Source organism: Brienomyrus brachyistius, chromosome 1 (assembly GCF_023856365.1).
Source record: "Brienomyrus brachyistius isolate T26 chromosome 1, BBRACH_0.4, whole genome shotgun sequence".
NCBI lineage: Eukaryota > Metazoa > Chordata > Actinopteri > Osteoglossiformes > Mormyridae > Brienomyrus > Brienomyrus brachyistius.
Window position 1 is genome coordinate 35,331,970 of NC_064533.1, and position 241,877 is coordinate 35,573,846.

The window sequence follows — 241,877 nt, forward strand, 5'->3', positions numbered from 1 at the left end:
GTGTTACCTTGTAATGAAATAATTCACTATAGTCTGTGTGTATGAGTATGTGTGTCTGTCTCAGTGTGTGTGAGTGTGTGTCACATAACACACATAAGATTTTATTAATGTTTATGGCTGTTGTCAAGTGTCATTTGTTTTAAGAAGTGTGAAGTTGACTTTATTAGGTGGGGTTAAGGGTTTTGGTTAGGATAACCCAAGGGCTAGAGTTAAGGTAAGGACAAACGAAACTCAACTTGCCACTGCAAAAAAACAAATGATATTTAATGAAAATACTCAATAAAAACAGTTAAACTTTAATTTACCTAATTTTTCTGATGGGTATTAAGTCTTATACAGCCTACATTTCCTTCCTTTGCTACCATATAGCACTGCTTCCCTTTGGGTAAGTTTGTCAGTTTTTGATCAGATCAGTTCACCCATACGATGTGGCTGCAATATTTAAGAAAGAGCCTTCAAATTCATTTTTCAGTTATCTGGGAGGGATCAAGTGTCAAAACTGCCCCATTCTTTGCCATAACAATGTGGTACTGTTTAAATTTTTGATTAGTTCTAATTCATAAGCCAGACAATGCAACCAGCAAAACTGAAAAGATCTATCTAATACCATGAGTGTCAGACCACTCCCAAAACCATATGTATTCCTTACCCAGGGAATACATTAATTGTTGACAAATGTACAATCTTGACCTCTTGTGGTCAAAAGTGGAATTGCATTTTTAAGTTCAAAAAGCCAGTATCCAAACAGTCACCACTTGAGTTGCTGTTGATGAGCATTGTAGACCATGAGGAAAAAATTTAAAGAATATATCATATCAGCGTCTTTTATTGCCATTGTTCATCCGTATTCCAATCAGTTACAAAGCTAGGGAACCCTCTGGACAGCATGCCCATCCATTACCGGGCACATACACTTATATTACTATAACTAAAACATTAGAAAAGGCTCATTTTAGTCAGACAGTATTCATGCACTCACGATGTCCTGGAAACATGGCCCAAAGGGATAGTGCCTTCATTAGAAACCAACTGAACAAATCTTAAGAAAAGCTGTTAATTGATTGGTGCTCAGGATAATTATTTCATAATATTAAACAATGTAAATTAACAGAAAAATGTAATGGTTTTGGTGAATTCAGACGGCAGTTAAGCCATTGATTTTCACAAATTATTTACTATTAAAAATAAAGAGAGTGTCAAGGTAGAACATCAATGTAGGATAGCAAAAATGGCTATTATCCAAGCTGCAGTAGCCCCTGGATCACTAATGTTTTTAGATGTTTAGTGTTTTTGAATGATGGTAATATCCTGTTAAAAATGCAAGGTCTCTTAATTATACTACCTGCATAGAACTGTATTTTTGCATTTTCTGGCTAAATTTCTTCTTCAGCTTCTTAATAAACATCTCTATTATGATTTTGGTCTCTGCATGTGTTGCGTTTAGGTTTGGTGCTTAACAATATCTAACCAAAATATTTAAGATTAATGGACATTTGTTTTTAAACTGTAAGCTTAAATCTGCTTGTAAATTCAGTGATTCTGTATGCTTGTAAATTTCGTCACATGGTATGATATACGTTTGTGAGATGCCATTCTGCCTCCAGCCAGTGATCAGTCTGTCAGGAGGAAGCTGAGATCGCTCTCTGGTGCGAATTCTGTGGCCGATTTTCCTCTGAAACACATCGAACATGTTACAAACTCGTCTCCCCGGACAATTATGCAGATAAAGGACCACTGGTCTGAGACTGTATTACCTGGAGAAGAGCCTTGCATTAGTACTGCCCAGCAGCGTGGCTTTGTATCCCTCCACAAGCAGCATTGACCCCTCCCTCAAGCCCTAAACAGGACAGCATCCATACTCACGTATACAAACCACTGGTCATGCACTTAACTAATGTAACTGGGATGTGAACCGGTGACCTTCTGATCATAAGCATAATCTCCCAACTTGCTGAGTTAAACACTGCCCCCATGCACTGAATACAAGTATTACAGGAGCTATAAAAAGCAATGCACAGCTTACCAGCACACATGGTGTGTCGGGTTCCTCATGAAACTGAAAAATGCGCTGCTCTCGGGTCTCCTACACAGAATAATGCAAACTGTAAAAGTTAACTAAATTCAAAAGAAAAAATAAGAGAGAACGAGATAGGGCTGGGTACTGCTAACTGGCCCATTATACAATACCAGGGGCATGATTCAATGCATTACAGCCATTGTACGCAGATGGTTAACATTCCAATTCTGTAATAATGATACTAACAATAGTTTAAAAAGGCCAAATTTAATTAACTGGCATTAAAAGCTTTAAACTACCAAAGATGAGTCAAATTGTTGCTCTTTTCAACTTTCAGTTGCACAAACTATGCATTTCTTTGAGCACAAAGTCCACACTTTTGTTTTTAAAACGACAAATGAGAAAAAACATATAGATTGAAACATCTGACTTGTACTTTTACGCAGCGGTTCTCAACCTTTTTTGCACAGTGATCCAATTCTTACCAATTCTTACCATGCCAGCACAGTCGCAACCCTCTATCAAGTAATAACTAATAGCACCACAGTGAAGAAATTGACTCCAGCACCCAGCAAACAGGTAGAACCTCAGCCAGGGTGAAAAGAGCCTTCTGTAATGTCAACCCCCCGAAAAGCTCCTGGTCCAGATGACATACCTGGTTCTGTTCTCAAGGCCTGTGCCAGTAGTGCCCACCTGCCTTAAGAGCACCACCATCATACCTTTTGCCTAAGAAACCCAACCCAACCCAACCTGCATGAACGACTACCTTCCCCTGGCTCCCACTTCGATTGTAACAAAGTGTTTTGAGCGACTGGTTATGCAACACAATGAAGCCTAACTCCTCACAAACCTAGACCGCCTACAGTTTGCATACAGAACCAACTGATCCACAGTCGATGAAAACCAGGACGGCTATGCCAGACTGCTCTTCACAGACTTCAGCTCAACCTTCAACACCATCGTACCACAACAACTGGTGGCGAATACTGGTGTCTGTAACTGGATATTGGACTTCCTGACACAAAGGCAGCAGACAGTTGGCAGCCACATTCCAAGCACCATCTCAGTGAGTACAAGCTGGGATCCTGAGGCCCCTGCTGTTCACCCTGCTTACCCACAACTGTTCTGCTAGATTCAGCAACAACCATATCATCAGGTCTGAGCATGTTACTACAGTGGTGGGTCTCATCAGCAAAGGTGAAGAGTCAGCATACAGGATGGAGGTGGAGCAGCTAACCACCACAACTTCCTCTTAAATGTTGACAAGAACAAAGAAATGATCATACAGTTCAGGAAGGATCCTTCGGAACGCCATACCACTGACCATAGATGGCATGGCCATGAAGAGGGTCAGTAGTATCAAGTTCCTGGGTGTGCACCTGGCAGACGACTTAACTTTGACCACTAACACTATGGCAACAGGCCCAACAGGGGCTCCATTCCCTCTGGAGGGTGAAGCAGGCCAGCGTACCCATTCCGGCCCTCACCACCTTCTGCAGGACCACCACTGAAAGTGTTCTGACCCACTGTATGACTGTCTGATACGGAACCTGCAATACCTCTAAACAGAAACAGCGGAACAGGGTACCGAGAACTTCTGGGAAGATCATCGGTGCCCGTCTCCCATCCCTGCTGGAGATAATCAACCAAAGCTGCATCCATAGAGCCTCCAGCATCATTATGGACCCCAACCACTCCTCCCCTAGTCTGTTTTCCCTCCTCCTGAGTATCCGAACCAGGACCACCTTGTTTGGATGCAGCTTCATTCCCCAGGCTGTGAGGGCATTGAATGCTTCTGCCCACCCCCCCGCTGAATCACTGACCTTCCCACTGTACCAGGCACTTCTGCCCACCCCCACTGAATCACTGACCTCCCCACTGTACCAGTCACTTCTGCACCCCCCTCCCCCCACTGATTCACTGACCTCCCCACTGTACCAGGCCCGTCTGCCCACCCCCACTGAATCACTGACCTCCCCACTGTACCAGTCACTTCTGCACCCCCCTCCCCCCACTGATTCACTGACCTCCCCACTGTACCAGGCCCGTCTGCCCACCCCCACTGAATCACCGAGCCTTTGTACAGATATAATGACAATCCATTATTTATTTTCTTATTTAGCAATGCATGCTGCTATACCCATAATCAATCAATCAATCAATCAATCTATCTATCTAAGCACTGGTTTAAATTAAGGCTATGATGAAACATGCAGTGCACTCTGCAATTTCCGCCAATCAATGGCTATCACACAAATCTGATTGGATGTGCCAGTGAATTTTAAATTAAGCATCTGTGGTTTGGCTTTTTGGATTGGTTGAGTGTTCCTAGTTTTACATTTGCAGATCCAAGACCCATTTACATAGGTTAATTCAAGGAATGGGGCTAGACATTTCCAACTTTCATTTGCGACCCATGGGTTGAGAATCGCTGCTTTAACATTTGAGAGGTAGACATTTCACTGCATTTTTGAATTGCAGTGCACTTAGCACAGATTACAATAAACAGCACATTTTAATCAACACATATTTAAGTTTGAAAAATGAAACACCATCCGTCATAACTGAATAAATGAGTCAATGTACAAGTTCAAAATACTGATGAAAAATCATGACTTAAACTTAATAGAGATTTAACGATTAATTGCAGTATTGATACAACTCTTGTAGGAGAAAGGTGGAAGCATGCTGGACATAGAAAGAAAATAACGAGAAAAATATCACTGGCCTCACCCCCATGTGCCTGCTGTTAGGATCAGGATCCACGTAATGGGGATTGATGTTAAAAGGCACCAGGCCAATGGCATCCAAGCTTGGAGGGTAGACAATGGGCATGTCGTTTGTGGTATGGATGCTGATGGTGGAAACGTTTGTGCCAGCACTTGAACCCATGTATGGAACCCCGTCCTGTAAAGCACAAAAACATTGAATTCCTTTACTTACCTGTTATAACTTAGATGCTCCAGCACTGGCGTGGTAAATTTAAAACCAGGTTAAGTCTGAGACTGAATAACAGAATATTAATTAAAAGAATATTGAAAATAAAGCAAGTTGCATTCACCATCAGCACACGCCTCTGGATTTCCGAAACCAGCTTGTGATCGTACAAGGTTTTGAGCAGTCGGAATGTGTTGCCACCCCCTGGGGAGAAAGACAAGACATCAGGGAATCCCTCCTTTCATATCATCCATCCATCCTCCATGACTGGTTACCCATAGGATCATGGTTGGTTTGGAAACCCAAGAAGCAAAGGCCACAAAGTAGGGACCACCCTGGACAGCATGCCAGTCTAGCTGAAGGCATGCCAAAACGATGCCAGACCATTTTTAGACATGCAAACTCCACAGCACACTGAGTAGGGTGGCACAGTAGTCCACTGGGTATCACTGCTGCCTCATACCTCCTCAGTTGTGGGTTTAAGTCTTGCTTTTGCGTTCTCTGTATATGTTGCACAGGTTCTCTCCAGATACAAATGCAAATGGCCTCTCTAAACTGCCTGTTGTCTATGTCACTTTTGATGGATAGGCATATTATGCAGGGTGTATCTGTGCTGCCTGGGATACTCCATATGACCCTAACCAGGACAAGTTGTTGGACTATGAATAATATACTTTGTACAACATTTAATGCAGTAAACAATCAGATCAGTCAAACTCTCAACATATGGATAAAACTACACTATATGGACAAAAGTACTGGGAAACCTAGTTATACAATATATGCATACCAAGATATTTTAGATAATTGTATGCTTCCAACTTCGCGAGAACAGTTTGAGGAAGGTCCTTTCTGTTCTAGCATGACTGTGTAGTTTGAGCAAAGTCCACAAAGACATGGTCAGGTGAGTTTGGTGTGGAAGAACCTGACTGGCCCACACAGAGCCCTGACCTCAACCCCACTGAACACCTTTGGGATGAACTAGAATGGAGATTGTGAGCCAGGCCTTCATGTCCAACATCATTGTCTGACCTCACAAATGCACTTCTGGATGAATGGGCAAAAATTCCCACAGACACTCCAAAATCTTGTAGAAAGCCTTCTGAGAATAGTGGCAGCTGTTATACCTATACAAGGAGGGGACCAATGGGATGGATGTCATAAAAGTTCCTGTGGGTGTAATGGCCAGGTGTCCCAATACTACTCTTCATATTGTATATGTGCACATTAAACAGGCACAACCAAATGGATACAAGACTGTAATGTGTCCATTCAGTGTACATAAAAAAACCACACCTCTAATAACACAAGATCTGAGTTATAGCATGCACTGAATATGTATGATTTTTTATTAGCTGTTTCATGTGCCAGTACCATTTGAATCCTAAAGAGATCAGAAATTATACTGAACAAAAATATAAACGCAACACTCTTGTTTCTGCTCCCATTTTTCATGAGATGGACTTAAAGACCTACAATTCATTCCAGATACACAATATTACCATTTCTCTCAAACATTTCTCACAAATCAGTCTAAATGTGTGATAGTGAGCACTTCTGCTTTGCTGAGATAATCCATCCCACCTCACAGGTGTGCCACATCAAGATGCTGATCTGACATCATGGGTAGTGCACAGGTGTACCTTATACTGCCCACAATAAAAGGCCACCCTGGAATGTGCAGTTTTTTGCTTTATTGGGGGTCTGGGGACTCAGAACCGGTCAGTATCTGGTGTGACCACCATTTGCCTCATGCAATGCAACACATCTTCTTCGCATAGAGTTTATCAGATTGTCAATTGTGGCCTGTGGAATGTTGGTCCACTCCTCTTCAATGGCTGTGCGAAGTTGTTGGATATTAGTGGGAACTGGTACACGCTGTCGTATACGCCGGTCAAGCACATCCCAAACATGCTCAACGGGTGACATGTCCGGTGAGTATGCTGGCCATGCAAGAACTGGGACATTTTCAGCTTCCAAGAACTGTGTACAGATCCTTGCAACATGGGGCCGTGCATTATCTGTCTGAGTGGCTGGTCTCAGACGATCTTGGAGGTGAACCTGCTGGATGTGGAGGTCCTGGGCTGGTGTGGTTACACGTGGTCTGCGGTTGTGAGGCCGGTTGGATGTACTGCCATATTCTCTGAAACGCCTTTGGAGACGGCTTATGGTTGAGAAATGAACATTCAATGCACGAGCAACAGATCTGGTTGACATTCCTGCTGTCAGCATGCCAATTGCACGCTCCCTCAATGCTTGTGGCATCTGTGGCATTTTGCTGTGAGACAAAACTGCACATTCCAGGGTGGCCTTTTATTGTGGGCAGTATAAGGTACACCTGTGCACTACCCATGATGTCAGATCAGCATCTTGATGTGGCACACCTGTGAGGTGGGATGGATTATCTCAGCAAAGCAGAAGTGCTCACTATCACACATTTAGACTGATTTGTGAGAAATGTTTGAGAGAAATGGTAATATTGTGTATCTGGAATGAATTGTAGATCTTTAAGTCCATCTCATGAAAAATGGGAGCAAAAACAAAAGTGTTGCGTTTATATTTTTGTTCAGTGTATTTTGCACCAACGCACCAATGAAGATGCCCTCTGCCTTTTTCACTGCCTCCACTGGATCGGCTGCTTCATGTACGCTGTCCAGCTGATAACCTATTTAAGATCATAAAAGAAAGAAAGGGGAGCTGCAAATTCAAACACTAGTCGGCACTGATCTGAAATACCCGCTCATACGGGTTACACTGTCATTTAGAAGATTACTGGAAATTGGTGTCCCTTTACTCACCTAGACTTGTGAACTTTTCCCGGGCTATGCTAGCATAAGCGTCCTGGTCTTTTAAAGCGTAGGGAACGAAGAGTATTTTTTTCACATGGCTGGCAGAAAGGTTTAGGTTTAGTGTTTATAACTACAGTACTAATATATCAAAATGTACAGTTTAAAATGAACCAATAACGAACTCGTTGAAGAAGTATGCCTTCGAATGTAGGCTACACTAAAAGCAAGGAACCTTCGATTTTCGTTTTCAAGTTTCCGCACATCGAACAATGAGATAAAACTAAAAACAGCATGCAAATCAGGAACTTAATGTATTTAACCTTTAATAATGTGACAAACTTACTCTCCGAAAAACTGCTTTATCTCTTGTTGACAATGATCCAGATAACCTCCACCGTAAAGGGTCGAGTTTGACACCAGCAACAACCTCCTTTTCATGTTTCTTAATCAACTGCAGCTCAGCTTTCAAGTGGTGAACACAAAACCATGTATTTTGTCTATGATTTATAATTATGAACAAAACGCTACGGACGTTTACAATAGGTGTCCAAAGATCGCGTTTTTCCTGATGACAGTGTTTTTAACGCCCACTTTGAACAGCAGATTCGCGTCGTGGTTTGTTGATCTGAAATCATATATATATATATAAAGGACCCATTTGGTGATACGCTAATGTAACGCATGGATTGAATAAACACTTACAATTACTACATCATAGAAATATAATCGAATAGCAAGGTAAAGGTAAATAGTAAGGTAAATCCGCATTGATCTTTGTACTTTACTTTTATAGTATTGCCTACATGGGGAATAATATCGGATATTGCTCTGCCACTTCCCCCTTGTCTGCATTCCCCGTATGTACGTGTACCCATGTCAGATATGCTAGAACTGGGGGTACGTTTCGCGACTCCCAAATAAACTGTTTGTTAACTATTAGTTGTTTTTTTTAACACTTCATTGGATCAATTTTGATTAATTGTAATTGTATTAAACCTTCAGTAATAATCACTAATAATAATGAAGTATATTTTAGGCATAACTTTTACATAAAATATTAACTAAATGACTCCCACCCCACATTATTCACTGTCTTCTTCAGCTTTTGATTCAAAAATTCAACTTGAATTAACATGAAAGCAATAAGTCTGGTTACCAGTTTTTGTGTTTACTCTTTAATAGTTAGAAAATCAATTGCATATATCTATTTTCTGTATAATATGTAATTATAGTAATAAAAAAATACATTTTGTGTGTGTCCCAATGTTCCCAACTCTGTTACCTCTGTTATAAAACTACAAAAAAAAGATCTAATAAAAAGCATGTGGCCTTTACTTACATAACAAAGTTCTGATGGCAGAAGGAAAAATGATTGGTTCAGATGGATAACCAGTCAGATTGTGGTGGAGGTGGGTCCAAGCAACTACTGGAGGTGGGACCAAGACATCTGATTGGTTGGTCCTGCTTCCTCCATTTGCTTGTATCTACCTCCTCTATTTATTTATTATTTATCTAGTTATTGTGCCTAGTTATTGTGCTAATGAGAAAGTGTCTGCAGTGGTGATGTAGTCCCACAATCCATGAAGGGAATTCAATTATGTAGTTCTTATAATCTTTTTTAATAGCAGAACAGAGAATGATCATTTCTATCTTATTCTCCTAAAATCAAATGTAGTATCTCACTTCATACGGGACATGAACCCGAGAACTCCAGATAACCTTTGCATACTGTGGCAATTTGATACGAAGAAGCAGGAGTGTCAGAGGGACATGGACACCCTGGCAGGTTCATGGAGCCCAGTGTTTTATAGGGGCCCTTGAATACGTAAAATTCTACATAAAATTGCAGCGAATCAGGATTTCTAGGTACTCCCCTGCAAAGAACATTAACTCCATTTGAAATTTTTACTCAATTTACAAGATATGTTAGTTGGGGGGGGCGGCATGGTGGTGCAGTGGTTAGCACTGTTGCCTCACACCTCTGGGACCCGGGTTCGAGTCTCCGCCTGGGTCACATGTGTGTGGAGTTTGCATGTTCTCCCCATGTCATCATGGGGTTTCCTCCAGGTACTCCGGTTTCCCCCCACAGTCCAAAAACATGCTGAGGCTAATTGGAGTCGCTAAATTGTCCATAGGTGTGCGTGTGTGAGTGACTGGTGTGTGAGTGTGCCCTGCGATGGGCTGGCCCCCCATCCAGGGTTGTTCCCTGCCTCGTGCCCATTGCTTCCGGGATAGGCTCCGGACCCCCCGCGACCCAGTAGGATAAGCGGTTTGGAAAATGGATGGATGGATGGATGGATGGATGGATGTTAGTTGGGGATTCAAAAATGTCCACAATTAATATGTTGAGGCTTGAATCCCACATCTGTAATGTGTGTCGGGTTTGCATGTTCTCCCTGTGTTATGTTGGTTTCCTCCAAAAGTCCAAAGACATGCATAATGTATGTGTGATTGAGGGTTTATATGCATGTGCACTGAGATGGGCTGATGTCCCATCAAGGGTGCACCCCAGTCTTGTGCCCTATGCTGCCTGAATCAGCCTCAAGGCCCCCTATGACCCTGACCAGGATAAGCTGTTAGAAGAAGAATGGTTGGATGGATGGATTCTTGCTGGTACTTTTCAATCCACTAATTGTAACTACATGCTGGGAATTGAGAACATTTTCTTCTATTTTATAAATGTCACATATACAAAGCCTACATAACAAAAAATAAATACTGTGATCCCGTGGGGTTGGTCGGCAGGACCAATTGTGCTGTTCTCCACGCAACGGAATTTGCAAGTAGTCTACATTAATATGTCTATTAATGTATTTATGTTGTAAATAGCAAATGTCCTAACCGTGTCACTGCTTTGGAATGCGTGTGCGTTTTATCGTGTAACCGGAAGTTAATAAACACTCTTATTGAATTGAGAATATACATATGAAACAAGTCTGTTTCTACTTTTTATGTGAGAGAGCTTTGACTAAACAGATGAGAGTGCAATCTCTTCAAGCAGTTTTTAGCGGAACCTTTATTTATGCCGAAGTTTCTCGTGGGAAGCTGAAGCCTGACGGATATCCTGTGAGGCAAGTGGGGCTTGACGGAGTCCGCACGTAGAAATATTTTTGATAGGCGTTTAATAATTCGGATTTTTTATGAATGCATTTTGTTTATGATACAATTAACATACATTATGGCAATATATTTTTTTAACTCGACCTAGAAAATGCACGTTAGTATTTGCCAGGTAGCAAGTCAGCCAGTATGAAAACAGTACAATTTCCACAAGAGACTCATCACAGTTGCTCAATTAAAGTTAAAATTCTAGATGCATGTCATATGAATCCTTTGTTGTTTTTGTGTTAGAAGTATTAACTATTATTATATATCTATCCATTTATGGTGCCAAAAGCCAGTCTATTTAACAAGGTAGCTAAAGTCATTTATTGTGGATGGCTAATTCAGTCCAAACAGCATCAGAAGCCACCTCAGCTGTTAATTAACCGACACCCTGTAAAATAGTTTAGAATAACCAATGGGAGTAAAATTGGCATTTAAATGGACATGTAGCAGAATTATAATTAGCTTTGTTACTGTTGAAAAACACTCTTGGTTGAATTAAAATCAAATCCAATTTTAGTTTTAGAAAAAGGAAAAAAAATGTGAAAAGATTTTTTCATAGAGTAACGATATGTTAAAACTTTATATTTTACCACGATCTAGTTAATGAAAACAATTATAAGGCCTGAGAACACCCTATGGAAAAACGTCATACTGTACATCGTACGTAATTTTCAGAAAAAAGATTTTGGGTGGTTGTTGGAGTGAGACCTGCTGTTGATCTTTGGTGCAGATTCTCTTTATTTGATCTTCCTCGTGCTTTTATGTTCTGGGTAACCATTTTCTTCCCTTCGTTCCTCGGCACATCAGTGGGCTGTATTGCTGTGATGAGCACATTAGCGCTGGACACAGACCTGCTGCTGCAGCCTTGGACACCAGTCCGCCTGGGTGGCATACAGCTCTTGGCAAAATCCTACTTTGGGGACACAAAGTACCAGATGTTGCTGAGCAACACGCAGAGTGTGTGGGAGGAGGAGGTGGATGCAGACACCATTAAGGAAAGAGCACAGGTAAAGACAGGCGTGTGCTAGGTGTGGTACCCTATAAAAGCTCTGTCTGATTTACTGTTCTATTTGCAGGAGCTTAACAAGCGTCTCCGAGCACCCGCTGACGCTTTCTTCGATCACCTGCGCACAGTGGCGCGCCCGTATCTGGCTGGGGAACCTGGTGCTGCAGTGGCGTGCAGTGGTGATGTGCCTTCCATCTCCGTTGTTGACTTGAAGCCCCACCGGCTAACATTGCGACTCAAGAGCGAGCTGGCAGGAGTGCCTTTCTACTGGGAGTTCCGGTGCTCATCCTCATCTGTGGCAGTGGTATAGTGTAAATTCAGCTTGTTGCTGTAGCACTAGGGACCTGGGATAATTGCTGTGTATACAGGGACGTAGCATGCTTCCCATTTTTCTTCCAACTTTCAAATGGCCGTTCCCAGTCGTCTCACTTCTCACTGACCTTCTTGTCATCACGTCTCAGAAAAGCATTGTCCATGTATGCCTGTTGCCACCAATGTGTTATTTTGAAGCTGTTCCTGGTTCAGTGACTGGTCGTGTCCTTATAGGTGTGCAGTCAGCTAGTGTGCCCCCTGCTGGCTGTGAATTCAGTATTGCAAAGACAAGTAGCTGAGCTGGCTGCCCTGCTTGTGAGGAAGGATGCTGAAATTCAGGACTACAGAGAAAGTGGAGCTGTGCTGACCAGAGGTGAGTAAAAAGTATTGTGGAGGACAAGGGACTTAGTGATTTTATATAGTTAGATTGGTGTTTGAACTATTAACTAAACGTGCAAGCTGAATGACCTAAATGCAGTAGGTCAGGGGTAGGGAACCTGATCCATGGGGAGCCGGTGTGGGTTTTTGGGATGGCCTCTCAATCAGCCAATAACAGTGGATTCCAAGGACTGGAGTTGAGAATCGCTGCTTTATTATTGGCTGACTGAGAGGTCATCCCAAAAACCTGCACCCACACCAGGTCTCCATGGATCAGGTTCCCTACCCCTGCAGTAGGTGGTAGATAAAAACATGCATTGTTTTCATGTGATTTGCCTCGAAGTCTTCTGCGCTCACAGAGGAGAGGGTACTTGCATCTAATTCTAACTTTTGACCTTCACATATTAAATTAATGTAATTGACACTTAATATTGCAATAGAATAACAATCTTGTTAGAATTTTCTGCAAAATATCTCTTCTAAGAAATAAAGTGTTTAATCACTGATCCTTCCCAAAAGCTGGGGCAGTATGGTTGCTGTGCCAGAGTAGTTTTGATTGGTTGACCTTAGTTTTAAATACTAATTTTTGCCTCAGTGTAGCAGCCTCTATATCCTTACGTTGTGTGATGTTGCACAAGGTCTATCACATGTCTGCCTGACCCATACGATCTTGTACATACCAGGAAGTGTCCAACCAATCTGTGTCCCCCTTAGAGGAGGCTTGTTGCACCGCAAGCTGCATGTTTCCCCACAGCAACACTAGCAGTGAATTTATCAGTGGTACAATAAATACTTGTTAGGCCATTTTTATTTCAAATTTCCTTACCATCTGTAATGTTTTAAAGTGTTGCTTTTTGGTAGTTGATACCTGACAGATACTGTGAGTGTGAATTAAAAAGCACTGGATGAATCTCCTCATTGATTTTTTCACCCTAATGAATTGCTCCACAGCATAAACCTTATTTATTTGGGCCCTTCTATGTGTATCATTACAGGTCGGCTACAGACAGAGGTGTTTGATGAACTGCACTACAGAGAGAACTTCATCACACAGGTCAGTTTTAACATTTGCTAGCAGTGTGTGCAATATTCATACTGAACTGGTGAGCTGTGCCTATCATTGTGATTTGGAGAGAGGAGAGCCCACTTTGGTGATAGTGGAAGCACAGTGGTCAGATTGTCAATGGGAACCCTTGTCTACTGTGGTTCTTTTGAGGGAACATCTTAGCTGGGGTCCGGAAAGGCACGTTTTTTACGATGCGTTCAGGCTTTGTTTTGATTGTTTGTTTATATTAAATGTATGACATGAATGTTTGACTAAAGTTCTGTACTGACTGCATGGTGAGTGACTTTGTGATTGTCTGACTGAGTCCATCAAAATGCTGTATGAGGAGAACATGGGGAGACCATGCAATTGAAGATATGCAGTGTGCCTGAGCTGGTAACGCTGAACTGACCCCCGATGTGACTGCCTGGTTTTCCTTACACTTTGGGTTCTGTTGGATCACTGCAGCAGTAATGCTCTATGCTGGTTTTAAAAAATGCTAGGTGAATGGGTGCTGGATATCAATGTTAGCTGTACACGTAGATTTAAGCTCTTTATGTAAGGGTTAATGCACAACAAACCGTGCTTCATACAAATATATGATGCACGGATTAGAGTGCATTAAGCCATTTATACCATGTTACTACACATTTGGATTGCACATTTGTACCTAAAGACATTATTTGTTTTTAGATGCTTATGAGCCAAAAACAAATTTATTAGCAGGACTACTTTCTTCCGCCAATGGTTAAACATTTTGCTTAGATATGACCCAAGCCAATTCGGAAATTGTCTGTTGCTAAGACCGTAAGCCAGTCGTTAGTTTGAAATTGCCAGTTGCTAAGCCCAAAGGCTAGTCGTTAGTTTGAAATTGTCCATTTAATTCCAGAACCTGTGACAATAAAGAAAAGTTCAGTGAAATGTGGGATGAAGTATCCAGGCAAAGTTATCATTGAAATATTTGAGGGTGATCTCATCTGGATGATCTCATGTGTCTCATTCTGCTCGTAAACATGAAAATAATGTTTTTAGGTACAAACATGTCAGCCAAATGTGTAGTAACCTTAGTACAAGCATTGGGTGGTTCTTTTTGCCTCTGTAGCCATACGTTTAGATACATGTAATGCACTTCTTGTTGTGCATTAAAAATCCTTTGATAGAATTAAAGATGACAATAACACATTGATTTATCACTAGATCACAATTCAGCTACTAATCCAGTGTTGACTATGAACTTTCAGGCATGCGAACAAAGAGGACTGTAAGTTCAAATTGTGTTCCTTGGGCTCCGTTTCCTGTTCACAACATGAATTTTTTTTTCTGCGTGCCCATTCCGGCTAGTACGACTTCTGACCGTACTGTGCGTACTTTGAGCGTCATAGTTCTTTGTATTTGCGTATACCCTTAAAATGACGTTGAATTAAACGACTTACAGACATTTCAAGTTAAGAACGCGAAATTGCAGGGCCATGATAGCATCTAACCTATAGTTTTAAAAGAGATTAGGGATATTCTTTGCCGACCTTTAACTTTGCTATTTCAGAAATCCTTATCTGCTGGTTTGGTACTTTCTGATTGGAAGCATACTAATATAATGCCCATATTCAAAAAAGGGGATAAAAGTGATCCAGCGAACTATAGGCCAATCAGTTTAACTAGCATTACTGGAAAAGTAATGGATAATCCAAGTGAAAATTGTAGATTTATACCTAGATTCAAATAACATTCTGAGGGATAGCCAACATGAATTTAGGAGAGGTAGATCCTGTTTAACTAATCTGTTTGAGTTCTTTGAGGAAGCTACAAGAGAAACTGATCACAAAAATCCCTACGATGTGATCTACTTAGATTTCCAGAAGGCCTTTGATGTTGTCCCCCACAAAGGGCTCTTGCTTAAACTCAAGGCTGCAGGTATTTTAGGAACTGAGGCAGCTTGGATCGAAAACTGGTTAACAGACAGGAAGCAGCGAGTAGTCATTAGAGGCACAATGTCACAGTGGGCCTGCGTTCATGGTGGGGTACCTCAGGGTTCAATTTTAGGACCACTATTGTTCCTAATTTACATTAATAATATTGACACCAGTACATACAGTAAACTGGATAAATTTGCAGACAACACCAAGGTGGGTGGTGTAGCAGATACTGATCTAGCAGCACAGAGGCTACAATGGGATCTGCATTTAATTAGCAACTGGGCTGATACCTGGCAGATGAAATTTAACATAGAGAAATGTAAGGTAATCCATGCAGGGAGCAGAAATATAAAGTACAGATATTTTATGGGTTCCACTGAAATAAAGGTAGCTGATTATGAGAAAGACCTTGGTGTGTATGTTGATGCTTCCATGTCCCACTCTCACCAGTGTGGAGAAGCAATAAAAAGGCCAATAGGATGTTGGGTTACATCTCTAGGTGTGTGTAATTTAAGACAAGGGAGGTGATGCTAAGATTATACAATCCTTTGATAAGACCCCACCTACAATATTGTGTGCGGGTTTGGTCACCTTACCTTAAAAAGGGAGTCGCTACCTCAGAAAGGGTTCAGTGTAGGGCTACAAGAATGATTGAGTTTTGAACTCTGAGGCATTAATTGAGTTCTCCACAAACAATCTAGATGGGCCGAAAGGCCTTCTCTCATTTCTACATTTCTTATGGTCTTATCGCATAGGCATCCTTACGTATTCTACTTATTAATCACCCATTTAATGATGCATTGCTTGTGTTGGGAGGTGTGGTGGTCTACGATTCTGCTTTTAGTTTTTTCAAGTTTTTAATTGTGGTCTCTGAGCCCTGATGAATCTCGCGGCTGATTCCGGTTTTTAGCCATTTGGAACAATGGTAGGAGCTTAACTGAGTGTGCTGGTTTGACGTGGTATTGACTCTGGAACATTATGGATTAAGGAGCAATTACACATGAATCTGTATGTTATGCTTGCTGTTGGCCTCTCACTGAACAAACTTCCAAAAGTTTTGAAAACAAGTCCAGAATCAAAAATGATTGTTTTGGTATTTTGTCTCTCATCATGAAAGCTGTACTCAAAACATCTTATCTAATCAAAACAAAATACATTTAAGCCTCTGTCACTTCAAAAGTTGTTCAGTTGTGTTGTATATCCCGTGCACTGGTTTGTGGGCACTCCGGAAAATCTAAATCTCTGTCACTTCCCGTCAGTTGATAAAATTTGGAATGCACTTTCTCTGTTGTTGCCAAAAAGGTGACAGGCATAAGTTGCCCGTGTTCCACTGTAACTTTCCTCTCTCCCTTTTGCGTTAACCAGCACTCGTAGCTACATCTAGAACTGGCTTCTCCGACTGTGTCTTTTCACTTATCTTACCACTCATTGTTTCTTTAACAGAGGGTATCATTACATTTCAAACTAATGTACAAGACCAAAACACATTTCATTCAAAGTGTTAAGAATGTTATTTTTGTTGCATTTTGCAAACAGATATGGAAAAGCTCTACATAAATCGCTTCATTTGTTGGTAGTCATGTCAAAGTGGTTCATCAGTCCATGTTGTATTAACGTGTTCAACAGGGCTGTGCAGAGACTTATTTTGAAGGGGGGGGGAGCTCAGTGGGTCCTAATGCACAAGTTCACATTAAATAGTTTAGGCAAAACAGACAGGTACCCAGGTTCCCCGAGTCCCCCCTCATGCACATTTCTGATGACAAACAGCACCTTCAGATGCACGCTGTGTGCCTGACCTAGATTTCACCATCAGGAGTGTCTGTGCAGACTGTGCGTGTGCAGCCCAGATTTTGGTTATAGCAGACCTTTCATGGAGAGGAAGGTAGGATAGGAGAAGCCCGATTTCTCCATGGAGATGAATGAAATGATGAATGAATGATTTGATGAAGGATGAAATGATGAATGAATGTTCTTATAGTTGAGCTGGCTCTCCCCCCTCCTCCTGTTGCCCTCCTTGTGTGTGATACACTGGCATTTCAAGTGATCCTGTGGAATCTACATGCAGGTCGCTTCATCAACATTGCTGTTCCTTTGATGCCTCTGGGCAGCCCCCCCTCTCTCTCTCTCCCCCCCCCCCCCCCCCCCCCCCATACCCTGTCACCTTGATGGCAGCTTTGCCTTCTGCCCACTTTCGCTCCTGTGTGTCAGACTTCTCGCCTCCGCTGGCGGCTGCCCTTCCTCGCTACATGTCGACTGTGTGGCCGACCTGGTTGACCGTCTTCCGGTCACACCCCCTCCTTTGTCCTGGGGTGGTGCATCATAAGGAGACCAATCTGACTGTCTGGCTATTGACGGGCCACATCTCCACATTCTCCAGCAGTATTGTGATTTCAGGCGGCACTGAAGCCACAGTGAGTCAGTCTCTCAGCAGCAGAAAATCTGTTCTGTGGTCAGTAAATTTCCATTTGTGTTTCTCTGTAGCCCCTTTTTACATATTGTATTTGACCGTCGTCTGTCGAAAACTTAGGGTTTTAAAGTATTTCCCAAGGAAAAGAAACACACACTTTGAGCCAGAGTCTGGCTGGTGTGACAAAAGCCAACATCTTCTCCCTCAGAAGCTTTAAAGATTGAGGTGAAAAATTCAACGGGTCTGTGGTGGCAGTGCCTTACGCTGAATTCAGCCAATGTAAGAAGTGCTTAAAAATTTCACATGGGCACGTCAGCAGAATGCTGGCTCCGAAGGCCCCCCATACCGAATGTAATCTCGGGGGGAAGACGATCCTTGTGGCAGATTGGCAAAGGAATGAAACACTCACCTTTTGGTATGAGGGGCGGTCGGTAGAAGAGTGGTTGTGTAGCATTTGTAGTAAAAAATTAAATAAAATGAGCCGTACAGGCCAAGTCTGCTGTTGTACGTGTGAGCTGTGTTTTTAATCTGAAATGCTGTGGTCAATATGCAGTTATGTAAACTGAAAAAATTCCAGTTACAAAACCATAAGGCATGTTGTCCTCTTCGACTAAAATCCAGTAAATGGAAGTACATACTTTGTGTGGCCTTTTTCTAAGCACATCATTTGAATGATTTGGAATTTACCAGCTTCTTGGGAAATGAGGCTTTGGGTAGAGGGGTAATTATCTGTGATTTGCGTCTGTCGCTGGGGTTTTACAGGAATCCACGAGGCGTGTGCTGTTTTGATGCCGTTGCTGTGCCTGGCATGTCGGACTGTCACATAAACAGGACGGACAGGCGGTTTTTTGGGACCTCCTGTCTTTTTCACACTCTTCAGTCTGAAGCTTAACCAGTCCTGACCAGCATTAAATGACTATATGTGTATATAATGCATATATGTATAGGTGTGTGTGTGTGTGTGTGTGTGTATATGTGTGTGTGTGTGTGTGTGTGTGTGTGTATATATATATATATATATATGAACACGTATGCATACACACACCTATTTATATACAGCCTGCACAGTCTTGTGTTTTTCCAAGAATCACTTCTTAAAGCCATGGCAGACAGTGTGTTTCTGTGTCTGTCCTGATAGCCACCAGGCAGTTTGACTCACCTGCTGATGTTGGTGCAGCCCTCTCCCTCAGACCTCAGTAAACACCCAGCCATGTGTACTTCATATCCCACTCTGTGTTTGTGTAATTCCTCGAGTTATTTATTTTCACTTGAGGGTAAATTGGACTTGTGACCAAGACAGTCATAACCAACTTAAATATATTTCAGGGATCCCCCCCCCCCCCACAAAAAAAATAAATACAAAAAATTCAGCAGAGCCCCCCTGCCCCATGTAGTTTTCTGTCTAGTCCTGTGCTGCCATTTCAGGATCCTTATGCCTAATTTACTTCTCTCGGTTCCATCGATGCTGCAATCACATTCCAGTTCTGTTATAAGTAACATTTCATTTTACCTGCGTCTCCTGTATGTGCTGTGGAAGCATTTGGAAGCACAGCATCTCCATAATGAGATGGAGACGTATTGCAGACTGACTGACCAGTGTGGGAAGGAGAGTCTTACGTGGACAGGCCGTTAGTGTCTTCGTCCTTCATGCTTGACCTGTGAATTTTAATCACCAGAGCATTAGCTCTTGCTCTGGTTGTTCACTTCTAAATATGAGGTGCTGATGTCTCGGATGACACTGGTGCACCCCAGGCGAAGACCTGAACACTTATGTCTCCAAAAGCAGTTTCTGTGCGTTTCCTCTTTTTCGCCTCTAGATAATGCCTTTGGGGAAATATAACATATGAGAAATGTTCCGCTCGTATCTCTTCTCTCCTTGTCATACTGAGGATATGCGGTGCCAGGGTTTGGCTGCTGGAGGCCCCTGTGAATAGCTTCCTTTGAGCTGTCCTGAAGACTCTCTCCACCAGCTGATAGAAGCCTCTAACTACCTTCCTGTATTTGCATGTCGGTTTCTCGCAGTTCCCAAATATGCTCACTTTGTCCACCACGTCATGACCTCACTTTGCCTTGTAAAATTTGTTTTCGTCAGTGTGCAGTGGTGACGCATGACTTGGTTTTGGGGGTTTAGGGTGCGGAGGGGCAGACTGAAATGGATGTTTGAGTGAGGTTTTACCAGTGTGTAGGTTTTACCAGCTGCACCTCTTACTGGTGAACCTCACATGGAGGTGGGTGCCATGATGCCCTCAAGCAGTAGTGCCCCCTGGGGGGGGTAAATGGCTGCTTTAACCCCCCCCCCCCCTTCCCAGCCCTTGAGGCTGTGGGGCAGTATTTACACCCCAGACCAGCCAGAGTTGGTTGCCCATGGCCATGGGATGAGGTGTCAGGATGTGTGGGTGCAATCAATCAAAGACTTTCAGCACCTTTTCTTGCCATCATTCCCTGCTGGCCGTCCAGAAGGTCTGAGGGCTTCGGATCTCTGTGCTCTGCAGTTTGAGCTCCTTTTCTCCATCCCTCTTTAGGTGATTTTCTCGTTCTTTTTCAATTTCACCACTACAGCTGTTCTGTCAGCCATGAGACCACGATAAACGAATTCCTCAGTACTTTTGTGAGGTTTAGTTGTAGTTTTTGAGGTGTGACGCCGGACCCTCCTGCACACCTGACTGCTAACCCCTTTTGGATCCATTCCCCTCCCTTCTGTCATGCTTTTGGAGCAGTGGTCTTCTCACTGCAGCGGAGTTCAGCCCCTCAGTTATCAGCTGTCAGGCAGATCATGACAGTAGCACTATTCTCTGCATGACATTTGCAGGCATGGCTGTACCCCGAAGCTGAGATTCCAGCAGATGACCTGACTCCCTCCGAACTGTAAGGTCATCATGAAGGTGGGCGCTCTTTCAGTGCTTTTCCACTGCCACCAGGAAAGGAGCTGTACCACAAACTGGTGGTTTTCCATTGCAGTGTACTGTATGCGAGCCGTACCTGAACTATAACCACGCTGACATGGAGCTGCTTACTAGCAGGTTCAAAAGTGTGACCAAACGTAGTTGGTTGTGTCACCACAGTGTAACTGGCCAAAATGCATGGAGATACCAGTGTTCTGCACATGGATCATCAAAAGCAAAAAGCATATGATCTATATATTATCCATTATTAGTAGTATTGCAGTGCCCGTACCTGTCATTGAAGAAACTGAGGTCAACCGAGGTCAAGTCCACAGTATCCATTATGGGGCACTCCTAGGATGGGCCTTTTGACCTTGGTATTTAAAAAAATTCTGGCCACGGCCCTGAGTATCACACATTGGGATGCACTCCCAAAAAATTGGATCTTGGAAATTTTCAACTTCCTCCTACTTAAAGTACTATGCAGCCGCTGAACAGAATGGATTCATAATGTAAATTTATTCAAGCGAACTCCGCTAGCATTTGAAACTTGCGTAACACAGAGATGTCCATAGGCGTGCTAGCAGAAATTAGCACACAGCAAAAAAAAAATCTGAATAATTCTGAACAGTAAACAAGCAGTAAACATTGCTGTTGCTGTCCAAACCCGGTAACTCCTTTACTGAGCCGACCCTTCTGCAGTGGAAAATGGAAGTGAGCTGGAACCGTGCTGTAACTAGTCTCTCTTTGCAGTATGGGTTGGTTCCTGAATGCTAGTGTATGCCAGTATGCATATTCCTCCGGTAGTCTGTGCTCACCAAGTCACCAATGCTTTGTCGACTCAATAACTGCAGAATTTCAAACTTCTCTGGCATTAACCCCAGAACAAATACTGTGCTGGGACCTTCAAGTGATGGGATTACATGGCCAAGCAGCTGCATGAAAGCCTCACACCACCAAGTCCAATGTCAAGTTTCGGATGGAATGGTGTAAAGCACTGGACTACAGAGCAATGGAAACATGTTCTGTGGAGTGATGAATCATGGTTCTCTGGCTGCCGAAAAGTTCGGTGGAGAAGGGATAATGGTATTGGGTTTTTTTGTCAGGGGTTGGGCTAGGCCCCTTAGTTCTAGTGAAGGGAACTCTTAATGCTTCAGCATACCAAGACAATTCTGTACTTACAACTTTGTGGGAACAGTTTGGGGAAGGCCCTTTTTCTGTTCCAGGATAACTGTGTCCTAGTGCGCAAAGCAAGGTCCATATGGACATGGTTGGGTGAGTTTGGTGTGGAAGAACTTGACTGGCCCACACAGAGCCCTGACCTCAATCCCTAACATCTTTAGGATGAACTAAAACGGAGATTGCGAGCCAGGCCTTCATGTCCAACATCAGTGCCTGACATCACAGATACTGTTCTGGATAAATGGGCAAAAATTCCCACAGACACACTTGTAGAAACCCTTCCTAGAAGAGTAGCAGCTGTTATAGCTGCAAATGAGGGACCAACTCTGTATTGATACCTATGGATTTAGAATGGGATGTCATAAAGGTTCCTGTAGGTGTAATGGCAAGGTGTCTTAATATGGTCTGTCAGTCTGTGAATACAAATGTGTGTGTTTGTACATTTCCTGCAGTGGCCTGGCGTCCTGCAGTGGCCTGGCGTCCTGCAGTGGCCTGGCGTCCTGCCCGTGGTGGTCTGTGTATCCTGGCGTAGCCTTCAGGCTCCTGTGACCCTCAAACTTGATATATGATTATGGAGCATGAATTGCTCTCTTTTTTTAAGTGTATGACTATTAAAGTGCTTAAAATAATGCTATAGTTTTTATTTTTTTGCAGGTTCAGCATATATGGGGTCACCCTTATGAGGTGGAGACAGGTGGTGAGGCACTATGAACACAGCCAAATCCAGCTGGGACGTTATGTGATTCTAGACCTGGTTTTGTGTTTTTATTAGTGACGAGGGAAACCCATCAGTCCAAAACTCATGAAGCAGTAGGTGATCGTGTGGTCTAAGAGGAACCGTTTGTATGCTGTTGACCCCCCAGGCATGTTAAGGTCTAGAGGAGAATGGGTTAAATTTAGAGATTAATTGTCATTGCATTTAACCCATATGTGACAATGTGACAAAGCAGGGGGCAGCTAATTCAGCGCCCAGGGAGCAGTGCTTGGGGGTGGTACCTTGCTCAGGGTACCTCACTGGTGTCTTGCTGGTTGGGGATTCGAACCTGCAATCTTTCAACTACAAGTGCGCGCCCCTAACCATTAAGCCCAAGGAGGTGGAAGGGGGCAGCCAGGCAGCATGTATTTCGGCTCTAAGCCCTAGCCGGCTGTAATCATCCATTTCTGATGTTACAGTACCCGCATGGCCTGGGTTGCAGCCCTGTCCTGTCAGAAGCTGATTGTGTAGCCTCCGCACAGGCTAATTACACCTGGAGCGACAAAACCATTGCAGTAAATAGACTTATGGTTGGAAGGCTTAGGTCTGTGTTCCAGCATGTTCCAGGGAAAAAAGCAAGATGGGGCCCTTAGCACCTGGGCGGTCAGGCTGAGCAGCTGCTCAAACAGCAAGCCCACTGCAGCCCTCATGCACGCCAGTCCACAGATGACAAAAACAACCCGGGCTCACCTAATTACCTGCTAGTAAAAGGGAAAGGGCAACACGCCTGGCCCGTGTATGTTCTGTGTTAGTCAGCTCTGGTGCACCGCTGCTCATTGTGAGGCCGCAGGAAGTTCAACTGGCTGGCTGCTGTTACCTGCCAGAAGTGTACGCCGCTGTCTTTACAGTGTGCCGTTTCACCAGGATTACAATGTATGTGAGCTTCAGGTAAAAGGTCCAGGCTTCTGTCCAGATGATGGACATTGATGGTCTGTTAGAAGAAATACAAATGAGTTGTAGACATATAGTTAGAGAAGCAAAAGTGCCGGAATGATGTCAGTCCCCATCACTGAAGCACTTTGACAGTTTTTAATACTTTTGATATCCATTTCCATGTCATTTTCTTTAACATGCTGTATTGGGTAATCTGTGAAACCATACGTTGCTCATTTAAAGATCAGGGTGGGGCAGAAACGAGCCTTATGACAGATTGTCAGAGTGTTGAAGTCCTGGAGAGAGTAATCTGTGTTTTTTTTTTTTTTTCCTCCACTGTGGATCTTTCTGTAGTTAATGGCTCACTGTTCTTAAAATGGAAATAAAAAGAGTGAATGCAGTGTACGTCTATTTTTTGGGTGTTTGAGTAAACAAATAAATTTTAGTCAGCAAAGTCCCCTAAGCCTGAGTTGTATATTTAGAAGCTTGTCCCTCTGAAGGCAACGCGAAACCGCTGATTTCTGCCGGTAAATATTTGAAGAGCTAATTTGGATAGTTTGTCCTCCTGTAAATTAAAAAATAAATAAATTGAATTAAATTAAAAAGTCCAAATACAGTGAAGAGTGTGTCACTCGCACACATCTATTCTTAAACCTTCTGGCCATTCCACCACCTGAGGTATCGTTCCCCCCCCCAGTACTTTCATCTGTTTTAGCCCCTTTGCAGACCCCTTTCATGAACTGCTGAAGCTCAGATGGAGCAGTCATTCAGCCTAAGAGAAGACGAGTGTTTAAAATATGTATTTTTGTGTTTGTGTGTGTTTGAGGTGAAAGGTGTGGCTGTGTCGATAGGCCCCTGCCAAACTTAGACCCACGTGTAGGTTGTAATGGTAGCTTTTCCTCTTTGACGCTCACGTCTTCACTAGGACTCCTTGTCCTGATTCTCCCAGGTCTTGCGTCTGTCTTCGGCCCAGTATGGACGTGTCCTCATGCCTATTGCTCTCCTCTCATCAGGTGCTGCCCACGGTCTGTGTGCAGCAGGAGAGTTTTGGGTTCAACACCATCCTGCAGGAGTTGTACGCCGCTGTCATGGCCAGGAGACCCGAGTGCCAGCAGACTGTTCCTCCAAGCACGGTGACCGAGAACGGCACCCCTGACAGACGTGTGCGCGATGGGCAGCGCCCAGAAGAGCCAGCGTCTAAAAAACACGGAGGTATGCTGGACAGCGCTGATTGTAACATTGATATTCGTTTTTAGTTTGGGTGGAGGCCATGAGCAGCCTGATGCTGTCTCATTGATTTAAAGAGCCAGGTCCCTTTCTCTCAGTTCTGCGAATAAGACGGCTTCTGTTCTCTACTCGTGTCATCAGTTGCAGAAGATCAGCAGGATGGTTCTCAGGATGACAGTGAGAGCGGTACCGTTGTTCCGAAGGAAGACTGTAGCACGTCAGTGACGCTGGGGGAACCGCAAAGCACACAGGTTTGCTTCTCCCAAGTCCCTGTGGGTTTCATTCTCTCCTCCAGCTCTCTATTATATTTGAATGTTTCGTTGGACCACCTTTAGCTTTTGATTATGGTGCACATTTGTCATGGAATTGTTTCCACAAGTTTATGCAACACCTCACCTTTTCATTTTCATCCAGATTTGCATTAATTTTTCACCGATATCCTGTATTGACAAGTGAGTTGAGCCACTCCATAAACCCTCCTTCAGAACATCCCAAAGACCTTCAATGAGGTTAAGGTCACAACTCTGTGGTGACCAAGTCATGCGTGAAAATGATTCCTTATGTTCCCTGAAGCACTTTTTGCCAATTCAAACCCAATGAATCTTGGCATTCTTGTCCTAGAATATGCCCGTGCCATCAGGGAAGAAGAAAATCCATACTTTATTGCTGCATGATGTTGCTGAGCTGTAATAATGATCCAGTCATTGGCTCTCAAGTATTTGCTGATGTACATTGAAATGGCGACTTTCTTTTTGGCCGGACAGTGTATATATTCTGACTAGACTAGACCTGACTAGAGGAACTTTAAGGAGCGGTGGTGTTCTTCAGGTTCTGCGATGCAAACAGCAGGCTGCAGCTGAACGCTCGGCACCTTCAGCCCATGTGTTTTATGAAAGAGTTTACACTGCAACAAATCCTTCATATTGGATGGGAGCCCAAAGACCATGGATGAATTTGGTTCTTTTTGGTCCCTTAAACCCAGACGGTGCCTTCAAACCCGGTCCCTGCCAGCTGCGGTCCTCCCCGACCCAAGAAGAAGAAAGCAGTGGGATTGTTTCGCTGAGCAGCACTGGATCTGCTCCTCTCTCTCTTCTCAGCTTCGCTTCATGTGCTGCTGTATGCTCTCATCCATCTTTCCCTTTATGCATTGTCTCCTGGATTTTAATGCCATTTTAATTAGGATATTTATATTAACCTTTTTATATGACTTTTACTCCATTTTCCGGTCATATTTTAATGATTTTATTGAACATTTAATAAAGACCAGCCTATGAATATGAGATCTGTGTTTTATGGGTTAGTTACCTACTATATGTGTGTGTTGTGTTTTGCGCTGTGCTGCTGGCATGAGGAGCAGCACGATAGCCCACTTGTCCCTCATCCATGTGATGCCAGAGCCGTGCATTCGAAAATAACTCTGGGCGCCGTGGTCTTTTTTGTGGTGGTTTATCTTGTTTTCAGCTGTCCATAATGACGTCCAGACCCTCTGCGATGCCTCAGAGGTAGTGGGTATATCTGAAAAGCAGTCCCTACTGCACCGGACATTGTCTGTATGTGTTGCCCGTGTTGGGGACATGGGACGAGGGACAGCCACCTCTTACTGCAGGCAGCAGGTCAGTCTGCGGTGCTGAGACTGAGAGGGACCCTGAGAGAAGGATTCTGCTTAGAATCCACCCCTCTGGAGGTCACTGTCACAGTGCGCTAATGACAAAACACAGACAAACGGTGGGTCCACCACTAGATGGGCCCGCTGGCGAGCAGGAAATAGCTTTTTAATGGCATATCAAACTCAGGTACTTGCATTAACTTAAAAGAAAATGTATATTTTAAAGCATTCTATTTTTAAAAAATAATACGTTCCATTTAGAATGCTGGAGTATTTTTTAATGGCCGCTTGGGTAGGATATACATTTAACAAATACCAGGTACCTTCAGAAGTAAGACAGGCTGCAGCCTGATGAACAGGGGAGTGAATCAGCTTCCTTTTGCAGCTGATCAGTTAGGTCTGAAGGGATCCAGTGCTTTTTGTCAAGAGGTGACCCCATACCTGGCTGGAAAATGTGTGTAGGACCAAAGGAATTTCACAGCAATGAATGGTTTAAATACTCAATGTCGACGAGAGAAATGGGGGGTTTCCCATGAATGGCAAGGTAAGCTAGTAGTTTGAATCTTTTTGATGTTTTAAAATAAATCTAAAGAAACTGTGGGAACACATATTACTTGAAATAAGATCATCACGCACAGAAAATGTTTTGTCTCCTGTTATTCACAGATAGTATTTTATGTAAGCTGAATAAGATTCATACGGCTCTGTGAAAGCTACCTGTCGGTTATAAAATAGCATGATTCTCAAATACATGTGAATTCAAATCCTCCGATGTTACAAAATAGTGCATATCTCGCACAGGTACTCGATTCTTTTACAATGAGGTGAAAAGAATGTACTTATACGCACAGCGTGGAAAATTGGGAACTGTGTATCCGGCGCCAGGCCGAAACCAGACCTCGCTCGTCCCGCGTTGGAGTTGCAGGTGGGGTCTGTATGTTTGTTTATGGCCACACGCGTATCCTGACATATGAGTGCAGTCAAACACCGCAGAGAAGCGCTGAGTTTCTTCCTGCAAAGTGTCGTGTCGAGGTATCTCGGCGTTTTTTTACATTGCATCAGGTGTTATCTGTCCGATCTGCGGCGGGCAGCGAGAGGGAAGCGCTTCGGGCTGAAGATGAAAATAAAGACTGGCACTAACAGAATGGCAAACAACATCTTTCCTGTCTGTTTAGTTTCTTCCAATTCAGCTATGGACGTATATGAAACCAAGCGGAAAATGGAAAATGACAGTGGGGACACTTTTTGACCGCCTTGCAAAAGCAAAGCGCTTGCTCAGGTAGGACGGTCACTATTTCTCACATGACTTTGAACTTGGCTGCCAAAATAAACGGACTTTCAAATTTATGCTCAGGGAGAGCTGACCTCGGGAAAGGAGCTTCGCAGGCTGACGCCAAACGACTCTGTGGCACCTTCACTTCAGCGCTGCCTCCGGTGCGCAGCGGCGCCCCGTTTACGGACTAATGATGGCGAGAGTTAGAAATTAGTCACACTAATAAGTTTCTTATATTCCCCCCGCCCCTTAGGGAAATATATCATTGAGGGGGAGGGGTCGATTACAGCAAGATCGGAGAAAGGTGTGTTTTTGTCACTCCTATTGGGGTGCCCACAGGTGTGGGTGGCATGCAGCTCTTAGTGCTTGTCGCGTTTTTCATCGGTTTTGCCTCGATTCGGGTGCCGGTCAGCGAGGGCTGCGGACCGGGCAAGAGAATCGGCAAGAGGCCGCAGCCGAGGAGGCTGACAGCGCTGGCTTACAAACAGTTTCTCCCCAGCATTCCCGAGAAAACAACGGGAGCGAGCGGCAGGTACGAAGGGAAAATAACTAGGGCTTCTGAGCGCTTTAAAGAGCTGATCGCCAACTACAATCCTGTGATCATCTTCAAAGATGAAGAGAACACGGGTGCCGACCGACTGATGACACAGGTGAGGGACACAGTGAATTCACACTTTCCGTTTCCTACGGCTGTAATTTTTTCAGTAATCAGCACAATGGACATTAAAGCAAACCGAATCAAAGTGCGACATGTAACATTTAGTCCAAACGTTCTATAAGGGAATTATAGGCTACATTAGATATTTCTAGCACAATTCCAGTGGTTTAGTTTTGTTTCATTTATTTTTTAACATCTTAACCGGTCTTTTGTCTTGGGCTAGTGGTAGTACAGTAGCCATGCTATACCTGTATCAGTTTATGTACCTGTAAGTAATTCAGAACATTTTAAAGCAACTGAGACCCAGAGACAAGACGTGCGGTACTGAATAGGAATGTACGCTAGGGGGAGCTCTGGCTCGGGATGCGCGCAGAAAGAAAATTGAACAAGCGTAGTTTATATTAATTATTCACTGTGAATGTAAAGCTTGATTGTTTTGCTTGTAGTTTCTTTAGACGCCGAAAAGCCTCGTGGATCCTTGTGAGTTTTTCGAATGTATGTTTTATGACCAGTTATATATAGTTTTATTGTTTATGTGCGACTGGATTGGAGTACTTAAGAATGAATGAGTTTTAAAGTGAATGAGGCCACTAGGGAATGCAACTTGTCTTACTGCGGTTTTTCTCCTCCATCAATCTGCGCGGTCACCTCGCACTTAATTATGAGGCGAAGCTTTCTTAATCTGTACAATTTATGAGCTCCATTCAAATGCTTCCGCCTGCAGCAGAGCCAATCTTGTTTATAGCTTACCGTATTTTGTAGTTTTTTGTATTTGCTTTTTAGCGCACCAATATAACCGTTGTATTACACATAAATTTTGCACACGTTAAGATATGAGATATATAATATAGTGACATAATCCGGAGCCGACTTTATGTGTTTTATTCATTTAATTTATTGCTTAAATTTGCCTACAACACAGGCGTGGCTTCTCTAGTCGCATTAATGCGTTTGCACAGACGCGTGTTGTCGGCGCAGTGCTTAATGTTTATGTAGGTCGAGGTTACGAGAAACCTCCTACAGAAGTCGAGCCGATCTGTGCCTTGAAAGTTAAACCAACAAAGTTCCCGGCTTGATTTATGAACTCCATTTCGTTTCTGCAGCCGCAGAAAAAAAACAGACGTGGAAATCCACACCGTCCTGTGAATAGGCGTATACAGTTCTGCAATACCCTATTCTTATCCCAAGTCCAACACCCCCGTAGAAAAGAGTGGATTATTTTAAAAGTTTAAATACCCCTTTTGTTTCTAAAGGTATAACATAAACAGCCCCTTTCTGTTAGCTGTACTGTCGCTGTTTTAATCATTCATAAGATTAACCAGTAGCGTATTACTGAATTAAGATAGGGATAGGAAACCGAACAGAACACTCAAAACTACACGTAGTAGAATTTATGCGCAAAAATTAAATGGCTATTTAACTGAAATGCAAATGCACCTTTAAAATCGAGGGAAACAAGCCAGTATTGTCCTCCTGCAGGCTATGGCTCTGAAGACGTGTGATTACGATCATATAAAGAGGAAAGGCTGTTATCTTAGAAAGGCGTGCCTGAGCAAATGCCGGAACTATGACATTATTATATAGCTACTTAATAAAACAATTAAAATCGTGAACTAACGGAAATTAAACGGTCAATAAAATCTAACACTTTTACAGTGCGCAGCATAAACGAATTACTTAACATGTTTTATGTGTATTCAAGAGAATGGACGCTAATATTTGTGTTGCTTTGAAATTGTTTTACTAGAATATCCCAAATTAATAAGGCTGGAATTTATAATTTGCGTTTTACATGACTGTTATACCATTATGAAGAAGAGAATCTGGATTCAAAGATTCTCTCGCGTGCCCCAGTTAACAGGCAAGCACAATGACGACAGCTTCTTTCACTTAAATTTTCTCTATCTAGTGACTCGAAGAAATAGCTTTGTATATATCTATGATATGGATTTCCTTAATCTATAATATGTGCTGTACCAACGTTGTTTCTGTCTTGCATGTAGCTCTTTTATTTTAAAGATTAAGGTTTATTAAGCCCGATATTCATATCATGTTTCTTCTTCTTTTCATTCATCATATTCCTTCTTCGAATGTTGCCTGTAAATATTATTTGCAGGGAGGGGCATAGCTGGAATTCCCCCTGGCAAAATGTTACCTTTGATCTCCGTGCAGATGTGGGGGACAGGGGGGGGATCCCCTTGATGGATTTTGCCATTTGGGCCCCCATTGTTTGGTTTTGGGGCCCCTAAAGTGCTGGGGCCCCTGAATCCGCCAGGGTATCTATGCCTGTCCAACACCTCAGTTTTACTGAAATTTTGTCTAGTGACAACATATGCCACTAGTTTTTTTTTTTTTTTAACTGTAAAATTAATTTAAAAGCGGTATTTTAAAATTGTTGATCAGTGATTGATTATCGATTGAGCATAACAAAAAATACTATGAATGATAAATATTGGGGAAAAAAACACTAAAAATATTTGTAACACAACACTTTCAGGAAGCTGGACAATTTTTTTTTGTTGTTGTTAATGTGTCAGGACCCTGAAAGGTGAGACTAATTTCTGCTAATTGGGTTAAGCTCACCCAGGCTCGAATTGGCAAATTGGCATCTGATATTTACACAAACCTGCCTGTCTTAGGTCACATTGCTCACCCAGTTATCAACCAGGAATAAACAAATCTAAAACGTATCATTGCTGCCATCCAGTTTCTATTGCACTCTTTCATTAACATTTTGGGCCATGAAAGCACAACAGTGCACTCTCAAGTCCAGCAGAGCCCCCTGAGCATGTATACAAGTTCAATGTCATTGTGTGAAACGCTTCAGCTTTTTGCGGGAATCTCAGTATCGCAAAGGTCTCGCCAGATACCCATAGTTTATTGGATGTGGAATAACACACCCCTGGGACACGTAATTTGTACATTATTCTTGTTTTCTGTTCTTAGCAAATTTGACAGAAAATGGCCAGAGGAAGAAGTAACGGCATTTGTACTCCAACAAGTGAGGGACCCCATATTTCAGATGTTAACCAAAAATTGTGGCTACTGGATTCACTGAAGAACTTGTTCTATTTAGTCTGTGGTGTAATCCCTGTAGTTTGACCTTTTATGGACAATAGGTTGGAACAGAATTAGGGGCTACCAATGCAGCCAAGATTTTATTTTGGGATGAATAGGGCAACAGCATCCCTGTCAGTGTTTACCCCCTGTGATTCTGTACTGGATAAGCAGTTGGAAATTGGATAAAATATTTGCTGGCTTGGTTGCGTTTTTTTAGCCATAAGGTACAGTGTGCATCACTGTCTTTGGTGACACAACTAATATAAGCTGTGTTGTATGTGGCTGTAACACATTAACTCTTCCTGAGGTCAGCTTGGCTGAGAAATGCAATACATCCAAACAACTGGTGGGCACAGATCAATTAATTTTTTTAAATCATATTGAGGCATCAGCTGTCATTATGGATTAGGGCTTGTAGCATTTTACTAGTAATAAAAATATTGTGGATTGTGGGGGAAATCACATTCTCTTGTGCACATGCCTCTATCTCTGTGTAACAGTGTATTGTCTCTGTTGCATGTCGCTTCTCTTGTTGCTTCTGTAATTGCACACGGGACTTCGTCTTTTGGCTCTACCTCCGTCCCACACCACCCCGTGTCTTCTGCCAACACTCAGCGCTGCAAGGACAAGCTAAACACTCTCGCTATCTCTGTGATGAACCTGTGGCCTGGAGTGAAGTTACGCGTCACCGAGGCCTGGGACGAGGACGGCCACCACTCTGAGGAGTCCCTGCACTACGAGGGCCGGGCCGTCGATATCACCACCTCGGACCGTGACCGCAACAAGTACGGCATGCTGGCCCGCCTGGCTGTGGAGGCTGGATTTGACTGGGTCTACTACGAGTCCAAGGCCCATGTACACTGCAGCGTGAAGTCAGGTGGGTAAGAGAGAAAGGAAAGATGAGCAATGTACCTCTGTGCGGCCAATAGCTGCGGACGGGGAAAAGGTTTTGCTTTCTTGCAGCCCATTCATTGATATCCTCAGGATCTTGAGCTGCCAGCAGCAGTGCTGCATTTTCCGTTGAATAGAGTAGCACTTTTTTATAGCAAATACCTGAGTCATGTTTGCTGTGTGCAAATAGAAGACAGAGTACAGTTGATCACATTGATTTAGGTTTATTTCCTTGCTTGAATGAGCTCAGCACTAGCATTTTGTTATTCCCCATTCAGTGACTGGTTGAATATTTGAAGATGTAATTTATTCTGTATGGCATCAACTAAAGGAGATCACCAAGATATGGCCGAGGAAAAGATTGAGACCACAGCAGTTTTTTTTGTTTCACTCGTTTCTCAACTTATGGGTGTGTGTCTGTGAATGATGTATATTTTTTGCAAACTGCAGTCTGGTTCTTCCCTGTGTTTCATTAATGAAGGGCTTCTTCCTTCCTTTATGGGACCTCAGTCCTGCTTTTGGGAGCCTGATGCAAACTATCCTAGCAGTGCACCTCACACCTGCACTTAATGTTTCCCGTTCCTTTTGAAGGTCACTTGATGTCATCCTCCGATTCATGAGTAACTGTCGGATAAGTTAACAATCACCTCCGCCATTTGAAAGTCGCTTCTGCCCTTTACCTGGCTGGGTTCTGGTCCTTCCCAGTGTCTCCTGCTTCACCTTGTTCTTGTGTACTGCTCTCTTATAAATTTTGAACCTGAAAGCATCTTGTTGCTCAGCTTAGCCTTCTGCCAGCAGAACCACAATTTAACCATGATTTAAAAATGCAAATTTGTTTCCAAAGCACAAAAAACATACAAAGAAATACAAGCACACAGAAAAGTCCAAAAAGGCACCAAAACCATTAACCAAAATATCAGTCATCTGAAATATAAGCCAAACGAAGTCTGAACCAAGGTCTCCATGAAAAATGTGATACTGAAAACCAGACCAATCACTGAACAGTTTTCCTTGAGAGAGGCTGCACTTCCTTTCAGGCAGCGAATTAGATTTTTCTTGAAAGGTCACTAGCATGTAAGATGTGAAAAGTTTGTTTAATGAAGGCCCTCTAACCAAAGGTTGTATAAACTAAATGCGGCTACGTTTTGGTTTCTGGCTGCCTTAACAGTGTTTGCTTAGTCACAAAACTGTCATCAGATTTCCTGTTTTCAGAAAATTATTCTCCATGTATCCAAATTCTTGTAAGACTAATAAACGTATAATATGCACTTCCTGTGATAACCCTTTTGTTTTCCATTTCTGCCCAGATCGGTTTGTCAACTTTCAGCTGCCGACATAATTGACAGGGCGACGTTGCCATTGGACGGGACGTATTTTTGACTTCTGAGGAAAAGAGACAGGACCTGCAGCACTTTGATCTGTCAGGAAACGCGGAACAAAGTGCCCGTACATTAAGCTTCACCAGTGAAGGACTTTTTATACACGAGTGAAGATATGAGAACAATTGTTTTTAATACAAAACAAGACTGAATTTATCCACCTATTCTGATGATGTGTGTGACTTTTTTGGGACTTAACTATAAAAAAAAATCCATGCAAATAGACCAGGGTGGCACACTGGCATAGAGGGTGACACTGTTGCCTCACATGTATGTGTGGAGTGTTGGGCAGGATTCCTTACGTAGCCCAAAGTCATGCAGATCAGTGAATTGGTTTGTCTAAATTGCCCATTGCTTCTGAATGTGTGGGTGCACCCTGTGCTGGATTGGCATCCTGTCCAGGTTGTACCCCTGTCTTGTGCCCTATGCTGCCTGGGATACGTAGATTGCAGTTCTCACCTGTAACCCTGTACTGGATAAACAGCCTGAAGATGGATGGATGGATGGATGGATGGATATACAAGCCAACATATGGAATTACCAGGACTGATTATCTAATGTTTGAGAAGGGTGGATGTTTTTGTGCGTTTCATGGACCGACGAAACCACCCCCTCTGCAGTAGCGACCTGGCTCTGCATCACCCACTGCGACCAGCCAGATACTGTGGATTTTCAGCCATAAGGTACTCCTTTGAATAAGGTTCCCTGAATGATTTTTACTGTTCTGTATTTGTTACATGAATGTATCATCACCTTCAGTCCATCTAGAAATGTATCACACTGTACTCCCTGTCTTAAGCAGAATACAGCACACTAGCCTGAGTTTATTTAGTCTTTGTTGGATATTCTGTTGTTTCTGACTCTGGCCAAATTACTTTATTTTCTACCATGGCTTTGTGCAGTTCTCAAATCTGATTGGTCAGAACCGTTGATTGATTTTGTTATTGTGTATGTATTGCCAGACAAATCACAGTAGTATACCAATGCAGTATTATAATCTTTAATTTTAACTAAGGGTTAATGCAAAACCAAGTCATGCATTATGCATTTTTAAATGCATGGTTCAGAGGCACGGGACCACCTCAGTGCTTATATCATGGTCACTACACATCTGGCTTACACGTTTGTACCTAAAGACATTATTTTCACATTTACGGGCCGAAAACACATGAGATCATCCACAAATATTTCACTGGTAACTTTGCATGGATACTATATCCTTGACTTTTCTGAACTTTATTTTATTGTCACAGATTTTGGAATTAAATGGACAGTTTTGGAACTAACAACTGGCCTTTGGGCTTAGCAACGACTGACAGCCTTAGCAATGGATCATTTTCAAATTAATGACGATGGCTTGGGTTGTATGTAAGCAAAATGTTTATTGGCGGAAGAAAGTAGTTCCACTAATAAATGCATTTACAGGTCATAAACATGAAAATAACATATTTAAGTACAAACGTATGTCAAATATGTAGTAACTCTTTTATAAGCCGGTTGATTTTCACATTTATTAGCCATAAATGCATTTATTAGTAGAACCAGTTTCTTGCACTGGTGACTAAACATTTTGCTTAGACAGACCTGAAGTCATGCAATATATCTTTAAACACAGTCCACTGTGCATCAAATGATTCTTCGCAGCTGTCCGTTTGAAAATGTATGGTGCACCACTTACTTAAATGACTTTGGTATGGGCATCGAGTAATATTTTGGTCTGTCTGTTTGGATGAACATTGGAGTGTATTGAGTGGAGAAATATTTATTATGGTGGTTATTGTGTTAATATTTTGCCAGCTTTATGTGGTTTTTGTGAACAGACATTCAGTGGGATAGGAAGCACTTATATAGGAGCCACATCTGCAGGTAGAAGCCAGTCCTTTGATTCCATGATTCATAGGACTGTCAGTCTGGATCTTCAACATCAGCTCACACAACCGTTCCCATTGTGAAACAGCTGTGATGAGCTTGTCTGCTCATCTGAAATCAGGATTAGAAACTGCTGGAATGTTCTGAAAAGTTCCGCAAATAGAGAATCAGGGGTGAATGAAGAAAAACGTGTAGGAAAAACATTTTTGTAGATGGGAACATGGAAAAGCGGCGTCGCTATAGACGAGTCCGTGGACGTCGGTCAGCAAGGGGGAGCGTCGGGAAGAGAACAGAGACGTAAAACAGGGAGGAGGGGCGTCGCTGCTGTGTGGTTCTGCAGGGTTTGGCTCAGTTGGTCGTATTTTGTTCCCTTTTCTCGGATGGTTAGTCCATCATTGAAACCTTTATCTGGGTCTCTCTCATTACCTGATAAATATGTGTGTTTGGTGTATTGGGAAAATAAGACGCCCATGTAGCTCCCTTTACACGCCACCCTGGGAGTGTAAATTCAGGTAAATCATCTTTTCATTCACCCTGTAAGTGCACCTGTGTGTGTGTGTGTGTGTGTGTCTGCAGATTGGCCAGTGCTGAGAAGCAGTAATGCCTAGTAGATGATGGATGGCGAGTCTCATAGTTTTTTTTTTTTTTTTTTTTGTATAGACATGATGACATTTGCTATGTATAGACATAAACTCCACATTTTCTTGTTCACCAAACCACGCACCATCCACCCCCTGTTCTGCCATACATGCTGTTTCTAGAATGTTATTCTGAAAACTGGGCCTGGCTTTTATCTGAATGTCCTGAATTCTAAAATCCCAAATCCTAGTTACATAGTCTGTAGATAAACATGGCCCTGACCCTCGTCCCTCTCCACCAAATCTTTATGCTAGTGATGATTATCCCTATGAGGTGTGTCGTATTCAGCAGCATTTACTCTCCTCCTCTCCTGCAGAACGCTCCATGGCCACTGGGGCAGGAGGCTGTTTTCCTGCTCCGGCTCCGGTCTTTGTGGAGGTACAGAGGCGGCTCAGAACCGCAAAGGGTGGTCCTGTCCGCCTTCCTGGGCCGTGATCTGGTGACCCGCAGTCACTTCTACGTGATGGGAGGGGCCAACCTGTCACTCGCTGCCACTCGCCTGCTGTTTTTGGCAGAAGGGACTGCTCTGGTAATGGGGGGAAATGCAGGGGGTGTTTGCCAGCAATGCTAAGACAGGACAGTGCATCCTCACATTGGGGGGGCTGTCTGCCATACGTCACCTGGGTCACGCTGCAGAAGGACACCAAAGTCATCTGTCCCTTGACCTATCAAGGCACACTGGTCGCCAGCCGGATCCTGACCTCCTCCTCCTCCTCCTGCGCCTCCACGGACCAGCACACCGGACCTTTGCTCCTCTCCAGCTGCGGCAGATCTACCTTGGCCTAGCATCTCGCCTAGCACCAGGTCTGCACTGCTACTCAAAACCCTTATACTGGTTAGGAGCTCTGCCTCTGGACTATAAACCTTTTCACGCCTTGGAATTAGCAGACCGTGGGGGGAGTGAAGTAGGAAATAAAAATGAAGGAATGACGTAGAACTGGGGTAAAGAAGTAGGACAGTGAGAGAAACATGAGATTGGAAGAGGCTGATTGGGAAGAGAACAGGAAAATGTGCGTGTGAGGCCAGCTAAGAGAGAGTTAGACCCAAATGGAACGCGCATGTCCACACAGAGCCCCTGTCGGGGGTGTCTCCTCCAGTGATGAGCTGACGACCTCGTGTGGGCGTTGCCAAGGGTCCCTGCATGCTCACGTGCTCACGTCGGCACAGACAAGCCAGCACACTGGCGAAACGGGGGGGTGGGGGTAAAGGGGAAATCCTACATGTAAATATGTTATGTATGGGTTAATGTAGTAAATGTATCACTACCTTGAAGCAATATGTAAACATATGTTTTTTTTGCATAAATATTTCAAGAAATATATCAAATTAAATCGATTTAAATGTGATCTGGCCATCAGTGTTGACTTAAGTATGAATTACAAATGTGTATCTTATTTATTACAAACTTATGAATCCATTATACGTGTTTCGATAATGAAAATGTATTATTCTTTGTTGGAATATTATATGTATCTGAAATGTATCATTACTATGACTGCAGTACCCTGAGTGTCTATACAGATTTTAAATAAGGAAGTTCAGATTTTCATCTACTATCAGTTTTTTGTATTTATTTTCCTGCAGTATGCCAAAGTGCACCGCCATGTATTTCAAATGCCCATAACAAAAAGATATTTTGTGGTTGATTTGACTAACAGCCCTGCAAACTTCACTCAACACCTCAATTCTTGCCCCCCATGTATTAAAATGTCCTGTCAATTGACCTTCTGAACCAGTTTGTAAAGGCATTTTCATGTTAATGCAGCCTATTTTTTTGCATTATAGTGTTAAGTCTCTTTATTCTTACTTCTTGTACTTTGAGGCATAGTTGCCATCAAACCTGCATGCTCAGTGTTTGAGTATCACATATGAACATTTCTGTTTTCTTAAAAAATTATTCTGATCACCTTGTAGTTTTTCCAGTTGGTTCAGTAGAAAAAGTACCATTACTTCTCTCCAAATACTTATCTCTCTCTCTCACACACACACACACAGACATTTATACCAGTGCAGAGCTAAAATTCCGGATGATGTGGATGCGTGTCCATTGCCCCAGTAATCTGGGTTTCTTCAAAGCTGTTCAGCAAATCAGAGGTTTCCTGCAAGGGAATTTCCACATTCTTGTTAGCCTGTGTCCTGCAGGCAGAGAAAGGGATAATGCGGAATCCAGGAAGGTCCAGAACTCTCTGCACGAGGTAGGGGGGGTCATAGATCCCAGTGTGTTCCAGTGAATGATCCAGTGTTTTATCATCCAATCTCCTTTTCCTTCTCGTGCTGGAAGACAGCCCCCTTTCTGACAGTGATCCTGGAGAAAAGGACATTTTGGAGAGTTTACTTTGAGCACAAATATCTGGCAATAAAATAAGCCACAGTTTCCTCGTTTATCACATTGTGGGTTTGACAGTTACTTTACCTGACACGGTGTTGTCCAGGAAGAAAGCTAAAAGACCCACAATGAACACTGGTAGGGTCAGAAGGGAGATGAACAGCACATCAAGACTGGCCACGCCTGCGGACACATCCCCACACAATCATGATGAGATAATCTGATGGGACATCCATCGAGAAATTCTGCTCTACAGCTCTGACATACGCAAGTTACTATGGCGGTGGAGTGGGTACCTGTGAGGACAAAGGTTTTGTGGAAGTTGAACCAGCGAGGTAGTAGCAAGGACATAAAAACAGCGAAGCCAATGTTGAAAATGTTGCGAGCGGAGTCCATGTGTGTGTACTGGAAGTAGGTGACACCTGTCCCCACGGCGACCGTGTAGGTCACACTGAGGACCGCACCTGTGCAAAGGGAGCTTGAGATCAGAGATCATTTAATGATACTATTACTGCAGATACTCAGACAGAAAAAAATACCGGAGGAGTAGATCACCATGAATGGCAAGGGGAAACGAGGTGAGCAGCTGAGTTAATTGTGGGGATACCCCCACGATCAGTCCCATTATGGCTGCCAGCTGGACAGTGCGCCGAGATCCACACTGTTGGAGGAAGAACAGCAGGACTGACTTTCTGAGGAAGCTCCTGATATTGAGCCCTACAAGGCCCTGCAAACGAGGTCGTACCTGGCTGAGTCCCAACGTGCAGGCATTGGGCACACTGCTGCTGAGGCCGACCGGTCCCCCCAGCAGGGCGGCACTCATGCTGCCAAGACCCTCAGCACAAAGCCCACGGTTACATGCAGCAGGCGGCGGGGGACAGGTTCCAAGGAGCCTCGCGGTTAACAGGTAGACACCCAAAGAGCTGATTAATGATGAGAGGGCAGCCGCAACACCTGCTGCAACTCCCTGTGCTGACAGCAGGGGGAGCCTCATTGTTCCTGCAAACAAATTTACTTTGATAACCTAAATAAAAGTTGATAGTACAATGGTGTGCAGTAATACAAGGCAACATCATGCTGTGATTTGGTCCCCTTTTAAACAATTTGCACTTGGCCTACAGCTTACTCTAACTAACAAACACAAAATGGCGAGAATTAGATTAGCAGACCTAGAAGAGGAAAGCTGAACCAGGATGCACTGTGGGATGTGTTCCGGGTAATGCATGGCAAGACTGAGGTGCTGTTCAGGTTAATCCAAGAGAGGCTGTCTGAGGTATTTAAAGTGATCCTGGAGATTTTGTTGGAAGTGTTCTGGAAGTGCAGTGTGGACAGGAGCTCGCAGGCCTGGCGAGGGTGGAAGTAGCCCAGGCGCTGAAGTGCTGTGCTCACCGCCCACATGCTCAGCAGCGGCACAAGTACCTGTGCACAGGCGACACACACATGACATCTGGCAGCAGCCACTGCAGACATATGGTCACCACCAGTAAATACATACGTGTAAAACATGATCCATGTTGAAATAAGCATAGGCTTCGGACCCCCTACAACTCTGAATAAGGCAAGTGGTTTTGGGAAATGGATGGATGGATGGAAGAAGCATTAGCGAGACCTGAGGCACATCAGGCTCGATGTGTTTCCAGTTGTGTTTGCTGGATTAGTGTCAGGGGGACTCACTGAGACCATTCTGCAGACAGGGTGTCGTGTTGCCCCCAGGATGGCCGGGAGTGAACAGAGGCGCAAGTGCTGAGACAGGATGACGATGAGCACAATTACCCTAGAAAAACAGTTCATTCACTTATTGTTATAGTCATATTTGACAATAAGAATAATGCAGACTAGCACAGACAGGCAGGCAGAGAGACAGACAGGTGCATTGAATGAAGCTAGGTACAGCTCACAGAGCTGACAGAGAGGCAGACTGAATGACAGGCAGACAGACAGGCTGACAGAGAGACAAGCTAACAAAACACAAGCTGACTGATAGGCAGACGGAGAGAGATAGAGAAACAGGTGCATTGAATAAGGCTAGACACAGCCTGGTACAAACTGATAGACAAGCTGACAGACACGCTCACTGATAGACAGGCAGGCTGACAGACAGACGTGCACTGAATGAAGCCACACAAGGCCCAACACTGGCAGACAGAGCAGCACACTCACAGAGCAGCACACTCACAGAGCAGCACACTCACAGAGCAGCAATGCCCCAGTGGTCAGAGCAGAGCAGCACACTCACAGAGCAGCACACTCACAGAGCAGCACTCTCACAGAGCAGCACACTCACAGAGCAGCAATGCCCCAGTGGTCAGAGCAGAGCAGCACACTCACAGAGCAGCACACTCACAGAGCAGCACTCTCACAGAGCAGCACACTCACAGAGCAGCAATGCCCCAGTGGTCGGAACAGAGCAGAGCTGCCTCCCTGTGGACGGAAAAGCCAATCACGCAGAAGAGCGGGGCCAGAACCAGTGGTCCACAGTGACGGAGCACCAGAGAGCTCAGTCCACTGGCACCCAGAGCCAGCTGGACCAGCCCGCTTGTAAGGCCCATACCTTGGAGCTGAAATGAAGAGTGAACAGACAGAAGGGTTGGAAAGACAGCAGTGTGTGGGGTGTCAATAAAATTCTGGTGAGAGGTGAAAGTCCTCACCCTGCATGACAAAAGCAGCTACAGGCTTTGTTTAATGCAATCATACTCAAACTGCATGCTTCTTTACCATCAGTGAAACATTCAAGTAAAAGCAAAAAGACCCAGAGTCACGTTCACCAAACTTTGTGCAAATTTCATTGTAAAAAAATATGCATATGCAACAAAAGAAAAAAATGGATACAAGCAAACACAAGAAAACAGATCTATTAAACCTGGTATATGCCCATTTCCCCTGGAAATCATACTTATCACTGTGTGTACGTGTACCAGCCTGAGATCCTCCCCAGCTGTTATAGCCCACATGCCTTTTTCCTCTGTGTTCCCGGTCATGTGGCGCTAACGAGCCACACCTGTTTCTCGTTTAACCCTGCCTCTCGTTTCAGCCCTCGTGTGCATGATCCCAGGTGCCTCTCGTCTGCTCCCTCATCTGTGGTGTATATAATGTTTCCTTGTCCTGAGCGCCCCAGTCTGGTATTATAATGTGTGTGATATTTACGCCTGCTGTGCTCCCTAGCTCGCCCTGTGTCCTGTCTTCTCTTTCGATTCACCCTACCCCATTTTGACCCCTTGTGGTTGTGCTTTGTTTGAATAAAGCCCCCTTTGCTTTTCCCCACGCTTGCCTTCGTTTCTGTCCTTCCCGCTACATGACACTGAGGACCCAGGTGTCAGGATTGGACCGTGACTTACTGGGGATTATCTCCTTTGTAAGTTTAGGCCACACACATAGCAAGAGAAATGAAATATTTAGAGAGATGTATAATTTGGCTTTCAGTTCAGCCTTCTACCCTACACTTCTGACGCAATAACAAAAAACACATTGCCATTACTTCTTTACCTCCTCGTATGGTACGTGAAGGTATCAATGTATGTGAACTTTGGTCATAATGGTGGTAGGCAGCTTACTGTCACTACCAACTCCTACAACAACCAACTAGGCAGCTCTAATCATCACCACCCGCCAGTGTCCCTTTTTGACACTAAAATAAAATAAAAAGCTCTCTTAAATGTAGCCAGGGAATATCTTCAAGCCCTTCCCCTGACGACTGGTCTGATGGGCCAGGTCACAAGTGTAGTTAAATCTGACTCAGTAGGTCTGTTAGATGCACCTTCCATGGTCCTATATGCAAGATACCGCAGCTGGTGGGTGGTGGTCCATGTCCGCTCTCTCATTTACACTTTGTCATGTGACCCTTTGACCTTTGGCGTTTACTCTGTAGTGGATTCAGATTAGAATGTAAACAAAGCAAAATTACTAGAATTGAGAATCTACTCTGTTGCTGCCCACCCCTGCTATCTTCCTTCATTAACGGAGTTGAATGAAAAAGGATGAAAAGCACCATGCAGATTAATAATTAAAAAACTGTGTGAGCAGTTACACCAGTAAGTGCACAGATACTGCCTCACGCTGGACCACGTGTGAGTTCATCAGGACCACGGACAGCACTGTTTTGTACCTCTCTCAGGGGGCCTGTCACTACTGAGGGCTGCTCCTCGCAGGCGCTCATGCAGACCGATGTGGACACTGCGCGACAGCACACAGAAACAGTGACTGCCCCCATATATATTACAGTACAGTATAGCATAGCATAGCTTGGTACAGTGTAACGTAGAATTATATAGTTTCAGGCAAAGACAGGAAGACTCACAGTTCAGATGCACGTCTGTTAAAGGCTTGGAAGTCAGGACAAGGGCAGAGATAATAAACTCTAAGGACGGCGTCTGGATCAATGGCAAGCTAAAAATAAGCAAGACAGTGACTGTGTATACGAAGGTCAACTGGTATGCCGGTGTGCTGACATGCTCAGGGTCGCTCGTGTGCCGCAGTGAAGCGACGTCTCTATCTCACCGTGTGCCCAGCCAAGCCTGCAGCAGCGTGGAGACACTGGAGTGAAAGAAGCTGGAGGCCAGCAGCCTCTGCCTGTCGCCTTCCGGCAGCCAAAGCTGCTGTTGCAGGAGCCCCAGAGTCAGGACCAGCATGGAGGACTGGACCAGCACATGCTGCAAACGGTGGGGGAGAAATACATGAGGGATACAAGGCATGAGAGAGAGAGAAATCAAGCTCGGTGGAGAGGTCGAAGTGCACCTGGAGGGCATGGACATTCTAAGCAAAGAGCAGAGGTGTTCACCGCATTGAGACAGCAATCTGTGATCCGTTCTTAGGAGCGTCAGCTTGCAGCTGCCTTAGCGTAAGAATCGGGCTGTCATCGGTCCCTAATCTACGGCAGTGGGCATATCTCCTATTGGCACGCTATCCCGCCTGGGAGGCGTGTCATGTGACGTAATGTGTTTACCTGCAGGGCCAGGCACAGGGTGAGGAGGCACGGTGGGACTCGGTCCACTCTGAGCACACAGGCCCTCTTCCCTCTACCAGGATCCTCGGGATCTTCCTGGAGACCAGATTCCCTCGTGCACATGCTGCTCTCCCTCGTCCTCTAGTCCCTGGGATTCCTTCCTGACTCGCTCCCCCTTCTCGTGCCGCAGAGTGGAGGCCCGGCTCCTCCGTCTGCCACCCTTGGAGTGTCCCTCTAACCAGCAAAGATTCTCCTTCCTTCCTTCCCCAGCGCCTTCTCAGCTGTGAGCCTCCAAACTCCACCCCTGCACTGACCTTTGCCTTCAGCTTGTGTAAAGTCAGTTTGACATTAATCAGGTTCCTTCTCTTTAATATTTACCTTGGCCCCCCTGATCCCACATTGTTGTTTTTCACATTTGCATAGATTCCACTACGGGGGGGGGGGGGGGGGGGGGGGTTCTTCCTGGTCATCATGTGCAAATCATTCTCAGCAATTTCAGAGCAGTTGTGTGTATACGCATGAAGACAGTTAAAAAAAAAAAGTCAAAAGTATTAAGAAGGGAAGCTGATGGCACCACAGATTAAATCGATATTTAATGTAATTGATCAGAGGGTCATTTGAAAAAAAAAAAAATAACAGCAGAATATTCAACACATCACAAAGATTATTGATATGTGGTAGTTAACATACTGTTCTTAGCATACAATTATTTAAAGAGAACCCAGAAATATGTACCAGACTGATATAACACATATGGACGCTTCTGTGTCTGGGGAGAGAGGGACCGGCTTTAACTCCAAGTGTGACCCAGATTAGTGTGACAGTCTGTGGTGAGAGTTAAAACACAGACCTCTGTTTGCGGCACCATGAGGCACCAGCGGAGAGAGTGCTAATACCCTGAGCAAAACAAACAGATGCACACGTTACGATACGGACTGGGAAAGAGTCCAGGCATACAGTATACGATTCTGCCGTATTCCATGAGAATAATAGACAAGCTCAAAAACATTTTTACTGATGGGTTTCATGCCTCCAGAACCGCAGAAAGTCTCAGGTTGAGAGGGTTCAAGAATGAATCCCACGTATCCCACCTGCCACCAGTTAAAAGCACCTAATGCAGACAGTCCTCAATTTCACAGCACTCGCAAAAATAACTCTGCCGAGTACACGTGAAGCAAACAGCGAATCAGCGTGCGCCAGAGGAGGACGGAACTGGCTAAAGCTGAAGACAACTACAGAAGATCAGACTTCCTCTCAAGCAAATAACAGATGTCACTCTCCCGCCACCACACAAACATCAGAGGGGTCATTTTTCCAGGCATACGTGAACTACAGATCCTAGAAATGGAATTTCACAGCACAAAAAAGCAGCTACAGTATATTCCGGATTTTCCAGGAAAAGAAGAAATAATTTCAAATTCAAGAATTCTCAGTGTACTCTCAAAAATTACTGGATGAAGACATGGCTTTGCATGGGAGTAAGGAATTCTTGCATGAGATATACAGGTCTAAAAGGACTATTTGTGTGCGGATAATGCACGTGAACAGGCGGATATATATCTAAGAGTGCAGGCAGGCCATTGGAGGAGAGAACGTTCGACCAAGGTTGCTTATCAGTGTGAGCAACCTTCCTGGGCTTCAAGCAATAAAACTCATCTACTTTGATACAAAAACTAAGCTGATTTATTCTGTGAACATCTACCCAGGTGCAATCTCTCTCAACCAGGTCCTCGGCGACTGACAGATGGTCTACGTTTTTGCTCCGCAGCAAAAATGTGGACCGTCTGGGGGTCCCCATTTTTGCTCCGCAGCAAAAATGTGGACCGTCTGGGGGTCCCCAAGGACTGAGTAGAGAAACACTGATCTAGGTAGACAGCAGCTGTGACACAAATTAAAGGCTAGCCAATAGCCTTCATGACAAAATCCTAAAATAGGCACTACAATCAAACATTAGTGCAAAATGGTTAAACAAAACTGTTTCATGAAAGGTCTGTAAATATCCAGACCTGTTAAAAGTAGGTAGAATTACAGAATCTGAAAAAAGAGTTTGTTGAATAACAAAAAAATTGACAGTTTAGAAAGAAACGTTTGCCAATTGACATAGATGCTAATGACACCTCTGTATTCAATGTAATACTTTGATCCCAGAAGGCTTTGGGAGAAGCAGGCCTGACCCGTTACACGGAGACTTCATCAAAATGACACCCCTGTAAACTTTTCATAGGCTCATACACATTCTATTCACACGCATTTCTTATGTCAGATAAAACTATTTCACAGAGCATCATGCAATATTTTTTTTTTTTACAATACTATTTAAATAATGTTCAAACAATCGTTTGTTTCTTTACCAAAAGCTCCTATACCATTCCTTTCTCATTTAAGATTTGGTTTTGGGAATAACAGGGTTTAAAAGAACCACACTGAAATACAAACAGAAGCAAAGAAAAAATAAATCATACAAAACAGAGGGTTCAGAGGAGCAAGAGACTATGCTAGATCAAGCCGGGTTAGAGTTCATTGCTACTTCACTTGGAACCCAGGGTTAAGGGGAGCTGGGCATTAAAGCCAGTAAAGTTAGAGAGGAGGGGGTTAACACTGGTGAGCAATTGAGACAAAACAATGATTTAATCAAAATCCGAGGATGGTCAAGTACAACGAGAAACAGAAGCACATGTCTTCCAAGGAGGTACAGAGACTTGGTGAGACAGTGCTGGTAGCTGCTTCTCCATCCAGTTTGAAAGCAAGCAAACCCTGTCCAGGTCCCACAGTAACACGACAACGAACTCGCCACCACTTCTAATGACCTGAGTCAATCTTCAAGCGTACAAAATGCATATTGCGTTTGTTGCAGCTGACAAACTCTGTTCCTGTGCCCGGTGGGAAGCTGGGCATCCAGTGTGTCGGAATGACGGGGCAGGAGGACGAGGATCAAGGAGAGCCTGGACGTGGGTTGGCGCCCTCACAAGCGCTGTGTGAAGTTCTCTGGGAACACCCCCTTGACTTTGAGGTCCTTTTTCTTAAGCCAGTGTGCCTCCTTCACACCCATCAGCCAGCCATCATCCTGCAGACACAATGTTCAGAGCAGGTGACGCACAGCACGGTGAACCGTATAAAGACAGACAGCCAAATGGGGGATGCACTGACCTGATCCTCTGGGTTCTCATAGGACATCACCAGTACCACATCTCCAGCTTTCAGATCCAGCTCATCCCCATCGGTGGCTCCATAATCATGCATCACCTTGACCTATGAGCAAGTATTCTGAATTATCCAACCCTGGTACACGCTTTAATCCAATTAATTATTAATAACCCCCTCCAAAACAAATACAGAGTTTTGTTACTTCCAGTTTCTCAAAGGAGGAAGACAATGTTTGTTTTATGGTGAGTTACTGGCATTCGGGGAACCTTTTGTTAAGCTGTCAGGGAACAAGAACATATGAGTTAAGCTATCTTACTTTGTAGAGGAAGCCAGGTGGCATTTCGGCTTCATCTGAAGACCCGTTTGTGGTTCCAGACGCCTGCCACACAACCAGGTCCCAGCAGGCATCAGAAGAGCAAGAGACAAACAAACAAACAAACAATCTTACAGTCACCTTGAGGCAAAAACTTAAATTCAGCAGCTTTATGTAACACCTGCCAGTCTGTGTCTGGTCTCCTTTCAGACACAAATGCACTCGTGGGTCTTTATGTGTGTAGAAGTGCTGATGCAAGTATTCTGCCAGTGAGAGACAGAGCAAGCATTCATGTTCATGCTGTTTCTGACTGTCCACAACGTGCACAAATATAGCTGCAATTCTTTTTTTATTATTCTGGGAGAGACTAAAAATGTAACTAGCTTGCAGCTACTTAAGCCTCCTCCCTTCTGACCGACCAATGAGTCGTCTTCCCAGCACCAGTTACAGTACATGGCAAGTAGCCAATCACGTCACGCTACAGTAAAATTCTAAGACGCACCACCCTACCTGGCACCAGAAGCTATCAATTATGCATAAAAGCGTAAACAAAAAGGAAACATCCATTGACATACAAGTTCTACAATTGCCACTACCAGTCTACAGAATTTCACATGTCTACCTGCCAGCATTACAGCTCCTGTACAGTTTACTTAGGCTGCTACTGCACTTGCACTCTAGTACTGCTCTGCTATTGTTTCTCCTGCAGCAGTCTGCTCATCTGCCCCCAAAGCCTGATCCCCAGGGCTGTTCCAGTCTGCCGGCTCAGCGACAGCTGGGGACTCCTCCTCCAACTCTACCTTGGCACCACCACCACCATCATCATCATCATCATCATCATCCCAGCCTGCCTGTGCAAGCTGGGCACTGTCATGCCAACCCATCTGCGTATACAGGGAGGAGCAATCCCAATGTGAGCGTGTAGTCTGGCCTCTGTCGTCATGCCAGTCTGCACTGCCCCACTGCAGTGACTCCTCAGTGGCAGGGGCATGAGCGGGGGCCATTTTCTCAGGGCATTGTCAGTGTTTGGGAGGCAGAGGTCATGGGGGGCCAGGAGGGAGGCAAAGGGGGCCAGAGGTACACGGACAAAAGGGCCAAATATGGGAATGCAGGAAGGAGACATGAATACGGTTTAAGGTCACAAGCAGATTGAGAAAGCACTTTAACACTGATTCTGATCTAAATGCATATTTCTCCTAGGGGGCTATAAACCCCTACACTCAACTGTCAAGCCCAAACATTGGAAGTGGAGGAATGAGCCATAAAACATCGATAAGCTTAATGTCTTAAATCAAGCCTCTCCTGAGCTCAGTCTCAGAAGCAATCTGGATATTAAAAAAGATGAATTATAGAAGCCAGGACCCGAACACTTATGGGGAGGGGTACATTGGAAGGGACGAGGGGCCAGTGATGGGAGAAGTGTGTATTTGAGCTTTGTGGGAATAATCATACACTGTCAGTCACTGTTGTGTTTAACCCATTTTCATTAGTGAATTTTAGATCCCAGTGGGTTAGATTGACAGCACATGGTAAATCCCGCCCACTTGGTTTTTCCATTCACTACCAATTGAATGAATGAATTACTACTGGGGCAATCAGGATGTGCTTTTTAAGCGGAAGTCAGCCAATTAGGAAAAAGAGCACAGTTCTCAGTCTACTGATTCACGACATTTTCCAATTGGCAAAGGCAGAAGAAAAGCCAAAGATACTGTTACTCAAGCCAATGGAGTGCCCTGTCCAGATCCTGCTTACCTCCCACGTGTTACATGACATCGCCTTCCGTGAGGCAAGGAAGATAAGAAAATCACAGGTAAATAAGTAACGTCTCCCACCAAGACAACAAGCAGAAGTAAAACTCCTACTGATTTTGACTACACTCTGTAACCGAAAGTATTTGAGTACCTAATTAATTTTTGTATAAGGTACAAATGCTCAGCATAATAATAATCTGAACTGTACAGATTCAAAATCTATCACTGCTTTAATTTTTTTCCACTCAAATACTTAGGTATTATCCCCCCCCCCTCCAAGTACCTTTCCTAAAATGTCCTATTTGTCAACACATTTGGTAAACTTTGACCCCATGGAAGGTGCCTCTCTCTTGGTGGCTGGGAGTGCAACACGCAAACCGTGTTTGCTTACAGAAACATTAAACCTGAATAGGCAGCAGCCCAGCGAGGTCACCAGTCACGTCTGCTACTGTACTCCGAGACGCCTGTTAGTTAATCGTCCACATGCAGTGAGACTGAGTAAACAAATCGTTGCTGGAAGGCATTTCACGTTAAGATTTTACAACCGAGGACCACAACTGGAGGGAGTCCAAGATTAAATACTGGGGGGAAAAAGAAGAGTATTGCACTCTCTTATCATGCAATATATGGTGTAAAGTGGTGCCGCAGCAGAGCAATATTACATCATTTTCATTTTCCACAGAATATGGTGTCTTTAGCTTCCTGATTTCCCTACCAGAAGGGAAGACCCACCTGGGAGGATGGGGATGAGACCACACCCCCTGGGCTGACTGCAGGTAGTGTATCCAAATCCATATCAAGCAGATTACCCCCCCCAGAAGAATCACACTGCCATCGGAAGGAGAGAAGCCAGCTTTTACTGGAAAGCTGGTCTTGGAATTAGTATGAGGAGAGTGAGGTAAACTGGCTTAAAAGGGAGGTAGGAGCAGCTGTGAAATATACATTATGTGGTTATTAGACGGATTGACAGGGATACGGATGCTGTGGAGGAAGGCCAGAGAAATGGGAGGGGAATCTGAAGGTGCAGGGGTATAGGGTGGGAACCAAGAGGGGGCAGATGGGGGAACAATCAGGAGTGGTACGGATGAACCAGGGTAGGGTGGCGTATGCTGCAGTGGAAGACATGTAACTACCCAGGGGAGGTGGCCGTCTAACCTGTGAAGGGGAGGTTACATTAATCTCGGGCACGAGTGCGTCATCAAAGAAGTCGATGATGTTTTCCTGCTTCACATCTTTCGACGGGGTCACTTTGGGTGGTGGGGGTACCGGCGGCCCCGGCTTCAGCTGCGGTGCCCGCGAGCGTTCATGGACACACGAGAATGTGCACGACACATGCCAGTAGTAGAGGGAGACAGATAGCACAAAGTTATTAGCATGCCAGTTACATGCCACCACACCGTGCTGCAGTTAGTGTTAAATGCTATGTGACACTGAGTCTCATTGGGTTGAAAGTCCTCCTGAGCACAAGGGGGCAGCACAATGATGTCACTGCTTCTTGAGTCCACCGACACAAGCCAAAGACCAAGTCGCCCTCCTTCATATGTTTGTGTGCAAGTAGACACCCCAAACACTCTCACTTCTGGATGGGATCCAGACACTTTCCTTCACCCCCATCTCCACAGTGGCGAGAGACCTCTGAGAACAGGGCCTGTACCTTGGATGGAGACTTGGGGATGGGTGGTCCTGATCCTCGTGGAGAAAGGGTGTTATTGGTGCCTTCCTGTCTGTAGCCAATGAAAAAGCAGGAAAAAGAGAATCACTGACTGACTGGCACCTGCTCTTGCATGCACCTACCATGTGAGCAAATATAAGTGCTGATGGAAAATCAAAGATATCACCACCAGGGGGCAGCAAAGTAATGCAGCACACTCCCCCTACAGACAGGAGGTCAAGCTATACTTAAACTGAATCCCACCATGCCAAACCAAATAAAGTGTATTGATTACCATGCTAGGTCACTCATCTTAGCTCACTTGGTAATAAGAAAACCTCATTATACACCTGTAACCATGCATACTCACCTGGTGAAACACTAACTCATTCACAAGAAAACAACGCACATATTCTGATGAACTGAATGTTAATCTTTTCCCTGGGCCATGCAAATTCTATCCCCAGGGACTCCCGGTGTCATGCAAACCTTGTACGTCCACCCCCTAGCCAGAGCCCATCCCAGCAGCACAATGCACTCTCTCCCACTGCTGTTACCTCTTCCCAGTGGCTGTCGTCTTCAGACCCAGTTTACCTGCCTTTCTGTTGAAGGGTGCGGTTCGGTTTATTCTTAAATCATCAAGATCGACTCAGACCAAAAGAAATTCCAACCTCTTACACACCGTGAGGACTGTCTGAAAACATTTGTCATCTGAAATTTTCTTGAGTTACTTATATAAGTAATATATATAAGTCGATTTAGGGGTGAAAAAAAGGTGAAATACAATGAATATTTGTGGAAAACCAAACTGTACATAATAAATAATGCATAATGTATGGCAGATAGCTGTAAAAATAGATACAAATATATAATAAAGCAATATTATAGAATTCTAATCTACAATGAATATGCCATACTTATATCATGTATTAATGTTACATGGATATGTATGACAATTATTAAATGACAGATGATGAGGTGAGGTCTGAGGGCCTGTATTCAAATCTCCTTCATAGTTTAAGCTTACCCGGGCTGGTTCTGATCTTCCAGTTTGGTCATCACGTCATTTAGGTTCTGACTGAGCTACACACATGGAGAGAGAGAAAACCCATAACTACAGGAACTATGGTGCATTACAGTATACATGTATGTCAGCCTGACTGCAGTGAAAACAGGGAGCCGGGTGACGGAAAACTTGTACATTTTGTGGAAAACTGTGAGCCATCAAAAATTATCTTTTTATTATTATTACTACAAAATAATGCTTGCAGTGAAACAGACATTGAAAAAACGATGTGACCACTAATGTCTGTAAATACAGATTGTAACTAATCAACTAAGCTTTATGAGCAGCAGAGACACCCCCCCCCCCCCCCCCCCATTTTTATGTGTACTCAGATAAGTCTTCGCAGCAGATCATTTCTGATACTAAAGTAAACTGTTCTTGTTTGGTTTAAGGCAGTGTGTCCCAATCCAATTCTTGGGGATCCACATACGGTTCACATTTTTCTCCCTCCCAGCTCCCTGCCTGAAAGTCCACATTTTTGCTACCAGAGCTGTGGACTGTCCACAACGTGAACTATCTTTGGGTCCCCAAGGACTAGGCTGGGAAACACTGCGATTTCCATCTCGCGGCCGTGAGGTAACGACAAAGACACAAAAGAGGAACAATGCAAGATTTGACACCACTGATTTTGGGAAGGTCCCATGCACAGAATGACATCATCGGGGAGAAAGCCGTAAATATGCCTTTTGGCTGTGACATCACTCACCTTTCCCATTTCTCGGTGGAATTTTTCCTCCAGCCCTGCAACACTCTGGAATGTGTTAACATAGAAGCCAACACGACTGGGGAGAGAACACAGTGAGCGTTATCCCATGGAGTAAACAGACCACCAATCAATGTCTACCAAAGTCTGAAAATGACCTGCAACTCTCCCAGTCCATACCAGTTTATTGGAGGTGTGTCTCCATCTTTCTGGTCAATGAAGGACCAGATGTCATAATCCAAGCTATAGTACTAGTCTAAGTTTATTCTCAGATTCCAGAAGAACTAAGTCTTTCATTCTCCATATTTTGTCTTAATAGAATCTTAACTCCTTCTTTAACCCACTATGGTGAGAGAGACTAACTTCCATACGCCCTCCTTTTGGTGGGATCTATAGCCACATTGTGTAAATTGCAGAGGCTGATTGCTTTATCCCCCAGTTTAGGAGGGATTAGTCTGTCTTTTTGTTCCATGAGCTCACCTGTTCCACAGTGACGGAAGTTCCTCTTGCAGGTCTTCATTGATCTCCTCAAAGACCTTCTGAGCCCTTCCCAATTCGTCCTCTGCCTAGCAGTGTACATACACACACACACACACACGCAAACGATGTAGCCATGCGTGGACACGGTTCTCAGTTCCATGTGAAATGTTTATGAAATACCTGCAACATCTGCTCAGAAATTATGAGAAACTCTAAGACTGAACTAAAATTACTCCGTTATTAGTGACTGACATAACAGGTGATGCCATAATTTGATGTACCATTTCTATATAATTATTCGACTTTTCAGAAAATATGTTAAGACTGAGCAGGAAAGCACGTAAATTCAGATGCGGGGTGAGTCGTGAGTAGCGCAATGCTTCATCAGTCACCTGGTTTCTCGACAGGTTAGTTTGGGCAACGTGATGCGCAGACAGTATCCCCTGAGCCCAGCCTGGGGCAGCCTTCTCCAGGAGCGAGACCGGCTGCTCGTGCACAGAGTGACAGAATGAGCACGCAAAGAGTGTGAGGGGACGTGAGGTGGAGGAACAGAGAGGGAAAGACAAAAGCAGGACAAAGGGCTGTGATTAAGACACGGCCAACGTGTCAAACGGTCAACCTGGGCTGTCAGTGTTTCTGTTACGCTAAAATCATCGAGTCCAAAGAAGGCACAATGCAAACACACACGGCCATGCTCACACACATGTGTATATAAGTCAGTGCAACAGCAGAACGGGCCACTCTCCAGTTGCTGGTTAACTGCACACCACTGCCATGTCTGCAGACTTTCTACCCTTACTGTCACGAGAGAAGGGTACCAGTCATTTCTGTGCCATCATGACGGAGTCGCTCACTTTACTAGCATTACCTTGGCGATCTTGACTTCATCCTTCTTCTTCCCCTTCTGCAGGGAAGCAAAGTGGTGCCGTGCGCTGTCAAAATCCACCAGCTTCCTGTCTCGCTTGGCGATCCGTGCCTGAGTAGAGATTCGCGTTCAGCTTGGGTGCCACCGGGCACTGAAGGTTTAAGGGGTTGCAGCATTAGCACTCTGCCTACCTTAATGTCTGGGAACTGAGCCAGGTAGGTGTCCATAGAAATCAGGGCGTGATCCACCAGTTTCTGATGGAAGTCTGTCCATAGCAGATCAGTATCCTGCAACATTAAAGACCGTCATACACATGCATAATCACATGCAGCCCTCAGCATGACAAACAGATGTTCGCTTTTCTACTGTAAACCTACCCTTTGTCTCTCATAAAACCTGCAGTACAAAAGTCTACTAAAACAAACTGCTCCCACATTTTCAGAGCACCCAGCACTGCTCTGCATCCTGTTTACCTCCAATGTGTTATCCAGCTCCTTCTCTATCATCTCCTTCAGAGTGACAGGGATGAGGATTGAGTAAAGAATGAGAGACATGCGGTGATGAAGGACAGAACCATGCAAAATTAAATGACGGCTGACAGGAGAAAAGAAGAACCAACACAAATGTGTGCAAATGTCTGTGTGTGTGTTTTGGTACCTCTACAGTTTGACTTGAAGGACAAGGTAAAAAAATATTGCGGATTAAGTTTCTCAAAACTTAATCTACAGGGACGTTTCTGTGCTGACATAGACAAAGACACCTTATACCCATTTTCAAGCCACACAGACTCATGTTTTCTTCAGAGAACAGAGTTTTTCTGTTATAGTGTAACCAAAACTGAGTGTGAACAGGACCAACCTCAGCAATGGAGTCCATCTCGTCTTTGCCATACCAATCTGGTTCATACATGTCTGCCAAACACTCGTGCAAGCGTTTGGATGACTCGTGCATTGCTGTGGGCAAACGGAAAGAAGGAGACATCACTGAATGCCCAGACTATCGGGGCCAGGCAGACATTAAATTCAGACAGGAACAAGGACAAGAAGATACGGAGCAGCAATGTGAGGTCAAACCTTTTACTGCGGCGAGGTAAGCTTTCAGGTCCTTCTGCAGTTTGCTGCCCTCTACCTGAAAACAGAAGTCATGACACATCCATGGAACAGCAGATGACTTTGAGAGAAAGACAAAATGATTAAGCCTCACAGAGAGACAAAGTGGTTTGGACTGGTACACTGGCCCTCCTTAGCTCCCAAACGTTGCTTCCGCATTAAACATATAATTCAGACTCACATTTCTATAACAGTACAAAGACACAATGAGCCTCTAGTACCAAAGCAAGGAAGCCCAGGACACAAGGAAGGAGATACACACATGCACACAAACACTGAGGCCAATAGTAATAACAGCCTTCTAGATGTTAACGAGTTCCGGATTTATATAAGGATATGTAACATTATGTTCAGATTTCCATTTTAGTCAACTGGCACAGAACCTCACTGCTGACAGAGGGAGGGGGGGGGGCGATCTGGGGATCTGGAAGGCTGCCTCATAATGGGAGGGGTCTCAGGCAAGAATGGCAAGACTCTCACCAGCTGCTTGTTGAAGTTGATCACACCCTCCTCAAATTGCACGTCCTTCGTCTCGTCTGCCTTTCCCAGCTTCTGCAGGACCTGAAAGAGGGCAGAACAAAGCAAAACAAAATTAACAGCCACAGTCAATATTGTTTAAACCAACAATGCAAAGTAACAGAAGTACTGTCAAAATACAGGAAAAACAACCTGGGGTATGCAGGATAAACCCAGCAAAGAGGAATAACTGCTAAAATATGCCATCTAAACACAAACTAATAAAAACCAAATCATGTGAAGGAACATAAATCAATAGCACACATTTATTAAGCTAACCATTATGTTAGCTTCAAAGATCAAAATATACTGGACAGAGGGATTTACTTCCAAAATCACCTTAAACTTGCCCTTAGAGAAACCTGCCTCCAGGAAGACTGGGGCCCTCTACAGGTGACAGCACAGACTAGGGCTGTCACATTTTTCAAAAATCAAGTCCCGTAAATCCTTCGAATATATTCGAATACCCGTGACCCCGCCCCAAAAAACCCGACGCATTCTTTTCAGTATTTTATTAACAGCCCGTAAAACGTCACATTTGTATAATGCCCCAAAGAGGACAAGGTCGGTAAATATTTTGAGATTTACAAATAACTGCATTCCTAATGACTGTACTGTGTCCGTTTAAGTGCAAAAAGAATTAATAGACTAATAAGTATATAATACCAAACGATGCAGACATGTCCAGTTAAGTGTGCTTTAAGCAATAAACTATGGAGGACAATGCACACCATGTACCTTTCATACATGTGGTTCACCGTAAAGAAATCCGGAAAACAATTGTGTGTTTCTTGCTTTTCTTGAAAGATATTACACCAGAAAACTGAATATAAATTAACTTTACCGCGGTGTCATAGTTAGAGTTTAAACCGGAGCCCACTTTCGGGTATACCTGCCTGATATTCTCACTTGACAATGTATGTGGGGATATGCGGATCTATATTGAAATGTTCCAGAGAGTGGCCTGACCTTCCAAACACCTCGGTAAAGTTAGCTTTATATGCTTGTTTTCTGGTTGTAATATCTTTCAATTTTTAATTTTTTAAAAATATATATTTCAGTGTTTGTGCGCGCACTTCACGTTCAATAGCCCAGCTATTTTGCTTAAAGTCACTGGCGGTGAATAGACACAGTGCAATTATTAATAAATACGTATAAAGACATACTATTAAAGTTACATGGTGTACACTGATAGTAGTTCAATGCTTAAAGTACACTTTACAGGACATATCTGTATTATTTCCCTTAGCAAAAAGTAGTACACTTGAAGTTCATGTTATTAAGTATGCTTGAGTATAGCACATATACTACGGACCATGTACTTGTAATGTACTAGAAAGTATACCAATTTAATACTTCTTCTGACTAAATTGGAATATTTTTAAGTTTATAAAAGTATACTTTAAGTATATTTGTAAAGTATACAAGTACACTCATCTATATACTACTACTAGGTATATACTTCTACTCCACATTTAAATTTATTGAAGTACACTTGACGTATACTTTTATAAACTTAGAATTACTAAAACTAAAAAAATATATATTTTTTAGTTCTCCTACAAGTACTCAAAGTACTTCACAATACATACTCACCCATCCACACGCCGGTGGAGGAGGCTGCCTGCACACCGGGAGCAATTTGGGGTTCAGTGTCTTGCTCAAGGACACTTTGATGGGGTCAGGAGGAACCAGGGCTCGAACCGGCAGCTCACTGGTTGCCAAACAATAGCACTACTTCCTGCGCCACCATTTCACTTCTTGTAAGTTTGCTTAGCATATTACTTGGAGCATACTATGTATATACTTGAAATACTTAAAGTATTCTTAAATTTAACTCATACTGTATGTACAATAGACTGCAATGTATTTACAAAATCACAAGACAGAATGTTGAGAAGTATATTAAAGTATAAATGTAAGTATTAATGCACTTTGTCTTAGACTTTTCTTTATATTTAGTATAAGTCAAGAATAGCATAATGAAGTATACTTAAGTATATAAAATATAATATATAAAAAGTAAACTTCAAGTACACTGCCTCAGTTTTTAGTATAAAATAAGTATACTCGTAGTACACTTGAATAAACTACTGTTTGCTAAGGGTTAGCTTTATCCTAGCAAGTGGGTAAGTACACAGGTATCGCAAAAGTATTGCGAGGGAACACAAAACTATTTAAAAAAATATTTTCCCACCCTGACCTTTTAGGGGCTCCGCAGACGGCAAACAAGATTACAAGAAACAGGCTAATGTGCGTATGGGCTACAGTGACACTTAAAATTCGATTGGGTTAATTTTTCACATTATGTTCGAACGGATGCTTGACTATCGGTTAAAAAGTGACGGCCTTAGCCCAGGCATGGAGCACACATCCTGCCAGGGAATCCTACTGAGAAAATCCACTTATATCCCCAACAGTCAATTACTGACTGATGGGCAACCCTATTTTAATAAAAGCAAAATAAATTTAACTGGAATTCTTTAAGGAAACCAATAACGCCTAACATCACATGAGCATGACCCTTATTTATTATTTATCTGTAAATGACTAGATGCCTGATGTAAGCACACACTGTACATCCTTCGGTACGGTCTTACACACCAAGCTAATCATGAGGTGCGTACAATGGAATAGGCCTTCATATGCCCAGAAGACGTACCAGGAAGTCAAAACTTCAGTTTAATTATAAAATGCAAGAATGTGTTTTCATTCCAAAGCTCTATTACTCGGTGACATTAAAGAGCAAAGTGGACATGAGAATGCCAGAAGCATTAAGCATTGACCAGGTCAGGTTTTATCTGATCACCACGCTCAGGCATAAGGCTCCAGAACCCAACCCAACACCAATTACTGCTCCCCAGTCCTCATTAAAAGAAGCAAATATGGCCTTATACTTATTCTTGTCTTCGCATATAAACTGGGACAGAAAAATGAGAAAAGGGCCAGCAAGGCAACAGAACTACTCACTGGACTTAAGACAATGGATTAATAACCGGTTTCAGACCCAGAAGGGGTTCTGCTGTGTGATATACTAGAAATGCTTCAAGAATAAAATGCAGTTGTATAACTTGTGTCTCACTTTAAAATATATATGTGCCACCAGAGCAATGGAACATTACTGTGAGAGTGGCAGATATATATAGGCATGATACATTTGGCTCAGAGTACAAACACAATTTCTTAAACAAATAATTTATCTGAGAGAACAAGTCAACAGGATCTGCTGCAGAGGAAGCAACTGCCAATAATGATAGGGGCTCACGAACATGCATTTACATGGGGGCAAAGGTCAGAGCTCAAACAGAAATAAAAGTCTTTGATCCATGAGAGGCCTCTGTGAGACAGTTCCTAAGGTATGAGGCTTATCAAGTTGCCCATTTTAAAATATTTTTGCTCATTAAAAAGCAAGGTTACTGTTACACTTATCTTCACATTTTATTTAACCCCATTTCTGATGATAATATCCATGATGTCCATGTTAAAAGGCTTTAGGCACCATAATTAACCAATAATCATGGAAAGAAGGCAGCAGATAATTGCAGAGGTATTAGCTGGAAGATCTCACAGTGCTTATTGGCTGGAGATCCAATAAAAATCACCATGACCTCCACAGGTATCTTCCCCTCCAGCTCCAAACACAGCACAGATATCAGAGACAAAATCCATCAGGTGAACAGCCATTGCTCCTACATCTGCACATATACTACATGTTTACCATTTTGCCTTTTTTCGCACTAATTTTATTGGCTCAAGTTCTACAGAAATTAAACATGATTTGGGTAAAAGGAAGAACTATGGGAGTAAAAGGTGGGAGCCGTGAATAACAGTTTAGAAAGATATAGAAATATACCATGACATCAGCATATTAAAAATGCCACTGCAATAAATTTCACTTGTACCCACACACAACCCCAAACTCTCATGTATTTCATTCATAACAGCACACCGCCCAATCAAGGACACTTATAGCTCATTTCCCCCAACATGGCACCCACATTGTCCAGAGGGTAAGAGGAATGGTAGAAACCAGATCCCAAAACTGTCCGGCACATTCCACCCTCAGCTGCTGCAGAGCAATTCACTCCTCTGCTTACTATTTACATCTTCTTGTTTTTTTTTTTTTCCCCAGTGATATTTGTGGACATTTGTTTAGCGATGATAATTAGCAAAGGTAATCAGCTCTGCTCAGAGCAATAAAGTGAGTGTAAAGGGGCAGCCTTTTCTCCAACAATGCATTCAGCTCACATATGCATTCAACTATTTATTTACCGGGTAACAGTAATGCTAAGAATGGTCTCAATTACCAACCGGGTTTGGAACTTTAATGGCCAAAGCGAGGAGAGATAAAAGGCCACACAGGGTGGGGGTTAGTCTCCGGAGCCAGCCAGTGTCACCGTGTTTGTTTTCTAGGAGACCAAGCTTAACTTCTGCTCAGTGGTGTTCAATTTCAGTCTTGAACCAAAAATACCGCAGGCCAGTGGCATGATTACCACACACCAAAGTTCACGGGGATTAGCCAGTGGGATGCAGGCTGCAATCTATTCATAGGTGCCCAGCCATATCCCACTGAGGGACTTTGCAGGGGAAGACAGGTGTGGAAATGGACCTATTGCTGGACTGGCCTTAAAAATTTTGCAAATGGAGGGGGTGGAGTTAAGTAGTACAGGGGTGTGGGGGGAGGGGGCATCAGAACCACGAATAGCTTCAACAGGGTCGATCAGAAGGTGAGCTGTTCAGACCCAGGCAGCTCCTACAGTCCACACGCCGTCCTCCCTGCGGACACACGAGCAGACCACCTGCCACCAGGTCTAGTTTAGCCTGCCACGTGCGAGAGTGGCCTGACCTTCCACGCAGAAGGTTTAATCAGCTTTGTGCGCAGAATTCCTCCTTTAGGATGCCTAGCTAATAGCACCTGTCTGTATGCATTCGCACACTACAGACATGTCTGGAAAAGAAAAAAAATATCTGTGGACTTAGGAAAAGACATCATTTTGTACCTTCGTGTATTGGGTGTTCAGACCAATAATAATGAGAAAATACTTAGCTGGAAAACCAAAAAGGATTAGAATGGTTAGGGAGGGAAGTGACGCAGAAGTTAAAGTACTTTAAGAAAGAATATATAAAAACACAGTCGTAAGAGTTTTGTTTTGGTAAAGCTGTGCTGAATCAAGCAGGGAAAGCATCTCCAAAAAGCTGGCTGGCTGGAATGGGAATGTCTGCAGACTGGTTCCCGGTGACTTGCAGCTGTTCCTCAATTTGTGCTTGTGTTCTCTACCGAATGGGGTCTCTGGCTGGGTGAAGCGGAAATAAATCCAACCTACCATTAAACAGCCAGAAACTCAGCTGAGGATCCATATAAAATAAAGGTGCAGAAACAGACAGACCCACATATCTGGCAGAAATGTGTGTGTTTGTGTGTGTGTTGTCAGATCTTTACAATAGCAAGAATTGTCCTGAATTTCCCCATGCAAGCTTATAAAACATATACAGAGAGATTTCTTGTGTCTCCTGTGTTTGAAAATTTTTATGGAGTTCTTGTTAACACAATAACCTCATATATGATAAAATATTATAAAATATTATAAAGGTGTACATTACCCATAAGATATCCATACCCAAGTATTAGATTGAGCCTGTAGATGAAGACTAAACTCTTAAATCCACATAGAATGACACAGGTCATCCAAGTCAAAATACAACAAAGGTACACACTTGAAATGCGTTTTTTCCTGAAAAATTTGTTAAATATGAAAACACATTCGAAACCTACGAAGAGAAACGTCACGAAAATAATAAAAAAAACAAGAATGATACTAACATGGCTATGCCCAGTGGTTGCTTAAAGAAACAATGTATATCTCTGGGAGAGTCCTAAGGGCTGTTAAAATACTCAAATCACAGCTTCATCTGAAAATGCACATCTTGCGTGAAGTCGCTGTCAAACGTGACTCACGCTTCCTGTCAATGATAGCTCTGGGAGGAATAATTGCTGGTCAAAGGAAAGATCTGCATAAACATTTTATGCCCTCAGGGGAATGACACTAGGACTGGAAATAAACCTGTTCGCAAAACACTCCACATTCTGCGTGTATACAGCTCTTCAGATGACATGTAACACTGCAATGGAAATGGATCACTGAATCACAAACTTAACAATTAGAGGAAAATGCAAGTTGGAGTACTACCATATCAATTTATCTGTTTACTCATATTAGCAATTCTTAATAGCAGATCGTTACAAAACACCGCAATCCCCCACTGCATACACTGACACTCACCTAAAGAGAGGTGACAATACGGACAAACGCTAATATCTTAAACCTCCGACATTCAGCTGGTTTCCCAGCTAGGCTGGCCGCCGATAATAAAAATGCGTTGGATTAATTGCGCTGATAACGTCCATCGTCCACTTCTTACCTTTTCTTGGGCTCGTGTTATTTTTTTCTGCACATTACTGGCCAATTTCCCTGCGGTAACCCCTTTACTCATCTCAGCCATCTTGTTTTCTTAGCGGTTTCGGACGTCCTGGGATCAGATAAGTATGTCGAAGTAGCGGTACGTGCACAGGAGGAATAAAACACGAATAAAAACAGAAGGGATAATCCTGTGTGCAACACCGGATTACTAACCCCCCCTAAAGCGAAACAGCGCTTTCTGATCGACCTGAGTCTGCAGTACTGCAGGCACTTACAGTTAGACGTTATACGGTAACTGCACTACATGAAATTAATATTACATCTTATAATAATACATCGTATGTAAATATAGATAAAACCAAGTGCAGGTCTTGCCAGTGCATTCCGCTTGAAGCATCAATTCATTGAAGCACAGGAAATGTCTGCCTGAAATAAACCCGTTCAGTTTCCCATCATTGGACAGCTTGTTGGACGGCCTCTTAAAGAAACAGGTGACACTGTTTTATGTGGACAGCTTGCCTTAATGTCAATAAGAGCAATAGTTAAATAGACCTAGCTGGCGTTAATAGAATAAAAATAACAGTCAACAGTGACAAATATACGCAAATATACAGAGGGTGCTGATCAAAGTGCTTCAGGTGAGGGGCTGATTGTCTAACCGAAGTATGCAGGCGTCTACACACCTTCATTGTACTAGTCCTTAGTTTTCAGAGCTAAAATAGAGCAATTAAAGCAACAAGGTAATAAAAAGTCTGAAAAGATTGGACACCCCTGTATTACGGTAATTCTCACCAAAGCCTGGTTTCGAAAATTTGAAATACAGTAAAATCCCGTTATAGTGGACTCGTTTATAACAAAATATTGGCTATAACGGACGAGGTCCGCTGGTCCCGGCCGTGCGCCTTTACGAACATGTTGAAAAAACATCGGATATAGCGGACTCACATGTAACGGAATTTCGCTTATAACGGACAAACAGTTCGGTCCCTAGGGCGCTTTTGATATCCAGCGCAGATAAGTAGTCGGGATTATTAATAGTCACGCATCTGGTCAGGTAAAGTTGGATGACTACATGTACAACATAATAATCTATACCAGAAGTGTGTCTGCTGGGGTGTGGCATGAGTAAATGGCTGTAGTCCTGTAGTTCTGGGCATACAGCAACTCTGGATATAACGGACTTTAGATATAGCATGCTGTTTTGCCATATCCCTTGAAGTCCGTTATAACGGTTTTTTTGTTAGAAATCCGTTAGAATCCATTTATAGTGATCACGTCTATCTGGGTGAAACTGATCGCTATTATCGGATGATTGTTATAACCGACTTTTTTCATTTATCTTTATGTCTCCGGCAGAATACCATCGAATTGACATTTATATATTTATTACGGGACGGCATGGTGGTGCGGTGGTTAGCACTGTTGCCTCACACCTCTGGGTTCCAGGTTCAAGTCTCCGCCTGGGTCACATGTGTGTGGAGTTTGCATGTTCTCCCCATGTCGTCGTGGTGTGTGAGTGTGTCCTGCGATGGGCTGGCCCCCCCATCCTGGGTTGTTCCCTCCCTCGTGCCCTTTGTTTCTGGGATAGGCTCTGGACCCCCGCGACCCAGTAGGATAAGCAGTTTGGAAAATGGATGGATGGATAGATGATTTCTGTCATTACCGCAACATTTTCTGGAATCTACAACCTAGTATTTTTCCTGTTTCACTAAAACATATGTTTGAAATAATGTGGCAAACGTGAAGGAACACAGCATATCATCTACACATGCATTTATAAGCAAACTACTCAACATTAAATGGACACCTTTGCGGTAATGATACAGAGGTTTCAGAAATGAGGTTGATGGTTTCATGAGAATCACCCATTAAATGACAATTTTTATTATTATTATTATTATTATTATTATTTACAAAAGCAAGAATCTGTACAGGATGTCAAATCCAGATGCAAAATATGGTTTCTCCAGTACCGCTGGCAGTTAGAATCTTCTGATTTCGTTTTTGAACTTTTGTCCCGTGGTGCAAAGCCCCCCTAAAATAGGCCTATCGATGCTCCTGGTTACCATCTTAAGTGCTGCAAAGAATACATCTTTCAGAAATTGCTCCATGCCACAAACCGTTAGACAAATACACCCTTAAACCGGGAAGAAGAATATTTAGGTAAATATTCATATGTACTTTGTGAATTACTTATATAAGTATTTTCTATAATGGTGATTGAATGCCACCCTGTAGTATTACACTCTTAGGGTAAAAAATGGGTAAAAATGTATACCTTTGCTTGTCACTGGGGCTGTACCCTCAAGGGTCTGCCAATTGTACCCTTAGCTGTAGGTAATTGTACCTTTTAAGGTACAAAAATGGACTCTGAGGAACATTTCAATAATACATTAATGCTGTTTGTACCTTTAGGGTGTTCCTCAGAGTCCATTTCTGTACCATAAAATGTACAATTATGAGGGTGCAGCCCCATTGAGAAGCAAATTTTTTTACCCTTTTTTCTGAGAGGGTATTTACTCATTATAATTATGTTATGACGGAGACCGTCATTTTTTTTGTAAATAGGTTACCACCTTTGGGTTTCACATTGCAGTGAGTTGAATTACGAGTTGTAGTACACTTGCAAACGTCATGCTTTGTGAGATATCATGAAATTACACACGAAGCTTTTGAAATTTGGTATCACGAAAAAGAAATTATATGTAAATTATTGCAAGTGGTTGTAAAATAGTAAAATCTATATCTTTATGAACCGATGAATTCCTGTATTGATTTTTTTTTACATTGATATCAATATTTTGAAATTTTATAGCAAGCAATATACATTTTTTAAAATCAAGGATATTTTGCTTCCATTAAAGAATGGATTTGGAAATTTGGGTTTCAAACACAAGCCTTTGGAGGTGGCACATTGATGCAGGGGTTAGTGCTGTTGCCTCACACCTCTGGGAGCAGGTTCAAGTCTCCACCTGGGCTTCATGTGTGTGGAGTTTGCATGGTGCTCAGGTGGCCACAGTCCAGAAACTGAGGGTTAATTGCAGTTACCAAATTGGCTGTAGGTGGGAATGGTGTGTGTGTGTCCTGCAATGGTTTGGCACCCCATCCTGAGTTGTTCCTTGACTTACACCCATAGCCTCTGGGATAGTCTCCAGGCCCTCCACGACCCTGAATAGGACAAGCAGCTAAAGAAAATGGATGGATGGACATTCTACTTGTCATATCCCAGACATATTGTCAGTTCCTTAAAATTAAGTTCAAATGAATGTATCTTAAGTACAAATAAATGCTAAGTGTGTCCATCCATCCATCCATTGTCTGTCGTTTACTTGGGTCTGGGTCGCAGGGACAGCAGTCTAAGCAGGGATGCGCAGACCTCCCTCTCCCCAAACACCTCCTCCAGCTCCCCCAGGAGGATATCCTGGCACACCCAGGCCAGCCGAGAGATATAATCTATCCAGCGTGTCCTGGGTCTGCTGCAGGGTCTCCTCCCTGTTGGATGAGCTCTTCGTTCTATCTAAGACTGAGCCCTGACACCCTGCGAAGGAAATCCTATTTCTGCCATTTATATCTGTGATCTCAATCATTCAGTCACAGAGCTCATGAGGGTAGGAACATAGATCAACCAGGAAATCGATCCAGCTGCCAGAAAACTTTACACTGTTCCAGTTGAGCTAGTGTGGTGTTGAGGTATCACCCACTGTACTTGGGATCTCATTCTTGAAGTGGTTTACTGTGGTGGCTGTGGCAATGTGTTGTATCAGCACATGCTCTTTACCTCTAAAGTTAGCTTCGTTAGCCAGGTATTGGTCAGCCAAGGTGCCTGCCTCTCTGAGGCCTTCAAAAAGAAGACTGTAGATGCATATGAGTCTGGGAAGGGATACAAAAAGATTGGAATCAGACATTTCACCATTTCACTGCCTGGAAAATAATTTACAAGTGGAGAACATTTAAAACAATTACCAGGTCAGGCCGTCCTAGCAAGTTCAGCCCAAGAGCAGATTGCAAGATTCTGAAGGAAGTCTCCAAAAATCCTAAAATGTCATCACGGGTCATACCGGAAGCTCTTGTCACAGTTGATGTCAAAGTACATGCATCTACCATCAGAAAGAGACTGCACAAGTTTGATTTACATGGGAGCTGTGCAAGGAGGAAACCCTTGCTATCAAAAAAAATACAGGGGAAGACCGAAGTTTGCCAGAGACCCCCTAGACAAAGACCAGAAATTTTGGAATGATGTGCTTTGAACAGATGAATCTAACAATGGATTATTTGGACACAGTAACAGGACATGTTACCAAAGACAGATTTTGAGCAAAGGAACCTCATACCAACTGTGAAGCATGGGGGTGGAAATGTCATGGGTTGGGGCTGTTTTACTGCAGCAGGACCTGGCCTGCTCACCATCATATAATCCACTATGAATTCTTCATCATATCAGAGGGTGCTTGAGGACAATGTGAGATCATCTGTCCAGAGGCTGAAGTTTAAGTGGGGGTGAACCACACAACATAACAATGACTCAAAACATTCCAATAAATCTACCAAGAAAAGACTTAGAAGAAGGAAAATGGTGAGTTCTGGAATAGCCAAGTCAAAGCCCGGATCTGAATCTTGTGGGGTGTGGGGTGATTTGAAATGGGCTGAGTAAGCAAGACACCTTTCAAACATCACACAGCTTAAGGAATTCTGCACTGGAGAGTGGGGAAAACTTTCTGCCAGCGATTTCAGAGATTGATATATGGTTTCAGAAACGTCTTGTTGAGCTTCAGTAAGCTAAAGGGGGACATACTAGCTATTAGGGCATAGGGGGCCTAAGCTACTATACAATAGAAGATACTTGCTTTTTTGGCAAAGCTGATATTTGTGCACCAGCGTGGAAGTAGCAGTTGTGTTTGTGATCATTTATGGAACGTGAACATAAAATTGCGATTGTTATTATTATTATTATTTTAATGATCAAGCAGGGACATAGGGTGGCTCTTGCTTTCGCCTGTTCTAGACTGAGACTCAAAATGCTGCAATCCTCTGGCCCACACAGATGCCAGTGCCACAGCTAATCCACATGTTGACTGGTATCCTTCTGTATTGCTCTGAACTGAACCCATCTGTTTCTGGAAAACGTCTCTTCCAAAAAATTTGAAAAAAGACATAGTGTCAGTTTGGTCTAGAGTGACCCGAATAGATTTGGCATTTTTAATGATAACTCTGGCTTATGAGTAAGATAAGTAGCAGGATGAATAGCAGTGGAAAAAATCAAATGAATTTGCACATGAAGGACTCAAACTACACAATACAGAAAAGGATGAAAATGGATACAGAACTAAAGGTAAAATAGAAAAAGAGTGATTTGGTTTTCAGTTAAACTCAGTGCAATAATATGAGAACATTTATCTTTATAAGAAGCTGAAGTTCTGTTTGGGTCAAAGACATTCAGTCAATTAAATTAAAATTAAACTGTAAAACACTGAACATAGGAATCTAAATTCTGTAATATTGTTTCATAGCATCCTGACTTACATTGTGTGCTACTGAAACACATTGCAATGCATTTATATTTTCTTGGTTCAATCAGAATGAAAGGTTTTTTCTGGGGACAGTCTCCCACACGTTATAGAGCTCTATTCTCCAAATATGATCTATGATAACATGATAATTATTATAACGTGTCATAATGTAAGCCTCTGTAATTACTCTGTTCGTCACATGGTGGCACTAAATAACCAATTTTAACAATTCGACTCTTAGTTATTAACTACATATTTTTCAGTAGGTGGCGCTCCTACCACTTCCGTTACTGACCTTGCCCATTGTTATCATGCATTTCATCTAGCTGCAGTGGTAATACTGGCCTAGCCAGCCCCTAATTTTAACTGAGAACATTTTTCTGTGTGGGGGAGACCATTAAAAATGACAATTTTTACAATTATCATAAGGAGTCAATTCACATTCCAAGTTTTTGAAATGTACATACTTTAGATTAGCAATGTGTTTCTGGGTACTTCCTTGGTTACTGCTATTTCATTTACTGAAAGGAAAAGATTTTACTTATTTTTTAAATGCCAATTGTTTAGGAAAAGTCATACATTTTTGTTTTCAGCACATTTTACTATAGCTTATTTAGCATGTTTAGCTTAGCGCTCCCAGAATTCATTAATCATTAGTTTACCTTAGCACTGGAAACATGGTGGATCCAGTGGCACGGAAAACTTTTTCACAGTCAGCCTTGATGTTTCTAAGGACATGAAGCATGACCAGTCCTGGCAGTTGTTGATTGGTTGAAGATTTTCTCAGCCATATCTTGTTTTCGCATGGCAGAGAATGATGTCTCTTAAGAGCAAGCTGGGGCAAGTCAAACACAGCTTGAGTATGCAACATATAGAGCCACATGTCAGTCATGGGCTGCTGTTGGAAGAACTCGTCTATATTCTTGCATTTTTTTCAAATTAGTGTGTCCATGTGATAATTATTACCAACTAGGTGGTATGATTGCACACAGAGCAGAACTGAGTGGTCAGTTCTGATGATTACACAGTTTCCATCACACGAGCCCGTTTGTTCATAGTAGAACAAAAAATGCTCTGATGACACCTTTCCCCCATAACAACCCTTCTTGTAGGCACAGCCTTATTCAAAATGCTTGTATACAGAGTGATACAACAGCCTGCTGTAACCAGGGAAGCGTTACTGCAAACAGAAAGCCAACACTGAGAGACCTAGGACTAGTTTCTTCCCTTTGCTGTTCATATACATAATGATGACTGTTGACAGCTAACACGTTATATGCACTTTATGCCAATGCCTCCGTTTCAGGCATTCCTCATTTTACATCTTTATGACATACACTACCTAATCTATATACAGATATGTACATATGCTTTTATATTTTGTCTTATTTCATTTTCTTATCATTAATCATTTCGTTTTTCTTCATTTTCCTACATACATAGAGTGTACGCTCATGCATGTGGCTAATCAAACTGGAAACTAATGAAATACCTTAGCATTAGTTCATGCAGTTAATGAGGGGTGTGGGAAGTGTCATGGAGGAAGAGCATCCTGTCAAAGGGACACCCTGTCTTGTGGTCTGTGCTTCCTTGCACTGTCTTGATACTTACGGTTAAACTCAATGAATGGATGAGCATGACTCACTGTCTAATTTGCCAAGCAAATACCTCATTTCTTGCCCATCATTGCAAAGGCATTAAACATTATGCTGCATATGTTGAAACATGAACAAACCCTTTTACCCACATCCCCACTTTGATTTTACACAACAGAACAATGAATTATCCACCCTTTGGCTTGGCTGTATTCTAACCAGCACAGGTGGGGATTGTATGTACTGTCTGATAAGACTCAAAGGCTGGTAACAGGTAAAAGAACTATCCCTGAAGCCTAAAACCTGTGAATAAGGCTACGAGGCATTTGTACAGTTGAGCAGAGCATGAGGCTGACACTAAATAATTACATTGCACAGCTATTTGTATTTATAACGTGTGTTAGGAAAGCATGGATGTTGGCATAAATGGAAGAAAGCATTTAAAATCTATCTCAGGCATCGGACATTTGATGCCTAAGCAGAGACATGTTAATCTGTGTGGAGACAGACAGTCCAACACCAACACCTCATGTGCGCACAGACTACAAAAGACTTCAGAAAGCAGGAGATTTAATGTTTTTTTCCCATGTTTCTTTTTCCATAACCTGGAAAAGTGGAAGGCTTTGTTGGTTGTGTAGATATCTGCATTTGCTATGCTGTGGCATTGCAGCGGTCACATGCAAAGTTGCCCGCTCTTACATCTCTGCATATTCCAGGCAGATGACAAGTTTATCGACAACCGTAGATCACTACTTGGTATATCTTTAGACTTTAATTGGTGCTAATTTAACGGGAGAAACAAGTGGTGTCAGATAACACCGCTCTCAGGATCCCTTCAGGATGAGTGATAATGAACAACGGCTTATTGTTAAAACAACTTGACTAATTTGTGATATGGTATAAATAGGATTCCTTACAGCAAGACAAGACAACCTTTGACATTTGTTGTTGTAATTATATAACTGTTCTTTAAGGAACCTTTTCATTACTTGTTGACAGCCTCACCTCTTCGCAGGTTGGTCATGGCGCTCGGTATCCTCCAGCTGACACGTAACATTATAACAGCAAAGCACCGGGGCTCCGCAGTACTACCTTCTGTAATATTGGGAACAGTAGGAGTTAGGAGATGTGGGGGGACTTAGGAAGCAGAGGGACATTTGGACATTTACTTGTCTCTCTGGGGCCTACTGCAGACAGGATGAATCAGGATATGGGGAAGATTAAGGAGGATTTGGAGGACGGCTCTGTGCCAGTGCAGCTTTGAAGATAGACGTCGCTGTCCAGGCTGTTACATGGCAAGGCAAATCTATGGTGTGTCACTAGGGTTTGTGGAAAACCACTGGCTTTTACCTGGGCCTCTTCATTAAGCAGAGTGAATGAGTGAATATCCCTCAGAAATGAGTCATCCACTATATACTCAATGAAACACAAAACTCAATTTAATATTTTACATGAATTCCCATTGCTGATATTGCAATATACACATTTGTGTAAACAGGTAACACACTATTCTGTAGCTCTGCTCCAGAGAAACATCTCTCGTCAGTCACTTATGGTATTTCTCATTCCCCCCATTATAACTGCCCCAGGACCATGTTTGCCTGAGCAGGATTAGCTTGGTAAGAGACAACCCCATCTAGACAACCCAGTGAACGCAAGTGTAACAACTAAAAACTCATAGCCGTAACAAGCACACTGAGCACCATTGAACATACTGCATTGTAAGTACCGAAGCACTGCTTAACGCAGCGTGTGCTTCTGTAGTCGCTGGGGGGGCGGGGGGGGATGCACGGAACGGTCTGCTATTTAATATTAATATTGTGATACTACCTTACCCATGGGGCAAGTGATACATTTATGCCAATGCAAACCACATTGAGAAATAGAAAATTTACAAAACCAGGATTTCAATGTTCTAACCATTTTTTAAATAACGCCACATGAAAAGAAAAAAAAGAGAGACATGGTGTTATATCCTGGATGAATCCAGGCTCTGCACTGCTCATCTCCCACCATTAGCTCTGAAACAAATCCACTCTAAACTGTAGGTGGATTTGAGGGTTGCATGTCATCCAATAATTAACTTCCCTACTGTGTCCTCGATTAAGGCTCCCCTGCACTGCTTTGCGGAGGAGTTTGCCTACGCATTCTGTCCCAGAAGGCTTTCAGTGCGGTCTACTTCCTGAAGCGCTTGAACAGAGGGTGTATGTTCTTGCTGATGGAGTTCTTGCTGCTGCGTGCGGAGTGGTACTCCATGTAGACTGTGTCATCTGCACCCGACATGGAACTCATGGTGCCAGGGCGACGAGAGAACTGGAAGGGAGGCAGTCAGAGTGGCTTAGAGTCAGACAAACGCGCATCAGCAGCCGCAGAATAGCAGTTGCACACACCTACAACGAAAAAAAGTCTCAAGTGTGTCAAATCTCCATTACCTCTATTGATTAGCTACTGCAGTGATTTCATGCCTGACCAGCTCAGTACCACATCCTTACATTCACAACATAAAACAAAATGGAATAAGGTCACTCAGCATACCTGTAGCCTCCCGCTGGATTCACCCGCAACGACCTCTTCCTCAGCATCCAGGTCGGATGCGGCCAGAACCTTCTGCAGGAGTTGCTGCTGTTCCTCCTTGGTGGAAAACATGAGATCCTCATCCTCCATACCTGCCATCTTTGTGATTACCTAGAAAAAAAGCAGAAGCAAAAAGGGAGTAAACTCTGTTCTTGAATACTGAGATGCTGGATTATGCATACATTCATCTTCAAAACTCTTATCCCGGAGATTCAGGACAGCACTGAGCACAAGGCAGGGGTAGACTCTAGGCAGGGGTAGACTCTAGGCAGGGGTAGACTCTAGGCAGGGGTAGACTCTAGGCAGGGGTAGACTCTAGGCAGGGGTAGACTCTAGGCAGGGGTAGACTCTAGGCAGGGGTAGACTCTAGGCAGGGGTAGACTCTAGGCAGGGGTAGACTCTAGGCAGGGGTAGACTCTAGGCAGGGGTAGACTCTAGGCAGGGGTAGACTCTAGGCAGGGCATGCACACACTTCCACCTTCAACAACAGGCAATTTAAAGAGACCAATGAAATTAACTGCATGGGGAGAACAACAGCTGGGATCCAAACCTCCATCCAACCAGGGACAGATGAAAGGGCTATTGTGCCATGTAAATATTCTTGTATGTCCTGAACCAACCTTGAAACTGTAGCCCTGGTCCACTAGAAACCTCTGTCTCTTGGTAGAATAGGACATTTCCTGCGTGTCTTGAGAGACCAGTGAGTAGAAGTAGGCGTTGTATTCTTCTGCCACCATACCTAAGAGGAACAAGGTCGGGAACAAAACAGGTATCAGGAAAGGAACCATATGGAAGAAATAACAGAGCTGAGTGTGTCATCAGCACGGTTACCTTTCTTTGCACGAAGCACTCTGCCTAACCTCTGGGCCTCCTGTCTGCGTGATCCACCGTGCGATGAGATCTGTATCAGCACATTCGCTTCAGGAAGGTCAAACGAAGTGTCTCCAACCTGACATGGAGATGAGGGCACATATTTATGCAGGAGATCTCTAGACAACCACTTTTTGCCTCGTCCTCAGGGCTTTAACATGGTGAAAGTAAAAGTGACTGGAACAGCCCTTGTAGACCAATAGGAGATTCTTGACAGGTGCCTTGATATCTTTTTATTTTTTTGTTAATCACTGTACCGTGACATGAAAGCGCAGCAGTAGCATAAAATCCCGTAGCGCCTTGAGGCACCGTGAAAACCATATCAAAACACACAAATGAAGCAAACATTTTACATCCTTCATGAAGGATGTAACCAGCCATACTGCTTCCTATCAAAGTGAAAAGATATTCAAGATAACAAACATGGAATTACCCGACAATACATTCAATATGCTGCACAAATTACCAATTAAACACAAGAATGAATGGATAACAGCATAACAAAGTTTGCGCTACTGTGGCAGTAGATCCCTCGCCAGATAAAATCATGTAAACCTAGGCTACTCACTAACAGGGAAACCTTGCCAGGTTCACCAACCCTGTGTGCAAGCTATGGTATCACTAAAGGGACAAATTCTATCAGTATGGTTACATTTCCACAATCATAAATTCCTGTAACTTTTCACTTTTTGGGGCTAAACAAAGTCATCAGATCATAACAGGAACATGAAATTAATTTAACTTACAGAAGCCCCAGAGCTGTTTATAGGGCTCTTAGTAAAACATTTGATATCACTGAAATTCACTGAAGGATATGTGGGTCATGGCATTGCTTTGGGCAGGAAGATGAGGTAGCTACCTTGGAGATGAAGATAGTGTTGATCTTGGGATTGTGTTTGAAGTTCTGCAGAATCTGCATTCGCTCTCCCTGGGAGGTGGGTCCATAGATGTACGGCCTTGAGAAATAGCGTGATGTTTGGATTAGAGATGATACTCAGGGGGTGGAGTACTGGGTGGAAATAAAGCTCATGGGGAAGCTTACTTGTTAAGCCGAATGGCATATTCTTTGAGGGCGAAGACGTTGTCGGCGAAGACGATGATCTTGTCGTTGCGGCGCTCATGGTAGCGGATAAGGAACTGGCAGGCGCGGAACTTGTTGGGGTTCATTGTGTACAGCAGGATCCGCTTCTTCGTCTTAATAGATACGTATTCCCGGTAAAATTCAGGGGACATTGGACACCAAACCTGGAAGAAAATGGAAGGGAGGAAATGATGGGGCTAACGATCAGCAGACAGAATGCGATACACTGCCTGTTAACTCTACTAAAAACCTCAAGCGTGTGTGCTTTATACAATTAACTTTGAGGTAATCCCAGCTCTGGACTTTGAGTTATACTAAAACTGAGACCATCGCCTTGGACGCACCTCTGCACACTGGACTTTTGCAATGTAGCCATTGTTCTGCAGCTCCATCCAGTTGGCTTCATACAGCTTGGGGCCGATCAGGAAGTTAAGGTCCACGATCTTGTCGTCCTCTCGAACCAGTGTGGCAGTGAGGCCCAGCTTGCAGTGAGCTTGAACGATCGTCAGCACCCGCCGGAACATCCGGGCTGCAAAGAGATGCATGTTGGATGGGACCTAAAAATGAGGTATGGGAAACCTGCGAAAAGCAACACAACGGGGACAAAACCAACCTGGTATGGTGTGGACCTCGTCCAGGATGATGAGGCCCCACTCCTGGTTACGCATCCACTCCATGACCCGTTCTGCCTCCCAGGAGCGCTTAGTGGTGTGGCCCAACATGGAGTAGGTACTGATAGCCACCGAACAGCCTATGGGTTTGTCCTTGGCATCGGATGTAAAGCGGCATATCTGGCTGTCATCAATGGTGGACCACATCTTGAACTGTGCCTTCCACTGCTCCACCGACACCGAGGAATTTCCCAGGACGAGGCAGCGCTTCCTCACTGTGCAGGCCGCTGTTACCCCCACCAGGGACTTCCCCGCACCTGAGAAGCACCCAGGACCAGCAGGCTCCAGTTAACAGAATTACTAACATTCACAGCATCGCTAAGCCAACATGTGAGACACTAGAAACTTAAAAACTGATTAAAATGAACCATATAAACTTTTTACTAGCAAACATATTTCATAGTTATGGTAGATAAAACATCAGTTTCAATGCCGAAACTACACCAACACATAAATAAATCATTCCTTCCTATATCTTCCAATTTGAAGAACATAGAAACGTTACTAAAAATACTTAGACAACATCTTTAATGTCTTTTTAAAGCCTGTAAAAATGATTACAATGTGTCAAATTCTAATAAAATCTAAAAAAGAAAAAAAGAATAAATCACAGAGTTTTGCAGCTCTACTGTTCCGCCGTCTCACTGCCTCTGTGTCTGGAGAGTGCTCACTCACCACAAGGCAGCACGATGACCCCTGAGCGGGCTCTGCCGTTGCCAAACATCTTACGCAGACTCTTTTCCTGGTAGGGTCTCAGAACGGCTGTGGGCTTCAGGTCCATGTTAATGTCCGGGTTCACCGTGTCATTGCGGAAGTCATACTCCGCTAGGAGAGGGTACTCCAGCTGGATGCAGCGTTTCTGCAGCTCCTCAATCATCTCCTAAACGTGGCAAGAGAAGCAAAAGAATACAAAATGTACAACAGACGGGGAAAATGAACGACAATCCAGCCTGAACCCACCTCTTTGGATTCATAAACTACCCCCATGTTCATCTTTTTTTTTGACATCTTTTTTAGTAAAACTTCACCTGTCTAATCTCAAATGATACAGTTTGAGTCTCCTCTTCCTCCTCCTCTTCCTTGTCCATCTGCTCATAGTAGGTGAATATATCCTCAGGCACCTCCACACCTGAGCTTTGGCCCTCTGGCAGCTGGGACGTGGAAGGACCTGCACCATCGGCAACTGACTTTGAAATCTGGAATAAGAGGGGAAAAAGTAATTCATTACAATATCAAATTAGAGTGGGTGGAAAATATCAGCACACATTGCTGCTGTACTAATGTCTCTGCTGCTCTGTGCATTTCTCTGCGCTGACGTCACTGTCGAGGGTGTACGCACCGCAGATTTGTTTGAAATGACCTCCGTAATGAGTTCAGTTTCACCCCCTTCTGCAGTACGAAGGCGACAATCTCGGATGACGCTGTCCTGCAGAAGGCGCTGAATAACGTCAGGAAACGTGCTCTCCACAAAGTACCTGTTACATGCAAAAAAAACATTAGGTCTAGAAGGTCAAGCACATCTTATTGTTGAAACAGTAGTAACAGACAAGCAAAAAGTAAACTGCCCCAGAGACACTTGTCTCTCTAGTCTGAGAACCAATGTTGCCATTCCTGTGAGAAACTTACCTATTATGCTTGAGGACAAGTTTCACTTTTCCATAGCTTACAGTGCATAGCTGAAAGGGAGAAAGATATTACTTAATATTAAAGAATATTTGGCATTAAAAAGCCCGTTTACCTGGCAGAGAATATTTTTTGTCTCCCCACTTGCCCAAGAACATCCACTCACCTTGATGAACTGCACGATTCCATCAGGCACAGAGGTCTTGCTAAGCTTCTGCAGGTACTCAATGATGTCACCAGTCTGCAAACCCACACTGACAGCGGCATACAGGGAGTAGGCGGTCAGCTTGTACTCGTGGATGTGTGTGGGGCGGCACACTGGCTCTGCAATTGCCACCAGGAAATCCTGGGCGTATCTGTAAACTGGTGAGAAGGCTTCCAAGAAGATGTGGCCATCTGGAGCCTATGTGGCAGATAAGGAAAAGCTTTAAATAATTTAGGAAAGAGTAGAGAATCTTACAGTAACCATAATTACACAGAATAAAAACAATTTCACTTAAACGTATTTCACAGTCGGGTGTGTGGTTTTGCATGTTAGAACTGTCCCTGTGATGGGAAGGTTATCAGTTCAAATCCTGTGGCTAGAAGTGATATCAATACTGGATCCTTGGGCAAGACCCTTAATCCCACCAGGGACTGTCTGATCATGCTCCTCTATTGTACATCGATTTGGACATACGAGTCTGCTAAATATTCAAATGTGACAGTTACGTTTCACTTAATAAAATAATTTTCCAGATGGCACTTTTACTCCACTAAACCACCTCTTTTAGACAATAATTACAACTGACTGGTATTTAACATGGTTGTCAATACCATTTAGATAATTTATACCTGAGAGTATTAATGAAGGCAGCTGTGATTTTTAGGATTATGAGGAAACTAAAAAGTAACACACACCATAGTAGGTTCTTTTTACATACCACCCAGAGCGGACGAGAGCAATGGTCATTTTTTAGAAACATCTGCAGGCGATAATCCTTGGCTCCATACTCGTCCAACTTGGTGCTGGATTCATCTACTTGCTTCCCAGCAGCTGTAGGGATGGCCTCCTGGGACTCGCTGCCCATTGGCTCCTCCTCTTCCTCCTCATCTTCATAGGGGCGTTTCTTCGCCTTCTTCTTCTCTGTGAAGGTATACATGTCAAGTCACTGTGTGTAAAAATGCACAGAATTTCACAATCCAAACGCGGGAAGGTTAAGTAGTGCTCCTCACCAGTGCTAAACATACTGGCTAAAACAGTGTAATGCCACAATGAGCATTGAATGTTATAAAATTTTGACTTAAACTACACAGAGTGAATAAGCACATGCTTATCCAACACAAGGAGAAAGCCCACTTACATTTGTCTAAAAAAAAAAAGGCAGGTATGTGGGGAGTATAGAGCTCAGTCCTACACAGGAGTAGATTCACATTTAGATTCAATTTTTTTTTTTTTTAAATTATGCAGATAAATGTGCAAAAATATTTTCTTAAAACTATTTTAATTACCGTGAATAATACCATAAAGGTTCACCTATGTGTAATGATACTCGCACATAACAAAGCGAAGATTTTAAAAACATTTAATAGAATAAGAGACATATGTAATAACCATACATATCCTCATGGGAACTTCATTGAATTCATTTCCATGGTATACAAATGTCAAATCATATTACTGTAACCACTGAGCTAGAACTTAGGTCTTCAACACCGGTATGCGAGTTTCTATGCTGTATATGAAAATACGTAATTCGTTTTTAGCACTGTCAGCAGATAATATGGTGAATAAATGATTCGAATGAAAAATAATCCAACAGAATAAACAATAAACGTTACACCACTGTTATTGCTAGGTACAAGTTCAGAGTTTCAGCTTGGTAATATTAATCATCAAAAGTCTTACCCCGATCACCTTTGTCTTTTTTTACCATAATTTCAGATCAAATAAATTAATAAATATGAGGTAACGATACTTTGAAACTCCTCCACTAGACCCTACTTCTGTTATAATGAAGCCACTAACTGGCAGCTACCATTTTTCATGCGCAATAAACCGAAAACGAGCAGCCCGAAACCTTCTGACGGAACACAGCGCAGTCCCATCCGCGGACCCGGAAACTTCCACTGCGCATACTCCACACGTACGGAGCGGAAATGAGCGCTAGAGACCTAGCGTCCGTGTGGACTACAATAACCATCTGCCTCCGACGCTGTGCCCCATGGGATAGGCTGCAGTCTTGCCGCATCTGTATTGGATAAGGGCTGATGGATGCAGAGACTTTATTTAATATTTTGATTGTGGGCCGTGATTGAGGGGACATGCTTTCCACTATTTTCTTAACGTTCAAAGGTTTCATGAATACCCCATATATTTTATTATCTCTAATTAGTAAAGGTGATCTATAAGCATTTATTAATGACTAGATGAAGTGGGAAAATATCTGTTGTTCATCCTAGTGATATCTAGCCATTAATCCAACAATTCGAAATTTAGCAGGTTGGTATATTGTAGTAAAGTATATTAAGAATCTGCCATTAGTGACTTTAATGAAATTATAATTTAGTGCTTTATTTATTTGTGGACTATAACATTATATAAAATCCTATAGAATGTGGACTCACGTATATTTTTAAAATAATTTACAACAATTAATTTATGAGCAATTAATCTGGGATGTACACGTCATAATATTGAAAATATATTGCAAACTGTATACCACAGAGCCATGTCAAGCAATACATGCAAAATATTCTGGTAATATATTGAATCAGTCATTCAAGCATATGAAATATACATTTTCTGGCATAAAAGGAGACACCAGCGCCATAAAACATTATAATTGTATTTTTTACAATGAATGAAAAACACTATGCTATATTTTAGTCTGTTTCCATCCTGACTGTGAGATGATATACTGTTAACGTTTATACCGTAAAGGTGTTAGAAAGAGTATGCATTTCAGTGGTCCACATGTCTGTCATTATATAGTTTTAATTTGAAAATATAAATTTGTCATTTCTGGTTACTAGATCTATTTTAGAATATTTCGGCAAAGTAATACATTATATATTGAGCATATGTGCCCTTTGTAGTGGCGCTGTGAACACAACATAATGCAAACGTCTGTTTTATGCCTGATATCATGATATAGTTTTGTCACTCTTAAAATACTACGAATGTGACACTGTGTATTGAAGTTATTATTTAAAAAGGTAGATGTCAGGATATGTTCTATCATAAGTACGTGCGTACTAAATGAACATTATTACAACGTGTGAAATTTCTGGCAAATTACCATGAAATCGTCAGGGATTTTAATCACTCAGAAGTAGAAGGCAGTCTATTCAAGCAGTCGTAAAAAGATGTCTTCCGGGAAATAAGTCACATGACGACTCAACGTCAAAATACTGTACTCCTATTCGGAACTGTCTGTTGCGTTAATCTGGGGGGTGGATACGTGGAATAGCAAGTATCAAACAAGACATTTTTGCTTTCTTTTTGGGAGACTAATTTTCTGTACACAGATTCGTATTGGCAGGGATAAGACACCGTTAGGCGCAGCCCCCGACTATAACAGTAAGAGCAGATAAAGCATCAGATCGCATGGAAGGAAGTGTGGCCTGCGCCTAGAAACGCCGAGTGTGCAGCAGCCTCGGACTCCAGTGCAAGTTAGAGCCGGACCCTGAACTCTGCGGCTGTAAGGCGCCCATCATCAGGGCCGAGGCTCTAGCAGCCGGCCCTGTGAATGAGGAAGTAAACGGAAATAATCTGCCCGGGTAAGCAAAGCAAATTAAACATTTCAGACAATATATGCCATAGGTACGCGTACGGCTTTTTTGCTGGATTCTATATAGCTACCATAGTATCAGTACTAAAAATGAAAATCTAGTTTCACAGGCTAGCATTGATGCAGCGGCATGTCAACATCAGCGGACAAAACAGTTATCGAATCACTTAATATTACGAACAAGAAATTGCTTTCACATTATATGGTAGTTCTTTAAAATTGACACGTAAATAGTAAAGATTGTTTTAAAAGACCTATAGAGACGCATGCTGGTTAATTTGTCAGCGACACCCACAGCTATTAGCTAGCTAGTAGTAATTTTTTTTTTACAATAAGAGATTAATGTCATCGTCCTGTGTTCAAACTGCAATATCTTTAATTTAGAGTAATAATGTTGCTAATGCAGAGTTTACTAAAACTAAGTCATTTTAAAGTTTGTATATCTACTTTTATATGGTGTGCGTCTGCTGTAGATTTCGCTTAAATGCTAATGGCGAAACGACAGTGAAATGCAATATTAAATGTATATATTTTGGAATAATTAGTCGTGTATTCCATATCGATTATGGGTATTGTCGAGAACTGTAATGATGCTGAGATCATCCTGAAATCGGTACAATAACTCAAGTTCACAACATTTTGGAAAAATTACACCTTCGCGTAGTATCTAACGATTTGAAAATGGCTAAATGACAAACTGTGTTCGAAATACGATTCATTTTGATAATTTAGCTGACCGAAATATGCATAAAGATTCCCATAAGGCGTAAAACAATGCATGTAAGTAATATCTTAGAAATGAAACAGATTCAAATCCAAATACACATTAGTGTATCGTAATATCAAAGAGACCTTGGTTATAATAAAATAAAAAGAGCTCAAAAATGTACTTACTACAACAATGATATCATGGATGGTATAATATTAAAGCTGATTCACACGAGTAACGGCACAGATAATTGTCTATGTAGACTATGTAGTTGCATACGACATTCTTAGCGTATTGTAGTTTTATGTCAACACCACACTATGGTCAGGAATTAAGGTTTTAAATAAGATGCAAGCTGTAATTTGTAGTGAACTGAGGAATCAGACTTGTAGATGCTATGTGCAAGACCAAATACTTAAAATGCTTACATCCTGCACAGCTTGAACAGTCTAGTTGCACTATTATAGATGTTGGCCAGGATACAGATACTGTGGCCCTGGCAAAAGATGAATTGGTCATGGATAAGGAGATGTACAGAACTGGTTGTGAAGAAGAGCTAGATTCTTCTAATTTTACGCAGAAAGAATCTCGATCACAAATACCTTGTGGTTAATAAGTTATTTGGCAGTCTAGGAGGATAACATTGCACAACCAATGGGAATTAAGACATCAAACTGTGCTGTCTGGCAGGAATGTGGAGTACTTGAACCTTGGAGAGATGTAGCATGTGATGATGGTATGTAATCAGACTGAATTCTCTGCCAGACTCACTGTGCTCCATGGGGAATTACATACACTGAAGGACTGAAACCCTTGTTTTTGAGAAACCATCTTGGGTTATGATGTTGCTGGAGTGAACCTCTTCTCATTTTTCTGTTTTTAACTTGTCAGTGCAGTTTGGAAATATTTTAGAGCTGCTTACAGCGGTGATTGTGTTATTTGCTGTATTTTTTGTTCATTATTTGATTGCTGTACTTTGACATGTATGCTAACTGTGTGAAAGGTTACCCTTAAAGTTCTGATCGTTTATAACAGCATATAATGATTTATAACCGGATAGGATTCTTACCAAATTGACCATAAGTCTTAAATAAGTCTTGTGCAACACCCATAGCAGGTGAATTTAATTTCACATGCATTTATTCTTTCGTGATATCGAGAGTTAATTAGGAAAACACATTACCTTTCTAGAACGTCTTCCAGTACTGCTTGCACTTGTATGCTCTTGTACCTGAGCATTCATTGGCAGCTCAGCCTAGCTTCAGTTATGCCAAGTTGACCCCTTAACAAATGTATGTTTGTTGTGTTGCATTGTACATCACTATGGACAAAAGTTTCTGCCGAATAAACAAATGTATAGAAGGGTTTAATGTGCAGAACATGGCCATTTATTTAACTGTTAAAACCAATCCATTCTTCTCTCCTTAAGGAGTAAGGATCCCCTTCTGAAGGGAGAATCCCCTGCTCTGGGCTCCTGGGTCAATAAAGTAGCGCGATGGGTAAGTGTCATCACTCAGCTTCACTGTTCAGCTTCAGCTTCACCGTTCAGCTTCATGCCGTTAATTGCATAAGCGTGTTTGTCGGGTGCTGTGGCCGGTGTGCTGCATTATTTATGACACTGTATGATGTTTAAACTTTGGCACCACTGATTTCATGTGATCCCCACAGATGAGGCATTGAACTCGATCATGCAGGATCTGGCTGAGCTGCACCGCTCCAGCCGCCCTGCTCTGTCTCTTGCAGACCTGGGGAAGCCTAAAGCCTCCTCGCCCAAGAATCAGGTCTGGGTTCACCTTTGATTGCCAACGTGGAAATCCAGCAAACCCCCACATCTCACTCACCTGTAGTCCTCGTAATTACCTTTGCTGTAATGCTGATTTTATTACTGGACCACAGTCCTCTGTGGTCCCACAAACCTGATGAATAACGTAGCTGCTGTGTGCAAAAACTCGAAGTAGTTGTAGTTAAATAATAATTATATGCACAATAATTTCATTACTACAGTGGTGAATTAATAGACTCCGTAAAATTAAAATGGCACAATTTTAGTACCAAATTAACATTAGATGAGTAAGTAAACAGTCAGTAAAGCTTGCCATTATTGCATACTGCCTAAATTTGAAATGGACTTTCTGTTTTTGTAGAATGATGTGCGGGTGAAGTTTGAGTACAGAGGTGAGAAGAGGTAAGAGGAGCCGGAAAACGTTTTTTTGGAAGCCGTAGCTGTTCTGAGACTGATGCAACGGATGTGATGGAGTACCCATCTACCTTTCCTTTCGTTGCAAAGGATTTTGCAGTTCCCTCGACCCGTCAAGCTGGATGACCTGCAGTTTAAGGCCAAGGTTGCCTTTGGTCAGGCCATGGACCTGCACTACACCAACAACGAGGTAGGTCCTCTCAGGATCTGCATGGGAAACTTCACTGCATGGTTGAAATTATTATTTTTCTTTTTAAAGAACCAATGCGTGACTTTCTCTCAGTGGTCCTGTGTCTTCCTCCCTTTATTTTCTGATCTGGAAATCCCTGAATAGCTGGTCATCCCATTGTCCACACAAGACGACTTGGACAAGGCGGTGGAGTTGCTGGATCGCAGTGTACACATGAAGAGTCTAAAGATCTTGCTGGTTCTGCACTCCTCCTTACAGGTTAGAGCCTGTCCACTTCCCTTACCTTCTACATTGCTTTTACTCTTATTTGCTCATATTTTAATCATTTTGATTTCCAGTCATATTACTGCTTGTTTGCATTGTGTGCACCCTAAGGTTTCATTTACCTCTGTCATGTTATTACTTTATATTCTTTAGAATGAAATAGAATGATATGAAAGAAAGTAAATCATGATGTAAACGTAAGTGAACAAGGTTTTACTGCACTAGTTTGGCCTTTCATTGTGATGTGCAGTGGTACTTAAAGTGTGTTTCACAATGCTTCACTCAGAGCACCACTGGAAACATGGGGCTCTTGCCTGCCTTTGAGAACCTGGACAACACAGTTTTCAGGGGAACAGACAAGAAAAACATGATGACCTTAACTGGTGAGGTGTTTGTTAAATAAGCACAACAATGAAACAAGTTCTAACAGAGTAATTTCTTAGTAATTTCGTAGGAGCATTTGACATGTTTTAGACTCGTGGAAGAAGGTGGACCCTGTGATATTGATAGAAGCCAAAGAATCTGGAAACCAAGTTTTGAGATTGAAAAAATACTGCCAATGTGCAGTGACTTCACCGTCTGTATTATAAATGTGCAAAAAAAAATGTGTCCATGTGAACTTGGATGTTTAGTTGAGTTGCCCCTTTATTCTGCTTCTGCAGCGGGATCACATTCGAGTGACCGAAGCTCGCCTCCCCCAGGATACATCCCTGACGCCCTGCAGCAGGTGGCTCGCAACGGCTCCTTCACCAGCATCAACAGCGAGGGCGAGTTCATCCCTGAGAGCATGGACCAGGTGAGCGGGGCCGGCAGGGGGTAGTGGGGATCAGCAGGGCGGCCTCACCACTGCTACACTCACCACCATTCCCTGAGCTAACAGTTATGGTTTATGTCTCTCCGCTCTAGATGCTGGATCCCCTGTCCATGAGCAGCCCTGAGAACTCGGCCTCTGGGAGCTGTCCCTCCCTCGACAGCCCCCTGGACAGGTGGGACATGCAGGCCACACACTTTAACAGGTTGCACTTGCTGGGTGATTAGCTGATGATCATGCCTCTCCTTGCAGTGACACTTACCCCAAAACCCGCATGCCCCGGGCCCAGAGTTACCCCGACAACCATCAGGAGTTTGCAGGTGGGTGGTGACAATCTGCTGGGGTTCAGAGCAGTAGGCCTTCATCATCTCTGCATTAATGAATGTGTTAAAGATTTCTCTCCTCTTTGTGTTTCCAGATTATGACATCCCTGTTTTTGAGAAGACTGGAAAAGGCGGCACATACCCCCGGCGTTACCACATCTCTTTTGGTCACCCGGACTACAGCGATGGTATAACCTGACTGTATACACAGCTTTTGTGGTGATCATTGAGCTACTTGTATCCTCACTGCACAGGCAGCCTGTCCAACCAGAGCACTGCTGTTTGGATGCTCTTATAAAAAAAAACATTTAATGTAATTAAAATAATTTGGCAAAGTTTACTGAAGTAGGGGCATTGCACAATATGTTGGTAGCTTCCTTTGTTGGATTTAAACCATAGTAAATAGTGAATGTTTACTGTGTATATTTAGTAAGTATAACTTGTGGGTTTTGCAAAAAGTTTCTGATGGCAGAACAAATGATTGGTTATCTCTCTGAACAAATCAGATTGGAGAGCAGGTGGGTCCAAGCTACCAGGGGGGGTTGAGGCCAAGACATCTGCTTGGCTGGTCCTGCCTCCTCTAGTTGCTTGGAGCCACCTCCTCTCCAATCTCATTGGGTATCTCTCTGAACCAATCATTTATCATTCGGCCCTCAATGTTTGTGTAAATAAAACTCCCATGAGCCGAAATATAGTAACTTATTTGGTCATTTTTGAACAAAACAGCAGTGCTGGTGGGATCTGCTCTCACAAAGCCCTGTTAGATAAATGTGAACTGACTCGGTTTCCTGGTTTTGTGCCTCTCCCAGGCCGGAAGACATTTCCCCGGGCTCGACGCAACCAGGGCCACAGCTTCCGCTCGCCGGTGAGCTTCAGCCCCACGGAGCAGTCGCTGAGCACCAGCAGCGGCAGCAGCATCTTCACCCCCGAGCTGGAGGAGGCAGCCCGGCGCCGCCGGGGGAGCGACATCGAGGCCAATGCCATGCTCTCCGTCATGGACATCAGCCCGCCGAGCCGCTGTAGGTGACGCTGTCTTGCGATTGCGGTGGGGTGCCCTCCCTCCCTCCTTCCCTCCCTCCTTAGCTGACGCCGCTCCTCTCCTCTGCCCGCAGCACCACGTGCCCCTACTAACTGGCGGCTGGGGAAGCTGCTGGGTCAGGGTGCGTTCGGCCGCGTCTACCTCTGCTACGATGCCGACACGGGCCGTGAACTGGCCGTCAAACAGGTCCAGTTTGACCCAGACAGCCCAGAAACTAGCAAGGTAAGTCCTTTTTTTTCTGAATAGCCATTTACATGTATGCCTGGAATATCTTATTTTTATCTAACATTATGTTCGGCTATTTTTATTATGTCTTTAAAATATGAATATGCTTATAGTATTACATCTTGTATTCTTAGGGTATTTATTATTGGAAAAACCAGATAATTTGTATCTGCTAGTTTACACAGGGAAGATATCTTGCTGTGTGTATATCTGTGCTTCTGTGACTGTGCATGTAATTGCTTGTTTACCTGTAGGAGGTGAGCGCTTTGGAATGTGAGATCCAGCTGTTGAAGAACTTGTTCCATGAGAGGATTGTGCAGTATTATGGCTGTCTGCGAGACACACAGGAGAAAACGCTGTCCATCTTCATGGAGTACATGCCTGGGGTGAGAGATGTGCATCCACACAAACGTCCATATTGCACGTTGCATATTGCATATTGATAAGAGTGCTTCTTCTGGAGCTCTGGACTGTTTATGGAGGTCATTATGAAGTTTTTAATAACCTTCTGGTCACTTTTTATCACCAATGTCTTCTCTTCTCTTCAGGGCTCCATTAAGGACCAGTTGAAGTCCTATGGTGCCTTGACAGAAAACGTCACCCGGAAGTACACGCGACAGATCCTGGAGGGGGTGTCTTACCTGCACAGCAACATGATTGTCCATAGAGATATTAAAGGTCAGCTTCATGGCAAAATGGTTGAACCTTCAGTTACGGTTGGGTTTTAGGAATTGGTGGAAAATTGATAGGGATTAGTGGGAAAACACTGCTGGGAGAACTGAATGCTGGGAAATGTAGGCTTCTTTGAATGGAATGATCATGGTACTCTTCTTAGGGGCCAACATCCTGCGAGACTCTGCTGGAAATGTGAAACTAGGTGATTTTGGGGCAAGCAGACGCCTACAGACAATCTGCCTTTCTGGGACGGGGATCAAGTCTGTCACAGGCACTCCTTACTGGATGAGCCCAGAAGTGATTAGTGGAGAGGGGTATGGCCGAAAGGCAGATATCTGGTAGGGAGACATTCCAACCCTGAATCCTTATACGCTCTTGTTGGCTTGGTTGTTTGGTTCTCATTTTTTTTCCCCATCTCCATCCTTTGTCTAGGAGTGTGGGCTGCACAGTGGTGGAGATGCTCACACAACGCCCGCCCTGGGCGGAGTTTGAAGCGATGGCGGCCATATTTAAAATTGCCACTCAGCCCACGAACCCTGTGCTGCCAGCACACGTGTCAGACCACTGCCGTGACTTTCTCAAGCGCATATTCGTGGAGACCAAGCAGCGACCGGCTGCGGAGGAGCTGCTGCGTCACATCTTCGTGCAGTAGTTCCTCCCTCGAAGCCCTGACCCAGATCCTTTGCAGACCCAGACCCTGATCCCCCTCTGTGTATCTGCCTTCCCCATCCTCTCCAAGTCTTTTGTTTAAAAAGGAAAAAAAAATACGGAAAACACTTAGAACTATCAGGGTTTCACCTGTGTCTGTTTGCTCTTACAGTTCTGGAAATAGACTGAGTGAAAACATTGCACCTTAATTTCACTGTTGGGTAAGTGCCCGTAAAGACAAAAAGACAGAAGTCTTTGTAGTTATTTTATTTTTTTTATATATGTATATCTATCTTGTGGAGTTGATATTTGTCTTTTTAATCCAGTAGTACTCTGGATCTGTCGGAGCTGAGAGAGACAATCTGGTTTGATTCTGAAACGTACCAGTGGACCTAACATTTTGACTTCTGAGAGCTGCTTACATTTGGATGTGAGGAATTCTGTCAACATAGACTTATAAGTTACTAAAAAATTTAAACCTTACAACCACAAATGTCCTATAACTTGAATAGTACATGTTGTGTGATATTTTAAGCTCTGTTCATCATTGCCATCAGTTTTGTAAACTGTCTTCTCTGTCTGCTACTTTAAGGCTGTATTTGCATTGTAACTTTCTGGAAAACAGCCTTTTGCAAAGTTTACTAAACATTCGTGTAGATATCGTGCATTTATCTGCATGGCCCTCTGCCTGGGAGTCATTGCAGCTCCTTCCCGAGATGACAGGATGTAAGCGTGGCTCTCCTGCCTTCCTTTGTGATCCACCAATATCTAGTTAGAGGGGGGGCGGAATGACTGGATGCCTCTTAAAAATCCAGAGAAGTGTAGCCGTGTCTCGGTAAACAAAGGGTGGCATCCAGAACTGCTGGTAGTGTGAGACTCCACTTGTTTTGGAGCCGAGCAGCAGGGGTCTTGGTGCTTGCACAGCATCGCATAGGCCTGTCATTATGAAGCCCTATTCTAACAAGGCAACAGATGTTCTTTCACACATATGTATGGTATGTACCTGCAGACAAATCCTCTGCAGTGAAGTTTGGGTTGATTTAAATAGATCTGGTCACGAAAGCCAGTATTGGGTAGGAAGCAACCAGGTTGTCTCTCACCTTGCTTATATTTCAACAGTGCCAATCACTAGACTTATCAGTACTGTTATTACCAAGGCCCTTATTCTTGTTATTCTATTATTTCACTATAAATATGAATAGTGATTAGTAAGATTTCTGCACTCAGTGTCCTGGGTCGAAGTTGTAGAGACACAAAGTGCTAATTACAATCAATCCCTTCTCCTATCGGAGAAACAAAATGTAACTTTAAAAACACAAGACATTTGTAAATACTCATTTGCAGGTGTTTGTTTTTTTTTTCTTTTTTTTTTTTTTTAAAGAAAGACCTCAGTCCTGAGTTCTGCCAATTCTGTGGTCTTTTGTGTATATAGGGTCTGGTTGGGGGAATGGTCTCCTAGCTCTGTACCACTTTAGGTTTGAAGGTACCATTACAGTCACAACCTTAAGTTTTAAAAAAAGTAAGCTATTAAATAATTACTATTTCGCACATAAGAAATAAAGTTATCTGCCCTCCCATGCTGTAAATCATACAGATCCATTTTGTGATTGTCATAGTGCCTATGGGTTGCGCATTTTTGTAATTATTCTGTTTTTTTTTTGTTTTTTTTTTATGGTACATATTGCACTTTTCAATGTTGCAGTCCTGACCCGTCCTTTTCAGCTGACGGTACTGTCCATTCCTTGGTTATTGAAAAAGCTGGAAGTTTTAATCATCTTAGGAGTTGGCAGGGCAGACAGCATGTTTCATTTGACCAGAGAGCAGGGTTTAAGTGGTTTTCTTGTGTTAACTTTAAAATTATATTTCAAAAGGCTTTTAGATTTGTTTGCCTTTTTTGAAGGTATAAAGAGTTCAAATTTTATCTGGTACACATTTAAAAAGGCACCTCAATTTGCATACTTGACTTATGACATCATGAAAACCCCAAAGTGACCTGTCAGTATTGGTCATAAAACATTGCTAGTCAAGCTAACTTCAAAGCAGGTTAGTTGATCCTTACCTCGTCTTGTAGCTTTTGCTTAGAAAAACACTGCTGTTGTCACAGTAGCAAAGGGTGATGTGCTTCTGCCCTCCTGGTACAGCTTAAGTAACATGGAGCTTTAAATGGTTTGAATAATTGATTTACAACATTGGAGGATAGATATTTTACAGGCGAAAACATCAAATCACAGTATGAATTATTTTTTTTTTTTGTTGATTTAACTATTGTTGTATGTACAGATTTTTTTTTTTAAATGTTGGCCCTTTGCACATTTTTGAGGAATATGATTTGTACACTGATGTAATAATTGCTGAGTATGCTGGCATGTACAAGTGTGTTGTGTAGTTTCTGAGCGACTATGCGTTACCGCTTCATGTGAAAGAGCCCGTTCCAGAATGGACAGGGATCTTTGTGTGCCTCCTTTTTTCGTTCGGGCTCGGAGGCAGCAGAGCAGTGCATTCTGGGAGCTCTGCTGTTGGAAATATCAGGAATGTATCATCCTAAACCCTCAGCTCCTGCTGGCAATGTACACCCACGATACTTCAGATGCCTTCTGCTCTTTCACTTGAATCTGACTTAGCTTAGGGCTGTTATTGTAGTAGCAAGGTGTTTGTATAAAGCACTTAAATGATGATGAGAAAGGGGGGCGGGGCGCTGCAGCCCTCCCCATGAGCTTCAATGCCTTTAAGCAGAAACATACAGCACATACAAATATAGTTCAGTCAGTACTTTTAATACCACAATGCCATGACTGCTTCTGCTGCAGAGTCCTGAGTGCACTTTTGAGGATTTCTGTGTTTGCGTGTGCATGTGTGCAAGTGTATGTGTGTGTGCGCGTGTATATGGTGTCCACCACACTGCCTGCTCCCAGGACACTGCACCCAAAATGCCCAAGCATTCTGGCTGTATGACTTTTACTGGGGGGTGGGTAGGGAGAAAAAAAATGTACAAAATGTAGAAACTTACGAGACTTTTTTTAAAAGTAAAGAAGCGGTAACACTTAACTGGTTCCGAACGTATATCCTCCACCTTGTTCTCTTTATCTATTGTATAAGAAGCCATGTTTATAATTATTTGGTTTGTGACCAATAAGCCTGTTTATATCAAATCTGTATATCAGTGGTACGCATATTTTTTTTAATATAATTATTTTCTTTTTTTAAGATTAAGATTTTATGCATGATAAAAAAAAGCTGCAAGAAATGACAGGACTTGTTTTTGATTAAATACCCAACACCTCATCTGATGGTGAGGACCAGTTAAGTTTACACAGGAGATCAAGTGTCTGGACAACTGGCCCTTTATAGAGTGGTAATGGTAATAAAAAATATTTATTTCACCTGTGTGTCTTGGGTCATTCTTCTGGTTGGAGTCCTTCTGGTGTTTCAGAATTCTTTTGGTGTATCGTTTACTTAAAATGAGTATTTCAGCTAAAAACATACAAATGAACAAATGTGTGTGTATGTAAGGAAACGATCGCTTCTAACTACATAGTGAGTAATTGCTAATTGGTGAATTACAGCTGAACTTGAACAACTTAGAGTTAATTATTCGTATCAAGGACAAGCATTACAGTAGGTTGCTTTGTGGCCGTCTGGGTCTCACACAGACGGCAGGACCCCGGCTTATCGCCCCCTAATGGGTCTTCCCCGACTTGTGTCCTGTGTTTTTTGGGACAGGCTCACTGCGAACCTGTATTGCATAAGCAGTTATGGAGTTATGGATATACAGATAAATTTGATAACACCAACACGTTTGTTTGAGTATATAAAAATATAATTTGGTGAGACTTGCATACTGCCCGTTTGAAAAATAGTGTATTTTAATGAAGCCTGGTTAACTGGTATTAAACATGGGGCTACTGTGCAGGCTTTATCTGCCCAGGATCTGCACATCCAACACTGCAGCCACACTTCCCTGGAGTTTGAATAGCCTTCAAGACACACGATGCAGAAATCATGTTCCTCTTCAGATTCTCTTTGTTTTCTTTATACTTCTCTGCGTCATAGTCTTTTTTGTTATTCTTTTTTTTTTGCTTTTTTTTGTTTTTTGGCGACTGCCCTGACTGTCCTGCCCTCATTCCTAATTACATTTGAAGCTTGTTCCAAAATTTCGAGGGGAACCCCTCTGGCATACCCTCTCACTCTTGGCATACTGGAAAAAAACTGAATATTATTTCTATTTTTAGATCCATAAACTACAGTTAAGAATTATACAGTATAAGAATTATACAGTATAAGAATAGCAGTATACTTCGGACTTAAACTGAAAAAAATGTGCTGATTCTGAACTAAAAATGTTAAAAGGTAATGATATGTAGTCTATTTCAATATGGCTGGTTGGATTGGGGACAATTGTAACAAGTTGTTAATTTAATTTAAATAAAAGCTATGGACAGTAAGTATGGACAGTAAGTCAAAAATTACTTTCATACCTTCAAAACAGTTATTTTTGCAGTATAAATATAGCATTTATACAGTATAAATGTATAAATGTATAAAATTTTGCAGTATAAATAAGTATAAATGCAGCAGCAGATGATTAAACTGTATAGTTTTTCTCTGGTGGAGAGAGGGCCTAACTGAGCTTTTGCAGTATGAGTATCATCACTCTAGCATGTTTCTAACTGGAGAAATAAGACTTGTTGCACCCGTCCCTTGTTGAACCGTCCTCAGTCTCCCCTACGTTAACAGGTTGGGGCTCTGAATGTACATGAACATGGGTTCAAATCCTGGGACTAACAGAGTAATCAAGGTCCTAAGCCCAACTGCTCCCGGCTATCTGATCCTGCTCTCTTATTCCACCCTTTCCTAACCTGTATTATCTTTGAAGAAATGTAATAAGTGTACAATAAACAATCATTTTGGCAGAAAAAAACAGCAGGCGATTACTTACTGCCACCAAGGGGAAAACGCGGGTATCGAAGAAGGTTGAGCCAAGTTGGTAAAGGAAAACCCGTCACTCCGCTTTTGCCGTATATGCTGCTTTTCTCACGCTTTGGAGCTAAACCGTGCACTTCGGTGAGTTTATATTCATGTTTTATATTTAGACTAGTTTATTCATAGCTTAAAAATAAACACAATGTGGGGCGTACTTTGGCTATTTTAGTAGCGCTCTGAAAAGCTCAAATTGCTTAAATTTGATAAGCAGCTTACTTGGGCAGGTCTGGTGCTGTCAACATCTAAACAAGTTTTGAATTTCTAATACTGGAATACCCGATAACACCTCTTTAATAAGTAATTATTCGGGGGGAAAGGCACTTTTTCAAATTATATGTTGATTTGGTGGAAACTGAAATGGTTTCCGGCGCAGATATTATGTTGTCGGCGCTGAGAGGAGCCTCGATCTTCGCCATCCGGCGATCGACCCTGAGCTGCAGACTGAAATCTGGATCCAACAGCGTAAACCTGCAGTCGTCCATCGTCAACCCAGGCAACCTTAAAACTGTTGACGATCTCCCTGGACCCAGCCTGGCTACCACCGCGTACTGGCTCTTCGTGAAGGGATATGCGGACAAAAGCCACGCCATGCAAGTAAAACATGCAATATTGTTATTATTATTGCGATGTACATTTCGTATTTTCCGAGAAAATTAATATTCATATAATTCATATAATATTCATAATATTTCATGGAGGTGTAAGAGAAGCTGGAGTTTACACTTTCGTGACTCATATCTCAAGATGTAAGGACAGTACCTCAAAGTATGTTTCAATATAAAGTCAGACATAATAAACGATTTCGTATATATGTGTTAGAGATGGACACAAATACAGTCAAAAAGTATCTTGTTATAAATCACAAATATTTCCTCATCAAATGTGTCAAAAATAAAATACAAAACACTGGTGGTAGGAAATGCATTTAATTCAAATACAAGTAATTTGAAAATACAAAAATACATGTAGAATAATAACAGTACACGACGAATATGTGTATAGTTAAAGCATTTATTTTTAACGTGTAATGTTTACAAAATACTAAGCTTGCCGTAACTTACAATAATAATTTTGTGATTTACATGTGTTATAGTGTTAACATTGAAATGAAACATGATTTTGTAATATGAGTAAGGTAATATGACATGCTGAACCTGCAGCAGGGGGTTAGGGCTGGGAATACATATTGCGGTTTTTTACGGCGGTTTCGGTTTATGCCCAGTGTTTCCCATAGAAAACTCTTAATGTGAAAAGCTTAATGTTGTTTTAAGGTACCAAAATAGCGACCAATAATCACCAAATTTCTCACACATATATCTGGTCATAAAGACTTTCACCTGACAAAAAATTAAAACCGAAATGCTAGGAATATGGACTTTATGTGACGTTAAGCGTTTCCCCCTCCATTGACGCTCATTATAAGGAAAAGGCTTAATGTAACTTAATGTACCAAAACAGCCACCAAAAATCACCAAATTTGTCTCAGGTATATCTGGTCATAAAGACTTTCACCTTTTCTTTGCATCCACTTCAGATTAATATTTTATTAGTACCATTTGTAAAAGTTATTATATATACACAATAGTAATTATATATACATTATACCTATATACAAGAATATTACCACAATTGTCATAAGAACATAAGAAATTTACAAAGGAGAGGAAGCCATTCGACCCATCAAAGCTCGTTTGGGGAGAACTTAACTAATAGCTCAGAGTTGTTAAAATCTTATCTAGCTCTGATTTAAAGGAACCCAGGGTTTTAGCTTGCACTACTTGAACAGGAAGATTCAATACTCTACACGCTGTGTAAAGAAGTGTTTTCTGAAATTCAGTTTAAAATGTTCTCCCTCTAATTTCCACCCATGGCTACGAGTTCCAGTATTTAAACTAATATTGAAATAGCCATTTAGCTGAACAGCATCCAGACCTGTTACAATCTTATATACCTGGACCATGTCCCCCCTTAGTCTCCTTTGCTCGAGGCTAAACAGATTCAGCTCAGCTAACCTCTCCTCATAAGACATTCCTCTAAGACCAGGTATCATTCTTGTAGCCATACGTTGCACCCTTTCCAAGGCAGCAATGTCCTTCTTAAGGTATGGTGACAAACCTGCACACAATATTCTAGTTGAGGTCTTATATAATCGTAGCATCACCTCCCTTGACTTAACTCCCTTGATGTAACCCAACATCCTATTGGCCTTTTTTATTGCTTCTCCACACTGGTGAGAGTGGGACATGGAAGCATCAACATACACACAGATCTTTCTCATAATCAGCTACCTTTATTTTAGAGGAACCCATAAAATATCTGTACTTTATATTTCTGCTCCCTGCATGGATTACCTTACATCTATGTTAAATTTCATCTGCCAGGTATCAGCCCAGTCGCTAATTAAATCAAGATCCCCTTGTAGCCTCTGTGCTGCTAGATCAGTATCTGCTACACCACCCACCTTGGTGTCGTCTGCAAATTTAACCAGTTTACTGTATGTATTGCTGTCAATATCATCAATGTAAATTAGGAACAGTAGTATATGTCATAGTTATATTCTTAACATTCTTCCAGCAGCCTTTTAAGCGGCTACTTTAGGGTAATATTTTATCATAGTGCTTTTTATAACAGACATATCAGTTTATAGGGATACTTGTTATGGTTATCCAATTGTAATACTCTTAAAATTCTTAAAATATTGTCATCCAACAGCCACTCTCAAGGTTCACCTCTCAAGAATCAATTTAAAGGCTACGTTAAATTTCTATTTTATTAGCTGACCACCATCACAGCCTACAATATGCAATGCAAATAAATAATTTAGTAGTTTTTTTTTCTTACTTATCGACTGATTACAATACTACATATACAAGTAAGAACCCTTCACAAAACCTAACTTACATACAATATAATTATATACAAAATTCTATAGTTTTACCAGGCTCAATGGGGAAACTTGAGTGGGCCATCACAGGCTACGTAGGTCAAGCTAAGGTATTGGACTCTGTTTTGTGTATGCCCACCTTTATTTATCAGACGGCTGCACTTTCAGACTTTGGCCCAGTTTTACAGTTTTGTGCAGCTCAGAGAGCTTTAAATTTCTATACAGTCCTGATGCCCTTTAATACTGATGTACGAGGTCCTGGTTCCCACTGGCTTCTTGTTGCAGCAGATTTCACAGAACAGGAAATTTTGCATATTCAATTCAATTCACAGTTCTGAAACGGCAAGAACCACAAGCACAACTCTCCTGAAAGTCGTGGCGTGCATTTACAGAGCAGCTGGAGAAAATTTCCAGACAGTCACGGCTGTCCAAAATGTCCCACAACAAGGCACAATTCCACCTTGCAAGGGCGGACGTTAAATCAGACGAGCACTAAGAACTGGGCTCTGTGCTACTCGTCAAAATATAAGGGTGATCCAGAGTACAGGGATGAGGACATTTTCTGTGTCATTTGTAGGCGGTGGTTTCACCTTAAGTGCACAAAGTCAGCTGACCACAAATGTCTAATATGTTCTAGTTGAATCAGTGAATGTCGTGAATGAATTTTGACTGGGAATCTTAAAAATCAGATTTTTAGTTTTACATGCAAAGAATTTCAAAAAACAAAAGTTGTGCCAGCTTATTCTCTTTTGTTCAGATGATTTATCTTTCATATGCGTAAAATTTGAGTTAAACATGTTAAGAATTCAAAACCGCAAAATACATGCCATCTAATTATTATAAATGGAGAAAATAAAACAGTCAATTAGCATGTTTATTTAAAACGTGATATTAATAAATAATAGCAGACAGATTTTGAGGATCCCTGTGGGAAATGACAGCAAACTTGACTATGAAGGGTAGCTACCAGTTGTGGCACCTATAGGGGTTAGCTGGGGGTTTCAGGCCTTGCTCAAGGGCCCCCACATGTGCTGACACTAGGCTTGAACTGGTGACCTTTGAACCATGAGTAGAGATCGGCAGCATGTAGCTCAGTGGGTTAAACCTCTGTGCTTCTGACCCAAAGTTTGCCTGTTCAAGCCCAACCAGCACTTGTTTCTTCAAAACGTTTGTCTTCAAAAAGTTTGAGTTGCCCTCAAAACTCAAGTTTAATAAGTTGCCTTAGAACTTGAACTTAGAATTGAACGGATTTACACATTAACTGACTACTCGAAAACAGTATGCTACATAAAGCGCAACTAAAAACAAATCACAAACGGTATATTTCACATAATTTCAAAATCGCAGTAATTAGAACCTTACCTACCTATGAACAGACAAACTTCTTAAAGCCTTATGTAGGCTAATGCAACAACTTTCGTCCCTCCTGCCGACTAAAAGCTGCTTATCCAACACTCTAGTTTCCAGGGGCTGTCGGTTATATTAGCCACCTCCTATGCAATCGAAAAATAAGTAATTGAGGATGGTGATTGGATGGACGTCGATTGGGCTACCGACTGGAGCTTGGCACAAGTCCAAAGGGTTTCTTACATAGGGGTTCCTTAGTCAAAAGAGAGTGTCTGGAAATAATAATTAAAAAAATACATATGTGAATACCTTACAGTCCATTACATTTATTTATTATTGTCTTTTTTAAGTTACGTCCAAGTCTTTTCACATTAAGCCTTTTCCTTATAATGGACTTAAAGGGAGGGGAAAATGCTTAGTATAAAGTCCATATTCCTTGTATTTCGTTTTTGATTTTTTTTGTCAGGTGAAAGTCTTTATGACCAGATATATGTGTGAGAAATTTGGTGATTTTTGGTGGCTGTTTTGGTACATTAAGTTACATTAAGCCTTTTCCTTATAATGGGTGTTAATGGAGGGGAAAATGCTTAACGTCAGGTAAAGTCCATATTCCTAGCATTTTCGATTTGATTTTTTGTCAGGTGAAAGTCTTTATGACGAGATATATGTGTGAGAAATTTGGTGATTATTGGTCGCTAATTTGGAACATTAAACCACATTAAGCTTTTTCACATTAAGCGTTTTAGAATGTCCCTGGCGGTGAGTGCGTGGGCACACCAACACTTTCTTACATTAATTATCATAATGCACCAATATCTCTCTGTGTCTTACAGTAGTGTGTCGTACATGCACAAACACAAAGAATTACCGTTTTTTCCAGATATACGTTCAAAAAAACGGAACCATGCATATAATATACAACGTCAAATTGGATCTCCTTTTTAAACTATAAAAACACCAACGGTTAGGCGATAGAAATTTATTTTCTCCTTAGGAACAAAAGTAGCTCGCCTGATTTATTGCTAATAAAGGCTTCCATATATGACAAACCGAAGATGCCACTGGCTGCCCATGCCTGTTGAAATTTACTAGAATGTCACTAGTGGGCGACTACATACTTTATCTTAAAGCAATTTGCACGGAGAACCAAAGCAGAAGTTCGCAACGAGTAAGCTGGGCCCAACAGGACGTGTCACCTGATTTATTTGCATCTTGCCAAAGATGGTGATAAGCTATATTTAAAAGTCTGTAAGCCTGTTGATGAAGGTTCTTAAAATGACAAAAACAAAGAAATAAAACGACATATTTTATTAAGTATTTCAAATACATAAAATACAGTCTCTCAAAGTATGTTGTTACAAATTACATCTGACATACATCTGACATCTACTTACAAAATACTCAAAAATAATGAAATACATACTTTAAATATGTTTAATTGAAACGCTGCCCATCTCTGAGTGTTATAAAAATATTTTTGGCATCTGACTTTGGAAGATTTTGGCATTTGACTTTGGACAGGAACTGCATTCGGGTAGGAAGCTAGAATTTTCAACATTGACTTGCAAAGAGATCCAGTAGCTCAGAGAGGACGTCCTGTCAGGTGGAAGCAAAAGTATCTAGATATTGTTATTTTAAAACTACTTGTGAGGTTACCTGTTTGGTTTTTCCAAGACGGAATTTTTTGTGTGTTTTGAGTTTGCCTTAGTCCAAAATAATTTTAACACATTTTTAAAGGTCAGAGAAGTAGTTCAAAAATACAGCGTAATCACTCAGTACCTCTCGTTTGAACTCATGATCTTAACCATAACCTTATAACCCCCAGATTGAGCATCGGCGAATATATGGACCCATCTGGCGCTCACGTTTTGGCCCTTTTGACATCATCAATGTGGCAACCCCAGAGCTGATAGCGCAGGTGATCCGGCAGGAGGGCCAGTACCCAGTGCGGACCTTTCTGCCACACTGGCAGGAGTACCGCGACCTGCGGGGTCAAGCTTACGGACTCCACGTTGAGTGAGGGCTCCCGTTTTTACTGCGTTTCTGAATGGTACCACTGCTGGCAGACAGCGTATCCTGCCACTCCGCCTCCTTAACAATCTGCTGTCTTCTCCTTCTTCCCCCATGTTTTTTTTCCCAGTAAAGGCCCTGAATGGTACCGTATCCGCAGCGTCCTGAACCCCAAGATGCTGAAGGTGAAGGAAGCATCCATGTACGCCCCAGTGATTCATGAAGTCGTGGGCGACCTGCTACGACGTCTGGAACTGCTGCGCCTGAAGAGCCATGATCGGGTCACGGTTAGCGACCTTGCTGGAGAGCTCTACAAATTTGGCTTTGAAGGTCAGTGACCCTCATGGCTGCCACAACTCTTGTAGGGCTGTTACGATACGTTTCTTTGCATCGTTTTCGATCCGGTACGCACAATTAATCGAATGAATACATTTCTTGACTCAGGCAGAACCTAAATTGACAAGTCGATGTTCAGTACAGAAAACATTAAGCTACTTGTGACTGTGAGTTGGTTACAGCTAATACTGTTTACAGTCAGTCATAATCGGAGGTTTGTGAAAATTTCGGTTTTCCAATAAATTATGCCAACAGTGGAGAGTAAGTAGTTGTATTACGATGAATTTGCGGACGATTACATCACCTAGAATTAATCACTGTCCTCTTGTTATTGTCATACATATAAGGTGATTGAGGTCTGGATTGATTCTGACCATGTGTGGACTAATCATCCTTAGATTCAAATACGTCGTCGGTGATTTACCCATAATATTATTGTTTTGATGATTGTCATACAGGTAATGCAGTATTATTTATGAATTTTTATTTATTTTTACAATGTGCAAATAAGTGTCTACAGGTTTTCGTATTCAGACATGCGAACAGCCACATTGCCTATGGTTTACAACTGTTTCTAACTGTGTTTGCAGTTTTAATAATAAATGATTTTAAAAAATTCTGTTTTCCTTGCTATAGCGAAATTGCACTGAACTGTGAATCCAAAATTGAGGTTTGTTTCAAACTGTGAATTTTCTATAACCATTATTTCTATGCATGTGATTTTTTTTTTTGTTTGATTTTTTTATCTGGTCTGATGTTCATCCTGCTTCACAGACTGTAAACTTCTCTCAAGCTAAGGTCCCTTTAATGTGATCACGCTCTTGGACCTTATGTCCCACGCTTCATAGGTCGCTGTCCGTTTTAATGCCTCTCTCCTCATCCCTGACTGACCTACTCCAGGCATCTCCTCCATCTTGTTCGAGACCCGACTCGGCTGCCTCCAGGAGAAGATTCCCCAGGACACGCTGCGCTTCATCGCTGCAGTGGGTGAAATGCTGACCCTCTCAGAAACAGTCCTCTTCTTCCCACGCTGGACTCGAAGTTTCCTGCCCTATTGGGCCCGCTTTGTTCAGGCCTGGGATGACCTGTATGACGTGGGTAGGATATGGTTTTGATGGAGATCCAATATCCCAATAATTGAATTATATCGTTTTAAAAAGGATGATGTAAGAAAAAGGAGTCGAATTGAGAAAAAGAAGATGAAATAGTGAGAGTGGTATTATAATCAGGTCATGTATGTGTACTTGTAGCATGCAGGCTAATCAACAGAAAGGTGGATGAGATCAATGCCAAGGTGGGGCAAGGGGAGCAGGTGGAGGGGATGTACCTGACCTACCTGCTGTCCTCTGGCAAGCTGTCCCTGGCAGAGATTTACATTAGCATCACAGAGCTGCTGCTGGGAGGGGTTGATACGGTAAATATGTCTCTAGCGTAGCATCAGACGCTCATGACAGCCAGCTGGCGGCATCTTTTCAGTGAACATATTCCCTCCCGTGTTCTGCAGACCTCCAACACTCTCTCTTGGACACTGTACCACCTGGCCCGGGATGAAGCAGCACAGGAGCGGCTGTATCAGGAAGTGTCCTCAGTGTGTCCAGAGCGGAGGTTACCCACGACAGAAGATCTGACCAGGATGCCGTACCTGAAAGCTGTCATCAAGGAGATACTCAGGTAGCACCCCTGCCACGACATTACCCACTCAACTAATCCCGTATTTGCAATTTTTAAAAACTGTTTTCAGAGTATTTTCCACGTATTCTTCAATAGTGAGGTCAGGGACTGGTTCATATGTAACTTGAACATATTGGTATATTGTTCTGCTTAAAAATATATTATTGCGTAGTTTATGTGTGCATAAAGTTTCACTGCATTTCACCTCAGTTCACTTCACTTCACTCGCAACAATCTGTAATGTTCTGCTCCATTCTAGCCATAAAAACAGACATTCATAGAAGTTTGGAGTGTGCACAGTGAAAGTTTGCCTTACATTAGAATTTAATTGAACTAAAAAAGCATATTATATATATATATATATATATATATAAAATCATGTAGACATCTCATGTGATTCAGATATAGATGACTTACGAACTATAATTTAAATTCTCAATTAAGTAGGACATTGTAATATAGACAGCAGGACAGTGATAAAATCAAAAACGAAAGCCATTTTCCATTCTTTTTCCACATGTGAAGTTTCACAAAACTATGTCTGGAAACCATCTCACAAAGTCATAAAACTAGGTTGTATTTAGTTTTCCATCTTATCCCCAGGTTATATCCAGTGGTCCCGGGGAATGGACGCCTCACAGTGGATACTGAAGTCGTCGTAGACAGCTACTGGTTTCCCAAAAAGGCAGGCTTCTGGTCTTGGAGTTCCTCCACATTCCCCCTCCAAGTTTGTGTCTTCATATTTCTTGATGTGTTTTTCTTCCCCCCCCCCCATGATTTCCTTGGCAGACTCAGTTCCACCTCTGTCATTATGCTGCAAGTCACGACGAGGGGGAGTTTCCCAACACAGAGCAGTTTCTTCCTGAACGATGGCTCAGGCAGGGAACAGGCCGCTTCCCGCACCACCCCTACAGCTCCATCCCATTTGGGGTTGGAGTTCGTGCCTGTGTGGGGAAGCGGGTGGCCGAGCTGGAGATGTACTTTGCTCTTTCCCGGGTGAGAGTCAAAGGATGACGGAAGCTTGTCCATGTAGTCAATGTCAACATTCTTAGCTAAAGTTTTTATGAATGGAAAATGGATACATTCTTGTGGCTGGGATCCGCAGCCAACCATAAGCCCTCACCCAAATGCCTGTCTTAATCTCAGCTGATGCAGCATTATAGGGTTCAGCCAGAGAGCAGAAGCACTACCGTGGAACCCAAGACTCGAACACTCCTCATCCCATCCGGACCCATCAACCTGCGCTTCCTCCCACGAGCCTAAGGTGCAGGAGCAGTCGGAATGGTGGAGAATGGGCCGAATATTTGTCAGAGCAGGTCATTCAGCAAAAAAGAGCATCAGAACTCTCAACAGCTGGGACTGCAGTGGTAGGAATACTGAAAAGAACGCGACTCTTTTAGTATGGAATGTTCATACAGTTTTTACATTAAACATTTATATAACATAAACAAAGTATATTTTATATATTTTTTAGATGTTTTTACATTCATCTCTTAATATGTAATCTTAGAATATTAGACATACAGCATTAGGCTATGATGTTTGTTAGGTTAGGCGTACTGTATTGCATTTTCGCCTTACGGTGCTTGTGCCTTACAGTAGGCTTATCGGAACATAATCCCATTGTAATTGCCTTTAGTTAGCTGATCTTGTCACTCATATTGAAGCTGTTGAACAAAACATGCAACTTATTGGACTGATGTGCATTAGCAAGCTACCAAAATGATACAGCATTGCTATTACAAAAGTTCTGTTTTTTTGCTACTGGAAGAGACACAGATGTTTTATATGAAACTCTTTTAATTAGTACTTCTTAATATTGATTATAACCCTGTTGCTTCTTTGAAAATTGTATTGTAACTTGAGGTCAGAATGCAATATGTTGAAAACCGATTTACTCTGTTTTATGATGTATTGTACTTTTATTTGCACTTTTTTGAAAGTTTTTTTTTTTTGTCAAAAAATGATTAACATTATTATCATGCTATATTATCGTTTGTGAAATGTGTATTTTCTACTTCCACATTATGTAGTACTGAAGGCTTGTGGAAGGGCAGCAGACGCTGGGTACTTACTCTTTGCAGAAGTAGACCTCAATCCTCAAAATTGTTACCCGGTAATGTTACTCTCTGCTCCTCTATGCCTCAGCAACCTTCCCGAAGCCCTGTGGCCCAAACTAGACTGCAGTTGTCCGGAGTACTTACTGGTATCTCAGCAGAGATTCTCTGGAAAATAATTAGTTACCACAATTTCATGTCCACTGATTGCACGGTTACACTTTAATTAGTGCAAAACAGATTATTCTTTTATGTAAAAATAGCAACATATATAGTATATATATGGAATGACATAGTAAAGTATCAGTGAAATAACATGAAGTAGATGTGAATTGCTAATATGAATTAGCAGGTTTCCTAATTATGTTTCCGTTAAACCACTGCTAGCATCCATACACTCATCTTCCTTCATCTCTTAAGCACTGCTCAGAAACTGAAGAGCACAAGCCAGAGGACATCTTGGACAGGATACTACTGCTTTCTACTTAAGATCTAAATGTTACAAAATGCCTCAAAGATTCGTACATTTATTTACACGCATATTTAGTTTTTCTTTTTTCAATTGCTAATTCTTTTTCATAGAAATAGTCATTGTTCAAATTTAATATAAAACAATCCCAATTAATATCTACAACTGGAAGTATTAACTACTGATGACTCCTATAGCTAATTTTTTGTTTGCTCATCCAGCAAGTTACCGTAGCTCCTTTCTTTGTTTTTTTTTACGTTAGATTAGATTCAACTTTATTGTCGTCACACAAAGTACAAGCATGCAAACAGCAAAATGCAGTTTGGCATCTAATCCAAAAGTGCAAAACATAGGTCTAAATAGTCTGAATTGTTAAAACAGTTGTATATAGTTGTATGAAAATTAAACAATAACATTTCTAAAGTGTTATACACGGTGTGGTATAAATAACGACTATTTACAGCATTTTCAAGCAGCTGTGTAAAACCCTTCCCTCAAGACATGACACATATCTTTTTTTGGTACAGAGCATCTCTCTTATCTTGGAATTTGACCCATAAATGTTGATAGGCTTAACAGTCCCAACCACGAGTCAGACTAAGCAGCAGCCTGTCTGTCTTCCACTGATGCCTGCCATCGTCACAGAACTGCTGAGCAGGTTTCACGCTACGGAGGTTCCATAGTGCAACTTCCAGAGATTGTGGTTTACTAAAAAAATAATAATAATAATTAATCGTAATTTTTCATACTTATACTTCACGTTTTATTAATTGCCATTAATAGTTATATCACTGAATATTTTAATACTGCCGGCACATAGATGCAGTTATGTCATACAAAATTCAAATGTCAGGCTGTTTCGTCTCATATTTTCCCCCATTCGTGTTTTGATGTTCCACAGCCCTGCGCCCTTCCCGTAATGGTACACTCCAACCTAAATGAAGTTCCTCTTTGGTGGATTGGACTGAATATCCTATATAAGCATCGCTGATTGTATGGGTTGTAAGGAGGAGCCTACGAATGGGCGTAAAATAGTTTTAATGGTAATAACAATAATAATAATAGAATCGAGGCCCTGGGTATTGTCAGGTGTACGTTATCGCTCGTTATTATCTGTTAAGCCTCCAGGTTAATTCGGATATGATTATACGTGGAGAGGTGATATTACCCTAACACTCGCTTCGGGGTCTTTGTTTTAATGCACCACGATTGGAAAAGGCAGCAGAAAACTGGATGTAGAGGACCGCCGACTTGCGGCGTTTTAGAATGGGGAGCGGGCTGACCTGCCGGAGATGCGGATCTCAGATCCAGCGAGTTAAAGCGGTGGGAGCAGCGGTGTTTCTGGCAGCGGTGTTTCTTCGGTCCTGAGTTGAAGTGGGGGTGAGTGGTGATGCGCCTCTCATCTTTGTTAACAGGGAGAAAACGGCACGGAATTACTGGAATGTAAAGACTGGGCGAAGGCGGTTTAAGCGAGCCTGTTTTCGATGTGGGGAATATAAATACATAATACACTGAGTGTGATAAAGAGATGCTGTCGTTAGATTTACTATCCGATTTACTAACCGAATAATAGAAATATTATTTTAACGTCGGTTAATGGAACCGCACTTCTATACGATACAGTACGCGTTTTGGTGTTTTTTCCTCATTAATCGTAACCCAAACACCCACGTATTCATTACGACCCTTAGACTTAAATGAGCATTTATCGCTCCAGATAATTGCGATCAGTCCGGCCAATGTTTCTGTCACACCTATTGTTCATTCATCGTGCCGTTCCTTGGCGTCTTTTGTGTTATTTGCACCGAGTAAACCATAAGATTTTTTTTAATTATCACCCTTATTAGTTTAATTGTTTTCCCGGTGACTTCATCTTTTATAAAGAGGTATTAAGCTGAACGTATTTTGGTCTTTATTGTTTAGTGTAATAAGCGTGGCTGTGTGTAAACAAGCGAACCGGATTAACCCTTTGCTTGCCGCCTCTCGCGCAGTACATGATGTAGTGATGTGTGTGGTGAGACTGTATAATCAATCGCCTTTATCGAAACGTTTTCAAATCCCACAGCAACAAAGACGATGCAGAGGAGTGCTATGAATATTTCTTATTCTCCTGAACTTAAACCATGCCTGTTGATGTCTGTTTCAGATTTGATTCATCATATTGTAACGGGTCTGTTTGCATACACCGAGTATTATTGTAATGAATGGAGATAAACGAAAAGTCGGAACTCAGTGGCTTTTAAAAGATAGTGGGGACACGATTGATTCAGAAGTTGGTATGTGCATCAGTGGACAAGGAGAAAGAGACATCAGCCGTGGATATCTTTAACGTATGTTAAACACCTCTTCTTCGAGAGCAATGTAAGTTTGCGGTATTGCTACAGCATTCTTTTCAGTCTAAATTTCTGACGTGACGGAAGATTTAATTGCAATGCTTGGCTTGTGTAAGACCGATATAGTTTACGTGCTGTCGTCTTCTGGACTGCTGTGTGAGTGTGTGGCCACTGACATATGTTTATGGGTTAAACCTATGCGAAGCACTCCACAGTTTGGTGGAGTGCGTCAGATCGCAGGCAGGTGAGTTATATAGGTACAGTTGGGCTTAGATGGTGATTTCTAGCTTTGAGGGGTGCAAATATGCTGACAGCATTGACTGTGTTTTGCAAACAAATTCGTTAATGATACACACACATTTTTGATAGTAAACCTTTTGTATTGTTATCTGATATAATTACAGATTTAACAGTTAATTTAAGTACTTCAGAGTTTTATGTCATGCATTATTAATGGCACTTGTGAAAAGTCATGTTGTATAATTATTACCAAACACTTGGTGGGTTAGAGAGAGAACTGGCTTAGGGTTGTGAGGTTGGGGGATATAATGTTACGAATATATTATAGATCATTGTCTCTAAATATATTGCATGTCACTGTGAATTGCCCGCTAAGCCATCTGTACAGTTAATAGTGAGCAGTAGGGCAGCGTAATAAATTTAATTAGAAATGTCATACTCTAATGCAGCTTTTGGAATTAATGCATACTTCGTTAATGTTTTCTGGGCATTTGTCCACATTGTAAAAGGATTTAGAGTTGCATTTTTTTTCTAGAACAAAATATGACCATTGTACAGCCTTAGTAAACCATGGAGGTTGTCTGTGATGTATATGAAGAGTGGACAGGCTGGAATTGCATGAGACATTGTGTGCTCTCTGAACGGTGACAGCGTTTGTTTGACAGTTTGATGTGCTGAGTTGGTGGAATACAGAGAGTGAGTGCCATGAGATGGGTGCCTGAAATGAATAATATCAAACTATTTTAAAATAAATAGTGCTAAAGTATGGTATTTGCCCAGTTATAGCAGTTATATAAACAGTGTGAGAATGGCTGGTGAGGCATGTGCATTTTGGGATGGACAGTGACTGGTGTGCTGGTTACTCACTTTTTCCTGTGTTAAATAAGGAGCTACGCTGTTCATTGTGATTAACCTGGAATAAGCTGACCTGGGCAGCTGCTTTCCTGTCAGTCTGGTTTTCTTATCAGTCCCTGCTGATAGGTTAGAATTTGTTGCTCAAGTAACAAACAATAGAGGTGTGTATGTGTGTTGGGGGGGGGGGGGGGGGGGGGTGCTCACTGAGTCATATTGTGACTGTGTACAGAGAAAGAAAGGCACCAGAATGAAGTACGATATGAAAGTCAGTTTAAATCTGGTGAATTAAAATGACTGCTGTGTGCACTATTACAAGAAATATCTAATTAATTTTATTTGATCATTGCAGTCCTCAACATTTTATTTCTGAGAAGAAAGATGATGATAAAATGCTTTGGGACTTAGGGTAGGTTGTTACTGTATTTTCACACCAGCTTTTGAAATCTGACATTCCTTTAAAATAGTTCAGCTCGATAACCAAGTTAAAATTTGTTTTCACTTTCATAGAAGAAAACTTGTGCCTTCTAAAGGGCTTTAATTGTCTTATTTCTGTGTGAATGCTTCTATGGCAAAGCACAGCACAATCATAATTTAAATTCAGCTTTACCTGCAGCAGGATTCAGCGTGTTAGTCATTCTCATGTCTGATTTTGTAGAATGATTCTAGGGCGATAGTTTGGCCTGTTGTTATTCCACTTATTGACCCAGATGGGTGTGTGCGCATGGGCCTTTGCTGGAGACGTCAACACTAACTGGGAGGCTGGACCCGTAAGGGGTAAGCCAGGCTTTTAGGAAAGCCTCTTTGGCTCTTTGTCAACTTCACAGATGAGCCCTAGGGCTTCTGGGAAACCACTGTCATTGCAGCAGCTGTTCCTGGTTCAGGTCTTGCCATAGAGCTTCGCCATCTGGGGGACCCTGGCAAACAAAGACTGAATCCTGCATCTCAGCAAGCCGGAAAACTGCAACACTATTCCAAGTGTCTGTTTTCCATTTAATAATAAAAAATATATATATATTTTGCTTGTTAGGCATTTTTACATCTTCTTTGTTGTCAATGGCATCTAGTGCATCTAGAATCGGTTTCCGGGATTTTCATAGGTACATGGACTGTTCTGCAACATTCCTAGTGAAACCTGCAGCAGTTACTGCCACAAGGATTTTGTCTTAAATCTTAATGTCACACTGTCGATACCGGGGATCTTTGTGCTGTCCGTCGTTGCTTTATGGCTGTTTGGAATCTGTCTGCTTGTCTTTGCTGTCAGCATTGAACTGTCTGACCTGCGGTAAATAACTTTTCATGAATTGCCACAGAAACACTGAGGCTTTACATGCGTGAAATTGCAGTGGGAGTAGGCAGTGTGTTATGTTGTTGACATGTTTCTGAATGTCCCTGCCAGATTTTTATTTGGGAAGGCGTTGTCTGCATTTTCTGCTCTCACCCTTCCTCTCTGTGTTACAGGGCTATGCAGCAAATCTCTTCAAGTCTCTTGGCATTAAATTATAGCCTCTTGGAGAACCTATGTTATGTCAGCTGAACGACTGACAACACTTGACCCACTCAGTGGGTTATGGTGGACTCTTACCACCAGCTGGGACCTAGAAGGTTCTCCAGGCAGCTTGGGGGCACCTAAAAACTGTGCTGCATGGACCACTGGAGACTACTTGTAGGGGGAGAGACAGGAGAACTTTAGTTCATCCCACATCACTGGCAACCAGTATCTCTCAGGCGTTCTGACTTTCAGCAAAATGCTACAGTCGGCACTGCAACTTCCCAGAGACCCCTAAGGACCCGGCTTTGGTTACAATGCAGGAGTGAGGACTGTGAGCCTATGAGATCTGTGATCAAACTGTGATGCTGTTTAAGATTGAGAATCTAGTACTATTTTTATGAAATGTCAATTTTTAGAGGGAATATGTTTACTACACGAGACGAGCAATCGCTAAACTTCCAGAAAGTGATGAAAAAGGTCTTTAGGTGTGACAGATAAGCCAAACACAAGTGTATTAGACGCTGTGTTCATGAACAGAAGGTCACTGGATCAAGTCCTATGGCCGGCTGTGTGATTTTGCTGTTGGACCCTTGAATAAGAGCCTTAACCCCGGTTGCCCCAGGGACTGACTGACCCTGCTTTCTTACTTGTATGTCGCTTTGGGTAAAAGTATCTGCTAAATACATACATGTCATCTTACTTCAGTTTTCGAGCAGTGAACATTAGGAATGATAAATAGGATACTACTGAAAGCTATGATTTGTCATTTGACATCTTTCTTAGGATGCTAACTGAACTTGTAAGAGTCATAAGTTGAACGTTGCCAATCTCTCCCATGAAAAGTGCCTATGACTCAAAACTGTAGTCAGCATCGGCAACTGAAATCAATACACATATAAAAATAGCAGAAAATACTGGGTCACCTGCTGTACCGATCGTATTGCTAATACCATGCCATCTGGTAACCTTTGTCACTGAACTTCTCTTTTCTTCCTACTGTGCTTTCAGATACAACTATCACGCTGACATCAGAATGTAGTTTGCAAAAGTGTTTCAGCTTTTACAGTATGTTCGGGCAGCTTCTGTAATGATTTCATGGGGACTATTGCGCTAGGGCAGGGCCATTTGGGAAGTGCTCAGGAGCGCCTATGACGCTAGGGCAGGGTCATTTAGGAAGTGCTCAGGAGCGCCTATGACGCTAGGGCAGGGTCATTTGGGAAGTGCTCAGGAGCGGCTATGACGCTAGGGCAGGGTCATTTGGGAAGTGCTCAGGAGCGGCTATGACGCTAGGGCAGGGCCATTTGGGAAGTGCTCAGGAGCGCCTATGACGCTAGGGCAGGGCCATTTGGGAAGTGCTCAGGAGCGCCTATGACGCTAGGGCAGGGCCATTTGGGAAGTGCTCAGGAGCGCCTATGACGCTAGGGCAGGGTCATTTAGGAAGTGCTCAGGAGCGCCTATGACGCTAGGGCAGGGTCATTTGGGAAGTGCTCAGGAGCGCCTATGACGCTAGGGCAGGGTCATTTGGGAAGTGCTCAGGAGCGGCTATGACGCTAGGGCAGGGCCATTTGGGAAGTGCTCAGGAGCGCCTATGACGCTAGGGCAGGGTCATTTGGGAAGTGCTCAGGAGCGGCTATGACGCTAGGGCAGGGCCATTTGGGAAGTGCTCAGGAACGACTATGACGCTAGGGCAGGGCCATTTGGGAAGTGCTCAGGAACGGCTATGACGCTAGGGCAGGGTCATTTGGGAAGTGCTCAGGAGCGGCTATGACGCTAGGGCAGGGCCATTTGGGAAGTGCTCAGGAGCGCCTATGATGCTAGGGCAGGGCCATTTGGGAAGTGCTCAGGAGCGGCTATGACGCTAGGGCAGGGCCATTGAATGAAACCATCCTTTGACCATTAATTTACTGGTATATGGTACTAACCCAGGGTTAGAAAGATTGACAGTTTCAGTACTTTTTTTTTTCCCCCAGTGAGTCATGAGTTTCCGTTTAGAGCCGCTGTGATTCTGTCTCACCTGCCCGCGTTGATATGCATGAGGTCCAGGCAGGCCGTAACCATGATAGAAGAACGGTATTCTTACGGTATTCTGTATCTTTTTGTGGTTATTCCCACTGCTGTATGGTCACCTTTGGTCACAGGACTGTGTTTTATATATGGTGCAGTTAGTATTAAAGTAGCATCTGATTTTTTTTCCTTTAAGAAGGAGTACCCAGAAGGTGCTGAATACGATCGCGTGCCTCTGTGTGTAGCGTCTTCAAAATTTAATGATGGTTTAAGTTTCTTCTGCTTCCGACTTCAATCTGAACTGAAAGCAGTGTCATATGTACAAAGTACAATGAAATGTACTTTAATGCTTTTTCCACAGACTAAAGACAATCAACAGGGCAATCGATCGTTGCGGTACAAAAAATACTAAGTAGGCCTGGGTCATGTGTGATACAACGACATTGCAAGCTATGCACATGCAATTCTTACATCGCAGCTGGGTTGAGATCAGGCTATTACATACCGTCATGTTGTCCAGACATTATACCTCAGTATAAGGTATTTTCATAAACAACGTTATTTTCCGATACATTTCAGATGTTATGGTTTAAGTGGCTATTCTGTTAACTGGTGAGAAGCGCGTTCATGTAACATGCATTCACTTATTTTTTGTACTAGATGGAAGGGGATTCCTCAACTTTGGAGGCCGAATAAAATAAGTAAAATGCACGCTAATGCAGAAAAGAACTTGTCCTGCATGTTTGTAAATATGACAAACATGCATGTAGTTGTGAAGATAATGTAGCAGCCTATGAATATAAAACTGAATCTCTTATGGAAAAAAAAGTGCTCTTTAAGTAGGCCTGTATATTTTATGTAACCCTAAGTATGTGCATGGACAATTACGAATATTTACAATTTTAATTAATTTTTCCAAAATTGACGAATCTACCACCACCACAAATCTGTTGTGGGTGTGAGATCTGCATGTGCTCTCTGAGCCAATCATAATCATTTTCATTCTTTGCTGTTGAAATCAGCCGTAGACACGTTTGTGAGAAATTTAATTTTTATATTTAACTCCTTTTTGTTTATAAATTTTGGCAATAGTTTTTTTTCCAATATTATGCAACCGTAATATTAACTACTATGAATGATATAACATATAATGTAACATTCAACATGAGGTAGTGAAGTGATATGTGGCAGAGCAAAGTACCAAAATTAAGTACAACAGTGGGTAGAATATAGAGAATGCAGCAGCAGTATTACTAAATTAGGAACTTGCTGTGGAAGCAAAACATTTCATTGCACAACCAGAACAAACAAGTTAGACTGGAAACAAATGGGCCGATTGAGATGGTTTCCTCACACTGCCCCTCTGGTGGACATAACTTTTAATCCCCAAGATTATCGTACACTACATGTGAAAATATGAAAATAGTGTTGCTTGGGTAGGGAAGGTCAAAAGGCCCATACTTGTCGAAGTCTTGCCTAGATATTTATTAATCACTTTGAAAATCTGAAGCATTCTGGATATTAATTTAGTTATAACATTCTCAATGGTATAATGTATTGGAAACATCTATCACATTATCTATTGTGTTATTCATTCTCGATACATGAAACACATTTACGTCAGCATTGAAATATTATTGAAGGGCTGTTAATGTGAAAATATCGAACATCTTTAGATTTTTTTTGGCCTTCTATACTAGCATAGCAGCAGCATGCATGAACAAACTCACTGAGCGTAGAGTATAAACCAGCCCATACTTGTTATCCTTGCAGTAATTTTTTTCCGATATTTATATTGGGCCTTCAAATCAGTCTTCGCAAGGCGCTGAACAAGGGAGTGGCAATGCATTACTATCATTTAATAATGTTGCATGAAACGGAATAAGTTGGAGGGAAAGAAATAATCCCAGAAGACAATGAAGCAAAGAAACCGAATACTTCTGTACAAGGTGGAAGAAAGCCAGGGGTGATTGGCTGCCCCCCCAACCCCGGGCATACTAACATTGTAAAATACAAAGAAAAGGAGGCTGCTTAAATAAAACTGAGGGTTCAGCCAGGGTCCATAAGTGAGTCTGTTCTCCAAGCAGCTCTGCATAAGCCAACAGATTGTAGGCCACACCCCTGATTCGCAGTTCATAAGCTGTATCCATGTCGCGCCTCCTTGGGACTGAACCAGCACTCCCTCCCTGGGCACCATCCAGACATGTGGGGAGGAAAGCAGAGGACATGGGTGCCCAGAAAATTCATACACACAGTGAGGGACAAACACTGTAGACCAAACAGGCTTAGTTACAGTGTTATGCTTTAATGTGTGAGTAGCCAGACTAAAGTAAAATGTCTTCAATTGTTTAAAAACGGACCAATTTGTCATCCTGAAGATGAGGTAGCAGACCGTTCCCTAATACAGGGGTCCTGTAGCAGAGGGCTGTACCACCAGCTGTTACTTTATATGTGGGATGTCAAGGAAGCCTGTGTTCTGTGATATCAGTGTTCGATGTGGTTTGTAAACTTGGATCAGTCGTGTAAGGTAGGCTGGTGCTAGACCTCTGAGGAGTGCCTTGTATGTAGGAAGGAGAGCTTTGAAGTCAGTCCTGAAGCTAACAGGAAGCCAGTGCAGGGAACTAACAGCTGGTTTTGTGTTTGAACTTCCTGCTTGTGGTGACAATTCTTGCTGCGACATTGTAAATACATTGTAAGGTATAATGCAGAGTGTGTGGTTCATGGTGACTGAGCATTACAGCATTCCAATCTGCTATATACATCTATTGGTTTTTCGATGTCTTGAATAGTGAGAAAATGCTGCGGTTTGGCAATGTTCTGTAGCTCTAGAAAGCACACTTTTGATAAATAACAGCTGATCGGTCAGAATTTTCTGCTGTTGGAAATTCATTGTTCATACAAATATATCTAAAAGAAATGGAAGTACATTTACTGGAGAGGTCAGCAGACACCGGCAAAGATACTGATTTGCTGAAGGAATTAGTTTCTATGAGCTTCAGGTTCTTTTTTCCATTGACCAAGTTCAGTTTAGCTTAAAGTAACCCAGAATTTATCAATAAGATGAACTTTGTCAAAGACGGTCTTGTATTTATGCCTGAGAGGAAGCCTGACAGGAAATCTTGAGCTTAACTGGCAGGTGGGTATGAGAGCCGGTGCCTTTTGTGATTAAGCTGCTCGCCTACTAAAATCCTTCTATCTTTTCTGAGTTTCAGCATGGTAGGTTTATCCAGCTTGTGGAACCCCGTGGTTTGTCATTGGCCACTTTACATGGAACTTTGAGCAAAACGGCAAAAAAAACCCATCAACAATACAAGTAATCCACCTTCCTGTATCAGTTGTTTAGGATTGCCTTTAGCTTGGATCTTGTCCCAGGAAGCAGCCTTACTGACAGTCTCATGGAAAATGTAGAGGCACCGTTTCATGGCATGTTTTTGAACTGGGGGAGCAAACACACGCAACACGTGAGAACATGCATCCGTGTGCCCACGGGCGGGAATCGCACCCACAGACCTGTGGCCGTCATACTACCCTCTGAGTCATTAAGCTCACAATTAACAATAATTAATTGTTATTACAGTGTTCTGGTTTGTTTTCGTGTTAAGCTCTGTATTTTGCCACTATTTGGCACCCTGTGCCAGTACTCAAGGAAATTCAATTCAGCTTAATTTCTTTTTGCTAGTGTGATGCGCAGTAATTTCAGGCTAGCATGTTTGGCAGGTGAAGAGTGATTTAGCTGCTTGAGAATTCAGTTTAGTTCAGTTTGTAAAGCCTTCATGCCTCGCGAACCTCTTTCCTTTCTCTTTAAGAGGAGAAGAACACTGGCATGATTTTGGTTTTGCAAAGAGTTTTAAAAACCAGCCTTGTTTCCCTCACGTCTGTTTTGTTACCGCCTCGAAGCGCAAGGCTGTGAAATGGCACAGAGCGCACCCTGACTGAGCTTCACGCTGTCCTGTCAAGGAACAAGCAGCGCTGTAGAGGAAGGAATTGGAGATTGGTCTATCCAGGTCAGCAGGGAGTGGACCAGAACCACAGAAGTGCTATTTATCTTTAACTCTTTTGTCCAGCAGGGGGCTGAACAAATAAGAACCCACTCTTATATCTGGGGATTTGTCTCCCATGCTGACAATTCTTCTGTGTATAAAAATCTTCTTATACTTGATGGTGTCATGAAATAAAGCATTATTGCATACATTGCAGTCATTGTTGGACTGTTGCAATATATTTTAGGCCTTATAGGTTGCTGTGACAGTGTGTGCATTTCTTTATTACAATGCAAATAAATATCCGTCCAGCTTCCATACTGCTTATCCAGAATGGTGTCAGTTCGGCAAAATGAAAATTGTTTGCGACCAAGGTGTTAACAGTCTTCTGTAGCTGCAAACCGCAGTTTGGTGGTAAACACATTTTGGTTCCATTTTGTACTGACAGTCTAATATTATGGTGACGTTTTTATCTCAAGCAAACTGTACTTGTTGTCAGTGGTTCTCTGGAGAACATGATATTAAAGAAGTTTGGGGTTGGGGCAGATGATTGTTGGTTAGCGTGGTCATGAAAACCCGGTCAGCAGGTGGCGTTGTGGTTAAGGCACTGTACATGTGACATTTGCTAGCAGGGAAACTGCTTTTCTGCAGAGTACTAAAGCTCAGTGACATCAGCAGAGTATACATTTGTATAATTAGAGAAAACAATCCTTTTATGAAAGAAATACTGTAGCTGTGTTTGTAAAGGTTTATTTTGTAGTTGTTTACAAAAATCACGTCATGGTCTAAATAAGATGGGGCTGAGAATATGGGGAGGACAGACTAAGCAGGACAGGGTTGGCCTTGGGGCCAGATGGTGGAGCTCATTTATTTTTTATCTCTCATATGTCACAGGAATTGAAGTCTGTCATTTTAGTGGGTGTATGACGATTGTATCACGATGGTGACTCACTGTGTGTTTTGATGCTTTTTTGTAAAGACGTTTCACCATGCATCTGTGTTGTCTTGTTGTGACGCATAATACCTTTCTGTAGAGAGTGGAGGGTCATGGACCAGCAGCCCCTTCCATTGAGTTTGGAGTTACTGGTCATAATAATGCGTCCATCAACCGTGCACTTGGAGATCCAGTGATGGTTCACTGGAAATACAGTGTGTGGATAAGGAGAAATAAGATGGGATGTAAGAGAAACTTGGCAGGCAGAGACTAAGGTGTAACTTGTCGCTTTTTCAGGAAGGTTACTGGATGACATCTCACAAACCTGCACCGCTGACAGTCTGCCAACAGATGTTAGGAACGACTCTTGTGAAGGGAAGATTAAAGATCTACTGATTCAGGGGCAAGAGGGCAAGAGAGAGGGGCAAGTTTTTTTTTATTTATTTTTTTCTCCTCCCAAACATCCCTCTTTAGTATTTGTTCAGTTGGTGCCTGTGGAAGTTGCTGAGGATGTAGGAAGACTGTGTTTGCCTCAGAATTGCCAATCCTATGTTCTGCTCTATGTCTCCACAGGTGACTCGCGTGAATGGGAAGTACTTCCTAATTGGCCCCATCTGGTCCCACCCTAATCCCCCCCAACCTCAGCCCCTGAGCTCGCGTTGCCATGACGTCCACGCTGCAGACGCTGGCCTTCAAGCTGGCCCCCCCAGCACGGGACAGCAGCCCCGAGCGGCTCTATAGCTGTGAGGAGCGGATCGAGCGGCGCTACGAGATCGTGCCTTCGGTCGTCTGCTCCATGTGCTGCCTCTTCGGCATGATCTACTGCTTCTTCGGTAAGCTCTACCTTGTTGGGGGTGTGTGTGTGTGTGTGTGTGTGTGTGTGTGTGTGTGTGTGTGTGTGTGTGTGTGTGTGTGTGTGTGTGTGTGTGTGTGGGGGGGGGGGGGGGGGTGCTTCAGGGTCAGGAGGGACTGTGCACTATTTGGCTGGACTGAATAACAAGTCCAACCCAAATGGTGCCTTTACGATCTACCTGAGCTGTTTTTAGCCCTGATTGGGCTCTGGCAAAGTGGATGAGAATCTTATTTTTAAATCTTAAATAAGCTGATGTTTCTTCCTGGTCTGTTCACTATCACATACAGCAGTTTCCACCAGCTCATGAACATTGTTTTCCTCTCCTTGGCTTCCTCTTCCTGTCTCTCTCCCTCTACTTCCTTTCCCTTTCTACCCCCTCTGCTCCTCTCCACATCCTCCTCCTGTTCTGGCTGCTTTTCCTCCCGCAAGGCTACCGCTGCTTCAAGGCGGTGATGTTCCTCACGGGCCTGATGTTCGGCTCCGTCGTCATCTTCATGCTGTGCTACAAGGAGCGTGTGCTGGACACGCAGCTGAACGCGGAGGCGAGCGCGGGCATCGGCCTGGGCATCGGCGTGCTCTGCGGCCTGGTCACCATGCTGGTGCGCAGCGTCGGCCTCTTCATGGTGGGCCTGCTGCTGGGGCTGCTGGTGGCGGTGGCTGCGCTGCTGACCATGGAGGAGTTCTACCACCCGCGCACGGTCTGGGTGCCGCTGGGCATGCTCCTGGGCTCCGGCATGCTCTTCGCCGTGCTGGCGCTCCGCTGGGAACGCTGCTTCACCACCCTCTCCACCGCCGTCTTTGGTTCCGCTGTCATCACGGTCACCGTCGACTACTTTGCCGAACTCTTCGCGCTGGTGCACCACGTCTACGAGCGGATCAAGGTGGCCCCGGCCCAGCCCGTGTGCTGGTTCACCTGGGTTGTCCTGGGGGTGTGGCCCGTCCTCACAGTGCTGGGTATCGTAATCCAGTGGAAAGTCACTGGGGAGGGGTACTCTCACACAGAGGGTAAGTCTGTGTTTGTAAAACTCTTGATTATTAATTTGGTCAAGTTATATTGGGGGGGAAGCAGCTATTAGTGATGTGTATTTAGATCACCTGCATTTCTGTGAGATCACTTGCAGAGTGGTGACTATGTGGAGTTCTGGAGGACTGGTTCTGTGTGTGACATGAGCATAACCCCTCCCACTTACTCTCACGGTGTGAGATGAACACTCCCATCATGCCCCACTGTGTAACAGAAGCCTGCGGTTCAAAGAGCGAGCAGAAAGCAGCTGCCGTGAGGCCATCACCATGGCGACACCCGCTGCCATGACTGGATTAAAAGTTCCGATGATGCAACAGAGGGGGCAGTGGAAGTCATCAAAACAAGCGGCAGAACCGTCTCTCTTGTAGTCGATGCTTTTATGGGACACCGTAAAAATTATGAGAATGAAAGAGGAAGCGTGTCGGGCAGCTGTCTAGGGCTGTCTTGTGTGTCAGAGACGGCAAAGCTTTCACTCCGTCTAGCGTTTAATGCAATGGCAACTACAAATGTGTCCGAGAAGCTGTCATAACTTGTTTGAGCAAGCATAGCGGTGATCGTCCATCCATCCACCTTCAAAACACTTATTCAGCAGAGGGCCGTTCGGGTAACAGTGATACCATCCCTTCCAGGCTGATATGCTACACAACTCACTTCCTTTGCGCAAAAGGAAAGAGGATGTTGAATATTGAATATGAGTTTTGAATATGTTGAACCAAACTAGAAAGAAGAGAGGAGTCTTTGATAGGGTAACAAAAAAAGTCCTTACTTCAGAAACATGGAGCTACTTCTCATTACAAAGTTATTGAAGTTTTGGTGGATTCAGAGTGTGACCTTCCACACACAGCAACCTGATTCAGGGTTTAATTTTCAGAACTTTGAGCATGAAACTATAAAGTATCTATATGGTGCTGAACTCTTGATGTGGTGCTTTTATACACCATCAGCCAAAGTGTTTGTGTATGAATGTGTGTGTCTACAAGTGTGACAGTAACAACTGGTGTCCATAATAAGTGTGTGTGTGTGTGTGTGTGTGTGTGTGTGTGTGTGTGTGTGTGTGTGTGTGTGTGTGTGTGTGTGTGTGTGGGGGGGGGGGGGGGGTCATGTATATATTACATTGTGGGGACCCCTTGTCCAAACAATGTGATAACCTGTTGTTTTGACCTTGTGGGGACATTTTTCTGTTCCCGCAAGGGGAAACTAAGTTGTATAAAAATCTGTGAATGCAGTCAAAAACAAAAAAAAATGCCAGAAGTCTTGTGTTTTTATTTGGTTACTTATGGTTAAGGTTAGGGCTGGGTAGGGTTGAGATTGTCATTGCTGGGAGTAGTGTTATGTCCATGAGTGGAGAGTCCCACACAAAATGTCAATACAAACCTGAGTGTGTGTGACCAAAACTGCTTGCTAGCGCTAAGGATGTCTTACCGTCCCGTTAGTGATCATCAGCCGGCAGCAGCGTCGAATTCAGCTGATGCGGATACGTCAAAAGGAGGAGTGGAGGGAGAGGAGGAAGAGGAGGAAGAAGAAGAAGCAGCAGCAGCAACAACAACAACAGCAGCAGCAGCAGCAGCAGCAGCAGCAGGAACAGCAGCCCCACACCACGCACACACACCCGGCCAAGCCCCTCCCCACAGACCCCGCCTACCGCAGGAAGCCCAACCCCATTCGCCGCTTCGACGGCGATGTGCTGTCGCCGGTGAGGCAGACACTCAGTCTGTTTAAGAACAAACAAAAATGCTGGTTTCATAGGCAGCCAGGGGCCATAGTGCTGTAGTAAGTAAGTGAATAGATATTCCTGGCTGTTAATAGTCTAGCATTGACCCATCATAATGTCCCTTAGCAGTTGTTTAAACAAAAAAAAGTCTCTCTTTGCCAAATGTGATCGCACTATTTGTTTAAACAATTAACAAACCATTAAAAGCTGCCAACTCCTGTACTGGGTAAGCAGTTGGAAAACTGATGTATTGGTTTTAGTTATGTTTTATAAATCGGCTTCCTTTAGGAAATGTATAGTGAATAGTAAAGCATGTTTAATTATTTGACTGCATTTGAAACGTCCATTTCTGTATCTGTTTCCGTCGCAGAGTTACATCCAGAGTTTCCAGGACAGGCAGGTGGACAGGCGGAGATACCCTCGTGGTCGACTCAGGGGGGGGCCTCACACCACCATGGACCTGGACTATGATTATGGCTCCACGGTGCCCCTGACTGCCTCCGGGTGCCCGGCAGTGAGGGTGTAGCCCTGCAGGAGTGGGCCGGCGTCGTGGCCGCACTGATATTCTTCTGGCAGCATGAGAAGCGGATGAAAGCCCCGCCTCCCTTCCCAGCATGCCCCGTTGGGCCTAAGGCCACGGTCAGATTCTTTGCTAGCCGAGTGTCCTGAGCAAAGCCTCCCCCGGACCCCGTCACCCCAAAGGCCCATATTTACTAGGCATTTCCCATGGTTTAGACACGGCAGAATAATGGCTATATGTATGTGTCATATTTCATAAAGGAAGTGATTTCATTACTAGCTGTCTGTAAGCATGCATATACATTTGAATGTAAATGATGTGGAAATTAATTAAATACATATGTAATGGTAAAGGTAATGCAAATGAAACCGTTGGGTGCCATAAGGAAAAAAACATTGCCCGTATATTGCCCATATCTGTAAACCAAGTAGTACCTGCCACTTTAACTGAGCTTGAAATGTTATTGGTCAGAATGTTTTTAAAGTAAAATTGCAAACTCAGTATGTCTATTACCTATTGAAATAAGGGTTAGGGTTAAGCCGATAGCTTAGTAAATATGGGCCCCAGCTGTAAAAGTCTAGAACCCTTGATGCCCCTGGACTCTGCATGAGGCAGCTCCCTGTTTCTTTAGTCCTCTGAGTACCTTAACGTCCAGGGAGAACCTGAACCACAACCAAAACGACAGCATTCCGTCATCTTCTTAACCTTGAAAGATGCCACATTTTATTACGATTTTCCACATTTCATTCCAGTTCCTCTTAAAGAGGGAATGTTTGTAATGCTAACATCTACTGAAGGTGATGATTTCAGATTACAAGAAGTCACTCTCCACCAAGCTCTGTAATCTGTGAGTTGTGCCCTGGTCCTGTGTTCACAGCAAAGAGTTGGTCAGTTTTTACACTAGAACTATTAAAAGGCACTTTGGGGACCAGTATTGTGTTTCTGCCCCAGTCTCGGAATAACACAGCATTAACCTCTAGGACGTGCCGCTTTCAGCCATGCTGCCCCCTTGTGACTGCCGTGCTCTTGCTGTCTGAAACCTCTCCTCGCTGGCCTCATGTAACATGAGTCCCGTTCTTTTTTCAGGCCCTTGTCTCTGCCAACTGACAGGAAAGATATTTTTGCAAATCCAACTATACTAGAAGCCAGCCAAAACCGATCTCAGGAATTCCTTCTCAAAGGCTTGTGGGAAAAGGCTAGAATTGAGGAAAGGGCCTGTGTGTGTGTGTGTATGTGTGTTTTTTTTTTTTTTTTTGCTGAAATAGGCACAGAACGGTCTTAGGATGATAAAGCAGCAGTCTGATTAAAGCAGAATCGTTTTGGCTGCAGTGGGCTCAGTGGTCCCCTGTACAACAGAACCCAGGATAGTGAACTGGGGTAATGACCACCAAGCACAATGCACTGAAGGCTCTGCCTGTACTCGAGGCTTAGGATTCCCTGGCTGCCTAACTGGCAAAAAGTCCATTTAAGACACTTGAAAGTTATGTGTATAGGTGACAGTTTACATGTGTATCTTTCTGTATATAATAGACTGTTGAAGAGACACATTGTGGCAATGGGCGGAGAGGTAGGGGGCGAAACATGGAGGCAGCCCCTTCCCAGTTCCGTGGTTCCTTATGAGACCTTCCAGGAAAAGTGCATGACCATGTTGTTCTAGTGTGATCCTATCTTTTTATCTGGAAGGTTTGAGTGGCCGTCCCTGATTTGTAAGGGGCGAACAGCAGTCCTCACTTGGGCTTTCAGTATTTTGTAAAGCGCTAACCTTTATTGTATGTATACATTGTGCTGTACTCTTGATGTCACTGTTACACTGAAATTTCAGTTAGGGTTTTTTCCACTTTTGCATTGATTAATGAGTCTGGTATGAGTGTATGAGGTGTTAATGCTTATAGTTCTGTAGATTTGGGTTCTTGTAAAAGTATGATCCTTATTTAAATTGATTTTCGATTCATGTATACCTCTCTGCTCTGAAACAATGTTGCTGAAACAGCTCAATGATTGGAACCATGGAGGTCTGAACATGTTTTTTAAATTATTTTATTTATTGCTGTTGTACTAAAATGTGTCTTTGTATGGAACCAATAAAAAGATGTGATTTTACACCTTGCATTTGTCTGTTACTGTCCTATTTATCTTGGCTGTGAGTCCACCTGCATTTTTCATGTTGCAGGTGGATCTAGTGTATCCCTGGATTTCATAAGCAAATGTATTGAAATGAGGGGTCGGAGATCCATCTGGAAAGAGCATGAGTGAAAACGGAATCAGTCAGAAGAAGCTTGAATAACGCTCTGCGTAACGAGCGAATCCACCAAGCCAGGTGCATGACGTGGAGTTATTCTCACAGGAAGCGTCTACAGGTCCGAGATATAACCCGCAAATCACAGCCAGAGCCCCCTGCCAGGATACCAACAAGTATTAAGAATCATAAACCTAATGCTGATTAAACATTTTTAGGAGGCTGTATGATCACAGTTGAGGAGAATACTAGGATATAATTTGCCCAAGATCTGTGAATCATTATATTTGGGAAATTTGAAAAGAGGAGGTTTCTGGCAGTGAGATACTTGGTGAAAATTTGACTAGCAGCGGCTAAAAAATCAATCACCAGGAGATGGTGTAAAGAAGAGACCCCGACCACGGATAGCTAGAAGGACACTGTCAAGGAGATATGTGACCTTGAAAGACTTACACACAAATGGTTTTTGTGGAAAAATGCGCCCAGTGGACCATATATAATTCCCTTCACAGAGACACCATTGGGGGTAAGGAAACGTAATGTTTAGAGTTTTATACTCGATTCATGTGTGGCACTGGTGCGGTTACTTGTCTTTGTTCTTGACTTATTTGTATGTATTGTTTGAAATATTTATAAAATTTAAGTTAGAACAAAAGAATCGTAAACCTGATGGTGAACCAAAATAGATATGTGAGCCATACCACGTGGAGCAAACGTACCACGGAGAGTGCGTTGACCTGAAAGTCTCCATGGTAATTAGGGAATGAAATGCAGGTGTATTCTCTGCAGTGTGGTGTGAGCTGGCTGCCAGTGCTGGCTACAGGCAGGTGTGCAACACTCTTCCCCTCCACGACTACATGCTTCCATCTGCATCTTTGCAAGAGACCTCCTGGATGTTGCAGTCTGCAGGTCAAATGGTGCTCTGTCCTCCTCACAGATCTTGGGGACTACCTTCTAAGGTTGTCAGGAGGAGAAGGAGAAGATACAATGATGGTGGCAGTTCTCTAGGTGGGTCTACTGATTAATGCGTACTCTGAACACGATAAAACGAATATCACAAGAGTTAAAACACAAGAGGAATGACCCCAGTAACTTCTCCTTTTTTAATTCCCTTATAATTTATTAATGCAGGATACTGTAATAATGTTTTTTTTTGGATAAGTGAAATTGTGTCCCATTCTGCTTTAGCATACAAAAGGTACTTTGTGAATACGTGATTAAATAAACTAAGCTAAAACTTCTAGTATAAATAGCTTGGGAGCCATCTAAAGTCCCAAGACAGCTGACCTCTCTATCCCTACTCAATTTACTCCTCTATCTAAGTTTTATATTAGAAGTTAGTAACTAAATGTGCGAGCAAATTATTCAGGCTGTCCCCAATTTGCAAATGTGCCTAGTCTTGTGTCCTGTATCTTGTAACCGTCGTCTTCTGACCCCAAGAGAGTCCGAAGGGATTGGTGTAACACTCTAAAGCAGTGTTTCTCAATCTGGTCCTCTGACCCCGAGAGAGTCCGAAGGGATTGCTGTAACACTCTAAAGCAGTGTTTCTCAATCTGGTCCTCTGACCCTACAGCAGTCTACATTTCTGCTTCCTCCCAGCTGCCTACTGTGGGAGGATCGGGTTGAGAAAGACAGCCCCAAAGCAAGGTGTTTTACCTACAATATTATTTTACTGCTTCACTAAAATATCGAGCTGTATACATGGATAGAAAAAAGCATGAGTTAAGGAATAAAATATAAACGTTTGGTCGCCAGGCTACAGGGTCAAACACCATACTGTTCAGATTACTTTTGATGCTGTACATTCGGCCTTGATGATCTGTGTTGAATAGTTCAAATGAACCACCATTCTTTGGTAATTTACCTTTCACTTGTCTCCTAATCTGCACATCCACACTATTTTTGATAAATGCAGGAATTCTTTCTTTCAGCCCTCTAAACGGGAATGATAGAACATGTTTTTATAAAACTGCTTCTTAGCTCAAGGACACCCACATTGTCATGTGCACAGATTGTGACTGTAGCATTCTGACCATTTTGGATGTTATCCCAGTCTATCATCCACCTACTGTACAATACCACAAGTCCTGCAGCCCAAAAACATGACTCTTATTAAAACTAAAGTTCCAACGGAGCTTCGGAAGAGTAAGGGATTGCTGGTTGTACAGTGTCCTAATTTAATCTTAGGAGATTTACAGCTAGAGCTACCGAAGAATGTATTTCAAGCCATGGCGTTGAAACTGTTAATACGAAACTGCAGGCCTTTCATACTACGAAAGTAGTTCAGATAGGAAGACAAAGGCACTGTTCTCCTCAGACTCAATAAAACAGCTACAAAATGACTAATATGGATAACTGGTTCCTCTTATCACATCCAGCCATTTTACTAAAACCTATCATTGTTTAGAAAGACATGTAAATTGCTAGATTAATTTTGTTTTTGCAGGTACAATATATCACCTAATATTTAAATTAAACTGTGCTTGTAATAATGTACAAGAAAAGCACAAACTGGCATACATTGTGAAAGGATAAAAGTTGATTCATTGCAATGCCTGGCCCTACATAACCCTGTCCATGCATACACTAGCTGCTGAGCCTAGCCTACGTGGCTCAGAGCACAATGAAGGGCTAGACCCTGGATGGTCCATTGCGGGGCACATACCTGACTGCATTGAAATTGAAATTGTGCGTCTCACCTGTTTCCGGGTGTCTGTGGAGTTTGCCTGTTCTTACCATGTCAGGTGGGTTAATTGGCATCTCAGAATCATCCATTGTGTGTGTCTATGTCTTGAGATGGACTGGCATTCCATCCAGAGTTTGCCTCAGGCGTAAGTGAAGCTTAAGCCAATCAAGAACTAATCAGATGTGAGTAAGGACAGGTAACTGAACTATTAAATTAAGAAATATGCACTCTTTTGGTGGCCTGGCAGCCTGGCACCTCAAGCTGGAAGTGAAGTTTGCATCCTGGTTTCCTTTTCCAAACATGTGCATTGGTGTTTTCTAAATTGCCCAAAGTGTGTGTCCCCTGGCATCACGCCCAGGGCTTCCCCCAGCATGTTTCCTGCCACAGCCTTCAGACAGACCACTGCCCTGTACTCAAAAAGCACTTAAGGAAACCGGAGGGGTAATTAGCTAATTATGTTGCAGATATTCTGTAATTCTTTAAATAATTCAAGTTAAAACAAATTTATTTGTGGTTCATTGGTTATATCCATTTTCACTCTAAGTTGATTAAAAAATCACTTAAAAAGGTTTTACTACTGAACCCACTGTTATTATAATTATTATAAGCCCTAAATGTGTTTTTTAAAATTACCTGTATTTGTATCATGCCAAGAAGCAAAGCAGCCGTTCAACCACACCACCTCACCTGAATACTAATTAATTGGCATGGATTAAAAGAACCTGCTGTGCCTTGTGATGTACTGAGTGTGCTGCCATAGTAAGTGGATGTTTTGTGTATAATTTCTGTTTGCTTTCCTGGGGCTTGTATTGCAAACCTGGATTTCTTGCAGAGCCTGATAACTTATCGGATTTAAGGTAGTCTGGGCTAAATGTAAGTGAAGGAAGATAAAGTCCATTTAAACTGGGGTACCTTACTGTCAATCTGACGAGTTATCCAGCTGAGCACGAGATCCGGCTTCCTGATACAGACCCCTGGTTTTCATGCTCTTTGTCTCGGTATTGGATTCGCATTTATTTATTCGCTCAGCATTCCCAAGGTCGGCTTTGGAACCTCATGCCTGTTTTTGGACTATGGTGATAGATCACAGTTCTGATTTGCTTGCCTTCTTTTTCCACTAACTGATTTGGACCCTTTGCCCGCTTGTAGAGAGTTTCAGAAAGACAGCCGATGCTCCCACACTGTCCTGCAGTGACAACTGGCCACACTGCTGACCTTTCAGTAGGAAAGTGACACATCCTTAGAGACAGTAACTATGCCTGTGTGTAAACATGGAGCCGTATAATTCACTTCAGCTGTACACATAGCAGAAGACGCTGTGCTATTTGAAAAGAATTTTCTGAAATTCGTCCTGGAAAATCAGATTTATATAGGCATATTTAATACAAGAAGGTTGTATTATCGAGAGAATAAATTAGACATAATGCTTATAGCTTGTTAAATTTATAGTAGGAAGAATGAAACATATTATGCCAGATATATCCTGCACCGTTTCTACCATTGGATAATATTCCTGACATTTTCCTGTTTTCCTCAAGGAATCTGACCCCTTCCCCATTTTCTTAGAACAAAGACAAATAGACAGCAACATAATCAGATGATAAATAGCAATGTCTGTGTTTATTATTTACTGGGAACCACAATTTCCCATCCTTGCTCTCATTGGTCAGTTAGATATTCCATTTCATTTTTTCTCAGAACACACCAAATCTCATATGCCTCAAAGATCTATAACTTTTCCCTCAATAATCTCACATTCCCAGAACAATCTTTGCCCACCAGCCCCACACAACAGCCCTCCTTGAGCACAATCAGAATCTTGGCTATCAGACAATAAATTGTGCTGTGACAGGCACACGCTCTGGGTTATGTGCCATAAATATAAACCCCAGCTCTTCTGTATTCATTCTTATACTCAGTATGTTTGGGGGCAGAGCAGAGTAATATGCCGCGGTAACATGGGGCCCCTGTTGTGTCCTCCGTCCTAAACCTGCTGTAAAGCACAGTGGACATCTTAGGCAACAGAAGCAGAGAACGCGTCTGGCAACAGCTTTCTGTTGCGGTAATGATAAAGGTGATGCACTGCAGGGCGGCCATTAAGGTGGCATGCAAAATAGGACGGAGGAGATGTCAGGACTCGGAGTTCATCTCACTGTCTTTTCAAGCTGGATCAGTCTTGGCAGCTTCTTGCTCTGTACTGAAAGTCAGTTGCGGCTAAATCAGCTAAGTTAGCGTGAGCCATTGTTGTTAGAGACTCCGTAGCTAAAGGCTGGCATTCTGCCTTGAGGCTGAAACAACAAACACTTAGAATCGATTCCAATTAGCCAATAGTCCACTTTACACTTGCATTTGTGTGCAGAAAAAAAAAACAGATTTTATGTAGTGTAACATAGTGTCTTAGAGTTAAACGGATATAAAATCTGCACAACTAGGTTATCTGAAGACTAAATATTTATTAGAGGTTTTAAATATTGAAAGATATTAAATATTCTAAGAGTTCAACACACATACAAGCAGTAGCACATTCAGCTGTGACTTACTTTGGTCATATTTCCCGTTCTTTACTTGCTGTTATTGATACCAAGTGATGATTTTATGACTGAGTGATTTACATATGTGCACTAAAGGTTGCATGCTTTTCCTGTTAAATAAAGACCAATTTGGAAAGTGGATGCTTGGTTTATTTAGCTTTTTTTTTCCTGTTTTCTTGCGTCCCTGCCTTACATAATATCCTGTTGGTGCTGTGTGGATTCACTGACGACCTGCAAATAAAAGTAAAGCGTTAGTTGGGTCTAAACCTGATGAGAGAGCGTGCGAGAGAGAGAGAGACCATCAGGCAGAATAAATAGATAGCTGAATGCTTCAACAGAACAACGAACAAACCCGCAGCCAGAGAATCAGCTTTTGAAAGGACCTGACGGTAAATGCCGTCCTCTGTTCTCCCGCCTTCATCCATCATGGCACTGTCAGATCTAAAAGCCCTTCTACAATCTACCTCAGATTAGGATTCAGAATAGAACAATAGGAAGCGGTGTTTCCCCAAACCCAGGTCTAAATGAGACGATAGAGAGCACATGGCTGAAAACCCAGCTGCAAGCTGCTTGTGTACAGGCTCTAAGGAAGTATTCTGGGCACAATACTGCTGATCTACCAAGTGGCACCGCCGAGAATAGCTCTGCAGTAATGGGCGCGGGCTTTCTGGAGCACATGGGTGCTTCACTGAAGCAGACGAGATCTGCACATGTATCAGCTCTCCGGCAGGGTTAAGAACTCTTTAGAATTCACCGTGGGATTTGGTGTTACTCAGAAAGTCCACAAACAGTTGTGGGGGAGTGGAACAGTAAGTACCGGAATAGGATGGGGTACACACGGGTTGAAGTTAACAGAACTTACACAACGACTCTACGAGTCCCCATCTTCTATCCGAAGCTGGCCTGAGTTAAAATAAACCAGCGAAGAGCATAGTGAGTTTTACACAGTAGGCTACCGCCATTATTTTCTCATGCCTTTCTTTTTTTACCGTGCCAACTATCTGTACTGCTGCTGGTTTCCTGTACTGTGCACTGTGACATTTTCTTCAGCAGCTACCTCGTCATTAACCCTTTTCTCTTTCTGCTGTACAGTTGACGTAGAGGTGCCTGAGATAGTGGGTAATTTCCATGAAACAACACACTCTAAGTCTTTGCCTATAGGTGATCCTTCTGGGTTTAACGATGTATTTTGAGCAGAAAACTGCTGCCACATGTGTCTCCAAGCAGGATGAAAGAGACAGGCAGTGAGGCACTGCAGCATCCACAGAGGACTCACCTCACCATCGCGGGTCTCGATGGTCTTAATCAGAACTGTTTTCTTGGAATGGAGCTCCGATGAGCGCTGCTCAGGACTGGTCTCTACAGGGACAGGTGTCCAAAAAGCAAAATATTAAAAAATGCAAAAATGGTAAGTCTTATATTATGTAGCTATTTAGCTAAGAACATACTTGATGATCAAAAAAGTCTTAGCATAAAATAATGTCTGATTACGGTTTCATTATGACAGGAGCAATTGCAAAACTCCTTTCCTCTCAGGTTATATATAGTGTGTTCCTGTTTTTTGCAGTTAAACTCTGTTAGATTTTTTTTTACTTAGATTGAACTATTGAATAAATAAATCCATACAACCACATAAGTTAATTGAGAAGATGCAACATTTTTAATAATCCTATACCAATGTTCCCAAATTCCCCGTTTAGACAATTACGAATAATGAGTTTATGTTATTTCTTGAACAATTAAGCTATAAATTACTCAGGGAAGGACCCGGATGGATTATACCTCACCGGGGTAAGTGGTGTGAGATGCCACTAAATCTTTGTCCCGTTTTTGTTTTTTTGCTGTTTAAAACTAATAATTCATTCAGGCAACAGCTCAGCTTCGGTAATTAAGAGCTCAGCTGAAATCTGCAGACGTTGCGACTTGAGAATCAGGACTGAGCGCCCCTGCTTTACGGAAGGAGCAGAAAGCCAATTAGGTAATAAGCTTTTAAATAGCGACCTCTGGTGGTGATACGATCCACACAACTATACTTTTTCATTTATTCGAAAATGAAATTGAATCTCCCTCACTTAATGAAATCGAATATGAGATGGTGTATATGAACGAACAGCAGTAACACTTTTAGGATGAAGGTTCATTTCTGTAAGGTGTACATGGGCTCACCTCGGAAGCTCAATGTGGAGTAGGCATGCATGGGGATAGCAATCCTGGAGATAACAGAAAAGTAAAGTGTAAAGCGACGTTACGATGAACTGCCTCATCAACATACAGATGTGTCAAATAAATATGGAAAATAGTACATAGATCAGGTGGACAGGTGAAATAGTCATGTTTTTGCTATGATATCAAGGACAATGTATTTGGGGCATCAGTAATCCTTCTAAGGCTGCAGACTTGAATGCATAACAGCAGTGCGACAAGGCTGTCCAATTTCGAAGGGTCCTTCAAATGCAGTCTAGAAATGCGTCCTTCTTTTGCCAAATCATGAGGCATCCACCCGAAGGGTCCTTCGCTACCCAGCATATCCTAAGATTCATTGCGCAGAGGTAAAGTGGGCGTGTCCCGGCTATGAGATAGGAGCGGCGCTTCGTGACTCAAAGGTAAGGGTGGGAACAGCCGGTGACACAAATAGGAAATTATCCGTAGGTTAGACTCTCCCATCTGACAACGCTTTCTGTTCGATCTTCGATAGGTTTCGCCTTCATAGACCGCGTCCTTTGAAGGATTTAGTCACTGGATTTGGACGCAGCCCCCGACACTCATCCTAATCTCTGCACTCACAATTGTCGTCCCTGATTTTTGCACCAGTGTGCAGATTGATTCATTTTCTCTTTCGTTATTCTCCATGTGTCAGCTTTGCCTTTGTTTTTAACTTATTATTGCTATTTTAATGCTGCCCCGTCCATGTTACCACAAAAAAGAAAAAAAAACATCCCTAATAAAACACCCATTCCTTCCTCCATCATCCATGTCATATGCTTCTGTACAGTATTGCATGTACATCGTCTGATAGGCAGCTTTTAATAGCAGCAGATTTGGCACTGTTAGCGGCATCCAGCCTCCTAACACCTGCCTCACCTGCTCTCCTCTCCCTCCAGCAGCTTCCTGTAGGTGGCGATCTCCACATCCAGAGCCATCTTGACATTGAGCAGATCCTGGTACTCCCGCAGGTGCCTGGCCATCTCATCCTTCATGTTGGCGATCTCAGCCTCCAGCCTAGCGATCGTGTCCTGGTATCCACCGGCCTCGCGGCCCGTGCGGTCCTCCATCTCCCGCATCTGCCTCATTAGAGACTCATTCTGTTGAGGAGGAATCAGAGGCAGGAAGATTAGAGGAGCTGGGATGGTGCGGGAAGGAGGGATAGTAGCAACTAGTCGTTAAAAGTGAATGGAGGAGAGGGCAGACTGGAGAGGGCCAGGGTTGGGGTTTGGTGAGGGTGTGGAACCGGAGTGACTGGAGACTCATGGGAACTTACGGTGCCCTTCAGAGAATCGATCTCACAGGTGTAGGACTGGATCTGGTGGCGGAACTCCATACACTCCTGTTTGGCCTGCCTCAGAGCGTCATTGTTCTTGCTGACGGCCTGGTTTAGATCCGAAACCTAAGGGTGGGAAGTGATTTATTGTTCCACTTGAGTCAGATGCAGATCCACTGTATTTGCATGCTTTCACTCCATCAATCATGCACGCAGGCGAGAAACTAGTGTCACATTGTTGCCGGTCACACATCTGCAGTGATGAGGCCCGTTCCAAGCAAACGTGGCTCGCAGCCATTTCCGCTCTTCTCACACCTTGGACTTGTACCACTCCTCAGCTTCTGCGATGTTCTTGGCAGCGATACCCTCATACTGGGCCCGGATGTCCCGGAGGGCTGCTGTCAGGTCTGGCTTGGACATGTCCATCTGGATCTGGACCTGCGTCTCCTGCATTTGGGCCTGCAGCTCACGGATTTCCTGCAGAGAGAGAGAGTTAGGTGTGAGCCTCCAGATTTCTAGTTTCTAGACACATCTTTTATTTATCAGGTTCAGCGTCCCCCCCCCCCCCCCCCCCCCCCCCGGAGGTGAGCACAGATGGAAGTGGGTTTATTCTATTTAAACTATCAGTGTAAGTGGAGCGTTCATCTACAGCAAGTAGAGCGTAACAGCGGCAAATGAGCATTTTGTCCATCATCCCACAACTATGTGCTGCTCCCTCAGCATTTAATTATAGCCCTACATGTGCCTGGTGCTGTCTCACTGCTCCTTGAAACAGAGAGTAAGCAAACGGCAAAAAAAGGAAATAAATGAAAGCCTCGAGAAGTCTGGGAGATGAAAAGGATCTTGCCCTTGTGCTTATTGTCTACCTAGGCTATTTGTGTGTCTATTTGTGTCTATGTACCCCCAGCTTGACAAGGTTGGCGGGACCGTAAGCATCATGTTCGTTGAATTTCCTAACATAATCAGTTCAATAGAATCTCTATACACCTTAAACATTTGGTACAACCTGTATCAACTACAGAAGTTCTCAGATGATACGGAATTTGCGGGTGCATTACCTTCAGTAACAGAGTCAATCAAATGTGCTGCTTTCAATTGTGTGTGTTTGTATGTATATTTATGCTCAAATTCATAACATCACATCCCCAGCATTTTGGGCTTTAATTCCTGCCTCTACATGGCATTAGGTTGCTTGTTCTCCCTACTGTACTATATGTTGCGTGGATTTCCTCCCACAATCCAGAACCATGCAATTCGGTCAACTGGCTTCTCTGAATAATGGATCAAAGATGAATATTTGGATTGATGGATGGATGATAGACACATTTGTCTTTAGACTGACAGGCAGTTCAGAAAACATCTTAAGGGGCATATATAGGACAGACAGGTATCTAACCTCTTCATGGATCTTCTTGAGGAAGTTGATCTCCTCCTGCAGAGTCTCAATGCGCCTCTCCAGGTCCAGCCTGGCCAATGTGGCAGCATCTACATCCTATCAGAGGTGAATGTGTAAGATCATCTAGATAATTAGAGCACTGAATGTATTTTCTTTGTTTTACTTATGTGTTATGTTTATTAAAGTATAAGAACATGGAGAAATCACTGACTGAAGTGCTTGATAGTGTAAATAGTATTTATGCATATTATCTATTATATTCATATTGTTATAAATCCTTATAGTGCCAACATCTTAGACCTTACCGCTCTAAAGGCAACCAGATTACTCTCTGCCTCCTCTTTCAGATGGATCTCCTCCTGCAACCTTCAGATCATTGGGAAGAAAATAAAGGCAGCTTCAGTTGATAAAGGCCATTCATAAGTACAAGGTTTATGACTCCTTGTGTCTCTTCACAAATCTGCAGCACATTCAGCTCTCTAGAGCTGCTGCTGTGTGCCGGTAAGGAGAAGGTGGTTAGCATGGGCAGCAGAATTACTTTCTCACCCCACAGGAGAATGGGAGTGATATTATGGAGCTGTGTATCTCTCACCAGTACCCAACGACCGATCAGGTGTCTACAGTCAGGAGGCGTTTATTCAGCAGACAGATCAGATTCCCTGACCATCTGGCCCGTCTTTCTCTATAGTGCAGTCATGCTAATTATAACCCCTGGTCACAGTGGACAGTATAAAGGTGTCTTCCTCTATACCTCGTCTCCGTCCATCTTTCTTTGGCACCGGCTATCATATGCTTCAGTGCGGGTCAAAGCCCATGTGGACTAGGCCAGCTTCACCGCCGGCGCCGACGGGGGGGTCAGAAGATGTCTAGGTAATCAGCCATCTTGCCCGTGCCAGGATATATATCACTGATCAGCCTTATATTATGCATGTTTTTAAATCTATCTCTTAAAACAACAATAGTGTATGGAGCTTTTACAATGAAACAGCCTGCAAATCTACTTCCCAGAAACACATCAGCATTTATAATCGTTATATTCTGTCACTGCTAAGTCTTCCGTTCCCCTTTCTTTGGTAGAGAATAAGAGAGCAAGACGGAGAGTAAGATAGGCAATGCTGTCATTCCTCATCCTCACTTCCATTCACTTCAGCCGCTTCCTTTTATGGACTTCCACCATGGCCACTCAAGCACAAACATTTTCCAGAGCCTGAAGAAGGAAGTATCTGGGGTTTGGGCCAGAGATGCAGCCAACTCCCAAATAGGAAGTGAGCCCTGAGTGCTGTCATGGTGATGATGATCAGTTGTGCAGCCATGGGTTTTTCATTGAAGTGGTAACAGCCTGATTTTAGAAACACATGCAGGACAACTGAGAGTCAACACAGCTTTGGGAATATGCCCTTGAGTCATTGCCGTGTTCGTTTAGTTGGGACCTTGTTCAGGTGTGGAACATTTTGTCAAAGTTCACTGGTTTTGTGTTGCTTTGAGCTTTGTCGTATGCAAGTACATTTTGGGGACATGGTGTAGCTCTGTGGATTGGGACTTTGTGCCTATGATCAGAAGGTTTCTGGTTGAAATCAGAGAGTCATGTCAGAAATCAGAGAGTGATGTCACCATTGGGCCCTTAATGCCTATTTCTCCAGGGGCATTGGATGCTGGTCTATCCTGCTTTGTGGCCCCCAATCTTTCTCTCACTTGTATACATGTCTGTGTGTCTCTTGGAGAGAAAGATGAGATTGGGGGAAACTATTGAATTTCCCCAGGAATAAATTAATCACTGATTAAAATACTGCTATTCTATTAGGGAGTAGAGGAAAGAAACTACTGTGCTGCCAGACCCAAAAACTTCAAAAACAGATCTAGTGATGTCATTAATGGAGGGACAAATGACATCCACAGTAAAATACCTGACATATAAAGTGAAGCACCATAGGGAACAGCAATGCTCCCTGACACCTGCACATAAACACACGTACTGCACATACAGCAATAAACACCTGCACATAAATGCATGTACTGCACATACAGCAATAAACACCTGCACATAAATGCATGTACTGCACATACAGCAATAAACACCTGCACATAAATGCACGTACTGCACATACAGCGATAAACAAAGGCACATGCACAACTGTCACGCTCACAGGCAAGGTGACAGGGAGTATTTTTAGAAAGAAAGAAAACCATAGCGGCAAATGATCATAGAAGATACAACAAAAATAGCTTTTAGCCATGGGAGCTGGTAATGGGACATGCTGCATGAGCAGTTGTAGCAAACAATAAGAGAGGTTTTGTTCCTCCCTACATTTATCATTCAAAGATCTACATACATTTATCTCTGAATGATGACTGAATGTATGCAGTTTTTACCATTGATTTACCACTGACCATTGACTACATTTTGTAATTATTAAGCATTAAGCCTAATTTTGCCTTTAATCATTCCTGGAAAAAAAAATCAATTTTGTGAGTAGTCCTGCATTAAACCTTGAGTAGAATGAAATTAAGACACTTACCTACACTTCCTTTTCTTAGCTCATCACTTCCCTTTCTGCACCCTACTTTCAGGAAGTTTAAGTAGGATCGTGGGGCTGTGGGCTACTTGGCCTCATACACCATCTCATATTCAGGTTACATAACACCCTGATCTGTGAGTGTATTACTCTTTACATTGACCAACAATCTCAAATATACAGCAGCACAGGATACTGTGATAGCCCCAGGATGCTCTCACATCCATGCAAGGGTCATGACTGGTTTGTGGTACAGCAGGGATGTGTATCAGGTTATAATGGGATCTCTGGAGCCACTCACTGATATACTCTTGGTTTTGCAAAAGGTGACATGACTTTTGAGAGTTGATGCTCAATGTCTTCTTCCACTTTTGAGTGTATCTTCCCTCCCACCTCTAGTGCACCCTCACTCCTGCTCCTCACCTGAGTTTGAGTTTCTGAAGGTCGTCTGCCAGGTTGTCCCTTTCCACTTCAACACGGGATCTCTGATTGGTCAGAGCCTCAATCTGCCTGCGCAACTCCCGCATCTCCTCCTCGTATATGTCGGCGATGCGTGTGGGCTCGCGGCTGCGCAGTCGATCGATCTCCACTACCAGGGCCTGGTTCTGCTGCTCCAGGAAGCGCACCTTCTCGATGTAGTTAGCAAAGCGGTCATTCAAGTGCTGGAGCTCAGCTTTCTCATTGGTGCGAGTAGCGAGGAAATCCTGGTTCATGGCATCGGCAAGACTGAAGTCCAGGGTCTCCCCCAGACCGGCATAGCGGGAGGCAGGCAACCCGAAGCTGGAAGAGGAACGATAGCTGGAGTAGATGGGCGAGGAGGTCTTGGTCATCTCGTAGACACGGGATGACATATGGGAGGCACCGGAGGAACCCCGGCCGGGAAAGACGCTACGCACTACGGATGGAGACATGCCGGAGCCGAAAGTGCGGCGGTAGGAGGAAGACGACTGAGAGGCAGAGGAATAGGATTTACTCATGGTGGCGGCTTGCTGGCTGGTGGTCTAAGCTGGATGAACTGAGGAGGGTAACAGAGTGAGGAACTGTAGCTCCAGCTCTGGCTATTTGTAGCAATGTCCCCTTCCTCCCTCCCCTTCAGGCTTCCTTAATCTCTTTGCCGCCCACCCCCTGCTTCAGTTCTCACCCACCCTGTTCCCTCAATCCCCACAGTCAGCTGTCATAGTCATACTGGTTCACAACAGACAAGAACTCGGGGCTGCCCCATCAATCATGAGGAACAGGATATAGTTTGGCCTGGGAAAAAATATGGGGACAGTGAAGTAGGTCCTGTAACTTCATTGGCGGTATTGGATATAGTGTATTTTAGCAGCCAATGCATTAGCTTGTGTTTGAGAAAGAGAGTCTGCTAAACCTTTCTTGTGAAAGTTTAAGGCCAACAACATTATAAAGTTCTCTACAAGCCATGAAGAAAACAAAGGATGGGAAGAGGCACTGTGCTGTAAGGCATGGCTCACTGATTAAGAAAAACTACAGTATATGTCTACATGGGATATATTACACATAGAATCACACACACACATGATGCATTGCAGACATGGTTTGACAAATGTAAGGTCTAGTGAATCAATGAAATGAAGATGAACAAACCAAGCTGCAGACAAAAAGACGACCTTTTGTCACGTTTCTGGATACTGATTTGACATCACAGCATTGCAATGTGAGCGTGAGGTGCCTGTAGCCCTGGGACCTGCTGTCATCCTCGCAACATCTACACAGCATTCCTCTCCGCGGGGAGGTCTGAGTAACCTTCCTTAAAAAGGAAAGGTATCAGCCGAGGATAGCCGAGTGCACCCTGAAGCAGTGCGCTGCCCACGGAGCAGCGCGCATTACGCTGCCCCGCCAGGATAAACAGAGTGCTGCTGATGATTATGTCATTCCAATCCGGGAATTACGTGGCATTTAAACAAACAGGAGAGGGGCTCCATAACTGAGACCATCTGCTGAAGGCCTATAGTCTTCTTAGGGGGCTACGAATCGCTGAAGGTCCTAGAATTTTAGGGATGACCAGTAACTATAGCTGAAATAAAGCAAGCTCAAGACCTTAACCAGGATAAGCAATTATCCATCCATCCATCCATCCATCTATCCACCCATCCATCCATCCATCCATCCATCCACCCATCCTTCTGTCCATCCACCTGTCAGTCCACCCATCCATCCATCCATCCATCCATCCATCCATCCTTCTGTCCATCCGCCTGTCAGTCCATTCATCGATCGATCGATCCATCCTTCCATCCATGTTCCACCTGTTCATTCAGAATCAAAGAACATGAAGAAGAAAAAAACTATAAATTGTTTGGAAGCCCAGCACCATTCAAATAATGTATGATAATGAGAATTCATTTTAAGAAATGAATGTTTGTAACTTACAGGCTATTGGGACTTTTTAGAATGAAGATGCACCAAAAATCTACAGTAATACCCAGAATGGTTCTGCTACATCTGTGCTGTATAGTAATGGGATTGTTCTTGTATTTCGGGCCCATTGCCCTGGTATCCAGTCCTCTGCACTGCTTTCGGTGGACCTTGGGGCTCCAGGAGCCCCTCATCCAGCCAGCCGCCCCAGGTCCCCGGGTTTCTCTTCTCAGGTGCATTGATTGATAGAGTTGTATTAAATTATAGTAAAGTATATTTAAACACAGTTTTTGCAAACTTCACTGTTGCCTCCCTGCAACATCCTTCAAAGTCAGCTGTTGAATCCTACCGTTTCAAAACACAGTTCGGAATCCTATCTCAATGTCATGCTCCTTCAGTGCTGCAACAGTCTAAGTAACTTTTTAACAGCTTGCATATCACACTTATACACTGGTTAGTTTACTTCACACGGCCACAAATGGGTTACTGAAGTTCCCGCATCAGTGTTCAGAAAGGCTGCAAAAAGTATGAAACAATACTGTAAATGTGTAAGGGTTAGACTTCAATAGATAGACTCTAAAGAAAGTTTTACTGTTCACAGCTGCTGGTGTCACTGCTATATATAGACTTACAGACTAAAAAGTGTCAGCACTTTGACTCTCTGGGACTTCTCAGGGAGGGATAGGGACTGACAAAGGATGTAAACACCGCCACCATCAGCGGCAGCCAAACCTTTTCCTTTCATTCTTTCTCATTCTCATCATCATCTTCCAGCCGTGCCTTTTGCCACTATATAAGGCAGAGGGACTGAAATGGGAGTTCTGTACACGTCATGGGTTCTGTGAAGGAAAGCAGATAAAAGCAGATTCTAATGAATGAGAGTGAATCTCACTTGCGTTGAGCAACGGGGCTCAAAGTAACGCCTGTTTAGGAATTTCCTTGAGAAACTAAAGCTCAGCATCTTCGGCATCTCACTGTTGTTTTGCTCAAGAATCCAGATATTTAAACGTTATGAACTCTTAACATGAAATGTCGACTAAAAGCCTACGAATGATTTGTGTTATTTACGAAGTGATGTAATGATATGAAAAATCCCACAAACTATTATGTGTGCATATATAACTATAAATAGTCACGCCTTCAAGATATATAACTTGACATAAATATTTATATGAAGTAAAAAATAATAGGGCTGAGATGCAGCTCTCTGCTGGAGGAAGGCAACATATGGCTCATGATAGCGATCATTTTCATGTGGAATGGACTCCGTGAGCCGCCACAGCAATATCTTCTTATCTCCCTGAGCCACAGCTGTGGAACGACAGTGATATTCTCCTATGATATTGTTTTCCAACCCAGTCCTTGGGGACCCCCAGACAGTCCACGTATTGGCTGGGAGGGAGCAAAAATGTGGACTGTCTGGCAGAGAGCTGAGAGGGAGCAAAAATATGGACCGTCTGTGCGTCCCTAAGACCTTAGCTGGGAAACACAAGACAATGCAATCACCAGAAAGCTTAAAATCACAGAGATACCTGTCAGTAGAAACCGCATGCTTGTGTTTCTCACTCAATCACATAGGAACAATAATCATGCCCTGACTCTGAAGAGAGACTCCTAAACTCATGAAATTAAAGTTAAGTGGAGCTCTTTTTGGATGTCTTGAGCCAATAGCTGAGCCAACAATCATTAAACTGGGCTGGAACAAGGTCATCCCTTTGAGTACCCCAGCATGCATGGGACAGGGAGACAAAGGGCAAACAGCCAGGACTGTTTAACTCTTCAGCTGCTGCTTTGCTGACATGCTAGCACAGCAGATATTAGGGACATACCTTGTACAATGCAATTAAAGCACACGTTCTTCATTGATCTCAGGCCTACCTCTGATATTAGTAAAGCCCACACTGTTGGAGTAATACTGACCACGGTATGCCAAGACTGTACTGTAAAATAAACTTCTAATGTAAAACGAGATCAATGTCTACCGTGGTAATGAATGATTTTCCCTAGAGACTCTGAGTGAAGCACAGGAGCAGATTGACTATGGGCTTTCATCCTCTTACCTCATAAGCAGATGTTACCGCCCCCCATAGACCCTGACAACACCACCAGTTCAAAAGTGACAGATGGAAAGAAAGCAAAGAAACTCAGTGAATTTTATCCAGTCTCTGTCATTACAGAGAGATGAGTGCTTCTGTATTTACATATAAGAGCTCTTTTATGAAGACGTCGATGATGAGTAACATCTTTGCATTTTTAAGAATCGCCATCAAATTATTTTTTGTTTTTTAGGTGATTTAGAGGAAATGTATGCAACTTATAACTTAATCTTTAAGCAATCTGGTTCCCATCTGGTTTATTCATAAACTAAATACGAACTTTTCACATTTTCAATAGAGTGGTCTTTATTATTGGCTTAAATATTCAAATGTTTTTGCAGTAAATAAATCTGAAGTAATTTATGGTGTGTGTCACAATACATACTGTATATGCATATATTTCAAAAAGGTCTGATCTCTGGAAAGTGGCAAACCAAGAGTGAACAGTATGATTATGCGTTGGGGTGTATTTGAAGCAAAAATAGAAGAGCAGAATGTCTGAAGCAGGGTTGGACTATGTTCAAAATTCAGATGTCATAAAATCACATGTATATTATTCTATAACGTAGTGTGTGTGTGTGTGTGTGTGTGTGTGTGCATGTGCCCATGGATATCGAAATGGATATCCAAAAATAAATCTGCGAATGGGTTCCCTTGATAGATCGGGGGGGGGGGGGGGGGGGGGGTTCAGACCTGTTATTTTACTACGTAACCATGTGCCTGTGCTTCCCCCGTGTTGTACCCCCCTGCCAGCAATCCGACCATGACATCCATAGCTTCTAATGAACTATTTTTAGGATTTGTTGAACCACCTCTCCAGCAGGGGGCGGATAGCAAGAAATTTGGTAGCATACAGAGCAAGGAGACTCTCTGCCGTTGTTTCCCCTTTTTTAATCTGTGAGCTAGTTCCGATTTTCTCTTTCTTTTTTGCTGGTTAAGTGTATGGTTCGATGTGCTTTAACTTTAATGCACGTAAGTGAGATTATAACATCATCTATACTATCGTTTTCATATAGGATCGTATCGGTGCTCTCCGATGTATTTCTAGGTAAATCGGGTTGTATTTCTGTCTCATAGACGAAATTGCTTAACATGATTCATTTCCGAATAGCGAAAACATTTAAGATATGTTTTCAGATGACGAATCCTTTGCTATAGCTGTCCATTATAGCTAGACTGCGAAACAGTTGAGTAATTTAATCTTAATTCGTTTATAGATATTTCTGCTCGTGAACAATAACTATTTACAAATCCACTTTTAATTACATGTAAGTTTATAACCCATCTGCCTCCGCATGCCATCTTTTTTCCCCTCAACAGTCGACAATTATGAAGCCCTCTAAAGAAGCCATACAAAATGCAGCCAAAGAGTTTCTACACTTCGTGAATGGCGGAGTTTCGCCCTTTCATGGTACAGTGACCCGAAGCTGATCTCCAGTCGTTGCCGATCAAAGGCGCCTACAAGGATTTGTAGTTACTTACGAGGAGAGCAGGAATACTTTAATTTACACAAGTATACTACATTGGACGTGTACGATATACATTACAGCTAAATGTGATTTCAGTTTCATGTTATAAATGTTGGAGGTGAATGTTTAGTTTGTCCTGGCGTCTGCTGCTTTTATTTCTTGTGCATGGTCTTTGTGTAACGATCGTGTGCTGTTTCTCATGTGGACATTGATACTGAGGTCTAGCTTGACAGATACAAGCTGATTAGACAGCTGACAAGATGGCCAAAGTTTAACCTCGTCACTTAATCTTAATCTTAACACGAGCTAGTACTGCTAAGGATTTTTTCTAATCACGTGTCATAATAAGGAAGATCTGCATTTAATTTCCTGGCGTATCAGCCCTGCTCCTCTCTGATTCGCAGTGGTGGAGCAGTGCCGCTCCCGGCTTCTGGGCGCTGGCTTCACGGAGCTGAAGGAGGCTGATCACTGGGACATCAAGCCAGCCAGCAAGGTCTGTGTGCCTGTAACTCTCCCCAGAGCTCAATTAATCTGCTGTCAGCTATTGGTTCTAATGCTCAGATCAGTGTGAGATGCTTTCTGCTTTCTGCCTATATGCAGTACTTTGTCACCAGAAACTTCTCCACTGTCATCGCCTTTGCTGTGGGTGGCCTGTACCAGCCTGGCAATGGGTTCAGTATGATTGGAGCGCACACTGACAGCCCTTGTCTGAAGGTGAGGACAGGCATGGAAACTTCTAATGTTTGGAAATTAAGGATGTGATAGAAAGTCGTAATTACTGTGGAGTGGAGGTGCATTCGCCCGTGTGCGTGTCTGTGCGTAGGTGAAACCACGCTCCAAGAAGACGCGGCAGGGCTGCCTGCAGGTTGGCGTGGAATGCTATGGTGGAGGAATCTGGAATACATGGTTTGACCGGGACCTGACCATCGCTGGCCGTGTCATGGTCAAGGTACGGCTAAGGATTGTGGTCATTATGGGGCGTGTGTGTAGTGTCGGTGGGCTTCAGCTTGTCCTCCATTTGTCACCATCTGCTGTGTGCCTGTTTCTGCGCGTTGCCTTGTTCCTCATGCCAGAATGGTGAGCGCCTCGTCCATCGGCTGGTGCACGTGCCTCGTCCGCTTCTCAGGATCCCCCATCTGGCTATTCACCTTCAAAGGGACATTAACGACTCTTTCGGCCCCAACAAGGAAAACCACTTGTGAGTAAAGGAGCAGAAGCAGATTAGGCAGCTTTTCATTGCACTTTTTTTTGTATACTTGGGCAAAAACAAAATAGGCCCAATTGCACAACATTAAGTTTCGGTTCTTTTTTTTTTTTTTGGACGGGAGAGTATGTACTGTTTTTTTTTTTTTTTTTAAGTATCAGAAGTTTATTTTTTATATCAGTGCTCCAACTTTACTGCTGTCTGTGTGGTTCTGATCCATCCCTGTACCTCCCACTCTGTCAGAGTGCCCATCCTGGCCACTGCCGTGCAGGAGGAGCTGGAAACAGGTTCTGCATCTTCTGGAGATGCGTGCGGCGCCTCCTGCACGGTGAGCAGCGGTTTTGCAAACTGCCGTCTAACTAGCGAAAACACAGGCCACCCATGCATCATCTGTGGGAAGCAATGTACAAGCAGGCTGCGAGGCGCCATTTGCTATCAGTCAGGGGTAAAAGTAAGCAGACTGCGATCCCCTACGGTCTTCCACTTCCTATTCCTGCCATTGTCTTTCTCCTCCTTTCCTTATGTCAGGCGGAGAAGCACCACTCTGCACTGATCCAGCTCCTGTGTACAGAGCTGGGCGTGCAGCCCGAATCTCTGCTGGACTTTGAGCTTTGCTTAGCTGATACCCAGCCAGCGGTGAGTCCCAAGACATCTGTTGTGTTTTTTATCTTATTTCTCTGGGGCTTAAAGTATAAAACAGCTTAACACCTGAGGCATTGGATAGAACATATTACTTACTGTCATTTATTGCGATATACCTTCTCATCCTGCAAAAATGTTTGTTGAAGTACTATTGCATCAATGTAACGTAGTAAATGGGTGAATTATATTAAATTAGTTGAATTTTGCTCGTCTGTATGTTTTGTGCAGGTCCTGGGTGGCTTATATGAGGAGTTTATCTTTTCTCCCCGTCTGGATAACCTGCACAGCTGCTACTGCGCCTTACAGGTGATGCGCTCCTCTCCCGTTAACACAGTGCCCGCGAAGCACCTGCTATTCTGATTATGTAATGCTTTGCAAAAGACCAGCATGGAAACTTGTGCCCTTTTCAGCTGGGGCGTCAGAGAATTTATGTCTCCTTTATCGGTCTGCTGCAGGCCCTGATAGAATCCTGCCTGGAGGATTCTTTAGCCAAGGACCCCAACGTCCGCATGGTGACCCTCTTTGACAATGAAGAGGTTAGTTTGCTCCCTGGCAAATTCAGATCACATCGCGGAGGAGGCTCACCTTCCATGGCGTTCGGTTTTGGTTTTGTTGCAGTTATGAGTAGGGTTGCAAAATTCTGAGAATTTTCCTTTAATTCCCAGTAATTCCCATGGAAAGTTTCCAACTTGGAATATTTTCAAAATTCCCCAGCACAACTTCCCATGGAATGGGAAGTTTCTGGAAATTTTCTACTCCTATGCAACCCTACTTATAAGAGGCTCCTCTTCCATCCCTGTCCCCCAATCCTGCTTCCCAAAGGTGGGCTCAGAGAGTGCCCAAGGGGCCATGTCCAACCTGACGGAGATGGTCCTGCGACGCCTGGCCTCGACACCCCAGAACCTCACTGCTTTCCAGGAAGCTGTTCCTCGTTCCTTCCTGATCAGTGCTGACATGGCCCATGCCCTCCACCCCAACTACCAGTCAGTCTCTCCTTCCGTTACTGGTTGACCAGTGACCCATTTGATTTTTAAGTCAATCTAAGGATCCATTTTCTATATTTAGAATATTCAGTTATTGTGAAAACTCAACGCATTTTAGTTGGAGCTCCGTAAGTATCTGTGTACTGCTAACTGTTAGATTAAGAAAACTAAGACTGAAACAGGAAAAGACCGTTTTGTAGTTAAGAACATTCATTGTTTACTGGATTGTTCCAGTAAAATAAAACTGTAAACATGTTCATTCAGTTTAGTAAAATATGAAATATATATCCTGATAGATTACTTATTTAGACTTATTGTCTAACCTTATTGATTGTATCTGGGTTAATGTAAAATTTCTCTGGTTTTAGCTGTTTGATGTGTGTTTCTTTTTAACTCCAGAGAAAAACACGAGGATAATCACAGACCAGCCTTCCATAAGGTATTTCATGCTTTTTTTTTGCATGTTCTTCGGGAATAATGGAATCGAAAGGGCGTTAAGGGGAACATGTTTGTATCAAAGGCCTCCTCTTACCTGCCCTCTTCTGGTTTTTTGCATGAGTTCTGTTTCTATATTTTGGATGATATTGTCCAGACATGTAGCCTCAATGTCTGAATGCCTTCCCTCATCCTCAAGGGGCCTGTTATCAAGTTCAACAGTAATCAGCGCTATGCTACGACAGCAGTGACGGCCTCGATATTGAGAGAGATAGCTGCCCAGGTCGGCATCCCCTTACAGGTAAGGCAGTGTTCGGGGTCCCCCGGCTGCGGTGTGAGGTAACTTGGCAGAGGCATGTGTAACGACACTTGGAATAATCCTCCGCGCTGCAGGATGTGCTGGTTAGGAATGACAGCCCATGTGGTTCCACCATCGGGCCCATTCTGGCAGCCCGACTTGGCATGCCTGTTCTGGACTTGGGGTGTCCCCAACTGGCCATGCACTCCATCAGAGAGATGTGCTGTACCTCTGGGGTGCTACAGACCACCCAACTTTTTAAGGTATTCCACCGCTACCACCATCACATACCTGTGTAGTAGTAGGTTATGAGCTGGGCTCATAACTGTAACATCCCTCACGCCTTGTTTTCCCAGGGCTTCTTTGAGCTCTACCCCACAGTCCGGAGCATGGTGACGGTGGATTAGTGGATGCTGCTCCTCCAGGCCACTTGTTTGACCTTGATGAGGTAGTCATGGAAACAGTCTACACTCTGGAATTGTTTGCACTACCCTCAGTCTCGTAACCCCCCTCTCTGCCAACCTTTCGGTCATGATTTACTGAAGCAGAGTCAAATTCTTCATCTTTTAAACTGATTTTATATCGATTAAAGAGAATGGAAATCTTTTTTCTGAGTCTTTTTTCAACAAATAGATGAGCTAAAGCTCAAATTAATGGAGCAGGAGTAACCAAAGATAAGCAATCTAGAAACGGTGGTGTATACAGTAAGTGGCCATGTTAGTGTACCACACTGAGTACTGAAAATCATCTGAACAAAGGATTCCCAACCTGCAAAAATTTCATGACAAGGAAGAACAGCCGGAGGGTAACAGCAGGTCAATCAGCAGTTTCATAACTTTAGCCGTTTCCATTTTTTCCCACATGAAATCAGAACCAGGGTCGGTCAATCCTATTGGTGACAGGCGGCTGCCGGGGAAACCAGCAGGTCAATTTGCCTCAGATGGGGGGGCCACTGGCGGTGATGCTCGCCCTAGGACACTAGGCAAGGCCCGAAACTGAACAGAACGTGCGAACATGGGGGGCAGAGCCAGCACCATCACTTAACCCCAAAAAATGATGCAGGCTGGGTAGAGCTTTTCAATTGTTTAACGAGTGTATCAATAACACTACAGGCACAAACACTAACAGAATATTGAACCCCAGGAAACACGTACCGTTCACACACCACGGTATGATAGTAACTCCCTGAACCTGATTTCAACAGGCAACGAATTTACCGACATAAAGAAAATCAGCATTTTCAGTAACTGCCAGGTCATGTCACCCATACAACGTTCTGGAGAAGCCTCTGCTAATAAACAAATGCAACTAAAATCCTTTTTTCGGATGTTCATTTTCTTTGTTAAAAAGTAGATACACTAATTCTTCAAATACTGTGGGAAAGTTGCCAACTCCACCACACACAACACAACGTTCGCACTCAACCAGACAACTAGTTAGGTGGATTAGTAAGGGTTTGAAAATGCAAGCTTGAGCGTAATTTTGGTTTTAGCGAATTATCCTGGGCCGAGTTATATGTTAGTATTTTGAAAATAAAAATGTAATGAAAATAAAAACCTATATAACATATATAATTGAGGGGACTGGGTAGTCCATCTGAGGGGGGGTCTGGGGACCCTGGGTTGTATGGGGACCTCTAGTCTAGACAACTAATTAACTAAAATAATTAATATTCTGAACGCGAATGAATCAGTAAGGGAAACCGAAATGCACCAAATTACTCCAGTAATTTCGAGTTCTTACTTTACCGATATGTATTCTATCCCTGCGTCGCTGTGCCTTTTAGTCGTTTGACTCAGTGAGTATCTATAAAACATCAGTAATATCTTATTGCAATTACATAAAGTCTGATCAATTACAGATTAAAAGTACTCAAATGTTACTCAGAATTAAATTTTGTATCTTGTTCTCTACGTCAGCTGTCTCCTGTATTCCCTTGAATGGCTGAAATCTTGGCTGCAAGGTCTTGCCAAGTTACGGGTGAAAAAGACCAATTGCGTGTTTTCACCTGGTTCAATTACCTGTGTTATTTAAATATGGAGTTATCATCCCTCTGCCTACATGCTTCAGCCTCAGCGAGCGTTCTCATCGCAATCGCAGTACGGTATCTGACCCATCCCCACTCCATTCATTCTCGCCTTCCTGGGGTGGTGACGTCATTGCGGGTCTCCGCCGAATAGGGATCAGCTACGAAAAAAGATGGAAAGCGATGCTGCTGGAGATCCCTGCTGCTGATCCGCAGCGCCGTATCCTCGCTTCCGTACATGTCACCTTTCCGCTCCCCCCCCCAGTTCTCATCTACACACACTAGTGTAGCGGATTCTTTTCTTTTCCTTGCCAGCACCAAGCTCCTGTAGCCTCTGACACCTGTTTAATAATATTAATGTTTGGACGGGAGTGAAAAACGACATCAATAAAGGTGTGTCCCGTGGCACCTATCCTACAACGGAGGTACCATGAAGCGATCGCGGATATGGAGTGCTCTGTGTTTAATGACCATTTGGTACCAGCTTGGGATGTCAAGCAGATACGGTAAGACTAAATATCTTAAATCGATGTGCTCTTTCCATTTGCGTCCACCATGCCTTTTCCATAACAGTTGCCACCTCCCTTACAACCATCGTGCGGTTTCAAACCGATGTGCCTCTTAAAAATATTAATCTACCAGTTAAGTAAAATGTTTTCTCTCTTTTTATATTGGCGACGAGGTTCACGTGGAGCGCACTTTGCTTTCTTACATGTAAAAACATTACACGCTTATTTGTGCGGCTTGAACCTCTGGGAACATCTCTAACGCGCCGAAATTCTCCTGCCGAAAACAATCCGTACTTTAAAAGGTTCATGCGCATCATTTTTTCCAGTGTTGATTGCCGCAGTGAAAATAACCTACAGGTTTTCGCAAAAAAAACTTACACGCGCCATCCAGAATTAATATATATGTTACACTTAATGTGAAAATACATTTGCGTCATCGATGTGACAGAGCGAGCGGTTGGGTGCCGTGCACAGTCCGTCATCGGAGATAATATATTTCATATTGGCATGAAAATAACAATGGTTATTATTATTGTTATTATTATTAGTCTTCTTCTTCTTGATATTATTATCATTATTATTATAATAAACAGTGCGCACAAATGGAGTAACTCTGAAATCCACAGTTAATTAGACTGATTTTTAGCATTTCCAGTGCGCAGTAAAAAGAGCATACTGTCCGTATTCCAGCAGCGGCCATCGTACTGCTTCACCACACTTGCTTTGTGGACATTACTACAAACTTCATTGTGTTCGTATTATTATGGAATAAGAGTTTGGGAATCGTGAGAAAAACAGCAGAGCATTCATTTTAGTCTGGGCTAAAGGCGGCTCTATCACGACAGTGGAGCACATTCCTCATCTCTGTGTTTATATGCTATTATTATGATTTATGATGTGCAACGATATTTTATGTAATTCCTCATTATGATGGAAGAAGTTACGATGACTATCAACGAGAATAAAACTGCAATCATAAAACTACCTGGTACCGTAGGTTGTAAAAGCACGTAAGGTTACATTTCTGTTTGTAGCCTTGTAAATGCTGACAGACCTGGAGGCCGATGATAGTCGCGTCTTGGCTCAGTTTACACACGATAGGCACCTGTATCAGGCTGCGTGATGGAGAGATTTAATGCTCAGTGCAAAGTTGCGAGGAAACTGTTTCTTTTCAGTACCATGGAGAGCACCAGGCAAGCTGCCATTTTATTTGTTAATAATTCATTAAACTCTTAGATAATGCCATATTATTATGTAGCTGGATGTATGATTAACAATTCCGGGTAACTGCTGTTACTAAGTATATAATTCTCTTTTGGAGCTCGATTTGATGAATTGGGGCTTATTTAGCCACGGTTGCTGCTGTTCTTGCATGTGGACAGTAACTTCCCTGGAGATGAGATGAGTCACGTCTCCCGAAATGAAAATCAGAATCCCGGACGTCATCCAGAGTCCCTCTGAAGAAGTGTAATCTCGTATTGCTTGTGTGTTAAATGACATCAGAGACGAAGAGAGTGAACCACTAAAAAGCAAAAAGTCCTCAAACTTGGCCTGGGGTGAGATTGTGACGTGAGGTGAGTCAGTGCTTTGGAGAATGTAGCGAAACATCAGCTTCACCTGAAAACACTCGGCAGATGGCAGAAAGAGGAAGACCTGTATATCGTCAGCAGCTGCGTGTGGGGCGGATGGAAATGTACTGAGGAATGAAAATGGCCTTTTACTGTAGTGTGTATGTTTATGGCACTTACAAATATTCTTCAGAAATATAGTGCTCACAGAAAGTGCCCATCTGACCTTTTTGGCACACTGCTATCCATAATGAGTGATATCCATAATGAGTGATATCCATAATGAGTGATATCCATGATGAGTGATATCCATAATGAGTGATATCCATGATGAGTGATATCCATAATGAGTGATATCCATAACGCTTCCTTAACGAGTGATTGTCATTTCATTGTGATATGAATGTTTTTGCTGGCAACATAATTGTGCTGAAGTTTTAGAAATGCATGTGTGGGGCCCCTCCATGTGTAATCCCATGTGTGTAGGGCCCCTCCATGTGTGCGGCCCCTGTGTGTGTGGGGCTCCTGCATGTGTGCTGCCCCTGTGTGTGTGGGGCTCCTGCATGTGTGCTGCCCCTGTGTGTGTGGGGCCGCTCCATGTGTGTTGCCCCTGTGTGTTTGGGGCCCCTCCATATGTGTGACCCCTGTGTTTGTGCGGTCCCTGTATCCGCATATGTGCTCTAACACAAATTGAGATTGTGTTCCTGCATGTGAGTGGGTTTCATTGGTATTTGTGGATGCGCTGTTGCTCCCCCGCTCTCCATGGTGAGGGTCTGACTCACCACAGACGCTCTCTTTCCACGTCACACCTATGCAAGTGCCTGAGATGACGATGATGGGTCTGGAGGTGTAGGGGTAGGTTGATGGCAGAGTAGTGTGGGCATCCACTGAGTGCTCTCTTATTTAGCATGAGGCTATTAAAACACTGATGGGCTCTTTTAGCAATGGGTCATGGCTGGAACCTTCTGGAACAATAGCTTGAATGTTTAGTTTTTCTTATTAGTAAATCGCTGTTGGCAATGAGAATAGCATGGAAGAACAGGTTACCCATGATTGTCATCTGGAGAACGCATGTTATAAGTCTTAGTTTGTTTTCAGTAGAAAAGGAAATAGACTGAATCATTTCATTTACTGTGTGTAAAATCTTGAGTATTCTGCATGAAATATAAGAAGTGAGTAACTGTGGATTGAATATTTTGTGATGTTATTGTCGTTCCTCTCCCGACGAGGTGACGTGACACAGTCACCCTGGCAGAGAGGGGGGGCCACATGGCCGTGTCAGAGCCCCACAGGCAGCAGGAAGCTCCCGCACAGCACACTGGGTCTGTCCTGTGATGTGATTCCAGCTGACAAGCACACTCCTGCGCCTCTGGCATCATTCCAGAAGGGGGCGATCTCCCCAGGGTTCCTCCCTCATGTCCCTGTTTTACAAACAGTGGTAGCCAGCATCCTTCTCAGCATCACTGTCAAGGGAACACAGGCACATAGGAAGTGTCACCCTGTAGGTCTGTTGGAGCTGCAGCACTTTCTCTGTTATTGCTGTATTCAAGACTTTTAAATTGTTGCCTGTGGTTTGACTCAATTCTGCTTCTGGTATTTATTGATGCTACTGGTCTCTATCTTTGTATTAAAGCCGGCAAGTGATTTGAGTTCAGTGTCTTCCATGTAAGGCCATGAGAATTCACAAAAACACGGATCTGAGGGAGGTGTCGTCTTCTTTGCATTTGTTCCTTGTTTCGTGAACATTAAATTTATACGGGTTGTATTGTTGTGCTGTGGTGGGATTTAGCACCTAGCATATGCAGAAACCAGGGATTGTCAACCCCTCAGTACATTGTAAGACTGATCATTGTCAAATGCTGGAAAAGTGTTTTGATTGAGAAAAAAAACGATGTAGGTTACATTTTTAAATACCATGTCTGTGGTAAGATGTGATTAAAATGTCACTCAGAATTCAGCATGGGGTTGACCCCCGGTAGTAACACTGAACCGTTAATGATTTACTTATTACACTTTATACAGCTCTGGAAAAAATTGAGACCCCAGCACAACTTTTTCTTTCAGTCATTTCTCAATTTATGGGTATGCTTTGTGAATAATATATATTTTTTGCAAAGTGCAGGCTAGTTCTCTTCTGTCTCTCATTAATGAAGTTTCTCATTGACGAGTCCTACTTCTAGGAGCCTGGTATGAATTGTCCTAGCAGTGCACTTCACACCTGCACTTATTGTTTCCCATTTGTCCTGAAGGTCACTTGATGTCATCCACCGATTCATGAGAAACTGTCGGATAATTTAACGGTCATCTCTGGCATTAGAAAGTCGTTTCTGCCCTCTACCTGACTGCTTTATGGTAATTCCCAGTGTCTCCTGCTTCACCTTGTTCTTGTGCACTGCTGTCTTAGACATATAACCTGCCATGGGGAGCCTCACATAGTCTAACCTACCGCTTAGCATAGCCTTCTGCCAGCAGAACCAGGATTAAACTTAAATAATATTTTTGCCGGGAGCTGTATATACTTGTGTTGAGCTTCGCTTGATGTCCATGTCATTGTTACCATATTTGTATGCACTTTGGACAAAAGGCACCTGCGGAATCTAGAATGAGGAGTCGACGTAAATGGATGTGTGAAAGGACGAGCCCCTGACGGCCTGTTCCTTGGCTAGCAGCATGCAATAGCGCAGCATATACAAGGCAGCAGAGCACCTTCCGGGGCTGTTGGCATGTGGTGGCTCCGCATCTGTATCTTATTATATGTGAAGTAAGTTGTTGAGAAGCTTGGCTGCTCAGCCGGAAGCTGCCCTTGCCTGTCAGGATGCGCTACAGAGTGCAGTGACAGAGGTGTCAAGAGTAATCAGACCCTCAACGGTTCTGTTTGTCTCTCTGTGTCCTTCTGTTCCAGGCTGTCTGTTTGAGAAGAGGCTGTGCTCCAGGGATCAGATCTGCTCCGACGGTGAGGATGGGGATGGCCGTGCTGCCGGTTTGCGGCTCAGATGGATCTGAGAAGGACCTGCCCTTCATCTCTTTCTCGCACATGGGTTTAGCGCTCAGATCTTAGATATTCTGTCATGGTCATTTAATCGTTTTATTTTTTTATTTTGCGTCATGAGTGTAGCTTCCTGTCTGTGTATCAGCAGACCACAGAAACACCAACACAACAGCCGGCCCGGACAAGGCGAGTCTGCGCTGAATTATTTATGAAATTCTGCTGCAGCTGCTCTCTGTCTTTCCTGCTTCCCTGGTTGGTGGAGCTCTTGTTCGTCCAGATTTTACGAGATATTGGTCTGTCACTTTTCAGTGTCACTCTGTGTGTGACAGCGGATATGGTGCCGAAAAGAATGAACTTTCTCAACGCAGTCAACAAAAAAAAGTAAACTAAATGTAGAACTGAGCTAACAGATAGAATAACATTATGAAGGAAAAACCTCCAAATAAGTCACAAGTAATTAAGCAGGTCAAGCAGGGTGCGGAGAGAACCGGCATGAAATGTAGGCTGCTTCTGGTATCATGGATATATATCTGCGTATGTGTTTATGACTATTTCAGTTGGCTGTACGAGTGTCAACACAGAACTTCTTTCTGTGGAATATTGCTATGCCTTTGGCTCAATCACAGCTTTTAGTCCACCGTCTCCCCAGCAACAATGACATCATCATGTCCACAACAGTACGGTCGCCTCCCCCGCAGCCACTCGGCTCTTAGAGGAGATGAGTCACTGGCATACACTCACACTTGGGTTTAGCGCTCTCAATCACGCACGCACATACCTTCAAACGGATTCCCATAGAGATCTTTTTTTAACTCAAGCATACAAGCACAGATAAGCACAGCTACTCTTGCTTAAACATGAAAACATTTTAGTTAAATACAGGACCAGTAAACTGTCCGAGTAGCTGTCTATGTGAGTGATAACCGTTATTTTTCAGTTTATAAACACTATCTGTCATGGCAGCCTGACCTCTCAGCCCCTTCTGGAAAAGCATCCACTCCCCTTTTAGTTCCCTTTCTCTCTGCATGGCAGCAGCAGTGACTCACCTCCCTGGTATATATCTGTTTTTAGGCCTTGGCGTGGGTGCTGGAGTTGGGCACAGTTTGTGGGCACTGGAAGCCGAGGCTGCGTGTGTCTGGTGACTCGGCTGGTCGGGGACTGGCGTGCCGTTCCGGCTGCTGCAGGCTGCGCGGCATGGGCGACTGCTAACCGGCTGGGCGTTCGCTCTCTTCCAGATGGGCTCTTCGGGCAGTGCCAGGGACACAGGCAGGAGCGCGTGCAGTACCAGCTATCGGTGCCTGTGTTGCAGAGGCTGCAGGAGGTGCTGAAGCGGCTGATGTTGCAGGGTGAGTGGGCTGTGGTGCCCGCCATACCCTCCAGCAGGCACTCTATGCCACGTGTCGGAGAGCCTATGATTAATGGTGAGGGACACTGACTGAGGACACTGACTATTTAACGTCTCCACATAATCCCTAAATGTAATGCAGTCAAATATATTAGGCACTATCAAAACTAAATGCAGACTCAACGTGGGTGCCCATTAAATATTCAGGTTACAATTCCACTTATTATTTTTATTGGCCATAAATAAGCCACAGATATGGTAAACAGGTAAACATACAAGCATGGGCAATGAAATAAAAAGGTGTGCTAAAGTGTAACCAGTCTGTTGAACACAACTGTCTGCATTTGCTGTGTGTGCCGACTGACACCTGTGCCTGCCAATGGCTGTGCAGGCCTCTCCTGGCAGGATGACATCACCCAGTATGTCATTACCAAGGAGCTGGACCGTGTTCCCCAAAGCCACAGTCCTGCAGGGCCCTGGGACTCCCCTCGGCCGCAGTAAGAGCTTGCCGCCTACCCCCCCCACCCCTAGGGACTTTTAGGCACTCAGTTCCTCTTTTTTTCAACATTCAGAGGCTCACAGCACCTGGAGAAATACTCAGCCAAGACAGGATATCCCAGCTCCAAAGCCCACCCCAGCGTGGAGCAGCTGAGTCCAGCCATGGTGCAGCGTTACCTTGACTACGTGATTGTACCGGAACCGGCCCAGTCTTCTCTTCGTGTGCAGGCCCCCCTCATGGACCCCTATACCTACCGCCAGGTGAATGCCTGCATGCTCACAGGCAGACACACTCTGCCACGAGAACAGGAACCAGGCCAGGTACAAGGTGATTCTTTTGTCTCTTTCCTATACTATACCTCTGCTACTCTCGGTACCCTGCAGTACGGCTATCAGGAAGAAGAGGAGCGCTCCCTGAACTCTTTGGGGGGAGCTGGATACCCACATCACCCCTCTCAGTCACGGAGGGATGGCCGCCGCCCAGGGGACAGGGACCGACAGCTGCTCCAGGACCTGGTCTCTCATTACCTCACATCCGCACCGCCCTCCTCCCGCCACCAGGTGGCACCGTCATTCTATGATGACCTAGACTTACCGCTGGACTACGCAGAGGACTACATCTCGCAGGAAGAGGTAGTCAGCCGGCAACAGCACAAGAAGACCCCACCGGATTACAACATTAGCTTTCTGTCCAAGCAGGATGGTGAGCATGAGTCACATGATGGCAAATCACACTTCTTACCACCCTTGGTCTTAAAGTGTGTGACTGCCATTTTGGAAACTACCCATTCTTTAATTCAAGGGTCTTTCTCAATAGAAATACTTTTTCTAGTTTTTCCCAACAAGTTTACTTGCTTTGTGTGTCACCTTATCCCTGTCCATGCAGACAGGACTTTACAGAGAGTCGCGGCCCTGCTGGAGAGGTATGGGATTGACCCAAGGGACCTGACTTTGCAACAGCTAAACAGTCTCTCTGCAGCCCTTCAGCTTCTGCAAGCTGAGACACCAGGTATCAACCCAAACAGTACAGTTCACCAGACATGGGGACCCTCACATAGTCAAACCCACAGGGTTTAGTCTACAGTACGGAATTAAACCTCCATAAACCATAAAGCCAATACACCAGCACAGTTCCACACAGCCAAGACCCCTGAAGCCATCAGTGACTAGGTGGAGCCCATCCCTCATCACATCATCACATTCTAATGCAAGGTCCTAAAGCTAATGCAATGTATTATACATTATTATCTCGTGGCTCAGTGTAGAAGCAGTTATACATGTGAGCTAATATTAATTTTTCCTGTTTTTAGATAAGCATAAGAATGGCGTGGACGGAAAGAAGGTGAGTCCAGCAGCACTTCTGTGCAATAGCTCTGGCTGTGTGAACTGTGCAAGAGCTGTGACTGTATGAACTGTCGGAGTTCTGACTGCATGAACTGTGCGGAGTGCTGTGTGTGAACTTTGTCAGACCTCTGACTGTATCCCCTGTGTCCGAGTGCTGACTGTGTGAACTGTGTGGGAGCTCTGCCTGTGAACTGTGTCAAAGAGCTCTCACTGTGTGAAATGTGTTGGAACACTGGCTAAGTGAACTGTGTAGGAGCTCCTACTGTATGAACTGTACCGGAGTTCTGACTATGAGATCTGTGCCAGAGTACTGACTGTGTGAACTATGCATGAGCTCTGACTGTGTAAACCGTGCAGGAGTGCTGACTGTGTGATCTGTTTCAGAGTGTTGACTGTGTGATCTATGAATGAGCCCTGTGTACAACAACCAAACGTGTGCTCTCCCTTTAACCATATGTGATATTGTGGCATAGCAGGGGGCAGTTAATTCAGCGCCCAGGAGCAGTGCTTGGGGGCATTACTTTGCTCAGGGTACCTCAGTGGTACTTTACTGGTTGGGGATTCAAACCAGCAATATTTCGATTCTAAGTACCCTTCCTTAATCATTAGGCCACCACTGTCCACTGTGTGGGAGTCTCGGCTATGTGAACTGTGCATGAGCTCTAACTGTGTGAACTGTGTCAGAGTGCTGACTGTGTGAATTGTGTGGGAGTTCTGATTGTGTGAACTGTGTAGGAGTGCTGACTGGGTGAACTGTGTCAGAGTGCTGACTGTGTGAACTGTGCAGAGCTCTGACTGTGTCCCCTGCGTTTCACTGCGCTTTCCCTCCATTCCATTTCACTGTACTGTGATCATGTACCGTGATCAACTGTAACAGCCCCGGTTCATAAAATGGATCTTTTTAACTATGGCCAAATTAACCACTGTCATACAAATGCACACACCCACACAGTATCAGCCATTTAGATATACCAATTAGCATAACTGCAGCTTGGTTGTGGGAGGTAACCTGTGCAGTACAGGGAGAAAATGCAAACTCTACACGCACAGAGTGAAGTACCTGCGCAGTACGGGGAGAACATGCAAACTCTACACGCACAGAGTGAAGTACCTGCGCAGTACGGGGAGAACATGCAAACTGTACACGCACAGAGTGAAGTACCTGCGCAGTACAGGGAGAACATGCAAACTCTACACGCACAGAGTGAAGTACCTGCGCAGTACGGGGAGAACATGCAAACTCTACACACACAGAGTGAAGTGCCTGCGCAGTACAAGCAAACTCCACGCACACAGTGCAGAGGTATCAGACTGCAGTGCTACCTCACTGCGGAAAAAACACCTAACTATATATGAATCGCAGTCAGCTTTTGTCATAATGGCAACGTCAGTCCCTCTTGGAATGCGGTCATATAAGTGCTGAACTTTGTATAATGGGATATTAGTAATGCTTTGTCTGAGTAACTTTCAGTTACTACTAAATAACAAGTCAGGAATTAATATAGTTACTGCTTGTAATACACAAACCTTCATGATTTATTAATGACGATAATGAACATGGGATCAGTACTTAACAAACACTTACTGGTTACAGTTACTGGTTAGTTACCACATTATGTAAAGGTATATTACAACAAGATTTGTGCCCCCTCAAGTAAATTGTTACTAGGACGTTGGGCTATTCTTCAAGAAGAATGTTTTTTTGAAAGATGACTGAGGAGGAAATTTGCTTAGTACTCTGCATTCCAGACCTTATCCTGATGGTTCAGTGTCTAGATTTTGTGACTGAGATGGTCAAGGAAGGCATTCACTGTGACATCATTCTGGATCCCTCACCATGTTTAACAGTTGGTGTTCTCCAAATAATAACCCATCAGAGCAGGTCTGGGGCTTACTGGTCTGGGTCTGGTGCTTACTGGTCGGGGTCTGGTGCATACTGGTCTGGGTTTGATGCTTACTGGTCTGGGTCTGGTGCTTACTGGTCTGGGTCTGGTGCTTACTGGTCTGGATCGTGTGCTTACTGGTCTGGGTTTGATGCTTACTGGTCTGGGTCTGGTGCTTACTGGTCTGGGTCTGGTGCATACTGGTCTAGGTTTGATACTTACTGGTCTGGGTCTGGTGCTTACTGGTCTGGATCGTGTGCTTACTGGTCTGGGTTTGATGCTTACTGGTCTGGGACTGGTGCTTACTGGTCTGGGTCTGGTGCATACTGGTCTGGGTTTGATGCTTACTGGTCTGGGTCTGGTGCATACTGGTCTGGGTTTGATGCTTACTGGTCTGGGTCTGGTGCATACTGGTCTGGGTTTGATGCTTACTGGTCTGGGTCTGGTGCTTACTGGTCTGGGTCGTTTGCTTACTGGTCTGGGTTTGATGCTTCTTATACTAGGTTATGTATCTTTAGTCATGGACACAAGTGGTTTCCAAACAGCAACTTCAGCTGTCTGTCCCTATTGATGAACTTTGACTTTCTGCCTCTGTTCCTTTTTGCTGATGCAGTTTATGCATCTTTCCCCTGACTCAGTATATCATTTTGAAGTTTTTTTTCTGAATGGTACCCTGATAATTTGGATACTGACTCTTTGGCCTCTTCAGAGGCCTGTTAGCTGTCGCATGTCGTTTTGAAACCCTCACATATCAAAATGCTGATTGTTAGGCTGTTTATATCTGTCACACATTTATTTATTTATTTTTGTTTTATTTTGTCCACTCCTTTTATGTGGAAAATGCAATCAGTTAAATGTTATTCTACTTAATAACCAAACAGTGGCTACGTGCGGATGATTTTCACTTTCATTCATTCAGAAATGACATGTGTAGGTCATGTCTGCGGCTCTCCTCTACCTTGCAGATGGAGCTGACGGAGGCTGCCATGACACACAAGAGTGAACAGGCCCACAAACCTGCCTCTTCTCCAACCTTAGCCCCGGCACAGCCACCCGCTACCAGCCCCATGTTCACTGTGACCACTGCTGCAGGAGTCAGCCCCACAGCTCAGGGAACCAATGATAAGACAGAGGCAATGGAAACAACCTCCAAGGGATCCACTGTGCGGCCTACAGTGGCATCTGGCCCACCAATCAGAGAAGAGTATGGCTACATTGTGACCAATCAGGAGTACGTACCATGTCCCCCTCCAGTCCTCCTTCCTGTCTTCGGTCCAGCCCATGTCTCTGTGCCGCATCTGAAGTTTGGCCCTGTGTCATTTCTCTGTTAGCAGTTTCAGTGCAGGACACTTTTACCTGCGTGTTTGTGTGTGTTGTGGGGGCGGATATTACCAAAAACACTCCATGGCTTCCTGTTTCCCCACAGACCCCTGAGTTTATTTGATGGCGTGCGTCTGCTGGAGACCTTGGCTGAGAGGATCCACCTAACCACCAGCACCTTCATCAACATCAGGTAGGATGACCCCGCATGTTCCCCAAAGCCTGTCCTCACATAAACACAGATGGCCTGATGTTTGAGCTTCCTGTTGCACAATTCCTGTAATAAACCGCATGGAAGAGAGTGCCTGAATCAAATCCAAGAGTTGAAGGCATCTCAAATGGCCACGGCCCACCCCGCAGCGACCGACTTGGACTTCTGTGTGTGCACACATGTTTGTGTATGGGTGTCTGAACTGGCTGTTCTGTCTGTGCCTTGCAGCGTGGTCGGTCCTGCCCTGACGTTCCGGATTCGGCAGAACAGTCAGAACCTGAGTGCGGAGGACGTGGCTGAGAAAGCCGGTGAGTAGCAGCTCTGCTTTTCACGTGTGAACATGGCTAGAATCCTGGAAACGTGTTAAAAGCAGAAGATTACAGAGCAAGCGAGTTTCTTCCTACTGATCATCCAAACACAGATATAAGGAGGCTCAGGAGATCAGTGCAAATCGACTGAATTCTCTGTAGATTTTTGCCTTTTTTTTCTTACGACCATGGTCTCCATCTTGATGTTAGCATCTGTCTATGTGTTTGCCGCAGTCTGTCCATTATGTTGTTGTTATACTGTCGGAGGTATTTAAGGCACAGCTGAAGGTGGGTGGCCTTTGGCCACACTTGGAGTGTTGGTTCACATGTCCAAGGCTGCCACTTCCAGTCTGATTCCAGCATCACAGGCTCCCTTCCCACGGCTCCTGTGGGTTTTGTCTCTAGCTTTTCCGGAAAGAATGGCTACAACCTTCCCCCATCAGAAAATAAATGGGACTGAAGTTTAAATTCAGTCTTTCTCTAGCTGCATGTTCATCTTTCATCTTTGACGTTTATCATCTTTACCTGTAAATATCAAAGAAGTATCAAAGAACCAACTAATTATCTGGCTGATTCCTACTAGGAATATCTGTTCTTTCTATCTGTAGTGTATTTCAGAGGCTGGACAGCATTAAACATCAATCCCTTTCCCCCAGTATCTTTTCCTTTGAACAGTAGTTGGATGATGGTTTGAGTCCATTCATGTCAAACCTTATGCTGTTTCTACCAGTTTCTATAGAGAATGACAAAGCAGCCAAAATAAAACACTGGTTGTTCTAGTAATCCATGGAAATCCTAAAGTGCTGGCAATAAGTACTATTGTATAGTTACATTTCTGTAATTAGGACACTGGCTGAAATATACTTGAAATTGTGAGTGATTACTATTAGATTGGGGGAAAAAAGTCTGACTTTGTGATCTATACCGGTAACAGTCTTTGATTTCCACATCTATAGTCCAGGTAATGTAGTCATGACCTTACAGTTGTTACAGTGATTGTATCTCTGCATGCAGTGTAGGCAATGTTCCTATAAATATAAATGTGAGCCGTGTCACTGCGTAGTGTTGCTCCCTTGCACATCTCACCCTGTTCCACACTGAATAGCATCTGCTCAGACACTCGTAACGTGTCGTGTCCTATTATCTGTTCACAGTGGCAGAGAAGACGTTCCTGGAGTCTGAGACGGGCTTGAAGATCATCCAGACGGGCGTAGGGGAGGTAGGGAGTGCTTGCTTTCTGCTGATTCCCGGTGTGCTGTCGGGGCGAAGGGGGCATGTGGATCAGACACTGCGCTTCTTGCCAGGCTGGCGTTGGGTAGAGGCGAACGCTGACAGAGGGCCGCTCTCTCAGCTGTAAGCTGCGAGAAAGCCAGATGAATGCAGTGAGCTGCAAAGCTACTAAGAATTAGTCGATTCTGTCTTTTATTGAGAACAACGGGCTCCTTGTGCGATGGCTGCACTCCTTCGCTCTTTTCACTAAACTCTCCTCCTCGCAGCCTGTATACACGTACAGCCTTTAGCAGTATCACCTCCTCGCTCCCTCTCCTTTTCCCCAGTGCGTCTCTCTCTGTCTCCCCCCGGCATTATCTTTCCTGTCATTCTCTAACTCTCCCTCTTTTTGTTGCTCCCAACTCCCTCTCTCTCTGGGCTTCCCTTTGTGCGCTCTTGCCTTCTCGCAGTTAGCGCGGCCCTTTCACTGCAGAATAATGTCTTTTGTTGCATCCTGCTGCTCATATTTTTTAATGATCCCAGTTTGCTCGCCCGCTTGCTCTCTCTCACTCTCGCTGGCGGTTGGCTCTGCTCGCTGTGCTGCTGGCTGTTTTGTGTGTGCGCCTCTCAGTCCGCAGCTCCTGCCTGTCTGTGCCTCGAGCTGCGGACCTGGCTGCACCTGCCTCTATTCAAGCCCCTTTATTATGGAGGATACTCCCCCCTCCCCGTCCGCCCTCGCCTTTTCTTCCCCACTGATTCAGCTCATTTATTTACATTTTCTTGTTACCGTGGCCCCCTTTTCCGTGGCCCACGCTGAAAAGGAGCTGCCTGTCCACGGCCCCTGCTGCGATCGACCTGCAATCTTGTTAATTGCAATACTGGCTCACTGCGCATTGCGGATGGTTTGGGCACCATTGTCATTCTGCATAAGTGAACACATACGCGTGAAGAAACACACACGCGTGCACACCCATACCACACACACACACACACACACAGCCAGACACACACACGCCACACCCACACACGCTACACGGCACGGTCATTTCGTTCAGCAGCAGAGGAATGGTGGAATATCAATGGGACAAAACAAAGATTGAAAGATGGACTCAATGTGACTGTGAGCTGCATGTTGCCGCCTTAATTCTCTATAATGAAAAAATGACTTTCTGTTTAGTGTCGTATCTGTACAACAGCATGAATGTGTTTCTCTAATAATTCATGTTTCTAATCGCCAGTTTTATACAATATGTGCTGCTGTATTTCCAACATCCTTTGCAGATTCTTTTCAGACTTGTGTTCTTGTATGGTCCTGCCCAGCTTCCTGTATTGTTGAATCCAAGGTTCCTCTCTCACTAATCTTCTGCTCAACTATGCTGTCCTGATCTTCTGTGTCAATGCATCTTTCGCATTCTTGGAATCAGTATTTGAAAATCATTTGTTGTACTGGTAAAAAGCAAAACAGATGCAACGAAATAAATTACTTTCCCTCATCGCATACTTCCAGCAAGGCCGCATATATGATCTCAATCTGATAACCTTAGGTGCTGTTGTATTGTTCCTGATGGCGTTCAGGGGCCCTGAACTTTAATCTTGCAGTTCTGGTGTCTAATATGCAGCGACACCTGTCACAGCATCACAGGAGGCTGACCTTGTGAGGGCGTGTGGCCTCCCACCAGCAGGGGGCAAATATATTAGAAACAAAAGTAATCTGGCGTCTCGCACAAATGAAACAATGGCCATTTACTGATGCTGCATTGCTTTTCATCATTTGTCTCTGTCAATCTGGAATCTGTAAGACTCACGTGATGGATCATTGGACCCTTAATGATGCTGAGTTAACCAAACACGTCAAGGGGAAGCTTTCTTTATGGATAATACAAGCTGTAATGTTAACTGAATCCTTTTTATCTGCTTAGATAGATGTTAATAGGTCACAATGGTAACAGGATTATGGGTATGATTCCCACCCTTGGCTTCCCGTGTGTGGACTTAGCATGTTCTCTCAATATCTGTGTGGGTTTTGTAGAGTCCCCTTGTAGCATGCAGGTAGGTTAAAATTGGTGTCCCTAAAATTGCCCATGGTGTGTGTGAGCGTGTGCCCTGTGATGGACTGACATGCCATGCAGGGTGTGTCAGGCTTTGTGCCCTGTGATGGACTGACATGCCATGCAGGGTGTGTCAGGCTTTGTGCCCTGTGATGGACTGACATGCCATGCAGGGTGTGTCAGGCTTTGTGCCCTCTGATCCTTGTACTAAGTAAGTGGTTAATGGAAGATGATGGCTATGAACTGTAGGGCCATATAGAATCAGAATCAAAGAACCAGAATCAGGTTTATTGGCCAAGTGCGTGTGTGTTATAGATCCACTAGTTTTTACTTTGGTAGAGTACATGTCTTTTTGTGATCTGACTACATATTCACTGGTACTGTGTAATTATGATAGTAGACTTATAGTTCACTGAGGAGGTGACAATAAACAAAGGCTGTCGTTATTCTGGTCAACTACAGCAGGCAAAACCTTAGTACAACAGTGATGTGTATATATACAATTTATATAAGTCTACTTGGTTCGATCTTCCAGTGTTCAGGAGTTCTTAACTTCCATGCAAAAATGCCAAGGTTATTGGCATTGTTTCTTAAAAAAGCTGTTTTATAATGGAATTTCTGTCTTTATTTTCTTAGGATGAAAGTTTGGATTCTGACTCAGAAGAAGGCTTTTTTTTCTTTCAAAGAGGTGCTCTAGTTAGTGACTCATTCTCCAATAAATACTCAAGGACACCATTTCTCTTAAACTAAGTCAAAAATGGACTCCCCCCCTTCTTCCCTCCCCATTTCCATCTCTCCCGCTCTTTTTGTGCCATAAACAGCCCATCCTGAACCATCTCCCCCACAGCACCCCCACCAATCACCATCAGCAGCATGTAGCGCCGTAGCCACGGCAACGCCTTTTGATGTGACAAGTGGCGTTGGTGGCTGAATGGGGCAGCGCTTTGCGAGCAAGCAGGGCCTCCAAATTAGCCGAGGGACCGCGGCACAGAGCGCTCTGTCTCCTGCTCTTCTTTCCCGGCTGCTTTAGGTAACCCGCTTTTATCCGCTCTATAGTAGAACTTAACATTTGGTTTTATGAGAGCTTCTTCTTCCCATTTATCTTACGCATCATTGTTGTTTATCGTAAATGAATCAAATCTGCAGAAAGTGCGCAGTTTAGCCGTTTGTCTTTTGGACGTGTGTCGTTTTCGGGGAAAGCGCATGATGTTAAGTAGCGTGCTGGAAATGCACAGCCGGCGTTTTCTCGCCGCGTCTCCATCGCTTCTTACCCGGTGAGCGGCGCCGCTCCGCGAGGTGCGCTCGGGTGAGTCAGATTCCCTTGCTTATGAACCTCTGGCTAAGTACACTTTTAATACTTAATACGAGCTTATTTTTAAAGTACATTTTGAATGTTTTTACTAGACTGCGGTGCAGTGTAGCGCAGGCCGACCTGACAGATACTGGGGTGTCCAAGCGCTTCCCTGCAGTTCGTACTTTATTTCTGTCTGGTTGTAGGTTATCTAGGTTAACGTTCATCATTCTAAAAAAATACGGTAAAATGAATTACATTCTTCCATCTACTGATAGATTTTCCTCGCGGGGTTACCGTTTATAAATTGTGATGAATATGATATTGCAATAAGAATGCATTTCCTCTTACTTCACTGGATTTTTTTGTACTAATGTTGAAACATTGAATACTTGGTTCTGTTTAAATACAACATTTCATATCAAATCATAATGTTCAATGCATAAGAATGGAGTAGTTTAATGCTAAAATCATCTCCATTAAGAGAAGAGAAAAATGTAACGAAATGAGGCGAAATGTAATTTTTTACCGACCATCTTTTCGAAGCCTAGTGTGATACAGCTTACTGTCCGCGGACAAAAATATTGGAAATGTAATCAAAAAGTAATTGCAGTATAGCAATTATAAACGTAAAGTTAAACAGACGCTACTATATCAATAATAATAATAATAATAATAATAATAATAATAATAATAATAATAATAATAATACATTTTCATGCACTTATCATAGTCAGAGGGACCTGAAGTCTGTCTTAAGGCAGCATAGGACATAAGGCTGAAGTACACCCTGGATGGGATGCGAGTTGTAGGACACACACACACACACACACACACACACACACACACACACACACACACACACACACACACACACACTGCTAGCAATTTAGAGACACCAGGTATCCTGACTACATGGGAGAAAACTGAAGAACATGGAGGAACGAGTGTTATTTACTGAACCACTGTGTTGTAATAATAATAATATTATCTATCCAATTAAAATGGGAAATAAAACTAATATGTAGACATTTTAAAGATGAATATTTTCAATTGTCATAATACATATTATGATCAAATTTAATAAAATATATTCTGAATGGAAGTGTCTTAGATATATGATATAATGATGAAATGATAGCAACCAACCAGTTATCACTGCTTGTACTTGATGAAATGATCCCTTATTGTCACTTTTCATTCAGTCCATTGAAACTGACCAGTGTCAGGTGTGTATGAGAGCTACATGTACTGCTTTGTGCCTCTTGTCCGGAAGGGAGATGACTTACCTGTCAACTTAATGAAGGTAGTTTTTCAGTTCCAGCTAAAACAAAGAGCTAATGCACTACTGAAAATAGCAGATGTTACGTAGTTGTCACAGAAATATATTCTGCATTCATGTTCTTGTCATTAGTTTCCCCCGAACTACTTACCGTTACATCTGCTGTGGTTGTTAGCTGTTGCTGTTGACCAAAATGTATGGAGCTTCTATTGTTTTGGGTTTAAAAATTAATATCCATCGTGACACCATGCATGTCAGACACAAAGGCTCTTAGGTCTGCAGAAGGATGCAGGTCGTCAGGTTGCGATCGTGGGTGATGGTGTGTAGTTCACGGATGTGGGGTCACTCTTGTGTATGTCAGTGACAAACATATGCTATTAAAACAATATATATATATATATTGAAGCCACAGTGTAGTTGTACTCAAATTTGTTTGGAAATATCATAAAAAAAAAATCCATTTTGAAAACAGTTTCCCCATAGAATGAGCTGTAAAATATTTATATTATTTCAAAATTCTAGCAAACACCTGCTGTTTCCTAATACAATTTTCAGCCGAGCTTCTAGTTTGTTTTAAAAGTACAGTGCTTAGTTTTGTGCATAAATGTTGCTCATCAGTGGAGAAAGAATATATTTTTTGTCAAAAATAATGGCTTAGGAAAGACCAGAAAGCAGCTTGTTAGGGACGTGATACAAATGCATAACTGTTTTAATATTGAAATTGACACATTTTGCCACATTGTGGCATTTAAATGCAGTAAATGGGTGTTATGGGGAAATGGCTGTTTCTCTGGGCCCGACCGCTGCCTTTCTTGCCTCATAGCAGCTCGAGTCCCAGCTGCTGAGTGAGCCGGGATGCCTGTCATCTTGCTATTTGCAAAATTGGGTCATTTTTGTTCTGTGATTTTAAGGACATCTGCTGAACAAAAATCATTTTCAGAGTTTTTGTACAATTTTCAAAATGATTTTCTGAGTTATTTTATGCTGTGTGTGGTTTACCTAAATGTCATTTAAGTTATTATGATAGAAAATCAGCAGTGTGTTATTTAAAAGAAAACCGTCTTTTTTTCTTCAATTTATGAAATTCATTTTTCAAGTAGTATACCTCCATATTCTTGACATTTGTAAAAGTCATATAGTGTAAAACATGAATATGGTATATATGACATGGAATGTCATTTCGTCCAACCCTGAAAGCAAAATGAATTTTTATTATAAAGCTATCTCAACAAATTTTGTGTCACGGTGGTTATTTTCTCAGCAAATACTGAGGCAGAACATAAGTGTACCATGAAAACCTTTATGTTTCAAACTGGACGATGCCCTCGCATTCGTGATTGTGATGGACAGCATCTTGTGTTACGCAGCTGTGGTGTGTATGGAGTGTGTTTGATGTACCTTATATGTTCGTGTGGGTACTGCTGGGAAATCTCACACATTGCCAACATTGCTTTTAATTCCCTCTCCCACATTCTTTCCGTGACACTCAGGTAGGATGGTTGCTATAGTTACAGGGGTCAGTGCTATCTGGGTGATCGTGGTGATGTAATGGTCTTGTGGCTCATTCGTATACCATCTTCTGTTGATATTCACCTGTATGGAAAAAGGATGGATGGATGGATGGATTCTAGACAGCACTAGAAAATAAATGGGGCTTCCTTGTGTTAGAGACTGTTGGGTCCCAGTTGGGTGGGTGTTTTGTTTGATTACTTATATATCCCCTTTTAATAAACCAATAAGAAATTAATATAAGATGTTAAAAGTAAAGGAAGAGACAGCCAGTGGTTCTTCGTCTTATACAGTAAAAATGAAGAGGAAATAAAATGACCAATTTCTCCAGACAGATGGGAGAGTGTGACGGGTAATATGGGAGATAACTTATGGATGATTGCGTTGGATCTCTGCGCGACCTCTGACCCCCGAAGCCTGACCTCTTGCATTATGATGCAGATAGTGGTGGCCTGTTTGCTCTGACCTTCCTTATCCTCCTAAATTAAAGCTCACAGTCACAGATGTGCAGCGGCTCCAACACACATCACACAGAGAAAAACTCACGTGTGCGCTCACACACACACGCTCACACACACACACACACACACACACACACACACATGCAACCCTAATCCCAGAAATGACGACCTTAGCCATAAGTAACCAAACAAAATACAAGTCTTTTGGCATTTTTAGTTATTTGATTATATTCACAGACTTTTATGAAACTGAGTTTCCCCTTGTGGGGACCAAAAAAATGATCCCTATAACGTCAAAATAAGAGGATTTTATCATATTGTGGGGACATTTGGTTCGCCCAACATAATATATACATAACCCAAACAGACACACACACGCACGCTATTGTGATTTGGGAGGTTTTATTTATTATTCATGCCGTGGTTGTTTATGTACGCTGGAATACCGATTATAAGGATGAACAGTGGGTTAGCAGAATGTTAAGGTCTTTGTCTGGTGTCCGCTTCGGAGTCGGCGGTGTGGATGCGTGGGTCTGCAGGTGAAGCCGGAGAGCACTGAGTGTGACTGGCGAGCTGGGTTTGCAGGAAATGTCCTAGGGCCTCACATCTCTCTTTTCTGAGGGGCATTATTATTTTTATTATTATAATTATTATTCATTTATAGTAGCTTGTGGTCAGAGCTGAGCCAGTACCTTGCTCGTCCCTTTCTGTGTCGGCTGGATTTGCCTCTCACTTCTCCTCCACACAGACAGGCAGTTAAAACTCATTTTGCTGTTTAAAAGGCTACAGGCGAAGACATACATGTTACATTAGCTTACAGGACAGCGTGTCTCTCTGCTGCAGAAGGTCAGTAGCCCTGGCCTTAAATCGCCCGGCCTCTTTAGCGGGCAGGTAGCTGGGTGCTTTTCCCAAAGCCGGAGCCCTTTATTCTCACATGCCCCCCCGGCTGCCCCCCCATCACTACTGCCCCAGTGCTTCCATCTCCGTATTCTGGTGCCTGCGCCCCTTCACCTTCTCACCTCTCTGTCTCCAGGGCTGCTTGCTCCCTCGTTCCCTGGGCTTCTATCTGACCCCCCCCCCCCCCCCCACACACTGTCTCCGCCTCTGGCTCTCTGTTTGTTAGCCAGCCTGGGTAACCCCGGGGAGCCTTTGTGCCCCTGTCCAGACTGGGCTGCCTCGGAGGTTCTGTCCTGGCTGTTCTCGCCCAGCCTAAATGCCTGTCAGTCTCTCTTTTTTTGGGCCCCCCGCTGGGGGAGCAGGTGACGTGCCCTTCCCCCACTTCACGCTCCCCCCCCCTCGCCCCATGGTCCAGTTGCACGCTGCCCACCCCCACACATTCCAGGGGCCCACAGGGATTGGGGGAGCACTGAGTTCTCAGAGGGGGGCTGCAAGTGACAAGGGGCAGGCCAGGACTCTGGGAGGTTAGGGGGCAGGTTGGGGAAGCGCAGAGGGGGAGGGGAGCAGGGTGGATGGGCGGCGGATGGAGGAAAAGGCCAGCGGATGAAATTTCGAGAAAGAAATTTACTTTACGGACGTGCTGTGAGTGAGACCGCTGCCCGTGCAGCAGAATCCCGCCTTTCTGTGGCTTCTATGTACCTGTTGTCACCCTGCCATCCATTCGAGTTTCCTGCGGTTATGCCGGCTTCCCTGAGCCGTAGGCTCTAGATGCAGACACACGCCTGGACACGGCTACCACAGTGACGCGTAGAAGCATGCGCGGAGCACGAGAAGGGGCAGGGGCAGAGCGAGCAGGGGCTTCGTTCTGCCCGCGTACTTGGGCATAACTGCAGCACCCCTCTTCTGCTGCTGATGGACAGGGATTACGCGAAGCATTCTGCCGTCGTCATGGCAGCGGCAAAGCCCATTCTCCACTTTCCCGCTGAAACGCCCAAGACACCATGGCAACGTTAACGGACTTGGGGAAGGGGGGGGGGGGGTCTGTGCCATCATTGTTCCCTCCCACCAACTCTTTGTCCTTTGCTCTCTCTCTCTCTCTCTCTCTCTCTCTCTCTGTCTCCCCCATTTTTGCCGTGTACTTGCTTGGCATGGTGTTAGCGACAGGGCTGACTGACAGTGCTTTACAAGGGGGGGGGTGTCTTCCTCATTAACTCAGCGACTGGGGAATGCGAACCTCCATTAGCAGTTTACATGCCAGTAATTAACAAAGGCGGGTTGGGTGGAGGGGGTGTGACTTTCCTTAATTATTTGTGGGATACGAGAGTGGCACGTGCCGATGTGCCTCTGCGTGTCGTCCGGGTAATTCGTAGCTAACGATGGCAGCAAGGCCCAATTTGTTTACTCAAACAGGGGCAGAGACAAAAGAGAGAAAGGGGTACATGGGGGGGGGTGTCTGTCAGCACATGCAAAGGGACCACACAGATGCCACTTATTGACTGGGAGTGAGCTTTTATCAGCCACTGGAGACTGGGATTGTGAGAAAAGCGCTGACCCCTGACCTACTCCAGGGTCATAGGTCATTTGGGCCAACCAGCAGCAAAAGCACGAAACACTTTACATAAGTGTGGACGGCCATTTACTACCAGGACCTCAATTCAGCTATTTCTTTTAAACATATTATTGCCACTTATGTGGGCTGGGAATAATGCACCTTAATGCTGCAGCATACAACTGCCTGCTCATGTTGTGCCGATACCTAACGTTAACCCCCCCCTTTTCTGCAGAGGAGTGATGGGCGCGGGGTACCCACGGCAACGCGAGTTCGGGAAAGTTCTCGCTGGGTGCTCCTCACCCTGGTGGGCGTGGCCTGCGTGGGCGGGATCCTGGTGGCTGCGTTCACCATCGCATGCCTGCGACAGCATGCTCGGCAGCTGGCGTCCGGGAAGCTGGGTCTGGGACCAGAGGGCGGCTCCGAAACCCACTATGAGTACCAGGTGAGGGAGAGCCGCACATGCACGCAGAACGGCAGCCGGGGCCGACCAGGCTGCACGCGGCAAACTCCACACAGCTGACATTTAAATGTGTTTCTGTTGGAACGACTGCAGATATGTCAGCTTCTATTCAGAATCAAATTGTAATCTCAATGCTGTGTTTTTGACAAATAGCACAAATAACTGGATTGATTGTTGATGCTAATTGGGCTGATTGCTGTGGGGGAATTGGTTGGGCTGGTAAGCAACCGTCTCAGTGGAATGGAAGCATGAGTTGGCAGGCTGTTGTGCCGGGGTGCCTTCTCACTGCTGCGATTAAAGCAGAGAGACATGCTCCTTCCCTGGTCCTCTTCAGGAACTCTGCCGGCAGCACATGGCAGCCAAGTCCCCGTTCGGGCGCCAGGATGCAGTCGCTGGAGTCAGTGGCGGGAGTGGCGGGGGCACTGGCGGGGGTGGGGGCGGCACAGACACCTCCAGAGTCAGCAGCGTGTCGTCTCAGTTTAGCGATGCCCCCCAGCCCAGTCCGAGCTCGCACAGCAGCACCCCCTCTTGGTGTGAGGAGCCGGCGCAGTCCAACATGGACATCTCGACTGGTCACATGATCCTGGTCAGTGTAAGATGTGCTCTGATATCAGAATGGCCAGTGCTTCATATATTCCATTGTATTGTGGAATGTAATTCTCTGCAGTAAAATTCTGTACACTTATAAACCATATTTTTGCTGAATGAGGTACATAGTGAGAGTTTACAAGGTCATGATGTTTCTCACGTGCACTCACTGTGACTAGGCCTACATGGAGGACCACCTGAGAAACAAAGACCGTCTGCTCAGAGAGTGGGAGGCTCTGTGCTCATACCAGGCAGAGCCCAGCACCGTGTCCATCGCCCAGAATGAGAGCAACCTCAAGAAGAACCGCAACCCTGAGTTTGTTCCCTGTGGGTCCCTCTCACCTGCTCATTCCACCTCGTCGTCTTGTGGTTTTAAAAAACTACTGATGGCTTGATTCTTCATTTTTATTATTAATTTCCTTATTTCACCTTCTAATATCCTTTGTCATATTAGTGTTTCTGGTAACACTTTACCTAAAACAGTCAGATACCTACATAATGCATCATAATGCATTCATAAAGGATCATAAACACGGCCATTTGTAAATACTTTATAAAACTTGAAAAGGCATAGTCCATTAAATCCATGTTTATCATGCATTATGAATGCTCTATGAAGCTCAAATCCATAATGCATTATAAACATTGTAGTACAAAGCATCTTTATTTCTTATACTGACCATTATAACCATTATTTACAGCTGCGTCTATAGTACTTTGTAAATACATTATAATGCATTATGAAGGTATCTTTAATGCATTTTGATCACTGTTTTAAGTAAAATGTCAGTGTATTGTCCTTCTGCTTCTTCATTATCTCTTCACCATCCTTTCTGTTCCTCTCTGGGAGCAGAATTTGCTGTGTGTGACGTGTTTCTGTTGCGTCCTGCCGCAGATGACCATGCACGTGTGAAGCTGAAGGCTGAGATAAACCCTTCCAGGACGGACTACATCAATGCCAGCACCATTGTACGCACCTTTATTGCTTTGTTGGCTTCTGGAAGCACGATAAGTTACCCTGCCTACCTCTCTGCTTTGTTTTTCCAAATGTCACGAGCTAATCTCTAGCTGCCACCTTTCAGAGGCTCCAGATGTACTCAGTCGATTGCTTTTCACGTGCAAAAATTCTGTGGCTGGTCCTCAGATTGAGCACGACCCCCGAATGCCTGCTTACATCGCCACCCAGGGCCCGCTGACACACACCATCCCTGACTTCTGGCAGGTCAGTAACATCGGTGTCTGTGAACTTCAGTGGTTCTGTGAGCTTCACGTTGCTCGGTTACTGCCATTCCCGTGTGCATTGTCTTCCAAGAGGCACCTTGCAGGTTGTGTACGTCAATCAGTATTCTGTAGAAACATGTTGTACGTTAGCGCTGTGCCTACATCCATCTATATTTCATAGACTATATGAAAAGTGATTAATTGTCATTGTTGACACACTACAGTACACAACAACAAAATGAGACCTTTAACCCATGTGTGACATAGCAGTGAGCAGCTACTGTTTAATGCCTGGAGAGCAGTGAATCGCTCAAGGTACCTCAGTGAGGTTCGACTTTGTTTGGGGAGTCGAACCAGCAACCTTTTAATCACAAGCATCACCGCCCCATAACTGCGTTTAATTCCAAATAGTATCTCACATTCTGTTACTCTGTTGTTGCAGAATGAGTACCTGTATATTTTTTGTTCCGTTCTTCTGTATATGGCGAGTGAGTAACAATGTGTGAACATTTAACACCGTCTGAACGTGTTGTGTACTGCTGGAAGGTGGCAATAGAGCAGCAAGCACTGGCAATGCCAAGTGGTGCATAAAAATAGCTTGAAGTAATGAGAAACGAGTGATGAGAAATAAATGAGATTTATGTTTTTTTTTTGTATTTATATTTTCATGTTTAATTTCCCTGTTCCTCCATGCTGTTCTAAAACTTCTTCTACAGAACTTTACAGCGAAGTTGCTTTGGTGGTTTTTCCAAACGCCAGCTGGTACTGTTGCGGCTCAGTTTCCCGCAGTAGCGGGCTGCTTGGGACACCTTTGCTTGACAGCCCATATGGTGATCATGTAGTGCTGTGCTGTGCCCTTCTGCTCATGGCGAGCGTGCCTGTTCTCCTGTAGATGGTCTGGGAGAGCGGCTGCGCGGTGATAGTGATGATGACTGCGCTTGTGGAAGACGGGGAGAAGCAGTGTGATCGCTACTGGCCGGACGAGGGCTCCTCCCTCTATCACATCTATGAGGTGAGCGTCTGGCTGACGTTCTGTTCTGGAAGCCTGGCCCACCCTGGGGGTACGTAGGCTCACACCACCTGCTTGTTTGTGCGTGAGGGCGGCTTTATTCCCTCCCTCATTTTCGCCTACGTCGTTTTCTGTCGTGACACACAGGTGAACCTAGTCTCGGAGCATATTTGGTGTAACGATTTCCTGGTGCGCAGCTTCTACCTGAAGAATGTCCAGACGCAGGAAACACGTACCCTCACCCAGTTCCACTTCCTGAGCTGGCCAGCTCAGGGCATCCCCACTTCAACACGCCCCCTGCTGGACTTCCGCAGGTACTGTCAGAAAAGCCCAAGCTTGCGGTTAAGCAGACGATAGTATTAATTCTGAATACAGAAACCAAATACCACACTTTTAGCCATCACAGGCATTCATATTGACATGGATCAGTTCGAAATCATTAATTTCATTCACCTCTTGAATCCTGAGTCATCTTGCCTCTAGTTTCTGGCAGAAGGTCATGTGGTCGCACCCTCTCACCAAGATTCGAAACAGACTGCTGACCATGACTGCATTTGAAATTCATGTCAGTCCCCTTCTGTCCCCTTCTGTCGCTCCCTGTGCTGCTTTCAGATTCCTCTCTGTCTCTCTGCTCTCCCTACCCCGCCTGCATGTCCCCCCCCCCCCCAGCCTCCCCCTCCGCCCCCTGTCCCTCTGCGATGGAGGCCAGCGGGGTCCGTAAGTTTCCACATCTGTCAGTGTCATTTTTGTGATTTGCAGCTAGTAGTCTGGGTCCAGTTGCATAGTCACAAAAATGATCATTGGCAGGTGTGACTGCAGCAGGCGCGACGCTGGCTACACCATCCATCGCCTCCCCTTCCTCTCTCCTCCTCTACCTCTCTGTCCTTCCCTGCCATTCTTCTGCTCTCAACCACACTTGTGCAGATTGGATCAGAGCTGTAATCAGCCATATTTTCTGACCCCTCCAGACCTCAGTCTCATACCACCATGTCCCTGACCACCTCTGCGCGAGTTAAATGTTGAGCATAGACTTAACCCTTCATTGTGTGACCTCCCATTAATGCTTTCTCAGCTGTGCAGTATGCCTCTGTTCATGTTTCTCTCTTTTCTTCCCTCTTTCCTCCCTCCATCCTTTGGCCTTCTCTATCTCCCTGTCCAGGAAGGTCAATAAGTGCTACAGGGGCCGATCCTGTCCAATCATTGTGCACTGCAGGTAACTGACTCTCCACGGGGGGAGGTGGGGGCATTGTTTTTTTTAGAAAAAAATCAAAATGAATCCCCCATTTAGATACTCTTTGTCTTTGAGCAGCTAGATTTCCAGTGCCCCTTTAATAGCCTTTGGGTTTATGAGGCTGGTGTTTTTTACCTGCAATATTCACTGTTTCAGCGATGGCACGGGCAGAACTGGCACCTACATCCTGATTGATATGGTTCTTAACCGCATGGCCAAAGGTGAGCACTCACAACCTATATTATAATAAATAAACTTCAAGACCATTTACCATCATTGTGGATTTCTTTGGTGTAAAATTGGTATTCTGCACTCAAAAACCATTACACATGTGAAAGCAGCATTGTTAAATTTCCATCCAAAGTGCTCAGATCTGTGCCTAACACTGTTTTGAGGTTGTATTTTTCAATGCAGCATTGTTTTATAGGTCATTAGGATAGTTATGAAATGGTATGCATTCACTGGACACTATCATATGGATTCAGGTGGAAGTGGGCATCTGCGACCTGTCTATGGTAACTGATCAGGTTCTTTGTGAAAGTCACCTCATTAAGGTTACTGTTCGGCTTTAGGAGAAGCACTGCGCTGACAGACGCTGACAAACATGGTCACTGTTTATCAAAGTACGTTTGTGTGTTTGCGTGTCATCAGGAGTGAAGGAGATTGACATTGCTGCCACACTGGAACACGTCCGTGACCAGAGACCTGGGATGGTGCGCACCAAGGTAGTGTTTGTCCCTTGACATCTTCACTGTACCAGTGACTGGTAACCCAGTGCCACCATTACACACGTGATCCACATTCCCTGTTATCTTTACTTACTGGCTAATGCTCACTCTCAGAACCTCAGCTGTGATCCACATTCCCCTTGACCAAGCCTCTTTGTCTCTCTGCGCAGGACCAGTTTGAGTTTGCCCTGACTGCCGTGGCTGAGGAGGTCAACGCCATCCTCAAAGCGCTCCCCCAGTGAGCTATTCCTGATGCCTCACTGTCTCCACTTTGCACTCTTCCTCATACCCTCCTCCTCTTCCTCTGCATCCATATATGCATGATCACAAGAGGTTGGATCTGAGTTCAGCAGGAGGGACACATCTCTGTTTCATCCTTAGATCAAAGGATAGATTATGAATTCACGTTTTCCTCCTCCTCCTCACTGGGACAGCACTCTGTATCTCCAGGTACCGCTGGTGATAACCATGCCTCAGGGCTCTTCATGCTGTAAACCATCCCTGTAGGCCCCTTTGCCTTGAGCAACAAACCAGACCAAACCTGATAATATCATCCCTGATTTGAAGCACGTCAGCTGACTTTTGACCCAGGTCTCTTGGGAGTCTCTGTTAAACATTTTAATGCATTGCCTTCATTAGACTGACTTAACTTGGTTTTAAAATCTGTAGTTTTGCCTTTCCTAAACAAATAGCAGTCAGGATATGTATTTTATTAATATATTACAGTCATAAGAACTTTTGAAAGCATGCAGCCATTAGTCACTGAGTGCTGACATTTATAATACTGAGAATGTGGTATACATAAGAGTTATCACTGGATCCTGTGTAATTTCCTGGAGCTGAATAGTATCCCAACACTTTGCAGTATTTCTGTTGTTAAATGTGTAATTTTGTGGGCAGCATGCTCTACAAAAATTCTTCTGTCTCACACAATTGTTAATATAGGGAATAATATCATTCACATTTCTTGGCACACATCAGCTCATAAGTGATGAGGAACCTCGCTGTCCGCATACCGACTCTATTGATCCAGACCTATATTCGACATTAGCTATGTCATGACAGACAGCCGATGTCTCTCTGGAAGCCCTTTTGATTTAACAGAATTTCAGTGAATGAGTTTGTTCTTGCTATACCTTCTAAACGTGTAGTCCACTCTAATGGCCTTCTCTGAACATCATGGCTCAGACCTGCTCTGACCGCACAGGGAAAGCTCGCTAGCCCAGCTTTGCTGTCCTGCTTTGGATCTTTGGCCTTATCTTACTTTTTCCGCATTGGTACTGCACTTTCTGAAACTGTAAAAACCTTTCAGGGATTGGTATGTTTTCTCTTGACGTAAAAAGCATATATAAAAACTAGATGTTTATTTTTCATGGGTCAGCTGAGGGAATTACCTAATTGAAGCAGTAGTTCAGCATTAATACAGCGGGCGGATGGTCTTGCTGCAGTGTCTGAGAGCAGATAGTCAGCATTTGTTTGTGTCTTCTTCCTGTGATATGTCCAGTGAGCTCATTTATATCCCTTGTCTTTTACTGTTAGCTCTCCTCAGTATTTTTGGAATAATTATATTTCGATATTAGTCTATTTTTCATAAGTGCAATGCTTCACCGTGTAATGTTTAAACAAAAAAGATAAATGGTAAAATTTGTCTTTGGAGACCTGTTATTATGAGGACTGCAGTGTGTTAGTCTAGGTGGCTCCTCAAGCAACACTGATGGTCTGTGGGAAATGATAAATGCAGACAGAAAGTAACACTGGGAGCGGGAGCTACTGCGGCAGTGCAGACACTGCAATATCTGTAAAAAGTCACATGTTTCTCTCCTGTTTCTGTCCATCGACATGGATGCCTCATTCAGATTCAGCCTCTCCCATCAGAAATTCTGTCCGTTTAACTCAGACCCATTCAGTGTCACTGTATATCTGTAGCAAACCAGAAGAAAAAAAACAAACCAAAAAAAAGCATTGATGTGAAAATATTTCTTTTGTAATTTTATGTGATGAATAAAATAGTTTGTGAAGTGATGCAACAGCAGAGGATGTTTGAGTGTGCACTTTTTTCAGGACCTGCCGGCATCATTACAGACCCAGCCTTCAGGAACTAATTCAACTCACTATTAACAGGCAAAAGGTCACAGTATGGTTGAGTGGATCAGTCAAGGCTCACACTCCTGCCGCTGGTAAGGGAAACGCTGCACTGGTCACATCGTACCTGTGCAAGCCTAGTAAAAAACCTTAGTAAAAAAAAACCCAGATGTGCCTGGTTTAGCTTTTTAAATGATACTTTACTTGCAGATACAGGCACTTTAACCGCGCTCAGTTTTACTCTAAGTTAGAATTTTGTAGATCTACAACAGTCTTTAGTCCAGCTGGGAAATAGTTCCCCATGACCATTAACAAACATTCTGTATCATTGAGTATCTTCCATTAGTACCGTACTGCCTCAAAAACTTAAATAGTTAAAATGAGATGAAGTTGCAGGTTTTGGCTAAGGATCTAGTTACTCCTCCATGTGTGCACACACACGCACACACACACAGACACACACACAAAGAAAAACACATTTAGTAAGCACATGACATTTGCAACATTCCCCTTATTGTTTTCCAAATAAAACTTTGAAAAATCAGCTGGAGAACAATCTGAATGGCAGGTGGCAAGCTCTCCAGGAGTTCTGCCTGTTGGGAGCAAACGGACATGAATGTCAGATCCACAGTAGATATGGATTAGTAGAGGTCCTTTGTCCCCTTCCTAGTCACTTATCTTGACCTGCCCCCAACAAGTTTTCCAAAGTTGTCATTGGCCTATTGTTTTTCTTCTCTGTATACATTGTAGGTATGTGTCCATTGTATCAGATGCTCTATCATCCATTTGTGTTAAATAAACACCCCTAATTCGCTAAAATTGAAATGAATATTTTTCATTACACTTGAATATTGGTCATTTAAATGAAGATGGCTGTCTCTGTAAACATGGAGCTACTATATTTAAACTGTATTCTTTGTCTGTATGTGATCCTTCTGCGGCTAATCATGCTAATATCACCGCAGATTCTTCATAGGTACATTCTAAAGTATTAAGTTAAATGGTTTTAACTGTCTTGCTGGTAGGAGACAGGGGCTCAGGGACAGTGAAGGGAATGTTTGGAAGGAATTCCCTATGTCATACTGAGCTTTACCTCTAGGGGGCATGTAGCCAGTAGCCAGTCAACCAGTGAAGGCCTGGAAGTCGGAGTCTGAAACAACAAAATAAAAGAAATCCCATAAAACAAACTTAGAACATAAGAAAAAAATCCTGATAGTTTATTATGGGAATTAGGGCGCAAGCAAATAGACTGGAGCAGGGAATAACCAGAAAAGGACATGGCACTGCTCATTTACCTAATTCTGGTTAGTATTGCATGGCTGGGGGGGTGTCAATGGTAGTCATTAGCTAGGACCCAAAACCACACAGCACTTCCCATCAACCTTAACACCACCTTCCATTTATCTCATGAATAAATCAGAGGGTTAGTCCTTCTATATTACTTAATGATTTATTGGTCTACTGCTTGTCATCAGGTGTTATTTCCAAAGTAAATCATGTAGCTTATAATCTGGTACATTTACAATACTGGGTATTTCTGATGCAATTTAAGCACTTCATGAACAGCTGTTAAACTCTTGGCATATGAACCAACACGTGCCTAAGATATTAACCTGGAAGACCCTGTGACAGTGATAGACATTTTCCTTATTGGCTCTTCTCACTTTCACATTGCTTAGTGCCTAAATTCAATTTTCCAGCAGCGAAGCATGAATTCTGACCGTGCAGAAAAGGAGCACAAACTATCCGCTGCTGTTTTAGAACAAATGCACTAAGACGTATAAAAGAAAACATTTATATTTATATATAGTGTTGTAAGTTCCCTATTAGGTCGACTCTAGCACAAGAGCTAAGATGAAGACGGCAATATCCATTCTTAATGTGTGCGGTGACGCTGAAGCGACCCCATCACTGAATCCCACCACAGTAAATTCCCAGCGATACTCTGCCACCTGCTCATCTCCCACCAAAAACACTTCATAACAACAGCAGCAGCAACGAGTGGTAAAAATAAGGTTTAACACAACTGGAGGTTAAAGATAGATTTCTCTAAGCACTACATTAAAGAAGACATTTCAAAATTTCATTGGCCTACTCAATATAAATTAAAAAAAAATTCCAAATTCATTATTTCCCCACCGCTAATCTTCTGAGACTGGTGTGTTAAAACCTACCATAGAAACAGACATTTTAGAAACTATAATCTTTTTTAGAGTGTAGGAGGACTGTGAAGTAGTCTTGCCTACGTTATTAAAAAAAAAAAAAAAAAAAAACATCTTAAAGCTGCTGACTCTTCTCCATCTTCATAAAAATCTCTCAATTTCAACAGAGCCAATATATCAACAGAAACAAACAGACTTGAGCACAGTAATGACATTATGAAGGAAAGATGCAAGAATAAAACTTATGTTACATGTAACACCTTGTTGGCTGAGTGGAGTCTGTCACACATCAGCTCACCACACAATTAGACATCTTCTTTGTCATCTTGTGGATTGTATCCATGGACGGACACTTGCTCTCCTTCTCCACTGGGCTGTTGGGACTTGGCAAGTCAGAACCATCCCAGAACCCCCCATTAGTACACTCACTGGCTACGGTTCTGTTTTCAGTTGCTCTTGGCTTGTTGCTAACTGTCTTCCCCAATCTATTCTTGTCTGCAAACCCTTGTTCTTTGACCCCGCCTCCACATTCCCTAGTCTTGACCCCAGCACCTGAGATCATATCTGCAGCTGCATTCCTCCTCTGCGCTTCCATCTCCGACAAACTGTAGGCCAGGGCCATCTGCAGATCTTCGTCATCCTCCTCACTTCCCTCGGGATATCTAAAGAAGGGGGCCGAGCTATAGGACCGCTGAGGTGGGGCCTGCGGGTAGAAGCTGGGCTGCTCCTGGTGTAACTGCTGCTGTTGCTGCGATGACTGACTGGCCGAGTCTCTGAGGCTGAGCTCCAAGGCCAAGGCCATCTCATCCTCCACACCTACAAAGAGCAGACAGACACATGTAAAAGCTACCTATGGAGCCCTGCATAAGGGCTATGTGGGATGTCGAGAAGACGAAAAGAATGACAGCATACTGTAAAAGCGTTAAGGTGAAAAGACGAGCGCAGTGATGGAGGAGAACGCATACCATTGATCAGAACAGCTTTCAAGACCCCATCCTCCTCAATTTCTGTTCTCTCCTGGCCATTTTCTCTGATTCTACCAAGGGAGCAAAAAACAACATCAAAGGTTGCATTACTAACGCTGTCAGCGCTGGTGTTACCTGCTGCTGGCAAAGCCATGACAAAGCCTCACTTTCGGGTGGTGGTGTGTTTCCCATTGACGACACGTGTGGAGGTAGAGACTGACTTGAAGCTGCCCCCCATGCTGTCCATCCCACTAAAGGAGGATGAAAAGGAGGTGAAACCTGCTGAAAGTGGAGACAAAACGTCATGATCTTGTGGGCCACAGGCATTTTATGTAAAGCTAAAAGAAGCTTAGAGTGCCCTGTGATTATTAAGACCTTCCAGGCTCAGGACCGGAACTACAGAGCTGTACTAGAATTTTATAGCTAACGGCAAAGATTTTACCCCATTCTGCTACTCAAGTATTAGCAGCCATGATTCTGCATGAGGGAGTAATGCAGAGCCCTCACCTCCAGCAGACGGGAAGGAGAAGAAACGACTAGGTCCAAACCGTGATGGGCCTGAATGTCCATGAATCCTGTCCTGCATGCTGCCAAAAGGGAAATCATCTGTAGATCAAGAGAGAGCAACAGCTTTTTAACATACTTGGCACTTCTGCGATCCTTTCTACGTACAATATATGAACAACAGTTCATTGCCAGAGGTGTATAAAGTCAAGCACATAGCCATACAGTCAGGATTACAAACATTGTGAAAGAATAGTTTGTTCTGAAGAGCTCAGTGAATTTAAGCTTCTTACGGTCATAGGATGCCACCTTTGCAGTCATGATAAATCCTTTATTTGCAATTTGCATACAAGCGCATATGCACTGGAATTCTTCTGTTCACCTGCCCCATCTTGCTTTCCATGGCCTAAAGGCCACAGCGCAGGATTACCCAACATGTAGTGCCCTTGGAGTGCCCTGTGATTCCTAAGACCTTGCAGGCTCAGGACCTGAACTACAGAGCTGTGGGTTAAACACCTTGCTCAAGGGCCCATAGACATGTGATTGGTCTGCCGAGTTCAGGGCTCGAACCAGCAATCTTCCAATCATTGGCTTAGTCCGCTGAGCCATTCATCACTTACCATCTGGCCAATAAGTCAGTTTATGAAATTCTATAGTAAACAGCAAGCGGTATTACTGTAAAGCCGACACGATTAGGAGCTGAGTACACTAAGCAAGGTCCATAAAGACATGGTTGGGTGACTTTGATGTAGAAGAACTTGACTGACCAGCACAAATTCTCTTATGTATGAATGGGTTAAAATGCCCACAGATACTCCAAAATCTTATGGAAAGCCTTCTGAGAAGACTGGCAGCTGTTATAGCTGCATGGGGGGGGGCTGTTCAACTCCATATTGATGCCTATGGATTTAGAATGGAATGTCATAGAAGTTCCTGTAGGTGTAATGGCCAGGTCCCCCAATACTTTTGTCCATACAGTATATCTCAGAAGATAAATAACAGATACTCTGATACTCTGGGTGGTTAAATTTCAACAAATTAATCATAACACATAATTGGTGTTTAGTAAAAATAAATTCAGTAAAAATTAAGTAAAACTTTCTGTGCAACAGAATAAAATATGCTTCACAGGAACATAACATGTAAGAAGAAATGAGAAGCCTTATATTTGTGTTTCCATGGTTGAAAGCTTGAATAAGTAGAGAGGCCTCACAGACACACCGAAGAAGCTAGCAAATGGATCCTCGCCCCCGAAGAATTCTTGAAACACTTCGTCTGGGCTTCGGAATGTGAATGTGAAGCCTGGAAAATCATCCTGACTGGAAGAGCCGCCAGAGCCTTTGAGAAATAAATAAAAAAGGAGGAGTGGATATCGATAAGGAACAATACAGTAATTATGCAATTAAAAAAAAATAATAATAAAATAATAAAAAAAAAAAAAAAAATCACAAAAACTACATATCAATTACAGTGACACATATCAGAAGCAGCAGCACCCTGTCACACCAGAAGGACCCCCGTAAAGCTACTGTGAGTTAAGTTGGCCAAACCCTTACCTGCATTGTGAATGCCCTCTTTGCCATACCGATCATAAGTCTCTCGTTTGTTTCCTGGAGGACAAGACAGATACACATGCAGTTCCCATTAAGTAACAAAAGTTACATAGCTCACAAGGGTGAACGATCAGATTATCACGGAAGTTTGAGAAGATTCCTGAGGCCCTACAATCAATAAAATGATACTTACTGTCTGAGAGCACTTCATACGCCTCAGCTATTTCCTTGAACTTCCTCTCTGCTTCCTCTTTGTTGTCTGGATTCTTGTCTGGGTGCCACCGCAGGGCCTGCTTCCTGTAACTTAAGAGCGCACAGAAATACTGGAGATGAAGGACACCATTCAGGCCCAAAGCCAGGTCATTATCAAACTAGACAAACTAGGCAGAGAATGATCCCAACTTGGGTAGTTCCATCTAGTTAAGGTGACATTACAATTTCAGCAGTCCGGATTGGGACAGACCCAGAGCAACAGTGCACCCTGGTGGACCTTACTGAGAATACAGTCCCAATAGCTCTGATCAAAAACATCACAGTACTGCTCAAGGAACTTGTGTTAAGCTCCGTGAATCACAAGCCTATTACCCAGGATAGGAGTCCAGCAGAAGCAGTACACAGATTGGCACGCAGTGTCTCAGGTAGTAATGCTATTAAAACACAACAAGTCAACTGAAAAACCTGGGTTTTTACAGGGTTTCCATTCAGGGTGAATAATACAGTTATGTTCCATTGCAATAAATTAGTGGCAAATCAACTGACAACCTATTCACTGGTCCACTATGATGATATAAAATAGATACAATGTAAATAACTTTTGGAAAACATTAGCTAGATAACCGACAAGCCTTTAGGGCCAGAGGTAGGAGGCCTATCTTAAGATTTCGTGCCCTTGGCTATTTAATTTAAGGATATGCCATTTACCAAAAAGGCTTCTGGCTACTTACGCCTTTTTGATGTCCTCAGAAGAGGCATTTCGTGATACTCCCAAGATGTCATAATAATCCACCATTTCTTCCCTCACCTTTCTGAGCCTGCAGGAAGCACAGATCTCAATTGGAAACAGCAGTCTACCGACACTCAATTAAAATTTACCCTCTACATTGCCGGCTTCAAATTGTTTCTCATTGGTATTGCAACCAATGCTGTCATTTCAGTCAAATTAAGAATTTATCCTGAATTAATCTTAGGGGCAAAAAAACTTTGAGAACTACTTTTTACCTCAAAAAATAATGCACTATAACAGCATACTTACAAGGGGAGATATATACAGAGTGGACAAAATTATTTATCTTTTTTTTTTTAAGAATTGAACAACATTTAGTACAAATTAGTACAAAGTACTAATTATAAATTATTGTTTATTTTCTAACATTGAAGTCACAATTGTAATTACAGACAACTACAAAAGTGAGGTTGGATACCAATCAGTGGAATGTGACAGCAATTAAAGATCAAATCAAAGCGCATGATGTCTATCGTTTTCAAAGCAACGAGGCAACTAACAGAGTTCAGAAGAGATCAAAGAGTTGATTGTTTAAATTCCTAGTGCATTGGTGACAATTACCACTATTATTATTTTTTATGTGAACACAGATTCAATTTTAAAAATGATAACAACATATACCAAATACAAGGACACTGCACAAACAAAGAGATACTATTCCTTATTAGGTTCTTCATATAAATATATTATTTATACGTTTCCATTATTTTGTCTACCCTGTATAAACCATAATATAGATAATTTTAATTTAAGGCAATGCTACATAAATTGCAAACCTATTCCTGTCTACAGTTTGCTGCTAGGAAACATGCTAAAACCACTGGCTACCAGTGGCCGGTATCCTCTGGTCTGTAATAATGTAGTAATGACTGGCTATGGTTTTCAACTACTCTATATGGTTTTTGAAAAGGTTTCAAACTGTATTTTTTGCACAAAATAATTTCAATAATAAATATTAAGCATCTTAGTAACTGATGGGTTATCAAAAAGTAAACATGTTAGTTTCACATGCTAAGCTTCTCACTCTGATAACGGTGCCAGCCAAGTAGTCAGGCCAGTTAGATTAGGTAACTGTATATGGTCTCTAGTATTTCTCAGCAAGCCTGACCATGTCTGCTCGTATCTAGGGAACCCTGACCCACTTGGTTGATGATTACGCTGTGAATTGTAGGTTTAGTTCATACCTCTATATCACATAAGACCACCATAAGTACATCAAGGGGATAAATCCAGCCTGTTTGTCATTTTTGCTGAGAAAAGCGAGGATTCCATCGAGAGGGAATGTGTTCCTTATTATACTGTTTACAAATTATTGTGTATTGATTATTTTATGCCCATTTAATAAAGAAAAACAGAAACTATCTAAATATTTAGTTATGCAGATTAGCATTCTGCACAAGTTTCTTTCTAAAGTACAAAGCAAACTCCAGTGAATATGAAGCGCATATATGCTGTGTATGGTGCACCGGTGCTCTTGATGATAGTTAAATGTATCTTTTACAGAACTTATGATAAGTTTCACCAAACTGCTCTTTGAGTTCCTGAAGTAACTATCTACATCTTATACGGTTTAAAATAGTCAATTCATTAACAGCCTAGGTTTTTATAATATTACATGCAGTACGGGGACCCTACTGTTTTAATAATCTTTATTATCATCCAAAATCCATACACTGATCCTGGACAGAGTCAGCTGGGTGGGTTAATTTTCGGATATGAAACTGCAACAGGAAACCCCCAAAACCTAAAGGAACATGTTAACTGTACCCACCACTACAGAAGTAGGATTCAAACCCTCATCTTTGGAGGGGAAACAGCAGTCATACCCACTTAGCTGTCATACCAACCACTGACCCCTATTTCCATAAATAGTAAACTGTTGACAATGTCAACGAGTGATATCTACGACAAAGATGTCACTTTAAATCTGCTTCTTATAATATGTCTAAGTAATTTATGGATGAGGAAGAAAAAAAAATACACATAAACCACTGGCAAAGCATTGATAATTTATTATGAAAACGAAATTAGCACACACACTGTCTCTTGGGCCTCGTCTGATACATTTATTAAATAGTCATCAGTGTCTGACTTAATCCAGATCCAATTATTCTAGATTAGGTGAAAAGTTGATAAAAAAATATTTAGTTTTCCTGCATTTCAAAATGACGAAAAGTCTCAAATTCAGGATTAATTTAGAACTACTTTTGAACCCTTCGCAGGTCATAGCTGTCTTGTGCTACTCATTGTCTCTGACAAAATTCGGTGAGTAGTAGCTTTACAAGGCGTTACTTTGCTTCAATGTGATTCAGATGCATGCTTTTAAGTGTTAATAAGCTCCTATTGAACTTATAGATGAGGCTTATGAACTATAAAATACGACACACAGAAATTGTACATTTTACTGCAGCTCAACAGTGTAATAAAATTTTGAAGGGAACAAAAAAAAACATTTATGTTGAATATATTTATTCGTGCTGCACATGAAGGTCTTACCTTAATAAAAACATCGCACCCACAATTTGTAAACAAACGGTTTTGTTCTAATTAACGAAAAACATCGAGCATACCAAGTAACCGAAAAGTCGATTGAAAATGTTATTTCGGTTACAGTTACAGTCAACAAACCATTCCAGCAAATATAAAACCAAGTCATTGATACAGACATCCAAGTAACCAAAACAAAAAATAACTATTACGTAACACAACGGCAACGAACGCACAGTTTGGACAACTTATATAGTTTCAGGCAACGACCGACAGATTCGCTATTTTCGTTATACAAATGTATATCTTACCTTTTAAGAAGAAGAGTTAGCTATCAAATGTGCGCTTTAAATAGGAACAATCTTTTGAGAAGCCCGTGGAATGACGTCAGAGCCCAGCCGCAAAACGATATTTGTTGAAGTCTGAAATATCTGCCTGCGCTGCCGCAAAACACACACCGCGAGTAGGTTACTGTACGTCTTCCTTCGTTGTCAATTCATTGCTTCAACGACGTTTATATTTTAGTGGAGTCTCTCCCCCTCCGCACGCGGACTGTATGCCCTTCCCTAGAATACGCTTCCAGCTCTACGTCACCATCAGCTGAGCCCAAGCGTCTACAAAAAATAGAACATCTAGAATGTCCACCTAAACGGGCTCGGCTGTTATTTATCCAGCTCAGTGGAGTCGGATGGCAGTTTGTCCATTTTCGTCACACGAAGGACAGAAACATTGTCGGACATTACGCTGTTCATGCTGCAGATATACAGATATTATACCGTCTTCGAGTGAGTAGGCAGCATCTGTGAGGTATATGAGTATCCTAATGTAAGGAGCGCTTACCGTGTTAAATAATATCTTTGATAGTTATACCCCCAATTGAATGTAATATTGTGTCCCTGCTAATTGTGCTATATTTTATTTACACATAAAACAAGATTTTATCAGGAAGTCGACGATTAAAAACGACACTACAACAATTAGGCCTAATATGACTGCGATGTATATTTTCGGTGACGCAATCATTTCTTTTTTAAGGAATGAAAACGGCCACAGTGCCACCAAATGCATTTTACCGGCGGCGATTTGCAACAAGGCAAAAATATTGTAAGAATTCGGTGATGACACACTTCCCAGTTAACACTGTTTTGCTTGTTGGATGGTAGGCCCATATTTATATAAATAAATGAATTGATTAAACATATATTTTTAAGTTTTAACCTTTTACATCTCAAGTGTGTGTTTCGGGTATGCTAACGACTCAGTAACCTTTTTAATATATATGCATATACGTACATGTATGTATTTGTATGTCTGTTTTCTGGAATTTTTAAATATCTTTTTGCTTTTACTGTAGTGTATTTGGTATACAATGACAATAAAGCTTCTATTCTATTCAGGGGCGTCAGAAGCATTTTGAATGTGGGGGCGGGGCACACTGGCATAAAACTGATATTTTATGTTAGATGTGGGGGGGGTCCAAAGGAATACTTATGAAATGCCCTCAGATTTAATGGCGGCGACGCCCGTGCTTCAATTATATTTAAATACAAAAAATATTTTAATTGTTGTGTCTGACATTACTTTCCACAAATGAGTAACAGGATAATTAATTTACTTGTAGTTTTTTTTTATTTGTGAGAAAATGTTAATATGTCAATAAATAAAGCCTAAATATGACTTTAAATCTGTATTTTCCCTGATATTTGTTTCTCTAACAATTGTTATACACAGACCTTTACCACTGACAAAGGCAATTTAAACATTTTTGAGTATTTTTTAAGCAAAAGCATTAATAGTCACTAAATAAAAAGCCATTAGTCAAAACTAAGGGAGTAACAGATGTGAAATATGAATTGTTGATTTATTAGGTATATCATTCTACATATGTATAAAAAAATTGATAAATGAGTATAGAAGATTTTTCATTTCTCATTAATCTGCTGTTGAACAGAACTGTGCAATAAGTTTAAAGCCTATTTATACTTAAAATGTAGCGAACCGAAAAAAATATGTCTCCTGTAATGCAGAGACATAGCAGAAATTCTATATATGCATAATGTTTACAATGTTATCATTGTTGATCTTTAATTCTTTATTAGTATTCTTCTCCTTCTTCATCTTCGTCCCCCACACTGTCGGTGCCGACCTCCTCATAGTCCTTCTCCAGGGCTGCCATGTCTTCACGGGCTTCAGAAAACTCTCCCTCCTCCATACCCTCTCCCACATACCAGTGGACAAAGGCTCTCTTGGCGTACATCAGGTCAAACTTGTGGTCCAGGCGAGCCCAGGCCTCAGCGATGGCCGTGGTGTTGCTCAGCATGCATACAGCCCTCTGAACCTTGGCCAGGTCTCCTCCAGGAACCACAGTGGGCGGCTGGTAGTTGATACCCACTTTAAAGCCAGTGGGACACCAGTCTACAAACTGGATGGTGCGCTTGGTCTTGATGGTGGCAATGGCTGAGTTGACATCTTTGGGAACCACGTCTCCACGGTACAGCAGACAGCAGGCCATGTACTTGCCGTGACGGGGGTCACACTTCACCATCTGATTGGCTGGCTCAAAGCAGGCATTGGTGATATCTGCGACAGAAAGCTGCTCATGGAAAGCCTTCTCAGCAGAGATCACTGGGGCATAGGTAGTCAGAGGAAAGTGGATACGGGGATAAGGCACCAAATTGGTCTGGAACTCTGTCAGGTCCACATTCAGTGCTCCATCAAAGCGCAGTGAGGCTGTAATGGAGGAGACAATCTGGCCAATAAGCCTGTTGAGGTTGGTGTATGTTGGGCGCTCAATGTCCAGATTCCTGCGGCAGATATCATAGATGGCTTCGTTGTCCACCATGAAGGCACAGTTAGAGTGCTCCAAGGTGTCATGGGTGGTCAGAATGGAGTTGTAAGGCTCGACCACAGCTGTGGACACTTGAGGAGCTGGATAGACCGCAAACTCCAGCTTGGATTTCTTTCCATAGTCAACTGAGAGGCGTTCCATCAGGAGGGAGGTGAACCCAGAGCCAGTACCCCCACCAAAACTGTGGAAGATGAGGAAACCTTGGAGGCCAGTGCACTGGTCAGCCTGAAGGAGACAGGGAGAAGGTTTCATGTAAGGTGATAAAATGTTATATAGCAAATTTAAGAAATTGCAGTGAAATCCCAATGAACTCCGTACCAGCTTGCGTGTCCTGTCCAGCACCAGGTCGATGATCTCTTTGCCGATGGTGTAGTGCCCACGGGCGTAGTTGTTGGCAGCATCTTCTTTGCCTGTAATGAGCTGCTCAGGATGAAACAGCTGCCGATAGGTACCTGTGCGTACCTCATCTATGAAAAATGGAATATTTAGTTATATGTAAAACTGCAACAGAAAATAAACAGTTTATACTTACAACATCTGATTATAGTAATATGATTGATCATACCTATGACAGTAGGTTCCAGGTCCACATAAATAGCCCGAGGGACATGTTTTCCAGCCCTTGTTTCACAGAAAAAGGTGTTAAAGGAGTCTTCTCCATCTCTCACTGTCTTGTCACTAGGCATTTGTCCATTAGGTTCAATGCCATGTTCAAGGCAGTACAATTCCCAGCATGCATTGCCCATCTGGACACCTGCTTGGCCAACATGGATAGAAATACATTCACGCTGGAAAATAGAAAGAAAAATATTAGTGTTTTCGCTTCATACAATAAATGTAAGCCTGTCCATGCATCATCAACTGCTTATTCTGGTTAGGAACACTGAAGATCCTGGAGCTTAAGGCTGGGGTACGCCTTGGATGGAATGTCACTTCATTAACCTAAGAACACAGCAAATACTCTTAAATAATTTAGATTTTTCTACAAATTTTAATCACCATTGACCTCAGTTTCCCACTAAATGTTCAGCAACTATTCTTTGTTATCCTTTTACAGTTCTGTTAAACACCAAACCACTAGTAATGGCTTAGCAGGGTTGTGCCCTGCATTTCCAGCATTAGACTTTGTAATACCTTAATTGGAAAAATAGGTATTTAGAATTGATGGACAGGATATTTTTCACTATAAGGGCTAAATCTTAGTTCCAGTACTAATAAGTGTGAAACAACAACAACAACAACAAATTTATTTTTATATAGCGCATTATCACAACATTACATTGTCTCAAACCGCTTTACAGCATCCTCACCCAAAGCCCCCAGTGAGTAAGCCATAGATGACACACAGAATGCTATTGTGGTGATAGGTCCCTGCCTTATTGATTGTTTATGACCCTCACCTCTTCCTTATAACTCCAATTCTCTAATTGGTTGATTGGTAGTGGTTCACACTAGAGATGGCACCAATCCTGTAACCACTATTGCTATGCTGGACTGGTTATCATCGTTCCAGTTTTCAACCAGAGATAGATATAACCTGAAAAATCACGAAAATTCTTGTAGCCTTAGCCCGACGTGCAGTAAACAGAAGTGAAGGTCACGTGAAGGGTAGTTGTTCAGCAACGCGTATGCGTCGGAGCTGCCATGTCGGCTGTTTGGAAACAGAGGAACTCCTTCCCATTTGACCTAAGCCGTTTTGGTTATTCGCCAGTTGGCCGTGAAAAATTAAATGGGAATATTTTTGGAGTTGGCTGAAAGATCGCAGAAACTCTCAGATGATACATAAACCAAAGATATATATATATATATATTGTATATATATATATATATATATATATATATATATATATATATATATATATATATATATATATATATATATATACAATATGTGTGTGTGTGTGTATACACAAACTCTTAAAAATACATAATATTTGTTAGTGCCCTTAGCAAAAAGTAGTATACTTGAAGTTCATGTTATTAAGTATGCTTGAGTATAAGTATAAGTATAGCAAGTATACTACGGACCATGTACTTGTAATGTACTAGAAAGTATACAAATTTAATACTTCTTCGGATTAAATTGGAACATTTTTAAGTTTATAAAAGTATACTTTAATTATACTTTATAAGGTCATTTTAGTTTTACAAAGTAAAAGTGCAAGTACACTCATCTATATACTACTAGTGTACTAGGTATATACTTCTAGTCCACATTTTAGTTTATTGAAGTACACTTGAAGTATACTTTTATGAACTTAGAATTACAAAAATTAAGAAGTACATTTTTTTTTGCTATTTTACTGGTTGTTACACTTTAAGTATACTTGTAAATGGACTGCATTTACATAGTGCTTTTCTACTTCTACTAGTACTCAAAGCCACACACCCATGGAGGAGGCTGCTTGCACACTGGGAGCAATTTGGGGTTCAATGTCATGCTCAAGGACACTTTGATGGGGTTAGGAGAGCTTGAACCTGCAACTCTCTGATTGCCAAACAATAGCACTACCTCCTGCGCCACCATCTTAAGTTTGCGTAGCATGTTACTTGTAGCATACTATGTATATACTTGAAATATACTTAAAGTATTCATAAATTTAACTCATACTATATGTACACTAGACTGCAATGTATTTACAAAATCACAAGACAGAATGTTGAGAAGTAAAGTATACTAAAGTATAAGTATAAGCTTTCGTATTAAAGTATAAGTGTAAGTATTAATGCACTTAGTCTTAGAGTTTTCTTTATACTTATCAGTATAAGTCAAGTATGCTTCACTATACTATTCTTAAGTATATAAAATATAGTATATAAAAAGTTAACTTGAAGTATATTGCCTCAGTTTTAGTAAAATAAGTATACTCGTAGTACACTTGAATAAACTACTTTTTGCTAAGGGTGTGCGTGCATGCTATGTCCTTCATATTTAAAGTCTTGTTTTTTTTTCCTTATCTCGGCAACCAGCTTGACTTTTGGGTTAGCTGGAATCTCGTGCTTTTCCCAGTAACCTTTCAACTTTTTAGTGCTGTTCATTTTGCAGTTTTCAGAATGACTCTCAAACGTAGGCCAGTGCTTGCAGTACTAACTTTATACATATCAGGGCACAATTTAGATGGTTTGTATATTATATGAAAATGTAATGTATATAAATAGAATTGGTAATACATAGACTTTGTTATGTTATCATTCTGGCTAGCAGATTGTTATGGGTTGAAGTTAGTAGTTCCTATTATTTGCGAATTTTCACATTTGCGGGGATTTTCCGCCGCTAATCCTCGTGAATGTGAAGGGGTTAACGTTACTTTTGGTACTGGAAACTTACATGTACCTTTTTGACTAGAAATGGTTAGTTGGGGTATACAGTGATATTTTTATGATTGATTATTATATTTAATCTGGCAACAGATTGCACATTTTGCATGTTAGGAAATATTTCTATTCGTTTTTGTGAAATCAGCTACCGAATACAACAAAAAAGCAAGCTTGTTTAAATTATATTACCAGTGGATTTATTCCCGTAGTGTAATGGCAGAGCTTATGTTTGAGTAACATGACCATTATATTTTCCTGTTCTTAGCATACTCAAGCAACACTGCTGCAACGCTAAATGTACATAGTTTGCTGTGTTAATTGAACAGTACTGATGCAAATATCTCATTTAATGCTTATAGTAGCTGATAAACGGAAAAAAATATTAGATTAGTATTGGTATCGGCAGATACTCAAAATTATAATATTGGGATTGGATAAGGAAAAATGATATAGTGTCATATATAGTTCACACCTGTCCCGGGTTTTGCCCTCGCTGTCTGTGTATATATGTGCCTGCCTTTGTCCTGTTCCTCTGTTGGTAATCATAGGTGTTGCATGTGTTACCTGATTGTGTATGTGCTTGCAGTTGAATGTTCCGGGTTTACTCTCCTGTTACAAGTCTGTGTTCCCTCAGCATTTCCCAATGTTCAGTTTAGTTCTTGTTAATTCATGTTCAGCCTTTCTGCCTTTTATTTAGACCCTTTATAGTCCCCTTTGTTTCTGGTTCTGTTGAGTTCAGTCCTCTGACAGTCTGTGTCAAAGGTTCATTCTGTTATTGCCAACCACTCTCATGTCGACCCACCCTCATCTTATTGCACAATGATTTACAATAGCCGAGTGTAAAGGGCTTTAACACATACACAAAAATCTATAACTTATGTTGTATGCATACTACTGTCTGTTTGGCTTTGTGTCATTTTATGAGAACTATTACATCTCATATTGTAGTACTGGCCTTTTTTTTGTGCAATTTTTAACACATTTCTTTCCCAAATTAAGAAATAATAAAAGAAAAACCTGTCACTCTAATAAAATAATTTTATTAGGCCTAAATGCACACACATTAAGTAGTTATTTTACTAACTATATCTACCTTTGATTGTGGTTACAAAGAGTTTTTCTCAGTTTTGAAGGCCTAGTTATAATCCCTATAATCAAATGTTATGATAAATTTCAATAAAAAATTCTACTTACATAGTACAAAATATTCAGTGACCACCATAATATTTTTATTGTATAATTATAATATGTAAATTCACTCACCATTTTATAATTGCAGTTTGCTCCCCAGTCAGTCAGGGTTGAGGTTTGTGTGAGGCTTTAGTGCACTCGACAGACACAGCACTTTCCAAGGAGGGGGGGCAGCAATCATCACATCCGGGACGTTTTCTTGCAGACCATTGGACTGTATATTTCATTTTCAGAAATTAATTTTGGTAACGGTTGTTCACAGTTAAACAAATAAAACAAAATCTAAAAATTAAATGAATCTAAAATACTTTTGCATATGTGGTGACATTCTTTGTGTCCTCATTTCCTGATATTCATTGATTGAACAGTTAATACATTTATTTATTCATTTATTGATATAATGGTTATTTTGTTTTTTTTTTTTTGTATGAAATGTGATAAAATAATTAGAATCAGACCAGTGTTCTGCTGTATTCATACAATTCAATAAAAAAATAGCTGATTAAATGCTTTTAAGATATTCTTAACTTATTCTTTCATTTTACATTGATCACTTATACGTACATTTTCATTTTGCAAGTTACTGGGATAGAGCTATTTTTCAGAAGGAATGTCTAATGTGTTTCATTGTTACTTTGTCACTATTCCCAAATATTATATCAATACCAAAGCTTGTATTTATCCAGTAAAATATTACAGTTTATCATGGTATCTTGTGGTCATGTGTCCTATTAAATCCAATAGGTCTAAAGATGTTTATTAAATTGAGTTTATGTGTCATTCACAGTTATGTGGGTTTTTAGTTTTGTTGCTTTTGGCGGGATCACTCTCTGATTCTCTGGGCTGAGCGGTTTCCTCGGCTGCATGTTCACATTTCATACACGCGGCTGGTGTTAGATAGGCAGCAGCCCAAGATGGGCGCTCTTACTGATAACAAGTGGCCTCCAAACGGCTGTTTTCAGTAGCTGTTTACATGACCGTGCGTTTAGGCAGAGCAGCATTTAGCCACACCCTTCCTTTCCAATTGTAAACAGAGTTTAACAATCGCAATCTTTTAAAAAAAGATTTTTTTAATGAAAGCCATTGTTTGGCAAAAATATTAAATATAGTTGTACTTACATCACATTACCTAACTGTATTTGTAAATATAAATGTAAAAAATAAATATACGTCTGAGCAATGGTTTAGCGCTTATCATTATGGATATTTTAGGATGCCACATTCAGAGTTAAAAGAGCTCTGCTGAGCGGTAACTGCTTCCTAAGTTTTGATTTCCAATTGCTGACTGAATTTTTGAAACATATTATTTGTTTTTTTTTTGTTTATTTGATATGGTGACGCCACACTACCTCAATCATATGTTATTCTGCATAAACTGCATTTTTGTCCAATATTAGTAAAGTTTCTTAGGATAAAAACATGCATTCATAAAGCTCATTCACGTATATTTTGCATGGTACACTAGCTCAGACGGCACAATATGTTCACTCATCCAGGAAAGGGTGGTCAGTTCCCTCCTCTGTGGATGTTTCCCTATGCTTTGTTCGGGTTTCCTCGCACAGAACAAAGCTATACACCTATATATTATCTATAGGATGCTTGTGTGTCTGTGTTTGTGCCATGAAATGCAGTGAGGTCCCATCTCGGGTCTGCCCCTGCCTTGGATAGACGAACCCCCAAGTTTGACTCTCTCACTCTAATACATGCTTATAAACAAACAAACAAACAAACAAACAAACATATAAAAATGACCTATAAACAGTTTGACTTAACTTTATTTAGCATCTTTAGATAGACATTTAGCTTTGAGGATTAATATCTTTGAGCTTAAAATAAATATGACAATATGACGTTTTATTGGCATTTGCAGCAGTACTTTCTTTCTCATTGTAAATATAAAGAATATAAGTGTTAGGCGAATGTAGGAATTGCTGATTTCAAATTCTGTCCTGGAACAGGAAATCAGAGAATGCTTCAGGTGTGGGGGCCTCAGATAATTTGTTTCCTGTCATTACTCTTCTCCTTCTTCATCTTCGTCCCCCACAGTGTCGGTGCCGACCTCCTCATAGTCCTTCTCCAGGGCTGCCATATCTTCACGGGCTTCAGAAAACTCTCCCTCCTCCATACCCTCTCCCACATACCAGTGGACAAAGGCTCTCTTGGCGTACATCAGGTCAAACTTGTGGTCCAGGCGAGCCCAGGCCTCAGCGATGGCCGTGGTGTTGCTCAGCATGCATACAGCCCTCTGAACCTTGGCCAGGTCTCCTCCAGGAACCACAGTGGGCGGCTGGTAGTTGATACCCACTTTAAAGCCAGTGGGACACCAGTCTACAAACTGGATGGTGCGCTTGGTCTTGATGGTGGCAATGGCTGAGTTGACATCTTTGGGAACCACGTCTCCACGGTACAGCAGACAGCAGGCCATGTACTTGCCGTGACGGGGGTCACACTTCACCATCTGATTGGCTGGCTCAAAGCAGGCATTGGTGATATCTGCGACAGAAAGCTGCTCGTGGTAAGCCTTCTCAGCAGAGATCACTGGGGCATAGGTAGCCAGAGGGAAGTGGATACGGGGATAAGGCACCAAATTGGTCTGGAACTCTGTCAGGTCCACATTCAGGGCTCCATCAAAGCGCAGTGAGGCTGTAATGGAGGAGACAATCTGGCCAATAAGCCTGTTGAGGTTGGTATATGTTGGGCGCTCAATGTCCAGATTCCTGCGGCAGATATCATAGATGGCTTCGTTGTCCACCATGAAGGCACAGTCAGAGTGCTCCAGGGTGGTGTGGGTGGTCAGGATGGAGTTGTAAGGCTCAACCACAGCTGTGGACACTTGAGGAGCTGGATAGACCGCAAACTCCAGCTTGGATTTCTTTCCATAGTCAACTGAGAGGCGTTCCATCAGGAGGGAGGTGAACCCAGAGCCAGTACCCCCACCAAAACTGTGGAAGATGAGGAAACCTTGGAGGCCAGTGCACTGGTCAGCCTGAAGGAGACAGGGAGAAGGTTTCATGTAAAGTGATAAAATGTTATATAGCAAAATGTCTATTAAGACGTTACAGTGAAATCCCAATGAACTCCGTACCAGCTTGCGTGTCCTGTCCAGTACCAGGTCGATGATCTCCTTGCCGATGGTGTAGTGCCCACGGGCGTAGTTGTTGGCAGCATCTTCTTTGCCTGTAATGAGCTGCTCAGGATGAAACAGCTGCCGATAGGTACCTGTGCGTACCTCATCTGTGAAGAAGCATAGCAACGGTTATTGATATTGAGCAAAGTGTAACAGAGAAAATCATGTTAGTTTTGTGTAGTTTTTTGGTAAATATTATTTTTATGTATTTATAATCAGAGTTGGGTAATTCAGGTCCACAGAGTAAAAGTCTGAGATTTTGTTTCAAACAACCAGTCACAGTCACAGTCACAGAGCACTCAACTGGTTGGTTGAAACAAAATCCTGGTCTGGACTTTTACTCTCCGTACCTGAATTACCCAACTCAAACCCAAAAATAGAAATAAAATTTTATTCAGAATAAACTGTCTGGTACAGGGCCCTTCGTTCAATTTATATTTGAGTGTTTGTGTTGTTAGACTGGTTTATGTGCCTATAGACTAAAGGTTTCATAGTGAATGATCTTAAATTGGACAATCCCATAGGTCTTCTGAGGAGAGATTATGTTTTTATTTTGTAATCCAAAGTAACCCTCAATAAACTCTTTCTTACCAATGACAGTAGGCTCTAGGTCCACAAATACAGCACGGGGAACATGTTTCCCGGCTCCTGTTTCACTAAAAAAAGTGTTGAAGGAGTCGTCTCCTCCCCCGATGGTCTTGTCACTCGGCATTTGTCCATCGGGTTGGATGCCATGTTCCAGGCAGTATAGTTCCCAGCATGCATTACCCATCTGGGCACCAGCTTGGCCAACGTGCATGGAAATGCATTCACGCTGAAAACAAGGAAGAATGCCATTTAATTCACAGAAATTCACAGAAACCCCATTACATCACTGTTTAGCAGTTTTTATCAAAAATTATGTACAACAGAGAATGCAGGGTCAGTCAGTCCCTGGAGCAACTGTGGTTAAGGGGCCTCACTCAAGGGCCCAATGCTGAAATCATTCAGCTAACCATGGGAACTCAACTAGCGCCTCTCTGTTGTGGGCAGGATTGTAGCTTGCAGAGTCGGACACTGAAAGATTTTAATATCAAAGTAAAACAAATATCGCTTCTTCTAACCATAGTACTTAAAGTTACAGAATAGAAATAAGAATTATTTATGTTTGATAATATATGCATGCTGAATTGATCTAGTGGGAGTGAAAAGAAGCATGTGCATCGCAGGGTAGCTGAGCTAACTGCTTGAAGCTAAATGCTTCCTTGTTCGCCAGTGATATGCGCCGAGCTTGCGCAGGATGAAAAGTAGAATGGATTACTTCAAAATGATGAAGTAATAGATGCAGAGAAAGTAATAACAAACGGATGTGCAGTAAGCGGAAACACACAATGAATGCTGTCACACATGGTCCTGAGGAGGTCTTCTAGGAAGCTTTGGTTCAGGCATATCTCCATAGAGGTCATTAGTAAAATTTGTATTTTCTAAACAAACAACTTGCTATTCAACTTCTGCCAGCACCGGTTCTAATTGATACATCGGATTATTAATTCTAGGTGTCCTATCTTAATTTACTCTGAATAAGTTTAATTATGTTAAATTCATACAAGTATTTGGCCCAGTTAGGCTTTACCTCATTAAGATATAACTGAAAGAGTACAGCATCAAACAACAAACATGCAAGTCACCCATCTCCAGCTCTCCTCTTGACAGGACTATTGGGCAGCCTGGAGCCTGTACCATTCAGCACCGGGCACAAGCTCTATAAAGGATGCCAGTGCATCACAGGGCACACACTCCCTCATTGTGGCTATTTTCAGTGTCCAGTTAGCCTCACTGCATCTCTTTGGACTGTGGGAGAACCTGGGGGAAGCCCACACAACATGGAGAGAACATGTGCACTGCACATATATACAGAGTGTGGCAGGAAACCCAGATGATCCATATTCCTTCCTAATGTAGATATGGATGCGTCAGCCTGCCCAGCTGTGTTGCAGAGGATATTTCCTTCATTGACTAAGTTCTGTAGATCTTCCTCACGCAGCCACAGAGATGTATGCAGCATAGGCGGGATATTCAGATACAGCATGTGCAAGGACAATATGTACCTGTGGAGGGCAGCACCGCTCCACTGTCTCTCATGCAGTGTTTCTCAAACCGGTACTCGGGAACCCCCTGACGGTCCACATTTTTGCTTTCTCCTAGTTCCCTGGGAGTTGGGAGGGACCAAAAATGTGGAACGTTTGGGGGTCTCCGAGGACTGGTTTGAGAAACACTGGTTCAGTCTAACTCTGATCTCTGATTACACCTCTCAGAGCAGACAGGCTTTTCAATCGCAGCGATTACTTCCTGCCCAAGAAGCCACATATTGACTCATCATCTTCCAAATACATAATTTAGCAGCAAGTTCTGTATTAACGAAATGGCTTTTTCACTGCCTGGAGATATTGTGCCAGATCCCTGGCACCTAGCCGACAGGATCCAGAGGCTCTCGATCACGCTGAAGTCCGACCCTCCCCCATCTTAGCAACATAAGTATACCGTAACAGGGTCATACTGCCTGTATAAATTAACTAAAATATTGATTCATTGCTTTACACATGGATATTTAAAAACTAATCGATTGAATTGAAATTAATGTAAATGTAAGAGAAATTTAGACAGCAAAACAATGTTTTAATTCATGTTTAAAGGCTATTTTGTTTGTTATTATCCTAAACAAATCTATAACAGTGGCAAACAAACACATTTCAAATGCCATTTCAAATGCACATCAAATGTCAGCACTCACCATTTTAATGGATATTCCTTCAAACCGATGCTGAGGATTCGGGATGTGAAGGCAGGAATGCGGGAGCAGGGCTGAGGCTGCATTTATATAGTGGGAGGGATGACGGGGCAGGAAGCTGATTGCCTATTGGCTGGAGCAGTGGTGCTGTGGGCCGTCCTTCAGTGTAACCAACTCCCTGTGCTTCCTGTCAAAGATGTCAGAGGGAGAAAGATGTTAGGCTCTCAGAGCCTAGATACACTGCCTTGGGAACACATAAATGTAGCCAACAATTATATGCGCATACACATCTTATAATTTAATACCATCTCACAGCACGACAACACAACTTAGACGTTAGATTTCTCTCTATGAATAGGTGCAAACAAAATGGTTGGATCGGTTCCTGCATTTCAAGGATCCTGCCCTGTGGGGGTTGAGGGAAACAATAGTGTGAGTTTACACCACCTGTGAGGAAAACAAAGGCTGGATATTACAGGCAAGCCAAAAGGAATCAAAGAGTAACAATGCCTCAGTGTAAAGCTTCAATCACATTGTTTCTACAGTGTTACTTTGTATATCCTGTTTATATGTTCCTTGAGACAAAATGACATACATTGCATTAATATCCACTAATATAAGGATCTAAAATATTGTTTTTAGGTGAGCAGAGTTTTTGTTGCGAGAATCCATATATTTTTGTTAAATCATATTTCAATTAGAATACTGTATGTACTGCTCTTCTAAAAAAGAGAAATAAAGGTCTGCAAGTTCAACAAGGCCTGCTGATGCCCAAACTCACCGGCAGACTCTGGCTGTACTAGGGCCAGTTTTTTTCATTGGTCATGTTTAGGTCGGGTTCAGGCTCATTGTAGCATCATGACCTTAGTTTGTATTTATTGTGCTAAGGGAGACGGTAACTGCAGTGGTGCCTGCAGAAAGTTTGTACTTTGAGGTGTCCATAAGGGAAGTTTGGTTACAGCATTGATAGGGACCAAATCAGCCCCAAACCCCTGTAAAAACACACAGAACTCCCACGAAATGGGTCGGGACCATGTCCTCACTGGCTATCCTCAAATCTACGCCTTTGTCATAAGGGGCCAATTATATTTATGAGGGTATCTACCCAGCACAGTGCCTCTTGTGTGGTTCTGCTTAGAAAATAAAATAAGCCATAATTCCTTTTTATTATTTTGATTATTACTTTTATATGGGGTGGCAAAAGAGGTGACCTTGTATTTACACCTGTGTGTAAAAGGCATTAGCAAAGTGTAGGACATGGAATTAAAAACAAAATGGAGAAGGTTGAGCTTTTGTCCCTCCAGAATAGTTCAGGAAAATCAAGGGAAGCAGAAGGGAATTTTACCGTAAAAAATGCTTGAGTTATTATTCTTTAAAGTTGACAAAGATTTAGACCAGGTGTTCACAACGTCCAGACTGCGCTTCTGACGCTTAATGTGGTTTGAAGTTCAAAACTCTAATGCAGAACAGCCAAACTTCACACGTTTCGCAAATTTTCTAATGTCATTTCTCTCATCTCGACAAGTAGTATGTTCATTCTGATTTGCTAAAGTTTACAGTAGCTTTTTTTATTTTTCTTATGCCTATAGACCTACGTGCTATGAGGAGGGACTTTGCTCTTAAAATTACATTTGTGGGTATGACAGCATTGACAGCATGGCTGTGTGTTCATAGTGTGCCTGTGTGAATTTGCATATTGGGTCAAATTGGGCCTGAATGTCAGTTTTGCAGCACAGATGAGAGTCTGAGGTGATTTGTGGTGAAAGCGGAGTGAATGACGCAAACAGAACTCGCTGCTGCTCACCCTCCAGCATTCCAGGTCTCTTCACGGACAGTCCTGTCATGTCACTGTTTACATTGCCGCAGTTCAGCTTTTGGTTGCTGTTGTTTACGTACAATCGGGGGTCTAGGGAGGTAATTAGATAGAGGAAATGTGGCAGGAAATGCCCTTTCCTGATAGTTCCAAAATTGACCACCGTGCTTAAATTTGTTTTAAATTTGCTTTAAATTAGCTTTTTCCAGAGCATTAACCTCAGAATTCCTGAAAAGAAATGACTAAAGTGCTCAGAAATATGTTATAATGTTATTTTGTTATAATTATGTTATAATGTTATTTGTCAAGAGAAGAGCTAATTTCAGTATGTTATGAGAAATTATCAGATGTTTGGAGAATCACATTATATTCATGTTTGTGAGTGAAAAGAGCTGTTTCACACAGGGCTGGAGAGAATGGACACTATTTTATTAGAGGTAAAGAAATAGTCACTCCTTTAAGCTTTAGCATAATGCAAATATGCTGGGGAAAAACAAATTAAACTTAAAAATTATTTAATTACATTTATTTTAGTTTAAAATGTTGTACTCAAAAATTCCACATAAAAAAGGAATATTCCCAGTGTTAATAAAATATTAAATGCCAGTAATATTATCAAATCAAACTTCCATATACATTTTCATATACTTTAATATTCCTCTCCCTCCTCTTCCCCTTCGTCCCCCACACTGTCGGTGCCGACCTCCTCATAGTCCTTCTCCAGGGCTGCCATGTCTTCACGGGCTTCAGAAAACTCTCCCTCCTCCATACCCTCTCCCACATACCAGTGGACAAAGGCTCTCTTGGCGTACATCAGGTCAAACTTGTGGTCCAGGCGAGCCCAGGCCTCAGCGATGGCCGTGGTGTTGCTCAGCATGCATACAGCCCTCTGAACCTTGGCCAGGTCTCCTCCAGGAACCACAGTGGGCGGCTGGTAGTTGATACCCACTTTAAAGCCAGTGGGACACCAGTCTACAAACTGGATGGTGCGCTTGGTCTTGATGGTGGCAATGGCTGAGTTGACATCTTTGGGAACCACGTCTCCACGGTACAGCAGACAGCAGGCCATGTACTTGCCGTGACGGGGGTCACACTTCACCATCTGATTGGCTGGCTCAAAGCAGGCATTGGTGATCTCAGCCACTGACAGCTGCTCGTGGTAAGCCTTCTCAGCAGAGATCACTGGGGCATAGGTAGCCAGAGGGAAGTGGATACGGGGATAAGGCACCAAATTGGTCTGGAACTCTGTCAGGTCTACATTCAGGGCTCCATCAAAGCGCAGTGAGGCTGTAATGGAGGAGACAATCTGGCCAATAAGCCTGTTGAGGTTGGTGTATGTTGGGCGCTCAATGTCCAGATTCCTGCGGCAGATATCATAGATGGCTTCGTTGTCCACCATGAAGGCACAGTCAGAGTGCTCCAGGGTGGTGTGGGTGGTCAGGATGGAGTTGTAAGGCTCAACCACAGCTGTCGACACTTGAGGAGCTGGATAGACCGCAAACTCCAGCTTGGATTTCTTTCCATAGTCAACTGAGAGACGTTCCATCAGGAGGGAGGTGAACCCAGAGCCAGTACCCCCACCAAAACTGTGGAAGATGAGGAAACCTTGGAGGCCAGTGCACTGGTCAGCCTGGAGGAGACAGGGAGAAGGTTTCATGTAAAGTGATAAAATGTTATATAGCAAAATGTCTGTTAAGACGTTACAGTGAAATCCCAATGAACTCCGTACCAGTTTGCGTGTCCTGTCCAGCACCAGGTCGATGATCTCCTTGCCGATGGTGTAGTGCCCACGGGCGTAGTTGTTGGCAGCATCTTCTTTGCCTGTAATGAGCTGCTCAGGATGAAACAGCTGCCGATAGGTACCTGTGCGTACCTCATCTGTGAAGAAGCATAGCAACGGTTATTGATATTGAGCAAAGTGTAACAGGGAAAATCATATTAGTTTTGTACAAATTAAACCTGGTAAATATTATTTTTATGTATTTATAATCAGAGTTGGGTAATTCAGGCCCAGAGAGTAAAAGTCCAGACTGAGATATTGTTTCAAACAACCAGTCACAGTCACAGTCACAGTCACAGTCACAGAGAACTCAACTGGTTGGTTGAAACAAAACAGTCTGGACTTTTACTTGCCCAACTCTGTTTATAAAAATAGAAATAAAATTTTATTCAGAATAAACTGTCTGGTACAGGGCCCTTCGTTCAATTTATATTTGAGTGTTTGTGTTGTTAGACTGGTTTATGTGCCTATAGACTAAACGTTTCATAGTGAATGATCTTAAATTGGACAATCCCATAGGTCTTCTGAGGAGAGATTATGTTTTTATTTTGTAATCCAAAATAACCCTCAATAAACTCTTTCTTACCAATGACAGTAGGCTCTAGGTCCACAAATACAGCACGGGGAACATGTTTCCCGGCTCCTGTTTCACTAAAAAAAGTGTTGAAGGAGTCGTCTCCTCCCCCGATGGTCTTGTCACTCGGCATTTGTCCATCGGGTTGGATACCATGTTCCAGGCAGTATAGTTCCCAGCATGCATTTCCAATCTGGGCTCCAGCCTGGCCAACGTGGACGGAGATGCACTCACGCTGGATTGGGAGACAAAATAAATCAACAAAAGTAGAACAACAGTCATTGTAGCCAGATAACCACATTACAAACTATATTCGTATGCTCAGTAAAACTGCACTAAGAATGCATGTTTCTAAATTGAGTTTGAAACTAAATTTTATATTTAGTCAAATATTTATTCTCTCTTGATATGAAATAGATGTAATATTGGCATTTTAAAAATAACTTTCTCATTCTCAGTCATTACGGTAAGTGGTTTGCAAACATTTCTGGCCCATGGCAAACCTTTGAGGATGAAATTTCCATGGTACACCATTTTTTACCTACTCAAAGTTTTGATGCATGCATCCTTATAAACATAGAGTATACTGTATCAGAATGCTAGGCTAAATGAAATTGTGTTTAACAAAATCGGACGTTTTATTAGCCTAGTTGCAGTAACATTTAAGTGATATAACACTATAACACCTACACAGACCAGTTAATCTTCCATTTAGATGTTTTTAAATCCTGTTTTAAAAATAAATATCAATTCAGCTGCTTAATTAAATAAAATTTTTAATTGCGATTGATTGCATATACAATCATGTTTGCAGTATTTAACGATTTAATGGTATATATATAGTATTTAAAGTATATTTTTGGAAGTTTGACAAGTATTGAAAACGCACATAATAACTGGAAAGATCCTCATTTTATGGTATTAGCCTTCAATAAAATAAAAACAGAAAATTCGAAAAAATTTGATCTTTTGAGCTGTCTGGAATTTATTTTTAAATGAAATGAAAGTAACAGTCTTTAGAGATGCCCACTGAATGTTTGGATTTTAGCTGTAAATTCTGGTTGTCTGTGCCATGGCCAACCAAAACTCTCACAAGGTTTACAGCCTGGGAGAAATGCTATAGCTTTCTATTGACCATCGTTGCTCATACTATTTTCCTATTTAGGTATCAAAATACCACACGTGTTAACACAATCAAATAAATAATAGCAGGTTATGACTTTAAAAATAATGTGGTAACTTTGACAAGCCTAATGAAAACATTTTACAATATTTAAGATTTATATATTTATTTATTTCATGAAAAATTTGATAACAAATAAAATTCCGCAGCCCCCAGGCCTACTCCTGCAGCACTCCTTTAGACAACCTCTAATATAACCTATAGTCTTCTATTCATCCATTTACTTCACATCATTTACAGGCAGTTGGTTCCCTATATATATTCCCGTAAATGTTCCGCTCCTATGATAATTTAACCTGAAAAGCTTCTGGAATATATCCTCACCATGTTACAGATCTTCAAGCTGATGTCTGAGGTTTCAGTTTGGTTTGCACACAGGTCTTCAAGCTGACGTCTGAGGTTTCAGTTTGGTTTGCAGTTCAGGGAACAGCTCTACAGGCCAATTTTATATCTGTGGGTTTGCTAAGCAACAGCCGCCTTTGTTGTCAGTAACCAGGGGAGACAAACAAGCCAATATCCTTTTAGTGCTTTCAACTGAAAAAAAAGATAAAACAATTGAGATGAATGAAGTGTCACCCAGCATGACAAATAGCTTACCGATAAACACTGTAAAAAATAACTAGAAAAATTATGATTATACCTTACTAACCTTTTCATGAAAGTATAAAGTTGTCATGCATGACATGCTATAAAATCTTTAAACCATCCTTTTCCCAGGCTTTCCCTTAGCAGGATTAGGATTCAAGATTTTTTTTTTCATTTTTGTTGTTGTAATATTACAATAAATTTTATTATAATATAAACTAAATAGTTTCTAGACTTATTTTAACTATAAAAGATTTTATAGCTAGAACCTTACTGAATTATGAAGAGACAGGTTAGTTTTGTTCGTGCTGTCCATAATTACTGTCTATGATATAAATGTAAGCATTCTCTCTCACCCTCATTAAATCTCCTCACACTCAGATGTTCTAACTGGTGTTATGTTGTACAGCCTCTGATAAGGAACCCCCCCCCAATTAAATCCCCTGTTCCATTCCCCTTCACAGTGTGGTTCTGCATGCCAGTCCCATTAGAGTGATTTTCACATTCAGTTTCTTGTATTCTAACAAATCTAAAAGGTTTTTTTTTTGCATAAACCTTAGCATTATTGATGTAGTAATTGAATGAGTAAACCTGTTTTTTTATGCCTGAAGGTGAAGTTGCATGAATACACAAGGAACTTGATCCTATCCTGTGTTAGAACCTGAACAGGTTTCTGCTGGAGCTCATTGTGATGGAAACACAATGGCACTGTGGACTGCTTCTCACCAGCCATTGTCATGTGGGTGAGAGACTCACATCAACTGTCTCTTGGAATTACACTGGTGTATAGTTTCACTCTTTTTCATGTTATTTGTGTGTTCAGCTGCCAGTGTTTGTGCTCCTAGGTGAGATTCCTGACAAGCTGAAATCACGTGAGGGTCCAGACGCCATGTTGCCGCACTCTGTTTTTTACGGAAGCGCATTCTCCCATCGACACAAGTCTGAAGCAGACTTAGGTTAGCTGTGCCCTTTGGGCAGAGAAACCCAAAACTTTGGGTGTGTTGCAAATAAATACCCCTGCAGATTCTACCACAGACTTAAGTGCATTTTTCACTGCGTGCTAGAGAGCTATATTAAAGTCAGGCACCGCGACATGGCCAAACACAATACTGCAGTAATTACAAATCCTAACATAACAAAACTAACCAAAGCAAAATCTTTTTCACATGTATAATACATTTAGAAACAAATGTTACAACCCAAAATGCACAAATAATTCATATAAATATATAATAAATATAGAAAGCAATAGTATATAGAAATATACTACATACAAAGTGCAGGCCGACAGTCAGTTAACAGACTGGTCTGTTTTCAAACAAAGCAACCTACCATGCCAACCTTGACTGCTGAATAAATACAGTTATCATAAAAGAAAATGTGAAACTTAATGACTGATATTATTCTGATGAAGCTTTCTTCAGCTTGAAAGTGTTCTTTGACCAGACGAAACTTGCCAGGCGCGCTACATATGTTTGCTGGAGAAAATTTGCTTTCTAATAAATATATGTGTGGCGCCTTTCGATATACATCGAGATAACAGATTGTAAGATTAAGGTTTTTTAAACACCTTAAGGTTTTCACATTAAGGTTTTTTAAAAACGGAACCAACCTAATTGATGGTATCAGCTAGAGATGCCTTATTTGCCGTGTCCTAAAATCCTTAGTGTGGAGCAGCTGAAGCAGATGGGATTTTGAGATTATTTTGTTTACCTTCCTCTCCAAAATCAATTACCAGTTATTTTCTTCTGTCAAACGGGGTATATGGGGAATTTATCAAAAAGCCTTGAACAAAACCTACTCTGTTTTTAGTGACTTTTTTCTTACTTCAACTGCTATGCTGGTATCTACAAACGTCTGTGCATTCATGCAGGGTGAGTTTTCCAAGAGAAAGTAATCATTGTGTCCATGGCAACCATACAATCAATCAACCAACTCCCATTTCTGCCAAAACACTTGGCAGATTTGTGCATGATAATAAAGTTCTGCATGAACACTGCACCTAAGAACAGAGAAAAATAATTACGCTATTGGTAAGGCACCTTTGGACTTTTTTTTAAAGGAAATGAAATATATATCCCTTCTGTCACTGCACTGATGAATTTCTTGGCAACAATGATACATTGTATGTAATTTTTAGACAATGCATTATTTGTGGAGACAAAATAGCATTGATCTTGCATCATATATTTCCCTCAAACTGCCTGATCATCATACCAGAAACATTGTTCTCCTCACTGGCCCTTCTCTGAAACTTTCATGTTCAGCAAATACATTTTCTGTAGTGCAGGTAGATGGTAGATGGTAGATGGGGGACTTGCTGGATTTCCGGAGGTGTTGCAGTTAAGGGTGTGGCTGGTGTCTCATATTTGTTTGGTGGTGAAAACAACCCTCAGTGTGGGAGAGGAAGACAGAAAGGTGAAGACAGCTGAATTCTGTGAAGATGTTTACCAGATACAACAGTACGACTGTACAACATCAATCATCATAATGAAATACCTCAGAAATTACTCTGCACATTTTGGAAATCTTCCAGTGACTGTCATTCAGTAATCAGAGTAGGATAATTGCAGTTCGCACACATTTTTTTTTTGTATGAAAATTGCCAAAATTAAGTCAAAACTAATGTTTAATTTTTTAATTAAAGAATTAAATGTAATTATATTTATTAATTTGAAAATTATATCAATTACAAAAAAAAATATGTTTCTACATCTTAATCTGTCAAAAACATAACATTTCAGACTTAAAATCATAATGAAATTTGAAATCTTTATGGAGTTTGATATTCAGGAATGAATCGCTTTGCTCTCCTTCTCTCTGGTCGTCCACCTGGTCTCTTGCAGCTACTTCATGGTCCTTCTCCAGAGATACCATGATGAGAGTCAGAGGACTCTCCCTCCTCCATGGCCTCTCCCACAATCCAGGAAGACAGCTAATCTTATAATGATGCACCTCAGCCTTAACACCTATAATTTTTGAAGACTGGCTGCATTGTTTGCAAAGGAACATGGTAATACTATGCAGTGACATTTCTCAATTCTACGTATGACCTTCCCTGTGTCACTAAAAAAAGGGTTTATATTCCCTAATGGTCTTTTCCATCTACCCATTTAAATTAGATGAATTACATTTGAACTCTGTTATACTTTCCTGTTTAAACAATAAAACAATTAACACACAAGTTAAAATTCAGATGGTTCCAAAAACTTAACACCAAAGAACGACTGTTAAACCATTTTATTATTATCCTATACAAAAGGTAATTTGCGACTTTCTTCCGCATTTAGAGTATCAGTGGAAACCTAGACAACTAATCCTGTTGTTGGAAACAGAATTAACAGTGTTTTTATCAACAACACTGCCCTTGCAAAAAGGTATTTTCCATCCTACCATTAATGCACCCTTCACGCTTCACTGGCATGTTGCCCTGTGGCCACAAAGTTAGTGTTTAATTCTAACCCCTGGAACCAGCATGTTTTGCACATGGGGGAAGGATCCATATCAATTCACCTGTTAAAACATGAAAAGTCACCTAAGCCTGAGAATTTTATACAACACAGTGGTTCTGCTTTGCATTTTCTGCTTTGCACATTGGTTACTTTGCATTTTTTAAAGATATAAGTAGAAATTTGAATGCAAGGCTTGTTTCCTCTCTGTTACCTGCATCCAAATCTCTTTCTACAACCAGTCTGCTTTCACCTCCTGTTGTCTTGCTTTTGGTTCATCCCAGTCCTGCTACTAAAGGCATTATTTTGCCACAACGAGTTGTTCATTAAACTTTGTTACTTCCCCCGGGAACATCCTTTTTTAAAATAAGGTTCCTTTTTTAATCTACTGACCCAAGCTCTGGTTACTCTACTGAAATAGATAAAAATGAAACTTCAGTTTGAATAACCATACAAGAACCTGATGATAATGAGAATAATTAAATCCTATATAAATAAATAAGTTTCAAATATATTACTTCTAAGTTGTTTTTTTTAACTCATGGAGAGTGTATTATATAACATTTAACTTTTGATTGACTAGGTTTAGTCAAAAGATCATTCTACACGCTATTAATACCTTTCATAAGGAACATAATCAAGATCTGATTGTGTTTTTTAATGTTGCCTTGCTATAACTTCACATTACATCTGAATGTGTACATGTATTATCACTGGTCACAGGAGCTGGACTAGAATTCATTAATGGAGTCTGTATACTGTGTCCCACCCCATTTTTATGAGTCACACTGCCACCTTGTGGCCATTTTCAGTAGAGGCAACCCCAGTGGCGGAGCTTGGAGGGCAGAGCACAGCACTCACAGTACAGCACAACACAGCACAGCACAGCACAGCTCGCTTAAACTGCTACATCTAAACTGTAATGGATAAGGAACTATGCTGCATCAGCATATCACGGCCACATACAGACAGGCACTGACAGATCACTGCACGTGAACACTGCCAGGAACAAAGAGCAGGAACCATGTCCTGTTGTTATGCAAACATCCTCCTGACCCTAAGGGGACCGGAGCTTCTGTTAGTGTTTGCTGCATAATGACAGTGCTGACTGACACCGGCCAGGTGGCACAATCACCCCAAACTTGTTAGCAAATGTTTTGTTTGTCCCTGTGAGTATTTCAGGTCATGGATGTGTGCCACTCTGAGTGCTTGTACCTAATGACCCTCGTTCCATGACCTTCCTTGTTTTTGAAAGAAAAGCATGTTTCTTGTTTATCAGAATAACATCAAATTGATCAGAAACACAGTGTAGACATTGTTAATGTCGTAAATGATTATCATAGCTGGTAAAAGGGATCTTGAAGAAGGAAGGCTATCACTCCAGTTTGCCACGCCATGCCATACCCTGTGGACGGCGCTTAACTGGAGCCAGTTTTGTCCTACAGCAGGACAATAACCCAAACAGAGCTCCAAACTGTGCAAGAACTATTTAGGGAAGAGACAGTCAGCTGGTATTCTGTGTATAATGGAGTGACCAGCACAACACAGGATCTCAGCCCTATTGAACTGTTATGGGAGCAGCTTAGCTAAATGGTACGTAAGAAGTGCCGATCAAACAAACTTGTGGGAGACGCTTCAGGAAGCGCGGGGTGAAATCTTGCCAGATTACCTCAACAAACTGTCAACTAGAATGTTCAAGGATTACAAGGCTGCCATTTCTCTAAAATGAGAATCTTTTGATGAAAACAAAGTTTGAAGAACACAATTATTATTTTAATTAAAAATCTCTATTTCTAACGTTGTCAATTACGGAACGCCATATTACTCAAAACAAATAAATAAATTATCAATAAACAAACAGATAAAGATTTCAATACTTAATTAAACTTTACTTCTAAACTAATTAAATATTTCAATTAATTAAATGTGACCTTTTATTTTTAAATAATAGAAATATCATTTTATATTTTTACTTAAATAATTAGAATTTATGTTTATGAAGAATTATGAAGTTCCACTTTTCACATTGATGTATTTCCGAATGATGGCTTTTTATGTTGTAATGCCCACTTTGTGTAATAATGGTGCGCTCTGTCAGTCACTTTGGGGCGGAATTGAGCTTGTGAATGAAACATCGAGCACATGGGACGCTTCGGGGTATAACTCGTGAGAAAGAATGCATCTCGACACTGCATTTTTTTACCTTATAGACAAAAAAACCTGTCTTCAAGGACTTCAGCCAATGTTCCTTAAATTTGCATATGGTAGCGCACTGCGAAATTTAGCCTCGTTAGAGCATATGTAGTCAACTCCGTACATTTCAGAGCTTGTAACAGGCAATATTATTGACCCTTTTGACCTTCCATATATTACATTCTTAAGCTGATGTTCTTATGACTAAACACTTACAATATGGTATGTCATGCCTATATCTTTACCACGGCATTTGACATATGGCAGAACGCATGTCAGCAAATCTTCCATGCCAAAAAAAAAGTTTGCATCTGCTGGGAAGCTGGTTTAATATCGGACACATTGTTGAAGTGCGCATCATTAACGTTGCATGCAAATTCAGAAAAAAAAAATGTGTAAGAAGTGATTTATCAAAGATGTTTTGGAATTTGCACAGATCATATATTTGATGAAGCTTCTTTCTTTGTATCAATGGTGCTCCATGTCCCATCCTGCATTCCTCCTCCTCCTTCTGTCCCCAGTGAGCCACACCCAGGGACGGATTATGGGTTGTGTGGGCCCCTGGGCAAAATGTTCGCGAGGGCCCCCCCGCCCCCCCACCACCACCACCAGCACCACCATCACAACCACCACAATTCAAGGGCCCTTGGCAGCCAAACACCCTCCCTATAGGGTCAGGGGCCCTTGTAGGCAGAGGATCAAAGAATGTAGGCCCTCTAAAATAGACAAACGAAAATACATTGTTGATAAGCGTTGCAAATTGTTTGGGGCTAGGGGCCCCATGGGCCCCCTGCACCCCAAGGGCCCCTGGGCAGCGGCCCCGCTGGCCCGGTCCGTAATCCCTCCCTGGCCACACCTGTTACTAATTTGTCTTAGCATTACCCTTGTGTGACTCACTCCAGCTACCCCTCGTCTGCTCCCTCGTTAGTGATGTTGCTACCTGCTTGTGCTCCAGAGTTTGTCCCGTGCTTTCTCCCCTATCTGATCCTTGTCTCCCCGTTTTGACCCCTCGTGGTCCTTTTGAATTCGCCCTGTTTGTGTTTTGCTTAATACCAATAAAGCCCAACGCTTGCCTTCGCCCCTGGCCATGCCTCCATGTGACACTCCATGCTTTATTAATATTTGTGAAAGTGCTGGTAAAAATTACACGAACGTGAAATTAAAGTGTGTAGGTAAAACTGGGTGATCAATTGTCAAGATAATGGATATGTTAATAGAAATGTATAACAGTAGTGTACTTGTTAATATACTTAAGTTTTATATCGGGCTCTCTGGGGGCTTGAACTCCTGGTCAGGTATTAGGCCTATCATATATCAACCAATAAAACGCATTACAGACTAAATCCTTTGTCCTTGAACAGGCAGGTAATATTAGCCTAGGTAAATCTTAGTAGAGAAAGACCTATTTAACACATACATTTGTACTGCGTTGATGTGGGTTTTTACATATGTATTTTTAGGCCACCTAAACGTGGGCATTTCTACCAAGTGTAGAGAGTTTAAGAAGTCAGTTTGGTGACTTACATCCATCCATCCATCCATTTTCCAAACCGCTTATTCTACTGGGTCGCAGGGGGTCCGGAGCCTATTGCGGAAGCAATGGGCACGAGGCAGGGAACAACTCAGGATGGGGGGCTAGCCCATCGCAGGGCACACTCACACACCATTCACTCACACATGCACATCTACGGGCAATTTACCAACTCCTATCAGCCTCAGCATGTCTTTGGACTGTGGGGGGAAACCAGAGTACCCGGAGGAACCCCACGACGACATGGGGAGAACATGCAAACTCCGCACACATGTGACCCAGGTGGAGACTCGAACCCGGGTCCCAGAGGTGTGAGGCAACAGTGCTAACCACTGCACCACCATGCCACCCCCTGGTGACTTGCAGAAAAGAAAAATTCCGCGCACAGACGTATTCTGTCCCACGGTTTATATTCCACAGTGGTAAGAGTTTCGTCGTAAAACTTGCTCCACTAATCTATGAACCCAACTATTGGCCCCCATAGTTTACCGGGACTTTTAATGGATCGCAATGGATTAGCAAATCACAGTCCCACCCCCCTCAAAGTGATTGTCAGAGCGCACCATTATTACAAAAAGTGAGCATTACAGTATGAAATAAAAAGCTGGTTCATTTGGAAATGCATCAATGTGAAAAGCAGGGGCAGACTAACGTCTCTGGGGGCTCTTAGCTGACATGGGTAGGGGGCTCCCAAAGTGGGCCATTGGAGATATTTTGAAGCTGAAATATAAACCAGAAGTAATTATTAAAAAAAATATATATATATATATATATATATATATATATATATATATATATATATATATATATATATATATATATATATATATATATCAATATTGCTCTAATCAAAGCACATCAAACCAGCAGTAAAACTTAGCAATCAGGGTTGGGCCAGGAATGCTTCTCTCCACATCTGTTTACAGTTTGTCCATCACATTCATTCTAGTGAGACAGTATCAAATGAGGGAGAATGTAATGCTAGTCTTGGCAGTGCGAAGCCGGTAGGCTCCAGTGATGACAGACAGCTGGGGAGTGTAATAGTCTATTACAGCTGCGATGGGCCGTCCTGAAAACTGTCTCTAAAAATGAAAACAATCATTTTGCTGTCATTTACATGATCATATTACGTTATATCCTTAAATGCCGCTTCATGGGGCCTCTAGTTTCTGCAGACCCTAACCCTACCTACCCCGGCCTCATGGTAAGTCCATCCCTGGTGAAAAGGTGAACTTCATTGTGAAATATAATTCGAATTATTTAAGTGATCATATATATAAAAATATTTTAAAATAAAAGGACACATTTAATTAATTAGCAAACAATTTATTTATTTAAAAATAAAATGACACATTTAATTAATTAGCAAAAAAATTTATTCTATTTATTTATAAATATTTTTATTTATTACATTTTGAGTAATACGGCATTCTATATAAAAGGGCGAGTTTCCTATTTTAAATGCAATGTTTCTATATACATATGCACACACACGCACACACACACATATGAGATTTGAGATAAAATTCAGGGTACAGCAAAGCACTGCACCAGTCTCTATTTCATCGGCATTCAAGATTCAAGATCCTTTAATGAGGAAAAATGGAAAAACATTACATATATAAAATTAGTCACAAAATAAACTTATAGAAAACAAAATAAGTTATGTCTGAAACAGGTTAATGCGTTTTACATTAAAATAAAATCTCTGCGAATTGCGTTCTGCCACTTTCTCCTACGTTTGTTCTAAGTCCTTCGTGCCCATGACGCAGGTTCGCCCGGCTATAGGTCTAAGACGCGCGTTAGCTAAGCGTGAGTGGTAGCTGCGGCGCCGTCCCTCCTCTGCTTACTGCAACCAACACGCAGCATACAACTGTGCCGCTCCCTCAGCGCAATTTACTCGCGGAGTCCACATTAAAGGTGCGCTGTGAGGATCGCTGGCACATCATACTTAGTTGTATTTTTACAATTCGACCAAACCGAATCGTCAAAATGGTGAGTTTTTATCCTGTTTAAATGCAATGTTTCTGACGCCTCTGCCGAAGTGCAAACATAATAAAATATAATAATAATAATAATAATAATAATAATATAAGTATTATTATTATTAATAATAATAATAATAATAATAATAGTAATTAATAATTATTATTATCGGGGCAACGATCATTTCAAATGTATATCAAAGCTTAGCTCTGCATTTACAACACCTGATTCTGTATCTTGTATCAGGCAATATCTATAGCTGTATAGATGTATTTTTAGATGCACGTCAAGCACTCGTTTGGTCAACAGAGTAAGTTTTCTCCAGTCAGAATTAATCTCGAATACATTTTACTGCATTATTACTATTCTATAGTGAAATGTATGACTGGAATGTTTTTTCACGTTATTTGTTATGCGGTGCAAATAATGCACTTTCCTCATTTGCTACATTGTATAACTATGTCACTGTTTCGTGGAGGCATACGATTGATTTTCATTTAACAAACAATCGAGTTTTTTAATAGCATTTAATGAAAGTCTGTGTCGCACAATTTGCATACATGTTATCAGAAAGGAGAACTGATGAAATGTGCCCTAAAGTTATCTCAAGGGTAACTTTACTTGTTCCTCACAAAAGTAGATGCAAACCATTGTTGTGTTCTGTAAAATGTACAGTAGAAAAACATAAACATGATTTTTTACATAAGAGAAGGCCGATGAGCGCTTGATACGTGACGTGGAATAAACAGTAGCTTTGAGGCTGCTTATGTCTGCTGGTTCTGCCATCTAGATGATGGTCTTACTATTGTCATTTTTATTTTAATATGGCTACAGCGTGACTGTCCTCATTTATTTATGGTGAAGTTCAAAGTCTCGTGCATCTATATATTCCAGGGTTTATTTAGGGGGAAACACATTTGTAATATTTGTATACAGTGCTTTCAGAGTCCCCCGGGGGAGGAACGAAGTTGACTCGCTAGCTCCGAACCTCGAAGTTCCTTTACACGTCTTAGAAAACTAAAGGTCTTGAATCCAGTATCCAGATTTTAGAAATATAGCTCAAAATTCTGTTACAAATACTAATGAAATATTAATTCCAAATATTCAAAAGTACATATTCAGTAAAAACATAATGGCTCTAACGCTCGGCATCTGGGTCACAGGCTGCTCTTAGTATGAAAATCATACAGCAGGTGCGAGGCAAAGGGAACAAAGGACCCCCCTCCCTCAGGTTTGTGGTCTGTCAGGGACGATGACTGCAAATGCACTGTAGCAGTTCTGCCTGGTACCCTGCCCAGAGGCATAGGAGGGAGTGTGATAATGAGCAGGGGGTGGGGGGTAGCATAACTTAACTATTTAAATGCAAGAGTTTCAAAATTAAATAGTGGGGCCACAGGTCCCCCCATCCTCCAGCCCTACACCCCAGATCATGTGTAATGCACCATTTTCATTGCATATTACATGCTTCACTTTCTCAGTATAATTGTTCAAATGGTAATTTTTCTGTAATTTTTATTGCGGTACAAGTCAAAGTTAAATCATTTTGCTGACTTACTTTAGAATTCCATACAATTCCCAATGACTATACACCATCATTTTAACTACTTTTAAATTTGCTTACTTTTAACATTTACACACGTCAGGAAAAAAGTGGAAAAACGTCCATTCCTGGGAAATAAATTATTTACTGTTTGGTGTCCATGTGCTATACTTGCTTCTGTAATAACCTGTGAAGTCAGAGGTGGACTTTCCCAGTGACAGCATTAGAACTGCTATGTATTCTGCAGTGACATGTGCCCTGTCCAGCTGGAGTTGTATTTCAAACTCATGTTTGCAGTGCGGGTGTGTCCCGTGGTGTTCAGGTTCTGGAAGCTTCTCGCCCGGTGAGGTGAGCCACCATAAATAGCTGCTGCTGACAGACACACTCTAGCCAAAGCGCTCGCTCACATTTGCGTGTGTTTGCCCGCCCTTCTAGGCTGCAAAGGGAAGGGCTGGGTTAAAATAGTACCCAGGCACCCCAGAGAAAGCGATTGATACAAGGAAAACAACAACCCCCTCTTGTGAGGTCGCGGTGTTCTGTTGTAGCGGAATTGGGGCACCTCTGCTGGGGAGACTTGGGGAGGCTGCCGCGTTCAGCCCTGACCTCTGCAGAAGGTTCCCCTTCCTTCTTTCACATTCCTGCTGCAATCCAAACTCTGATCCTGTCCTCTTCGACACTCCATATCTGCCCTTCAGATTTCCACTTGTCATTCTTTGCCCTCAAAAGCTAATATTGGTTGTTAACGGGGTCAAATTTTCTATCACTACAATTTAGACTGAATAGAAATAATAAAAACGCCCCACTTGTTATAGTCATGTGCTTCGCCGATGCTCTCAGACAGGCTGTCAGCTTGTCTTTCTGACTCCAAACCCCGCGCTCATACACTAAATAACATGCAGTCCTTCCGGAAGGATGAGTGTGTCTGAAACCCATATACCTGTCAAGTACACTGATAGACGAGAAGTACAGATGCATTTTATACCCACCAAAAACCTGAGTGTGTAAACTGCTGTGCCCATGTACAGACATATTTAAGCATTATGCTCAATCTGTGTTGACTGGAATAACCATTTCATATGTTTTTTTTTGTTACCATAATGAATTGTCTGAATGCCTCTGATTTTACCCCTTTTTCATTGTTCATTGCCTTTTTTATTCTGAATTCTCTGGGCCCAGTTTTTCAAAAAATTTAATCTGGATCAAATTGGTCCGGATTTGGAAATCCCATGTTTTGCTATCCAGGATTAACTGATCTATCTTACTCTTATGACAGTTTTTTAAAGGAATATTGGGTGGGATCACTGTGATCCAAATATCAAATTTCAGGATTACTAAATCCTGTTTACCATAGCCTTAAATGGAACCAACAGTGTAGCCTACTGGCTTAGCAAAAAACAACAGGTAGGCAAAATACCAGTGGCCACAAATAGCCATTGTTTGTTTTAATTGTAAGAAACAGAAACACTGCAAAAAAAATAAAAAAAATTTAGTTTGTTCTTATGTGAAATAACAAAACAAAAACAATACTGTTAAAAAGTCAAAAATCATTTACAGGACAGCTACCAATGTTCTTACATGATGAAGGACACACTGGACATGCAATTAGAGATGCAACTGTGAGAAATTACTTTTGCCATTAAATGACTAAATGAGTATATCTGTTGTGGTCATTGTCATTAATATACTGTGGAATTATAGAGCTATGAGCAACAGTGACATTTCTTTGACATCTGATAGCTTTGATATTATTTTGTTGTTGTTTACCATATCTCAATATCATTATATGTGACATGCTTCATATAGGCTTCAAATATGAAGGAATTTATATATCATCAGTAACCACTGAGTTTGTGATCATTCACTTAAAAAAAAAAAAATAATAATATATATATATATATATATATATATATATATATATATATATATGGTTTATTTGGGTCAAAAAATCACAACTGAATCCACCCTTCTGGTGGGATCAGGATAATCCTGTTTTTTTTGGATCAAATAGATCCCAATCTGACTTCAAAGTTTTGAATAACCCAAAGGACAGGTTTGATCCAAATCAAATGTAAAATTGGATTACGTGGTCTGATCTTAATTCAGAATCCCTCTTTTACTTTTGAAAAACCCATTTCCAAGATATGATCCAATCCGCGATCCAAAATCCCACTGCATTACTTTTGAAAAACTGGGTCCTGGTTATTAGATACGCCTACTTGTAGTTTTAAAATTCCTAATAAAAGGCATGTGGGAGTATTGAGTTGTTGTTGATTTTTTCTTTTTTTTACCATCTACACTGCATATGAAACATAAGCGTGATGAGAAACGTCGTCACAGACAGAATGTCAGCTGCTGCCTGTTTCCTGTACTTTCTTTTTTCAACACCTCTTGGTTTCTTAACTGCGTGGTGCTAAATGGCATAAGCTGCATGGAATAGCAGCTACCTCACTGAAAATCACAAGTGATGTTCTACTTACTCATCAGAAAAAGGAAAAGAATGTGATTAATTATTATGATAATATAATTCCGTTCATTATTTCTTTCCTCCTAGGCTCAATTTTTGCTTAAATTTTCGGTAGGATTCTATTGAAACAGATCTAGTACATGAAAAAGATGATAAATTGAATGGACTGCAAACTGAAATCACCATCCATCCATCCATCCATCCATCCATTTCCTATACCATCTTGTTCTACATAGGGTCACCGGGGTCCGGAAGCTACGGGCACAAAGCAGGGACTAACCTACGATGGGACCTATCGCAGGGCACAGACACACAGTTACAGACAGGCAGAGACACAGACACAAACACGCAGATTAGGTATCTATATATCTTTGTGGGGACTCTCCATCCATCTCTACGGGCATAAACCTAATTCTAATTATGACACCCCTAATATATATATGCCCAAATGCCCCCCCCCCCCCCCCCCCACACACACACACACACACACTATTGACACATACATTCACCACCATGGACAATTTGCCAACAAGCTAAAATGTAATTTCAATAAAAAAATCTTACAAGAACTTTCGTTTGTTATAGGGCGTAACACTATAGAAAACGCTGACAGTAGTTTGTTGCTGGTTTTCCACTGTGTCTTGCTGCTTGCCTCCACAGTGTTTGCTGTTGTTAGTAGAATCAACACCTGTACTTGCACCCCCCCCCCCCCCATTCTTACTGTTGGTTACTGTCTTATTTTTAAAAGGACTGTGCCTGTGGAGTTGTCCCTTTCTTCAGCAACACTCTTCCATGACTCACATAGCTAACAGCAGCATATTTCATGCTCTGCGAACTCAATCAACCTTGCTGTGCATTTCTTATGCATAGGTTGTCAGATCTTAAACGATTACCATATGATTGGTTAGAACTGTGTTCGTTTCTGTGATGCAATAGGCTGATATTTACTATCAAGCGGTGTTTCTTATCTACAGTTTATCAGTCTCTCATTTTCTTATTGTTTAAATTTTATATGATGATAAGTTGATATAACGTTTATACTGTATTGCCCATCCCTAGTTTGTAGTCTATGTATGTAGTAGTGTAGTGTGTAGTATTCAGTTCAGAAACCAGCCGAAATCCTCCCCTCAGTGTGCAGTACTCCAGTCTGGAATGGGTAGGGCTATCTCATATTCGGCAGCTGCATGGAAGTGGTGGTGGCGATGTCCCAGTTTGAAACTGTGTTTTCCTCTGAGAATATTACTGTGCAGTGTTCAAATACCACGTTACTGTATTTAGTTCCACCTTTAGGGGATAACTGGCATTATAAGTTCAGAATGCCCTACCTTGGAAAATGGGCCATGTGTTGGGTTAAACATGCAAAAGTATATAAAAGAGCTTTACATTGTGTATGGCTACATTTAAATATTTAAAGTATTGTATGGCTATATTTACACACACACATATATATATATATATATATATATATATATATATATATATATATATATATATATATATATATATATATATATATATATATATATGAGAAGTATGTATGGCAGTTACAACAGCATTATTTATTCACAAAAATGAGTCAGTCCTCCAGTTACTTAACTGAACTGGTTGCATTTCCTCATGACAGCGTGAATGCATCTCTGTCCATGTTGGGCAAGCTGGTGTCCAAATGGGAAACACATGCTGGGAACTGTACTGTCTGGAACATGGCATCCAGCCGGACGGGCAGATGCCCAGCCAGAAGCCTGTGGGAGGTCATGATGACTCCTTCACCACCTTCTTCAGTGAGACTGGAGCTGGCAAGTATGTCCCCCGGGCCATCTTTGTGGACTTAGAACCCACTGTTATTGGTAAGTACTGCGAACATCCCTTACAAATATTACTGGTATCATCAAACAGTAATAGCGTAACAAGCCCATTCTAAGGTGATGAGGAGCCAGGAAGTGGGTTTGGGGCGTAATCCCGAGTTAACAGCATGAACTTGATCACTTTCTGTTGCAAAAACTGAGATTAAACTGAACATCAGTTAATTACTGTGGCAACTAAGGCTTGGAACCTACTCAACAGTGGTTTAGCTCACAGAAAATCGGCTTTGACGGGCGGGGCTGCCACTGACACAGAAGCAGAAACTATCCTCCGATTGGACATTCTGTCATTCCCTGGCGAACACCTCCGTGAACAGTACCGTTTCTCATCCAAGTCCGTGATTAAGTGAATAATGCATGCCTGGGATCAGTAAGGTTTGATTTAATTTAATAATGTTTTATCTAATTTATTTGAACATCCGTTTTCAGCCTGTCATTTCAAACATCACACCTCATGGATCTGTGCTCACATCTTTACAAACTGTATTATTGCTCTGGAAACTGGAGACTGGAAACCTGTTATATAACAAAGTAGAGGGCGAACACACTGGCAGAGCAACCGCAAGTCAGACTTTCCACAAAGTATGAGCTGCACTTTCCTTTATACAGGGCATCTCGCAAAGCCAAGATCGCTTAGCACTCAGAAGGCTACTGCATATTTTTGTCGTTTTTCCCAGAAACAAACCTTGGACAGTAATTAGACCTAATGGGTAGTTTCACCAAATTACAGGCTTGCCATTTATTATAGAAATGTTTACTGGTGATGGCATTGAACGTTGTAACTTAAGCTGAGAGCTCCGTCCTGCTGAACTGCACACTGAGCCAGAGCAAGATCTCCACCACACTGCAGACGTCGGAGATGGCAAAGATCTCAGGAACATCAGTGCAAATGACCAATCACTCACAACCTCCACAATAAATGAAATAAGGGCAAATTCCCCACAGTTTTATTCACGTGTCCCCTTTGCCTGCACATAAATATGAGACACACAAACTTTTCGGTCATTTTACAAGAATCATCCATCTTGACATCCACAAAATTCACTTTAACTAGCATTACAGCATTAGTTTAATATCCTCCGTCTGAAGAACGCTTTATTTACTTCTTTTGATGGACCATGTATAAATGTCACACTTTCACATATGAACAGGACATTAGGAATAAGTTTATACTGAGCTCAGCTCAGTTGTCGAGGTCGGGGGACCCTAACCCTCTTCAGGTGGGTCAGCCAAACTCTGTTAAAGGACAAGCAAGTGTATATTCTGTAATCAGATGTGCCTATTGACATGCGAGATACTCCTGCATGAACTTATATCTCAGCAGTCCTCCATGTATGTCCCCTCACTGAGTATGATTGGCTCCTCATGTTCTTCTTAAAAAATGCTTTAATTTATCTAATGTATTCAGCACTATTAGGCAAAATCTGGGAAATATCCAATCGCATATAAAAGTATGAGGATGTATTGTGGCAGAAGGATTCACTTGACCAATAATGCCATGAGAACAGCGATTCAAAGTCATTTAAAAGTGAGTGTTGATTATGTTAAACATACTGGGGGGTCAGACATCGCCAATGTCTCTACCCTGTTCCATCCATCCATCCATCCATAATGAATATTAACCATCAGTCAAAGTCTCCAGTTATACAAATGTTGGGATTAATTACAAATACACAGTAATATTCCTTTCATTTTGAATTATGTTTTTATATTTCATTCTATCTTGCTGCCAAGTTCCTTTGGTTCCAATTGAATTGTAACTATATAAATAAATTCCCATATGTACACAGCACAATGTACACAGAGTGAACCATTTATGTTCCTTATTCTATCAAGTATACTAGACAATATTGTTGACCACATTAGTCTGATGAATTTTAAAGAAAATTAGAATGATCTACATATGCGTCGCACATCATTGCCAGGCTGTCTCTCTGTCTCCTTAATCAGTGTTTCTGGAACCCAGTACCTATGTTAGCATTGCTTCAGGCTCATTCAAGTTGGAGTTCAGGTTAAATCCCAAACCTACTTTCTGGAATGCCCACCAGGTCCTGATTAACAACACTTCAGGATTTAATTCCTAGCAAACTGTTCACATTTACGTATTTAGCTGACACTTTTGTCCAAAGTGACATTCAGTTGAGAGATCAGGATCAGCCAATTAGCAATTGGCGTTAATGGCCTTGTTCAAGGACCGAATGGGGAAATTATTCTGTCAGCTGTAGGATTTGAACCTGAACCAGCGACCTTCTGATCACAGACACATAGACCTAGCTTGCAGAGACAAACACTGAAAGACATCAATTTCTAAGTTATTTAAATATTTCTTCTTCTAACTGTAGCAAGGTATTTAGTATTGCAATAATATTGCAATATATTTTGATATGAACACTTAAAATGTAAGGTTCTACGAACAGATATAATGGAAAGATGTCTTCGATGAAAGTGTCAGTCAGCAGAGTAACCATTCATGAAAGTTTCCTTTATATTCTCATTTTTATACTCTCTGCAGATGAGGTACGCACAGGTCCCTACCGGCAGCTGTTCCACCCAGAGCAGCTCATCTCTGGCAAAGAGGATGCTGCCAACAACTACGCCCGTGGGCACTACACCATCGGCAAGGAGATCATTGATTCAGTTCTTGACCGGATCCGCAAGCTGGTATGAAACTTTGAGCTTTTGGGGTTTGGGGCTCATATTTGCCACAAATTGTTTTCTGCCCTCTGCATAAAAGGCCTCTGTCTTGTAGGTTCCTTATTGCCAGTTGCAACTGGATGCAAAGCACCACTGTAATTTTGTTACCTACTTTGTTCCTCTGTAGGCTGACCAGTGCACTGGCCTGCAAGGTTTCCTGGTGTTCCACAGTTTTGGTGGGGGTACTGGCTCTGGGTTCACCTCCCTCCTGATGGAACGCCTCTCAGTTGATTTTGGCAAGAAGTCCAAGCTCGAATTTGCAATATACCCAGCCCCTCAAGTGTCCACAGCTGTGGTTGAGCCCTACAACTCCATCCTGACCACCCACACTACCCTGGAGCACTCTGACTGTGCCTTCATGGTGGACAACGAAGCCATCTATGATATCTGCCGCAGGAATCTGGACATTGAGCGCCCATCCTACACTAACCTTAACAGGCTTATTAGCCAGATTGTCTCCTCCATTACAGCCTCACTGCGCTTTGATGGAGCCCTGAATGTGGACCTGACAGAGTTCCAGACCAATTTGGTGCCTTATCCCCGTATCCACTTCCCTCTGGCTACCTATGCCCCAGTGATCTCTGCTGAGAAGGCTTACCACGAGCAGCTGTCAGTGGCTGAGATCACCAATGCCTGCTTTGAGCCAGCCAATCAGATGGTGAAGTGTGACCCCCGTCACGGCAAGTACATGGCCTGCTGTCTGCTGTACCGTGGAGACGTGGTTCCCAAAGATGTCAATGTAGCTATTGCAGCCATCAAGACCAAAAGAAGCATTCAGTTTGTGGACTGGTGTCCCACTGGCTTTAAAGTGGGTATCAACTACCAGCCGCCCACTGTGGTTCCTGGAGGAGACCTGGCCAAGGTTCAGAGGGCTGTGTGCATGCTGAGCAACACCACTGCCATCGCTGAGGCCTGGGCTCGCCTGGACCACAAGTTTGACCTGATGTACGCCAAGAGAGCCTTTGTCCACTGGTATGTGGGAGAGGGTATGGAGGAGGGAGAGTTTTCTGAAGCCCGTGAAGACATGGCAGCCCTGGAGAAGGACTATGAAGAGGTAGGCATTGACTCTTTTGAAGAAGAAGAGGAAGGGGAGGAGTGTTAAGGATGGACAAAAAAAATCAGTGCTTCTAATTGAAATATATATATATATATGCACCGTGGTTCAGTGAAAAACATATATTAAAAGATTTATTTCCAGAGTGGCCTTTGTCTGAATTACTTGCATCATTTGTTTGTGAAAACTAATATATTTCCAAATACAAATAAAAATAACAAAATAAATAAATAAATAAATAAATCTAGCTCACTTAATTGCTTTTAACCTGGACATGGTTCAAATGAGACTGGAATTTTATCAGAAGCAGAAGGCTTTATCAAAAGTAGAAGGTACAACATGGGATATTCTTTACAAGATGCCAGTTTATCACAGAGTGTCTAATGTCATAATATAGAGACAGCAGTTGACCAAACCAAAAGTTTATGAAGTGCATGAGGGGAACATACCTGGAGGAAACTCACATAGACTCACTAGATATACACAGGGGCTGTGAGGCCACTGAGCCACTGTATAGCTTAAAACCAAGGAGCCCCTCTACAAACATAATACCCGGAGTTTTGAACAATAGTTTAATTACATTTTTCTTTTCAATTTAGTAGTACTCACATCTAAATGTGCTACACCATGACACATAATGTTCAGTAAGCAGAATCCATGAGTATGACGGAAGTGGTACGACTGACAGATGGACAGATGAACGACAATATTCCTGAACCACATCCTACGCAACAGGTACGTCTGTGAACCTTCGAGATGGCACAGCGGCTAGCAGGAGGGAGGAGCCGGACTGCGTCACACCGTGTATGCGGAACTACGGCGAGGATGAGGAAGAGCGGAGGAAGGGCCCGATGGCCGCCCAGCGATCCCGTGTCCGCGATCGCCGAATTCACCGCTAAGGTACATTCCGGCAGTTAATATCAAGCCCTTAATCCGATAGATAAATCGCAGTTATTTGTAATTTCAGGTGCACCGATTCTGTTTCATTTCATTTAGCTTGTAGGTTTACTGCGCCGTGACCCATTTCGGTCTTGTCGTTATACGCCACGTTATATTTATCGTTTTGCAGTTAAGCGTGTATTAAAGTGATCCGTGATCGCCACCTTAACATCCGATAGTTTGGTCGTTAATATTCGCCGAACACAGGATGGAGATTAAGTTGGGAATCACAATCATTTTGGTCTTGCCCGGCTTTCTGGACACCAAGCGCAAAATTATTTGCTTAATAATTAAGAAAGCTGTACTAGGAAAGCACTGAATTAATTATAACGCCCTACGTTACTGTACACCAAGTACATTGTTCCGCTGAAATGTTAGATAAGCTGGTGTGGGTGCCTTAGTGAGCCCAATACGTTCACGACATTATTGCATTTTTGTAGCAGCTGATCAGTAGTTTGGGTATTTCTGTATAACAAACAGGAAAAATAATTTTTTCTTGTTGCCATGTGAATGCGAACTGTAGTGGCGTTTGGATTTAACGGAACGATCCGTGTGGATGGAGACACTTTCTGCAACAGGCAGGCCTTTTACGCTTACGAATTGTAATATGGATGTACCCGATATGCATCTGAATCAAGTAATCGATTTTATTACTTTGTATTTATCTTTGAATCCCGGTCTGTTTTTCTATATTAGTGTGGAATGCAACTTATCACTGATATTCGTAACAAAGAGTGTAAATTCCCTAAAGAAAGCTGTCGCCTTCTCTTTTCATATTAATTTGTCCCTCTCATATATTCTTGGCTTCACCCATTCCTCCATCTCCCTGGCCAATCCAGTGGTGAGCCAGCCATGTGCCAGTGACCATGGGTCAGCACCTCTGTATCTGCGCTCGCAATACTATCACCATAGAAGAGAAGAGATACTTCTTTATACAGAAACTAGAGGAAGGGTAAGAAGGCATCGGCTAGTTGGTCTGCCACCTGCAGGAGGCCTGGATTCCGTCGAGAGCTGTTCTGCTTCTCATCAGATTTGGTGTAATAAAAATATCACATTGAATAATAACTTTTATGTTGTTCTTTTAAAGAACTTTAAGGCCAGTTGGTTCGTTCGAGCATTACATGATCACACGATGCTGCGGGAATCAAGCAGACTGACACGAAAAAAATCTAAATCTTTTCGAAGGGGGTTCAGTTATGTGGACCTTGTGGAGGGAGTGCACGACGGACGTTTCTACGCCCTGAAGAGGATCCTCTGCCATGACAGAGAGGGCCGCCAGGAGGCCCAGACGGAGGTGGAGATGCACCAGCTGTTTAATCACCCCAATGTCCTCTCGCTAGCTGGCCACACCTTCGTCGATCGCGGGGGCAAGACTGAGGCCTGGCTGCTACTGCCTTATATCAGGGTGAGTCGTCCAGTCTCCTTCGAATGATGAATGTTCATGTCCTGGTCCGCTCCAGCAGTAATTAAATATTACCTGTCAGCCTCATCAATAAGCAAAGTATCACCCAGTCTGCTGCAACATCCAATAAATGTGACCCAGCAGTGCTAATGAGTAACCATAAAGTCAGCGTGGCAGGGATGAGGATGAAGTGGCTTAATGGGCTGAAAGATCAACACGGTACCCGCTGAACTGCAACCCTATTTACAGCGAACTTTATGCAAATGAGCACAGGGATTCAGCAGTGGAGCTATGCTAAGGCAGGTGCATGTTCATGCAGTTTGTTTTTGAAATGAATTTCAACTTCTTTCATGCACTTTGTATGTTTCTCTCAATTACATGGCTTTCAGCGTGATGTTCAATTGAGTGAACCTTTGAATTTTTTTTATTGCTGTTCTACACGGTTGATGTTTAATGTCATCAACCACAGAAAATCTAGTTTAGCAAAGTATGATTCAGTGATCGTGCTAATCACACCTGATCTTGTACATATGTATTCTTGTTTTTAAATGGATATGACAAAGGTTAGGGTTGTCCAGCATGAGAAAATATGTATTAGTTATTCGCATTGCCTTTCATCAGTGTGTTTTTATCGACAGCTGCCTGCTCTTTGTGAAATGCCCCCCAGCTTCGCTCGGGATGGTTGTTGAAGTTTTTGCTTGTTCTCCTGCCTGTGCCCCTCACAGAAAGGCAGCTTGTGGTCTGTGTTGGAGAAGCTGAGGGATAAGGGTGCTTCCATGCCTGAGGGACAAATTCTGCACATTTTCCAGGGAATGTGCACTGGCCTCAGAGCCCTTCACGACAAAGGCTATGCCCACAGGTACTGTTACTCCTCTGGAGAGACTAAGGGGGCTTTTCCACTGCAGCAGGTACTGACCTTTTGGTGCTTTGAGAACGTTCTGCACTTACGGTACTCCAAGGTGTTGGTTTTCCATTGGTGTAAGAACTGGAACCGGCACCGCATGACCTGACAGCATGAGGCGGGGTATTTTGTACTGAATTTGAAAAATCGCTGTACAATGTGCAATATTAGTACCAGCATCGCATGTTATGCACATACGATTCTTACATTATAACATGGGGGTTAAAGTTTTGATAAAATATTTTTACTTCTTGCTCTGCCATAGGCAGCTTAGGAAGCTTTGCAATTTTAATTATTATTCCTTTTATAGATTCTTCTTATAGAAAAAGAACAAAAAAAACTATATTATCTATAGTTTTATAGATTAAAAATCAGCTTACAGTTGACCTCCACTGCTTTTTCAAGAGCGCTACATTCATTCTCCGAGACAATTGGAATCATGTTCATCCTTGCAGGTTAAATCACTTGAAGATGGGTTTGTGAGAAATTTATTCACTCTTTTGTTTTATAAATTCCTCAATATTTATTAAGCAAAATCACATCTCTATATTTATAACTAAATCACATCCCTGGGACAACATGCTATATGCATGCTGTATTAGTATATTATGCAAAATACATTAATTTCTTGTCCTGCTATCTAGATCTTTTTGTTGTATATGTTCTTACGATCAAATTAAATTTTTTTTTTTTTTTTTTTACGTCATTTATTAAAGCAGCTGTTTTCAGGCTGGCATTTGTATTTGCATAACCGATAAACAAAGGAAACGTTTCAAGTCCCACTCCAAAGTACCAAAGAAGCACCCCAGCTGGTTTGCACTTTAGGTTCTGGTTCTTACCTGGAAGTCAATGGACAGGAAAAGTACGGTACTTGGTATGGTGCAGAAGCGCCCTAACTGAAACCCTCGAAGACCGTTGTCAATGTTTATCAGCTCAGGTCCAGTACAGTTCCTTTCCAGTTGGAATTCCACACTGCCCCTAATAAAAGAGTACTCAGAACCACACTCTCCATTCCCTGTCTATCTATTAGGGACATAAAGCCAACCAATATCCTCCTGGACGAGGACGACACACCGATCCTGATGGACCTCGGTTCCATGAACAAGGCTCGTATTGAGGTCCGAGGATCCCGAGAGGCCATGACCATTCAGGTATCACTGTGATGTATGTGTGTGTGTGGCTTTCAGGAAAGCCTTTTGCAGGAAGCCAGTGTGCACATCTGTTGCTCACAGGATCTTTCCTTTTCTCTTTTTGAGGACTGGGCTTCCCAGAGATGCACCATTTCCTACAGGGCACCAGAGCTCTTCAATGTGGAGAGCTACTGCACCATCGATGAGCGCACAGACATCTGGGTAGGAAACTTGCACTCTGTTCAGTCCTCAGTCTGACACGTCCAGATGTGTGAAGTAACAAAGTACCAATACTTAAGGGTGATTCCACCAAATCGGTACCAGTTGCATGTTATAAATCTTCAAAATGAAATTTCATTTTTTCATCTGTTTCAACATTGACATATATTTAACCATTCAGAATGTGCACTGGTCAATCTCAAAAATTAAATTTTTTTCATGGTTTTTAAGTAGGAGATAGTTGCATTTTTCTCAGTTCTGTTGCAACCTCATGCAAATCTTGAAATGTCGTTTGAAAATCATTACAACTAGTTCTTTTTTGTTCCCCCCAATAAAGTGTGTATTTTTATATATTTGTAGATTTAAAAAATCACCATATATGCATTTAAGTTGTACTTTTCTCTTTATATGAATAACAGGAGTGAATTTTAGCATAAATTTAGCAAACTCATGAACCATAGCCACACATTTCTACACAACACCATCAAAAAAAATACAGTTTGTGAAAAGCATGCAGCATGCCTGTGTATAGGGCTGTACAATTTTCACTCAGAATTGACGTCACAGTTTTCTATTACTCATATGCACGATATATCAGTTAACGTACCGATATTGCCGGTTGATATTTAAACTCTCAATATCAATAAAGTTAGCAGCATCAAAATTAAAGAAACAACTACTAAAATACTGGCGAGAGAACAATGGGCGATCAGCCATTTTCCGTAGTAGAGAATGAGGGATTTCATGAGCTCATTTACCCCTTAGAAGAGTCAGAGTACCGACCCATGACATGTTTATAAGATCGATTTTTCGTCACTCTGCAAATCTGCACCAGCAAGCTCGGCAAGTTTCACCGATTTTGCCCACTGTCTCTCTGTCCACTGTGCAGTCCCTGGGCTGTGTCCTCTACTCCATGATGATGTTGGAGGGGCCTTATGACATGGTGTTCCAGAAAGGCGACAGTGTGGCGCTAGCTGTGCAGAACCCTATTGTCATCCCTCAACCTTGCAAGTGAGTAACACTGGGCCTGCCTGGCTCTCCTCTGTTACAGACACAACTCCTCCATCTGTCTTCAGTCACTCACCCCATATGATTTCCTTACAAGGTACTCGCAAGGCCTTCAGATGCTGCTCAGCTCTATCATGGTGCCCAACCCTCAGGAACGACCAGGCATCAACTGGGTCCTTGAGCAGATCCAGAACTTAAACAAACCAGAACGACCTGATGAAGCCACTGCTGCGGTATGATGCTTCTGAGGAGGAACCTAAGTGAGGTTCCTCTCGTTTTGCTTTGGACTCTTCATGAGGAATGACCCGGACTTCACCCTGAACAAACACACCTCTGTGTTGACAAATTTTCAAGCATGTGTATATGCATATAATACCCTCAGCCTTATTCATAACACCACACCTATACAGACAGACAGACAGGAATAATGTTGTCCATCGTTAAATAAAAACACATCGTATTAGTCCATTTAGCAGCAGCTATGACATGCCAAATGGAATAATACAGCAGATTATGTTTTTCTAAGGAAAATGTTTGTGTTCCTTGTGATTTGTACTTATGTTGATCGAGTTTGTATGCAGGTTTAACTGATATAGTAACCTGAGTTTCTAAAATTTTACTGCCTGATGAAAGAACGGTTCTTGTATTATTGGTTCTAATTAGGTTAAATGTGTCTGCATGTGTAAGTAAATTACCTGTGGTTGTTTAACGCAAATTTCAGAAATTGAATGAGTTGTCTGCCTAGTTCTAGGCAGTTATGTTATGACGGTAAAATACTACAAGGATTTTGACCCTTTCAGGCTGATGAACCCCCTGTAAATAATACAGGCAAATCTTCCAAGCTATTAATCAGAAATGGTGTAAATTCTCAAAGGGCAGTAGTTTACATTCAAGAAAAATGTACCTTCAGGGAGATTTAGAGTAGTGCTTCCCAACCCAGTCATCGGGGACCCCCCAGACAGTCCACGTTTATGCTCCCTGCCAGACAGTCCACATGTTTGCTCCCTCCCTGAGGGCTGGGTTGGGAAATGCTGATTTAGATTATTTCCCCCCCCCCCCTGTTTTTAAATGTAGTTCTATAAACTGAGGGCTGCGTTTGATCCTCATAAAGGTTCTTTTTGCTCTTTGGGTTCCGTCGTCATCCCTGAGTACGTCACCTGGTGAGCGAGGTCCTTCATCACTTATTCAGATACCTTTTTTTTCCCTCTCTTTTACTAAGCAAACCAATTTTGATTCCTGCAGGATTCTACCCAGTGTCTACGCGTGTGTGTGTGTGTTTTTTTATGAAGGAGAACTGCGTTAGTGTTAAACTCCTCTTTTTTTTAAATCATATATTCTTTAAATTGAATTTATAACTTCAGGTAGTGGAACCCAAAGAAATGTTGTTCTGTGTGAAGGCGATTATATTGGTCTTTTGCTGTTACAGAGTTGTGTTTTCAGGTAATTTAAAATCATCTATTGCACCCGTTACTGCCGATTAGCTTTGTAACTACAGAAGGGTCACCTACCAATGTACAAAATACCTCTGAACAGGTTTGCTTATCCACCAGGCCTTCATGCGTTGTTTCCTGTACATAGATATTTATAATAAAAGTAATATCTCAAATATGAAACATTCGTAAAAATGTTTTTTTGTAAACAAATGTAATATTTGTTTGACCAAGGGAAACAGTACATAATATATACTTTATTGATCTCATATAGCTTATAAACTGATAACATTACACTTAAAAACATAATATTACACTTAAAAACTGATCTTACAGATACCAATCATCAACTAATGAGCTTCACAAATCCCGTAGAGACTGTCACATGACGGTTATGATTAGAGACGTCAATACATTTTTTTATTTAGGATATTTGGACAGATTTATGGAGATGTCATGCAAATAATTACATTTATAATCAAGATCTGTTGAACTTGGAAACATCTGATGACTTACACAGTACTTCAAAGGTGAAGATGTATCTAGTTAGTGGCTGAAATCCTTTAAAGGTGTCGTGGTAGCGTAGACATTTCCTGTGGGAACATCATTCGGTAAAAACCCATAATCTAGACAGGTTACAGTTTATTGAATGATCACCCCCATTGTTTACCGAAATGGTGTTCGACCATATCGTGTCCTGGGGTTCATATACAGGCACACAGCGTCACTGTGCAGTCACAGCTTCAACAAACTTATATATACCCCAACGAGTGTCTGCAGATAAGCCAATGAGAAGAGGCAGGACAGATACACAAAACATGCACAACTTAGGTGTAACTTAACACTAATACCCCCCCCCCACCCCACCCCAAGAACTTGTTAAACATGGCTTGTATGTAGCAAAAACTACTGAGATATTTATTAAAACATATAAATAAAAGGCTAAAAGAATCCCTTAAGCTATTTTCATTTAACCAGTTTCACTTGATCTTTTTGTTAAATCTTTGTATCATACCTCTAAATGCTCAATAAACAAGCAAACAAAGTGAGTCTTGCACTTGTAAAGGAGTTTGATCAGGTCCCCTCACAGGTCCTCCCTTAGCTGACATTGTGATGAAGTAATCACTCCTCATCTGTGACCATGAAAATTCTTTGTCATATCACTGCATGAATTGTATAATTTAACACGCATGTTTATGTGATTATGATTTTATATTGCATAAACAGTCTCACTTTCATATCTTTTCTGAATAGAAGAATCATGCGCTCAGTTACACATATATCACACTGCGATGGTGTCACAGAATGTCTCATGGACCAAGTGCAACTACTTGTTGGTTTGACCATTTCTAGTGGAAAAGCTGCTGTAAATGTGTAAAGTGTTTGATAATCTGCAAACTTGCAAATATTGCAGCCATGCCCTTACTTCACATGTAAGCAGATTGTGAGTTATATTCTTCACAAGTGCAAAATACAACCATCATCCAGATGTAGGTAAAATGCCCATATTTAAAAAAAATAGCTGTTTTCTCGGAATCTCTTTCAGTGCCATGAAGGAATGGAACAGTGGCGGTACCAGTACTCAAACCCAGATCAACCATGCAGGAAACAATAGGAGAAATATACTAACTGCAGCCTCCCCAAAAGTGTAGACGTAATATTTTTTTAATTACTCACTTTTCAATACGAGGATGTCTAGAGCTATTCCACCAAATTAACTCATACATCTTAAACATCCATAAAAAAAATCCACGATCAATCCAAAAATTTGAAAGTGGTAAATGGATTCAAAGTTTGTGCTAAGAAATGAAAAAAAAAACAGAATAGAGGAGCCGCACGATAATCAGCTAAATAACTCAAAACACCTGCAAAGGCCTTTAAATGGTCTCTCAGTCTAGTTCTGTAGGCTACACAATCATGGGGAAGACTGCTGATTTGACAGTTGTCCAAAAGACGACCATTGACACCTTGCACAAGGAGGGCGAGACACGAAAGGTCATTGCAGAAGAGGCTGGCTGTTCACAGAGCTCTGTATCCAAGCACATTAATAGAGAGGCGAAGGGAAGGAAAAGATGTGGCAGAAAAAAGTGTACAAGCAATAGGGATGACCGCACCCTGGAGAGAATTGTGAAACAAAACCCATTCAAAAATGTGGGGGAGATTCACAAAGAGTGGACTGCAGCTGGAGTCAGTGCTTCAAGAACCACTACGCACAGACGTACGCGAGACATGGGTTCCAGCTGTCGCATTCCTTGTGTCAAGCCACTCTTGAACAACAGACAGCATCAGAAGCGCTTCGCCTGGGCTAAAGACAAAAAGGACTGGAGTGCTGCTGAGTGGTCCAAAGTTATGTTCTCTGATGAAAGTAAATTTTACATTTCCTTTGGACATCAGGGTCCCAGAGTCTGGAGGAAGAGAGGAGAGGCACAGAATCCACGTTGCTTGAGGTCAAGCGTAAAGTTTCCACAGTCAGTGATGGTTTGGGGTGCCATGTCATCTGCTGGTGTTGGTCCACTGTGTTTTCTGAGTTCCAAGGTCAACGCAGCTGCCTACCAGGATGTTTTAGAGCACTTAATGCTTCCTGCTGCTGACCATCTTTATGGAGATGCAGATTTCATTTTCCAACAGGATTTGGCACCTGCACACAGTGCCAAAGCTACCAGTACCTGGTTTAAGGACCATGGTATCCCTGTTTTTAATTGGCCAGGAAACTCGCCTGACCTTAACCCCATTGAAAATCTATGGGGTATTGTGAAGAGGAAGATGTGATATGCCAGACCCAACAATGCAGAAGAGCTGAAGGCCACTATCAGAGCAACCTGGGCTCTCATAAGACCTGAGCAGTGCCACAGACTGATGGACTCCATGTCACGCCGCATTGCTGCAGTCATTCAGGCAAAAGGAGCCCCAGCTAAGTACTGAGTGCTGTACATGCTCATACTTTTCATGTTCATACTTCTCAATTGGCCAAGATTTCAAAAAATTCTTTCTTTGTATTGGTCTTAAGTAATATTCTAATTTTGAGATACTGAATTGGGGTTTTCATTAGTTTGTCAGTTATCATCAAAATTAAAAGAAATAAACACTTGAAATATGTCAGTCTGTGTGGAATGAATGTATACATTATACACGTTTCACCTCTTGAATAGAATTAGTGAAATAAATCAACTTTTTAAAGATATTCTAATTATATGACCAGCACCTGTATATATATATATAGGTAATGATATATCCATCCACCCAGTTCCTGCAACTATTTATCTTATTCAGGGTTATTGGGGTCCAGAGTCTCTGGATACCAACCCATTGCAAGTAACACCTATGGACAATTTGGTAACACCAATTCACTTAAGCATGTTTTTTAACTGGGGGAGAGCAGGTACTCAAGTGCAACATGGGGAGAACAAACATGCAAACTCCACACATGGAGCCATGGCTGAAACTCGAACCCTGTCCCAGGGGTATGAGGAAACAGTGCCAACCACTGCACCACTCCATAATGATGCATGTGCAAAAATAAGTAAATATACAGAGAGCACCTTGCATTTACCAGTGCGGAGACAGAACAGAGAGCACCTTGCATTTACCATTGCAGAGACAGAACAGAGAGCACCTTGCATTTACCAGTGCGGAGACAGAACAGAGAGCACCTTGCATTTGCCAGTGCGGAGACAGAACAGAGAGCACCTTGCATTTGCCAGTGCGGAGACAGAACAGAGAGCACCTTGCATTTACCAGTGCGGAGACAGAACAGAGGGCACCTTGCATTTACCAGTACGGAGACAGAACAGAGAGCACCTTGCATTTACCAGTGCGGAGACAGAACAGAGGGCACCTTGCATTTACCAGTGCGGAGACAGAACAGAGAGCACCTTGCATTTACCAGTGCGGAGACAGAACAGAGGGCACCTTGCATTTACCAGTGCGGAGACAGAACAGAGAGCACCTTGCATTTACCAGTGCGGAGACAGAACAGAGAGCACCTTGCATTTACCAGTGTGGAGACAGAACAGAGAGCACCTTGCATTTACCAGTGCAGAGACAGAACAGAGAGCACCTTGCATTTGCCAGTGCGGAGACAGAACAGAGAGCACCTTGCATTTACCAGTGCGGAGACAGAACAGAGAGCACCTTGCATTTGCCAGTGCGGAGACAGAACAGAGAGCACCTTGCATTTACCAGTGCGGAGACAGAACAGAGAGCACCTTGCATTTACCAGTGCGGAGACAGAACAGAGAGCACCTTGCATTTACCAGTGCGGAGACAGAACAGAGAGCACCTTGCATTTACCAGTGCGGAGACAGAACAGAGAGCACCATACTTTTGCCAGTGCAGAGACAGGATGCGTCCTGGCATGTTATTGCTGGGGGATGCTTCGTAGCACACAGTCTACCATCCATCCATCCATCCATCCATCCATCCATCCATCCATCCATCCACCCATCTTTTGTACCCACTTGACATATTTTGCAATGTTGTCCACATATAATTACATGTGTGTGTGTGTGTGTGTGTGTGGAGTTTACATGTTCTGCCCCTGTTGCATAACTGTGCTCTGAGTACTCTGGATTCATACCACAATCCAATGACATGTACTTATGCTACTGGCTATTTCTAATTTGCCCATAGTGTATGGTTGTGTGTTTGTGTGAGTGTGTGCATTTATGTGCGATGGACTGGCATCCCGTCCAGACTGTACCCCATCCTGATGCCCTATGCTGCGTGCGATTCAGACCTGGATAACAAGTTAGAATATGGATGGATGGATGGATGGTGATTGGTAGCCTTTTTACTTGAAATGTAATCACCGTACCACTAGAGGGAGCCAACTTCCGTAAAAAGACGGTTACTCTTACAGTGTCGTGATGCAGACCGATACCAGGTCTGAAGTCACCTTTTCCGCTCAAGCAGATCCCCGTTATGTTACCTTTCACTTCATAAAGTGTTACAAAAATTAAAGATGATTGACGGAGTCAGCAGAGTCTTCTTATAAGAGTAATGAGATTTGTTAATGTGATGAACTCGTCAATGTAGAACTTAAAGAAACAGAAATCAAGACCATTTTAATACCAGTAAAATTTCAATATCACTCCAGTATTATTAACGTCCTCATGCGATTCCCGTAATTGTGTCTCAAAAAAATCTGTCTGACCAGAACTGTCAGAATTTTGTTTTTTAATCAGGGTAGGTTATTTATACGCACTTTATTATTATTATTATTATAAGATTATCAGGAGTGCACTTACTAACATGAATTTTATAAATGTGAAATAAGTGCAGCAAAGACACACCACACACTTAATGATGCAAACGAATAATGACCCAGCAAAAGCACCTGTATCCAATTAATTTTATCTGCGATAATGCAGTGGGCATCACTGTCTGAACACGGCGCCTATGAAAGTCTAAGTATGTTTTTACGCCAACCCAGCACACAAATGTATATATTTATAATATGGTTGATCTGGATATTGAAATGATGTAGAGCCATGTTTTGGGGTAGTGACATGTGAATGAAGATAAACAGAGTGAAAATAGACTGGGCCTCCTGGAACTGAGCTTGAGACCATGAGTAACTAGAGTGGGTAGAGTAACTGCGTAGAGTAACTGGGTAGATTATCCAGATGGCTGCTGTACCTTCTACTGAGCAGTGTGTGCTGGTATCTGTGGTATGTGTGCTAATGGCCTTGGAATATGTGCGAACTGTTATTCCAGCTGATCAAACTGAACTCTCACAGTGATGTAGCAATTAATTTATTAAACTCGTCAACCTCTACCTGCTACAGTATCCAGAACCAGATCCAGAACTGGACACAGTTATAGGATCCAAGGAAAGCACTGGGCACTAGTATTGCTGGGCTTGGGTGGTGATTTTGCACTGAGGAGTAGGTATGTGACCAGCATGGTGGTGCAGTGGTTTGCACTATTGTCTCCAACCTGGGGGACCAGGGTTTGAGTTTCAGTCACGTTCTCTCTGCGTTGTCATGGGGTTTCCTCTGGGTACCCTGGTTTCACCCCACAGTCCAATGCATGTATGAGTGAATGGTGTATGAGTGTGCCCTGTGATGGACTGGCACCCCATCCTGGGCTGTTCCCTGCCTTGTGCCTGTAGCCTCAGGGATAAGCTCTGTACCCCCTATGACCCTGAACAGGACAAGCCAATACAGAAAATGGATGGACTAGATATCTGCGGCTGGTCTAAAGTCTTGCATGGGGTGGCCACCCCTCTTCTGCTGAAGGTAAGCGCCACACAACCACAAACTATGAAACAATTATCAGGGACTCTATAGGTCTTTGGATTTATGGTGGTCAAGGTCGATGAGACCAAATGACATTGTAGCTCACTTTTTGTCCTAATCAATCTCCGTGGTAACCCCAACCTCACCACGTAACCAGGGCAGGAGAACCCATAAACTCCCATATTCATGTGTGTCCTCGCCGGAGGTATAAATTACACTTTAATTAATGTTTCCTCTGACTGCGCCCCAGTCCTCACCCCAGCCAGTCACCTTCATTGGATGAGGGAATGGTATGTTTGACAGTTTGTGACACACCCTTCTAGTGGTGAAGAAGCTTTGGTTCCTCTATCATATCTTGCACGCATAGTGATGTCATGTACCATCCCCCCCCCAAACATTGCGAGGACGGTGCCAAGGAGATTTGTGGCTGATTTGCTATTTCACTGTTTCTTTGGGTCATTCCCATCTTGTTTGTTTGCTTTGTGCTCTCCTGTTGTCGAGTGTCACTCTGGAGCATTGCCCTCAGACTGTAAACCGCTGCCATACTGGGTGATTAGTTAATTCTTTAATTAGCCAGGAATTATGGGTCGGCCTTGAATGACTCTGAGTCCCCCATGTTTCCAGGTCTCCCTAAATCATACCTGCCGTGCAGCATGGCCCAGACTGGGTTCCACCCGTCTCATTGCCTCCCGATGGTTCAGGTGCGGTGCTCTTTGCCCTAAGGGCATAAATCAGGTGCTACCCCAGGCATTCAGGGCAGCATGGACACTCAGTGAGCAACACCACTGACTGCATTTACCAGAATTGCAGGTTTGTCTTTGGCCCCAGTTCTGCAGGGGCTTCATTTGCATGTCAACAGAAATGCTTTTTATGCAAACTGGTGACTTTAAAATGAAACTGACTGCCCTACAATGGCCTGTCATTAAGGAGATCCTTTCCTTCTGCTCTATGCTTCCCAGAATACTGCAACGCTAAGTGGATAAGTAGATATGGATAAGAAATGGATTTATGGATTTCAAATGCGAAAAAATTTATTTTATGCCTCTGGATTACAATATCGAAATGGGTAATTAGATTTTATAAATGTATATGCGGAAGCAAGGGTTGATTTACCAAATAAGTACAGTCAAGGGTATTGTAACGTAACAGATGGAACGCCGCATTCTGCAGTATTTCTGTCTGGGTATTTCTGTTCACTGAGCGCAGTTCCTTATCCAAGTTATTCCATAACAAATTCAACATGGCGCACTCCGCCGTCCACAGAGTTACTGAATTATGGACTTGTGCAAGGTTGAAGTTTTAAAAGACGCTTTCTGCCTGCTCATTAACTGTCAGCATCTAGGTTAAATGCATAATTAGTGAATTAGGCAGTATTGCTGTAATCATGAAAGGTATTGCTTTAATTACTGGAGCCGTTCCAAAGCAATGCTCTCATGCCTTGGATCAGTTGCACCTTGTAATTTAATTAAGTCCACAAATGCGGCATGAAAACGTTGCCCTAAGGGGCAATTAGACCACCAAGCCTGAGAGATCCCAAAGGGGTAGATTCAATGGCAGGAGAAGCCCTATGTCTGTTAGCTGATTGCATTGATTATATTGATTTGCAACAGCTTTTGGGTAATTTCATCTTCAAAGGTGAGCACTTGATCTCTGTATAAACACATTTGCCCTCAGGTCGTATATTTATTTATATAATTTGCCAAGTGATTAAATGAAAGTGTATTACCAGATATGAACAATAAGTCTTTTTTGGGGTTGATCAATAATTTTTTATTTTCTTCAGGGTCATTGAAGGTGATGTGTTATTGATATTTTTAAATGCATATTTTTTTTCAGTGACTGGCTGCAAAAATGCTGATGAATGCAGAAAAATGTCATAAATTGGTAAACAGGGATGGAGGCGAATGCGTAAAACCTCTGCCTTTCCGCGAGGTCGGGAACGTTCCGCGTTTGCGTGAGGGTCAGTACAGAGGTGCTTCTCCACTCTCAATTTTGCATATTTATTTTTTATTGCATAAATAAGGCATTTCCTCATCATAATGAATGGAATAATCTTGCAAACTGAAAGATGCATAAAAATTATCGGATTTTATAAGTGTTTATTCTGGTCATGGTTGCGGGCGGTGTAGTGCCTATCACAGGGAGCATAGGACACAGGGCTGGGTTACACACTGGGTGCAATCCATCAGAAGGCTCATTCACACACATGCCAGCACATAAACTATGGCCAATTTTTGTGATGCCAAGCAGCCGAGCTGCATGCCTTTGGACTACAGGAGGGAGCCTGCACAACTCGGGGGGGCATCAAAATTACACTCAGACAGAACAGAGGTGGGATTTGAACCCATAACCCTGGAGCTGCGAGATAACAGTACGAACCAGGACTATAAACACTTACCGACAAGTATGAAGTGCGTAGGTTTAAACACTTGTCTTGACAATTAAGTCAAACCGAGTGCATTTAACAGTAATTAGAGAGGATCCGCATGCAGGGGGGGGCACATTTTGGCATCTGAATTGGATTGATGCTTCTCGTGCTGCTTGCTTCCCCCAGCTTAGGTATGAAGCCCAGACCCACCGCCGGCTGTCCCAGATCACCAGCACCTCCTCCGGGCGCATGTGCCTAGTGTCTTTGTAATTGGTGGATCAGAGCTTCATTAAAGCCGATTAAAGCCTGAGGATGATGAGATTATCCGGTAGGATGGCTGCAAAGAGCCAGGCAGAAAGGCTGAGATGGTGGGAATTAGTCGATGAAAGCAGGCAGCATGCTGGCAGTGTGAGCTGCTGGGGGTGATTAATACATGCGTGTGGGTGGTGGAGTGTTTGTGTACCATGTCAGAGTGCTGTCAGGGAGTGAGTGAAATGTCTTCCCCAATTTGTACCCATTATCATGTTAATAGGCCTGGGGGGCGTCGGGAGGGGGTGTTCTCAGATACTAGTGCTGCAATGCCACCATCTGTGTATTCTACCAAGGTGACGAGGATTCAGACACACACGCAGGCACACACACACACACACACACACACACACACACACACACACACCCCAGCCCCTCCCAACAGGCCCTGCTTACCGTAAGCCTGTTTAATTTTCCTGAAATAGGACGCTGACAGCACCTTCATGTTGATTAAATGAGAAGACGTGCAATGGCCGTCGAATGTGCCAGGCGTCATTCATCAGCGCTGTGCCATGCCCAGCATCCAGCACTGCCTTGTATACTTCACATATTAGACAAAATAAATGTTTGTAACGTTAAAGTCCATGATCAGTTTTCTACGGTAAGTTTTTTCTTTCTTCCATATTAAATTTATTCCAGCCATCATTCATGCATGCAGCCCACGCCCCACAGAAGGACGCTATAAACTTTTCTATGCCGAGTGGTTTTCTTTGTACTTCCTACGCTATTTACTGTCAGCAATGAGAAAAACATATATATGCATATATAGTCGGCGCTGTCTATATTAAGTCCTAAGACCTATTTATACCAATCATATTTAATTTGTTTAAAATCTCAGTATCATAAGAATGATACATTCAGCTGAATGTACTCGAGGGCAAGGTTGTGCCCCTTACAGGCAGGAGCCTGGGGCCGCTAATGCTAACCCTAACCTGAGGTGCTCGTCCTTCATGGCTTTGCAGGTAGGCAGTCTGGCGTGATGTACATCGACTCTAGATTTCCCCCCAGGGGGTGCTAGGTGAGAGAGCCCATCCAGTCCTTCATCCGGATAAATAAATTAGTAATAGAAATAGTAAATAAATTTACAGTAAATTTTTCCACACTGATATGACTGACACAAGCTACATTTTCAAATATAACTTTACAATATAATTCAGTTTTATTGAACGTAATATGTTCAAATAGCATTTTAATCTGATAGTAAAATCGCCTCTGTGCACACGTGCAGTATGGAGCTGAATTGCATTATTTAAAAGGGGAACCAGAACATGACACAGAGTTAGACAAGAGCGGAGTGAAACTTTGTGACCGAGTAACAGCTGCCATTTGTGTGTGTTATCAGAGGTGTGGATGTGGGCTGGAGTCCTTTCCCTGTCGCTCAGAACCTTTCATTGGCTTTATGCTCCTGTGCCGTTGCCTTATGATCATGCATATGTTAAAGAGCCAAGGGAGACTTAGAGTAATAACTGGGAGCTGTTTTTTATTTCACCTCTGTTGATTGTTATGGGTCCCACAGCCACCTGACCCTGCTCAATTATATGGATGGGACAGCGTGAAAACGCTCTGTGCGAGCTGGACAATAAACACAGAGAGAGGAGGGAAAAATTGCCTAGCCAGAGAATGCATATTACTTAATAAAGAAGAATTGAGTCTCTCGCATGAGTGATGTCACTTCCCCCCATCTGTCATGTCACACTGCCAATAAACGCGAAGCCATTACATTAATGAAGCGTTGACGTGACCCTCTCAGGGTTGCTAAAGATCAGACTGAAAATTTAGACCATATTTTGACATTTTTAGCAGCTAGTTTTCCTTTTCTCTCGGCTGATTTTAAGAAACGTAATAAAAGCCCAAAGTTAGCTCATATATGGGGAATTAAATGCATGGTTGTGTTTATCTTAGTGAAGATCCTCAGCTTGCAGTGAACCTGCTCTGACCTTGAGCGCAGTGCTTCCATTACACTGTAAGTGTGTAATGCAGTGGTGTAGGATGCACAGCTTGAAGCTGAAATCTCACTGGTGTATGCAAAGGTTAGGGAAAGTGGAACGATCCGTCTGTTACTTTTGTTCTTGTGCTTGAAGCACCCTGAAGTCTTTTCCGATTTTGCCTGAAACAATTTGTTAATCTGTGAGGTGTAAATGAAATGCCAAAGCTGAGCTTCATCTGCTTTGGTTAAAACATTCACGCATTTGGCTTTTCTACATGAAAAGAGGATGACAGAAGCAGCTGTATTTCTCATCTGCACTGTGAGTGCTTGGTGGCAGCCCTACCATCAATGGCTGTGCCCTACCATCAATGGCTGCGCCCTGCCAGTCTGTGGCCTTGGAGACGTTTGATCCTGTCCAGTTCTCACAGGTCAGGCATTGAAAGCTGCCGCAGTCCTTGGTCTTTCCTGAGCTGTTGCCCTAGTGAGTAAACACGCTCAAGAGTCCTTAGACAGACCAGCCCGGATTGATGAGAACCTGGGCTTTGATACTGTCACATTGACATATATTTTACTAGCAGGTGGTTACTGTACCCATCAAGTCATTGTGCAACGTCGAGCTGAATCGTGACACTGCATCAACACAGATGAGGACTAATGCAGTAATGCTCTCAGAGGGGCTCTCAACTGCGCCCGTCACACACATACCTGCGTGAATACAGGTGCCGCCTCACACATCCCTCATTCTCTCACCCACAAAGAGTTGCATTCAGTCAATTACCTGACTGAAGGCAAACATGCGCTTGAATTGAAAAGAGCAGCTCAGCCACAGAAACCGCAGGATTAGCGCTAATCACTTCTAAATGTGAAACTAACAAAGGAAGGGAAATCAAAGAGCTTCAGAAAGCTCTGCCTTCAGCTCGGAGAGTTTGGCTCGGTGAGGAGTGAAAGCAGGAAGCTACAGGTATGTGGAACACATGCTCTCGGATATGAAGAAGCCTGTGCAGCTGGAAGCCCGTAGAGCTGGAAGCCGGAAGCCTGCGGAGATGTAGACAGTGCTGCATGTGTATGGAGGAACTACCAGAGTCCAAGTATCCAAATCACATGCCATGATCTGAGGAATCGGGGGGGGTAAGGTGTGGGGGGCATGCAGAGAAGGGGAGCACGGGGCAGTCAGGAGGCTGGCCTTACGAGGAGCTGTCAGCAGCACCGGTGTGTTTAGCCGACCCAATTAGGGCAAGTGGCTGTTCCCCGCTCCACATTACAGCCCACTGCCAGGGGTTAAGTGTCCTGATAAATGGGATCTGCCACAAAGCACGGGCTGTTAGCTGTCAGCGTCCCTGTCCCCCCTCACACCCGCCCCCTCCTTTCCGCTTGTCCCTGTAGGGTCAGCCTGCGAGAAAAGGCTAATTGAAAGATGCCCAAACAAGCACTTGTTATCTGCTTGATTGGGCAGGGACCAGCATGACATCTGTTAACTGGGAATAAAAGGGAAATCGCTGTCTCCATTTGGTTTAAGGGGCGTCCTCTGTACCGTGGCCCTGCCCCATTGTCTTGCGCTCGCCCTCTTCGTCCGGGATGAGATGTGAAGGGCTTCTTTTGGCACTAACTGCCCCTGTCTTGGGTGTACACTTTTGGGGATGCGCATCCAAAGCCAAGGAGCACACCAATGCCGACCTGGACTGATACCACTTTTCATGTGCAGTGTGGCATGTTCAGATTCCTACCGGAAGGAGAGTCTCTCGTGGAGTAATCAAAGCAAGAAGGGAGAGTGTGCATAGAGATTTCTTTTGTGTAAATCACCATTGTGAGCCTCTGTGCACTAAGGAAAAGAAATTGCTAAAATCTGCCCCCTGCTGGGTGACCTTCGTGGGGACGACGTCTGTGTGGGATGGAGCGATTGTGCTCATTTCTTAATAAATCATCTGTCTTAATCAAGGCAGAGCCCTCCCCCATTAATAACCCGGCATGGGCCGCCTGACGGCAAGTCACAATGCACCTAATGGAACTATTTATTTCCATAATGCTGCATTGTCACAGCTGTTGTTGGGCCAATGGCAGAGGCGGGGAAGGGGGGGGGGGGGGGGGTTTTGAAGGAGAGGTGGCAGGAGGGGGGGGGGAGTTTCTAATTAGCGAATGAAATTTCATGTTCAGCCGGGGACAGAAGATAAATTGACCATTGACAGTTCTACCCTTTCAGCTTGTCAGAACCCTTGACAGAACGGGCAATTAAAGGATTACTAATTTCTCAGTAAGCCCTCCATGGGCCCATGCCCTCCTGCCGAGGGAGGGAGGGGGCATTTCCTAAATAAGCTGCCAAGGAGCCTGGTGATGGTGGTGGCACCTGGGGGGGCATTGAGGTGTTGGAAGTGGGGGAGGACAGATTGCTTAGTGTGCTGCTCCAGTGAAGAGCCACTGCAGGGGCCTCAGTCAGCACCGGACCCCCTTCATCCGTGCTTTGGGTGGAGCAGCAGCTTGATGGATGAGTGGCAGCCAAGATGGAGACCTAGCAAGGTTACTGCTATGCCCTTGGCGCTGTATTAAGACCCATGGATCAATGGCGAAGGGTCATTCTTAGGCACTTTCTAGCCACATAACAATCAGCATATAGACTCAAAACTCCCTTTTTTACTATTAGTTCTGTATTTTCTCATTTCCTTTCTAACACACAGTCAGAAAAACATCGCATTCTTAACTACTGACTTCATCTATCAGGTAACACATTAACAAATGTAGAGATCTGCAGCAGGACAACCCCGAGACTGTGGGTGACAAAACATCCAGGTATCTCACAGTGAACCTATCTTTACCGCTGACCCATCCTAAGAAGTCTCAGTGGTTTGTATATTTTTGCAACCAGATATGTGTCCAAACCCCACCATTCTTATATTAAATGTGTTACACTATGTGCTAGGTACGTAAATAAAACCTGGCCACAGTTTACCATTATCGTACAGGCTCTGATGCTAGCTGAATGTAATGCTTAGTTAGCTGACCAGCAGTACTTTAAGAAGTGGAGATGCATTGTGGGAGTGTGTGTGCTTTGGGGTCGGTAGAGGTTGCCGTAATGTCCACACATTCTCCTGTCACAGTTTGGGGATGCATTTAGAGGACATGTGGCATGGGCGTGGCGGAGATCATATATCATTTTGTGTATTTCTTTTCATTGGGGCCTGTGCTGGGGGCTTTCCTGATTAAACGGGCCTGTCAGGCTCAGAGGCGGAGCACCTTATATCCGAGTCTGTTAGCCACCGGGAACAGGAGGCAGTGGTGCACAGACAGGGGCTAATTGAACTGCCATGTTTAATGACTTCTTCAAAGGGGAGGAGAAGCATCGACAGACATGATCATGAGCCACGAACTGGGAGGGTGATTCCCCTCCCAGTAAAGGCGTATAGGTATGCTTAACGATCATACGCTGCTGTTTTTAAACCTTCCCACTTTAGCTATCATCAGGGTGACTCTTCTCCATTGTATTTGCGTTTTCTTTTAATATAATTGTGT

General features: G+C 42.7%; 18 protein-coding genes across 50 annotated transcripts; 9 read left to right on the plus strand and 9 right to left on the minus strand.

Annotated features, from left to right (window-relative positions):
- Window positions 1–810: 810 nt before the first annotated feature.
- si:dkey-69o16.5 (Alpha-aspartyl dipeptidase-like) lies at window positions 811–8,538 on the minus strand. The gene is made up of 8 exons (XM_049020296.1): window positions 8,087–8,538; window positions 7,753–7,841; window positions 7,545–7,619; window positions 5,079–5,158; window positions 4,751–4,924; window positions 2,024–2,083; window positions 1,755–1,837; window positions 811–1,672 (listed from the first exon to the last, which is right to left on the minus strand). Exons 1-8 carry the CDS (start codon window positions 8,179–8,181, stop codon window positions 1,612–1,614), a joined length of 717 nt encoding a protein of 238 aa, XP_048876253.1. The 5' UTR covers window positions 8,182–8,538; the 3' UTR covers window positions 811–1,611.
- Window positions 8,539–10,757: 2,219 nt separating this feature from the next.
- nhej1 (nonhomologous end-joining factor 1) lies at window positions 10,758–26,110 on the plus strand. Of its 3 annotated transcripts, none has more exons than XM_049024548.1 (8): window positions 10,758–10,814; window positions 11,659–11,858; window positions 11,928–12,161; window positions 12,404–12,542; window positions 13,543–13,601; window positions 24,617–24,815; window positions 24,972–25,081; window positions 25,813–26,110. In XM_049024548.1, the coding sequence occupies exons 2-8, from the start codon at window positions 11,676–11,678 to the stop codon at window positions 25,891–25,893; spliced, it is 1,005 nt and encodes a 334-aa protein (XP_048880505.1). In that variant the 5' UTR covers window positions 10,758–10,814; window positions 11,659–11,675; the 3' UTR covers window positions 25,894–26,110. The 3 variants fall into 3 exon arrangements, with proteins under 3 accessions (XP_048880505.1, XP_048880494.1, XP_048880515.1); XM_049024537.1 differs by lacking the exon at window positions 10,758–10,814 and adding an exon at window positions 10,821–11,511; XM_049024558.1 differs by lacking the exon at window positions 10,758–10,814 and adding an exon at window positions 10,821–11,157.
- Window positions 26,111–27,063: 953 nt separating this feature from the next.
- ihhb (Indian hedgehog signaling molecule b) lies at window positions 27,064–37,937 on the plus strand. 3 transcript variants are annotated; one of them, XR_007399551.1, is made up of 4 exons: window positions 27,064–28,359; window positions 32,043–32,304; window positions 33,626–34,380; window positions 36,522–36,739. XR_007399551.1 is itself a non-coding variant. In XM_049024577.1 (3 exons), exons 1-3 carry the CDS (start codon window positions 28,060–28,062, stop codon window positions 33,655–33,657), a joined length of 594 nt encoding a protein of 197 aa, XP_048880534.1. In that variant the 5' UTR covers window positions 27,064–28,059; the 3' UTR covers window positions 33,658–34,576. The 3 variants fall into 3 exon arrangements, 2 of the variants coding, with proteins under 2 accessions (XP_048880534.1, XP_048880542.1); XM_049024577.1 differs by lacking the exon at window positions 36,522–36,739 and having other exon boundaries at window positions 33,626–34,576; XM_049024585.1 differs by lacking the exons at window positions 32,043–32,304; window positions 33,626–34,380 and having other exon boundaries at window positions 36,522–37,937.
- A 20-nt stretch (window positions 37,938–37,957) lies between these two features.
- slc23a3 (solute carrier family 23 member 3) lies at window positions 37,958–43,738 on the minus strand. Its single transcript, XM_049024525.1, has 12 exons — window positions 43,471–43,738; window positions 43,026–43,177; window positions 42,826–42,914; window positions 42,634–42,701; window positions 40,908–41,089; window positions 40,206–40,305; window positions 39,701–39,950; window positions 39,277–39,530; window positions 39,087–39,192; window positions 38,828–38,995; window positions 38,619–38,714; window positions 37,958–38,510 (listed from the first exon to the last, which is right to left on the minus strand). The coding sequence occupies exons 1-12, from the start codon at window positions 43,591–43,593 to the stop codon at window positions 38,221–38,223; spliced, it is 1,878 nt and encodes a 625-aa protein (XP_048880482.1). The 5' UTR covers window positions 43,594–43,738; the 3' UTR covers window positions 37,958–38,220.
- Window positions 43,739–44,035: 297 nt separating this feature from the next.
- LOC125745372 (myc box-dependent-interacting protein 1) lies at window positions 44,036–62,216 on the minus strand. 9 transcript variants are annotated; one of them, XM_049018167.1, is made up of 18 exons: window positions 62,171–62,216; window positions 55,033–55,113; window positions 54,517–54,571; window positions 54,302–54,396; window positions 53,635–53,730; window positions 53,447–53,554; window positions 52,971–53,063; window positions 52,579–52,664; window positions 52,102–52,177; window positions 51,357–51,412; window positions 50,887–50,931; window positions 50,333–50,402; window positions 49,834–49,962; window positions 49,411–49,506; window positions 48,680–48,703; window positions 46,931–46,993; window positions 46,618–46,719; window positions 44,036–46,534 (listed from the first exon to the last, which is right to left on the minus strand). In XM_049018167.1, the coding sequence occupies exons 1-18, from the start codon at window positions 62,174–62,176 to the stop codon at window positions 46,433–46,435; spliced, it is 1,383 nt and encodes a 460-aa protein (XP_048874124.1). In that variant the 5' UTR covers window positions 62,177–62,216; the 3' UTR covers window positions 44,036–46,432. The 9 variants fall into 9 exon arrangements, with proteins under 9 accessions (XP_048874124.1, XP_048874104.1, XP_048874115.1 ...); XM_049018147.1 differs by lacking the exon at window positions 62,171–62,216 and adding an exon at window positions 61,489–61,939; XM_049018158.1 differs by lacking the exons at window positions 50,887–50,931; window positions 62,171–62,216 and adding an exon at window positions 61,489–61,939.
- Window positions 62,217–70,006: 7,790 nt separating this feature from the next.
- On the minus strand, window positions 70,007–77,530 carry ercc3 (excision repair cross-complementation group 3). Of its 2 annotated transcripts, XM_049024381.1 has the most exons (15): window positions 77,297–77,530; window positions 76,332–76,534; window positions 75,575–75,811; window positions 75,412–75,461; window positions 75,125–75,260; window positions 74,814–74,981; window positions 74,461–74,665; window positions 73,728–74,042; window positions 73,459–73,643; window positions 73,076–73,278; window positions 72,893–72,989; window positions 71,995–72,112; window positions 71,784–71,902; window positions 71,125–71,274; window positions 70,007–70,902 (listed from the first exon to the last, which is right to left on the minus strand). In XM_049024381.1, the coding sequence occupies exons 1-15, from the start codon at window positions 77,322–77,324 to the stop codon at window positions 70,765–70,767; spliced, it is 2,352 nt and encodes a 783-aa protein (XP_048880338.1). In that variant the 5' UTR covers window positions 77,325–77,530; the 3' UTR covers window positions 70,007–70,764. The 2 variants fall into 2 exon arrangements, with proteins under 2 accessions (XP_048880338.1, XP_048880345.1); XM_049024388.1 differs by lacking the exon at window positions 77,297–77,530 and having other exon boundaries at window positions 76,309–76,446.
- Window positions 77,531–78,780: 1,250 nt separating this feature from the next.
- On the plus strand, window positions 78,781–89,642 carry map3k2 (mitogen-activated protein kinase kinase kinase 2). 3 transcript variants are annotated; one of them, XR_007398210.1, is made up of 18 exons: window positions 78,781–79,170; window positions 81,320–81,389; window positions 81,559–81,671; window positions 82,035–82,075; window positions 82,178–82,277; window positions 82,422–82,535; window positions 82,828–82,924; window positions 83,204–83,337; window positions 83,448–83,527; window positions 83,605–83,672; window positions 83,771–83,863; window positions 84,485–84,694; window positions 84,788–84,936; window positions 85,194–85,325; window positions 85,488–85,617; window positions 85,775–85,952; window positions 86,047–86,483; window positions 86,589–89,642. XR_007398210.1 is itself a non-coding variant. In XM_049015229.1 (17 exons), the coding sequence occupies exons 2-17, from the start codon at window positions 81,386–81,388 to the stop codon at window positions 86,264–86,266; spliced, it is 1,863 nt and encodes a 620-aa protein (XP_048871186.1). In that variant the 5' UTR covers window positions 78,781–79,170; window positions 81,320–81,385; the 3' UTR covers window positions 86,267–89,642. The 3 variants fall into 3 exon arrangements, 1 of the variants encoding a protein (XP_048871186.1); XR_007398211.1 differs by having other exon boundaries at window positions 86,592–89,642; XM_049015229.1 differs by having other exon boundaries at window positions 86,047–89,642.
- A 1,554-nt stretch (window positions 89,643–91,196) lies between these two features.
- si:ch211-113j14.1 (sterol 26-hydroxylase, mitochondrial) lies at window positions 91,197–101,421 on the plus strand. The gene is made up of 10 exons (XM_049023250.1): window positions 91,197–91,323; window positions 91,616–91,836; window positions 97,299–97,489; window positions 97,614–97,813; window positions 98,720–98,917; window positions 99,070–99,233; window positions 99,324–99,490; window positions 100,094–100,175; window positions 100,280–100,486; window positions 100,637–101,421. The coding sequence occupies exons 2-10, from the start codon at window positions 91,621–91,623 to the stop codon at window positions 100,751–100,753; spliced, it is 1,542 nt and encodes a 513-aa protein (XP_048879207.1). The 5' UTR covers window positions 91,197–91,323; window positions 91,616–91,620; the 3' UTR covers window positions 100,754–101,421.
- Window positions 101,422–103,000: 1,579 nt separating this feature from the next.
- LOC125747773 (transmembrane protein 198-B-like) lies at window positions 103,001–120,066 on the plus strand. Of its 5 annotated transcripts, none has more exons than XM_049023285.1 (6): window positions 103,001–103,059; window positions 114,149–114,275; window positions 114,425–114,684; window positions 115,134–115,709; window positions 117,162–117,421; window positions 117,810–120,066. In XM_049023285.1, the coding sequence occupies exons 3-6, from the start codon at window positions 114,516–114,518 to the stop codon at window positions 117,963–117,965; spliced, it is 1,161 nt and encodes a 386-aa protein (XP_048879242.1). In that variant the 5' UTR covers window positions 103,001–103,059; window positions 114,149–114,275; window positions 114,425–114,515; the 3' UTR covers window positions 117,966–120,066. The 5 variants fall into 5 exon arrangements, with proteins under 5 accessions (XP_048879242.1, XP_048879216.1, XP_048879224.1 ...); XM_049023259.1 differs by lacking the exon at window positions 103,001–103,059 and adding an exon at window positions 103,257–103,396; XM_049023267.1 differs by lacking the exon at window positions 103,001–103,059 and adding an exon at window positions 103,307–103,396 and having other exon boundaries at window positions 114,153–114,275.
- Window positions 120,067–124,474: 4,408 nt separating this feature from the next.
- LOC125748725 (desmin-like) lies at window positions 124,475–133,857 on the minus strand. Of its 2 annotated transcripts, XM_049025238.1 has the most exons (10): window positions 133,223–133,857; window positions 130,592–130,652; window positions 130,287–130,382; window positions 129,206–129,367; window positions 128,891–129,016; window positions 128,494–128,714; window positions 127,579–127,622; window positions 126,689–126,771; window positions 126,275–126,315; window positions 124,475–125,643 (listed from the first exon to the last, which is right to left on the minus strand). In XM_049025238.1, the coding sequence occupies exons 1-9, from the start codon at window positions 133,774–133,776 to the stop codon at window positions 126,301–126,303; spliced, it is 1,362 nt and encodes a 453-aa protein (XP_048881195.1). In that variant the 5' UTR covers window positions 133,777–133,857; the 3' UTR covers window positions 124,475–125,643; window positions 126,275–126,300. The 2 variants fall into 2 exon arrangements, with proteins under 2 accessions (XP_048881195.1, XP_048881189.1); XM_049025232.1 differs by lacking the exon at window positions 126,275–126,315.
- Window positions 133,858–138,099: 4,242 nt separating this feature from the next.
- On the plus strand, window positions 138,100–142,908 carry LOC125748796 (aspartyl aminopeptidase). 2 transcript variants are annotated; one of them, XM_049025426.1, is made up of 15 exons: window positions 138,100–138,243; window positions 138,592–138,682; window positions 139,145–139,233; window positions 139,341–139,454; window positions 139,564–139,689; window positions 139,814–139,938; window positions 140,188–140,272; window positions 140,473–140,580; window positions 140,815–140,892; window positions 141,042–141,122; window positions 141,409–141,569; window positions 141,969–142,008; window positions 142,204–142,305; window positions 142,398–142,565; window positions 142,659–142,908. In XM_049025426.1, the coding sequence occupies exons 1-15, from the start codon at window positions 138,214–138,216 to the stop codon at window positions 142,707–142,709; spliced, it is 1,449 nt and encodes a 482-aa protein (XP_048881383.1). In that variant the 5' UTR covers window positions 138,100–138,213; the 3' UTR covers window positions 142,710–142,908. The 2 variants fall into 2 exon arrangements, with proteins under 2 accessions (XP_048881383.1, XP_048881394.1); XM_049025437.1 differs by having other exon boundaries at window positions 138,144–138,319.
- Window positions 142,909–144,488: 1,580 nt separating this feature from the next.
- Window positions 144,489–173,821, plus strand: LOC125731587 (receptor-type tyrosine-protein phosphatase-like N). Of its 2 annotated transcripts, none has more exons than XM_049005890.1 (23): window positions 144,489–144,834; window positions 149,308–149,358; window positions 150,630–150,815; window positions 151,131–151,236; window positions 151,312–151,498; window positions 151,622–151,940; window positions 152,124–152,246; window positions 152,548–152,579; window positions 155,430–155,695; window positions 155,891–155,977; window positions 156,224–156,303; window positions 157,458–157,522; window positions 166,785–166,994; window positions 167,347–167,598; window positions 167,780–167,927; window positions 168,496–168,569; window positions 168,745–168,822; window positions 169,714–169,833; window positions 169,978–170,144; window positions 170,990–171,043; window positions 171,218–171,282; window positions 171,713–171,786; window positions 171,960–173,821. In XM_049005890.1, the coding sequence occupies exons 1-23, from the start codon at window positions 144,759–144,761 to the stop codon at window positions 172,029–172,031; spliced, it is 2,892 nt and encodes a 963-aa protein (XP_048861847.1). In that variant the 5' UTR covers window positions 144,489–144,758; the 3' UTR covers window positions 172,032–173,821. The 2 variants fall into 2 exon arrangements, with proteins under 2 accessions (XP_048861847.1, XP_048861848.1); XM_049005891.1 differs by having other exon boundaries at window positions 150,630–150,740.
- Window positions 173,822–174,050: 229 nt separating this feature from the next.
- On the minus strand, window positions 174,051–183,523 carry LOC125731782 (dnaJ homolog subfamily B member 6-like). Of its 8 annotated transcripts, XR_007391659.1 has the most exons (12): window positions 182,857–183,515; window positions 180,000–180,086; window positions 179,249–179,358; window positions 179,059–179,112; window positions 178,724–178,840; window positions 177,506–177,604; window positions 177,166–177,280; window positions 176,999–177,069; window positions 176,586–176,849; window positions 176,294–176,407; window positions 174,965–175,021; window positions 174,398–174,464 (listed from the first exon to the last, which is right to left on the minus strand). XR_007391659.1 is itself a non-coding variant. In XM_049005907.1 (11 exons), exons 2-11 carry the CDS (start codon window positions 180,062–180,064, stop codon window positions 174,351–174,353), a joined length of 1,317 nt encoding a protein of 438 aa, XP_048861864.1. In that variant the 5' UTR covers window positions 180,065–180,086; window positions 182,857–183,523; the 3' UTR covers window positions 174,051–174,350. The 8 variants fall into 8 exon arrangements, 6 of the variants coding, with proteins under 6 accessions (XP_048861864.1, XP_048861863.1, XP_048861868.1 ...); XM_049005907.1 differs by having other exon boundaries at window positions 174,051–174,464; window positions 176,332–176,849; window positions 177,166–177,277; window positions 182,857–183,523; XM_049005906.1 differs by having other exon boundaries at window positions 174,051–174,464; window positions 176,332–176,849; window positions 182,857–183,520.
- A 632-nt stretch (window positions 183,524–184,155) lies between these two features.
- Window positions 184,156–190,059, minus strand: LOC125731740 (tubulin alpha chain-like). Of its 2 annotated transcripts, XM_049005903.1 has the most exons (4): window positions 189,975–190,059; window positions 185,959–186,181; window positions 185,712–185,860; window positions 184,156–185,618 (listed from the first exon to the last, which is right to left on the minus strand). In XM_049005903.1, exons 1-4 carry the CDS (start codon window positions 189,975–189,977, stop codon window positions 184,641–184,643), a joined length of 1,353 nt encoding a protein of 450 aa, XP_048861860.1. In that variant the 5' UTR covers window positions 189,978–190,059; the 3' UTR covers window positions 184,156–184,640. The 2 variants fall into 2 exon arrangements, with proteins under 2 accessions (XP_048861860.1, XP_048861859.1); XM_049005902.1 differs by having other exon boundaries at window positions 184,156–185,860.
- A 1,600-nt stretch (window positions 190,060–191,659) lies between these two features.
- Window positions 191,660–195,888, minus strand: LOC125731714 (tubulin alpha chain-like). Of its 2 annotated transcripts, XM_049005901.1 has the most exons (4): window positions 195,800–195,888; window positions 193,621–193,843; window positions 192,988–193,136; window positions 191,660–192,888 (listed from the first exon to the last, which is right to left on the minus strand). In XM_049005901.1, exons 1-4 carry the CDS (start codon window positions 195,800–195,802, stop codon window positions 191,914–191,916), a joined length of 1,350 nt encoding a protein of 449 aa, XP_048861858.1. In that variant the 5' UTR covers window positions 195,803–195,888; the 3' UTR covers window positions 191,660–191,913. The 2 variants fall into 2 exon arrangements, with proteins under 2 accessions (XP_048861858.1, XP_048861857.1); XM_049005900.1 differs by having other exon boundaries at window positions 191,660–193,136.
- Window positions 195,889–198,017: 2,129 nt separating this feature from the next.
- Window positions 198,018–201,565, minus strand: LOC125731688 (tubulin alpha-1A chain-like). 2 transcript variants are annotated; one of them, XM_049005899.1, is made up of 4 exons: window positions 201,471–201,565; window positions 199,976–200,198; window positions 199,339–199,487; window positions 198,018–199,239 (listed from the first exon to the last, which is right to left on the minus strand). In XM_049005899.1, the coding sequence occupies exons 1-4, from the start codon at window positions 201,471–201,473 to the stop codon at window positions 198,259–198,261; spliced, it is 1,356 nt and encodes a 451-aa protein (XP_048861856.1). In that variant the 5' UTR covers window positions 201,474–201,565; the 3' UTR covers window positions 198,018–198,258. The 2 variants fall into 2 exon arrangements, with proteins under 2 accessions (XP_048861856.1, XP_048861855.1); XM_049005898.1 differs by having other exon boundaries at window positions 198,018–199,487.
- A 9,154-nt stretch (window positions 201,566–210,719) lies between these two features.
- LOC125731766 (tubulin alpha-4A chain-like) lies at window positions 210,720–220,647 on the plus strand. The gene is made up of 4 exons (XM_049005904.1): window positions 210,720–210,899; window positions 216,519–216,741; window positions 219,269–219,417; window positions 219,578–220,647. Exons 1-4 carry the CDS (start codon window positions 210,897–210,899, stop codon window positions 220,550–220,552), a joined length of 1,350 nt encoding a protein of 449 aa, XP_048861861.1. The 5' UTR covers window positions 210,720–210,896; the 3' UTR covers window positions 220,553–220,647.
- Window positions 220,648–221,257: 610 nt separating this feature from the next.
- stk16 (serine/threonine kinase 16) lies at window positions 221,258–227,716 on the plus strand. The gene is made up of 8 exons (XM_049005913.1): window positions 221,258–221,404; window positions 222,283–222,395; window positions 222,629–222,848; window positions 223,571–223,704; window positions 224,777–224,897; window positions 225,003–225,098; window positions 225,985–226,106; window positions 226,201–227,716. Exons 2-8 carry the CDS (start codon window positions 222,310–222,312, stop codon window positions 226,340–226,342), a joined length of 921 nt encoding a protein of 306 aa, XP_048861870.1. The 5' UTR covers window positions 221,258–221,404; window positions 222,283–222,309; the 3' UTR covers window positions 226,343–227,716.
- The last annotated feature ends 14,161 nt before the right edge of the window (window positions 227,717–241,877 follow it).

Bases quoted from the DNA above. Each gene is read 5' to 3' on its own strand.
- si:dkey-69o16.5 (XM_049020296.1), bottom strand. From the start codon at position 8,181: ATGAAAAGGAGGTTGTTGCTGGTGTCAAACTCGACCCTTTACGGTGGA. The intron at 7,842-8,086 runs GTAAGTTTGTCA...CCTTTCTGCCAG, and splicing joins ATAAAGCAGTTTTTCGGAGA to CCATGTGAAAAAAATACTCT. The intron at 5,159-7,544 runs GTGCGTTGGTGC...CTTTCTCCCCAG, and splicing joins GGCAGAGGGCATCTTCATTG to GGGGTGGCAACACATTCCGA.
- nhej1 (XM_049024537.1), top strand. From the start codon at position 11,487: ATGGAAAAACGTCATACTGTACATC. The intron at 12,162-12,403 runs GTATAGTGTAAA...GTGTCCTTATAG, and splicing joins CATCCTCATCTGTGGCAGTG to GTGTGCAGTCAGCTAGTGTG. The intron at 25,082-25,812 runs GTTTGCTTCTCC...CCTTAAACCCAG, and splicing joins GGGAACCGCAAAGCACACAG to ACGGTGCCTTCAAACCCGGT.
- ihhb (XM_049024577.1), top strand. From the start codon at position 28,060: ATGCAGCTCTTAGTGCTTGTCGCGTTTTTCATCGGTTTTGCCTCGATT. The intron at 28,360-32,042 runs GTGAGGGACACA...GCCAACACTCAG, and splicing joins CCGACCGACTGATGACACAG to CGCTGCAAGGACAAGCTAAA. The intron at 32,305-33,625 runs GTGGGTAAGAGA...ATTTCTGCCCAG, and splicing joins ACACTGCAGCGTGAAGTCAG to ATCGGTTTGTCAACTTTCAG.
- slc23a3 (XM_049024525.1), bottom strand. From the start codon at position 43,593: ATGTGCACGAGGGAATCTGGTCTCCAGGAAGATCCCGAGGATCCTGGT. The intron at 43,178-43,470 runs GTAAACACATTA...CACCGTTTGCAG, and splicing joins CCCTGTGCCTGGCCCTGCAG to CATGTGCTGGTCCAGTCCTC. The intron at 42,702-42,825 runs GTGAGTCTTCCT...GCTGTCGCGCAG, and splicing joins AACAGACGTGCATCTGAACT to TGTCCACATCGGTCTGCATG.
- LOC125745372 (XM_049018147.1), bottom strand. From the start codon at position 61,569: ATGGCTGAGATGAGTAAAGGGGTTACCGCAGGGAAATTGGCCAGTAAT. The intron at 48,704-49,410 runs GTGGGTCTTCCC...GCCTCACGGAAG, and splicing joins TCTCATCCCCATCCTCCCAG to GCGATGTCATGTAACACGTG. The intron at 46,720-46,930 runs GTAAGATAGCTT...ACTTGCTCATAG, and splicing joins CACCTGGCTTCCTCTACAAA to GTCAAGGTGATGCATGATTA.
- ercc3 (XM_049024381.1), bottom strand. From the start codon at position 77,324: ATGGTAAAAAAAGACAAAGGTGATCGGG. The intron at 75,261-75,411 runs GTAAGTTTCTCA...TGCATGTAACAG, and splicing joins CTTGTCCTCAAGCATAATAG to GTACTTTGTGGAGAGCACGT. The intron at 74,982-75,124 runs GTGCGTACACCC...CTCTTATTCCAG, and splicing joins TCATTTCAAACAAATCTGCG to ATTTCAAAGTCAGTTGCCGA.
- map3k2 (XM_049015229.1), top strand. The intron at 82,536-82,827 runs GTTAGAGCCTGT...TGCTTCACTCAG, and splicing joins TTCTGCACTCCTCCTTACAG to AGCACCACTGGAAACATGGG. The intron at 84,937-85,193 runs GTAAGTCCTTTT...GTTTACCTGTAG, and splicing joins ACAGCCCAGAAACTAGCAAG to GAGGTGAGCGCTTTGGAATG.
- si:ch211-113j14.1 (XM_049023250.1), top strand. From the start codon at position 91,621: ATGTTGTCGGCGCTGAGAGGAGCCTCGATCTTCGCCATCCGGCGATCG. The intron at 98,918-99,069 runs GTAGGATATGGT...GTGTACTTGTAG, and splicing joins GGATGACCTGTATGACGTGG to CATGCAGGCTAATCAACAGA. The intron at 100,487-100,636 runs GTGAGAGTCAAA...TCTTAATCTCAG, and splicing joins TGTACTTTGCTCTTTCCCGG to CTGATGCAGCATTATAGGGT.
- LOC125747773 (XM_049023285.1), top strand. From the start codon at position 114,516: ATGACGTCCACGCTGCAGACGCTGGCCTTCAAGCTGGCCCCCCCAGCA. The intron at 115,710-117,161 runs GTAAGTCTGTGT...CCGTCCCGTTAG, and splicing joins GGGGTACTCTCACACAGAGG to TGATCATCAGCCGGCAGCAG. The intron at 117,422-117,809 runs GTGAGGCAGACA...TTTCCGTCGCAG, and splicing joins ACGGCGATGTGCTGTCGCCG to AGTTACATCCAGAGTTTCCA.
- LOC125748725 (XM_049025232.1), bottom strand. From the start codon at position 133,776: ATGAGTAAATCCTATTCCTCTGCCTCTCAGTCGTCTTCCTCCTACCGC. The intron at 130,653-133,222 runs GTGAGGAGCAGG...AATGATCTGAAG, and splicing joins CTTCAGAAACTCAAACTCAG to GTTGCAGGAGGAGATCCATC. The intron at 127,623-128,493 runs GTGAGGCAGGTG...TGTTATCTCCAG, and splicing joins CTGGAGGGAGAGGAGAGCAG to GATTGCTATCCCCATGCATG.
- LOC125748796 (XM_049025426.1), top strand. From the start codon at position 138,214: ATGGTTCGATGTGCTTTAACTTTAATGCAC. The intron at 139,690-139,813 runs GTACGGCTAAGG...TCCTCATGCCAG, and splicing joins CTGGCCGTGTCATGGTCAAG to AATGGTGAGCGCCTCGTCCA. The intron at 140,273-140,472 runs GTGAGCAGCGGT...TCCTTATGTCAG, and splicing joins CGTGCGGCGCCTCCTGCACG to GCGGAGAAGCACCACTCTGC.
- LOC125731587 (XM_049005890.1), top strand. From the start codon at position 144,759: ATGAAGCGATCGCGGATATGGAGTGCTCTGTGTTTAATGACCATTTGG. The intron at 166,995-167,346 runs GTGAGGGAGAGC...GGTCCTCTTCAG, and splicing joins AAACCCACTATGAGTACCAG to GAACTCTGCCGGCAGCACAT. The intron at 167,599-167,779 runs GTCAGTGTAAGA...CACTGTGACTAG, and splicing joins CGACTGGTCACATGATCCTG to GCCTACATGGAGGACCACCT.
- LOC125731782 (XM_049005906.1), bottom strand. From the start codon at position 180,064: ATGGTGGATTATTATGACATCTTGGGAGTATCACGAAATGCCTCTTCT. The intron at 179,113-179,248 runs GTAAGTATCATT...CTTGTCCTCCAG, and splicing joins GTATGAAGTGCTCTCAGACA to GAAACAAACGAGAGACTTAT. The intron at 177,605-178,723 runs GTGTGTCTGTGA...CTTGATCTACAG, and splicing joins TCCATTTGCTAGCTTCTTCG to ATGATTTCCCTTTTGGCAGC.
- LOC125731740 (XM_049005902.1), bottom strand. The intron at 185,861-185,958 runs GTATGATCAATC...CATTTTTCATAG, and splicing joins CCTGGAACCTACTGTCATAG to ATGAGGTACGCACAGGTACC.
- LOC125731714 (XM_049005900.1), bottom strand. The intron at 193,137-193,620 runs GTAAGAAAGAGT...GCTTCTTCACAG, and splicing joins CCTAGAGCCTACTGTCATTG to ATGAGGTACGCACAGGTACC.
- LOC125731688 (XM_049005898.1), bottom strand. The intron at 199,488-199,975 runs GTAAGAAAGAGT...GCTTCTTCACAG, and splicing joins CCTAGAGCCTACTGTCATTG to ATGAGGTACGCACAGGTACC.
- LOC125731766 (XM_049005904.1), top strand. The intron at 216,742-219,268 runs GTAAGTACTGCG...TACTCTCTGCAG, and splicing joins CTTAGAACCCACTGTTATTG to ATGAGGTACGCACAGGTCCC. The intron at 219,418-219,577 runs GTATGAAACTTT...GTTCCTCTGTAG, and splicing joins TTGACCGGATCCGCAAGCTG to GCTGACCAGTGCACTGGCCT.
- stk16 (XM_049005913.1), top strand. From the start codon at position 222,310: ATGGGTCAGCACCTCTGTATCTGCGCTCGCAATACTATCACCATAGAA. The intron at 222,396-222,628 runs GTAAGAAGGCAT...ATCTTTTCGAAG, and splicing joins ATACAGAAACTAGAGGAAGG to GGGGTTCAGTTATGTGGACC. The intron at 225,099-225,984 runs GTAGGAAACTTG...TCCACTGTGCAG, and splicing joins ATGAGCGCACAGACATCTGG to TCCCTGGGCTGTGTCCTCTA.